At 37.5% G+C, this 288,358-nt stretch overlaps 5 protein-coding genes and 1 long non-coding RNA gene across 12 annotated transcripts; 4 read left to right on the top strand and 2 right to left on the bottom strand.

The window, feature by feature from the left end:
* The first annotated feature begins 3,805 nt into the window (after window positions 1–3,805).
* On the top strand, window positions 3,806–5,700 carry myf6 (myogenic factor 6). Its single transcript, XM_084112570.1, has 3 exons — window positions 3,806–4,342; window positions 4,509–4,602; window positions 5,087–5,700. Exons 1-3 carry the CDS (start codon window positions 3,833–3,835, stop codon window positions 5,200–5,202), a joined length of 720 nt encoding a protein of 239 aa, XP_083968696.1. The 5' UTR covers window positions 3,806–3,832; the 3' UTR covers window positions 5,203–5,700.
* A 4,618-nt stretch (window positions 5,701–10,318) lies between these two features.
* Window positions 10,319–13,325, top strand: myf5 (myogenic factor 5). The gene is made up of 3 exons (XM_084110767.1): window positions 10,319–10,978; window positions 12,411–12,486; window positions 12,574–13,325. The coding sequence occupies exons 1-3, from the start codon at window positions 10,460–10,462 to the stop codon at window positions 12,765–12,767; spliced, it is 789 nt and encodes a 262-aa protein (XP_083966893.1). The 5' UTR covers window positions 10,319–10,459; the 3' UTR covers window positions 12,768–13,325.
* A 7,450-nt stretch (window positions 13,326–20,775) lies between these two features.
* lin7a (lin-7 homolog A (C. elegans)) lies at window positions 20,776–63,117 on the bottom strand. 2 transcript variants are annotated; one of them, XM_084113080.1, is made up of 6 exons: window positions 62,979–63,117; window positions 44,879–44,997; window positions 35,102–35,173; window positions 27,661–27,870; window positions 25,669–25,884; window positions 20,776–22,774 (listed from the first exon to the last, which is right to left on the bottom strand). In XM_084113080.1, exons 1-5 carry the CDS (start codon window positions 63,016–63,018, stop codon window positions 25,669–25,671), a joined length of 657 nt encoding a protein of 218 aa, XP_083969206.1. In that variant the 5' UTR covers window positions 63,019–63,117; the 3' UTR covers window positions 20,776–22,774. The 2 variants fall into 2 exon arrangements, with proteins under 2 accessions (XP_083969206.1, XP_083969205.1); XM_084113079.1 differs by having other exon boundaries at window positions 22,605–22,774; window positions 25,673–25,884.
* An 8,340-nt stretch (window positions 63,118–71,457) lies between these two features.
* On the top strand, window positions 71,458–104,136 carry acss3 (acyl-CoA synthetase short chain family member 3). The gene is made up of 16 exons (XM_084112393.1): window positions 71,458–72,009; window positions 72,643–72,787; window positions 73,237–73,425; window positions 73,545–73,679; window positions 74,880–75,020; window positions 78,669–78,749; window positions 79,373–79,468; window positions 82,137–82,288; window positions 90,026–90,129; window positions 99,308–99,403; window positions 99,599–99,662; window positions 101,185–101,266; window positions 102,628–102,750; window positions 102,837–102,936; window positions 103,059–103,234; window positions 103,358–104,136. The coding sequence occupies exons 1-16, from the start codon at window positions 71,609–71,611 to the stop codon at window positions 103,439–103,441; spliced, it is 2,169 nt and encodes a 722-aa protein (XP_083968519.1). The 5' UTR covers window positions 71,458–71,608; the 3' UTR covers window positions 103,442–104,136.
* Window positions 104,072–265,027, bottom strand: ppfia2 (PTPRF interacting protein alpha 2). 6 transcript variants are annotated; one of them, XM_084112385.1, is made up of 32 exons: window positions 264,830–265,027; window positions 250,890–251,147; window positions 148,761–148,862; window positions 145,169–145,333; window positions 144,215–144,289; window positions 140,248–140,355; window positions 138,355–138,570; window positions 137,768–137,914; window positions 136,632–136,766; window positions 134,600–134,683; window positions 133,908–134,039; window positions 133,764–133,826; window positions 133,563–133,654; window positions 132,546–132,684; window positions 132,249–132,466; window positions 129,207–129,447; window positions 128,753–128,782; window positions 127,725–127,852; window positions 127,450–127,628; window positions 127,134–127,224; window positions 122,853–122,934; window positions 121,465–121,665; window positions 120,268–120,330; window positions 118,797–118,829; window positions 117,746–117,921; window positions 117,515–117,612; window positions 117,262–117,437; window positions 117,104–117,172; window positions 116,446–116,602; window positions 114,039–114,095; window positions 106,723–106,803; window positions 104,072–105,412 (listed from the first exon to the last, which is right to left on the bottom strand). In XM_084112385.1, exons 2-31 carry the CDS (start codon window positions 251,136–251,138, stop codon window positions 106,745–106,747), a joined length of 3,765 nt encoding a protein of 1,254 aa, XP_083968511.1. In that variant the 5' UTR covers window positions 251,139–251,147; window positions 264,830–265,027; the 3' UTR covers window positions 104,072–105,412; window positions 106,723–106,744. The 6 variants fall into 6 exon arrangements, with proteins under 6 accessions (XP_083968511.1, XP_083968512.1, XP_083968513.1 ...); XM_084112386.1 differs by lacking the exon at window positions 114,039–114,095 and having other exon boundaries at window positions 264,830–265,006; XM_084112387.1 differs by lacking the exon at window positions 120,268–120,330 and having other exon boundaries at window positions 264,830–265,006.
* Window positions 107,625–108,398, top strand: LOC311081757. Its single transcript, XR_014606001.1, has 3 exons — window positions 107,625–107,763; window positions 107,859–107,957; window positions 108,262–108,398. It is a non-coding gene; the product is annotated as an uncharacterized lncRNA (long non-coding RNA).
* Window positions 265,028–288,358: the final 23,331 nt, after the last annotated feature.

Raw genomic sequence — 288,358 nt, 5'->3', positions numbered from 1 at the left:
TTTCTCACCTCATGGGATCACAACACTAAGAGATAGTAAATCTTTTCCTGGATTTTTTTTGTGACCCGAAGTCTCTAGGTGGTCTGGTTGAGGAGTAGATAGAAGTGCAAGATTGGTGCGCACAGACGCACAGAACAGAAATCATGAGTTAACCAGCGCAATTTCCGGGGGAAAATTGCGCTAAAAAGAAAAGAAAAATGTCAGACGGGCTTAAAGGTTTTTGCATCTGAAGTCTTCATTTGTTCTGTGGAGTTTAGCAGTTTTATCTTAATATATGGTTTTGTTTATTTATTTATGTTCAGATGTTTTAAGACATATACAGTGTCTCAGACTATTTTAAACATGGAGGAAATAATAACACCACCTTTATAGAGAGAATGTGTAATAACTGAATATAGTACATGCCTCAGAATACGTAGTTCTAAGAAATGTGTGGAAAGCTGCCAATGTGGGATTATATGTTCCCATCCTGGAGTCGTGGCCATCCATGGGGAAGTTGTTGGCATTTATTTGAGTGCCCTTCATTTATGCTTTTGTTGTGAAGTGTGCATGCTGGCAATGATTCTCACAAAAAATGCCCAGGGTTTTGAGGTTTTTCTCCATCTGCACGTCATTCTGCCAAAGGCCTGTTCAACCTCAAGGCAGGACCCAAACTCATGTCACCCAAGGCAATGGCCCTTGGAAAACAAGGCCCTTGCATGGTAAATGCATTAAATGAATTAAGCCAGTAGAAGCTAAGAACCTAAAACCAAGGACAGGTCTTAACTGGATCTATTCACAGGAAACGAATTAAGCCTGAATATATCCCTGCATCCTAACTGGCAATAAACAAAAGGAATCAGCCTGTATCACATGGAGGAATTCTCAGAATGCAAGATATGTTTACTGCAACACATTTTATGTGACTAGACTTTTACAACAGTGTGTGTGTGTGCGTGTGTGTATGTGTGTATTTTTAAATAATATATATTTATATAAAACTAACAATAGCTTGAACATTAGGTTCTGACACTTAGCAGACTGTATTGATTAGGAGAGACCAAGCCAAGGACATGCCACCAAAAACTTTGACGTCTGGTCATCCTAAATTAAACAAACCCTTTGCAACAGCTCAAATAGCCTGGTCACATTTCTAGCTTTCCTCAGAATCACTTTCTCACCGTTTCATTTGTACCTATTTGTTCAACTGATTCAAGTAATACCTTTAAAAGTGGAAAAGCAATGTAACGCATTCATCACTCTTGGGCACATGGCTTCTAGGGCTAATCCCTTGAGATCAAGTGAACATGCGTGGGCTGCTCTTCCTATGAAAAGCCTTGTAAAAGAAAACTATGTTCCTTCCCTGAGTGGTGAATGACCAGCTGATGGACTTCTGGTCACTGGCAATGAAGCCATGCTGATTAGTTATGCCTGTAAAGCTTGATAGAAGACAGCAGTCGGGTTGTGAGAAATGGTACTATTATAATATAATTTTAATGCCGGTTTGTTTGCACATAAATATGTTGGGGAATAAAAGTTATGCTGTAGCGTTTACAAAAGCAGCAGCATTTGCATATCTTCATGCAGTACGCAGTAGAGAATGGACATCAGTGTCATTGCAGAAGATCATCACCTCTGTCACAAACTGTGAGATTTAAGACACAGTATTTGAGCCTATGGGCCATAACCTTTCACAACAAGGTAACGGGAGATGTGTCCACTATACGAGAGATGGCAACTACTGAATGATTTAACCCTTTGCAATGCACAAGAGCCAAACAGATTGACGTATAGCCATTATCAGCACTTACTTGGTAAACAACTATTTACCCATTATAGGCTATTTATCATGTTCCTTTGATGTGAATAAATTATGATTCATTCAGAAATCTATGGATGCATTATTTGAAATGGATAAATATCAAGTATAAAGCATATGGGGTGTTTTATTTTTTTTGCCTTATCCTCCCAACTGCTCTGTTTGAACATTTAGGAACTGTATACACTAAAATGATCTGCCTGAGAGCAATATGAGCTGTCAACAATTCGCAACCTTCAATAAAACATCACACACTGATCTTGTAGAAAAATCTCAGAGGACACATAACACTTCGGAAAGGCCTTTCATGTGTTTATGGATTTAAGATAAATGGTTCTTATAGCTATTTTTACTTCACATGCGTGAGCTTTTCAAAAGCCATTTTGACTGCGCACATTCCAGGCTATTTTTACGGGGCGTGAATACAAGACTCTCTTTCCAGTGTCCAGCAATTTCTATGTGCATGTTTCAGAAATTAAGGTAATTTTCATGAAAGCAGTCCACAATGCAATTTACAGTAAAAATCAATACCTGTGATTTATTTGTCTTGGTTGGTTACTTAGGCCTATAAATCAAATTGAATCCTGACAGTATAGTTTTATTGTCTCATATACTGTACAAGGGTGTACCAGTATGTCATGCATTCCCTGGGAATCAAACCCATAAGCTTGGCATTGCAAATATATGTATTCTTTACTATTTTTAATGCTTTCGAAAGAAGTATTTTATGCTCATCAAGACTGCATTTATTTGATCAAAAATACAGAAAAAAACAGTAATATTGTAAAATATTATTACAATTTAAAATAATGGTTTTCTATTTGAATATACTTTGAAATAGCCTATAGTTTATTTCTGTGATGCATCATTACTCCAGTCTTCAGTGTCACATGATCCTTCAGAAATCATTATTATATGCTGATTTGATACTCGGTTATTATCAATGCTAGAAACAGTTGTGCTGCATAATATTTTTTGTATAACCTGTGATACTTTTTTCAGGATACTTGGATGAATAAAAAGTTAAAAAAGAACAGCATTTATTTAAAATAGAAATCTTTTGTAACAATATACACTACCGTTCAAAAGTTTGGGGGCAGTCATTTTTAATTTTTTTGTGAAATTGATAAAAAGTGATAGTCAAGATTTATATTGTTAGAAAAAAAATATCTAAATGAATTCAATGAATGAATAAATGCTGTTCTTTTTAACTTTTTATTCAATGAATCCTGAAAAAAGTATCACAGGTTCCAAAAAATTATTATTCAGCACAACTGTTTCCAACATTGATAATAACTGAGTATCAAATCAGCATATTAGAATGATTTATGAAGGATCATGCGAAACTGAAGACTGGAGTAATGATGCTGAAAATTCAGCTTTGCATCACATGAATAAATTATATTGTAAAGTATATTCAAATAGAAAACCTATAATTTTAAATTGTAATAATATTTCACAACATTAATTTTTTTTTTGTGTGTGTGTTTTTAATCAAATAAAAGCAGGCTTAGTGAGCAAGATACTTCTTTCAAAAATATTAAAAAATAGTAATGTTTCCAAACTTTTGACCGGTATATATATATATATATATATATATATATATATATATATATATATATATATAATGGTTGCTTCTGGCTCTGTGATCCTTGTGGTTTTGTTCCTTTGTTCCTTGAGTTCTGTGTTATCTGTTTAATGTATTACTTTATTAAAAACCCTGCGTTTAGATCCTCACCTTCTCCAGTTTTCTCCAGCACATTACAATATATAGATTTTTATATATTGCAGACTGTCCCATATAACAAAGTTAGTTAGGCTATACATAATGTGTAACATGGACAATGTAATGTAATGTCCCCTTTATTTCTCACTCGGACTCCTGTGTTCCTGAGGGCCTATTGAAATGAGTCTGAAGCCCTGCAACAGCTAAGCACTGGATAGAATTTCACATTCTATATTTAAGTCCCCTGACTTGTGTCACAGGGCTATTTAAATGCCAACAGTCTTACTGTCAAAACAGCCTACAACAACATGATGGACCTGTTTGAGACCAACACTTATTTTTTCAACGATTTACGTTATCTGGAGGGGGACCATGGGACTTTGGATATGCCAGGAGTGTCCCCACTCTATGAGGGCAATGACAGCCCTTTGTCCCCGGGACAGGATCCGGTCCCGTCCGAGACAGGGTGCGAGAGCAGCGGAGAGGAACACGTCCTCGCGCCGCCGGGACTGCAGTCGCACTGCGATGGTCAGTGTCTCATGTGGGCTTGCAAGATCTGCAAAAGAAAATCTGCCCCCACTGACCGGCGGAAGGCCGCGACTCTGAGAGAGAGAAGGCGGCTCAAAAAGATCAACGAGGCGTTTGACGCGTTAAAGAAAAAGACGGTGCCCAATCCGAACCAGAGGCTGCCCAAAGTGGAGATTTTACGCAGCGCAATAAACTACATCGAGAAACTGCAGGACCTGTTGCATTCGCTGGATGAGCAAGAACAGAACTCTGACAATGACCCTTACACATACAACGTGAAAGAAAACCATGTAAGAACACATCCAAGCCAATACAACCGATCCATGTGCTCTGACAGCAGCTGGATCCACGTGGTGCCACATGTCTGCTTCCAACTAATTATTATTGATATTAATTACAAAAATTAAATTAAGAGTAGGCTATTATTAATGTTTACCATCATGATTGCCTGTTCAGGTGGCTCCCAATGAGTATCATTGGAAAAAGACCTGCCAGAGCTGGCAGGGGAATCCAGATCATTCCAACTCCCCGATGGCCGGTCACAGAGAAGGTTGGTAGCCTACCGAGAAATAAAGTTTAAGGTTTTAATTATGGTCTTAAATTGCTTGTTATTAATGTTCCATGCGCTGGTGATGTACGTTATGGTCTGCGAGTAGTATTTGCGCATGATTGTGCCCTAAAAACTACAGCAACAATAATCTCAACCTCGTGTTCTCTTAAAAAAAAAAATGCTTTAGAATAATTCAAAACTGAATGAGAAACTATTAAGAAATTCTTCTAATTTCCAGTGTCGATGTAGTGCGTTTTAACTTAGTAGGGAAGAAGGCTGTGCGTAATTGTGTTTTTGCATAATTGCTTTTCGTTACTGTCTGCGCGTAATTCTCTACATGTGCGAAATGTTTCATACGTAAATCCCTGTGTGTAATTGTTTTTCTGTAATGGTCTGTAGCTAATTCTCACTGCATAATTTCGTGTAATTTTCTACGCTTGTTTCTCGAAGCAAACATGATCCATGCCTATAACGTGTGTTCCAGGAGCCGCAGTGGAGTCTTCAGCATCCAGCAGCCTTCGTCGCCTCTCCTCGATTGTTGACAGCATTTCCACTGAAGAGACGAAAGCTCGATGTCCCGACCAGACCTCAGAAAAGTGAAGCTCAAGCATCCCACCTCACATTTCCGACTTGTATTTATTTCCATGAGCTATAGTGTAAATGTTTTAAATGTAATAGGCGACACTTTCATAAATAAGTCATTAACAAACATCCTTATATAATGCGCAACAGGTCATGTCAGGTCACAATCTGAAAAAAATGAATATTTCTGAAAATATGTAAAAGATTCATATAATTGAATGTAACCATGTGATCTGTTAAGCATTGTATAAAATAATGTTTTTATTACATTGCAAATATTATTAATGAAAATGTAATTATGAAGTGTTCCATTTATTTTTCATAATTGACCATTCAGTGTAGTTGCTGCAGGTAATTCCAGGTTAATTTAAGGGTCATTCATATCAGCAAAATGATTCCTGTCAAGGTCTTCCTAAAATGTACATATTTTGTAATATATTGCTGTTACTTAAATTATTTTATAAATGAACAAGAAAGAAAGAGCACTTGGTGACTACTGGATATAATTCCAACATTAAACATAAAAAAAATCAAAGTTGTTCTCTGTATTTTTATTTATATAAAAAATATATATATTTATTTAATTAACAATTGTTATCAGTTTTTAATCAATTTTCCAGATGTGCCTGCAACATTCCAATGAAATATTCCCTTGTGATTTCAAAATATACCTGCCTATTGTCTTATAAAGTTCAACTAGGCATTAAACAATGAAGACACACAACCTTGTTAAGCGTTAAATTAATTTAGCACCAATGTAAAATCTTCATACTTGTACAGTTGAATCTATTTTGAGTCGTAGCATTTACTTAAAGGTCCCAAGCTGAAGGTAACAGGCATGTATAGCTCGCAATGATGGCTGGCCACCAAATGTCCTCATTACAGCCAATGAATTAAAAGCCCTCCGTATTCCAGCAGCAGCCTTGACCAGTCAAGCCAGCAGCTCTCCCAGATTTACGAGCATTAACGGAGTGTTAAAGTATGACTGGCCCTGAAATAGCCCTGGCCTTGCCTGTTAGTTCCAGCTGGCAGGGCCGGACTCAGGATTGGCTGCAATGAAACCCACCGTCTATCTCATGATCAGAAGTAGAAAGTTGGTCAGGGGAAAATATCGCAAAGCTATAAGCAACATGACAGCTATCATAATGTTACAGTCTGTGAGGGTTTTCCCCTTGGATGAAGCATTGGGTTGCATTGCATTCATTGGTCAGGTTTAATTTGCAAGTGTGAAAATGTGTGTGTGTGTTTGGCAACTATCCATCGGTAGAGTTGATTTGCTGGTGTTCCCGAGATCCACTGCGGCATTTCCATCTTGCACAGCGTGCTGTCTGTCAGGACCGGCTCTCTGATCTTTCCATTTAACACACTACCACCTTTGACCTCATCACAGACACAAGTTAACTTATGTACTCAAACTCTCAAATGACTCGGAATGACCAGTGACCTGCACATCTGGGAATCAAGGTCGTAAAGAGTAAATTCATGTTTTATTCGATCCTCCAGAAAATGCAAACTTAAAATAATTTAGAAAGTAAATACTTAGCATTACCGTTTTGAAACAAGTTCCCTCGTGTATTTATTTGATCAGAAATACTGTAAAATTGTGAAATATTATTATAATTTAAAATAAATTATTTGCATTGTCATATATTGTAAAATGTAATTTATTTCTGTAATGCAAAGCTGAATTTTCAGCATCAGTACTCCAGTCTTCAGAGTCACATGATCCTTCAGAAATCATTCTAATATGCTGATTTCAATGTTATCCATGTTAAAAACAGTTGTGCTACTTAAAGTTTTTCTGGAAACCATGATGCACTTTTATAGGATAATTTGATGAAAAGTTACAATACAATGTTTTTTGTTGAATATGAAGCTAAATATATTTAAATATGAATAAATCAGCATGTTATTTGACATGCTTAATGCTAACATTAATAACACCTCAGTATAAACAATGCTTTGGCGACTGCACACTTCGGGTGATTGTCTGATAAGTTATATGGCATTAAGATTGGGACGCTTCAAAGAGATTTATTGCTCTCCGCTTAGTAAGCCAGACTGTAACCAGATAGCTCTGTCTACAGTGTTGTTTTAATAGGATCTCAGAGATGGTGCGATTTTATTTGGGTTCTTTCTTTATCATGATGCCCGACTCCTTCAGGAGAGAGAAAAATCAAATTTGAAAGATCTTGACAGATTCATTGCTTGATTTGCATATGAACATACTCTGAAATACATAACAACTACAAATGTGTCATTAGTTACCATCAAAGGGAGGAACAATGAATGTGATTATAGCATCATGCCATCTGGGAATTATCCCAGAGAAACATTTTATTGCACAGAGGGCTCGAGAGACTTTGTTTAAGCCTCAGCTTTCTCATGGATGATTCAAATAAAATTCCTGATCAGAAATAAAAATGACACAAACTATATAATATACCTTATTTGAACATTTGATTAATTTATAAATTAAAGCAACATTGTTGAGACCTGTCTATCTATCTATCTATCTATCTATCTATCTATCTATCTATCTATCTATCTATCTATCTATCTATCTATCTATCTATCTATTTATCTATATAAGCAAATATCTGTAAAGCAAAGTTTTTTGAGGTAGTGATGAGGTCTGGAGTAAAACAGACCTCACATTCAACTAAAGCTGAACTATAGAACTGAAGATGTTTTGGAAAAGATTTACTGACATTCCTTTGAATACCCAGTTATGGAGCCATTCTGATATCCCACATCACTGGAGCTTATACAGGACACTTCCTCTCGCTGCCAGACAAATGTTGTTGCCAATCACACCATCTGATCATGTGATCAAATATGATACTGTTATTGCTGACGGAAAAAGTGCAGCCAATGGCCGGTCTTGGCAGGCAAAAGGAGGCTGGAGAAAAATAACAACTTACAAGAGGCTGGAGGAAACATCGGAATTTCCCTTCAGTGTATGCAACTATAAAATCATAACATCATTGTCTAGATGTGAGGAAAAAAAGCGAAATGAAGTTCGAAATGAAGTGGGTAGTAAATAAATCAAATAAGTGTTCATTTGAATTGCACGTTTATTCTTAACACAAACACTTGTGAGAGAAAATAAACCTGAGAGCCCGCACAGGACAGAAACATTAACGCTCACCCTCTGCCCTACACTTAACACAGTTCCTGACCCTTGACAACAACCCTCAGAAAAGCCCCGAAGTTCCCCAGAGACATCGCAATATCCCCAAATCTCAGAGCAGGTTTGTGTGCTCACTCAGACCTTTGCGCGCTCGCCATATGCTTACGCAATCTGAGTTGGACTCAGTTATCGACTGCTGTCAGGTTTTCTCGTTGTCCATGTTGTTAACAGTCAATTGTCTTTGATCTGAACGACAGCTAAACAGGATTATCCCTTGCCAATGTCTTCTTCAGCTGTGCGCAATACAATCTACACCGGCTCTCCGTGTTTTCTTAGGTGCGCAGGGTTCCCAGACACTAGAGAGGCCAAACGTTTTAGCACGTTGTGAGAAATATCCGCATTGTATCTTTATTAGCTGTCAACACTGATGGCTCGAGTAATGACCTCTATACAGCAATAGACGGGGATTTTAAAACACTTGATCAGTGTTACGGTTATAAACTATGTGTTTTTATTGCGCAACTGCCTTTACGCACCATTTGTAAGCGTTATTATTGACGTAATTTGAAGTGAATTAAATAAAACATATAATCCAATAAGCTGCTATGCAAATAAATGTACCCAAATTGATTTTTTTTCTCAAACATGGCCTACAGTATATACTCAGATGCTAAATAATACAGTCTGTGCAGGCGTGTGATCATGGTAACTGAATGTGATCATGGCCTTGTTCAGCATTTGAAAGGATTCTGGTATACATTTTAATGATGGGTTTCTGATTGTGTGTGATGGTAGTGACATTGTGCAGTTTTTGGAGAAAAAGCTGGATAGTCAGCAGTCAATTATTTCAGGTCTTTGGGAAAAGCAAGCAAAAAAAAAAAAAGTTTTTAGTCAATTTTAAAACTGATTCCTTGATTTTAATGCTTTTTACAATTTCTTGTCATTTCTTTAGATTTTCTAAGTATTTTTTAGTAATGATTTATTGTAGAGGTAAAAAAAAAGTTTTTTTAATTTATTTAATCTACCAATTAAAAATAGAATGATAGTTTTTTAAATATCATCCTAGATGGGAGAGAAAACTTGCCTGAATTGAGGAATAACCCATATACATATATTAAAATATACATATAAATGTCACAATATCATTCTTTTTACAGATGCACAATTGACAATTTATTCACTTCTTTCTTCAACATTTTGATTTTAGGTCAGATTTTTATTTATTTTTTTATGTATAGTCTTCATTTATAGTCATTTGACAAATTAATTTTAGTACATTTATATAAAATGCCATTTAAAATAGTTTTAGTACAATGCTCCGAATGGCAAAAAGAAGCAGAAATCTTGCCACACAGTCGCTAATGAGCTACTTAGAAATTTAATGAGGGTTAACTAACATGGACACGCTGCCTCTGACACCTTCATCCACTGTCCGGATCTTGAGTTGTTTATCTGTGTGAGTGTGTGCCTCTGAAACGCTACACCAGCCCTTACAGCTGGGCCGCATCTGCAACGCTGCTCATTCTCAAGCGTAAAACTAGCTAGCAAACACTGGAGTCATTCTTGACCATTTCGTTTTGAGGTAATAGAAATGACATATATCTGTTTGGTTTAATTTTTAATGCATCGTTTCTTCACTGGCCCCATGCAGCATATGTATATCAAAAGTCTTTAAGAGTATTTACAATTGAGTGCATATATATATATATATATATATATATATATATATATATATATATATGCACTCAATTGTAAATACTCTTAAAGACTTTTAATAATCAATACAAGTCTTGGATACAATGCAGGAAAAAACGTGAGTAGCCACAGATAAAAATCTGCTCCTATACAATTAGAGTGCAAAAAAACTTTCAAAGTAAAGTAAGATCTAAAGTAGACTTCTAAAGCAAGAGTTTCTGCACATGAATGTTTATTGATGATAATTCCCTCTTGTAATGACCGTCACGCTGTTGAACTGAGTGAGAAACCACCCCTATACACAGATGTGGGAAACTCAGTAGGGGTGTTGGGTCTGGGTGGGGATCTGGGTGGTGAGGGAAGGGGGGTCGCTGAGCCCTGCCTTGGCCAATGGGGCACGGTCATTCGGGCTGACCAGTATGGGCCCCAGTATATAAGAAGGGCCGTATGGCACCAGAGAAACCACATCACTCAGAGGTCGCCCCCTTACAGATCTCCTACACCACACCAATCATGGACGTATTCTCCACATCCCAGATCTTCTATGACAGCACCTGTGCCTCCTCCCCTGAAGATTTGGACTTCGGCCCCGGAGGGGAACTGACCGGGTCTGAGGAGGACGAGCACGTCCGGGCCCCCGGTGCTCTGCACCAGCCGGGTCACTGTCTGCAGTGGGCCTGCAAAGCTTGTAAGCGCAAATCCAGTACGGTGGACCGCCGGAGAGCCGCCACTATGAGGGAACGCCGCAGGCTGAAGAAGGTGAACCACGCGTTTGAGGCGCTACGACGATGCACCTCGGCAAACCCCAGCCAGCGTCTTCCCAAGGTGGAGATCCTGAGGAACGCCATCCAGTACATCGAGAGCCTTCAGGACCTGCTTAGGGAACAGGTGGAAAACTACTACAGCCTGCCTATGGAGAGCAGCTCTGAGCCTGCCAGCCCCTCCTCGAGCTGTTCTGAAAGCATGGTAAATATTACTCTTTTCCTATAGGTCAGGGCCCAAAAGCTCAGAAAAAGCCTTTTCAATGTAGGTTTTCATCTTTTTGTCTGTATCCAGACAAGGTCATTGTACTCGTCTCTCCATGTTTTCATCTTCGTATTTTATCTCAATAGCACACAGGGGATTTTATCCCTCAAATGGAGTCAGGGTTGCCTCACTCTCAGCATGACAACAATAAATTGCTGCCAACATCTGGCTCTTTTTATACGCTGAGATATAACCTTACTGCTGTTTGTCAGGGAACTGAAAGGAATCTACAGTAGATGTGGTATGTTGCAACATATCGGGTTGATATTTGGTACAAAATGAACAGAGTTTATTAAATAGCTAATCTTAGTTGTGTCTGTTTTAATGCTCACTTGCTCAGCAATATACTGTTTATCATGCACATTTGCTAATGACGCCCAGATGAATTTTGCTAACGCTGGTAGGCTTTATGTTTATGTTATTATGATTTTTACATATACTTGGGCATATTCTTTGATTTGGTTCTCATAATGTAGAAAGTGCCATGTAGTTTTGCGAGTTTAGCTTGATGCTAATATTTTTGCTAATCATTTGTTGACAAAGACTACAGTAGCTTATATAAAAAGTAATTTACCACATTTACACATTTTTAGGTTACCTGACTAAATTTTTTTACAGGGTATCTAGTTAGCATTTATTTATTCGAGTAAAATACTTGCTGATATTAAAAAGTGAGGCATGGCCGATTAGAAAAGATTGCTAGTCATTGGTTGACAAGGCCAAGACTTCTAGACGTAATTGTTCTGAGCAAGTTAATGAGTTAGTAAAACTTCAAACTGTCTTTGAGATTTAGACGTGTTCTACACGAATGAACAGGACAAGAAGACCGCAGGAGTCAAACAGCAATGGTACAAACAATGTGAGATGTTGATTCACAAAACATTTATGTATCTCAGTACAGGGTTTAAGATACAGTATAGGTGGATATAGCAATGTCTTTCCCACTGGACTCTTTATAGCCTAATAAAGCCTCAGTAAATCCTGCCAACAGAGACTGGCAGGAAAGTGGCGGCCGTGCCGCATTCCTGACTGACTGCATGAGCTGCGCTGCTGCCAGGATTTTCTGCAGATTTACTCGGAGAAAGTGTCATCTTGCACAAACTGGTGTGGCTTCCACTGACTTAATCAATTCGCCACGCCTGAAGCCCAGCATAGCGTGGGAGTCGTCCCTTGCAAAGTAACCAGCCTGTGAAAGAAAGAGAAGTGATCTAGTGAAGCGCACGGACCACGCAGTGCTGCTCATTCGCTGCTCGTGGCTCCAGTGATGCTCGAGTTGTTGTTGAGGAAAAGAATCAACCCATGTCTCATGTACACTATGTTCACTGCTTTATATTTGTGAATGCTGATGGAACTTTTTGTGTTCTTCATTAAGGTTGACTGCAACAGTCCTGTATGGCCTCACATGAATCCAAACTGTGGGAATAACTACAACTTTAATGCACTGACTGGTAAGAAATCAAATAATTTTCATTTTTTTATTGTTTATGTGGAGTTCTTTGTGTCACTAATAATGTAATCTTTCTCGATCAATCCAGCTAGTGCGGTGGCCAGAACTCCAGGAGCGTCTAGTTTGCAGTGTCTGTCCAGCATCGTGGACAGGCTGTCCTCTGTGGACACGGGAATTGCAGTGGGAATGAAGAACATGGTCGCTCTTTCTCCGACTGGAAGTGATTCCCAGTGCAGTTCTCCAGACAGTCCCAGCAACAGACCAGTCTATCACGTCCTGTGAGAGGGAGCGAGACACACATTGCATGTTCATTTTGAATAATTTGTTAATGCTTTCAGAAACCAATAAGAATGTAGTAATTTCAAACCTCCATTCAGCACAATTACAAAGGTTTGCCCTCAAATTTATGGTTAAAATGCAAAACAAATCTGTGGATTCTTTCTGGGCCTTGTTATAATTTGGTTTATGTCATCAGGCTTTAACTTAACTGTCTTAAAAAAACAAAAACTATGCATAAAAATATATCACATTAAAGTACAAACAGTGGATATTTTACTGTGTTGGCTGACTATGTAGCTTAACTACATTGACATTGGTTTTATTTATCAATAATAATCGCTGTGGTACTTAATAAATGCTGGGTTTTTTTTATATTTTATTTTTTTATATATAGGCCTACTTGATGTTGTCCACAACCTACCATCTCTGTGTTGTAAATAAGATTGTACATAATTTTAAATGACTGTTATTGTATTCATGTAATGTTTTTTGTCATATTTAAGGAACATTGTCACATAAAATGACTTTTTCTCCAATAATAAATCTCAAAAAGTTGTATTTAATAATACCTTTTGTCACTATTTGATTTAAAATGAGGAATACAATTCTCGGGTGCTTTTTGCATCTCAGTAAATATTGACGGCAGTTTGGGCCCATACGACATTTGTCAGCTGCTAGAAAATCATGGCTGTTGGAGGAGGACAGTTGATAATGTGATGAGTTGGATGTTGACGAAAGAGAGAGAAAGAAAGGAAATGAGCTCTGTGTGCCTGTTTGCTTAATGTAACAAATGTTACACATCATTCACACCCTCTTAATACCATTGTCATGAACAAATGGCCACATGCTGACACTTCAAGGTGCTGCTTGTCTGTGTGTGTGTGTGTGTGTGTGTGTGTGTGTGTGTGTGTGTGTGTGTGTGTGTGTGTGTGTGTGTGTGTGTGCGTGTGTGTGTGTGTGAGATGGAGAGAGAGAGAGAGGGAGAAAGAGAGTCTTTGCACAAAAGAAAGAATTAGTTTAATTTCATTATTGCTCACAATATTAAGTGGGGTATACATCAGTGGGTCTAGTTGTTTCGCCTGATTAATCTACACAAGTATTATTTTGTGACCATATATTAATGTGCCCATCATATACAGTGTTATCAAGTAACAGTGGTAAAACCTACTCAAATTTGATGCAATTAAACAAAAACTACTCAGAGAGCGAAATTTACACGGGATAATCAATAACAGTAAATAACAGTATAATAAACAAGCTCTATAATGTGAATGTATGTATTTTATGTGTACTATTGCTTTTTATTTAAAAACATCCTCAAACACTATCCTCAGACTTCAGTTACATAAGACTTTATGCACTGTAAACAATTATTTTCATGATTTTCATGAACTTTTTATCTTTTGTCAAATCAACTTAATGAATGTGGTTAAGATAACATAATATTTTGAGTTTCTGTTTATTAAACCAATCATTGCATTAACTCAAATTTTTTATTTCAATGAACTCAAAATTTTAAGGCAACCAGGTAACTTACTTTTTAAAGTTAAACCAACAATATTTTTTACAGTGAAATGAACAGTAAAATATGAAATACATATTGTACACTTTGGGTGTAAAAATAAATTACTAAAACATGAAATACAACAGTAAATTAAATTCTACCCCTCATCCACATTTTTTAGGAAGAGTTCTGGCAAATATGACTGCAATGTGCATTTATATTAGCAATGTTTTTTGAGCATATCTGCTCCCTCCTAGTGTTCTTGTTAGTGAATCAAATTGAGAAACAACCTTCAAGTAAAACAAAAAAAACTTGCAACCCCCATTAAAGGAGCTACTTTCACATTTTAATAGGTGCCTATGCAGTCTCTGAGCCAATTTTGCTCTCGTAAAGAGTTTCAATAATGCATTAGAGGATCTTTCGCTGAGAATCTTTCAAAGAGCTTTAAGTACAGTAGATTCAATTTCAGTAAGCAATCCTGTCGCCCACCTGGCTATAACTCCAAATGCAATGCAGGAAATATCCATGGCTAAAGCTCTACTATAATCCGTTAAATGACTCATATATTGGATTTATTATTAACCCTTTAAAGGATTTAAACCTTCAATGGATTGAATAGCATAGTCTGCTCTGACTGCACATGTTAAAAGCTTTTCATTGTAGGCCATAAAAGGTGACTTTTTTCACTTTTCACAAAAAAAACTTTATTTCTTTTGTGTGTGTGTGTGTGTGTGTGTGTGTGTCATTTTCTGTAATGGTGTATATATTAATGTCTTGACAAATAAAGGAGAAAGAGATTACACTTATTCTCTAGGAAAAAGATAAAGTTCATTGACCTTACTGCATTGACAACAATGCACTTAAGACCTTTGGCCACAAGAGTGCAGTATTTTCTCACGTGCATACACAATGCTGTATACAGATGCTGTGACTCCTGGTACCTGGACCAAAGGCCTTCTATACTGTAAAAAGAGTTGCTGCCTTGAATATTTAAGTACAACCAACTTGAATGTTTAAGTCATTTCTACTTAAATTACATTAAACTGATTTAAAAAAATAAGTCGAATCTTGTATAACATAAAAAAAGTTTAAAATTGATTAAATTATTTTTGATGAATTAAAGCAATGTAAAAACATATGTTGTCATTACTTATTGATCATATATATATATATTTTTTTACAGGCTTTCAGCTTTCAAAATGTCATACTTCCATAAACAAAAAGCTGAATTAAATGTAGTTTGTACAGAAGAAACTTTTTTAAATTAAGATTTCATTTGAATTAGTGCTTAGCAGATGTGAACAGGTTATCTGAAGTAACTTCTATTAGTATATTACTTAGCATACCATGCTAACAATCTCATTTTCTATAGAGAAAGTAAAATGGGCAACACAGAAAAAAACATAGGCATAACTCATTTTCATTAACTGCTCATCCAATAATTAGTGTGCAGATCACAACTTGACAGGTTCAACCCTTCAAACTGTCAGTCTGTACGTTAGTGGTGGAGAATCTAACACTTTCTGCCTTCTTTATTATGAGCGAGTCATTGAATCACTCAAACAGACGATTCGTTAAAAAATGACTCTTGAGTAAATTAGGCTACAACAAACGCGATCGGTTGCTTGCTCGGAGACACGACGGTTGATTTAGATTCGCTTGGAAGTTTGGAACTGCTTTCGTTGGCGCAGCAAAAATAGAAAAAAACTACGGACAACATTGTGTCTAAAATGTAAATTGCTCTATATTAACTTTTTATTTATTGAACAGTTTTGAAACATGATATGTTGGACATGGAATAGCCTTTTTTGCTTCTTTAATGCAAATTTATTTCATCTGTCTCTCTTGGCATTTGGTAAACAAACAAAAAAATTGTCAATTTAGTTTTTCATAACTGGTTAATGTTCCAGATAGTTTGTAAAATAGATCGCTTGGCTGTGACGGACTCGTTTAAAAGGCACTTCTTGAAGACATTCAGTCCTCTCACTAAAACCTTCTCTTAGCTTGATTTTCCGCTAAAAATGCTATTTGAAATTCACCTAGAGCAGCTTCCAGCACTTTTTTTTTTTTTTTTTTCTTTTTTTTTTTTACCTACTACTCAATCAGCTACCTACTACTTTTTTTTAGGCTACTTCTCAATTTCTCAATATCTATCCATTGAAATATTTTAGAGCAAAGCACTACTTGAAAAAAAACAAGAAAAAAAATGATTTTATTAATTTCCTTGACTTAGGGGAGACCGGGGACAGTTGCAACACTTTTTGCATTTCTCTCAATTACTCGGAGACTATTTGGACTAGACCAACCAAATTTGTATATATTAAACTTGCATCTGTCTGCTAATTACCCATACCATTTAAAGATGATTATATATGACATATCGTTCACAGTATTTATTTGAATGGAAGAAGTCAGATGTTGCAACTGACCCCGACCCCGGGGATAGTTGCAACACAACCCAGGGACAGTTGCAACATGTTAAAAATACCTTAAAGGTCCCGTTGCATGCGATTCCATGTTTCAAAGTTTAGTTAGTGTGTAATGTTGTTGTTAGAGTATAAATAATATCTGTAAAATTATAAAGCTCAAAGTTCAATGCCAAGCGAGATATTTTATTTAACAGAAGTTGACTACAAAAAACGGCTCGATTGGACTACACACCCTCTACTTCCTTCATTAGTGACATCACCAGAACCGTGTTTAGACTAAGCTCCGCCCACAGGAACACAGGCGTATTGATGGCGAAATGTCAACAGACGGTTGATGTTTATCTATAATCGGATACCGCAAAAGTTTAATTCGAAGTTGTTAGTTTGCTCTGTCCATTTCACCACGGACTGTTTTTCTAACCTGGGATAATATCAAGCAGGCTTCTCTCAGCATTTCATACTGACGAAGGGGGCAATTTCAACTATATTCCAGCAAGCGGTAAGTAGTGATTTAATATGGAAGTAGCGATCAACTTAACATCGTTTCTCTTAGTAGGATGAAAATAATCTTACTTAAACTGTGATTAATATACAGAAAGCGATCAAAGAACAATCCCTTTCCAATCGTCCAAGCTGTCAATCACACAGCGCGAGTTTATCTGGACACTTGCCAAAACTCGTTATGAAATAAATGACGCTGTTACACTGCACAACGAAGCTCTTACTGTATTTATATGCCTCATGTTTGCATTGGTGAAATCATTAGTGAGTGCAGAAACTGCGTTGCAATGATAAGATCTTTTTTCACGCGATCAACAGGCTGTCATCTGCTCAACGCTCACTGCAATTTTTTATGTGATTGAAATAGATCTAAATACTTAAAAAACTTCTCACGATTCGTTAATCCCGATAGTTGTAATAGTAAAAACGTATAATAGCTGTAATAGTAAAAGTTTTCCAGATAGTTCCACATGTAATGCCAGATATTTCATATGCAAGCATGTCAGCCAATCACAGCAGTGGGCGTTTACACTGAAGTCTCACAGCAGACACGCCCCTTCAAACAGAGTGTTCAAACCAGGGAATGAAATCAGGCTAGGAAATATGCCTTTTATTTCTAAATTATAACAATTTTTGATCTAAAAAACATACTAACATTATAAGGGCACCCCTGGAAACATGATAAAATAATAAAAATAATCCATGGAATGGGACCTTTAAATTTCATTAATTAACTTAAGCTTTTTGTCTCAATGAGCAAAGAATTCTGAAAATATTAACTGTTTTAGGCCTACTATAATATTATAGTATTATTTATTTCAATAATATTATTGTAGCCTATTATTTATTTATTTAGTCATATTTATCAAATAACAGTTATTGAGTTTTGTTTGTTTATGTGTAGAACATAGGCCTACATATATTCAGTGTGCAGGTGTTACAGATGCTATTCAATCTCTGCATATTTCAGTGTCAGACAGGAAGAATTTAACAATTTACAATGCAACAAACTTTTATTAAACATGCAATTTATAACTTGTTGCAACCGTCCCCGACCCTGTCAGCCATGACAGAACATCATACGCCTGCTAGACACACTGACTTTGACACATGCTAACTATGTCACTTAGAAGTCAACAAAACAATAATTCAAACTAAGTAAGTTTTGATTAATTCATACAAAATTTCAGGACAGTATGACAAAAATATATCTCATGAAAAAATGTACTTTCATACCTCAAAAACAAGTTTTGTTCAATAAATGCAGCAGCATTTGTTGAATATGTCTACTGTCTTCTTGGTGGGGGGAGGGTCTAACTGTGCATGTGCAGTATGAGTGTCATTACTCTAGCTTGTTTCTGATTGGAGAAAAATGACATGTTGCAACCATCCCCTGTTGCAACTGTCCCCGGTCTCCCCTATATAGGACTGCAAATCAAATTTTTAAACTGTCCAGGTGATGCAATATAGACATGAAAGTGTTTTTTAAGTATCCATGTTTTATCTAGTTTAACACTGAGATAAAACACAAGTGTCCTGATCTGCTTAGATTGTTGCGCACAGGTTTAGATATAAAGCTCTGATTTAAAATTCACCAGACCTACAATTCCAAGTGCAAATCCACTTTGATCCAAGTAAATCTATGTGCTGCCTTGGGCGTACCTTTGTTAGTGATACAATATTTTAAAAGATCCAAGTTTCAGGGTTTTCCAATGGATATAATCTGTTGTTGTCAGGATTTGCTCAGACCTGTGTATTTTCTGACAGAAAATATTACATAGCCTAGATATATTACATTTGTTTAGCTACACTTTTAGAACAGATTTTAAAGAAATTAAAAAACACATTTAACAACTGGATCACATCAGTGATTCATACATCTTGGGTGCCCATACACTTCTCCCATGTAGTATCATGAGTTAAATGTTTTTTCAAGAAACAGGTCCATTGGAAATGTAACTGTCGTTATGCCATGTTGGACTGTTATAGGTGTAATTGTATATTAGGGCTTTTTCATGACATTGTCATATCAAAATAACATTGTTATATCAGATTTTAACATCATGATAGAGCATGGGTATTAAAAAAAAAACTTCAGAACTTCAAATAATTGTCGAAATTCCAGAGCCTTTAAAGGTTGGGTAGGCAATTTCGGAGAAGCTAGCAATAGCAAGCTAGCTTTGTAAGCATAAGATCCCACCCTCCCTTCAGAGCATCTCCAAAGCCACACCTCCTTCAAAACACATGAACGCGCACAGCAGAGCAGAGTCTGCAAAGCGCCACGAGACAGTGTTAAATTACCTCGTGTCTCAAAGCACATAACATTACAATAATAATGAATGTAAACAACTTACAGAGCTCGGACTTACAGAGCTCGGTTTCATTTCGGCGTTGATAGTGTTGCCAGAGAAAGGCATACATTTCATGCCAAAGTTCGTGAAAAGGACGTGAACAGTCACGGGTTACCATCTTGTAATTACGGTTATGGTGTAAACGCAGCATAAGCTCATTGTTTTGGTTCAGGAGGAACCATTAAAGGCAGCTACTGTTTGTTTGTGGCGCTCTGTGACTGTCTACAACTTTGCATAGCCTTACGGAACGCACTGATGAAGTGTGATGTCTGCGGGAGCCGGTGTGCGGAGGTATGGAAATACATACATTGACAGGCAGGTCAGACATCCTAACATTTTTTGGTCTGAGACTTCCACAGAAGATATATGTAATTATTTTCATATTGAGAACACTTTTATTATGAATTGCTTTTATGATGTGAAGAGAGTTTCAACCAGATTAAAACAAAACTGTTTATGAAAAAAAATGCCCACCCCACCTTTAAATTGTGGGAAATTCAGTAGTTAAATGCATAATCCATTCTATAGAGCAGGGATAGGCAACTCCAGTCCTGGAGGGCCACTGTCCTGCAGAGTTTAGCTTCAGCCCTGATAAAAACTCACCTGCCTGTATCTATCTAGTAATCCTGAAAACACTGATTGCCTTGTTCAGGTGTGTTTAATTGGGGTTGGAGCTAAACTCTGCAGGACAGTGGCCCTCCAGGACCGGAGTTGCCTATCCCTGCTATAGAGCGAATTTCTGCATTAGTCTTTCACTGTCAGGTTCATCTGTTGCAATGTGACATGGGCATTTCATCTGGTTGTGTCTTTGGATAAAAGTATTTTCCTGTCTCTTCTCACTTTTGCACCGGCTTATGTATAAAACTTTAACATTTTCTGAAGAAGACTTGACTCAAAGTCTTCTTTGCATGAAGAAAGTCATTGGGTCATTGAATCATTCTTTCAAATGATTCATTTAAATGCACAGATTAATTCAAGAACAACACACCACTAACACCACGCAACAGATTCTGCTGTGTTTTGCAACTGTTTTTGATGGCAGACTAAAAAGAGACTGACAGTTTGTGTCTAAAATGTAATTACGTGATATTAGCTTCTTGTCTATTGAACTGTGTTGATTGGTCATCAGGATGTTGCAATATACGGTTGCTTAAGTGGTTGTTAGCGTGTTTCTATACGTTCGCTAGGGTGTTCTGAATGGTTTATAGGTAGTTAAGAAACAAAGATTTGAAGCTTTGCACACACGCACATATATTTATTTATACAAATATAATATGTATAACAATTGCATATCACTTGGTATTTTTTTCACTGTATAATAAGATCAGCTTGTCCAGCCTGAAAAATGCAAGTCATTAATAAGAAAGTCTGTAAGTAAACATATAAAAGGGAAGAGAATCCGTTAAAATGAATTGATTGACAATCAAGGAACAAATCAACTTGGCGTGATTTTGTCTATTAGGATGACACGTTTACATGTTACCCATGTTACTGAGATTACTCAAAAAACCAACCAACAAAGGAACTAATTTAAGTATCTACCAAAGTCCTACGTCAGGAAAACCATCATACCAAATTACAATAACACAGATACAATTTTACCTTTGATTACTGGTGGTCATCAACTACTTGCTGATTTACAGTTTTGCTTCTATAAGACTTCAACTAACAGTACAACTACAGCGCTGCAATGGATAGACATTTTGCCAGCTTTTGACGGCTTGAGTTCAGGGAAAGAAGTTGTGAAATAAAAATGCAATAAAAAATGTTAGAAAATAAAACAAAATGAAGTAGATTAACTTTTTTAATTGATTGTCAAAACAGGACAATGTTAAAATATTTCTAGTGAATGAGATGGTCGGTTATGTGAAATATAACAATTACTGAACACCACAAAACAATCTTTCAAACCTCTAAGATAATAAACTTGAAAATAGAACTTTAACATAACAAAATACTGTTAAAATGTACCTCCATTTGTAGATATCATGTATCTGTGTTTGACATTCTGTTTGTCTTCAAAGTAAATAATTTCATAATATGAACTATGTCTGAATTTAAATAGAATATTTCTGAATTAGAATTTAATTTCAGGACTAGTGACATCGCAACCATAAAACCGCATCAAAACTGTACAGCTGTTATGCATGCAGGACCTGTTAAAGGTCAAGTGTGTAATTTCCGCCCCACTTGTGCCACAAAACAAAATTGCGAAAATATAAGGACTACTTTCAAACAGGTTTCCAGAACACTCCCTTTATATTATGCCATTGGTTTCCAAACATGAAGTCCAGCCCTAAAATCACGCTATTGGTTGGATGCACAAACAAATAGTGTATGCAATGCTCTGATATACCAATGCAGTGTTTACACTTTTTACTTATGGTTAAATTTGTATATTAACGTGGGATCAGAGAGAGTGTTCGCAAAAATTACACACTTTTCCTTTAAAAATGCCTGCCATTCAGTATGCCAAATTTCTCTAATAATCTCTGTCAATGGCACTGTGATACAGTGATCTCATAAGAAAATTCTGTGCAAATGGTGTTTATGGTTTAGTCTGACTTATGTCACATGGTGCATAAGATACAGTTTTATATTAACTTTACCCTTGTAAGATGAATCTTCTACGCTTAAAGTTCACTTTTTACCCATACTTTGACAGTAGAATGCGACAAAACAAGTGTTATTGCTAAATCTACATTCTTTACAAAATATTCCTTGCTACAATATGGTATAAAATACCTCAGTGTTATCCAATTACGGACTACTGACATAAAAAGCGCTTTCTTTTCACAGAGACACCAGCACCAAAAGAACCCTTCGTTACTGTACAACGCTGTGGCAACAAAAACATAATGAAAATAAAAACAAATTGTTGAACGCTTTATCACATTATCACAAAACTACAAGAGGGACTTTTTAAGAGGGTCACAACTTGCGATTGGTTCCAGACAACTGAAATATGAACAAGTAAGAGTAAAACAATGTACTCAGTGCTAGCCTTTCTCTATGACATCATGCCACATTTTTCCAAGCACCAATTTGGAACACAGATCATGGAGTTTTCAACCTTTTTGAGTTGTAGGTAGTTGACTGAAAGAGGATAGTCTTCACTGGAGAACAGTAAGGGTCCTCTTCCGAGATCTCTTGGACCTCCTTACATCACATCTGTGAGATTAAGTCTCACCCAGTGTCCTCTACTTTTTCTTCTTTTGGAACAGCCTGTGAAAAACCAAAAGGACAAAAGCTGAGAGACAAGTTTAAAGAGACTGTCAAAACCTTTCCTGATATTTCTGGCTATTTTCTTTATATAACAACACGTACACAGGGAAATGTAACAGGCCAGGCTTGAACCTTTAGTTCCATGTGTCCACTATGGCCCAACATGTCAAGGTCAAGTACCAGTGTTGTAGTTGAGACCCGCTAATTTGAGTCCAAGTCCAGACTGAGATGAAGAGGGTCGAGTCTCTGTCAAGGCCAAGACCAAGAACAAATTCTCCAGAGTTTATGACAAGATCGTGAAAACTTGGTTTTGGACTTGGATTCAAGACGTGAGACTGAGTATGGACTCAAGTACTACAACACTAGCAATTATGTTAATGTAGCTGAACATAAATTGGACTTTTCCAATTCTTTAGCTTTATACCAAAATCTAGAGTGCTATGCTGTCTAGACAGTGTGCTTCTGACATTTTTGGCCGTTCCAAACTTTATATTATTTATGAGATGCCTTGTTTTGGGGAAAAGGTGGCATCGCATGCTTCCTTTACAGACAAGTCATTTCCAGAATGCATTATAAAAAGCCTTGAAAAAATTTACATTTTCTGCTGATAAATTTCGATATTTATTTGTTGGCAGGTTACAGAAAGTTCACATACTGTTTGGCACATCTCATATTATTTTTCCCATTTGCTTTTTAGTTGTTTTCTTTTCAGATATCAGCCCTCTTTTTTAAACTAGGAAGCATCCTGTTTTGGATGGTTTCTAATGGATATGAGCTTATTTTAGACTAGGTTTTCAACCCATGTAACTCCACGGTCCCCCATTGTTAAAATCAATAAATGCTGACCCCTGAAACCCCAGATAAGCTAAGATATGTCCTCTTGTACTGCTGAAATAACAAAAACAAGTTTCTTTTAGATTTTCTAATAGACTTTTTTATTTACAGAAACTTAAGCCAAACGTATACTTCCCTTGTCTGCAATTCACTTTCTGAAGAGTAAAAAACTGAATTTGCAAATACAAGCCTTTTAGTAAATTGACAATTTTGGTCACGTAATGTTCCCAGATGTTTAATTCATATATATATATTTTTTTTTCTTTTTTTTTTTCTGATGATTTAGCATTTAATTGTTAAATTGATAAATTCAAGATATTTTGTGCCTGCCCCCTACCCCCAATCTACAATAGATCTTGAACTGATCTTATTTGTTTTTCAGATATGTGTGTGTGTGGTGTGGTTTAGTGTTGGCAGAGTGCTCTCTGGTCACTATGGCTTTGCTGTTCGGTCCACATGCCAGTCTTGATAGGGGATGATCTGGGGCTCAGCTCTCTCACCATGATCCTCTTGCCCAGACATAATGTCCCAAAAATACTCAGCAGCTCACAAGCACATATGATTCTACAGCCAAGGATTTAGCTACAAGCAAGAGATGCACAAGGAATTCCATTAGGCCTCTGGTGATAAGTGTACAGAGGCCAGTGCCTCTGTGAGAAGTGTATCCACACGGACATGCTTTTGAGTCGGCACTGCTTATAGCTTCATTTTAGGCTTGGATGGTTTCTAAGGCGAGGTTACAATGATGCCAACTATACTGCTGCTTAGAGCTAACTATGGCGTGAGGAGGCAATGAGGCGAGAGATGGGCCGAGTATCATTAATACAAGGAGATGTGCTTTGGTCTGTCTGGAAAAGACTCTGACTAATAGAATTCTCTCCTATTGTATTGCATTTGCAAAGGCGAAAGACGTCTCGAGATAATAAGAGTGCTGTTATTTCAGAACAGTGATATTGGAAGTGATAAAGGATGACATACTTTCTCTTTTTAATATAGAAGGGAGGCGCTGTTTCAGAAGTTAATATGTGATGTAAAGTTGCTTGTAAATTAGCCTATTTTGACAATGACATATCAATTAGCACCCTGTATATAGCCTGTATATATATATATATATATATATATATATATATATATATATATACCGATCGAAAGTTTGGAAACATTACTTTTTTTAAGTCTCTTATGCTCATCAAGCTTGTTGGCCAACCGTGCTGAAACGTGCTGGTAGAACACAGTTGCTTTTTATTCACAGTGGAAAATTCACATGGAATGGAATGGTTTGTAACGACAACGGTTTGGCCTGATGGTGGAAAGGCAGCTATTGTTGGCTCAAGAATAGTTCAATAAAAAAATTCTGTCATCATTTACCCCCGTCATGTTCCAAACCTGATGACTTTCTTCTGTGGAACACAAAAGAAGATGTTTTGAGGAATGCCGTGGTCCAAACCACACTGGGCCCCATTGACAGTATAATGTATGGGACTAAAAAGTACTACTGAGACTTTTTTTTAGTATATCTTCTTTTGTGTTCAACAGAAGAAAGAAAGTAATACACATTTGGAATGATATGAGGATGAGTAGCCTAAATTATGACAGAATTTTCATTTTTGGGTGAACTATCCCTTTAACTTAAAGCATTACTAAAACAAATGGTTCCATTAGTGAGATTTACAGACTTAAAAGGCCCCTTTAGGTGCAGTAATAAAAGAATATTGATTTCTCATCTAAATAGTTCTTAATTTTCCCTTGAAAGTCCCTTAAGTGTGATCCTTCAATGTCTGGACAACTGCCTGATAAAGCAAATCCTTTTTATTGAGCTCAATCTGTGATGTCATAGGCACTCCTCGCCAGCTTCTTCAATAGATTCATTATCTCACATTATGACATAACAGCTGAGTTTCAGACACAATAGCTGTCTGTTTTCAGATCAACGTTCCACTGGTGACAGGCAGCATGCAGTACCAGATCTCCCACAGGCCTCAAGGGTTGGTGGGGCAGCTACCTCTCTGTGTGCCACCCTGTTGAGGTCCTGTTACCCTTAAAGCAATGAAAAGCCTCACCTACGACATGTGGTTCTGCTGGGCGGCCAGGTTTTGCTGCTGCTGTTGCTGCATGAGCAGCTGCTGCTGCTGGCGTCTGCGGGCGGTACGGAGCTTCTCGAACCTCGCCTCCATCTCCTCCAGGACTTTTGGGGTGTAACGCACAACCAGTTTGACACTGTCCTTGGCTGCTTTCAGTAACTCAACAGCCTTCTCGTGGTGTTCACCCTCGACGCTCTGAAGAAAATAATTCAGTTGTCAGTTTTTCAGAGCAAACTGTTGTTAATTTAATCTAAATCAAAGGAATGAATTGCAAACGCTTCGTCTCTTTTTGCACGTCCAATGATTTGTTGATGGCTCCTGGAACTTTATTGCATCCAAACTCATAGTTTTTTGTCAGATCAAAACGCTCCACGGTGATGAACATTCAATTACATTTTGGCACAAAAGAGCCATTCATTTCCTATTAGCTCAGGAACCGTAACATGTTTGGTTTAATGAGAAATTGCTTCTCAAATGCTGTCCCAAATGCCTTCCTTTACAGTCTTTGACGCAAATGAAATCAAATGGATCCTGTCATCTTCGAGCGAGTAAGCAGTGGACATTAGTTTCTATAAACTCAAATTACTCACAATCTGCAATGTCGTCAGAGAAGAGCAAAGAAACTGGCTTCAAAAGGCTTCCCTGCAGCAGACAGCTTTTTTACTGAAAGATTCATTCGGATTTATTCAAAGATTCATTCTCATCTGGCTTCAGTGACAGTCTGACACATCTTAAAATGTACAGTGATTTATGAAAAGATTAAGTCTTTTGAAATCTGTCCCTTTTCAGTTTTACAAACAGTCCTGCTGTAAGCTTTCTTATTTGTCCACATTTAGCATTTTAAAATGTCAAGCTTAGCCTTAGTAGAATGAAAGATTACAAAATGTTAGTCTCTAATGGGTCTGAGATAAAAACAGCTGCAAAAAATTATTTATTTAGCATATTACGCCATGATGGGATCAGCCTTGACTGCTGGAAATTCACTGAGATCAATGTAAAAATCTTTCTGCTGTAATAATCTCACTTCAGCCCAAACTGATCTGTATCAATTAAAAAGCCAGTGGGCCCTCCAGCATGATGGCATCTTATTTGACAGCTCTACACAGCTAAAAAAAACAAAAAAACATAAAATGTAAATTATTTTTGCTGCACAAACAATTAAGTTGTTTTCACTAATTCATCTGTAAAAAAAAAAAAAGATGAAAAAAACTCTACATTTTGTGAAATGCTTCCTTTGTGCATTTAAGGATAATTGATCTAAACATTGACAGGTCATTCTTACTATGCAGTAACGTTTCATGTCACCTTCATGCATGTCTAAATATATTGGATAAAATATATAAAGTGAATTTTAAATAGTTTTACTACTTAAGTTTAAGGATACGTTCCCGTTTTTTGTCATTTTCCCATATTCTAACTTGAATTTTTTTTTATAGGGTTTCACTTTCCATCCTGTGTATTAATAATATCAATTCAACTAACAAAGTGATGACATCATCCTCAAAGAAGTGTAATTCTTTTCAATGTGAAAACAGCGCATGCTACAGTAAGTATTAGCAATGCACTGCACTGATAAATTCTGTGATGTTTCATGGTATTAGCTGATTTGTCTTAATTTTCCATCTTATTTTATACAAGAATAGAAATTATAATATAGTGATATAGGTATATTAATAAAAAGTGGTTAAAATATCTACCTTTAATGAACTTTGAGTTAATACCCTCATGTCTTTTGCTCTTTATTTCCATTTTGTTAGGTTCCATCCAATTATGCATACTGATAATTTTCTTGCCATTGTATGAATAACAAAAACATAATTAGTAAAGTTTCTCAGCTTTTAAAGTCTTGTATATCTTTTGTTTATTTATATAGAAATAGGTATGTCCTTAAATTACACACATGCATATTCATTTTATAGAGTTACAGAGTACAAAAGGTTATGCATAACAGGAACATCCCTGGCAACTCACCACTCCATTGACGGACAAGAGTTGGTCTCCTCTCTTAAGACCACCATGCCTCTCAGCCACGCCCCCAGGGATGATGCGTGAGATGTAGATCGGTGAGTTCTGCTCTTTTCCACCCATCACATTGAAGCCAAGCCCCTCGTCCGTCTTGGGCAGCTCCACCACCCTCGGGTGGGAATGACCCTCACTGGCTGCGAATGCCGCCACTGTTGCCTGGTGGGAACCAAAGAGTTCAAAGTGTCAGTGAATGTGAAATGTGACAAGATAAGATACAAGATAATATGGCCATTTTGAGATTGTCAGATTCGTCAAGATATTTATTAGATATTTAAAAATTAACAGTAGCTATGTTTCCATCAACCTATTTTTATGTGCATTTTGGGATATCGCATAAATAAAATGGATGTAAACGCCAACATGCACATAAATTCTAAAAATGCACATAAAAAATGTAGTCAGATAAATTATGCGCATAAACTAAGATGGAAACACATTTACAGAATAAATTCCTCGATGCACATCAAAAAAGTCATGTGACTTTGCATGATGAGACGGCATAACTGGACTAATCTTTTCAGAAGCTGTTTTGGTCATTCTGAAATGCCTGAGCAAAGTCTGTCGTCAAAGTGGTTTAGTATAATTCCCTTCCAGAACTGTCTTACACGACTGCATTCCCAAACAACAGGTATCCGCCTCAAAAATCAAAATAACATGACTGTGTTTATTGCGTTTCGCCTGCGCGCTCTTAGGCGCAAGTAATTTATTATATACTAAAATTATATATGTGGCTTCTTCTACTTTTCATAGTGATATTTAGTGCCAGTTTATCAGGAAGCTAAATTTTGTTCTCTTCGACACATTGGATGGAAACGGTGCTTCATTCGCAAATGTTTTATGCGATATTACAAATGGATGGATAGCTATTGATGCACATTTCAACATGGATTGTTTTGTGATCAGTTGTACATTATACTGTATCATATGTACACTGTAAAAAGTGAATAGTTGGATCAACTTAAAAAAATTACTTAAATTGGTAACACCTAAAGAAATTAAGTTTACTCAACTTAAATTATCACGTTTTTCATGATAAAACGTGATCATTTAAGTTGAGAGAAAACTTAATTTCTTTAGGTGTTACCAATTGAAGTAATTTTTTTAAGTTGATCCAACTATTCACTTTTTACAGTGTAGTCTAAACATTATATGGCCAAAATATGCCAACCTGCTCTTTAGAAATGAGCATCAGTATTGTTCCTTTAAAAAAAAACTAAAAAACAGTTGATGTTGCTAAGAATAAGGAATCTCCTTTGCATTCAAGACAGCAGTTCTAGTGTGTTATATGGCTCTTATACAAGATCTGTATAGCTGACTAGCATGAGACCCCTTTTAAAACACTTTAAGGTGGATTGATATTCAAGGACCAGTAACCTTTAAATCCAATATTCTCACCAAGCTTCCGATACTACACTCTTAAAAGCCAAATTAAACATCTTCACATTGGCTTTACAAAGACCTTTAGATTGACTCTCTTAGACTGTGGTCGAGTAGCCTTTGTGGAAGCTGATATATCAGCAAAGGGAAAGTGTCCGGATGTCTACACACTTCTGGTCATGTAGTGCATCTCTGAAAGTTTTTTCACAGCCTGTAAGAGCATCTCAACATGTTCTATTTGTGCTGTGAATTCAGCCTGCATTGTCATCTGAATTCCTGAGAATTCAGAGCTTGTTAGCCAGGCGCAACCACCAGGAGACTGAGAATGTCAAGGAAGACAAAAGTACTTCCCGCTGAGCCAAACTGTAGCTACAGGTGCAGCACTGTGGGGGCCTTGCTCATTATTAAGGCATTCATATACAGGGAACAGTGAGAAAAAACACCAAGGATTTTCAGAGACTTTTCAAGGTGCCAGATTCCCAAATGGCAAACCAAGACGTTTTCTGATCTCTGAAACTGAAAGAACAGCACCTTCCCTGTCTTGTGTGTTTCGTGTCAGGCTAAAGAAAATGCAGTTTGAAAGTGCTCTGCATGCAAGACACCCTTTTCTCAGTTCCTCAACCTTCACAGCTACTTCCTCTCTGAGGGAAAAAGACACGAGTCGATATATAACAAACATCTTTAAAGCCTAGACTCTTTCATTTGCTTTACCGAAATGTAAATCATCAGGTTGCCTTTTTTTTTTTTTTTTTTTTTGCCTTTTTTTTTACACACTCAAATTTGCCTGGTTTTATTTATTTATTTAAGTTTTGAAAAATCTTCATGCAACTCTATCAATAGTTCATAGTTACAACAGCTGTCAATACCCAAAAAGGACAAAGAAAAGAAAAAACACCCTAAAAGATTAAAATTTAATTTGTTATTCCCTGAAAATCTTTCTCTCAGTTTAAGCTCTTAAAATAAATAGCTCTTAAAAATTAGCATGCTGAGACGTCACCAGGATTGAAGTCAATAGCCCTATTTAGACGTGACTAGATTTCTAAATGATGAGTTCTTATCACACGACATCTGTGATTTCATGTAATCATGAATTTGGACGGAACTAACATCTCCGTGTTTATTACAGAGCTGGGAGTGTGTGTTTTCTAGATGTGAGCATTACAGTAAGTCATCTGTGCTTGCTTGCATCACAGATATGTGTTTTAATTAATTACTTATTGATACAACTTTGATTTATTATTAAAACCCTATTTAAATAAACTTCACATGAGTTTATAGAAGTGGCTGTTTATAATAAACCCACATATTGAGATGAAATGAAAGTATGCGAAAGATTGGTGTGCAAACGGTAGGTCAGTTAAGTCAAAAACTCATGAAGAGAAATTATACAATGGAGTATAATACAATATCGGCAATCACAGAAATTCACATCCGGACAGGATTAGATTTCTCAGAGGACTGTTGATTTTGACGAAAAACAGTAGGTAATTTGCCCTGGAATTTTGAGGTTGTGTGAGAAAAACATAGACAAAAGTAGATTCGGATGGGATTAAAATCACAAAGTGCACCTATGAAACACAAATTTCTCTAACATCCTCCATGAAACCTAGTACTGTCCGAATCGGGCTAGTGACATAAAAGCCGCTTTCCCGGGCCAAAACCATTATATTTGCTTAACCATTCCATTCTGTGCCGATCTGCTCCAGCTGGTAGAGTTTATGGTTTCATTTTCCACTGTGGGGCTGATAAAGGAGCTCTTTGGAATATAGAATGCGTCGGTAATTGCCTCGGGAATGCAAGAGTTTACTGACAATATTGGATCTAAAAAGCGACCGCGTTATGGAGGACGATCGGAAATGTATGTACATTTTATTATTAATGTGTGTTTATGTCACTCAAATAGTGCACATAGCCAAATAAATATTTTTTTAATTCTACAGCATTAACCTCTATTTATTTTCATTGTATGGAAAAGAGCAGTATGAACATTTTTCAGAATTTCTGTTTTTGTGTTCCACAGAAAAATAACAGCATACAGGTCTGGAATGGGGTCAGTAAAAAAAAAAATTACAGAATTGTAATGGGTGAGGTAACCCTTTAATGCCAACTGAAAGAATTATAGGACATCAGATAACCCAGTAGTATTCACAAATATTCTGGGCAATGGCCCACTCAAGCCCATTGTAAGCCTTACAAATTACATCTTAAATAATTACACACACTTGACAAAGAATCTCCATTGGTAATGAATATTGGCTTTTAACATTTACATCAGCAATGCATTCGGAATGCACTTGGCGTATGGATGAAAAAAAATGCATCCCGGAGTAGCCAACTGGAGCTCATTGACAATTGCTGCAGGGGATCCCAAAGGATAACTGGGGCTTTTAGAACTATTCTTCATCCTATTTATGTGCCATCGATTAAAATCTGCCCCAACGGCATGCAGACGCAAGCTGCTCACACATGCTAATTGCCCTTTTGCTAGTGATTCGAGTCCAATATGCTTTTCAAAACCTGTAGTAACTTTTCAAAGTGACCAAATGAGGTGCTTTGAGGCACTCTAAGACTTTTGTAATTTACATCCTGCATTAGAAATTTAATTGATATGCTAATTCTGCTCATCTTGCGAGACCTGCTCGCTGAGCATACTAATTACAGTAAGTGCTGCTGTTTTCTGTATTTGCCATGTATTTGTAAGTGCCATTGCTATAGTATAGCTCCATATTATTACAACACCACTCAAATGAGTCACACTATCGGTTAAAGTTATTGCTTTGTTTTCAGTATTTTGAAATCGAAAGCCTAAATGTCATTGACAATAACTACAACAGTGTCTACATGTTTGCAAGTGCCATTAAAAATGTATTATGACTCTAAATCATTAATTCAAGGACATTAATTCATAAAAATTATGAATGTGTTTGCTGTGCATGAATTGCCAAACAATCAATAGATTAGGCACAGGAAAGTCATTTTAGATCATAAAACCATAATACCAAAATATACTCTGAAACTTGTCCTTCAGGATATGGACCTAATTAAATATTAAGGTCATAAATTTGTTTTTTATTTCCCCTGAGGCTCACTTATAGTGTTAGTCAAGGTTGTTTTGCATCTTTAGTCACTCACTCTACAAATGTTATGCAGAGCCTCATGTACAGCCAGGAACAAATCACCGTTTTATTATTATTATTATTATGCTGCCCTTAAAAGCACCCGGAAAACTTGTACCTTGTACCTTTTATTACGACATGTCATGCTTTTAAGTCTTAAACATAATGGGCCCTATTTTAACGATCTGAAACGCAAGTGTCAAAGCGCAAAGCGCAAGTAACTTTGTGGGCGGGTCTTGGCGCTGTTGCTATTTTCCCAGCGGGATAAATGACTCTTGCGCCAGGCGCAAATCTAAAATGGGTTGGTCTGAGGTAGCTTCATTATTCATAGGTGTGGTTTGGGCGTATCGTGAAATAAACCAATCAGAGCGAGATCTCACATTCCCTTTAAGAGCAGGCGCGCTTTGTTCTAAAGCGGATTCCTATTATAACGGCGGATTTGCCAGGCGCGCGCCAGGAGCGGTTCACAGCCAAGGAGAGCAACGCTCTCGTCAGGGACGTTGGGGATGGAGAAACCCACCCAAATTAACTTCGGTTAAAAAGGCGTATGATAATTTGGGTAAATGTGTAAGCTAGATGTATGCTTTTATAATAAATTATCTATCTATCTATCTATCTATCTATCTATCTATCTATCTATCTATCTATCTATCTATCTATCGTAATAATATATGATTTGCAAAAATGAAAACTGCTGCTTCTGTGTAGATGAGAGAATCAAAGTGTATGCGCGTTGTGCACACGCTACATTGATTATGGCCAAGCATGCGCCCTTAAAATAGCATATGAATAACATGCGCAACGCGCCACTGACTTTAAACTATTTTTTCCTGGTTAGTGGCGCAATTGTTTTCTAAACCTGCAAAATAGCATGAAGGAACGTTTGCGCCGCAACACGCCTCCTTTTTTGCGCTGAACCGCCCAGGGAGCGCAAGTTCATTCCCTAGTTTAGCGACGTGCTTTTGTGGAGGGAAAAGCGCGCTTTGCGCGGGTGCAAAATAGGAATGATACATGCGTCGGTGTACAAAGTCAATTGCGCTGGGTGCAAGATAGGGCCCAATGTTGAAGTAGCCTAAACAGAACAAAATAATTATATTGCGAAAAATAAACACAAATACATACATCTGAATTCAAAATGATGAAAATTATTCATTTTTATTACATGTATGTATTTATAAGATATCAAAACCAAATGTTTGTGAAATTCAAGTGATTAACTTCACACTTGTTGTAGTTGTTTTGTACATCACACCTCTAAAATTATTGAATTACAGCATGTCAAATTAAAATAACTTTCCAAATCACATTATAATGCACTACAGACCTGCTTTCCACTCACTGATCTCTATACTATAGAGAGATTATCTATATTATAGACCAGTATTTCCTCAATGTTTCAAATTGACACGCCCCTTCCAATATCACAACTCGGCAACTCATCTAGAATTCTGTGTGTCCCAAATTTTAAATACGACTTTTTCGGCCATTCATGTGCTCGGAACTTGTAATTACGATATTTACAACCCCACTTGAAGGGCACATTACTCTTAGTTATATACCTGGAATATAACTGGAATAAAAGCATCTTATCCTGGCATTATAAATAGTATCTATCCTACTTCCTCCTTATTAATTAACCGTGACTTGGTGGCATCCTTAATGAGTAAATGTGGGCGGTCATGTTCAACAATGGTCTTTTTGGACAAGGGAGGAAGTTTTCATTTCTTCAACTGTCAGTTCCATAGTACATCAAAGTCTTTCATTTGAATCATGTAAAAGTAAAGATCAAGTAAAATTTGATTTCTCATAATATGACCCCTTAAAAATGCATTAATTAGTTTGTCTCTGTAGACGTTTTAACATTTCAGATATTGAAATGCAAAGATAACTAAGCCCTCAATAAGTCATCTGTTTTTACTCAGATTTGCATAATTACTAGACTATTACCCTGAACGCAAGCCTAATTGGGATCAAAAAACAACTACAACAACACCCACAAGAGCGGCCTATTGAACTATTCAAAATAGGTATCGCAGGGTACTGCTCAGCATCCAAGTCTACTGGCCTGTGTATCCATGCAGAGAGAGATGGTGGGCGGAACTCTCTGGACGGCAGGGTGGCCTTTAACTGGCAGGGCTCTAGCATTTGGCCGATTGGTGTATATCCCTGTATGCGAAGTAGGGATGTGCATAAGTACATATTTTCATAATCATCCAGCTGGTGAGTTGCCTGAATGACTAGTGGACTTTTCAGTTTTAAAGAGCCCTAATTTGGCTAATTTCAGGTTCAACCAATCAGGGTCAGGATTCTTTCATTCAAACATAGCAGGAATGGAACAGAACAGAAGTCTTAAGACCTATTTAAAGGCAAGTTTCTTGTCAATAGTCAATCTGAGACATCTGGCACTCCGCAGTGACTGAAAGATAGGGAAAAATTACACAGTGCTTAAAAAACTACCAATTGAGAATTGGATGTGACCCATCCCTAAAGAAACCCAGTATTGTGGTGTGGCTGAAATTCTCCTACTAAAAATTCAGCAAGGCACTTCTGATCATCCAGTACTCAGCAAATCCCCCCCTCCCCTCTTCTTTTTTATGTTTCCTCTCTTTTTCACAAGATTGCACTCTTTACACAGTATGAATTTGAATGAATGCTGTTTCAGTGACAGTGTCTGAAGAGCAACTGGCAAGTGTTTGCATGCAGGTCTGGCTAATTGCTGATTGTTTATCAAATCAAGACAGTTTGCGGAGAAACATTTGAAAATGTTCTTAGTTAATGGATTTCTTCTGGATGTCAGAAAAGGGCCGTTATTAGTTTAGCAGATGTAATTATGCTGTATGCGTAATACAGAAACACAGTGAAGGTGATGTGGAAATAAATAAACTCAGACGTACCTTAGCTGTGGCACGTGCTTGATACTCCGGACATCCATTCACTGTTATCGTTTCATGCATATACTGATAGACCTATTCAAATAAACAGGGAAAAAGAGACTTTTTAGTTTCAGTTCCTCTACAGTTATCAAAATTACATAAAACATGGTTAAATAGCAATAAGGCATTCTGCAACAATACAATGTTACTTCTTATCATATTACTTATTTGGATGCAGCCTACTGTCATGGCAAAGAAACAGTTTGAAAAGAATCTTGCTGAGCATTAGTTAAACTGTCGATCTGTTTATAGATCTCATTAGCAAATCTTTTGCGAAATTCTGTGGGCAAAGTATGTCCAATGTCAATAGTATAGTGGTGCATGAAGCAGAGGTAGGTAACTTCCAAACCAAGCAGCTTTAATAGGAAAAAGTGGTGAATTTGCATGTGAAACAAACTTAAATCCAATATGAAATCCGCATGGGTAAATTCTTCAAAGTGTCCTTAAAGCAAAATTCCCAATTCCTCAATTGTATCCTATTGAGATGACTGCATTTCGCTGTATAAAGGGAAACGTGACCGCATCACAAGAGTGTATACAAATATGTTTGACAGGACTGCATTCTTGCGATGCACTGGTTAAGCATTTTCTTGTGTTTATGTACTTGCGCTAATTTGTTTCTGAAATGTGAATAAAAAATTCAAGGAGCACCCGTGGCTGCACTGTGGTGTTCAAATTCTACGGCAGCAATGAGAACTCAGTCTACATGACCAAAAATAGTTAGTTTGACATTTTGTCATGAATAATTCTTAGATTTATGCTTCTTTCAGTTTCTGCAAACCTTTATCATGCTTTTATAGTTTGGTTTAAAGAGCAAAGAGAGCTTTAATCCAGTTCCATAGACTCTAATGTCTCATTTCTAAAGTGCACACATGCAACGGCTTTCATCACCGATTCTATATTTTCACAAACAGGTGCATGTACAGAGCCCTTATCTGCTTTCACACTACTCAGGGATGAGACTATTAGCTTGAGGTCCTTTGAGGATTTGAAGAACCTATGTTTATCTCATTAACCAGCGCTTCTGAAACGCAGCTGGTGCTACAGCTCTGTCTCCCTCTCTCTGTCTTTCCTAAATAACAAGATTCTCTTTAATCTGTCCTCCAGCACCTTGGGCAGAATCCTTAGCTGTTTTACTAACCTCCTATTGAGAGATTAGTGTGATAAAATAAATTTTCAGTAAAACGTATCTTTATATGCCTGTTACTCTGTGAGTATGAACCACTCACTCTAAACCTTCTCAACAGGCACAGGAACTATCGGATGGCCTTTAGAAACGCCTTGAAAAGAAATGAAAGAGGTTGCTAAGTGTCTACAATTACAAAATAGAGTATGTTACTAAGGAGAGATGACATCCTACATGTAAAATATGCTCAACTCCGAAAGCTGCGCAAGCACAGCATATTCTACAGCATATTGTACATCTTATATATTTGTCGCAGTTATTATTTTATGTGTCTCAGTAATTGTTATTGTTGCCCCCCCAACCCCAACCCCAACCAACTGTGGCATATTATATGATAATCTAATAACATTTTTTATCTTAATCATCTATAGTATATAACTATTAATATATCTATAATTTTTTTAGCTGCTTATGTTTAGTTCAATGACAATTAAGTGAAACTTCAATCAATTTACCTATATTGACTGAACTTCAACAGATCTGTGAGGGATCAATGCAACCAGATGGAACAAATCAATAGATTAAAGACCTAAGTAAATCTTTCAGGAGCTATACGTGCATGCATGTGTGTTCCCACGGGTGGAGGATTGTGTGTTTTTTAATTGCATCTTAAAAATGCATGAATATATTTAAAGGTCAAGCTATTTCAGTGTGCAATTCATATGCTGTATACAAAAACAGATAGTGGTAGATGTGCAAATCAGATTTATTTTGGTTTTGAACTAACTAATAAGCAATTAAAGCTATAAAACAAAGCCAACTTTGAAAAAAACATTTTATTTTTTTGATACTGTCTTTGATGCTGCAATCTTGCCGATTGTTGCTTGTCAACGTCTATTTGTGATCTGAGATTGCGAAAACACACCTTGGGGAACTATTTTATGTCATACTTTATTGGAAGACAATTTATTTGTGTTTGGTAATGTGATTTATAAGGGTAATAGGGCTCTATTTAACCACTGTTCTCAAATTCCACTCTGGTTATAATGCCCTGCTTTCATTAATATCAATAAAATAATATAATACAATTTTGATGATTTTCATTACCACATTATGGTAATGAGGATTTGTCGGAAAATGTACTTAATTGTCAATAAAATAATGTTACAATGAAAGAAACGTGATGGTCCTAAAAACAGGTGTACATTTCGTTACACAAAATATAATTTCTTATTTATTTATTTTGGTTTTGAGGTGAAATGTGAGCTGCGCATACTTGTAAGATTTAGTGTCATTCTTCCAGTTTTCCTATGTCTACCTAGAATCATGTCCTTGCTTCTCTGTCTTCCTGTCTCCCATGTCTCAAGGGATCACTCTGTTTCCTCTCAGCTCACTCTGTGTTCGATTGGCTTTTATCTGTTTTACCTCCAGTGAGATCGACACACACAGAGGTGTATCACTCTGCTTTTTCACTACTCTGCCCGATGGAAAGACCCACCCACAGGCCGCAGTGAAGTACTTTGTGTAACCATGGTGCCCTGTCTATAAAGAGAAATATGATTTCAGTTGTTCTCATTTGAAACCTTGTTCTCCCTCCTCTCTCTTAAATCATCTCACACTGCTCAGAGTCAGACAGGCAATTCAGTGAAGCCCGATTCACAGCAATGCTTCTCATTTGCAAACCATCCCACCAAGCGCAAAGAGGCTATTCCACATAAACACACACAATTAATAAAGAGAGAGACTGACATCTCTGACCCTGTAGCAGCGGCGTAGGCATTGATGGACTAAGCTCTCAGTTAATAATGGCCCTGTTGTCATATTCCTCTGAGAGTTGTATTTGAAATCATCCACGTTTGCTGTGGTGATGCTCTGACAGACTGGGCTGTGGGAAATGATTTTCACAACATAAAAGCATTCCATCATTTCTTAAAGAGATCATTGTAGGCATTGTAATCTGACATTCAAAAAGAATGCAGTAGATCAGATACCACTAGAAATCAGGACAAAATCTAAAATTAGACTTTTGTAAATGCTTTGCTGTAAATACATTTTTTGAGTGTAAAATATTTTACCAACAATCAGCAGCATACTGTAGATCCTGTCTGTATAAAGCTAAACTTGTACTCAATATGTTAAATTTCTTCTTCATTTTTTGAGGAGACGAAGAATAAGAGATTTTGAGTGGGTATGTTCTGGCCACTGTTGTCCTCGTTTTGGCAATCATTTCACATGGCTAAGTGAGCTTGATGACTCATCTGAATAGGCCAGAGTGAGACCTCTTGTCATGAAGCACCATAGTTTCTGATAGTCTTGATCTTAGAGTTCTCTCATTTTTCATCTCATTTTTTCCTTCTTTAGATGTTATTGGTTGAGGACATTTTCACAGCACATTTTGTCATATTGACATTGTCCCTGCAATGCAGAGCTTTGCTGTTGGCACTGTAAACTGAGTCGACGCTGTGTCCTTTCACACTCTCATTATGGGAATGTAAGAGACAGATTGCACCATATGATACCTTGCACAATTGCCGGGCCATGAAATGAGCTCATAGGGCATCCATGCACAGCTTGATGAAACTTGGCCTGATGGATCCTGGGAGTGTGAATTGATGTCCTACCAAAAGTATTATTACATTAATGGACCGTTATTTTTGATTGATGAGAAACTTTGCTACAAAATGATACTGTACTTAACAATTCATCTGTTGTGTCATCTGGTGTGTAGCAACCTATAAACTGAATCTCATATCCAATCTGAAGCATGTCTCTACAGATGTTCCAAGCCCGGGTTTGGCACATTTCCTCATGCATAGTTATAGCCATATTAATCTCAGCCACAGACTGTGTACCAGCAAACTGTTTATGGACCATCTGATCCATATTACCCACAAAAATGGTTTTCAAAAATGAGTTTTTTCTTCTTCATGATCCAGTGTTTTTCACAAGGTATCAGACCTCACATTTCTGAGGCAGAAAAGGGAACACCAACGTGGAGACCATAGTGGGTAGAGCCAGGGCAGAGACGGGAATAGCCAGAGGATGACCCCGAGTCAAGCCAGGATGAAGGCCCTCGGTGGAACCGATTAAGGAGCCAAGATAAAACCAGGAGCCCGACTGAGTGAGGTGGAGACATGCAAAGTGGAGACCCAGGAGGAGCAGAGATGGAGACCCACGGTGATGAAGGCCTGGAGGACCAAGGCAGACTGGGGCGGAGTCGGTGCAACTGAGGACAATGGTGGAACCAGAGGGAAGGAGGAGCCCAGCGGGATGAAGGGATGGAGAGCCGAGGCACAGCTGGAGACTCTGAAGTCCGAGGCACAGCCAGAGCGACGATTGACCAAGGTGGAGCCAGAGTAATGAGGGAGCCCGAGAGGTGGAGCCAGAGGGATGAGCCCGAGAGATGGAGCCAGATGGATGGGAGTCCAAGGTCAACACTATAAGAGTAGGGAATACCACACCACAGCTATAATGATCAAGACACAGAGGAATGATATTGTTGGAATAAGAATGATTTTTTTTTCTTGATAATGAAAAATAAAATTGGCAGCTAATCAGAATCCACATGACTTTAAAGAGCTTGAGCGTTTAAAGCAGCAGATGACATTAACTGCAATGTGTGCTTATAATAAACAGAACAATATTGTCCCTTAGTGTCGACGCTAATATAGTTATCATTATTGTTAACTTTATTGTTCTTTTTGTGAATGAGCCAGTGATAAAATAAAAATGCAAAATGCACTTCCATAGCCAGTAAGTGTTGACATATTTTCTCAATTCACTTGTGTGGTAGATTTTTAATAGATAAAATAGTAAACTGTAAATTAAACTAACCATGTCTCTAACATCTAACCTTACTTCTCTTTTCAGGCCATGATAACACTTTGAAACACAATGTACTAAAACGTTCTGTCCTGTGTTTTTGGATGTTGTATTTTTGCCATACCCCTTTGACTTTGGTAGTGTGAGTGTAAAAATAACACATTTGGGAATTGAAACTAGACAGATGACTAAATTTGAACCTTGTGATTAACAATGAAGTAATCATTAAAACAAAGTTTGCTTTACCTGGTAACAGAAGGGTTTGTCTATGAAAACCAATCAAATTGTGGGGAAATTATGTAATACAGTATGACATTTTTGCCATACCTCCTTATTCTATAAAAACTGTTGTATTCTTTTAGTTGGTGGGATTCTCAATGGAATTTGTCTGAGATCCTCCGGCCTTGCTTCTAGGGGGAGATTCTCTGAGAACTGCTTGGGAAGATCTCCTGGCCGTGATTAAAGCATTTGAAGGACATTTGCTGAGGTCTGTTTGTCAATTATTCCTGTGCAGGAAGTAAGCTAGAGTACAGGTATTAGTACCCAGCCGACGTCGATGTGTAGATGCGCTAGGGTATAGGATTAGACTCAGCCGCCGTCGATGTGTAGACGCGCTAGAGAATATAGGATTAGCACCCAGCCGACGTTGATGTGTAGACGCGCTAGGGTATAGGGTTGTACTCAGCCGACGTCGATGTGTAGACGTCTTAGGTCAGATGAGATAGGACTTAGTTAGGTTTAGGGAAAAATCTACGACACTTGACATTGACATTAGTGGCAAAAAGTTAATAATTGATGTCTAAATATTTGTTTTGTGAGTATTTTTCCCCAATGTTTTTTTCATATATCTGGTCACGATCCTCCCATACTGTTTCAAAATAAACAAGCACAAGATAATACGTGCTCTGCCCACTACTGACAGAAAGTGCAGCTGTGGTGTCATACTAAAAGGCAGCATATAATCATCCTTGTAATAATTAATTAAATAAACAATCAAATTAGCATAATAGGCTTCTTCTCTCGCTCATGCACACACACACACACACACACACCCCTAAATGGGAAAAGGCAATTCCACCGGGGTAACACTGTTCATATGCTCAGGCAAAAGTACAAAAATGTGTCTGTCTGTGAGATTGGTTTTTAGTTGTTTGCTAGTGCGGTTCCGGTGTTTGAGCATGAAAATGAGCATGAAAATGGACAACGGAGATCTTAAAGTGGTTAGGATGTTGCCCTGGTGCTGCACTTAAAACCGCAGTGGCCCAGGTCAACCTCATTCTCTGAATAATTGCATTTCTGCAAGTTCACGGGAGAAGCAGAGAAAAACAGGCTCCAGTCGTCACTATCTCTGCCTGACAGACACACTCCTGTCATCGCACCCTCAACGCACATCTGTCAATAACGTCAACCTCGGATGATGCTGAGATTCCATTCCATAATTGATGATCCTCAGTATATCTACAACAGCCTCAATTCATTTTCATTTAATATTAGTTTATTAGTTTAAATACTTCTATTTAGCTTTAACAATTTAACTTTTCAGATTTTATTTTAATTCAGATTTATTTCAATTCATACAATTTATTTGTAATAGTTTTAGTAGTAACACTTATAAGAGAAGATAAGTTCTCTTTTGTTAACATAAGTTAATGTATTAACATTAACAATGAGCGATATAATTGTTACAGTATTTATTAATCTTTCTTAACGTTAGCCTGTTACCCTCAATTTTTTTTTTTCAAAAGTTTGAGTCAGGTACTTTGTTTCTTTGTTGACTACTTAAATAGCCCTTTAAATAAAACACCACCAGCCCCCACCCCATATACTGTACATTCAGAATACCAATTGCATGCCCTTAAAGAAAAAACACATGAATTTCACGTTATCACATGTTTTCCACATGTGATTACATGTGACCTCATGTGATCACATGTGTTCTCATGTGAACAACATGTCACCACATGTGAACAACGTTTCACCACATGTGAACAACGTCACCACATGTGAACATCATGTCACCACATGTGAACAATGTTTCACCACATGTGAACATAATGGAGCATGTGGCACATGTGGAAAACATGTTACTATAGGTTATAATGTGGAGCTCATGTGAAATATATTTGCAAATAATTTTTAACATGTGAATCATGTTACCACGTCACAAATACTGCACATTTTCAGCTTCATTGTAATGGGAAGTTCAGATAATTTTACTGACTCGGATCTTTTGAATCTTGTTCATAATTAAAATGTTATATGTTAATGGACAAATCCCCAAACACAACTTACGCGATGTTGATGTTTCATTCATCCCCATAAGCAGAGCTATGCAGTGGCACTAATATTGAGTAAGATGAAAATTATTGTGAAGTTCATATAAAAAAGATATATATGTATATATATATATATATATATATATATATATATACACACATACATACATACATACATACACACACATATCTATCTATATCTATCTATCTATCTATCTATATATATATATATATATATATATATATAGCCTACTGTAAAAACGCTAATTAATAAAATGTTGGAAGAGCAAAAATATTTAAGTTAATATTCATGCTTGGGATTAGTTAAGAAGACATATTATATTAAGTCTGCAAAATATATATTTGAAAAAAAAAAAGGAAGGGATATTTTCAAGTCCAGTCAACTTTAGAATGGCTAATGTTGACTAATAAACACAAATCTAGCCAATATTTGCTAAAAGTATTAAAGGACAAGTTCGGTATTTTACACTTAAAGCCCTGTTTACAGATCGTTTCTGATGAAATAGAACGGTTAAGATTTGGACACATGCTGCTGTCCCGAGAATTTTAGGTTTCTTTCGCTTCTCCCCCCTACCTACAGAATGGCAGCCTGTGGGCACTGGAACAATCCTTCCAAAAAACGCATTAAACTTTCGTTTACAAAGATGTGAAACTCACCGAGTGGTCAGGGGTGTTCACTGATATGCTCACACAAAAATCGCTGCAAAAGATGCTTTCCAACAGGTTTTTTTTTGTTTGTGTTTGACAAAAACATAGCGCTGGGTTAATTCCCCAAATAGCAACGTTTCACATGTGAGCTCATGGGTTTCACATGGGAATTTTACATGTTTCACATGTGATCACATGTGTTTCACATGTAATCACATGTGTAAATGTTCCAAAAGCACACATTTCCCATGTGCAAAACACATGTTTCACATGTGATCCACATATTTCACATGTGCAAATCACATGTTTTTACATGTTAAATTTCACATGTGCAAAATCACATGTGCAAAACACATGTGATCCACATATTTCACAAATCATTTGCAAAATCACACGTGCATGTGGTCACATGTGACCGCATGAGTTTTTGCACATGTGAAGTTCATGTGTTTTTTCTGTAAGGGAGAGACCACATGACTATGGACAAATTAGCAAATCACCATAAAATCTCAATGATTGACATAAAATTTTTAAAAAATAAAAATAATAATATATATATATATATATATATATATATATATATATATGGTGTTTTAATGGCTTTATATTATTATATTATACAAATTCTGTTATCAAGGATATGTTTGGGGTCAATTTGACACTCCCATGGATGGTCTCAGGATGCCTCACTGTTGGCACGACACAGACTCATGACTCATGGTAGTGTCCGTTCACCTTCTCTGGACAATCGATTTTCCAGATGTCCCAAACAGTCAGAAGGATGCTTCATCAGAGAAAATAACTTTGCACCAGTCTTCTGCTGTCTAATTCTAGTACTTCCTGCAGAATTTCAGTCCATCTTTGAGGTTTTTCTTGGAGAGAAGTGGCTTCTTTGCTGCCCTTCTTGATACCAGGTTGTTGTCCAAAAGTCTTGGCCTTGCTATGTGTGCAGATGCACTCGAAATCAACGGCTGCCAGTATTGAGCAGCTCTTCACTGGTGGTGACACGATTCTGTAGCTGATTCCTCAGGAGGAGAAGGTCCTGGCACTTGCTGGACACTCTGGGATGTCCTAAAGCCTTCTTCACTGCAGCTAAACCCCTCTCCTTGAAGTTCTTGATGATCTGGTAAATGGTTCTCTCAGGTGCAAAATTCTTTGCAGCTATTTCCTTACATGTGAGGCCATTCTGATGCAAAGATGATGGCTACACATCTTTCTTTGGAGGTAACCATTGCTAACATAAGAACACAATGATTGGAAGCACTTCTTCCCTCCTTTTATAGCAATCATGTGCTGATGATATGATTAGTAAAAGGGCCAAAAACAGTGAAGTTTGGGGTTTTGTGATAAAGTGTATTGGACAGCTTTTTGCAAATATGTAAAATGCATCTGATCACTTTGCACAATAATCTAGAAAAATGTGAATCAACATCATAACTGAAGCAGCAAATTTAGCAAAACACAACATTTATGTCACTGCCAAAAACTTTTGGCCACAGCTTTATCGTTGTTCAAGTGGGAAGCAGGACCATAAAAACGTTCAATTTTTGGAAGGTAATGTGTCTGCTTGTGGTTGAGAGACGACAGGAGGGTCAACACTAGGATTATCATGCTCATCTGAGGAGGATGCCTCATAATCAGGGTCCTCAACTTTATCATCTGTCTCAGACACATTCTCCTCTGTCACTGTCAAAGAACTGTGAAATATACTGAATTTACACTGGAATATATCATTTTCATTTTTGGATGAACTGCCACTAGAATATAATTATGAAAATAACTGTGTCATCCATAGAATATGGTGCTAAACTCTGGAGGGGACAGCAATGCTTATGTAGGTCTCACCTCTCTAATGGCCGTGCAGAACTCGCTCTGTAGAACCTTCTTCAGGGACTGCAGCTTGTGACCTGGGACGTCACCTGACTCCTGTAATTTTTCCAGCAGCTCAATTGCCCTGGTGACATCTGAGATGGAAAGAGAGAAAGAAAACACAGATGTGTTTGAGTAACAGAGGGTCTGTGATTCAGAGAGAGAGAGAGAGAGAGGGTAAAGTTTGCAGTACAGGGCAGAGAGATGGTGGAGCTGCAGCGAATCAATTACTTGGATAATGGAAATAGACTTGCTGACGGCCAGAAGGGCCACTGAAAGCAATCAGTGCTCTCTTTACAATAAAGCAAAAGACGCATCACTCTGCTGTGCCCCTGCTATTCAGCAGACCTACAGGGGACACATTCGCTGGGGTCAGTCATGGCTTGTTTCAACAAATACATATGGGTCTTTGGCACAGCTTTCACTGTCTGGGTAATCAAGCTAATCAATAAGTTATACTCTCATTCATCACAATGGCAGTTGCTCGATTGGCTAACCCGAAAACGTAATTATTTTACCAATCTGCACAGTTTGACTCGTTCAAAAAAGGATATTTATAAAAGAAGTATGCATGAAGATTTTCAACTCTGAAAATACAGACCCATGAAAGAGATGCTTAGTGTTATAGTAGTTATATATATTATAAGTAGTTGCTTTAGATGACTTTTATAATATGAACAAAAACACTTCTTTAAATATCTTCTTCTGCATTCTGTATAGGAAATAATAGTGTGGCATGATGGTGAGTAAATGATGACAGAATTTAAATTTTTGGGTGAACCATCTCTTTAAAGCAACTCTATGTAAGTTTTTTTACCTTGAAATATCAGTTTTAAAATCATTCTAATGGTACACTGACATCTAATAAAGGCGAATGGCTTCTGTTTGTTTTACATGCAAATCCATAAAAAAAAGGTCTGTTCTGGGAGTATGTAAGTTTGGTGGGCGGTTACACAGTTTTGCAAAAGGATTGCTTTATGGCAGTACATTGCACAATATGTCACACCAACATAGCTTTAGTGAAGGAGTATTATACTGTAAGAACGAAGAGAATGTTGACATAATTATATTTTGTATTTGAACTTACTAATGCAGGACTACAAATTGTTTACACTGTCTTGAAGTTAGTTATAGTTTCTGTCAATCCTGTTATGCTTTTTGTTATGGTTGGAACATTGCTTACAAGGTTGACATGGTTCTTCTTGGCTTTTGAAATCATTTAGCTTGCGAACAACAAACGTACCAGCTATCTACTAATTACTTCAGCAGTTTATTTATGATAGTGAATTCCACTCACTTAACTGTAGGGGGCTCCAAAGTGACAAAAAAAGTTGCTTTAAGCCAAGTAGCTAACCCTCCTTTAATAGGCTTGCATAAAACGATGGCAACAGCAGTATTTTAAGACATTCAGTATACTATTTACTTAGAGGCAAGCTACATTTATTAGCAATTAGTAAAGGAACTTGGAGTCAGTGGAATAAGACGCTGTTTATATAAAACTTTCCTTTGCATTTCAAAATGCAAAACGCAGGGCAGTGGAATGAAAAAAAACGCAAGGTCATGAGACACGATTTTTTAAAGTTGAACTTTTAACTTGAGTGCCAAATTTTTAGAACATGATGCATTAGGCGCTGCAAAAAAATGGAAGCCGTGAACGCAACAGCCAAACGAGTATGGTTTTTGAGAACAACCCCCAATATGGTGTAGTTACTGTGTAGTTACAGCACTACACACTCTACCAGAACAGGCTAACTGCTGAAGCTCAACGCCTTTCCACTGCACACGACGTTTTGACACGACTGTCGCCCCCTAGTGGCAGTCATAATGAACTTATAATCTTGCGCGGCAACATGAGTAAACTGTTGCATTTGTCGGAAATGTTCCCCGTTAAGGTGCATCTATTGCACTAAACGGTAATACTCGAGCTAGGTAGTGTTTTGCCCACACTGACTTGCAATATTTCTTTTCGCATCTCCAGTAAAGGAATGTAAAAACAAGAGCCCTTTATCCTCCGAACTTTCACCCTGCTGGAACGAATAAACGAATGCAAACAATAAACATCTATGCAAATAGGACAAATAAACGCCAATAATTTGACTGAAAATACGGTGCCAGACAACATTGACTAGCTAGCTGGTCTGACAGTAGCTTTTAGACTACCTGCATAGAAACGCTTTCTCTTTGTATCTCTAAACTAAACATAATTACTACAGGCATCAAAGCATCACCTTAGTAAAAAATCCACAGCCTTTGACAATAAATTAGATATAATTACTGGTACATCAATTATAGATTGACTTTGAATGCTCCTGCTATTAAGTATAATCCGTTTTCGGGAGGACTATGATAAAATCGTATTTATGTGATGAATATCTGTCACTTACCCTGTTGAAGGTCTATGGTTTAAAAAAAAGTGTAGTTTTACAAATCACTGATCACGTTATGGGTGGTTGAGCCTCTGGTCACATTTAGTGCTCAGTACGACTCACAGTGATTTGTTTTTGTGTCAAGGCAAGCATGTGGCTAATTGTGCTCGTTCATCTTTGGACCGTGAAAAATTGCACCCATTTTATGTAATGTGTAACTGTTTGGGGTGAAAAATGTGTCACAAATTCATAAAGACGAGGGTTTTTCTGTCCCATATTAGCCTACATTAGATAATAACTTTGTCCAGACACAGACAGCAAAGCAAAGTAGGCCAGACCCCGACAGGAACTAATAAAACTGAACCCAGTGAGACTAGTAGAGCAGACACAAAAGCTATAATGGCCTGTGGGCTCATGGGACAACAACATATGCAGCAATCTGAGCAAAATCTCTTGCAGTCCGTTCTGTCAGTCACATTGAGAGGAGACTTACGACCTTTTGCTCTAATCTTCAAACCCCAAATGGGTGGTTTTGGTACATTTTTCATGAATATGTCACATTGCACTGAATTTGAAAGCTTTTCTGATAAAGCGATAGATTCAAATTAAAGCTCTTCTGTTATTAAAGCAGCTTAGATTCTATCAAAAACTGACAGCTAGATACATAACTGAGTAGTGTCCTGGCATGTCCCACTTGGCTCTGCCTCAGAAGCCAAGTAGCTAACCCTCCTTTAATAGGCTTGCATAAAACGGTGGCAACAGCAGTATTTTAAGACATTCAGTATACTATTTACTTAGAGGCAAGCTACATTTATTAGCAATTAGTAAAGGAACTGAGACACTCTGGTGACACCAGTGTTGCCAGATTGGAAATGTCCAAGTATCGTACCAGAAGCTCAAAATTATCGTATTTGGAAGAAAATGATCGTACACGAGTCAAACCTGTACAGAATACAGCATGAAAATGCTTGGGGGGGGTTCGGTTCTTACAATTGATTGGTTGGGTCCTTACATGCGCTTCGTGAGCCACACTAGCACACACACGCAAGGTCTCTCGCTCCCTCTCTCTACCGTTCTTTCCCTGGTAGACGTAGAATCTACAGCTAGATCAATGAGAAACCCTATGATTACAACGACCATCATTTTAAGTGTCACACAGGTCTGAAATTATCGTACATTATAGGATTTTTTCCATTATTGATCGTACATCGTACAGAGGTCAAAAATATCGGACAAATACGATAATTATCGTACATCTGGCAACACTGGGTGACACTCTGTTGCTACAACACCTCAGTAAAAATTGATGACTGATGCGCTTTGGTGAAAAATGCGGTCTGTTGCATGCTTATTGTTAGCTAAAACCAAAATGATTAAAATTGTTTTTGTCAATTGAAATTAAGCTGAAATAAAATGAAATATAAATATATGAAAACTTAAACTTAAAAAACTTAAATGAAGATTAGAAATGTTGTCTTGGCAACTAAATGAAATTAAATAAGTTTAAGTTGACATACTAAAATGAGTAACACTTTAGACTACTGTTCCGTCATTATTGAATAACTACACAGGAGCAAATGATTAACATTCTAGCAACTACTATTAACTAACAAGAATCTCTGATTAACAAATTAGTAAGTAATAGTGCTCAGTTGAATGTGGTAGTTCACTATTAGCTAATCAATAACTAGTATTTTTGTCATACCTTCCGGAGGACTGAACGTAAGAAGTACTATATGCAAACTCATAATTAATGTGAATAATGCATAATGTATAATGAATTATAAAGTGAAGTTCATGGTAATCCACATAAAAGCTATTTAAAACAACAATAAAACTAGTATATAATTAATATGAAAATAACATTATATTACTTTATTACATGGCTTGGTTGAATTCCAATGTAGAATGCGGTCTGTTATTTCTTGATAACAGACAGCTGCAAAGTATAACACACCGTTGCCATGAAAAACAGAGCGTTGCTATGGACGGATTCTAACCGTAGAAACAGAACAGACTATTTTCTTTAGCGGAAGCAATACAATCGTTTTTAAATCAATAAACTCCTTTTTAAATCAATATTTTGTATCAAATTATTTATTTATTTGGTGGGTAGCCATGTAATAAGCGGGATAATGTAGAGCGAGGCGGTTGTTATAGCGAATACAACCCCGACAGGCTGAACGGGACCCCGACGCGAAGCTTACATATTACTAACTATATTACAAGTTAGTTACCAAATTTTTTTAAAGACTAATTTCTTAAAAACGTTTTTTTTTTTTTTTTTTCATAAAAGCAGCAAAGCGTATGGAAACGAAATGCTTGAAAAATCTTCAAAAATGTGTTCCATGGACAAAATAAGGATGAGCAAATATGATTCATTTAATGGGCCACCCAAGCATAGTTGTGGTGTGGAAATTTTATGATTTGGAAATAATGAGGGGAAAAAACAACAGCCAGTGAATCTTCTGAAGGACAGTGGTGATGTTGTCACAAGAGTGGGAGTGAATCAGTTCTGGATGTTCTGGAGGTTATTTAGACTTTGAATGATGTTCCATAGAAAATGCTGTTGCAATAGTCAATTCCGGATGTAGTAAAGGCATGAATCAAAGCTTCGGCAGCAGAGAGTGATAGACAAAGACTTCAATTTTGTGAAAGCCAAAATATTCATAGCTCAGTCAATTTTTGTTTAAAAAATGTTTTATTTTAGGCCTGTATCCTGTACATTTCTAATAGATACACTAACTTTTGGGGTCAGAAGATTTTTCCTAAAGAAATTAATACTTTTATTAAGCAATGATGCATTCAGTTGATCAGAAGTGACAGTAAAGACTTTAACATTCGTATATGATTTCTATTTCAAATAAATGCTGCTCTTTTGAACTTTTTATTAATTAAAGAATACTGAAACAAGTAATAAAAACTCGTTGAGTGTTTTAGCGCAATTTTCTGACCTCATGGGATCACAACACTAAGAGATAGTAAATCTTTTCCTGGATTTTGTTTGTGCGTTCCCGAGATTAGACCTTCCTTAACATAATGCCGAAAACCCGAAGTCTCTAGGTGGTCTGGTTGAGGAGTAGATAGAAGTGCAAGATTGGTGCGCACAGACAGAACAGAAATCATGAGTTAACAATCGCAATTTTGTCCGGTGGAAAATTGCGCTAAAAATGCATCAAGTTTTCACAAAAAATATTAAGCATCTCAACTGTTTTCAACATTAATAATAGTAAGAAATCCTACTTGAGCATCAAATCATTACATTACAATTACAATCATTACAATGATTTGATCATGTGACACTGAAGAGTAACAGAGTAATGGCTGCTGAAAATACAGTTTTGCCATCACAGGAATAAATGACATTTTAAAATATATTACAATAGAAAACAATTATTTGAAATGAATATTAGTAATAATATTTCACAGTATTACTGTTTTTTGTATCTTCCAAAGGCCAAACTTTTGAGCAGTAATAGGGGCATTTTTGCCTTTCATAGAGTAGAAGAGACATGGAAATGACAAAGGAGAAAAGCAGAAAGACCCGGAGTTGGGAATCAACACAGATCACCCGTAACACTACCGTTCCATATTCAGAGTGCTGCCTATTGCCACTTTAAAATGGTCACAGACTTGTAGCACATTTCACACTGGGTGCAGGTTTCACTCACCAGTGAATGGATCAATTCTGTGCGATTCAGTGGCTAGCACCCACCATTTCAATTTTGAACGGCATTGTCCATTGATTTGTATAGTTAGTAGTGCTCATTTGTCACAATTTTGAAGTCTTCACTTCCTTCCACTCTCCCTCACCGTGCTTGTCTTAAGTCCATACACGTTTGCATTATCTATGCTATCTTAGAAAGTTTCTCAAATAACGCATGACCTTTGAAACAGACTCCCTGTTGGGAATGTGCCTAAGGGGCCGCTCTATAGGTTTTGGGACAGAGCCATAGGCTCAATGGTACACTTCATAATATTGACAATGTAATTAGAGCGTATGCTCAGAATAAAGGTCCAAATTATTATAATTGACCAACTTTGAAATCTCAGTCCTTGCCTCAGATCTGATGCTCAAAATACCAGCAGAGGCTCATTAGGATTATTTGTCTCTACCTACAACTCCAAAAACATACCTATATATACATTTCACTGCAATTTCCAGTTTAAAATTAACACTAGAGGCAGTATAATGCCAACAACGGTTGTTCCTTTTAACACAAATGATGATTTCAGGGGCAGATTATAGGTTAATAAAGACTTATTTCTTGCACAATACTATGTTATCACATTTTTTCAAAGTACATGATTTGTAAACTAATACATTTTTACATTTTCATCACATACATAGTTCCATATGTGTGGCTTTTCTGATGTAGTAAACTTGCTCGGTAGCTCAGCTGGTACAACACTATTATTGCGGAGCGTGTGGGTACGAGTCCCATGAAACACGAGTCACGATTTAAGACTTCAAAGACTTGTAGATGGAACATAGTTGCTTCAGCAAATGCGTTTTTACCACACGTTTGCTTTTGGTTAGGTAAACGGTAGGGTTTAGTGTAGGTGCTATGTTATCTTCAATCACATTAACCTTCTAGCGCCTCTTCACAGACACTTAATTTCCGAACTGCTTCAATACGTGAGAACAAATGTATAAAATGTTGCCAATAAAATGTTCATCTGGATAAAACTGAATGAGCTTTTAGCACCACTCACTGGACATTTCATTCTGTTTTCCCAACAACAGAGTGCATGGCATCAGATCAGTGAAGGTGACCTTTGGAGTCATGTCCTGTGGCAGCTTTCACAGATCCACATAGCCTATGTACAGCCGCTCCACAGCGTGTGACAGCCTTTTCTTCATTAATCCTGAGCTGAAGCTCCATCATTACCCGCGGATTTCTGCCGAGAGGACGGTCTGGAGTCGTGTATGGGGTAATGAGCCGAATTGAACATACTGGTGTCCTTTCAGCCAGCACAGGAAACTGTGTAAACACTCCTTTTCACATTTATGTCTCATTACTGGGAGGTCAGAGAATGACCATGAATGATTTTCTCTTTGTGACTCATACTTCTCTTGTGTGTCTTGATTCGGATGTTTCTGTCTCTGTTCGTGGTCTCTCTCGCTCATTAACAGTTTTTTAGAAAGTTACTGAATTTAGGCTACTGTTTTTAAGCTGCTTTAAAGATCAACTTTTAGATGTGTTGTGCCGTACACATTGCCTAAGACCTTCCTTCCTGTTTATAATGAGCAGAGCATAGTTATCTTACCATGGGTGTCACTTTGTATTCTGTTTGGGGGGGGGATAGGTTGTGTACAGATGGGCCGATTATGTCATGAATATTAATTAGGATATGCACAAACAATTTGAAGTTTCGATAAAAACATGCTTTTCATAACCAGGTAGTAACTGGATATTCTTTAGCTGAATTGCATTTGTACCTTGTATTTCAGTAGGGGCCATTCATGCTGACCAATTCAAATCCAGAATCAAATTCAGTCCTGAGAGTCGGATGATAAATACGTGGATAGAACAGAATAGCACATGTTTTCGCTTTGAATTTGGGGGTTTGGGATTCCAGATTGCAGATGTATGTCAGTGAATGTTTATCAGTATTTGTTTGGGAACATATTTGTTTACATATTGTTTTGTGATTTCACTAGAATGGATAGAGAGTTGTGGAAAAGTGATAAAGTGGAGCACGTCTAAGAACTGTATGTGGGAGAAAATTTGTCACTGTCACTTTGTGCGGCTGATGAAAACTGTAACAATTACTCAATATAACACAGAAACTAAATGAATCATGCTCAACAATTGGTGATGCTTTCTCTGTAAGATGTATTAGATGTATTAGAAAGTGGTGGGGATTCAATTAGCTTTGGCAGAAAGTAATAGGAACACCCATTATATTTGACGCCAATGTATCTTGCAATTGCGTATTTGAGACTTGCTTAAAATATCCCTACTTTATGTTTATCATTAGCTCTGTAAATCGCAAAAAGGGTAGGAGAGCAGCCCATGTTTTTTTAGCCAATCACAAACCACCTTTTACAGGTATTGGTTTGCTGGAACGATGGGGCGTGTGGTTGAAGGGATGGGATTATCTAGGAAGTTAGCACTGTAATCGGCTGTAATCACTTCCAGCACCTTTAACTATATTGAGCTGAAACTCTATACCCTTATGGAAGGATATGATGTCTAATGCCTTAATATTAACTGTCTAAAGATCAATCACCATATATCATTTAGTGGGCAAACTTAAATAAATGGACTGATTAATGCATTTGTGGAGATTGGTAATGACTATATCTTCGAGGGAACACGAAACAGCATTTCGAAGATAAATTCATCCATTAACAAAGTTATAAGATGAAAAAAGCCTCTAAAAGCATTTCAAGCTCCTGCATCATGCGCAGCTATTACAGATAGGATTAATTCTCCGTGGCGCCCTTGGGTTTTCTTCCAGCTTTCAGTGAACGGCCAACCTGGGCTTGGTTTTATTAGTACAAGTCTCATCTCAGTAAAGTCTTTTCACACACATCTGAGTGACACATGTCATCATTTAGCAGGAAAAGGGGAACATCGTGGGACACATTGTTATTCCACGGGCTAAATCCGTCGGATTCAGATTTGCATGGTGGCAGCTCAAGGCCCTGTGTGGATCTTGCCTGGGATTTACGTCACGTCTAATAGTGCAGGCTCACAAACAGGAGATTTAAAGGGCTTGGTGATGTTCATACTCCAGGTTTGTGATTGGTACATTAAACTACATTACTATGGAGACCGGTAAGTGCAGCGGAGGGGGCTGCAAATGCGTTGGCAATGGAATGGAAGAGTACACTATTATTTATCTGTTCTCATAATGTGTGGTCTTCCAACAAGAAATAAGTCAGAGTGATTGTGTAATTTTCGCACCTTTAAATGTAAAACCCACATGGGGTTGCCTGCCCACACGGATCTGTGAGTAAGCATTGGGGGCAAAGATAGCGCAGAGATAGAGAGTATTCAGCCTTCCAGTGTACCGAACTACACTACGTCTATGTGACCCGACTCTCCATTCAAAAACCACTGTAGCCTTCAGCATTGCTGCTAATGGTGTAAGGGCCACCATGATCCTATTTTTTTCCACAAACACTCTGTGGATTGAGACCACATAGTGAAAACACAGCTTAGACCAAGAGATAATTCACCAAAGACTTCTCTATTGTCTACAGGCTTTAGCTCGACTATTATCATACAGTTTTCAAAGCAATCATGCTTAGAATCTCTGTACCAATGAACTATGGTATCCTATCATGGCAAGTTTGAAGTTTGAAGAATATAATTTGACATTTTGTTGAATTTATCTGACAAAATACAAACTCAGCAACAGTGCCAACGAAGTATTAAATAATTTGTGAGAGATATTGAGCTTCTCAAAAAGATGTTGCTCGCTATGAACAGACATTTATGTCTGTTTTAAGGTTTCTATTACTAGTTCATGTTCAATTTGTTGAGTCACAAACTTCACTAGTTTCTCCTAGACAGCTATGAGATTGACAACAAATGGAGACTTTTTCAGATTATTTTCCAGAGAAAATACCCCCATTATTATCATATGTGTGATTAACAGAGTCTGTAAAGTTAGATAGACAGAGATTTCATCATTTTTCCTACAAACTAAATATACTCTTACCGGTTTACTGGTCTTACTTGGTCTCCCAACCTGGCAAGGCTGATCTATTAGCTGTATTTAAAGGGATGCACTTTTCAGCTGGTTGCCCAGTTAAACTAGTTAAACATCAGCCTTAACCGGGTTGTGAATTTATTTTTAAACAAGCTAAAATCAACTTAAACCAGCTAAAACCAGAAATCTATCTTAGGTTAAAGCTGGGATTTTTTTTCAGTGGGGCTGTATGCCAAAATTCAACTGAGAACTCTAAAAGTCTCATAAGGTTTAAAAGACCAATACAATTATCTGCTGGGTTACACATTCTTTATGAGGATGTGAATTTCAATTATGCTGACCAGATTTTGCATTGAAAATGATATTAAATATTCGCAGTGCAGTCTTCTAGAATTCATTTGCATGATTATTAATTAATTTATAGCTAGATGAACCCATTAACTTAAGAGAAACAAGTGAATATAAATTGATCTTGGTATATAGCAAAAATCAGACAAAAACATGCAGAGTAAAAGATAGAGCGGTCGTTTTTAATCAAAAATCTACCTTTTTAACAGAAACGGATGTTATAGTTATTTCAAAGGTAAAAGGAGCTTTTTGTACGAGTAAAAAATATACTGTAAAACAAAATAAAATACCTACAGTGGAAAAAGAAACCTCAACACTACAAATCAAATGTGGCGGGACGCTGTTTGTCTAAAGGAGTGACCAGATCTCTTCAGAGACTCAGTGTTGTCTTTCAAGTGAGACTAAAACTCATATCTCTCATCACTGTTGAGGTTTCCTCTTGTAGGCTGGATTTAATAACAAAGACATCAATCTCTGTGGCAAGATTGTGGCGAGCGTACACATTGCAATCCCACAATTCAATATCGAGGACTGAGTCCATAGCAAATTATTTTTCTGTTGAAGACATTCTGTGTACAGTATTTGAATGACAATTTCCTTGCTGACAATCTGCTCTGTCTATAAAGTGCAATATAGTTTGCATATATAACCTAACTGCAAAGAGTTGCAGGTCTGTTGTTCCATTCACCTTGAAGAGTTGGAAATTCCAACGTCTAATGGTGCGGTCCATTTGTCCTCGGAAGTGGGAAAGTCCTAGTCCCCACTCTCCAGTAGGATCTTTTAACTGGAATGCCCTCTCAAATCAGAGTTGTAATGGGGAAGCGCAACTGCCCCGACTTCGGAATTCAATATGGCTACTCAGCACATCAACCTTAGTGAAACAGTAATACAGTGTTCATTAGCACTTCTGTTTGTCTGTGTCTAAAACTCAGTGGTGCACACAGTACTATCCAACCTCTATTTGTGGACATGGTACCTCTGTCACCTTTAGAATCTAATTTCATCTGTGCAAAATACTGATTATGTATGTGTTTGTATTCCAAAAGACCAAACACAACAAATGTTTGCCTGGACAGGTCCATCTTAGTGTTCTGGCCTGTTTACTGGAATGCGGTCAACTCGGGTGTGACATCATTCCCAGCTACGACATCCCTCCTCTGAGGTAAATGGAACGCAGCAAGCTAATTTGCGGCCCTAGTCCGTCGTCCCTGGTTAGTTGTCACAGAGATTTAAACAGTTAATAATATAATGACTCAAAATTCCCTCTTTACAATACAAAACCTGTTTAGCAAGTTTGCAGAGGAACCTGTGTAAAACAGGGTAAATGAACATGTCTGTTGATCATTAGACACCTGCAAACGTTAGCATTGCATAGCATTGTTTAAGTGCAGTGTGCCAAGAGACATCCTTGTTGACAACTGAACACCTGCAAAGTTAATAGGAGCCAGTTTTTTTCTTCTTTACGTGTCATTTTTTTAACTTAAATTGAACGCAGTGTAACATGGAAAAAAAGACCTAGCTGCACCAAACAAGAAAATCTGAAGTTTGGAATAACATAGGTTTACTTATTATGTATAAAAGGATATTGGTTTGGTTTAATGTCAGCATAAAATGCTCATTTTACTTTTGTAATGAGATGTATTTCGTAGTGAAACAGGATATTCAAAAATAACTTGGGACTAGACTTGATTTTATACATCAGGAATTGATTGGAACATCCACACCACGTTCCAACTTGGTCTTATACCGTAGGTATACTCTACTCAAGTGAACATTTTCTCATCCTTTATTCACCTTCCAGCATCCCAGATGTATATGACTTTTTCTTCAGATGAACACAAACATAGATTAAAAATAAAATAAAAATCCATATATTTCTATATAATTCAAGTGGATTGTATCCCAAAACTTGATGTTTTAAAAACTACACTAAGTGATCATAATGGTAATCCATACGACCCCCAGGTGATGAATCAATGTCTTCTGAAATGAAAATATAGGTGTGTATAGAAAATATTCATATTTAAAACTTATTAAACAATAAACCATCGCTTCCGGCCATCGCTTGAATAACGCTTCAAAATGTGCTGACATGGCGCTTCACAATGCTCTCATGAACGTACATGTTTGACAGTCGCCTGGAAATTATGGTTTATAGTTTAAAAAAATTCTTACACCTACACACCTATTGTTTAGCTTCAGAAGACATTGATTCATCTACTTGGGTCGTATGGATTACCACTGTGATCGCTTTGTGTGGTTTCTCGAGCGTCAACTTTTGGGCACACATTTACTTACATTATATGGATTCACAGAGATAGACTGTTTTTGAGAGATGGTGAGTGAATGATAAGAGAATTTTATCATTAACAGGACACATTAACAGACGTTCATTCAAATGATGTGCATTGCATCGGTTTTCCACACCGAACATTCAATTATTGTGAACAGAACTTTAATAGTCAAAAGTAATCTTGTTTTGATGGTAGTAAGACCATAAACATCTATTCAGTAAGTCTTGATTTCATGTTGACTTTAAGCTATTTTTCTAATAATCCCCTTGTCATTCATTACATTACACTTTGTGGTTGCCTCTTATACTACACATTAATTTATAGCTAGAGTGGATAAAAAATCTACGTGCTTCAAGACTGACAACATGGCCAGCCAAGACACTTCCAGTCTATGTTTTTACAGAACTTTTTTTATGTGGAGTGCATTGTCTTCCTCATTTTATAAGCCTGAATTCATTTCCTGAGAGAGTGCTAGCCATCTGCTGCTTTCCAGATTCAGACGGCCATCCTTTACAGGTCAGGCAAGCCTGAAGAAAACACTGCTCTTCAGACAGCAGGCCTGCCAAAACAGCAGGAGTTAGTGCAGGCACAAAGCAGTAGCCACATCTGGTGTCCGACTCACATCCCAGGACCTCACTTTATCAAACCCGGTGAATTATCAGTAATTGGCCCAACTGTGACATTCCCGACTGCAAAGGGCACATAAATCACCTTGCAGTATAATAGCTGAGACAGAGACCCGCACAAATGACCTCACAGAGCGTCTATCCGCTGATGTCAGACTGATACCACTGTCTGTCTTTCTAGACCCTTTCTTTTTCATGCACACAATTACTGGTGACACAGACGGTTCTGTTCGGATAAAAATAGTCTTAGATATAATCCCTTGATCTTGATCTCAGTCTGGTCTGGGCTTTTATCTTCGAATGGATGGACTAAAGTGGACAGAAAATGTTCAGAATCAATTTTGCCTAAAGGAAAGATTATATTACTGCTGTTTTATCCCATATTTTGTATAACCATACTATGGTTGGAAATTGTATCGAAAGCTTTTGAACTAGTGAATACTTTGATGGCTCTCTTGATATTGTCAATATTTGCTGAAATACTTCCAAAATAAATCTGAGGAAATTCTAGCATGTGAAAGAGGAACACTTCATGTTTCATTTAGCAAAGTACTTGGAAGAATTTTGTCTTTCTGAGTAAAAAAAAAAAAAGAGTGCTTCAGACCAAAATCAATATGACAGATCAAGTATTGAAAATAAAGAAATCCATTTTGTGGAAGCATAAAGCATTAGTAGACTGAAGCAGGGATGGAAGATGACCTGAAAACAGCCCGGAACCTCTGTTAGCCTGATACAAACTATCACCTCCTGTAGTGTAGTTCAGAAATATTGCTTTTACATTGCAGAGGAAAAGCAATTAGTTTGAGAGGAATATATCATGCAATGCTAATCATAGAGAACCATGTTTGAGTCCCATATGATTATACTGACATTTTCAATAAACTAAGATTCGGAGGCATATTTAATTGCATTTATGTTTGTGATTTTACTGATTTGATTAACTTGCCTTGTACTGTACACCAATATTAGCATAACACAAGGGATTTGTGCAGAAAGTCTCCCTGTGCCCCATTGAGAAGGCAACGTTTTGGGAGTGACATCTGTATTTAAATGCAGGAGTGAACACTCCACCGTTTTTTCATATTAAACTATGTTATTCCCTTAACTAAGACGAGTTGATACATATTTCTCTCGTCTCAGTGCGTGCATTCAATCGCTCTGGCGCGCAGCGACACTCTGATAGCACTTAGCTTAGCCCAGTTCATTCATTAGGAACCAAACAGAGATGAAGTTAGAAGCAACCAAACACGTCCACCTCCACGACTCGGCGCAGTAAAAAGTCACGCCTGAAAAATCCTCTCTCCCTCTCACTTCTGTCATTAGAACCAACGTGACTTTTTACTGCGCCGAGTCGAAGTGCTCCCAAGTGCTATTCCACCATACATTATAGCTATCCTTTTTACCCGCTTAGAAAAGCGCCATGTTTTATTTTGTGTCACCATACTTGGTCGTGTAACTACTCGTGTAACTGTATTTAAATAGGGAAAACGTGGAGGTATTTGGTCGCTTCATCTCTGTTTGGTCCCTAATGAATGAACTGGGCTAAGCTAAGTGCTATCAAAGTGTCGCCGCGCACCAGAGCGATTGAGTGCACGCACTGAGACGAGAGAGGCATGTATCAACTCGTCTTAGTTAAGGGAATAACATAGTTTAATATGAAAAAACGGTGGAGTGTTCCTTTAAATGTTTTGGTGTCAGCAACACCAAGGTCATGGGTTTGATTCCCAGGGAATGCTCAAACTGATAACTTGAATGCAATGTTTATCGCTGTGGATAAAGCGTCTGCCAAATGCATACATTTAAATGTAAAATTGTAACCAAAGCAGAGTTTTGATTTTTTTTAAACCAGAAAACGGAGATGTAGAATCGTCTGGCACAGTTAAAAAGAACCATAATGTATGTTTCCACAGGATTGAAGGGCTAGTTGAAAAAAAAAAGAGTCTGAGTAGGCACTACATTTGGCGAAATGTAGTACTTACACTAAGAATGCAAACCAGATGTACTACACCTGCCATGTTGGCCTTGTCATGTGACCTACAGCATCAGTTGCATTGCTTCATTGCCATTCTCCTCTTCACTGCACACTCCAGAACCTCAGCGGAAATAATAGGTCATCTGCGTACTTTTTGCCTACTGTCTACCAAATTTTGACATACTACTCTTTTGGAGTACTGTTTTTCGCATACTATATGGAAATCAGATGCAGCAGTAGTCTAAAAATGTGCCAATACTTTTGTCAAAACATTTTCTCTCTCTTCTAATCTTTTATACATCTTCCTTGTAACTAAATTTGGTTTCGACAACTGGCCCACTGACCCACTGGGAAAAGTTGCAGAGCTCCTTAAGGCCCGTCCATCCCTTGAATGAAGTAAAGCCAGAGCAGCACTGCGGTCAGTGGTCATTCTCAAGTTTCACTACTCCAAAATCCTAATATTCCGTGATTTAAATCTCTCCTTCTGAATAACTCTAGTACAGTTCTGTTTTCAAAACACAAGCATTCCATCCATATCTAAGATCTTGGTTGGAGTTTCTTAATGGACTATGAGTCTATACTGTACAAATCTCTATTAAGTATTGATTTTTTTAGTTTACTAGATTAGTAGTTCCATACTGTACATTAGTGACCGTCTTGGATTACACAAAGACTCACACAGAGAGCTGTTCTTATCTTTGAACATCTGGTATTTAAATACAATAGCAGGAAAGTATAACAATCTTCAGTTAACCGTCCGCACCCAAAACGAAAGCAGACACAAGGTTATTTTCTCAGTGATCAAATTATAGCTACAATTTACTATCCCTGCTCTACACTTTCCCTGTATAACCTCAAGCATAGCAGTCTTATTGGTCAAGATGTTGAATAATGTGAGGCCTGTGCCTGTTTTGGATCTCTGCTGTCATAAAGCTGTCTGTTTAAATGTGCTATCATTAAGCATAACAACTACCCTGGGTTTCTGGCAATGCTCAAAATATGTCACCAAAATAAATCCGTTTCCACTTAAATTTAATTGTTTCTGGAGGTTCTGTTTAAATAATAAGAATGAAGAAGAGCTACTGAGCCCCCATTTGCAGTTTCTCTTGTACACTTTTTAGAAGCCTAATGTAAGTGGTCATTTTTGACACCTGCCCCGGCCCCTGTCACCATATACCATACTAAATCTACAAAAACAAAACCCTATTGTAACCCTTTATATGATTCTTGACCATCAAGAACACATTTTAATGCAATACAACAGTGTAATCCAATGGATTCCTGTTATTTACAGGTAGTTATAGTTAAGTACATGATCTGTTATGTTGGACAACATACAGAGAAAACAAATCAAACCATATTGATTAACGTGATAAACCTAATCGTTCCTGATTGGTTGAATGGGTTGCTGATGTCATGATTGCATTGCTTGTACAGTGTAAACAGTGTCTTTATTTCGAATAAGTCTAGTTTTTAGTCACGGGAAGACAGATTAATTTTCATGAACTGGTTCTTTGGAACAATTCATTTCGAATAATCAGTTTCAGCAAAAAATTATCCGGCAATTATTTTATGTCCTTGACACCTTGACATGAAAATGCTAAAATAAAGCCATATTATGTAGGCAGACTTGATTCAGCTCATAAGAAATAATTATTTATAATCTAAAATAATTTGCATTAACAATAAACAAATTCACACGTTCCTGGATTAAAAAGCTCATGCACATTTCAACAACACGTTCTGTACGACAATAAAACTGTCATATAATCAATTCATAAACAGTGGGCTACGTTTTATTTGTTACATTTTTGGCTATTACTTAATGTCCGCTCTATTAAACATATTTTATCGGTTCACGCCGTATGTGAGTCGGTTCAACTGATTCGTTTTAAAGACCCGACTCAACACAACAATTCGTTCACCAATCGGACATCGCTACTAGTTGCAATATACAGTTTCCACATATCCACAGCGCGTCGCGCGCACATGCCAGAGCCCAGAGGCATCTCATTTCTCTATAAATATCTCCATCGCTTTGCTTGAGTGATGATTGCAATGGTTTTAGTGCCATAGGCTACTGTTTGACCTGCTATATAATCGTATATAGCCTAGTAAATGAAACGCAATTCATTTGTTGGTGATTTAAGCGCACAACGGCCCATATTGTTGCACTCACCGTCTCTGACAGTTCAGATAGTGGACACTGACCGCTGATAATAAATTAAGCTGACTGCCATGATAATGTCAAAAAGGCAAGCTTCTGTTCACATGACTTGAGTCACGTTGTGACATATTTCTCTTTTTTTCCGATGTAATGTGAGACTGTAGGACGCATCGCGCGTAGGCTACAGTAGATTATTCGAGCGCTTCTTTGTAATCTAATCTAATTTTATTTTACTGAAGTATAGCCTATAAAACAGCTCCGGTTCAAATTCAGTTTTGCACACGGAGAAGTTGTAGAATCTTCTGTAAAGTGAAATAAGGACGAAATAAAGAAAATACGGATCGGTGCTTTGAGCATGTATAAAATTAGCGCCTTATGCTTTATTAAAAATAAACCGAATACATATCCCATTATTATAACGCACACTGATGGATCCTGAATCGCAGAGCATGTTCTGTTCATCATCATCATCATACTTGACGGACACAAACCGAACCGAGATGGCAACATCACCAAAACATCAAAAGCCCATGAGCCAAGTCCAACAACGCAAAAATCCGAGAAACCAATAGCGCCAAAGCTTAAAGTTCCCTCCAGCAGCGAGGACTGAATGGACGTGGTTTGTCAGTACTCACCTCGCTCCAGGGTGAGCGGTTGGACTGTCACTGTCGCCATGACTGTGCTGTGTTATTATCGCTCAGAAAGAGAGAGAGAGAGATGGAGCTGCGGCATCAGCGCACGCACTGTAGCGGCGGAGAGAGCGAGTGAGCGCGGATTGGAGCCCGTGCGGATGATGGGAGTGGTTGGGAGGGGAATGGGATTGTTTACCACTCGCATTGTGTAGCGGACGATTTTGAATGGGATACATCGGATGGAGCTGGAGTGTCTCTAGTAATTCGGATGTGTAATTAAACGTAGGCTACATTACTAACTTTCATCGAACATGGAATAAACGTTTACATTTCATATTCGAGCTTAGAATAAATCAGGTGTTTCAAATTTAAATTTCAACTTTTGTTGAATGTGGAATAAGAAAGGTTATTTCAAGTTTGTGGGAGAAATTGTGTTTAAAAAAAAAAGGATTTTTTTTTTTCGAATAACTGACACATCAGATGATTCAGACATTACAATTTGTAACTCCTTAACATTAAATAAATAAATGTTTAACATTTCTAATGCTTGTTGTACATGGATAAATAAGACATTAAAATTGTGATGCGTGTCAATCATTAGTTAAATTGGGGTGCTGAATTTGTACAGGAGTAGTGTTCAGAATCTCACTGATGAGGGTTTACATTAATCATGAATATATGCAATGCCTGCATCTCAGTGCACATGCAAGACTTCAGTTAAGCAGAGGCAAATCCCGTGCACAACCTTTGACCTTTGCAGTGAACTGACAGCAGCAGAGCGCTAGACAGTGTGGCACCTGCAGTGTGAATGCATGCCTGTATTTCATATCCAGTTGTTTAGTTTCTGTGAAATGCACAGTGAAAGTAATTATGAGCACTAGACAAGTCTTTGGGAGATTCTCTTCAGCTTTTTTGTGTGCACGTTTTCATAAATGTATTAGAATGAACTGCTCATATTTTAGGCCTCACCGTCAACAGCCAACTGGAGAGGTGTGCTATATTTTTAGACCATTCATTCATTCATGATTAGATAGCATACTTCTCTCATGTGTAAACTTGTAAACAAATTTTTTAGGTGAACTATTCCTTTAAGAAAAAATTTCTGATGCTTCAAACTTGCAGTTTGCAGGCTGGCTTCAGAAATAACAACACTGATGGATTGCTCTGTCAGTCCTCCAGCTGCAGACAGATGTGCTAACTAATGCGATGGATGGATGGAGGGCTTAAAGCCAGAGAGAAAGAGGCCACAGGGAGATTATGCTCTCATGGCCATATGGGACACCGCCTCTGGAAAACATTCTGCTGGGAAAAAAAAAAGTCTGATTAACAGAGTGCGCTGGGAAGCTTTTCCAATGAGAATGAATTGATTTTTGAATGGATGCGCAAACTGACAAGGAATGTTTGAGTGCAAATATGAGAAGTGGAGAGAAGAGACTATTTTTAGGCCATGTGAATGTGTAAGAGGTGGGAAGGTGAAGTGGCTCACATGTGTATAACAACTCTGATTCATATTTCTCTGAAATGTGTTATTTTGGGCCTGTATGTAGGTCAGGGTTTAGCAAAATGCAGGATTTAATAAAAATTACCTCCATTTAAGTTTGAGTTAATGTGAATCAAATTCACTACAATTCACAACAGCATGTTTATCAATGGCAGGATGAGGAATTTACTCACAGTTAAATAAACTAGTTGTGTGACAAAACATAATGTATATATAACCAAAAGGTTTATATAAATACTGTAAATTTCTTTGAATTTAATTCCATTTTAATTTGACTTGACTTACTGTTCTGCAAATACAAGGATTTAAAAGGCATTTTTAAAGTCTGAATGGCACGCAATTGTATGATGCAACAAGTGAGGAAACAGTATAATCTGTGGCCTTTAGCAAAGATGTTTCCTTTTTTATTTATGCCTGATTTTAGCTTTTTTTGAGCAGAAAAGTCCAATGAAGAGCTGCCTTATTATTCAGACTAGAAATACAATCGTTTGTTCAATGTATCTGCACTTTCCTCAAGAAAACAGCACTTATAGTCATTTGGCTGTCAGGAAGTTTTGGAACATGACACCACATCCCTGTAGGACGCCTTCCTAACAGAGACGTGTTCAGTGCAAGGACAGAATATCGTGAGATAAAAATGGCTTGAAGGGGGCAGACACAAGACGGCTGCTGTTTGATCACATATGCGTGCTTTGAGAGACAGCTCACTTTTGTTCTTTTCCCCCGTTTAGCACGACAGAGGCAGATGTTGTTGTCTGGTTCATGAAACGTCGAGATGAATGGAAGTGTGCGTGTTACTTTGACACGTCTCAGAAAACAAACCAAACGGCATGTCATTGTGATATTTGGATATGTCAAACATGGCCTGCTCGAATGCTCTTCTTAGTGGTGTTTGTGAAGGCAAGTGTCACATATAATATTTGGTGAAACTTACTAGAAATTTTTGAGTGAAAATTGTTTCAAAGTAAATCTGAACTTTGATTTTCTGTTTCAAAAATCTATGTTTTTTTTTTTTTCAGTGTGTAATGATGTCTGTTTTTCCACTATTAATTCTCAGCCAGCTTATAAGCATTTTACACCCATCTTGCTCTCTCTCGATGTCTGACTCAGACCAAAGCCCATGCAAGAGTGGCTGTCCATCAGCTTTAGCTGCACTAATTAAATTGCCACTCATCAAATCAGATGTTAAATAGAGGAAATGAAGCGATACAGGCTCTTACATAATGCACTGAGTGCCTTTACATTGGCTACGTTTACATGCAACCAAATAATCCGTTACACTGAAAAAAATTTGGAGTAGGATTTACTTGAAAAAAGCTAGGCAACTTTTTTCACTCAGAAAATGCTAGTAAATTTACAAAGATTTGCCAAGTAAAAACCTAAACATATTCATCAGTAGCTTTAATTAGAAATCTTTAAGTTAAATTTACTTGGAATATGGAATTAAGTAAACTTTACTTAACCTAGTTAAGTGAAAGTAACACAGAAAATTAGTCATTTTAACTTGGCTAGTAAAGGGTTGATTAATATCGATTTAGTTGAAATTTCCTTTGCATTACATTTCACGCAAACAATAATATTGAATTATACCAGTCATTTATAGTATGTGCTTTACTTAGATTATCTAAGTAATTTATACTACAGCATTTCAGATGTTAAGCATCATGTGAATGCAAAGACCTCAATACTTGGTAGACAATACACAATGACGGTAACATTTGATGGATCGTTTTTGTGTTTGAATGTGTCATTTTGAGCAGAAAATTTACTCGAAATGTCACAAAATGGCAAGTTACTAATCCTGACAACAAAAGCAATGATAAAACAGTGTAAATACAGCTGGAAACCAGTGAAAAATTAACCTCATTAATTATTCAAGGTCCAGTGCATGATGGGAACCCCAGTATCAGAAAAGCTGAGTAATTTTTACTTAATTTTATTGAGTTGATATTTACGCTTTCATTTCTACTCGCTTGAATTAAGTACTGATATGGAATTTACTTTGTTTTTTTAATTCTTGCCTGAACTAACTTTTTCATGTAAATTACATTTTTTTCAGTAGTATTTACTTCACCAAAAAATAATTTTTTACAGTGTAGTAATCGGATTGACGGCTCAATCGGACTGAAAAGCCTTCATGTAAACACCTTAATTGATCCGACGGAGCTTGATCCGAATGAAATTTCGATCGGATTGAATGGGGTGGTTTATTTCTTTTCTAATTTGATCGAGAGGACATGTAAACACTTGATCGGATTGATTTGAAAACCGAAACTGAAAGGACTGTGCATGTGCAATGACTTAGAAATAGAGTAATGACGTGCAGAACAAGCTGTTGAATAAAGTGTCATATAAATGAATGTCCCGTCATTCTAAAATTCTCCTTTCACTCAGCGTCTGTGAAGTGGAGCAGGACTCCTTGTTTCAGATTCTCATCCATGGACGACTGGGTTCGGGCCATTTTTACTGCGTGATAAATATAAGCAGCACGGCACAACGGTTCATATGCTCATTGTCTCCAAATTATGACCAGAAATGGATAAATATTAAGTCTGCTGTTTAAAACAAATAAAGAACCAATGTGGGAGAATGGTTATTATGCGCAAACTGCAGGAAACTCTGTATATTCATGCAGAGTTGAATGCATGAATGACATGCGAATGACATGCGGAATGCATATCAAAAAATGTATTCCGATTTGAAGCTTGTGTGACATATAAACACGCACATCAACCCAATCACAGCGTTCATGTAAACACTACATTCAGATTCATCAATCGGAATGAATTCAGTCTGATTGAAACAAAAGTTGTGCATGTAAAAATAGCCAAGATCATTGACACCCTTCCACATGCTCACATCAGGGCAGCAGACGAAATAAAAATGAAACATTTACAGTCAAACAATAGCTGTGCAAACCAGTGAGAGAGGGAGTTATGGTAATATGAATGGCTCTGTTTTAGAAAGTCCTCGTATACTGACAAATAAGCACTGGAAGCAAGTTGACGGGCATTAAGTTCTAAGGCTTGATTCTTGTCTAGAATCCTGCAACACATGGAGGAAACTAATTGAAGATGTACAGTTCGTGTGATGTGCTTGCTGAATGCAGATCAGAGATGAAGACGTGCTGTGAGACCACTGAAAATGCAAAAGCTAAAACAAATACATGCAAATGGAGATCAGCGTGTTGAGGCAAATGTCAGATGCCAGGCAGAATAGAGACTTTAATGGAGTAATTTGATGATTCAGCACAAGTTAAAAAGGGTTGTATTATAAGGAATCAATTTTTCCTTTATCTTTTGAGATTCAAGACACACTTGAACTTCAAGAATGGAAAACATCTCCAGTCCAATGAGGACATTTACTGAAATTAGAGCATTATTTTCTAAACTTATGACACATTGATGACTCCTTACTAGGTGTTCAGAAACTTGTTCCGGACATTTTTTTAGGAGGAGGAAGCCAGATAGATGCTGTTATTCCTAAACACCGTAGAAGAAATGAAAGCTTTAGCATAAGTTCTGCTGGGAAGACTCAATTACTACGTCACTTATTGCCTTCACTTCTATCCAATCATATTCTTATGCTCACTGTATAAAAGCACGGTACTTACACATGTTTGAGTTCGCAGATACTGAAGCGACGATTACCCCCATCCTCCCCACCACCACCAGGATGGTCCCGTCCATACCTCCCAGGGGGGTCGGCTGCGCCCCTGCCTTCATCTTTAGGCAGGAATTGCAGATCCGATACTCTCGGATTATGCACTACGGACGGGGCCTACGCCAAATGACTTTGTAGATTATCAGCTTGCTGAGCTGTCAATAAATGTATGGTTTATTGAAATAACTCTCCCGAGTCTTTCTGGTAGAACTAAAGATGAAACTAAAATATGATGAAGTTTATTAAACCTTGTGCTGTTTCTGGCTGTGTGTAGCACCTACAACTCTGCATATTCTTCTGAAGGATGCCAATCATGGGAAAGAGTGAGTGAAGTTTTCATTTAACAGTGTTCCTGATTATGTCAGTCTGATCTTAACAGTTTATGTGGCACATTTAGGATGTGTATAGTATGTTTGGTTTGATTAAAATGAACTCTGGTGCGGTTGCTCTGGGTTATTTCGAACCCTGGTGTGCACCAAACAAGTGGACAGAGGCCCACATTTTTAGGGGGTCTCGGCCCATTTCCAAATGAACTCTAGTGCGGTTCACTAAAATATGAACGGAACATGGACGAAAGACATCTAAACGAACCAAAAACAGGATGTGATGTCACAAAATGCAACCCTAAAAGGAAAGAATGCTCAAGGATACCTGGCTTATCTTTACAGTTACAGTTCGGTACCTGTTGTGTACACACACTGCCGACACACATTTATGTTAAAAAAATGTATTAAGTCCTCTATTCCCCTTTAAATGTAAAAGGGTTATGAAAAAACACATGAGTAACTTCAGTTTTGGCTCAAAAACTGTACTTGGATTACAAGTGGGCCTCAAGTGGGAACAAGTGGGGCAAAAATAATGATAGAAATGTATGATATGCCCCCTATATATACTTTTTCAGCAGACACCACATTGTAGTTATTTCTTTACCAGCTTTTTATGCTGCTGTTTTTGCAGGAACAGTTGGTTACATCATTGTTTTGCAACCAAAAAGGGAAAATGTCATCAATCTAGCAATGTGCATCATTCTGCAAGATATATTCATCTTATTCAGTTCTATTAAATCCTGAGCAATTCGCTTCGTAATCTGCATACAGACAATCTGCCACACAAGACCAGGACCACTTAGCATTAATCGCCTCAGCCACTCTAATAGAAAACATTGCACAAGCGATTTGTAAATCACATCATCCCTTAACTGCCAGCAAGATTGATGAATGACTCAATCACAGTGTCCAGGTTGCACAGTTAAAATGGGACTGCAATCAGCAGTCAGAGAGGTGTATGTACACGGACAGCAGGCATTAATGACTGAAATAGCTGGTCTTGCAAGAGCCCTGCATAAGACATTGCCTCCGAAAAACAGTTTAAAAGAATTCAAAAAGTTAAAAAAATTACAATTCTGTCATCATTTACCCGCCCTCATGTCATTCTGAACCTGCATACATTTTTTTTTCCTCTGTGAAATGCAAAATGAGATATTTTGCAGATTGTCCAATCTGCTCTTTTCCATTATGGAAGTAGACAGTGAGTGAAAATGTTCTATATAAGTGGAATCTATTATTTCAACCGAAATGTTTATATGATGTGGAATACTGTTCACTGTAAGAAAAAATCCATAGGAAAAAAAAAAACATATTTAAAACTCTACTGTGTAGGATTTTCTCCCATCTAGCGGTGAAATTGTATATGACTACCAACTGAATATTACTTTCTAGCCCCTCCCATTCCGAGGGTGTTTTAACTCCTACGGTGGCCGTATTATTTCAAATCTGCCAAATCGGCAGTCGTGAGTAGTCGTGATCACTTATCCAACCTGAAGACTACATTTAGCTATTACAAAGTAAATATTTTCCACATAATCTCCCCCTCGCATTCGTCACGGTGCCACTGAGTGTAAAAACGCGAAGGGCGAAGCTTTAATTTCCAGCTATGTCCCTCTTTGGCTAATGTATTTTCAAGATGGAGGCGCAACATGGCTGCCGCCATTCGAGCGACTCGCTCGTATGTATTCTAAATGGCAGATTCTTCGCTCACGAGAATACTTGATTAGTTGGTAGAAGTAATTACACATTAATGAGCACATATCATTTTGAAAGAACAAAGTGTTTTTTTGCTAAGAATCAACTTAAAAAATTACACAGTGTAGCTTTAAGCATTTTCCTGTGACAGAAGTATTTACAATCTGTTCCAAAAAGCAAACCACAAGTGTGTAAAGATGAGGTACAGGTGGAAGATTTAAGAGACCAATAGTGTAAAACAAAACAAACCCTTGACATTATTACAGTTTCATTCTGCTTTCTAAAGAGTGTGTTGTATTTTCCTAGGGTTTCCTCTGTTCACTGTTGCCTTCAGCTTGCTTAAAAGGGAAAAAAGCTGGCAAAGCTGTCATAAGTTTAAGGCAAAGCTGCTTTGGAACAATACTTATTCTGAAAAATTGAATTGAATTCTGTCCATTGAATTGTGTGTTTTTTGTTGTTGTTTTTTTAAAGCTAACAGTGCTCAGAGTAGAAAAAGACTACATTTATTACAAAGTAAATATTTTCCACATAATATTTTTAATAATCGTCTTTGAATACAGTGCTGTGCAAATATAAAAGCATTTAATTTTTTGGAAAAAACATGTCTTTTTAACCCTATAAAGCCTACTGTGTCATATATTATATGATTTTAAATTGATCATCAACATGATTAACACTTTGCCAAAAAACCTGTTGTACACAATCTTCCACATGCCTTCTGTTGTTCGATTGATTGTTTTTTACTTTTTTAGCAAGTAAATGTTTTAGTACCATTCTAAAAATGCCCAGGTTGTGGTACACGTAGTTGTTGTGAAATCTGATTGAATGAATGATTATTTTTTTTAAAGCAAACATAAGAATGTTAGTAATATTTTGAGAGACAAGATCACTTATCCAACCTGAAGCAACTTAGGTTTATTTGATTATCCATACATCATTTTTTAGAAACACTGTGTTAAAATACATCAGTCTTTTGAGGAACATTTATTTTTGCATCTCGTCTTCTACTAGATTGTTTGACTATTATTTCATGTTTCAGGCTTTGCAGGATTAATATCACCCTTAACATTTGTTCTCACACAGCTCACAGTCACAGTAGCCTATAAAAATGTCTGTACATGATAATATATAGCTGCCTTCACATTTTGAGGTTCTTGGCATTAGAAACAGTTCGAAAACAATTGTATAGGCTATTTTCCTAGACGCATTTATATGCATACTATAGCAGTGCTTAAACATTGTGTTTCATAAATCATGCAGGACACCTCAGAAAGCCCCAACATTACGTAACGGTCTCATTGCATGGATTGCAGTATCTTGGAGTGGCCTCTGCCTGTGATCTGTAGTATTGAATTATTGCGCGGCCATTTTTGAGTTGGGAAATTTGGAGGTCGCTCAGCAAACAGTGGAGCTGAAACGACGACATTCTGAAAAGATAACCCCAAAACATGCGTCTTTTCCAAACTACGCGTTTAAAACCCATCTGCTTTGGAAATGTAACTGCGTCTGGAGTGAAGGAAAGTAACAAAACAGTGAGTGCTGCTGGCTCTAGAGGTTTGTTGGGTCTGAAGTTTTCTTGCACAGGTGTGTCTGGACCATGTTACCTGCAAAAGGTAAAGACAAATATCGGACATGGATGTATACCGCTGGCTTATAAGCCAAACACAAATTATAACGCATACAGGAAACTTTTTATTCGTGCGTTTTCATCAAAATACACGTACGAGGACGCGTTTGGCCTGGCACGTGACAAACCTGATAAGTTCTGGAGTGAAGCGGCTCGTGGTATTACTTGGTTTGAACACTGGACCAAAACTCTGGATAATACGGACACAGTGTTTCCAAAATGGTAAGTAAGTTACAGTATTAGTATTAGGGGGCGTTGACATTATGTGTTTACGTTCAACAGTATGGAATTGAACACATATGGGTCTCAGGCGTGAGACCTGTTGTGAAAGGGAAAGTTCACCAAAAAATGATCTGAGTCTCTATGACAGACTCAGTCACCATTCGCTTTCACTGTATGGAAAAATAAATGCTATGAAAGTTAATGACTGAGCCGTTTAGTCAACATTCTTCAAAACAACCGTTCTACTGAAAGAAATATATCAAACATGGCTTTTGGGAGAAACAAAACATGAAGAAGAGTAAATTATGACAATTTGCATTTCTTTTTAACTTGACGCGCCCTCTTTTAAAAACGCAACGCTGATGGTGCGTGACGCACCGGAATGACGTATGTCTGACGCATGTGTGTATAGGCCAATCAAAAACAGCGCGAACCAGGGAATAGTGTTTTATCTTAGCCAGTAACAACCAAAGTGGTAAACTAATACATATTTAAGATATTTAAGGGTTGTGGATTGACATTGAATAAATGCGAATGTATGTAGTTCAGTAAAAGATATACTGTGTAATATATTGTATATATTCAATATATTTTGTTCAACTATTTATTTAAGAACAAATATTTCCATTACAGGTTTGTTGGAGGAATGCTGAATATGTGTTATAATGCTGTTGATCGGCATGTGGAGAATGGAAGAGGTGATCAAGCAGCTGTCATTTATGACAGTCCAGTTACCGGCACTAAACAGGTCATCACATACAGAGAAATGCAGGAGCAGGTAAAACACAGAAGGTGTGGTCACATTAGCGAAATTTCGCGGGCAAAAATGGTCTATTGTCTGTGTTCAATAGTGTAGTGATGTATGAAGCACAGCACACACAGAAGGCACTTTCAAAAAAAGCAGCTCTCTGCTGGTCAATGGAGTGAATTTGCGTGACCAACTTGAACCCGTGGATAAATCTGTGTGGGGAATCTTTAGCGAAATTCCCAATTGTGTGGGTCATTGAAATGACTTGATTTTGCCCACGAAAATTCACCGGACAAGATCAAATGTTGACCGCACATCAAGTCTTTGAAACCAAGAACCTTCCTACACTTCATAAAATGCTGGACCAATTTGCATTCAGTGTACATTTTCTGTTGTTTTGATTAACTGATATTTTAAGATTTCTGACTCCAGGTTGTATACGTATCCATAAAGTTCAGCTTCTACACGCCTGTTTGTAGGTGTCCAGGTTGGCGGGAGTTCTGGTGAGGCATGGCGTGAAGATGGGTGATGTGGTGGTGATCTATATGCCTATGGTTCCTCAGGCCATGTTCGCCATGCTGGCATGTGCCCGTATTGGTGCCACCCACAGCCTCATATTTGGAGGATTTGCCTCCAAAGAGCTCTCCGTCCGTATCGACCACGCTAAGGCAAGCCATTGGGTTTTCTTTTTATGAAAATGAATAATAAAAAGTTATTTTTGTAAATGCATATCTCTGCTGAGGTTGCGAAAACCACTTGCTCTCTTAAATCATCTTTTTCCCCGCAGCCCAAGTTGCTGGTGACTGCATCATATGGCATCGAGCCAGGCAGAAGAGTGGAGTACATTCCCCTGGTGGAGAAAGCTCTTGAGCTCAGCACTCACAAACCACACAAAGTCCTCATCTTCAACCGGCCCAGCATGGTGAGTTACCGGAAACCCCACGGCACCTGGATGCCAGTTTCATTGTCAAACTGGCACAGTTTTTACTGCTTTTTAACTGTTAAAAGAGAAGATAATGCCGTGAGAGAATACAAATTCAAATGTGGTCCCCTTTCTAAAAGAGTGAACCTCTAAATTCAACCTTCACGTCCTCCTTCTCAACCAACATAAATCGTTGTAGAAGTAAGTTAGTCTTTCTTCATTTGTTTAGCTGTACTTTATATTGTACCACTCAAAATGTATTAGGAAATCAAATGTTCAAAGCGTTAAGCACTTCAAAAAACTCTAGCTAAATTTAATTTAAACGTGTTTTCTCATGTTGCTACATCTACAATCAGTATGTTGATTTCACAATGCAGGAAATTGCTTAAGCTTCATCCTGTGTTGTCATGGAAACTGTTTGCAAATAGCTTTTCGATTTTCCAGCGGTTTGGGATACAAGGATGAATACCGCATGGTTGGTGAAGACGAACACGTCTCGGAAATCAAAAGTAAAAATAAATCATAAACTATTTGATTAGAATGAAAACACATCCATGCACTGCCACAACAAATACCAAAACACTGGGTTAACACACTTATACAAACAAAATCAACTGTTGCATTTTGATGTTTGCGAGCAATAGACACAATGTACAAAAAAACCAAACAAAAAAACCCTGTAATTAATCAAATTAACGTAAAACGAGTCTATAAGACTTAATTTATAAGCTTTTTTGTGTTTCTCACAACTGAATGCAATATGCCTGAAATACAAGTAGGGGAAAAAAGAGGAAGTCATACAGCTTTGAAACAGCATCACGGTGCATAAATCATGGCAGAATTTAATATTTTATGTGAAGTATTCCTTTAAGGCACCTAAACTTCACTTGGGACTTCCCATAAAATTGAAACAAAATAACTTTTATGTCTGCCTGGCAGTGTTGCTATTGTTAACTAAAACCAAAAGTAAAGCTTAAACTATTAAAACGTTTTTGTTAATTGAAATAAAGCTAGATTAAAATCTAAATATTAGATAAAAGATAAAATTACAAAAACAATGATCAAACAAAAATAAAAGCTAATTCAAAATATTAATAAAAATGATACAATTATTTAAATATTTGCCTGGACTGAGCATTTTGCTTCCTAATATCATTCTCTGATCATTCTTGCATGCTTTCACCCATTTCTTTCCCATAGGAAAAGGTGTCCACGCATCCTGACCTGAGTTTGGACTGGGAGGAGGAAATGGCCACTGCCCGCCCTCATGACTGTGTGTCCGTCCCCGCTCATCATCCTCTGTACGTCCTGTACACCTCCGGCACTACTGGCACTCCTAAGGTAAAATCTTGTTTATGACAGTACACAGCGATAAAGCATGCAGCTGAGGGAATGGATGAAATTGTTTATTGTGGAATAGATCCATGCTGTTTGGTGCTTTGTTTATTGCGTATTGTGTTAGCAGGAGACTATGAGCCATACGTCTTTATAAACTCTCTTGTGTATTCAAGATAAGAAGGAAGAAGCTTGTTTTAGTATAAAGGATTTAGCCTGTTGCTGTGATGCTGCCTGAAGCTCTGTAAGCTTTTCGCTAACAAAAAGAAGCTTACTAGAGCACAATATTCATCTTTATTAACGTCCATACCTACCCCAAACATTAAATCTATTCTTAAAACAATGAAAAATTAATGTTGTTAGCTTTTTGATCACCGCCACACTGTGGTGCCAAGCTAAGCACGTGAAAGATGATGTTTTATGTTATTATTGGAACATAAGTAAAGTACAAAGCCTATAGTGTACATAATACATAATAGATTAGCATCCAAATATGGAATAACATATGGAAGCAAATATGGAAACATCTGAATTTGTGCCAAATGAGAGAGGTAGGCTACATGCAGTAAACGTTTTCAAAATGTCTTGAAAACAGGACACTGTTACAAAAGTAAAAAAAACAAACATTGAACTCCTAATTTAAAGTCCGCGTGAACCGGAAGTTGCAAACGACTTTTCTCCAGTGTTGTGACGTATTTCCCAGTGAAAAGGAATATTTAACAGAGGGCAGGGTTTTACTCTAGCGCTCCTCCTCTCCATCCCTCACTCATAGCAGACTAACGGTTTGAGGGGAGTGGTTAAGCCGTCAAACCTACATCATCAGAGAAGGAACGCCATTCCAGACCGGAAGTAACTTTTCAAACTTTGATTAAAAATTACGACGGCAAACAATTTTTTTCTGTGTATTAACTTGCACAGATTAATTTTTCACCACAATACTAGTAATATGTGCTAACAAAGTAAATAGGGTCAATTTTGATTTCAGTTGGACTTTAAGGTATCGTGTTTTCCCATTATGTGAATAGTAGCTGATCAATTCACTGAAAGAAGCACTAAAAGCATCCCTCTCTCTCTCTCTGCAAAATATTGTAATTATTTTAATAAGCATGCACCAGTAACTTTGTCACAGCTGGCTTGACTGGGTATTTCCAAGCTGCAGGCTTTTATTTTTCAAATATGCCATGTCTAGTTAAAATGCCTTAAAATCATTGCGATATTCAGTGTTTTTTGATGACCAGCAAAATATCAGCTAAAAATGCTGTGTTATATTTTTGGTTCAGCCTGTTTGGTAAAATTTTTTGGGTTATTTTTTATTATTTTTACCCAAGTGCTGGGTAGTACTAGTTTTTGTGCAACTCAGCTGCTTGGTCAGTTGTACTGACAATACAAATGAAGAAACCCCCTACATACCCAGCGCTGGGTCAATGTAACCCAATGTTGGGTAGTCTGTGCCAAACTGGTTAAAACTGGATAAATTTGCCAACGGTCATTTGTGGTCTGTTCTGAGAGAAAACGTCCTGAAGGGAAACTTCCTGAATGAAATAAAGGTTTGTATTACATTGTTTTCCTAACATATATATTTTTTTTACTGTAGAAACAGTATTCTCACATTATACCTTTTTTGTTTACATGTCCGTCACAGCTAACGCCTGCTTGGAACGCTCTCCTTCTACAAACGCAGCACATGCCATCAAATGGAAATTTGACCTCCTGCCAAACGAATCCTGCAACCAGGGCTGAGACGCGTCAATGCTCTATGCAACAAAGTTGACATGCTCATGCGGTCTATACAGTCCCTCTCTGTTGACTACAATGCGAGCACTCTATTGGTCTAATATCTAGCTAGTGTCGCGTTTGATGGGTTGAAACTTAAATGTCTGGCAGACGAGATGACACAAGGTAAAGCTGTTTTTGATGTAGCTTTGCAAACACGATTATTAGCATAAGATTGTTATTTAATGAATTGGAACAGACTGATACTCTACTGATGCCAGTTTTCTTCCCACAGATTCTCCGAGGCTGATCCTGACACTTTCTAAAACATTTTCAATATGTTTTTGAATATTTTATGATTGTCAAAGACTGACTTGTTATTGAATAAAAATGATTTAATATTTTATACTGTCCCTGTCCTATATATTTAAGAGTGATTTTAGATTTATTATTTAAAAAGAATAACCTTCAATATGAGGTTGTTTGGCAGAGCACTATGCAACAACCTAGGAAATTGATTAATGTATAAAACCCAAAATAAAATAACCCAGCATGTGTTCTATGCAATATTTACCCAGAAATAATATCTATGTCCAATATTTACTCAGAACCGGGGTGCCAAATAACCCAGCAATGGTTGTTTTTAACCATTTTAAGCAGTGTATTCTTTAACTTGTAATTCCCACATGATCCCATCAAATGTCCCACCTTACTTATTCTATTGTTACACCCCAAGAAAATTTTTATTTTGTCTATTTAATATTGTAAAAAGAGGTGAAAAGCGTCTTGAAATTTGCGTCAGCATGCCTCAGGTGCTTGTCAATCCCTAACATCTCACTTTTATATGTACTTTGACTGAACAAGAAGCAAGACAAGAGAAGGGAGTACAAGGAGCACAGGAGGAAGTTACAAGGCCTGAAGGCAGAGCGAACAAATACAACTCTCCACTGACCCTGTCTTCAGCCAGTATGAAATATATGGCTCAAGGCAATGCTGCCCTGTACATAAAACACTTTCTAATGGCCCTCACACACACACACACCCCTCAGATTTATGGATCTAAGTCTGCTTGGCACACACAGGATCTAATTATCACCCTACAACTCAAAATGTGTCCCTCAGTATCAATCCGCAGCCTGATTTGATAATGATTTTCTGACAGTAAGGACAAAATGAATTGTAATACAGATAATGGCGATTAATTGTGTTTTGTTCATCTCACATGATTATGAAATAAAACATGATTACATGATACATGATTGTCTTGAAGGCTTTGTAAATAATAAATAGTTAGAATAATTATTTACATGAATAATAGAAAATGAATAATAATATAGCAGTTTTGGGCCAGTCCCCCCCCCCCCCCCCCACACACACACACACACAAACACACCACCACCACAAAATCAAATAAAATGAGGGCTAACTGTCTGAATATTAGTTTTGGTGATTATTCTCTGTGTACTATAATTATTATTACATTTACACTATCATTCAAGTGTTTAGGGTAAATAGTTTTTTTTTTAAAGAAATTGAAATTGTTATTCGGCAAGGATGTATTAAATTGATCAAAAATAACAGTAACTGTCAAAAACTTAACCCACTTCAGTTCACTTTATGTTATGGAATAATAATTTATAAATGATTTATAAATTACATTTTTCGCTTTCACACATAATTAAGCCATTACTTGAATGAAAAGTTAAAGTGAAACTCAAATATTTGCCATTACATGAAAATTATAATAAAGCGAAACTGTTGTGACATGCATTCGGTTAAAGCCAGATTTATTTGGCGTACTCACACAATGCACACAAAAATTTATATTTTATTATTGTTATAGTTATCTTGCCATTTTGTTCTTGTTCTTGGAATGAACGGGCCTTAACGGTGATGTTTGTTTCCTGTAAATAATGTCTTTCTTTTCTTTCTTCTCTTCAGGGTGTAGTCAGAGATTCAGGAGGATATGCCGTGATGTTAAACTGGACCATGTCTAACGTTTATGGACTGTCTCCTGGTGAGGTATGTCATGATCTGTGATTTTTGCAAGTGGTAATGTCATGAAAAACTACATTTTTATAAATTTTGTTAAGAAAAACATTGAAAACATTCTTCCTCCCCTATCTAAACCGAGTGCTCATTAAAAAGTTGCATAAAATGCATACAAGTAAAATGGGGAAAAATTGTGTAGCACCTGCCGCTCTGCGTAACCATTCTGAGGATTCCAATGGTAAGGGAAGGTCACATTTACCATTGTTTAGCAGATTTTTGTGGACATTATCCAGTCATTTCAATAGGAATCCACACCATCTGAAATTTAGCATTGGCACGAAAGATTTCCAGCGCAAATTCGTTGCATTGACCTACAGAAAGCTGGAAAGCTGATTGGTTTGAAAGTGACTTATGTGAGCTGTGCTTCATACATCGCTACTCTATTGACTATAGACAATGGACTTTTTTGCCTGTCCAGTTTCTGAATAGTCATAATTTCTCTATTGTGACAGCACCTTCTCGTCTGAAGTTTACAAGCTTTTTGATAGTTTTATTCTGACCTTGGTTGACCAAAATGATGATAAATGCATGACATGACCCCTTGAAAAAGCTTCTGTCTCACACCGTTTAACCTTCACGTCTCTCTCTGTCAGGTCTGGTGGGCCGCGTCTGACCTTGGCTGGGTGGTGGGCCACTCGTACATCTGCTACGGTCCGCTTCTACACGGCAACACAACCGTGCTCTACGAGGTACGGGGCATGTGTGTGCAAAAATGTGCGAATGTGAAATGAGTGTGAGTGCTTTCCAGCATTTGACCTGTGGACCGCTCCAGCTAACACTCAATTACCTGCTGTTGTGGTTTGCTGTATCCTGACACTCATGCTGAACTGATGTCCGTACTGTGGAATTTTACAGGCTCTAGCATTCATTTCTCGAGGGGACTCTCTAAAGCAAAATTCCTGAATCACTTGCTCAGTTTGACTTTGTTGAGCATTCGATTTGCTGTTGCTTTTCGTAAGCTTTTGTACTGGTAACAGAGCAGCTCTTATAGTATTAAACTAGTTCTCCTCATTGAGTCTTAGCTGAGATCGCAGCATGAATATTAAAATCATTTGCACTCTGTGGGAGACGATCAGACTGTGTTTTGTTTTCTGTCAAGGTGTATTCAGCACTGGCATCTCCTCTGCTGATTAGATGTTGTTTCGCTCCACATGAGAAAATGGGAGATGCTAGCAGAATTTATTAGTCTGCTGTAATGGAAGTTTGATTTCAACAGATCTCTCATACAATGTTAATGTCCAGGGCTGCGTTTCCCAAAAGCATTGTTAGCCTAAGTTGATCGTAGAGACCATTGGTGGCAATTGTTCTACGATCAACTTAGGCTTACGATGCTTTTGGGAAACGTAGCCCAGACCAAAACGCCCTCAGGCTGTTTTAATTAATGTCTTTTGTAATTATGCACATTTATGGTCGTATTGGGTTTATACTATCAACTAATGCAACATGCCAGACCTGATCTAATTTATTCAGTAGTGGTGATTGCTAAGAAAACGGGTTTCAAACTTTTTGATGCCAATAACCCCAAATATAATCACCCCAAGAGACCCTGTTTGTAAAATATTTGTAAGAAAAATAGTGTAATATTGTAGAGATTTATGTTGTCTTTGTACAGGACTAAAGCTGAAAGAAATTAAAGTAATATCTGGGAAATATACAGTAGTCAACATTTGAAGTTCAAAGTTGTTCAAAATCCATGTAGAACTTTGATGAAAGGTTTTGACCCACTTCAAATGTTGACTACTGTATATCGTTACCTCAAAATAATATGAATCGTTCAGATTTATTTGTGTGGTGCATATCACAATAAATATTGATTCTTTTTTTCTCTAATTTTTGAAATTTCTAAATTTAAAATCTCCAAATTGCACTAGCAAGAACGTATTGAAGTAATTGGTTCACCCAAAAATGTTTATATATATTTATTTTTCATTAATTCACCCTCATGTCATCCTAAATCTGTTCTTTTTCTTTTTTTTGGAACATAAAAGAAGCTGTTTAAAAAAAAATTGTTTTATCTCTTGTCCATAAAGTCAATGGGGTCAAATGTTGCTTGGACCCCAACATTCCAATTATCTTCTTTTGTTTACAAGGAAGAAAGAAAGGTTTGGAATGACATAATGGTGAGTAAACAATGACAGAATTTTCAAGATAGGATGACAGCATAGGTGGGATTTTACTTTCTAAGCAACCGGCCATCATACAGTTTTACCCTGGTTGACTTTAAAATGGGCAAGCAAAAAAACAACAGCAGCATTATTTAGACTATGGGCTGTTTTGCTAGTAAGTAACCATCCAGATCACACTAATAATTACCTATCAGTGCCTTATCAATAACGAAGAACCCCTGAAAACCACTCAGAACACTTAAGCAACCGCAAAGCAAAGACCTGGCAAAACCTGTCTGAGCAAACATCACTCACTTCAAAAATCAGAAATCTATTTAATATTGGATAATTTATATTACATAGCAAGTGATTCAGTAGGGTAAACAAAACAAACATTAAACGCCTGCCAATTACTGATTGATGCCGACATGCAACAGATGCAGATCCTTGTTTTGAACATTGTAAATCAAGGAAAAACCTTGTTCTTGTTCAGTTAAATAATTATCCATGGAAGCTGATGTTTCTTCCCCCTTTACTTTCTTTCTTTGGAATCAATCAGCCGTAGGTAGACCTATATTTTTGTTTCTATAACAACACCTAAATGTCACACTAATTATTAGTTATCTATGTTCAAAGCTTGTCTAAGAAAAATCTCATAACTCTGAAATTGATTGGCCATTTTTTTTCCACTAAAATGAACACAAACGCTGTTCTAGAAACAAGAGAGGTTTGTGTGCAATCCATTTGTTGTAATATGAAGTCATCGTTTAGCTCTGAGAGTATTCTCTCTGAGCAGCATGGCAGAAACATGAATATTTGAACAGCTCAGCGTTGTGCAGTGCTACTTGTGTGTGCAATCTCTCTGCAACAATATCATTCTGTTCCTTTGCCATACGTTTTGGCCATCTGCCACCCAGGCACCTTTTCAAACCACTCTCCATTTCAAACACATCCTTGATTTAATATTCACTCTCCAACCGCAGCAAATGCCCGTGCTGATCCAGTCTGACACTGGGAGACTGTTGGGAAAAATGTTGGGAAAATTGTTATACTTGCAACAAAGGGCTGCACAAAATATTAAACTTTAGCAACTTCAGTAGGATATAAAATTCGACTTTTTTTTCAAAAGACTATCTGGAAATCTTCAGTAGTTTTTTAATTGGAAATCTTTAGTAATTTTGTAGATTTTTTTAACATAATATTGAACCTCATTTATGCATTCTGAGGCTTTAAGCAGTTGCTGTTTCCGCAGGGTAAACCTGTGGGGACTCCGGACCCCGGGGCCTTTTTCCGTGTGATGTCTGAGCATGGAACAGCCTCCATGTTTACCGCTCCCACTGCTATCAGAGCCATTCGCCAACAAGACCCTCAGGCAGAACACGGGAAACAGTACCCGCTCAGCAGGTAAACTTAAATCTGTCCCTGTACCTGTTCACATAATGGCCCATGACATGTAACATGCAGTGAGGCATCTGCAAACAAGTTTGTTTTATTTTTGTATCAGTGGCGACTACACAGGGAACACGGCTTCCCCTAAAATTTAATGACATGTTTACGTGCAGTATATTCAAGTAATCTCTTTCTCTATGTATTTGTATTTCTAAAAAACGTTTTTGGACACTTATAATAATATAATAATAAATATCTGAATATCAATGCATTAGATACAAAGCATCAAACCAAGTGGCAAATAATGCTGCTTTCCTCAGAGGTAACAGTACTTTTCTGAGACACTTTTTAACTTTTAACTAATTATTTTAACACTGAACAAGTAGGACGTTTTTCATAAATGCAAGTCAGTTCCCCTCATAGTGGTCCAATCTAACGTAGAAATGAGTGCAGAAATCATCTTACGACAGGGTTCATGTGTGATTCATGAAACATTCGTATGCCGCCAATCCCATCGTACGAATGATCGTACGTTAATAAATGTGGCGTCTGAAAACATCAGTCATATAAAGTCATTTAAGTCATTTAAATATCACGTCCATATAAAGAGTTTATGACATGGAGAAACTTAACCTGGCCAAGAAGAGGAAGTAATGTCATGAAAGAGAAATTGATCTTATACCAAAAACACCTGTTAACCTCGTAATTGCAAACAATTAAATTATTATTTACTACAAGAAAATACTTTATTAATGTTATGGATAGACTAAATTACACTATCAATAAAATATTTTACCATTGGCAACACATTTTTTAATGTGGCTTCATATGTTTTCATTCCAGTCAAAATGCTTTTCTCAAAAAACAAAAACAATTCTTCACCAGATTTACAATGCTGGATGCAAAAACTTGCGTACGGGAGTTGAAACATGACGTGAGATTTGATCGTAGCCACCGCTCATGCCCATTTTGATAAATGTCCAGTTTTGTGTGGAAACGACGGTACACTCAGTTTTCTGCCGTTTGTTCGGTTTGTAAACAAGGGCCAGTGTTTGACCAGAAAGACTTTTTGTCTATATTTTGAATTTTTCTTTTGTTTGTTTTTTTTATTTTCTTTTTTTTTAGTGCTATAATGTTACAATAAACAATAATCAATAAATAAAAATAATTTGAAAAAATAAATTGTTATACAAAATACATTTTTAATTGTGGCTTACGTGTCCAAATACTTCTTGGGGCCACTTTACAGTGTAAACATCAGCCTTGGTACATTGAACTGTTTTTTGTACATTGCTGTTGTGGTGTTTGACCGTTTATTTTTCAAAAGAAATGGTGACCTATTGGACATCAGGCTTTCAGTGTCACACTGGCTATAATGAAGTGCACAAAGAAAGAGATAGAGAACAAAAATAGTCTTTAATAAAATAAACAAGGAACACTCAGGAGATCATAGGAGAACTAACACAACCACCTTAACTAAGGCACAGATTGAAACTCAGGGCTTAAATACATGGAGAGGGTAATCAAACTGAACAGAAACATGTGTGAGGGACTAATTAACAATCATAGAACTAAACTTAACAAACTAGGAACTCAGGAAAACAGAAACTGAGCAAACAGAGTGAAAACGAAAATTACTTATACTTTCTTTCCCATGCAAAAGCAAGGCTTCTATATTATCTGATTGAGTGAGATCTCAAATGGACAGGACTTAGCAACGAATGCCCAGTAATGTTAATGGTGATGTCAGTAAGTAACTGTGTTTGATATGGAAAGCAGAGTGCACAGCATCGGAAGTACAGTTGCAGTTATTCATAACACGTTTATTTTAGTTTTCATAATCTTATCTTCTGCCTTTAGTAATTTTTAAATAATGCAAATCCAGGGCTGTCATCTTTTTGAGTTTAGCTTGTAGTGAGAACTATGGTGGTTTGGGGGATTGTAAAAACAAAACAAAAAACCTTGCATCACGATAAGTGTGTTGTAATTGTCAAAACATTTGGTAACTCAACAGAATTTCATGACGTTTAGTGACGACATGTTACAATGTTTACATGGTACAATGACTGGTAGGATACTGTTTTTATTATTGCTTGACTTTCACGATTTAAAATCATAAGCTTGTGATTCGATTACGATCTTGATTCAATGTTGATTCATTTGAATAAATATTAGCTGCATATTAATTTTTCTCAAGGAAGAAAATCGCTAATGCTGTAAACATACAGGGAGCCCTGTCAGCTTATTATTAAAATGAACAGCTCAAACTAATATAATGTAGATTTATAATAATAACATTATAATATTTTAAATTATATTATTAAATAATATGTAATATAGTGCATATATTTAGCAAAATACTCCTTTCTATATTTAATTTTTTTCTTGCTAACTAAGGTAAATGTAACATGACATTGTTTACAAGTAATTTCCCTGCTTAGTCGCAGTTTGGGGAGCTACATCGTTGACACCTAAATTAAAATAATAGCTGTAAATACACCTTTTTCCATTTTATGGAAATGTCTGTTGCCACTGTTTTGTTTTGTCCCCCAAATCATTACTTTGTCTAACAAAATATAGCATATAGGCACTCGTAATGTGAATTTAATTATTGTTATCAGATTGTAATGCTTTCAAAATCTTTAAATTTCACTAAACAGCCCTAGCTTAATAGAAATGCCATTACAGTGTTGATTCTAGTGTGGATGTTCTGTCTACAAACACTATGTTGCTGTTTGCTGTGAAAGTGCAGTTACCATGGTGATAGTAATGGATGTGTTTCAATAAAGCAGTATAGAGTTGCTATACAATGGTTATGGCTTTGATTTAAAATAAAGCACCATTATGGAGCAGCAATTCCACTTCTTCTTTGCACTCAAATGATATTCTACCTGTCATAACTATTCAGTGACCATTTAAAGTCTCAGTCACATGGCCATTAATCATTTATATAAATGTCCAGTTAATAGATGGTTATGAAAGCTCGCACTCTGGAGAAAATGAACCAGAAAAGGAATTGCATTAATGTGTCGTTGGAGGTATACTGTAGCTTTACCCTTTTATCCCTGTGATCTACAATGTTCATCAAGTTTTATTGCGCAAAAAACTGAAGCTTTACCTACGTGACCATTTTCATCCTCTCGCTGACTTATCATCAAACTTTATTACAGACTCAATGTCCAAATTAAAAACAGGCAATAAATAAAAATGAACAAAACACACGCGCACGCACGCACGCACACACACACACACACACACACACACACACACACACACACACACACACACACACACATACACATACACATTATCTGGCTTTGAAAACACAATGCATTACAGTTTTACCAGCATAGTGAACTCAGCTAGATCAAAAAATACTTTAACATCATTAATGTCCAATAATAGCATAATAGGGATTGTCATTTAGTAGATGGTGCTCGTTTACATTTTTTGACACCTCATAAAAATGCTTAAAAATCTTATGCAAATCATAGTAGCAATAATGAAGTTGTATTTTTCACTATAAAAATAAACATGTAAGGTGAGTGCCAGCAAATCTGGGCTACCCCTCGAGAAAACAAAAGGCTCTCCTGAGAATTAACATTTGAACTCTCTCTTGTATATGTAACAGCAACATCTGAGATGCACCACAGAGTGGTGTGTACATGTCACACCTTACTTTTGCAATCTCCCCCTGCTCCCCGCTTCTCCTCCTCACCTAAAACTCACTGAAAACCTATGCAAGTGTGTACAGAAAGTAACTATACATGTTTTGTATCATTTAAAGTTTATCATTTAAAATGGTCTCACTCTCCCAGCGATAATGAAAAGCTAAAAGAAGTTATAAAATATGAGAAATGTGGTGTGCCCCTTAAAGGTGTTCCCTCCCCCAGATCCTCCATTCAAACTACCTCCTGTATGTAAATCAGTATATTCCCTTCCACAGATATCAAGAACCCATTCAATTTCAAATTCCGATCTCACAGTTGTGAAGTGAACCCCTCAATAGGGGACCAAAATCGAATTATAATGACAGACACCACCATTTGGCATACTGAAATATCTGGGTTTATAAGGAAAATTGGCAAAAGGTTCGAGGAGGCTGTAGGTAGACTTCCCACACGATCGCCGTGTGTAGTTTTCGTTGCCAGGTAAATATTTCTATAATTCCTCGATTTCCGAATTGTTGTTGTTATATTTGATTTGACCGATGATTTTATTCTATGAATTGGATTTTGAATTATTGTTCTATTACCTGGTCAATAAATTGTAAACATTTGATTTTATTCTGAATGACTCTGAAATTGTTTTCCCAAGTAGATTAAATGGATTTGTATGTTCCCGCAAGTTTTGTGTCAGATTAGTGATAGTGACGACTAATATTTGGCACTAATTCAAGTGTACTTGGTTTGCAAAGACGAGACTGAATTTCCGTTTAGAAAACCAAAGTACTGCTTGACCAATCTAAATCTGGGTGTGTCTTATCTCTGTTTTAATTTAATGTTACTTTAGATAAGTGTATGTGGGAAACCACGGCATGGCCAATCCAAAGATATTATAAGAGAAGTAATGTTGGTCAGCTTATATCTGTAGTAGTGGCCATACCTCTACTAAAGTAAACGTTTAAATTAAATTCAAGTGTATGCAATTCCATGGGGGCTATACCAAAGTATCTTTGATTGTGTAAGTGTGAATGTGACCGATCTCAGGTATATAGCAGTTACCTCTGTTTGATGATCAAAACTGATGAGCTTGTGTACGTGAGACCCGTGTTAAACAAAAGACGTGAGGTCCTCTGAGCGACATAGTTTCCTAATCTGGAACGGGTAAAATATACTTAAAAGAGATAAAAAGAATAATCAAACATTCGCTCACTTTTAATGATGCTCAGATATCATTAAAACCTTTTTCATTTATGGAGTCAGATGAAATAACGAGGTAATACATAGGAGAAAATGTATTTCATTTCATCTTGTTGTGTTGCGTAAAAGGAAAGAAACCTTCCCCGTATTATTGGAGACCGCCACTGGACCTTTAGTCGGGCTTACAAACCAGGGCCATTATATACATTTAAACTAGTTTTATGTGGCTCTGTCAGTTATTATTATGCTATGTTTCTTTAAAATGACCCTTAATGAATATATAAGCCACTTTAATTTTTGAACTTAAATGATACAAGCAAGAAAAACAAACACATAGATGAAATGTAAGGAAGGGCAATTCAGCTCGACCAAAAAGAGCCACGCAATGCGTGACTTTACACAAAAGCACAGGCTCTCAGTCCAGGAGTGTGTCTCTCGTGTCGGCGCTGTAACCTGCGGCTCTCAGCGTGGGTTTAAATGCATGCCAGAGGGCACGACTCGACTCAATAGAATTTTCCAGCTCAGAGAATCTACAGTGAAGCTGTAAGATCAAGATCTGCCTTCTCGCCAAGATCATAAGGCCGATGTTAACCCACACCTGCCGGAGGTCGCTGTGATAGATTTGTTCAGATGGATTCCTGAATCTATTTCATCCATGGATTTGTAAACACGAATACTGTTGTAAACGGTACCTTTATTGCACAAGTTAAGTTGTAGTGTAATCTTTTCGCTTACTTGCACACTTTTACACAATATAGTTGTAAGCCCGACTCGATCGGCCCAATGGAGGCATCCGGTCAGCGGGTGAAGGTTTTTGCGCGTTACTATCTCTCCTCGTGGCAAAGTAATTTGATTAAATGAAATACATTTTTTCATATGCATTACCTCGTTATTTCATCTGATAAATGGAAAGGTTTTAATGATATCTGTGCATCATGAAATGTGAGCGAATGTTTGACTATTCTTTTTAACTTTACTGAAAATAATGTCAGAGTACGTTAGAATAAAATCAAATGTTTACAATTTATTATGTCAGGTTAATGTATCATGCCAATTTCATAATCAGTTCAAAGATAATAGATAAAAAACATCAAATGCTCTGGAATAAAGAGAGTTGCAAATCTTGACATTAGGAAATACATGATGCTGAGACTGAGAGACTCGGTCAGGATCACGGGCCAATTTGAGCTACAAATCGCACTGAGCCTCTTGTTGCATTTCATTATATAGACAGAAAATTCTTTTCACATGTAAACATGAGTTCACAGTGGGAATTTACATTACTCACCGTCCCAGACTTACTGGGAGTAGAAGTTGATTTACATGGAAACATTTGCTAACAATGACAATTTGCATTCAGAGTTTACACCTTTGAGAGCAGGATGCCATTTGCCTAGAAGTGCACACTCCTTTGTGTGCAATTTATCTCTAAACTCTTAAAAACCTTATTACCTTTTGTTTTACTTCTTTGGGAATAAGACCTTTGTACCAGTTGCACTGAGACATTTCAAATGATACCAAACATGTGCAATACTGTATGATAATTATTCACATTAGACCATATAGATTCTTGGATGAATTTTGGTGATCTCAGCATGAGTGAGAAGGGATGGGGGAAGAGGGAAAGAAATGTAGATTAGGATGATTCTGAGGTGAGACTTGCGTCTCGATAGTGCACAAGAGTGAGTTTAAATGTTAATTTCCTTTGTTCTCTCAGAGAGTTGCCCTCTCTTCCAGTTTTTCCAGCCTTACACTAGTGAATGATCCTGTCTTGATATGCATCAGTGCGTCATTTCCATGTTGTCGTGAGCTTTTTTCGTTACAGTAAGCTGCAATGGCACTCATTTATTGTTTCATGTTTTGGCCCCACCAACAGACTCCTGCTTCTTGTAATGCAGATCACACATACTGTATGTGACCTTGACTCCAGGTAATTTAATAGCTTCTGCATTGTTTGACCCTGGAGTGAAACAGTGAAAAGAACTTAGCTTTATTATGGTTACTTGATCATAAACACTGACTCAAAGAGAAGCAGTTCTGAAGGGGGGTCATATAGGCGAGAGTGGGGTAAGAAATGGTGATGTGTTGTCCTTTTATCAAGTGAACTGTACACTGTTTTTTATGCTAACAACTGTTTTTTTGCATGTCAAAGTACATTTTCTGTGGCAGGTGAAATGAATTTTGTGGCAAAGCTAATTTATTCAGGTATTAATATATAAAATATGATATATATATCAGTACTCGTTGGTGAAATTGCTAGTTTATAAAACCAGGTAAATTATTTGGCTAAAGAATAGCCATTAAGCATTTCACTCAAAACGGTAGCTGTATCAGAAGCTTTGGGGTAAGATGTGTCAAGAGTTTTGCCTCCTAATGCTGCAAATACTCAATTACAAACATCATTGAGTTTTCAAGTCATCAAGTTTTTTCCTAAATTATTTATGGAAATGTTAATAATGTGAAATAAAATAAGTCTTAAGAATGTGATTGTGCACTAGTATATATCTTCCATATTTTTAATAAACTCATCAATTTTCAAGAACCATGTGGGTTTTGGATGAAAAATTGACTGTCCTTCGTTCCTTAGTGAGCGTCCCTTCGGTATCAGGTGTAGTTTACTGTAGACTTGAGCAGATGAAAGGATTGTGTGATGTGACCACCCGCAGCATGGTTTAATCCAATCCTTGTTTGAGCGTTGATGACAGGAACAGTGAGTCCTCACCTTTACACCCGCTGTGCTTCATCCAATCACCGCTTGTCAGTTCTTCTTGTTTCTTTACTCCAAAAATGAGTTCAGTAAATATTTAATGCATTCTTGCTCTTCACACATTTGTTTTCTGCAAAAAAAGTTTACAGACTTTCTAAGAGCTGTTTTTTTTTCTTTCTGTAGGCTGAGGAACTTGTTTGTAGCCGGAGAGCGCTGTGACATAGAGACCCTTGAATGGGCCAAGAGGAGTTTTGGAGTCCCAGTGCTGGATCACTGGTGGCAAACTGGTGAGTCACTGCTACACTCTATTTCATTTCTGCTGTAATTTCCTATTGCATGTGTCATAATGCCATCTTGTCTTTTAAGGCATTGTTCACAGTCATTCAGATCCGTTTTCTCAGATTTAGTCTTTAGGACTGATTGTTCACTACATCAGTTGCCATAGTAATAACTTAAGCATCAGCACAACACCATGAAACGTTATTCGTAACCACTGTGAGCTGTCATTGTGGAAAGAGAGGACTGTACATTATGTCAATCATGACTTGTGTTGTAATTTCATCCAAATGTATTTTATTTGAATTCAAACCGGGATTTCATAGTTTTATTTTTGCTGTTCATAGTACAAACAGATTTCTTTCAAGTATGCCAAAAAAATGTCTGAACAAATCCTAAGATAAAGGATGATCCTCAGCTGTTGAAAATCAGCTGGTATTGATATCAGTTGTTGGCACAATGTGATTCCTCTCAGCAGACTATGAGTCAAAAAAATGTCTGAGTGGCACCGTATTCAAAAATAAGCATGTTTTGTATATTTGTGGAAATGACTACCTAAATGGAACATACTTTACTCTTTACTCTTATTCGATTTTCTTTGATTACAGTCTTACAAAGATAAGATTATAACAAATGAACAAGTCTGGCATAAGTAAAAAAAAATAAAAAAATAAAAACGAGAAAAAAAAAAAATCATAATGTGTAACAGCTTAGTTCAGGGGTGTCGAAACTCAGTTCTGGAGGGGAACTGTCCAGGGGCCCTCAAGGAGCAGGATTGGACACCCCTGCCTTAGTTGAAAAGAAATAACTGAAAACAGTACAAAACAGATTCATACAACTCTAAGTTTCTGTATGCTTCACTAAAATAAGTGGCAGATGGCTAAAGGTGCAACTTTCTGAAGTTTGTTTATTTATGTTGCAAGTTCCTGACCTTAAAATCACCCTTATTTCTCTGGCAAGCCTGAAATGGATTGTCTGAAAAACAGTACACTTCGTTTGATATTCATAACCCCTATTGCCAGCATGATGCATAAGCCATCACATACATAATGAATTGGGTTACCTCCTCGTTCTATACTGGCCACAAAACATATTCAGCTCATAAATATCTCAGAGAAATAAACAGGTGCCGAGCTTGACCGAGTATTTGTACAAAATGAACCGAATCGCCTCTCCCCTTGCTCTCACATCTATATTTCTAGTCGGTACTTGTAAACTCTTTGTTTGTCATTCGACAGCACAAATTTAAAACCAGTGTCAGATCTTGATGCATGAACGGGAACAACGATGAATTCGTACGTCTGTGTTTGTGTGTGAGCGCAGGTTCAAAGAGGCTAAAGTACTTAATGTGATAAACGATTCTGTCTTACTGTTTGTGTGTGTCCTGTCCTCCATTTATAATTTCACCCTCTCTCCATCCAATTCATGATTAAAAGCACGTTTATGCATCGCCACGAGACGAGTCGTATTATTACACATCTTAAAATAACAGGCACGTCTCCACTTCGGCGTGCAAACACACAAACGCCGCGGTGTGTTTGAATCGTTCAGCGGCACAGAGCGAGATTTGATTAGAAGAGCTGATGAGGTGTAGTGTAACATCAGTTTGGTTGCGCTGGTGTGATAGCTTTTCTGAAATAAAGTGGAAGTGATTTGAACCTTCATTATCTATGTCATTACTAGCTCAAAGTTCCCCAGGCTCATGCGTGGATTGCAATATCAGAAGTCAAGCTGCTGTGACAGTCTCTCTCTCTCTCTCTCTCTCTCTCTCTCTATTCCCTTACATTAACCCTATCCCTAAACCTACCCATCACAGAAAACTTTCTGCAATTTCACATTTTCAAAAAAACATCACTTTTTTGATTTATAAGCCGTTTTCCTCATGGGGACCAAAAAATGTCCCCACACGAACAAGGATTTCAGATATTGCCATCCTTTTGGGGACATTTTGTCCCCATAATGTAGGGTTTACCAGGCCACACACACACACACACACACACACACACACACACACACACACACACACACGCACGCACACAGACACACACACACACACACACACACACACACACACACACACACACACACTTGCATGCTTTATCTTAAGGATGAATACAGAAGTTATTATAACATGTATTCTGAATGCTGATTGGTCAATATTAGTGCTGCTGCAATCAACTATTTTTGATAATTGTGCACCCATAAAGGCCAATTGCTATTCTGGCCAATATGAGAAGGTGATAATTATATTTAAAATGGACATTATTAAAATGGTTTACTGTGTTGTCTAAATAGATTAAAAGTTAAACACAAAAAATTAGGGATGCTCTGATACCACTTTTTCCAGAACGAGGCTGGTACCGATACTTTCATTTTTGGTACTTGCCGATAACGATACCTGTATTTTCATTGCATTTGTAAATTTCAAATATATTAGGTAGAGAAACTTAAAAAAAAAATATGAATCATATTCATTAGTTTAATTTTTTAGCAAATATGTAATTCCTTCAGTTATTTTCATGCTTAATTATGCATTAAAATGTATTGTATGAGTTTCTTTCCCTGTTCATTCTATTGCTATATCATATTTTATCTTTCATTTAAAGGGGTGGTTGATTATGATTTCACTTTTCTAACTTTAGTTAGTGTGTAATGTTGCTGTTTGAGCATAAACAACATCTGCAAAGTTACAATGCTCAAAGTTCAAAGCAAAGGAAGATATTTTCTTTTAAAGAAATTGTTTTTTAAGGACTACAACAAACGGCTGGTAGGGACTACACGACATTCCTCCCGGGTTAGTGACATCACAAACCCTAAAATGTACATAAACCCCGCCCCCGGGAACGCGATTTACAGATTATCATGACAGAATATGCTAATCAATGACTAGACGATAACTACACATAAGCTACATAAATTCATCAACTAACCATTCAGAAATGTTCTGTTGTATTCTACATGTTGTCACTTCTTCTCTCTCGTCTCTCCATCATTGTCTGACTCCGGTTTGAACATAAGAGTAGGGCTGTCGTGATAACCGCAATATTGTAGTACCGTGCTACTGACAAGCCAACCGCAGAGGAATGCAAGTAACCACAGCAACCGCGATATTCACGTGTTTTCTTTTTTCATAAGGCTATAGCCTTCTTGTTTTGAACTTCGTGCATGTGTATTGAATGTTAAATAAGTTAATAATGATAACAAGACTGTTTTTATCATGGTGATTTTGACAGAGGGTTCGTGGATTTGCACTTAAGCCTAAACAGACAGTGAATGAGAGAGATCGACTGAGCGAGTGCGATTACCTGCGTCTGTCTTTAAGATCAAGTCATATATATTCGTGAAAAGGTTGCCGTGTCCAAGGAAAGCGAAATATTGGTTGTCATCCTTTTAACGTTTAAGGGTATTTGCCATAAATGGCGTCAGCGTCAGCGCTGGTCAGCATTCCACAGCGCAAGGATGCCGCGGGGAAAAAAAATCAGCGAGTCACGCATTGAATCACTGCCATTGGTCTCTATTAAGTGAATCCCGTGCATCAGCTTCAGCGTTACCCATGCGACACATTGCTGGTCAGCTGAGCCTTGAAAAGTGGAGCTCAAAGTTAAAAAATAATAAACACCTTTGATTCATTACTATCTTTTAATGAATCAGTGTTTTTGAACGTCTTCGTTGAATGAACGGTTTAATGACTCACTCAAAGTCAGTCCATTGTCGTAACAATGTAACTGCGTGTTGAGTGACAGCCTTTCAATGCGCAGAGACGCTTTTTAGTTTCGGTTACATTGGTTACTGAAAATGAGGTCGTTTTTGTGCATGCTGACCACATCGTAACACTTATTTATATAGCAACAAATACATATAAATAAATCAAAATAAATAAGTAAATGGCGATAATACCACGTATTGCGCTATTGAGCCACTCAAAATTACTGCAAGGGAAAATCCTTCACCGTGACAACCCTACATAAGAGGCTAAAAGTTTTTGACATTTTCATTGCATGTCTGTGTGAGGTAAAAGGACACAAGCTGTTGAAGCTCTGCCCTTTGTGCCGGGAGCAGCAGCTCATTTGCATTTAAAGGGACAGACACAAAACCGGTGCATTTTTGCGAATGCACAGATCCAAAAAAACGCACGGTTACACATGCATTTTATTTCTTTCTAACTGTTTACATGCACTTAAGGCATTACCAACTATGTTTAGGATACCGGCCAAGACTGGCGTTTTTGCACAATTTTGTGTGAATTTGTCAGTTCAAGCGCAAGAAGACGTGAAAGAGAATTAAATTCAGTGTTCAAGTGCATGAGATGTTTGCACACAGTAAACTTCTTGTCCTTTAATAATGTTGGGAACTACTTTTTATACATAAATCACGTAACAGTTTAAGTTTTTACTTGCATGTATGATTTAGTTTTAATCCAAATGGCCCATGAGTGAGTGATCAGCAATCAAGAGCTCTCTCAAGTGTCTCTCTCTCTGTCTTTACCATTAGTTAACATTAGTAATATGTGCCTTGTTTTACCTTCTTTTCTATTGTGATATCTGACCAAACTACAAACTTTCCAGTTATGTCTGTGGAATGCGCTCGACAAGCTCGGGCGTCTGTGCCGCTGCGCGCTCAATCCACTCTGCGTGTTTCGCACACCAGATATATAGGCGTAAATATTTCATTTGTTCAACATTCTATTAATTCGATACCTTTACTTCATAGACATCCTTCTCTGATATATCCATTCTGCTCTCTGTTTGCTCCATTGTCGGTGTTTCTTTGTCACAAGCACTACTGCACATGCTGCTTGGTATCGGTTATTGGTATCAGAGCATTGAGTATGAATACACGAGCGCAGTATCGGTCCGATACCTATACTGGTATTGGTATCGGTGCATCTCTACTAAAAATCCGTCATTTTAAATGCAACAAGAGAATTTAGGCATCACAGCATTATTGTGTCCAGTATGAAAAATGGATAATTGTTTTGGAATTGGGTAAAGATTTAATTTAACATTATTAAAGTATAAGTGTTTTTAAAGATTAATACTGGTAAAAAAAAAAGGGGATACTATTCAAATTGAATTGAAAATATGAATACATACTATAATAGTATATAAATATGCTTTTTAGTGGCTATATTGAAAATATAGCACAGCCTCTTGGAGCGTGTTGCTTAAGTCAGACAGTGTGTGGTTGCAATCTCAAACACACTCGCACACACGCATGTAAAAATGTGTTGTTTAATTATTATTCTCAGCGGCAACACTCATCTAGCACACACAGAAAATGAAAGAAAGACTGCCGCTTTTGAGACCTGATAATAATCTGTGTGCTATTTTAAGACGCAATTCCTGCTGTGAAGAGGTGGGGGGCTTTGGTGATGAGGGCTGCTGATGTCACCGCTGTTGCCGGGCAACTGGTATGTTTCCAGTTGGGAGTATGTGTCAATGACTGCTGGCTTTGCAAACGACCTTAACGTGGCCGTGAGCGTTGGCGCCTGTCTTTTGAGCTGGACGTCGCGTGTGCGTGGACCCTGGCACAGTCTGTCGGTTTTTGACTCTGGTGAAGTTTAGCAGTCCACTAAATTAACTTTACTTGGCGGCAGGTGGCTGGCAATAACCGGTGATGGCAGGACATGAACTTTAGAATTAACAAATTAGCAATTTTTGTGTCAAAAGACTCTCATTTAATTAGCGTTTTGACCAAAACTCGGTTAGCACACCTGCTCACTCCTTTTCTTTGATTAGATTTTAAAATGTTCAAGTTTTTTGCACCCAAAACATATGTTGTAGTTTTCCATCCTATTTCTGAACCTTACAATTAAACATGTTGTATTTTATACCGTACCTTTAAAAGGAATCTGCATGACTGACTTGACTAACAATGGAGCACAAGAGAAAAAAAATTATAAGAAATGTATGTTGGTAACACAAAGCTATGGAATGATTTAGGGTGTAGTGCACGAGTCTCACAATTATGAGACTTTTATAGGGATGAACCAATATGAAATTCGGACGCCTAGTGCACCAGAGGGACAGACACTTTTGCATTAATAAATGTAAATAATGTAAATGTAATGTAAATAAAAAAATATATACTCAAATATCTACAATAACCAACATGGTAGCAATATATTGTGTAATCATAATGAAATTTTTTAAATTTTAATTAATAAAATAATGTTGAAATTAAATTTGATATACTTGTGTTTATTATGTGGTAGCCTAATTGCTTAAGAGTCTGTGTTTTTTTGTTAACTAAAATGTAAGCTGTTAAAAATTATTTTTTTATTGATTGAAATAAAGGTAAAATAAAAGAAATTATAAATATTAGACAAAAAACGTAACTTAAATATAAAGTTTACGCTGAATTACCGAAATAACTAACGAGTGCGCCAGAAGGGCTGCCGATTTTGCATAGTCCGCGCTTGTGTATGGTTTCAAAGCCACCACTTTCAGAGATTTTTACAGATACAGATAACTAATAATTAATCATATTCATATTTTGAAGAAGACAGTCAGTATATTGTCTGATATAGACCCCTTTTGCGCCGACGTCACAATTACGTCACAGCGTTAGCTGGAGGCAAAACAAAGGGAAAACTGGAGACAGCCAATACAAACCAGCACTGATTCAGCTACATAATAAGGAGCTTGAAATATTATTATTATAATTAAATGTCATCTTGTTGTGTTGTTGGTTGCAAGAATCAACGGAGTACAGGCTCCAATTTGAAATTTTATCGCATAATGTTTTCGAAACTATTGTGATTATTTGTGAATCATCTATGATTGTATAGCATACATTGTTGTGTTTGATTGTGACGACTTTTTGAAGAACCTGGTAAGAAAGAATAATCAAATACATAGTTAAAAAATGAATTTGCTGTATCTGGAATTTTTATTTCTAGAAAATATTCACATCATTAAAATTGCACTGTAATGTCACTCTTTACATGGTCGTCTTCGGATCGTACCACACAACACAAGTCTTGTATGGCCATTCAGCACATAGTTATAGGCATCTAAAGATTTATATGCCCTCAGTTTGTCTTTATGCTTGGTTTCTCTATCAGGTAGGTGTAGATGTCAGGCCACTCAACACTCAGTCGCGGTCCTGGACAGTGAGTGACCTTACACATTAAGATAAAATCAGATTTTCTCCAGTCATTGTTAAAAAACAAGCTAACAAAACTTGCAAACTAGCATTAGTGAAGCGTCCAGGGGAATCGTTATGCCTCCACCTAAGCTCCGCCCACAAAAACCGTCACCATGTTTACCAACTGAAAAGGGGTCTATAGAGTGGTGCAAGGATGACGTCAGAACCCGGAAGACTAATTTGCCACTGGTTCCCTCGAGATTTTTTCTATGGGTTTTATAATGGGGTTTTTCAATTTATAAGTAAAATAAAGCCTGTTGTAAACATAACTTGACGATACTTTGATGTTTTGTTCTTCAATGTAAACTGCACAGACTCACTTGAGGGAACCAGCGGCGAATTAAGGTGCATTCACACTACAAGCGACACGAGAGTGGGCGATTTCCTGCGACACGAGCGACATTACTATTCATTTTACAGTGTTTTTCATCTGCTTTTTTGTGTAAAAAGTAGTAAAGTAGACATATTAATTGTTAAGATGATTTTGCATCTGTTTTGACACTCAAAAGCTCCAGTGCCCATGCATTATAATCGCAGGGAAAAGAGGGACGGGCACATTCTTCAAACTTTTCTTCAAGAAAATTGGAACGAAATTGTTGTGTTAATCCTATAACTGAAATGACCTACATCCTAATTTCAGAAATAGCAGACTTTTCTGCTCTCCATGTGTGTTTCTACACACTGTGCGTCACCTGTGAAAAGTGTTTGAGCTTTCTGCATTACTCACATATGTCAGCGGTGCCAGACAGACTCGTGTTGCCACACGCTGCGATGCCAACAGTTTCTGCCTCACTCTCTACCTCCCTATTTTTACCAGTTTCTCTCACTCTTCATCACTCTCTCTCTTTCTCATGCTGTTCACAGCTCTCCTGTAGCATCTGGCTCCGAGACAGATGACGAACAAGTCTGTGTTCCATTCTGTGTCGTCCACTGATTGTGAAATATTTTTAACTTTTGTGATGTTTATTTATAAGCCAGACACGTAATTTATGCAGGTACGCAAACGCAGATATGTACGCTGGGTCAGTGCAATGTGAACGTGCTGTCCTGTTTTACAGTACATACTTACATTACTGTGGCAGAAACACACCTGATGGAGTTTCCTTGAAGTGTCTGTGCTTCTGGATGTGTCATTTGAGGTAACTGCTGAAGTGACGTACATCCGAGGAAACTGATTACGGAAAGAAAGTAGGGTGCGGACTTGTTTTAATCCAACAGTTGTTGATTGGATGGAGGCGGATATGAATGCGATCTTGTAGTTGATGGACCCTTTTCATGGCATTTCCACAGTAATTTAATCCTGTAACTCATTTTTGAACCAGCACGGGTGACGGGTCACATATACTGTTTTATGAATATTTTGAATTAGCTTTATGTCATATTTCTATTTAGCTTTATTTTTATTTCAGTTTGAATCATTTTAGAACTTTTTTTTATTAAAGTTTTTTATCTGTAACTTTTATTTGATATTTTATTTCATTTCAGATGTATTTCAATGACTGAAACAATGACTGAACAATAACTCAGCTGAATTTTTCACATTAAGATGCATTTATAAATGTGATTATTGTTATTATTGCTATTAAAAGATGAATAAATAGAATTTCATGACGACTTAAATGGCAGCTAGCTCAGCGAGGGTCTTTTCAAACTCAGACATTCCACAACCTGACAAACGCAGATTAAACATGTTACAAGTGCTGGCCAATACAGATCACTTGAAATAGTCAAGGTTTCATACACAACGAACAGTCTGAATGTAGTTTTGCATCACTCTCGTCTACCCTCTCTCTGACCTTTAGAATTAAACGCGTCACTGTACCTTTAAGATTTCTATAGATAGGTTAATGCCCTTTCTTCTGATTAGTTAACATCTTTGCATGGGAAATGAGCAACAAGACTCCCTTCAAAGTTGCTGAACGATGAAAAGTCATTGATGTGCAAATATCAGAAGACATATGTTAATGAGCTTATGTTTGTGACACGAGTGCCTCCTTCTGAATGACCTGCTTATGCAGCTTTCATCTGTCTCTGTTGTAGAAAGCGGCTCCTCCATCACTGCGTCCTGTGTGGGTCTGGGCTGCTCACTCGCTCCCCCTGCCGGTACGGCCGGTAAAGCCGTGCCTGGATACGACGGTGAGATCTCTCTACATTGTTCTTTGGCACTCTTCACGTGACACGTGCGAGGCTGATCATTTGTTTATTACAAACTCTTTGTTGTTGATCGATGAGCGATTATGTCTCAGAGCTCCTTTTGATTGACGTTTGAGTTTGTAATAGCTAGATAATTCAATAAATGACCAAAGCACTTTCTTTATCTTTGTCTCATAGTGACAGTGATTGATGATGATATGCAACAGGTGAAACCAAGGACTTTGGGAAATATTGTGGTAAAGTGAGTTATTTTAATCCTTTCATTGTTTTGTTTTCATCGATCGAGACAGTAGGAAGGGGACAGAAGGGAATGGCAGTAGGATCTCAGTGTGTTCGGAGCATATGCACTTACCGTGAGGCCACAGGGCCGGGCATTGCATCACAATACAAACGTCATGGAGCATCAAGATGCGTTACTCCTCAAAAGCGTGAACGTGAAATTAACATGGACCTTTTTTCTAATAGCCATTCTAAAGTTTATATTGAACTAATTTCAAATGTTTAAACGTCAAAAGTGTCATGAAGAAACTTGAGAATTGTGATCTCTGTCCTCACTAAACAATGCTGATTTCAGAGCTTCTTCATTAATTAAACTGTATGAAATACACAATAATAATAGTAATAATAATAAGACTAAAAGATCAATACGAGTATATTTACAATGATATGACCGAATGGACACTACTCTGTTCTCCCTCTACTGAACTGTCCCCCTGTTGTAGACAGCCAATCATATTTTGACAGGTCCAATGGCCATCCAGGCCTCTGCCGTGTCCTTAAGATGACAGCACAACCCCTTTGTTTGATCTTCAAAAATAACTCTCCTTTTCTGTGCTTTCCACTTCAATGTCCACTCATCTTCCCTACACAATAAAAGATTTACTGACACAAAGCCAAAGCTGAAGAGAATCTTTTCATCACAGATCTGACTTTAAAATCTCAGTCTTTGTACGAGGGACATTAAGGCCGAGCCTGAGCGGAATGACTGATGGGGGTCTCGTCTCACACCGTCTGCTTAGAAAAGAGAACCCACGTCCAAGCCTGGCGACGCGTCTGTCCTCGCCCGCCACAGAGGGAACTAATCTTGTATTTGTCTGTGATGTTGTCATTTTTGTTCTCCGGTAGATTTGATGTTAATCAAGAGCGTGTTTGTTTGAAAGCCTGACGGATAGAAGCTCGGATTAAAAGGAAATTGTGTCTTATAAAACAAGACGATACGTAAACACTTTCAGGAGTTGCACATACCTCTTTTCTTTTTCTTTTCTTTTTTTTTTAAGTATTTTGATTTACATCAAGGGTTATATTTAAAAAAAAAGAGGAATTAGTAAAAAATAGAATGTATGGTGAAATGTTCTATAAAATGTAAATCATTATAACAAATTATGAATTTATTTTGCGAAACACACACACACGTACTTTGGTAACCAAACAGTGTGGTTATTGAATAACACCAAAACATTTCTCAAAATATCATATTTTATGCTCTGCAGAAGAATGCAAGTCATACAGGTTTGGAACAACATGAGGGTGAGCAAATCATGACAGAATCTTAAAAAAATCTGTGTTTGCTGTTAATTCTCTGAATTTTTAATTCCTTCTCCCCCCCCCACAATTTTTTTGTTTCTCTGAATATTGTCATTCATTTATACTTGAAAGCATTTTCTGACCCTGAAAGGTTGAAAACATCCTATTCCTTGAAGCAAAGTCACGTCTTGACATTTTTTTTGTTCTTGTGAAAACATGTCTTTTTCTTCTCTCGTCAGGCTTCCTCTGTCTCCCGGGGCGGCTCTCAGTCTCTGGCAGAATCAGACGCTGTTTAAGAAGCTGTACTTCACCAAGTTCCCTGTAAGCATTCAGCTGTATACACGCATATATTCACCATCTGCTCTACTGTGACACGCATGCAAGTGTCTTCCTTCCAGTCCCAAGGATCTTCCTTCATTTTTTTGTGCAGTAGTTTGAAAGGAGCATTTTGTAGCACCAGCATAGGCAGACTTTGGACTTGCAGTTATGTGTGGTCCAGTTATTGTGGGCAAAATTCAGACAGACTCATTCAGACAGGCAACATGCAAAGTGACCAGTCACAGTTTATGTTTTTATATGCGGATTAGGGGAAGGTTTATCTGGCGTACACCATAACCTAATAATGAAGAAATTAAGAAAATAATCAAATAAGTGTGGTTTGTGCCTTTGTGATTTGAATTTGTATGTGTAAAATATGAAATAGAGAATTTTGTCATAGACAGAATATCTAATGAATGTCAATTGATACTTTGTGCCTCAATCAGGATCTGAGAAGGTTGGAGTCCAGCGATTCGTTTTATGAGTGCTCGTAATATGAAAGCTGCGTACCCAACTTTAGGAAGTCGCCTAGCTATCCGATTAATGATTCCGACAAGCGTCTTCCAGGTACGTGTCAGCAGGTCGGTGAACACGCAGTTTGATCAGGATGTCTATATCCATTTCTTTTGAAAATAATCAGGCAGGACAGTCATAATCTCATCACAGGACGGCGCTCAGCATGCGCTTTTGATCATTACATCTCAGCTGCGGTTGGCTGCATTCAGTCCACACGCTGATCGTAACGAAAGGTGTAAAAGATGTTTTGATCGTTTGATGTATTTTGAATGAAGTACTGCTATGTTCTATGTAATTAGATACAATGAACTGGAACTGAAACTTTGAGGCTTTAAAAAGGCACAAAATGTGATCCATATGACATGCACACTACATTGTGAGTATTAGGAAGTCCTAGAGTAAGAGAAATGAACTGACAATGTTTGGTAGAAGTAATGTTTTTAAGGTGGTATATTAGGCATTTTATTTATAAGTTTACTTTTACATTACATGTAACTAGAAGTGTATGTTTTTGTTGGTACTGAATATAAGAACCTGACAGAAGTACACTGCAGCCTGAGAATAAGCAAGCATGTAGCGTACATTCATTGCATTATAATTACAAAACTTACTGAAATAGAATTTCAAGGCTTTATGAGTAGGCTTTATATTCCACTGTTGTGGTATACTTGTAGAAATAAGCAAATTGGATCGAGCTGACATGTTGTGATGTGTGCTTTTATGGGGTGCAGCGCCATCCAGCAGCTCAAAGAAATATTACTTATACCAGTCATGAATGTTAGTATTAAAAAATATCTTCAAGTAGTAGTTTTTGTATTGAAAAGGATTTTTATTGTACTCCCTCCTAGGGTTACTATGACACCATGGACGCAGGGTTTGTGGACGAGGAGGGCTTCTTGTACATCATGTCTCGGTCCGACGACGTCATCAACGTGGCGGGTCACAGGCTGTCCACCGGCGCCCTCGAAGAGGTCTCACTCACAACACAAATAACAACAACCACAAGCATCTTTGTTGTTGGCATACTAACAAACCATATATTGTGTGTGTCCTTCAGTCTGTCCTGCTGCACCCTGCCGTGGTGGACTGTGCTGTGGTGGGGCTGGAGGACCCCCTGAAGGGACATGTGCCTCTGGCTTTGTGTGTGCTCGGGAATGGTGAGAAATGAAGAATAAATATATATATATATATATATATATATATATATATATATATATAAAAGAATATAAAAGAATACACTTTATTGGATGTATATTTGTGTGTGTGTGTTTGTTTGTAGGGTGTCAGAAGAGTGAAGAAGTGCTGGTGAACGAGATGGTGAAATTGGTGAGGGACACCATCGGGCCGGTTGCGGCTCTCAGGAAGGTTGTCTTTGTCAAAGCTCTTCCCAAAACCCGCTCAGGAAAAATTCCACGATCGTCTCTCGCTAACCTGGTGAACGGCAAGCCTTTTAAGGTATTTTCTTGACATGATAACTGTTATTAAGTTGGTGGACAGCTGCAAATGCTCTTGTTCAGTGAAAATATTACGGGACTGCAGAGCTTTCTAATTTGGATGTTTGTAATGTGAAATTTATAGATCAGTCCCACCATAGAGGATCCTGAGGTCTTTAAGGACATTGAAAAGATGCTGAGAGAAACTGTAAAAGAACCTGGTAAATAATTTACCATCAGATATGGACGGACACACACACAGACACACACACACACACACACACCGTCCTCTCTAAAATGTGAAATTTATTTGCAATAGAGGAATGTGGTTCCCAATAGAATGTACTCCTTGCTATGCCATCATTTTTTTTTTACAATAATGTGATACTAAATTGTAACCAAAAAAAAAAAAAGTCATTAATGAGTTGTATTTGTATTAAGTTGTATTTGTTTAAGGTTTTGTATTAGTTGGACCAAATTAACACCAATCAAATAGTTTAGATAAGTTTGAATAGGTGAATGTTACAAAAATACGTCCGGTTTATATTTATTTCACCCCAATATCAGGAGAAAAGAGAAACAATAAGAAGTTAGATTTATTTTATGTAAAGAAATGTTTTTCTATTGTAATGTACAAAAAAATAATAATTTAGTTGTCCTAAAAGTTGGCTCCATTTTCATGAAGTGTAATATTGTTATCCTCCTTTTGATTGGTAAAATATAAGCTGGACAGTTTTTGTGAGATTCACCCTGCAACACACACACACTGCACTATAAAAAAATGAATGGATCAAAATCAAGGTGTACCAGTGTAGTATCAGTTTGAAGAACTGCATTGTAAAAAGATTTCCGACAACGATTGTTATAAAGAAAACCTATTTGAGTGTACTTTTATTGACAATTAAAAGTTCTTTGATCACCACATAGTTTTGACCAAGATACAATCAGTAATAAATAAAAAAATGGACACAAAATAAAACGATTCTCTGCGCGTGCAAAACAGGGATGTACAAACTGTCGAAGTGTCAGAAATAACTCAAAGACAGGAAGTGGAGGGCTGTACAAGAGGTGTTCCCTGCATTTTGAACACAAACAAGAGTTGGAAACATTTTTTACACCAAAGTAAGTCACAGCAAGTAAGTGTACGATCACTACGAGCTAAGCCTGTCTTTTTGGAGATTTCCCCTAACGAGAGGCCGCGGGACACTATCGAGACGAGGCTGGCCGATCAAAGGTCAGCAGGCGAGCGGTCGCGACGGGAAATTTGATCACGAACTATACGTGTTTTACATTGTTTCTAACCAAACCAAAAAATAACACGTGCGAGCGTACGCTTTAAAGTCAACACGAGAGTTAAATATATCCAATTAACGACGTTCTTGCGGAAAATGTCAAAACGTAGGCTCCCGAAAGTACCGTAGCCATTTGCGGGGGTGAGCGTCGAGGGTGTTTCAAGAGGGCCGAATCACTTTTAGGTTTTGTACGTCTTAGTCGCTTTCCACGATCCGGTTCAGGCATTAATGATGGATGAAATGAAGACCCGGGCAATGTTATTTGAGTTTATGATTATTATTTAGTTTGACATGTAAATATTTGTAGTTTCCGAACAAAATCCAGTTAGATGTGTGTTTTTGAAGGGTTTGGGTCAGACCCGTGCTCCACCGGGGTAAGAGCAAAAAACGAACGTCACGTAGACTCGGACGGGTACGTATTGTTTTTGGGCGAGGGGCTTTCAATCGGCAATGAAAAGGAACGGAATGAAAAGCGTCTCTCGGGTGTTGGGGGAAAAGGCGTAACAACAGCAGCAGCGTTCAAAACCTTGACGTTAAAAGACACAATGTGCACAAAGTCTGAATGTGTGGTTTATCTTTTTATATATAGACATGTGTATGTATATATATACTTCTTTATATTTGTTTATGTATTTCCATATATAAAAGAGCTTTATTTATAGTGATTTACAGTTGAACTTACACATCCCCTGTAGAAGAAATACACAGTACTCAAGCCGAAGGAGGCGCGTGGCGTAGAAGACAGAAAGGGCGAGAGCGCGTCGGCATCCGCGGCGGAGGAGCGGGACGGGGGAGGTCGGCGGGCCTTCACCATCCCCTCCTCGCCCTGTCCTCCGCAGGCTTCCGTTGTTCTCTTGGCAGTGTGACTCGCCAGAATCGTTTGTTCGGGCCAACTTGAAGGTACGACTCTGGAAGAAACATCAAAGTAACGTTTCACATGAACACAAGCGGTCGTTTCGATTTAGGAACACAAACAGTTTTGGAACGACACGAGGGCGAGTAAACGATGAGAGAAAGGAGCTCGACGACAGTCAGCTCCGTGGACTAGCTGCGGTTACGTGCGCCCGTGGATTTTGAACTGTGATAAGTAATGCGCTTACCCACAGAACAAGACAGTACTTATTACGTAACATTTCCCATTATGAGTTATGATACAGCTTAGCGTGTCAGGGTGGGACATTTTTTTCTCTCCGGAGTTTGTGGAATGTAAGTGTGGGAGGAGGAGACAGTGGAGAAGTAATAGCTGGTCACAGTCTCTCTGAAGTAAAGTTTGTGGGCAGGACTAATGTGGGAATGTGTCTTTGAGCGGTAGTTGTTGTGGCCGCTTGGTGTTTTCATTGTTCTTGTGGGATACGTCAACTGCATTCACGTTCAGGCGCTGATGTGAAGTCCTGTGGTCATTCAAACACTCGCCAGGTGTGTTTGTGGGTTGAGTGGAGTGGAGTGGAGTAGTGGCGGGGTGGGTGGGGAGAAGTAGATATAGTCCTTTAGCACTCTTGCACAAAGTTTGTTTATGATTTAAACAATTGTCTTACTGAAGAAAAGCTTGAATTTCAGTCCTGTCATGTTGGATGTTTTTTGTAGCCATGTATTTAGAGCAAGCAACCTTGAAAACATGTTTGTTCCGCTTATTGGGAGCGGTGCACTGATGAAGTGGTTTTCAAAGTGTTTCCAAAGAGTTGATTGGAATCCTTAAGGAGGTCTGACTGCTCTTTCAGAATGCTCTGAAGTGTCCTGTTTACATCAGAAACTGTTGCTAGAGGAAAGCAGCGTGTAGTTGTATCCCTGCTGCTACTATTTGTGATTATGGAGTGATGCACTATCAGAGCTGTATCTGGGGTGGGGGAAGCTGGTGCAGCAATAAAAATGTCCCTTTTTTGTAGTAATATTCCAGTCCTGTGAGTTTGTAATGTTAGTGTTGGTGTCAAGCTTTGTCGGCTGAAGTTGTAGTTACATGTAATAAGAGTGTAACGTCACGGCTGTTTGCCTGCCGACACGGTCGGTGCGATCATAAAGGCCAGTGTGTTTGAATTGCGTGAACAGTGTCACGCAGATGCTGGTGCACTCTTGTCACTTCAGTGGATGGATTGTTGATGTGAACGCAATTCATGAAGTGTTACTTACTGGGTATATAGATTTAATGAGTGATTTATTTTGCAGATGGTAGAGGAGAGGGACAACACATGTTGGTTGTTTTGAGAGTATGGGAGTCACTCACAGCTTGAAGTTGTCATGTTCTCTCAGCAAGAGTAGGTCCTCACAGTGGAGCTGTCCAGACGCTGTACTGCTGATGGTCCAACTGCACAGAAACAAAGATACTGAGAGTGAGTGAGTGTGTGTGTTTGGAGTAAAAAAATGTGTGTGATTGTTTGTTTGTTTGTTTCCACCCCTGGCTGAGCATCCATTCATAAAGTTTGCAAAACCACTCCGGGTTTTGATTGTTTTCATTAATAATGTGTTTTTCAGGTGTGGAAGTCAGACTTTGAAAATGAGAGTACCTCAATGATCCTGAGGCCCCTTGGAGGTGTGTTCCAGCTTTTAGGTTCAGGTTTCAACTACTGCTGAATGAGTGGTTGTATATTTAACAGGATGATGTGGTATAATCAATATCATCACCCTTGTGAGAGTTTGTATAATGTACACCAAAACCCCCCCCCCCCAAAAAATAAATAAATAAGTAGGAACACATAAGGTTGTTTAGAGCACATTGGATAAAGGGAGCCAAGTGGCTTGATTATAATAGGTAGATATTTATTGTATTATGAAAGAAATCAGTACAGCACAATGACACGGTTAGTATAGTGTGTTTGGTGTGAGTGGTCAACATCCAAACACAGAGTACAGAGGTGTTAAAGGGGGACATGAATAAAACAGTGCTCATCTGTGCTTTTGAGAGAAAGCACACAAAAATGAGTGTATGAACAGTGGGTCAAGAATGCTATTTGACCTGGAACACACAGTAGCTGTTGCGATTGGTCGTAGGTAACGAGGAGGTGGAGCAGCAGCGTGTTGTTTCCACGGTTATTAATTTGTAACGCGTAAATGGTGTGTAGAGCGTCAGGTGACTTTGCAGAAGGCGCGCGGTTGGTTGATTGAAGAGCAGATTGTGATGCGGCTGATGGGGCGTGAGGTACATAAGCAGTCAGTGGAGCTGTAGCGGCAGCCGTCGTGTTCCTCCCTCGTCGTGTGAAGACCGGCTCGTGTAAAGACCTGCGACTCCACCTGCGCGACACAACCGAGGGGACACGGGGGAAGGAAGGTACTTCACTCATTCTTTGCCTTCTTTTCTACTGCCTTAGTACAATGACTACACCTGCAACTCCTCAGCCAGGTCTTTGCTTGCTTTCTCTGCAGGATCCAATTTCACACCCAAAAAGAGACATTCATTACTTGCTGCTTCTCTGTTTCGCAAGGCTTGGAGCTACACTCAGGTTTTGGAGCTAAACCATTCAGGTTTGTCATCCTCCAGGAACAGGATTTCTAATCCATATACACAATACACTGTTCTCTTCATCATTCCAGCACACATTCCTAACTAAACACAACATCATCTCCAGCTGCTTAACACTGCCAGTTAACACACCAATCACCACTAATTCACAGGACTCCCCCTCCCTTCCCCCTGATTCAAGTCACAGAAACTCCCCTAACAATGTCTATATACCACATAGAACATATCTTGTCCATCTATTGTTTGCTATCATTTTAAACGTCTTTTAAAACTGTGATTGGTAAAATGGTCTCAATTTCTTTGCAGTCACTGGTATAATGACAAAAACTGAACACTTTGAAGAATTCTCTTCAAGATATGAGAATCCTCTCCTCTCACCAAAATCAGGTGCTTGTGTAGTAAAATCTTTACAACCCTTTTGTCCTGGTCTGGATATTTAAGGGAAGGTGCAGAACAGCCATTTATGCACTCACAAAACTCACACACACACACACACACACACACCACTGTGTGTCTCTGTCAGGTATGCATTTCTTACTCTTAGAGTCATCTTTGAGCAATTGTACAAATGTATTTATTACTTCTCTGTTGCCTTCTAATTGTTTAATTATGTAATTGGCATGATACATTTTTACCTGACAAATACATTTTCCAATCATTATGACCAGTAGCTTATGAGGAGGCTGATGCTACTGCAGATCTGTGTCCAGGATAGCCCAAACTAAAGGGGAGCAGTAGGCATGTCATCTGAAAACCTTTTCATTTCTGTCTATCGCTGACTTCAGTTGTTGTACAGCAAGTTGTAGAGAAATGGCTAAATAAACTACACTTTTTTTGGTACAAGTGAGCACTGGGCAACTGACTAAAGAGGTATTAGCTAACTCTACACCCTCTGACCAAGATCAGACTGGCAAATTTGTGTTCGTGAGATCCACGTAACACAGGGCTTTTGACTCTGGAAAGTATGGGATACCCAGAATAATCAAATATCTACATTCATCAATAACCAATGTTTAGGATTACTTTCTAACTACAAACATAATCTCAATGGCATAATCATTTCAAATTGGAGTCAGATTAAGTGCAGAGTTGGGATATACACAGCTCCTGGATTGCGCATATGCTGTCCAAAGCTTGCATGTCAACCGACTAAGTGCCACTGTCATGATTTTCTTTTAGAAACACTCGGAACATAATGCACCAATGAAAAATCACCCCAAAACAGGAAGCCAAGCGCGACTCACAGCCGCAAATATGTCGCAAACCGTGAGGTAGCCGTAGTGTACCTCTGGTAGAACAAGTCCTAAACCCGTGACACAAAAACTCCTCATTAAGTGCCTTTGTTCTGTCCACATAGTGAGGAGAGCCGATGCACTGACGAGGCACAAACTATGAAGCCACTCCTCTTCCACTAAAACAAAAGTGGCTGTGAACCCAAAGTCAGTAAATTCGCCACTTCACGAGCAGGGGCTCCCTCACCTTCACCGCAAATGCTGGAGCACCTTTGACAGCTAGTCTCGTGTAATCCACAGCAAACAGCATACCCGAGTTATGAACAGACAAAGCAGGATGTCTGCTAAATATGCCCAGTAATAAAACTACCCTTAACAAAACTATAACACGTTCCACAATCCAAAGTGTTCAGAGACCGCAGGCCTTCCATAAACCTGCTTGCAAGTAGGTGTTGACCTATGGTATTTCTGTCAGTCGCCACATGACACGCACACAAATTGCGATGACATGTACCTTTGTGCCACCAAAGGCTTTGCTCTCATTCCTGCACAAAACATTACAAATCTGCAACAGAACAAAGAGAACAATGCATCTGTGGGCACCATACCTCAAACACTTCCGTGTCCCGTCGTGCGTACAACACACTGACGCAGCTGTTGCATTACAAACAGTCCCCGTCGCCCTCAAAGGCAAACCTTTAACCTTCACTGTAAAATCTCATTACCAAGGCCCAGAGAACTACTCTCCGCATGTGCTCGTGACAGGTGGTCCCTGTGGAACAGGAGAGGCCAGGGCTATTGACGCAGGAGCTGCATTATATTGTATTATCTTCTCTTACTCTGATTTAGCATCTCTGAGAAACGTACAAGGCAGTGCATTTGATGCAGGTGCACCTCAACTTCTGCAGAGGATCTCGCCACCTGAGGGTGGAGGACAGGCCGAAGATAAAGTCGCTCAATTGGGGTGGAGGTGATTTGCCGGTGACGATTCAAAGGGAGTCCGCAGCTCTGTGTTGTGGCAACCTACAAAAACCTTTAACGGACACTCTGAGAAGAAAGCTTGTTCCAGAAATGTCACATCTCTGCAACACGTGCAGGGAAGCCAGGAATCTGGCTTTGTTCGTCTCGACACCCTGGCATTCTTGTTGCGGCGGCTAGTCGCTTGGGAGTTCGGCGGCTGATCTCCTGTACGTTCTTTAGAAGGTCCAAGTCCATGGACGTGTGGGAGGATTGCATCTTCTTCATCATCCTCCGCATCCACCTCCAAGACACAAGCGATCGTCATACTTCCTTCAAAAAGATCCATGGACACGATTCGCGTTTGGCGCTCTGATGCTCTTAATGGGAACGCAGAGCAGTGTGGACACTCCATATAGAGTGGCACGGGTATGACTTCTAATTCGTAGCTGGTTCCTGAGTAATGAGTAAAGTAAACCCTGTGATAAACATAAATTCACTATACATTGAAGTTTTATTCTACGACATCAATTACACGCACCAATAGCGACAATTTTGGAGGAGTTATGTTCCTTTTCCAACTACGTATGGCAGCTTGGGGTGTGAGTCTGTGTAATTTACATTGTACAACAAAACATTTTTGTTAAGTTATGTTTACCACAGGCTTCATTTTACGCGTAAATTAAAAAAAAAAAACATTATAACATCACATTGGAAAATAGGAGCCAGTGGCGAATTACACTTCCGGGTTCTGACGTCATACGTGCACCCTCTCTAGGAGAGAGGGATTTCTCTTTCGCCCTTCTTTACTGGATGGGTGAAACGCAAACGTCAGTAAATTGACCAGGACCGCCGCAAAGGATTGGACCTTTGGAAACCGCTTGGCATCTAGGAATAAAAGGAAAAAAGAGCTACTCCACATATTGTGCTGAAAAGAACCCACCTTGGCACGCTTCCGCTGGATATTAGAGTGAACGTTGAAGACGGCTTCCCAAAAGGATCTTCACGAGAATGGCAATGACGTGTGTACCAAATTCAACAACTACCCAATATTTACACTCATTTTTTTAATATCTTCGTGAAAAGTAGCAACTTCAGAGCTACTACAAATATTTGGAAAAATGAACACCGTTTCTTTTTAAATCTTATCCTTCGTATTTTTCCTGTCGTTGGTTTATGGAGTTTACTTTGTTTCTTTTATATTCAATCAAACGTACTGTGTTTGAGAGTAAAACGGATTATTCTGTAATAAAAAAAAAAGTAAAAGATTGCAAAAAAAAGTCTTAAGGCTCAAAAATAAAGTTGATAAAATTATTTGCAGTGCATGTACATCTATGAAAACTTTTATTTTTTCTTTGTGCATTTCAAACACTTTTTCATCACAAATGCACACATTTTGATCTCTTTTCTGGGTCTATTTTGCAGGTCTAAATCTTTTGCTTGTGAGTTGAAAAGTTTTGCTTGCGAATGAAGCCGTCTCTCAGTGGGTGGTCTTTATCAACCAGGATGAAAGGCCCTTTTCTATTGGTCACCCTGGATCGAAATGACACGTTGACCACGCCCACTACGTTTTCCCGCTGCTGCCGCGCAGTGTGTCTGAGAGAGAAAAGCGAGCGAACTTGTAACATGTCGAGCAACAAGTCATTTACTGAGTTAGATAACTGATTTAATATCATAAACTCAGTGACAAGTGAACTGAATTATTCTCTTCTTATGCTCTATTTAAATACTTGATGTTGTCTCTGAATAGATTTTATTAGCCAACACAACAGCAAAGCTAGCAGCCAGAGCCACCAATAGTATACAAAAATTGGTTTTAAGCCAGTTATTTTGATCTTTTGCTGTAGTGTGTCCGTAGGAAATATCAGTTTACATTTCCAAACATTCCAAAATTAGTTGATGTAACAAATATATAACATTCAGATCATTTATCACAAAATATAATCGCTGTTATTTCTTTACTTAAAGGTACACTATTTACCTTTTGGTGCTCTAGAGACATGCAGTTTTGATAACAGACAGAGGAGAGCATAAGAAGAGAATAATTTAGTTCACTTGTCGCTGATTTTGTATTAAATCAGTTATCTAACTCACTAAACGACCTGTTGCTCGACATGTTACAAGTTCGCTCGCTCTTCTCTCAGACACACTGCGCGGCAGCAGCGGGAAAATGTAGTGGGTGTGGTCAACGTGTCATTTCGATCCAGGGTGACCAATAGAAAAGGGCCTTTCATCATTCGCAAGCAACACTTTTCAACTCGCAAGCAAAGTGTTCGAAATGCACAAAGAATAATAATAGTCCAGTCATTTTAAGCCAAAATGGGGGTCAACCTTGAACAAACTGCAACAGAAGCAAACTCAACTGATTTTGTATCCTCAATATGTCCTGAGTAAGGGAAAAAAAAGCCCAGAAGAATCCCATTAGGGGAAAGTTTCGAAAAAGACCCAAATATAGCCTATTCATTCTTTTTCTTACGTGAATAGGGTAAAAATTTTAACCTTTAGATATCACCATGAAAATTACTGAGTTGCTGCTCCAAAACACTGTTAACATGGACAAACGGTGCATAATCTAATTACGTATGTGCTAATTTGCATAAATATCACAACAGATCTAAACATTGGGTCTAGCCAGGTGAAAATGTCTTGTTGAATCTTGTTGACACATAACAGTAAAATACTTAATGTTAAGGTCTTAATGGAACCCATTTAGGCTACCCATGAGCATTAATACATAGAGGCAGGAACAAGTACTTTAGAAACCAGCCTTTATTAATTATTATTGCAGAGATGGGGTTTGGGGCTGGGTCCGTGGGACTGTTTCTAGGGGACGAGTCTGAGGGAAGAACAGGAGACAATGGTAAGGAGAATGCAGAAGACAAAAGGTAGGTAAAATAAAAAGTGAATCCCCAGAAACAGTCCCACAGACCCAGCCACAAACCCCATCTCTGCAATAATAATTAATAAAGGCTGTTTTCTAAAGTACTTGTTCCTGCCTCTATGTATTAATGCTCATGGGTAGCCTAAATGAGTAAGGAAAAACAGTAACAGTTTTTGCAACCATTAAGACCTTAACATTAAGTATTTTACTGTTATGTGTCAAGAAGATTCAACAAGACATTTTCACCTGGCTAGACCCAATGTTTAGATCTGTTGTGGTATTTATGCATATTAGCACATACGTAATTAGATTATGCACCGTTTGTCCATGTTAACAAACAATTTTAAAAAACTTGTAATACATTTTTTGTTTGTCTTGATGTAAGTAATCAACTCAGTAATTTTCATGGTGATATCTAAAGGTTAACATTTTTACCCTATTCACGTGAGAAAAAGAATGAATAGGCGTATGAATAGGCTATATTTGGGTCTTTTTTGAAACTTTCCCCTAATGGGATTCTTTTGGGCTTTTTTTTTTCCTTACTCAGGACATATTCAGTTGAGTTTGCTTCTGTTGCAATTTGTTTAACCTTTTTTCATAAAATGACTGGACTATAAAGGGTTTCAAAGATTTACACGCACTGCAAATAATTTGATCAACTTCTTTATTTTTGAGCCTTAAGAAGACTTTTTTGCAATCTTTAAAAAAAAATTAATTACAAAATAATTAGTTTTACTCTCAAACAGAGTATGTTTGATTGAATACAAAAAGACAAAGGAAAACGGTTTGGCCAACATAATGCATTTATTGCTATTACGGGATCCGCCACATCTCTCCGTTCCGAGGCTGCCGTGATGCTGCTCCAAAACACTGTTGACATACACTTCACAGGTATATTTGACGGTTAAGAAAGGACAGGAGACATTGAGACCACGTAAGGGGGTACGAGTACACTACACTGTAGGGACGAGGGTCGGGAAAGCCACACATTTGGAGGCGCTGTCATATCTGACCTTGAAACCAGTCCAAATACATGTCGTCAGGACTGTCGTCCATCGCCTCGTACAAGACTACCCGGCAGCCGTCCGTAAAAAAACAACAGAAACACAGTCAACCTTTGTGTGTGTGTGTGTGTTACTTTTGTCTGTCCATCTTGAGGTGAAGTTTGTTTGTGTGCAACTGGCTATGTTTGGAATAGTGTCCCACCATACTACTAATAATTGGACTCTCTTTCCTATCATTTTGACCAAAATATGTATTCATGGAATAGTTCACCCAAGTCGGAATGTGGAAAACGCCAAAGGCATCAGTTTCACTTTTTCTGACACAAACCAATTGCACACATAAATATCATGTGACACTGAAGACTGAAGAAATGGCTGCTGAAAATTCACTTTTGAAATAATACAGTTCATATTTTACTTATTTCTTTAATGTTTTTACAGAGTACTACAAATGGAGGCCAGTATGTACCTTACATCCATACTGACAGCTCTGTTAAACTGATTGATCGATCGATTGATCTAATTACTAATTATAACAATTCAACGTTACAGTAGAACTGAAAGCTACGACTAAACTGCAAATGATCAAATATCAGGTTTATAAAATTATCATCACATTTTATTCATTATTTATGAACAATTATCATACATTACAAAATAACAACTTTCAATTTAGTGTACTTAAAACGATATTCACAATATTCAAGTCCATTATAATATCACATTTACATGTGCCATTTTATATAGTTTAGTGATGTTTCTGTCAATAACGCAGATAACTTAAACCCTAAAATGACTAATTAAACCATTTGTTATCAGTACACTTACACCTGTATGTCCCAATCATTTAACTTAACGCATTGAACAACAAATATTAATTGCACAAATTACCACATTGTTGTTCCCAGCCCTTATACTAACTATAAATAGTTTCATTTTGTAGCACAGGCCACACATTTGTAGCACAAGTATAAAAGTCTGTCCCATGTCTAAAAACAAGTAGTGCACTTCATCACTTAAACAGGCATGTGACTGATAAAACACATTAATGTTCCAGACAGGGCACACAAAATACAAACCTTAACAAGAACTATTTTCAGACAATTACAAAACATTTGCAAACCACATCCATCCGTTTGGCTGAGCACTTCAAAATACCACTTCGTTTTCCTATCAGTCATAGAAAGATCTAAAATTTCATTAAAAAATATAAAATTATTATTATTATAATGATGATGATGATGATAAAAATCTGTGATGGTAATTTCTTATTTTCATGTTTACTTCAGATTTCTTAGGAGTGTTATTTTTACCCAAAATAGGGTGGTGTTAGCAATATTGTGTACACACATATAATGTAATATCTGTTTCATTCATACTGGTAGTCGGAGGGCGCCCTCGTGCTGAAATCCACAAGTGAGATGCATACAATTCATAATGCTTATAACATTCCAGGAAATCCCTTATATGGACAAAGGCTATCGCTGTAGCAAAATAAAACGCAGAGAGAGAGAGAGAGATGCTTTGACTGACAAAACATGAAGACAATAAACATAAAATTGCAGTAATATATGGTTTATCTGTGTTCTTCTAGACATCTCACCTATTTTATAAGAATAAAGTACATTTATAATGCAATGCTAATCGACTTTATCGCTGTATAGAATACAATAAAATTCTATAATTTCTGCCTAATTCTGCGATAATTAGCCACATTACAAACACTCGACTGATGTTCTGAATTGATTTTTGGAGGGAAATGGCATTAAATGTTCTATTTTGTTGCACAAAAGCAGGTTTGTAAATGCCTCTCATTACAAGTTTGAAAATGTGCCATGTGTTGATTTTTCAAATGCGTGTTATAAGCGACTCAAACTTACAGCGCTTGCAGAAATGGAGCAGCATTTACTGCAAACCGATCGATCCGCTCTGATCATTGCTGCACTTCACCGTGAAACACACTGCAAATATACTCAGTGCGATTATGAATTGGCAAATCTTTTATGAAATAAGACAAAGCACCATTTCGGTTTCATTTCATTAAATTGTGCAGTCCTACATTAACCTCACACACAAACAAGCACACAGCAAACGCTCACTTCATACTAACACGCCATTAACACACACGTGCAATTAATCGGATGTGTGCTAATGTGCTACATTTCATCGCACAGACCGTTTTTTTCCCTATCAACTGCGCGCACACACACACACACACACACACACAATTGTAATTCAGTTCAATTTAACAAAGTCAATCAAGTTAGCAGTAAGCACAATGCTAGTATTCCATCTCAAACGTAGGCTCCGTTTCAAACCACTTTTAACCACGTGCATTTTTGCCCCCTAGCCGACTTTTGTGCTCTGTTATCTGCTACGAGTAGTAGTACTGTGTGAGTTCACCAGTATGTCTCACCCTCTGGTGGCAGTCTGCGTGAGTGTGCGGAGGTGGCAGTGAGGCGGAAGCCTGCGGGCAGGGTCTCCGCTGAGCCGGGCATCATGCTGATCCCGTGGACGTCCCGCGGAGGAAACTGCCTCCTCCACGACGGCCCTCTGAAGTCTTTCTCGTCGCACTACGGATGGTCCAAAGACAAATTTAGACCAAAGTGCTATTTTGCACTGCTTATTGCAGCAAATAATTACATAAACAATATGCTTTTAGCTATGCTGTGCAATTGATGTAAGCTTACATTGGCTCATTGCACAATTCACTGTCAAGGTCAGTGGAAAAAAACAAAAACAAAATGTTGATTAAATTCTAATAAATGTATTTAGAATTCATGAACCCTCATCAGCTTTTCAGTAATTTTTTTTTGTTTAGTACAGTTTTTACTCAAAATTTGTATTTTTTATGCAGACCAACATGCTAAAACAATTGTCATTTACACCTTCTTGTGTTTCGTTTGGAACTTGACTGTGAAAAGCGCTCGTTCTAAATTGCTCATTTTTGAGGTTCGGTTTCTTTTATGACACTACCTATGTAGGCAGTACACAGAAATGCAGCTCAATAAGGATTTGGAAGAGACTGCTGTCGATTGTTCGGTTCTAATAAAATAAAGAAACTAGTGCTTGACCTCATCTAATCGCCTCTCTGTTCCCAGTGCCAGCAGATTGTTGTACTCTCTTTCCAGAATTTGTCTAGCCTGTGGGGAAAAAAGAGTGAATTAAATATTTTCCCCTCCAAATAAACATGTAATAGCTGTAAAGTGTGTGTGTGTGGATGGATGGAGACCTGAGTGTTTTGGTTGGGGATCTGCAGCAGCAGGGCCAGGCTGCTGTAGTCGAAATTGTCGTCGAGTGCGACGAGCGCCCCGTGCACGCCGCTCTCTAACAGGATGTTGGCGTAGTCGCGGAGACCGATGCTCTGGATCCAGCGAATCACCCGTTCGTTACTCCACACCAGCACGTCTATGCAAACACAAAATCTTTGTTCATCGGAATATCACAAACGCCTTTGCTGGCGGCCCCAGGGGACTATTACCTACCTCTTATCTCATGCTGGCTGCTCTCTCTGCGTCTCTCCAGCTCCTTCCTGTCGTAGTTCAGCTTCTTCAGACACATAATGCCGTACTGCAGACTGGTTCTGTTACAAACAATACATTGATATTACAACCAAAGCCAGTTTAAATGTGGTCGAGTCTGCTCGGATTTAATCGCTCGATCGGATGGAAATGTTTAAGCCCATAGTTTGACACCAATGTTCTTGGACTGTTGACCTGTGAAAGCTGTCCACCATTTTTAAATGCACTCTGAGGTCCTTCTTGGTGAGGTGGTCCAGCATGCGCGCGTCCACCAAACACTCCATGAAGTAGCTGCGGTACTGAGGTAGACCGAGACAGGGGAGCCACTCGTTCCCGATCCACTCGTGATTCATGTCCCCGTATGCCAGCGTCTAAATCACACACACAACCATGTGATTCTGACTAAAAGAGCTACTTTGTGTCATCTAGACATTTTATAAAGCCTTAGTTGCATATTCACTGGGCTGTAACTTTCTTATTTCAATAACTTTATATTAATTAAACACATTGCATTTATCAAAAGTCACACTAAAGACATGTATAATGTTACAAACATTTCAATTTCAAATAAAGGCTGTTATTGAACTTTCTATTCATCAAGGAATTCTGACAAAACCAAAATTAAGCAGCAAAAATGATTTAAACATTGACAATAATTATGAATATTATAAATAATTGAACAGCAATAATAACTAAGCACCAAATCAGAATATTACAGGGCCAGCTATAATTTATAAAGGATCATTTGACAATTAAGACCAGAGTAATGATGCAGAAAATTCAGCTTTAGTATCACACAAATAAATTACATTTTAAAATATATTAAAATACAAAATTTTAATTGGAATAATATTTCACAATCTGACTGTTCGAACAAATGCAGCCTTGGTAAGCATAACAGACTTAATGAATCTTAATTATTCAAAACTTCATAAAAAATGTATTTTTAGAGTCGCTACTATTAAACTAAAGGATTATACGCTGTAATTCCTGCTTTATGCAAACAGTATTTGGCGGATAGTTGCGTCAAATCCAGGTATCCTCATGCTGATATAAAGCAAAAATGACCATGTTAACTGACTTTTACATATTGTAACCGCACGCAGACGAGGTTAGTACAATGTTCTATCGCTCTGCTCTCATGTTAACATTAAATGCATGTAAAATAACATTTGCTTATGAATTTGAATTACAGTAGTGCTAGAAATGAATTAGTGTATATCTGTGTGGACTGTCACGCTCTCACCTGTGACCAGCTCCCCTCCTCTGACTGGGACTTCTGTGGAGACACAAGGAAGCGATTGTATCAGCTCTACGTCTGCAAACTGTTGCTTAACTGTATGTACGTCAGTTTGCTTTTCAAAGCACATACATACTTAGTTTTTATAATAAATGATCACCCAATCGTACATGCTAATGCACCGGATGCTTCTAACAGGTTTAAACATTATTAAACATGTAACACAACAGCACACACACAGTAGATGAAACTATAACAATGTAAGAAACTTGTCCATCTCTCTCTCTCTCTGCATGACATTTTTTGGACATTTTTTTTTTAAATTCAATAAAATCAAGAATATGTGATGTGTTAAATGTTTTTATTTAACCTTTATTTAAATGACAAAAGCATAAAGAAGAATTATCACTGACCAACTTGTGAAAAAAAAGCTTTTATCTGGCACAGATAAAAGTGAAAAGCTTAAAGAATATCCAAGTTAAACTCTTGAAACGGTCCACAAAGTAGGTGAATTGGTAATAGGTGAGGGGGTTGTGATTGAGTGTAAAAGGAGCATATCAGTCTTTGCAAGCAAAGATGGGTCATGGCTCATCACTTCATGAGAGAATTATCAAACAATTCAAAAATTTCAAAAAGCATTTCATTCTTTTACCTTCTTCTCTCTTACCTTCTTAAGTTGGTCAGTGAAAACTTTGTACCCTAGTCAGTTAAATAAAGGTTAGAGACAATTAACAAATCACATATTCTTGACCAACTTCTCTGGATTTGGGGTTGTACATCAGATTCACAACATGCATTGGTCTGATTCCGTTCCAGACTCGTGTTCTCGGTGATGGTTATATGCTGATGAGGGTGAACCGTGATGATTGTATGAGGCTCAATGGAGAATAACGAGGCTAGTTTTATTCTCCTTTGACTGATTACATTTCATTTGAACGTGAGATCGTCACGTCCGTTCAGCCTCGTTGAGAGCTGTTCTATATGAAATTAGGGCCTCTGTCGTTGCTGGTTCACCCATCTAAAGATCGTTAGCGCTGGATGTGATTGATGGCGGCACATATGAGCTGATTATATTCAGACGTGAACTGAGGAAATCTTCCTCTGCCCAGTTAAAGACCAGAGCTTGGAGTCGACATGAATCCCCATTCGCAAATCATTTTACTTCCTTAATTTGATGTATTTCAACGTTTAAAGTGGGTCAAAGTCCCCTTCGAGAGCATCTTGACATATCCGTAAAGATTGTTTTTCTGTTATTGTTGTTTTTTTGCCATTATTACGACTTGAATTGAGCACAATAAGACTAGGAACTTGTACTAGAAAAGTAGATGGTGCTCATTTCGATTTCATGTCGACTTTCATGCTCTATCCTGATTCTGTGAAACAAAAACATTTGCAAAAAATGTAAGTAAGGGTAAGCAAAAAGCATATGGGTGGGCTTTTTTTCTGTTAGACAGTTGAAAAGGATGAGGTGACTGACCGTTTTCGAGGGGGCGGCAAGGGTCTCCATTTCCTCGTGGGTTACCCACACGTTACCCGACGGCTATGTGGGCGGCCCCGGAGATGAATCCGACAGGAAGGGCAAGCAGTGTTAAAGAAGAAGAGCAGCAGCACTGTAAGCCAATAGTGTTACAGCATCACAGTCAGATCATTAGCGAGACACAGAGTCCAGAGATATGTGCCAGAGATACACATACTGAACGCAAACGCACGTCAGGGGAGACCAAACATCGCTCTCTCTGACGGGACAGGAGCCGCTACTGAGGATGAAAACTGCGTTTCACATGCAAAATTAGTTGATGCCTTAAGTCTTGTGCACCCTGCGCAATTCCTTTTCTTTTTGCTTGTGAGCTTGTTATTGTCAAATACGACGCGTTTACGACGTCAGGTGCGTTCAAGTCACTTTCGTCGGAGCAAGATGGCGGTGTACCTTCTCTAAATTTACAACACAAAAATACAGCAAGGTTTTTAAACTCTACTTCTAGAAAATGAAGAACAAAGAATGTGCATCAGGTTTGTTTTGCTTTTTAATGTTTTTTTTTTTTTAATTCATTTAAGAAGCCACTGTAAACTATTATATTTTGTGCCTGAGAATGTCACTGCTAAATGCCTATAAATATTGTGGTATTCTGCCCGTAAAGATCGGGGCTGAAAGAGAATCCTGAGCTTCCCACCCGTATTTATGACTTTGCAGTGGCGTACTTTTCGACATGTCTTGAACGCACAATTTGTGTCAGATGGCCAGTTGTGGACAAAATCGCACAGTGTGCACCAGACTTTGTGTAATTAGTAGTTTTTCAGGAGATGCTTTAAGAAAGTGTGCATGCAAATACCTTTGAGAAAGAAAAACTTAAATAAGCTGCAGTTTGACTGCTGGGATGTGTGTATGTGTGTGTCAGTCTGTGAATGTGTCATCACACAATACAGTCACAGATCAGCTGTCACAGATGATGCAAAACACTATTACCATGACAACAGAAAAAAAATTAAGCTGCAAATGGGTTAAAAATAACTGTCAGTAAGGATGCTGTTATGGCAATGGACCGACGTGGCCCAATATTTGCCAAACAAGGTAAGGTACTTTGATGATGAAACTTTGAGAGGGAGTTTGTTTTTGTACTTTTTAATAATGTATGTTATGGATAAGAAAGCAAATGAACAAAGTGTGTGTACTCACGGTTCTAGACGTAGGGGGAGCCGATGGGCTGGTGAGCGAGACCATCTCCTGGATGGCCAAACGCAGTTTGAGGCGGTGCAGTGGGTTGCTGATGCCGATCTCTCTCTGGATCTCGGTGTCCGACAGGGCAGACATGATGGCCCCGCTTTTTACATTTGCACGACACGCTGCGACGTACCATGCTGGCATCCCCAGCCACAGCTTTGAACACACACGCACATTGTTGCATGATTAAACATGTACAAAGACTGCATTATAATGACTCTAAAACAGGGGTAGCCAATCTTCCTGCAGACTTCAGCTCCAACACACTTACCTGTTATACCATGAACACCTTGATTAGTTGGTTCAGGTGTGATTGATTAGGGTTGGAGCTAAACTCTGCAGGATGGTAACCCTCGAGGAGCAGGGTTGGAGACCCCTGCTCTAAAACATCTATATTGCAAGCTTCACCACTAGATGGCGCCATTGCCCCGTGTGTAAGTCTTTTCTGACCATAAACAAACATAAATAGGTTTTAGCATCATGGCCAACTTACAGTATGCAACTCATTCGTTAATGAATATTTATATGTAACATTGTTGGGAAACTCCAACAAAAAAACTAAAGCTTAATACTGCAATTGCATCATTCTAGGAAAGACTGATCTCAGTATGTAAAATGCAACTGTTCTACTACTCAGATTCTTATTTAGCTGTCATTAAAGAGCCTTGCAGTTATCTTAACCATGCAATAAACTTCCTATCTGTGCCATTATATGGAAAATATACATAAATAATTTCAAGGATACCATCCCAGGCCTCCCTTTTTGGAGCAATAATCACATTTATTTCTATATTAGTTTCTTTGTTTTTGGCTGCTTAGCTGGACATATAAAACATTAACCAGATAACAAATTGTATCTTTAAGGCTGGAATACACTACAGGACTTTTAAAACACTAGCCCCGGTTTAAGGGTTAAGTTAGTACCAGACTAAAACGCATGTTTGAGCTGTTTTAACTAAAAGCAACTTGTACTGGCATATCTTAAAATATATCACTGCCATTGTTTTGTCTCAAGATGCACAACAGTGATGTTTTTTTCTAAGGCACACTTATAAAAGCTACTTAAATGTCCTAATTGAACTAAGGCCTAGGCCCTGTCTGTGAAACCGGGCCTAGGCATAATACACTTGCTTACTTAAAAGTTTTCTGAACATCCCACACTTAACAACTGTCAGGTCCTTCCGAACAGGACAAACTAATGCAGAATCATGCGCCTCATTGCTAGGAGACGCATGACAAATGAAAACATTTTGATTCTACTATGGCAGACATTTACTTAAGACGCACATCACATAATTAATATTCATGTTTATGTGCCCAAACCGAAAATTAATATTGCCCACCTCCAACCATGCGACAACTGTAGGACCGTCCCACTGAGCAAAAGGTAACCCTTTTCTTCTGGCTTCTTCCAACAATTCGTGCCTAGAGAGAGAGCAGGTGGCAGAGACAAAGCGAGACAGAGAGGAAGAAAGATAAGGGGAAAGACAGAACTAGCTTAGAGATAATCAACTGAACAGAGAGAGAGAGAGGGAGGGAAAGGGGCATGTAGAGAGAGAAAGTGAGATGCTTTATCTGTCTCTGCCAGGTTTCCTGTGCTTTAATGGCCACTATCTGTTTATCAGAGCAACATGGAACACCAAATGCATACGTTTCTTTTTAAAAGTTTCTTTCGTACCCACTACTACTAGTCCGTAATTAGCATGTAGCATGACGAATGCTACCTTTTCATGCAATCTCTGTAAATAAGCAGTACCTAAGCCAATATAATGCTTGGTTTGAGTTCACATCGCTCCATGATTTAATTTTAGGTCCGTCTCGTCTCTTAAAAATGGTCTGGGTTTCTGTTTATGAATCAAAGACCAGGTTGCGGTGGGATAAAACGAACAAAGAAACTAAGGTTGAAGTCGATCACGCTGAGAAGCCAACTAACTGAAAGTTCCATTTTCTCAGATAAACATATCGTGACATTTCCTTGCTGTGTCCTGATCCTCGCCTATAAAACCGAGAGCTTAAGGAAACTGGAATGCTGTGACTTATCGAGGGAAAACAGAAACACCTTTTCTTTTGAACCCTATTCCGTCTTTTTCTTGATAAATATTTGCGCTTTAAGACAAGGCTGCTATCATAAACTCTCATCAGACTTTCACACAGACGCTTTTTTTACAGCGTTCTTCAGTGGGAAATATGTTTAGCTTTTTCCAAGGTTTTACAGGGGCTGAAGGACTTGTAACAGAGTGTGTCCTCAGCAATGTTCCAATATATCTCTCCTGCTAATGTCTGAACGTCAGAATGTACTCGTCTCCAAGGATCCGTAACTTAGAGATATTCCAAGGCAAGGCTTTATGTTTGGTGGAACTGTGTTGGAATTCTGAGGGCATTTGGCTACAGAACAAGTACAGGTGAATATTTTACGATTCACGTATGTTGTGGTGGACTTTAAGGCAGAGACAGTTGGATGTTCCTCCCTCAGAGCAGCTTCATAATCCAACCGTATCTTTGGGGTCTACAGTAAGGCCACTTGAATGAACTGTTGGGTACAGTACTAACACATGCTGTAGGTGAGTGATATGGTTCTGTCTGCAAAAAATGTATCTCAAAACCGTTTACGTGACCACTGATATATTTTTTCCACCGAAATGGCGCCGCAATGGTGTCTGATCCGGTTCTGTGTTTGTGTGTGTTGGGGGGCTTGTTTATAAGTCTTAGTCCTTGTTTTGGGAACATATTTTAGCATTCCAAGTGATTCTGTTCCTTTATGCAGATTGTTTGTACAACTAAAGCTGGTTTTTAATCAAACTATTGAATAAAAATAACGGTGGATCATGGGAAAGCCACGATAAACCCATTTAAAATGTTTGGAAAATGCCACTATGAGACAAACCCTGGTACATAATGGCACTGTTATTAACAAGTTTTGATCCCTTTTGAAATGGCACCTTGTGAAAATGCAACTTTGTAACTATTTATTTTCGGAACAAAGGGGATAAAAACATTCTAAGCAAACACACTTATTCCATGATGTTCTATTGTAGTATCAGCTATTTCAGATAAACCTGACCCTAAAAGACACATTAAAAATATGGTTGATCATGTTACAGGACACGTTGGTCCTCAGTTTTAAGTAAACGGCTCTTGGTCTGAATAAGCTGCTAATAAAGTGGACCAGACTTTACAATGAGAGTTAAAGTTGGAAGTAGTGACAGATCTTTTCTTCCGTACTGTGACTGACATCCAGGTGAAACTAATTATTGGAAGAAAAAAAATGTAGGACAGGGACTTCTTTCAATCCACCAGTTGTTAATTAGATGGAGGCAGATCTTAATGTGAGCTTGCAGTCAATTTTGGGCAGGGTTTAAGCGGACTAAATGAGTGGAGAATCCGGCATACGTCACCGGAGAGAAGTCAGTCGTTTCACTGGAAGTCCGAGTTCCATCACATCACATTTTGATTAAGATTAGTTTGTTGTTGCATGGATGAATTGTTCACAACATGCATTTAGAAAACAGACTGGGTGAAATATGCATGAATAAGGTTTCCTAGTACAAATTGGCAGGTTTAAAGGGCCTAATTTTCCTGAACCACCTTTTCTTTGATGTAAACACAAAGCACAGAACCAGATCGGAAACCGGCACCGTGTCAGTGGCGAACTATCCAGTGGCCGTGAGCTTTCGTGTTTGTGTGCTGTTAAGGCAATAAGGCCTTCGTGGTGATGGTGGTGGTTATGATGTATCTCTCCTCATCTTTACGTGTTGGACTGCATATGTTCAGGTCCAATGTAATGCGTATGAGTGACTTCCTCTGAACATACTGTCGCTGGGGAGGGAGAGAAACAGTTATGAGAGAAAACAAAATGAAAAGAAAAAGAGAGCAGGGAAGTAGTCAATGAGTTGACAGTCCATAACCAGAGACGAGACCTGGTTATTGAATACGGCACACAATGCACACATACACGAGAGGAGAAAGGCCTCGGCATGGCAGATCGAGAACAGGTTGTTATAAAGGCACACATTCTCTCTCCAGGCAGAGATGCATCCTCTATAGAACTGCAGAGGGGGAGAATCACATTTACAGTCAAATGAAAAAGAAAGGCAGAGGCAGGGGTCTCTAGATGGACAGAAAGGAAATGCGTCGGACCCCCCTGAAGATAGACACACACTTTAGGAGCATGACGACAGACACGGACAGAGCGTCGACAGTGGAAAATGCAGCAAGTCTCGGCAACACAAACTAAACTTACCCGCTGATACAGAGTCAGATGAGGAGAAAGAGAGAGAGAGAGAGAAAAGAAAAATAGAGAAAGCGATGGGAGACAAAATTAAATGCTTGTTATTGAGCATACTGTATGTAGTTTAGAAAAACACCTCAGCTCAGACACGTGCATTACTGTTGGGAATTGTTGTATTTTTGCACTTTGATATTGACTTGTCGGTCACAATTGAACAGATCTTGTCTTTAAAATTTTTTTTTTATATCATACAGCATGCAAAAAGTGTGCAATGGAAACGGTGAAGAGTCGTCCTCGCATGGCGCCACGATGGATGAGACCGACATGAGTCAAGTTACATAAAACGGTCACACTCAACCATTAGCGTTAAGGCAAAGAAACGTGATATTCGGCAAGCATCACATCATGACATGCTGTAAACACATCTAAGTATGAGACAAACTCACAAGCTTGCTATGAAAGGCACATTTTCATGTTAACATACATTCTACAATTTACAATCATACAAATACAACACAATTACATTATTTTAGTAGTACAACGTGTGGCATATAGATAATAAGGCAGTATTATTATTGTAAACTTAAACGAATGAAAACTATACTGACCATAAAAATTCGTTCTTTTTATTAAATGAGCTAACGTAAGGCCCGAAACATACTCTACCCAAATACGTAAATGTGCGAACGGCAGTTGGTTACGCAAGCTCAGCATTCAGGATTTTTTGGCAAAAAAGTTTTAGTGCATCAAAATGGTGATGGAAATTAATTTTATGTCGATGCTTCAAATGTCGCAAAAAAATAGTTTAGAAACATTTATTTATCGGAAAATTATTCATTATGAAACAAAATGCAACACAATTTTCAGTGTTACTACAAGCATCGTCATAGCCTAGCATCTTACTGAATGTTGATTGTTCTTTCTGGTCATCTACTGTCATGGCGGATCAACGGTTCGAAGATATTTTAGCTTTGCAACTTAGCTACGTTAGTTATAGTGTTCAATATGCTTATAGTTAGCTACCTAAATAACAGTTACTTTATCGCATAAATCTATCATGAGCACTGAGGCTTGCTATCGCCAAAGTGACACAAAAACGCACACCAAGTCTGCACAACAGGACCGAACGCTTACAATGCGCTTGCTTACTGGCGTAAAGTATGTTTCTGGCCTAAGGCACTACAAAGCATCCAGATGGGCCATATGCTCAAATATTGGTGTTCACAGGGAGGTGTGTGAAGAAAAACATGACAGTTTGTAAGGAAGGTTGTCATGGTGCGTCAGTAACATTTACTTAGTTTTACAAGATTTGGGCCAAGGAATTAATTATCTTCATAAAAGTTTGTGTTTGGCATCTAATTTGAATTTGTCAGAAAGCGATTTATAAAATACTTACTTCTTTTTAAGCCTGCGATCTTTCTCTGCCTGTGTTCCCAGCTTTCCAACGGCAATATCCTGACCCATAAGCTCAGGATCGGATACATTTCCTATTGATGGAAAAAAGCCATTAACCCATCATCTGATAATGTTAGTGTGATCATTATATTTATATTCAACTCTAGATCAGTATTTTATCAGATTAAATCAGTATTGAAAAGCACTGTGATATATCAACATCATGTCATAGAGATTAACATGAATTTAAACCAGACCCCACCCCCCCACACATAGTTTATATGTCTCTATCTATGGTGCTGTGTCTATGTCCGTACCTTGTCCTGGTCCCATAATCTCTTTCCCCAGCTGCCCCAGCCTGGCCTTTTCTTTCTTCCCAAACAGTCGTCCGATGGAGGACTTGATGCCTTTCTTTTTCGGCTGTTTGTGAAGGGAGTCCTGGCTGCTGGCTACACTACTCAGAGCACTGGCTTCCGTCTCTAATGTAGCCGTCAGCCTGGAGACAGTCAATCACATCAACAGTGTTAAAGTTGAGTTATGTTTGTACACAGCACGTGTCTAGCTGCTGTCAGGCATCTTTTTGCTTTCTCACCGTGCGTCATTGTGCGAAGAAGCGGGTAGCGTGTGGGTCATGCGGACATGGCGAGGTGTGGGAGGCGGCGAGGTCTCGCATTTGATGGTTGCCTTGTCCTCTCGGCCGTCCTCGTCCACTGCTGCGATCTGTGAGGGAAAGAAAACTCTGGTGTCTTGCGCCCTATTCCAAATTGAATTAAGAAAGTCTTTTTTAATTCACCCAAAATGTAGTTCACCCAAAAATGAAATATTTGTCATTTACTCACTCTCATGCCGTTCCAAAACTGACTTTTTTTTTCTGTGGAATATAAATTAAGATATTTTGAGACATGAAATTCAATTCAATTCAATGAAAGTCAATGGACTCCAATGTTGTTTGTTCTTCAAAATATCACCATCCGCAGAAGAAAGTAAATCATACAGGATTGGAACGACATGAAGATTGGTTTTTGGGTTGAAAACAGGATGTGTTTTAAATGTATTTTTCATTCTAAATTAACCATAAAGATATTTTCATACAACATACAGCATAGGGTATTCCAGAAACCTTAGATATGAATAATTAATGTTAATAATAATATTAATAATAAGCAATAATGAAAATAGTTTTAATTATAAATAACTATAAATAATTGATTACTTATATTTATATATATTTATTAATACTTATTTACTGCTATAATTCTCAGTATTATTGTTTTATTAACCAGCACAAATATCTAAACATCCTTAAAATAATATAAATGTGCTTAAAGAGCAAAATGGTGAAGAATAATAAGACATGTTTTCAGAGATTTTAATTTAAATTAAGTTAATTTGCCAGTGCCATGAATAAACCTCATTATATTGTGTTATACTTACTCATTCCAGATCAACACCCTTTTTAACTATAACAGGTACAGTACAATTCAGTTCCAAATCATGAATTTGAAATGGAACTAATTTTTACATTAAATTTTTGCCCAACCCTGGTGTCCTCTGTGGTGCCTATGAAAATAATCACAGCAAATACATGAGCTCTTTTGTGAGGGGACTTTTAAGTAGTACCTTTCTCCTGTGCTTCCGCAAGTCACTAGGCTGCAGAACAGAAAAGATAAAACGTTAACATCTTTCTGCCTGTTAATGGAGTCGATAGTCATACAGCATTCAAAGCAACTCAACGTGTTGATAAAGAAACTGCAGAGAAAATACTAGAAAAGCTGTAATACAGAATTTGATTGAGAGATTTCATACCGTTTCATTTGTGGATTAACCAGCACTACAACTTGCATGAAAAAATGTCCCAAAGATGTTCAAGTAATGTGGCTTAAATTAAACAAATATTATTAAAGAGGTCATATACATTTTTTAAATTAAATAAATAAATAAAAATTTCATTTCCAATGACCATTTTCTTCCATCTACGGTCAGCACAGCTGATATCTAAAATATCAAAGAAAATGTACTGTAAATGTACATGATATGACCCCTGTAGGAAAGAGATACGCGTGAGCTCGTATACCAGTGTCATGACCCCCATGCGCTCCATGTCGCGGGCTGGGCTGCGCGGTGTGAGTTTGGGGGTGGAGTGTCCGCTGGGAGGTGAGGAGGAGGCGAGGGAGGATGCGGTGGCCGAGGCAGTCATGCAGGCTCCGGGATGATGAAGCCGCGCCAGGTTCAGACCCTCCAGGCTCACGCTGGCCACGCGGTTCTCAATTTCCTCTGCCCTCAGTTCTGTCGACTCCTTCTCTTCTTGGATCAGCCTGGAGAAACAAGAGAAAAAGAGTTTAGCCCACAGTGAGTTAGGAAGATAATCTACTAGCATTTTGATTTACAACATTACTGGAAGTGCTACAGTAAGCTTGACTACGAACTACGACTACGAACACTGTAGTTAAAACTTCTAATTATCCCTTAGTACAATGGATAGTGCCAAATGAAAAACTTTGAACACAGAAAAATGACAAAATAAATGCAATAACAAGCTCAGAGAGACAGAAAAATAATAACAGGCTTGTGCTTTACTGGCCGAATACTGATGCGGTTAGTTTCAGTCAGTGAAGGCTCGAGGACACGAACCGACAACACTCAAGGATGCAAACTGCAGTTTGCTGATCTAATGTTCGACAGCTCTTGTAGTGGATGTTTTTCATGGGCTCAGATTATTGAATATCTTGTAAAGCAACCATCGACTGGGCTGCAAACAATTAAACATTGACCATTTGTCAAGCATTTAACATGTTTACAGTTGGTTGTAAGGCATTCAACGGTTTTGTGTTTTGTGCTTTATCAAAAGCGGACCACTAATGGGAGGAGAGAAGTAAACAGCGCGCAGGGAGACCATCTTTCTTCCTGTGGTAATCAAAACAACCAGCACATATTATAAGCATAGTTTAATAGTACAGTGAGCTGTATTTCAACACTGGTCATCAAATAAAGTTGGAAACACATACTGTACTGTACATTATATATGAGGTTGTGTATTTTTTATAAACCAGTTTTACATTAAGGGGGCTCTCAAACAAAATAAATGTGGGAAATAACAGGACAGAACCAACTAAAAAATTCAACCTTGTCTGCAGTGAGTGGCTCTTAGCGAATTTAAAATGACTTTTGAAACATAAAATACAACTAAAGTTCCATAAAAAAAGGCTCAAGAAATACTTGCCGTCTGTTCATCAAATATTAATCACACATTTCCACTGAATTGGACAAAATTCAAATTAGATCTCAATGAAAATTGGAGTCATACATTTGCTTTTGACAACCTTAGGTGCAAGTGCCCTTCCAGTCTTAGGGTCTCCAATATGTGAGGGAGATCGACAGACAGGACACAGCGATGACATATCAAGCCAGACAGGTGATAGTGGTGTGATATTGAGGAGATGAGGAGAAGTGAACTGCAGGAACTGCAGAAACAGCCGTTACATTTCAGTCAACCTATCTTGTTCAATAACAACTGGACAGCCTACAGGGGAAATCCTGAGCTTTGGCTGATATTTAAATCAGCATATACACTGCCTGAAGGCAAAACTCTGCATGCAATACCTTTTATTGTTTTTAATTCAATCTAGGACTTGCGTGTAGCAGAATCCTGATTCTGAGTCTATAGAAATGTACAAGTTTTAATAAATTTGACAGTTAAAACAAAACATAAAAAAACAGCCAAAGGATTAGCTAGGGAGTAGAAGGTTATATGTAGTTTATGGAGGAAAACTTGCATGATAAATCTACACTTTTAAGACACAAAGTTGACAAGTTCAATCCCCCATGTATGTATGTTCTCATAAAAGCTACTGGGATAATAGTCAAGGAACTTGTCACTGTAAATGTACAAGGAATCAATGTACAAGTCACTTTGATGAAAGTCATCTAATAAATGGCAAATAAACACTTAAAATCGTGTAGATTTTTACAGGAGAATTAGTGAGTGAAAAGACTGAAAGAATGATCTGTAAGCGCCAGTAAAAATAGCCGTACATGCGATTTTAAGTCTGGAATAAACTACACAACTTTTAAAATCTGAACCTAATTTAAAACTCTAGGCATCATACACTTGCTGACTTTGTAATTGACTAAAGAAAAAAACTGCATCATACACAAAACGACTAGACTAGACAATGACTTTCAAATTGTTCGGAACACAACAAACTCATGCAGTAACATATACCTCACTGCTAGGGGACACATAACAAATAAAATCTGCTTAAAATATAAAATATTTGATATCCTCTGAGTGGAAGAAATCAATATGTGAAACCAAACACATCGGAGGCTGTGCCCATCACAATTTTCTGGGAAAATCTGTCAACTGACTGCACAAAATCTACAGACTTGCTCTGACTTTCAGCAACTAGCGTCAACTCCACCAGACTGTAAAATAGAGGAAAGATCTGGAAAAAAGTTTTGTAGTCTATTCCAGCCTTAACCAGATTAAAAAGACCACTGAGGTCTGATTTATGACATTATGACCGTGGATTTTTTAAATAACATTTAAATTATGTTTTCAGAGAAAATTAGTAAAAGTTGATTTTAATCTAAATGCAAAAATGCATCACAAGAACAACAAACATGGTTTTTCATTAAATAATAAAAATAATTCCCCCATAACAGAGAGTCAGATTTCAGGCCCCACAACTACATTTGTCAGTGTAACAAATTACTTGCTTTTGTTATCCAACCTGGGCTATATTTCTCTGCTAGTACTACTAGACCTAAAATCAGCATTTGAGATATCATTAACATTCTTTTGGACCGGCTTTAATTTTTTGGGGGGAATTTTAAACAAACAGCTGTCAAACCTAACAATGCTAAAGAAGGTGTGCAGCAAGGGTCAGTCTTGAGCCCCTCTGCAGTTCTCCTTGCACATTTTCCCTTGGTGACCTTTGAGGTGATATGTTTAAGAAATATAATGTTCTTACATTGCTATAGAGATGTATTACATAACAGACATTAAAGCCATTTGAAAGTAATACCTCTTCTCAATCTCTGGGCAGACAATTAAGAATTAGACTTTTTAACCCAAGTCTTCAAAGGGTGCAGTGGTCACAATGAATAGACTGACCGGATCTCTTTATTGATGGCATCCAGTTGTTCTTGCAGCATCATTGCCAGAGTTTGAGCATCTGAATGTCCTCCAGGAGACAGTATATCCATCGAGCTGAAAAGGGTCTCTCGGTCATCGTCGTCAATATCCGACATCTCCGTGTCGCTCTCAAACGGGTGGCCGCCCAGAACGCCAAGTTGCTGAGAGCGCCATTCGTGCTCTCCCAGAGACTTAGCCTGCAGAGAGATGAAAGAGAAGCAGAAAGAAGTGATGTTCAGTACAAAGCTCAAGAAACAAGGGGTGAAGAGCTCCTACCTTCTGTTCGTCAGTACGTAACCCCAGGCGCCCTCTCCTTGGTCTGCGGATCACCTTGGTGGAGCGATAATGGTCCGACTGCGTCTCGGCAAGAGAACCCAGTGAGAAACGCAGATCTCCGGAAGCATCCAGATGGGACCTGGAATCAAGACCACAATCCATCATTAAGACATCTAGAATTTAGACACATTAAATAAACTTTTCAATGCTAAAATGTAATTTGCAATGAAAGAACAATATAAAATCATGCAGGGGAATCAAAATTGCCATAGGTAATTTAATATCATTGCATAGAGAGGGTAACATTACCTCTGTTCCAAAACCTAGTGAGCTGCTTTGCTGACATAAGCACTAGTTCTTAACCAAAACTTAATAAGTGACTGATCAGGAACAGCACAGGCAGCAACTCTAACTGCCACATAAATCCTCATGGGAAGTATACGAGAGACTTTCCTCTTGATTCCAATAAAATTTGAAGATGATGCTAAGCTAACAGCCTAATACTCCAATAGAACGCAATGGTGCTGAAAAATTAATTTTTCAGTGGCCTTGGATCTGGAACTATTTTTCACATTTATTTTCCCACAGTTTTTTTTTTTAAAGTCTCTGTTAAAGTGTTATAAGCCATGAACCAGACCAACCAGCTATGAGGTGAATCATAACATTACAAACTTTGAACTATTTCAAAATTAGACAAAGATTTTTACTTCCAGAACCCGAGCCTAAAAAACATACATTTTGGATGAAATAATACATTTTTAATTATATTTAAAAAAAATTTAATCTATTTATAGTCAGCATTTCTTACCTTTTTTATTTTTATTTACCTCATAGCAATGCACCCTTACATACATGCGATGCTGCTGCTAATTTTGCAGCCAAATGTTGTGGAACAGCCTTCATGTCGAGCGCACACCTATGATGCCTTAAAATTCTGTTGAGCTTGTTGGGTTTTGGAACAGAGCTACTGTTTATTGTAAAAGGATAGTTCTTCGTTTTTCATGATTTCTGTCTCACCGTGACAGTGTGGGCTCTGTAAGGGATCCGGCCCTCAACCGGTACTGATCCAGCTCAGATCTCAGTTTCTCTATCTCATCCGAGAGATGAGACTACAACCGCAAAGCACATTAAAGTTTAATTTTACTCAGAATAGGTAGCAAAACATTGCATTAAAATTCGTTCAGCCAAGCTAGTTTTCGGAAAATAAAAACTAATGACCTTTTCTTGAATGGAGTCTTCTAACTGCTTCCTGTAGTTATCAGAGTCTTGTATTAGCACATTCTGAAAGAGAAGCAATGGAAACGGTATGAGTGATTGACGTGGTCGGAAGTCATTGGTACTGACGGTTGGATCGTCTCCCACCTTCTCCTCAAGAGCGGACATCCTCTCTTTCAGGTGGAGCTGTAATCGTTCGTTGGACTCGGTCAAGAGTCTGTCCACAGTGTCTGACAGACGCTTGTTGTGTTCCTCGTTCATCTTCTCTCTCTGTCGAGCCTGAGGAAACACAATACACCATTTTATCTATAAATGTTCTTTTTAACATTATATTCACACAAATCAAATATTTTATAATTTTACATTTCTCTTTTTATACTGTTTATATGTGTGGAAAGATTTAGTGTTAAATCAGTTAAGACAATGTTTCTGGTTCGGAACGAAATACTACCATACGCTCTCTGAGTGTTTTAATTTTGCAAATGTTGCCCAGGTATGTAGAAAGTAAAAAAAGTATATTTTGTATTTTTGGCAATTCAATTAAATAATCTGTTAGAATTAGACAATAATCATAGTTGATTTTGCTGCCAGTTTCTTCATCATACTGGAAATGGAAGGTCAAGGTAGAGTGCATTGCATTGTGGGATACTGTTTTCCAACGAAGAATGCTGTTTTATACTACATATTTGGGTGGCAACGTGGGTGGCAATTTGGATATTCCATATAAACAGAAAATGTACATTCTGCACAATGTAAGCATACTGTAAAAATAGAACATAGTATACAAGTATGCAATTCCTAAAAAAATATATAATTTAATGATATAAAGTGATGTTGACCCTGAGCAGTTCCTGGTTCTTCTCCTCCAGCTGACCCTCTAAATGTCTCATACGCTCCTCGATACTGCCATGTCTCTCCTCCGCCTGAACAACAAACACACACAATGTATTTTGTCAGATGAGAAAATGTAAATCCACATATTAGCCCAAACCAGCAGAGAAAGGACCCATGAACCATGTGATGTTGGCTCGAATCAAAATGAGAGTGTGTGTTTGGTTTATAAGGTACCGTCACACCAAACACCACAGATATGGTTGAGCAGACAGGTAAAGAGAAGCAGTGTTTATTTCCTTAAGCTTCTGTTCTCTCGTGGGTGAACAGAAAGAACCAAGTACGTCAGCAACTCATTAAAGCGAAGAAAATCCCAGCTGAGCATCACATGCAGCTGAAATACACCAGCAGTGAACAGATCCACAACCAGACAGAGCAAAGTGAAGTGAATGAAAGAGAGAGAGAGAGAGAGAGAGAGAGAGAGAGAGAGAGAGAGAGAGAGAGAGAGAGAGAGAGAGAGAGAGAGAGAGAGAGAGAGAGAGAGAGAGAGAGAGAGAGAGAGAGAGCGGCTTTCAGCCCCACCTTCCTAAGACTGCAGTTCATGTCCTGGAGTTTAGCTACCATATCAGACTACCAAACCACACAATACAGAGAAATAACACACAATATTAATAAATGAGAACCATATGAATAATTTCTAAATATTCATAATATTCAGTAAATGTTACCAAAGCAGTTTGTTATCAGATGGTTTAAATACTGAACAGGTGTTTAATTTCTGTCTTGTACCTGCTTACTTTTTCTTTAAAGTCACCATGAAATCCAAATTCTTTTTTTTAAAATGTAATATTGCAGCATTTCTTATATATCATTTATTTGTTCATATCAAATATATATATATATATATATATATATATATATATATATATTTATTTAAAATGTATATATATATGTATATATATATATATATATATATATGTATATATATATATATATATATATATATATATATATATTAATTCAAGTGCCCTCATAAACTTTAATCAAAATAACTTCCTCTCCCTCTTGCAGCAACATCTCTTCTCTTCTCTGATGAAGTGTTTACTGCATGGATTGAGGGCGGGACAACCTGTCACTCACATGACATCACAGCAAACCACAACCATCCAACATCTAATCATTCTCAATGGACAAAATCAAGTCCCGCACCTAAATTTTATTTTATTTTATAAAGAAAGAATTAACATAATAATAATGTTATTTTTTATAAAGTTAATATGTAACTAATATAACAATTTATAAAGAAAGAATTAAAAAATATCACTGCTACTTTTTCCATCAAGATAATTGTATAATAATGCTAATTTTTATAAAGTTAATTATATAAACAATATACCAACTTTATAAAGAACATTGTTTTGATTATGTACAGTAATCACGGTGGAAAGGAAATAATTCACATAAAATGAATGAAAGGATTTAAGCATTCTGTGTTTGGTGAAAATTTGTGATTGTTGAACATGTGGTAACACATGCCAGGCAAACCAACAACAAAAAAAAGATATATTTAACCATATGGCCCTTCAAAACTTTCTGATCAGTACACACAACTGTACCACACAAGTTTGAAATAGATTTCTACTGCTACTGATGATTTAAGTTGTTATGCTGATCAATGCACATAATAAATGTACACAAAAAGCAATATAATGCTTTGCACCAACCAGACCAAGAACTTTTAGAGCCTCTTAAAGTGCAGTGGTCAGAAAGAGAAATCACCTCAAAAATGGCCCTTGAACCCCTAGCCTGAATATTTGAGCCCAATATGGGCCACATTTTGATGTCTGGGTAGCTCTCTAAGTCTGAAGTAGTATTGTTTGTCTGATTCATTTGTGTCTATAGTTGTGTCAATAAATAAGTTAAAAAACAATTCACAAATTCATTTAAGAGTCATCATTCATAAGTGTTCCCAGATGTTCCTGCACTTTACGTATTCAATTCATTAAATGCACAGCTAGTGTGTATGTGTGTGTGTGGTACCTTGGTGAGAGCCGCTATCCTCTGTGCTAGCTCAGCCTCGACTTCAGGCAGTGTCTCAGCTTTCCTCATGGTCTGCTGGAGCTTCTGTTCTGCCAACTCCAGCCGCTCCTGTAACTGCCTGTTCTTCTCTTCCATCTGTGGGAACAAACACACACACACACACACACACACACACACTGTCTGATCAGAAAGAGTTTATCGTAAAATAGCAGACATCCTTGGACGTTCCAGCTTCCACAGCAACAAGTGGATCAGCGTGGCCCTTTTCAGTGTGCCCAAACAAACAAAATTACATAACTGCCTATTTTTTGCTTGTTCTTAGAACAATTAAACTCTAGTGAGTGATAAACGCACACTGAAGCTTGGCAGCACCTGTCTCAATTCACTTATCTTATACGGAACAGTGTTGTTATTGTTAACTACAAATAAACTATTTAACTATTTTTATTGAAATAAAGCTGAAATAAAATATAAATACTATACAAAAAAAACTTCATAAAATTTAGAAATGTTGTCATGGTGACTAACTGAAATAATGTTTTTAAATAAATTAAAATAAATTAAACCTAAATATAAAAAAATATATAAAAATGACAAAAGCACATAACCAAATTACTAAAACTTAAACTGAAAATATAAAAAAATGTAAAAACTAATTCAAAACAATAAATACTAGAATAGTATATAAATAATGGCAAAATAACACTAATATGGAAAAGGGTATTCTCTAAAATTCAGTCATACAAATTTGGTACAAAATAAGTAAATAATGACAGAATAAAATGTTGTGTCTGAATTATTAATTTTGATAGTTAATTGATGGTTTGTCAAGTTTGCCATGCCCTTTCATATCTGTAATATGTTCAAAACATTTATCTTTTTAGGCACTCAAGAAATGTTGGTAAATGATAATTTGGCAGGACAAGAAATGGTGTCATCTTGACCATGACATCAGCGGAACGGAATGTTCAGTTACGAATGGAATGACTGTTTGTCCATTATCAAGTTCAAAACATCTGTGCCTTCACACATGCATGAATACGGAAGGCAAGTAATTGCAAAATATCAAAGCAATTTGAAATAATACAAAAGGGAAATGGAGAAGGAAATTGGAAAACGAGTGGTCAAAACCTGACCTGTCTGAGGAACGCCTCCTTATTGGCTAGTTCGTTTTCCAGCTTGTCTGTGATGTCATGTAGCGACGTGGACTCTCTCTGGGCACTGAGATAGCGCTTCTCAAGAGTCACGATCCGTTCCTCCATGTCTTCTTTCTGACACATAGCCTGTATAAACACACAAATATATTGGCAGACTGTTGGTTAGTGGACACACACCTAAGGAGCCCGCAGGTGTGATAGTCTGCTGTCAATCAAAAATCCTGCCCTATAATTACATACAGGCTTGAGGACAAATATCAAGACAGGCAAATGCTCACATTCGGACATGGAGACACACACACACATTGCCTTGGGCTGCCACAACCTCTCTCTCCATCAATAGCTGAATCTCCAATTCAACTGACATTTCCCAGACTCTGTCCGGCTGTCACTAATTATCAATGTGACATCAAGATGGAGTCAGTGTCCAAAATCGAAGACACCTGGTCAGTCAGGGCTGTTACGAACAGAATATTCTAAGGTGGCACCTTTTAAGAAAAGAATTCGGTGTACTGTCGGATGAGGTTTCGCACACAGCCTAATTCACATACACCCATATACTGCACCTCTTTAATATCTCTCTGGAACTTGTTGTTCACATCTTCGCTCTTGATGAGGTCTTTGCGGGCCGTCTCCAGCTCCTGCTCCACCTCGGACACGCGGGAGGACAGCGAGGACATGCGCTCCTTCATCTGAGCCAGCTCGTAGTTCTGCTTCTCCAGCAGCTCCTGCAGCTCCACCACCTGACTGGCCTCGTCCTCCATCGACCCGTTAGACAACCGCTGCCGCCCAAACACACACAATACACTTTCCTTTAGTGTTGGAGATCAATTAAACCAATTAAATGAAGGATTTTTAAATAGAAATAACTAATTCAGAATAACTTCACATTATTATCAGGGTTAGCATCTTTAAATAAAACTAAAACTACAACCATATAAAACTCATTGAAAAATAATAAACATTTAAACATGAACATGAAATTAAATTATGTGATGTTATTTCCATCAAGACGTGCATACATTTTTGGTCAAGATCTTGTATTGACAATGCAAGAGTCCAGCACTCTATAAAGCCTCCTCCAGCACATCCCAAAGACTTTCAATGAATTTAAGGTCTGGACTCATGTGTGAACATGATTCTTCATGCTCCCTCCCAACCATTCTTTAGCAATTTGAGCCTGATGAATCTTGTCATTGTCATCCTGGAATATGGCCGTGATGTGTCTTCCTACATAGTTGTTTAAGAAATGAAAAGCTACACACTCCATCAAATAGGGTTAGAAGAACTGCTGCCAAACATATAACATGATAGAAACACAATAATCACTCAATCCAAGTTCCATGATTCCATGTTTTCAACTAGTTTGTGTGGCTCTTTATATGGATTTTTGAATTCCCAGCATCCTCATTTCCGTCTAATTGCATTCTGAGTGTGTGAAACAGAGGCTCAGCAGATATTTCCTCTGCCATGCCTAAAATAAAGATTCTTGTCACATATTCACACTAAGACTTGACACGTCTTATGCCGCACTAAAATTAGACTTTATATCCTGTTTAATTTATGGCTGCAGACTGTAAGACAGAAGGGTGATAAAATCATTTGCAGAGCACACTGAATTTACTCCGTCAAAGCTGTGAAGCCACGAGAGATTGACACGACTTCACCAGAACAGCTTCTGTGATCGCAAATAGATGAGAATGACAAGACAAAGAATAGCAGTGGTTTATTCTGGAGCGGCTGTAGGGTAATGACTCACTGCCACTTTTTTCACTCTTTTTCTTTCTCTTCTTTTTTTTTGTCTGTATCTATTTCTGAGGGTCAGATTTGTTTGTTTAACGTACAGGCAAAACCACTGACCTCTAGTTGGCCGGCTGGACCCATGCATCAGTGCCAGAGGCCCTGGATATTGTCAGTACTGCTACTAAATCTATTGAGCATCATGGGAGATTAATTTGGCCAATTGAGATACACTGTCAAAGTGCCAACCTTTATCTTCCACGAGGCCACAAATTCCTGCCATCACTGTCACCATGCCAACACAATGTAATGCTGCACAACACGGCGCCCATCGGTGACAGTGAGAGCAGGACGACACTTCTCTCATCCTTTCATCCTGTTATCTTTTCATCAGGAGGCAAGATTCTGCTACGATCGGTTTAACAGGACATTAAATGTCATCTAGAAATACAGTTTGACAGGTTGACTGTGTGTGTGTGTGTTGACTGCATAGTGAAGGCTTATTGATTTTATTGTACACCCCTGTGTTCAAAAACTGATTTTCAGTAGTTTCTTTCTGCTCTACTGGACTTAAAAAGAATCGTACATCAAAATAAATCACCTCAAGGCACCAATTATGTACAGTCTCGTTCAAAAGTTTGGGGTTGGTAAGATATAAACATTTATAGAACATAATCTGACTGTTGAGAAAACGGAGCCCGTCAGGAGTAAGTGCCCACCTTGCCATGGACTTTCTGGGCATCAGTTCCCTCCAACAAGTCCTCTGCCCCATCTCCTGATGCAACCTTCCTCTGAATGTGGGCATTCTGCTCCCTTAAGGCCACAATCTGCAAAAGCACAATATAAAAGAGAAATAATGAAAGATAATAGGATAAGATAACAAGCAATATTGATATCAAAATACGCTGTATTGTGTTGTTTATCAGGACACTTTATGTCAAATAATATACCAAACAGTAACAACAAAACAGGACAATCTTATCTGACACAGACATCACTGGTACAACAAATCCTAAAATTGGAGATTCATATGCGACATTAATACTAGAACAACTTTTCTGCTTTGTGCTTCCGGATGCATATTTGTTGTATTCCAAGAGTTTCAAAGACATCGTAGCCGATGCTACACATATAATGTCACATTCTAAATGATTACTATCATTATTTGGTAAACCAAGTCTTAAGCTTTATTTGTATAGCCTGGAAACAACAAACCAGATATCCATACTCTTTCAACAAGCAGACAAAACCGTATCTTTCCTGGAGTGTATGTTTTCCAGGGTAATTTCTGTATGATGTAAATATATATTGTTGATTCTCACTAAACTGCAAGCATACAGCATCATAAATCAGACTTACAGCAGACAGCTAAGTAGTGCTTGTGTCATATGGCACATCAACAGCAAGCACGGTAAATGTTTCGTCAGTTTTTTTAATTGCAAATGTACAGTTTCAAAGGCACTGAGAGCTTCCACACCTCCTTCTGACAGGAATTGTGGAGAGGCAGGAATTTAAGAAACGAGCATCTCGAACTGATCATTTAACAACCAACCTTAACAATTTTGGAGGACCAACTGTATTGGATCCGCAAACCATAAATTATGTTACTAATTTTGCTTACGGAGAAGGATTTTCCAGGGAAGTCTTAAAGGCACAGCAATAGCACAAAACAGCCTGTTTAATTATTAGACAGGGAGAAGGTGGAAAATTATGATGAAAAACTAAATTATGACTTTTTCTTGAACAAATAAAGTTTTATTTTATTATATTATTACCCCTTTAAGGGCATGTAATGTCAAGTGTTTCTTTAGAGATTTCATATGACACTTCTGTCACAGGACTAGAATTCTTAAATGAGAGTGTTAACATTCTGAAGTGATCCCACAGGATTTTATCATTCAGTTATAGGAAACTTCAAATAAATAACAAGGAACTTTTTTGTTGGTGTATACAACACTGAATGCTGCTATATCTTACATTATTATGTAAATGCTAAAATTCAGTATATCTAGACCAGCACAAAACTGCCACAGCCCAATAATGTAAAACTGCAGTGCATACAAATATAGAAGAAGAAGTTGCTGACCATGTCAGCTGGCATATGCTCCCTAATAAAATAACCTAGTATTCTTCCCGGAGCATCTTTTAAGCAGGTTATCTGACTTATGAGCACTGTCACACCAACACACACATTGTTCTCTCTCCAGGCTAAAGGGCATTGGGAGATTATTCCACTCCCATGTTGAGACGCTCTGTCCACTGTGAACACAGAGAAAGCGGGATAGATGGATGGATGGAAATAAGGGAGACATCCGCTTTCTTTTGTTTGGTTTATCGCCGCTCGCCACGCATTCCTTTAATGAGGCGGCAATTAAGGGGCTTCTCGCTTTTGAAGGCACAGAAAGGGAACTGTCTGCCATTTTTCAAGGTCTGAAGATCAAACAATCCCGCACCTTCTGACTCCACAAAGAGCCGGAATATTGAGTCAACTTGCAAATGAAGGTAAATGAGAAGTGGAGGCCCAATGAAAGTGAGCATGGACGCTTTGATGTCGTTCATTTGGTCTCATCAAAGAGGAGCACGTAAAAGAGCGGCTGTGCCTGAAACGCTGGTTTGTTTCAAACAGAAAACAACTACTTCACAGAAACCGGATTCATCTTTGTGACGCACCTGAATGGGTTAAGTGCTCCATCTAACACTGAGATATTAACATGAACTTGAAATTCAGATGGTTCAGTTGTACTTGTGCAGAAATGAAGCACTCTTCATAAATCTGAGATTGCATTGAGAGCATAGCTGAGATTTATGAAGGGAGAAAAAGCTGAACTAATCAAATTTCAAAATTCTCTTCAGAATAATAACATATAACAGCAATGTATCTAATCAAATCAAATGTATTTTACAAGACTAGCAGTAATATTATCCAAAGTACTATATCGTCACTGTCGGGTGGAAACCTCGTATCTCTAAAAAAGCTACTTTTCAGGAAATTTAAAAAAGCACTATATTTTTTAAACAATTAAACACAGCGTTGTCAAAGTTGATATTGTGGCATTATATATGGTCAGACACTTGCACGTGTCATTAGATTATTAACATTGCACCAAAATCAAGCTCAAAGGAGTGAGAATGGGCGCAAGGTTTCTGCCTGACAGCGACGATATATTTAGAGTGAATTCAGGTTGATTGGGACACTTTTTGCCATTGAGATGACTGTAAAAAAGTATCCCAATCAACCTGAATTCAGGTGAAGTGAATATCGCTGATCATCTCCTCCTAACAAGGCCACATATTAATGTCTGGGTAGATCAGATGGTGAGCAAATAATCAGTAATAATCAACATGCTGGATGCTGGAGAAATGGGCAGGAATAAAGACCTGTGTTACGGCAAGGCGACTGGCTCAGGGTATTTCTGAAGGCTTAGGGTTGCTCCGGATATTGTATTGGACAATGCGGGGCTTTAAAGTAAAAAAGGTTGAGACCCACTGTCATAGAGTATTGTGGATCTACACTGCATACATAGTAGGTTGTCTGGGTATTCATTAAGTATTTTCACTGTTTCAGTATTTTCAGATCTTCTACAGTTCACACACTGCTAACACAGACAGAAGACATCTTAAAATAACCTTAAGTACATACACTTTGCTTTAATAAGTGACGTCTGTGCTTCTCCAAAAGCACCAGCCACTGCTGGAATCTGAACATGCCCAAACTGCCTCTGCAATTCACTAAGTTGTGTAAATGTCCTTTTATAACATCAATGAACAGTTATTCAAAAGCATGAGGTTTTTGAATGACTAATACAAATACTAAATAAATATTTTCTGCGAAGTAAACTTGGGCAGCTTAGAGGCTGGATGAATTTTAAAAGCAGCCTCAATTGAAATCCTTGTGTTTTTTCATTTCCCAGAAACAGAATTCATAGCAAATCTTCCTGTCACATGGTTGATGTTGGCGAGAAGAACTGCACTGTGTCTATGTAAGTGAGAATGTTCTCACCAGTCTGTTTGCTGTTGGTCTTGATTTGTGCAGTTGTTAGATTTTTACACATGATTTATTTGAGATGTGGTGAATTTTGAAATGCATAGTTTACATTTTGTACATTCTTTAGAAATGTTTAGAATAATTGTAAAGTTGTTAAAAAGATAACAAAAACCTGTAAGGTATATGTATTAATTTCAATCATTGAAATATTTATTTATTTATTGAATATTTATTTATTGTAAAGAAATATAAATGAAGGAAATGGGGAAGTCACCCCACCAGCCTCTCCCATGACCCCAAGAGAACACACAAGTGTTAATTCAGAAACTAATACAATTATAACACACAGCAGAGTGCTCAATTTCAGTACACATATTCTCAATATAAAATATCTCTTAAAGAAAAATAAATAAATTTGGCTCTCGTTGAGAAGTTTGAAGCTCATTCAGCTAGAACTGCACCATCTGGTCTGACAGTACTAGAATAAACACTAAAATACACAATGTTCTGTTTGCTCTGTTGCATTTCACACTAATAATAATAATAATAATAATCAGATCAGGCAAAAACAACATGGCATAGCAACAAATTAAACATATTTGGCATGTTTATGGAGTATAGTCTTATAGTTTATCTTATAGTAAACTACTTTCTGGTGCAGATTGCTGTATAATTACGTAATCAGAGCATTTGTGCCTCACCTCCTGATTGGCTACGGCCAACTCCTCCTCCAAGGCAGAGACCCGCTCTAGTGACACCCGCAATCTCTCTCGTACCTGAACGAAAGAAGAAAAAAACACTGTTCATCAAGGTTGAGCTCTACTCACAACTTAAGTGAGAATGTTTCTCATATTACTGATTTAGAATCGAATTTGAGGTAGCAAAATTACAGAATTTAAGAAAGTAGAATTATACACACAACATCTTTATTTTCATAAAGATATTGTTGTGGTTCTGTATGACAGATGTCAAACATTTTTTATCTCTTTGTCTTACATTAGATTATAAGTCAAAATTCTACAGAGAACAGAATGGGCCAAAAAAAAAAAAAGAAGAGCTGAATAAAAACACTAATCAGTCTCTCTGGTGACCTGTTTCATCACTGGAATCATTTCAGTGGGTTCAGTCTTTCATCACTGGACGACCAGTCGTCACTAAAACTACGGTCCCATAAATCATGTGCAATTTCCTGCCGTCTGTTACCAAACACCTTATAAATGACACTGTCTGGAGAAGGCCACAGAATGGATTACAGCTGGATGAACTGCCACACAAGGGCTTAATCCATAAATAAAACACCACTGGATAAAGGAAAAGAGAGGTGAGACAGTGGGCTGTACTGTTGAATAAATGTACTTCAACATCACTGTCAAAAAATCAGGAGAGAAACTTTACTTTGGTTACTAAAATAGATCAGTCATAGATAAGTCAGCATATGTATTATATGGGTTAACATCAACAGGTTTGTGGTACTATATATTTGGAATGCCACATATACACGTGTATTAGATTTCTATCAAATTGTCATAGGCAGTACATTAACATTTGCAATGCACAGTGGTAAAGCATAGACATAGCATTAGCATTGTGCTGGCTTTAAGAATTAAACAAAAAAAACAACATGAACCTCAGCAGGTGTTGATCTCAGGGTTTACCTTCTCATCCAGTGCTTTGTGGTGCTCAAAGAGGGACTTGAGAGCTTTGAGGACCTCCACCTCACTGGAGACGCCAGAAGGAGACTGGGCTTGTCGTTTCACCACTGTCATGCGTAGGGAACGTTCATGCCTCGAAACCAAACACTCCAAATGCTCCAACAGCAGCTGTGGCACATATAAGGAGTTCATCTCATGAAGTATCCTCAATTACTATCACAAACATAATACATTAAACCAAATGTAAAACTGAAACTAAATATAAAACTAATTTAATACTAAGTTTGTGGCTGAAATTACCACAATTAAGTCTATAAGAAAGCCCTAAATGCTAATCTAAAAGGGAAACAAAATCTAAATCGTAAACTTCAGCCAAATATAAAACTTACAGAAACTATATAAAGCATACTAATTCTGAAAGTAAATCTAAATCTTAAACTAAAATTAAAATTTAATTTTAATTAATTTAATTTTAATTTTAATTAAAATTAAAAACCTAATTTAAAAATTAATTTGAGTATAAATAAAAATACAGATAAATATAAAATCAAAACTAATTTTAAAAACTAAATGCAACATGAGGTAAAAAAAAAAAAAAAATTGTCATATCACTAAACCCTCAAGGACATTCTTCATATGGAAAATTAATGATATGTGCTTAACACACCATTTAGTCTTTTCTCATTTTACAAGGGAACCCTTTTAGACAGCTAACAACATTACACACAAGAAAACCCATTACATAAACAATAAAGCAGACACAACAAATTGAAACCCCTTGGACCCGGCACAAAGAAGATTATGTTAATGTGGTTACTCTCTGGTCTGGTACATAGCATAAAAAATCTATTTGGTCCCAAAGTCCCAGGGACACAGAGAGAGAGCGAGCGAGAACTGTCTGGCTTTAGATGAGTGGAGTGGACATACAGAGCTATGGATGTGAAACAGAGAATGCAAAGTAAACTAGTTAAACTAATGCTAAAACTAAATCTAAATAAAATCTAAAAAGTGAATTTAAAATACTTTAATAGTTAAAGTGCCCCTATTATGTTCTTTTAAATATTCCCTTTCATGCAATGTGTAAAGTAGCGGTCTGTGAATGTAAACGATCTGCAAAGTCGTAAAGTCGAAAGTGCACGATAAATAAAGTTATTGTTTCTCAAAAGAAGGAATCAACTCTGAACTGCTTAAGAGTCGTCAGGAATTCGAATCCCACTTTGTTACGGAGAACTCCAAAACAAAATTAGGAACCTTTAAAATAACATAATACGGGCACTTTAAAGCTTTAACTAAAATTAAAAGCTAAAACTAAAATGATTTCTAAAACTTACATTTTAGCTAAATCTCAAACTAAAAACTTAATCTATAAAGTTAACAGTCCTAAAAAGTTAAAGCTAAAACTAAAATAATATCTCGAGCTAAAGCTTAAGGAAACACTTCATCTAAATACATCTAAAGTTAAAGCGAAGACAAAAATATAAAATTATAGCTAAAAGTAAACTGTTTTAGCTTCATTTTTAGCATGCTGGTGAAATCAATCTAGTTGATTTCCACAAGTTTCCAAATTTCCAAGCACTGAGTTCGACTTCTGCCAAGCACCATAGGTAGTTGGAAATTCAGGCTTCTCTAGTTGAATGTAACACAGCATTAGGGCTGCAGTAGCACATGTACCTGCCTGAGGGCTGTACTGGCAGTACTGTAGCAGTGCTGCTCTAGAGACCTATCGAGGAGCTGACCTTTCTATTTCTGCTCAGTTCCTTGCTCTCTCATTCATAACCCTCAGTCTGTGCCAGCCTCTGTCTTTCCCAGCGCCAGCTCAGCACTAAAACAACCCTATAGCCGGATAATGCAGGTTAGGTTACTCTCTCTACCTCTGTGTGAGTCTGGTGCCTTCAGTAGACAGACATTAGCTAATACATGAATCTCAGCAATGATCTTAAATCAATATATGTACAGTAACATTATGTGTCATTTTACTTAAAGGGGTGCCATGTTTAAAAATGAATCCTGTATATTTCATCTACATGCTTAATTTTAATACTGAAATCAGTATAATTCCTCTGTTAATGCTGTACTTTCCCTTACTTGACTGCATGACCAGTTAGACATAATTTGACATTGTATGACTATAAGTGCACCTTAAACTTTTCCCACTTTATAACCAAAGTTTAACTAGTAAAGAAAAGTACTTTTAAAAATGTTGTACACTCATATGAAATACACACACAGTCATGTAAGTGTCCAAAAAAGTTATAATCTACATAAGCGTGTTGACCCCTCAGGGTGGCCACCGTGTTGAGATAACTTGACCTCACTTGGTAACTCCCTATTATTAGTATCAATACTCAGAAATAAACACTAAAAAGTCTGGAATATTAGATATATTGATCTAGGCTATATTGGAAAAATAAATAAAAGCGAGTTTACAGTGAAAGTATATACAGTACAGAATATTGCGTATGCCTAGTGGCCAAAATGTGATTTCTACAATGTCTTACAAAGTATGAACTTTCTGCATTATCAGCAACTAATGCTCTTTTAGTAAATGCTACAAGTATGTAAATTGGGACCCAATCTGAAAATTATTAAGATATGATAATTTTCCATAATGACTGATGCATTGCAGAGTCGACAACAGTCTCTCTAGGTGAGCTTTGGGTTAAATACTTCACTCAGTCACATTAGCTGCTCCCTGTGTAAGATTAGAAGCTCTGTTTAAAATGAGTCTGTTTCTAATCTCACTCGACCTCTCCTCTTTTCCATTCCACTACGTCCCCTTATCTCCCTCGATCAGTGCTTCCCTCTGGTTTTTAATACCTCCAATATCCTCAATTCCATAATTGACTCTTCAAACGTTTGGCTGTGGATAAGTAACGCAAGTAATTAATTGAATTGCAGCGTGGAGTCAGGTGTGCCGGGCTGCATTAGCACGGTGACTCAGGCAGGCACTGAGGGGTGCAGGAAAAGAATGGAAGTGAGAATGAGTACTTTCTTGTGAAATGGATAGTCAGAGTGCTGGTTCCTGTCAGATGTTTTAGCAGCTTCTCTGCATTCCATGCAAATGATTGCTGACAATTTTATTGAAAAATACCAGCCTGCCTGCTATCTTGACTTTCAGGGAATTATGATCTAACCGCTACAAGGATAAAGTTATAGCTCAACTGTCATCTCATGACATTAAACCCCAGGAAAATTGGTGCAGACATATCAAAGTGTGAATGTTGTGACTACACGCTGTGATTCTATGGTAAGCATCTCAACAAAATCTGGTTTCAGTTCAGTAAATGCAGTTTGTCTCTAACAAAACATCATGAATTACATGTGCAAGTCATTGGGTGTCAATCTTACACAGGGAGCAGCTAATGTGACAGTGAGTGAAGCATTTAACCCAAAGCTCATCTATAGAGACTGTTGTCGACTCTGCAATGCATCAGTCATTATGGAGCAAAAAACATTATGAATTAGATGCGCAAGTCATTGGGTGGGCATCAGTTCTATTATTGCCTTTTTTGTAAACAAGTACAACTTTTCGAGGCGGATGATGGTTGAGGAGCACAATTCTTTGAAGTGCCTGGAAGACACTGTGTGAACTCACTCTGGTGTTGTTCCTCTCGGCCTTCAGCTCTGAAATCTCCTCCTCCTTCTCCAGCAGCTGTTCTCTGCAGGCATTCAGCTCTTTTGTCAGGGCGGCAAACTCCTGCAAGACACCAAACAGACATTTGAACATCACATACACTGAGTGAGGGGACACGGGTTTGCTTAAGGACAACACTTCTGCATCTGCTGAGATTCTAAAGTGTGCAACTTGTGGACACTTTGCTATCCCATGAGGCAGGCTCCTAAAGGGTCACTGTCCTGTAGAGTTTACCTCCAGTCCTAATCAAACACACCCGAACCATCTAATAATGGTCTTCAGGATTACTAGAAACTTTTTATGCAAGTAATTTTGGGCCGGTTGGAGCTATAAACCCTGCAGGACATTGTCCCTCCCGAAGCAGGATCTGACTGCCATAAGGTAACAGGAGTTGAGGAGTAATATAAAATAAAATGGTGGAAAACTGTGAGCTGGCTGGCTTGTTAAATGTAAGTGGTATAGGTACCAAGGATGTGGTTGCTCATGGCTAAACTTTAGACTAAGGGTAGCCAGCCCTGCTCTTGAAGGGCTACCATCGAACAGTTTAGCTCAAACCCTAATCAAACACATTTGAACCAGCAATTGGAGCAATGCAATGTAGAACAATGCCAACATAGTGGATGTATTCATACTACACACCTTCATACCTGTAGAACACATTTCATCAGCAGTCGGGAAGTATGTTCTACAGTATCAAATTCTGTAAACACTACAGAAGAGTGGAAATTTGGACACAGACACTAACTTTTGTGGCCATGAAATTTGCAGCAACTGCCATGACTGGAGGGAAATGACAACTACATGAAACTTTTCACTTCTGGGAAAGCAAAATCCCAAGTGAAAGGTAGAGATTCAATGTACTCATGGTAATAATCTAAATTCAGTGTCACTAAGAGGATTTCAGAAATGGCAGGAATGGGGCCAGGAATTGACCAGGGCCTGTATATGGAACAAGACGCAAATAGTGATGAAATTGTTTTGCAAGCAAACCTGATGAACAATACAGACTGAAGTCACCCTGCAACCCTATAACCTCAACATTGGAAACAGTTTAACAATACGCACAATGAATCATCCTAGTGACAGGCAGAAGTAAAAAAAAAAAAGGACAATGAATCAATTCAGAGCCAAATCCAAGCCAAAACTGTACCTGTTTGAATATACTATGACTTTAATGATTCGTTTTCACAGAGCTGTACATTACAGTACAGTAGAGTACAATATGCAATTATTAGTTTCGATTGTCAGAAGCTGTGAATTATACCAAAATACCGAACCGTACCACACCACTTTTTTGTGACCCTTCTGTTGGGGTACCTAGCACAGTAGTCCGGTATCTAAAGGGTGGAGCTAGACTCACCGCAGAATGTTGATTGGTTGACAGAGAATCGTCACTTGAGCGTGCTACAAGTGGAATCACAACAAAAGAGGCATCATTTTTTAATATACAGTTGAAACAATACAGTTGCAACACAAGGTCGGCATGCAGCAATGTACCATGGTCGACACATCAGGTGCATATCCTGGGTATCATTGTTGTTTACTGAGTCACTTTCTTTTTCGCACGAGAATGACGTCGATCCCTTCTTTCTAGCAAACACCACGCCTATAAAGTAAGTGCACTGTTGGCGGTGGAAACGCAGACAATATCAGGGTTTACCATCCCAAATCAAACTGTACCGCTCGGTGGAAACAAGCCATACATGACAACAAATTTTACTGTAAAAGTTCCCTTCATCATCCATCTCTCAACTATGACTGAGTGGGCTAAAAATGTGCCACATTTCTAATCTAATGGGCATCACTATTTTCATGATGGATAGGGGTACAGCCAGAATAAAATTACATTTTTGGACTATTATCTCTATGATGAGTCTGTCTGGCGTTTGACTGATGGCAAGGATTAGAGGTCTTATTTAAATAGGTAAGAGTTGAAATCTCTATAGCGGACACTTCGATTGATAAACATGAACTTGGTAGACAATGACAACCCTGCCGCCCAACCACCAGACAGGAGTGATTGGGATCGTGCAAAGGTAGCTGACTGTCTAGGAAAATAACCCACTGTGGTATTGATCTAAGCCTGTCCTCTGTTGCGAGGCTCCTCTGATTATAGAGAGATAATCAAACATGACTCAATCCAGCTGGCCATCAAAGACCACAGTAGAAGTCTTGTGTTAGTTTGTGAGGCGTTGCATTGAGTGTGAACTCATTGTATGAGGCTCTCTTCCATTATGTATCTTAATGCAACCACCATCTCTTGCTGTGATGTATTGATTGCAGATATTATGTGGTGTTATAAAAGAAAAAAATGTGTGTGAGCAAAGAAGTATCCAGGCTTGATGTTGAAGTTTTGCCTAAAGTAAATCCCGTTTAAAATCTTCAAAGAACAAATAAGCTGGGATCTCACAGATTGCATCTTGGGAAGCTTTAAGATTCATTGCTGTGAACATACACCAGTGAACCCATGCAGAGAAACACAGACTAACAACAAACCAGCTCTACATGTGCTAGAATTCCAATCAGTTAAGATCAAAACTTCCCTCTAGCAGCTCTGCCTCTGAAACAAACCTCCCTGAAGTGTTTTCTGAAGTCAAAGGTCACTGATCCAAGATCAAACCAAATTCACAGAGCAGGGATCCAATGCTGCCCTTAGGTGGTAAATGTGGGGTGGGTAAAGCATTGGATCAACATCTGACAAACTCATTAGCGTGCGAAGGTCCCACCAGTGTGTAAAAGGTGAGCACATATTTTCTCATCTCAAGTTTATAAAGTGTATCTCATTAAAGTTGTGTTGTGTAAAGACTGAGATCAAGACTAAATATGGGATTTTCACACTTAAAATAATTTAGGATTATTTTTAATCCTTGGACAACAAAGTCCAGGATTATCATTTTTCACACTGTTTACATTTTAAAACCAATTACAGATGGCACCGCAATTCAGCACAAACGTGTTCTGGTGCAGGGCTTCATAAATTATAAGCAAAGTTGTGTTAAATTAAGTTATATGCGGTGCTTAATCAGAGTCAATTAACTCAAGATCAAAAAATTTTGAAAAGCATAAAGGAGATCCACTTTTTCAATTTCCAGCAGAGTAAACTGAGTGCAGAGCTACAGGAAAGAAAAGAAAAATCACAAATAAGATCTCAACTGTTTCCCCTAGACATGAGATTAAATGGAGCAATCAGACTTTTTTTCATTAGTCTCCTGTTTCTAAAAGTTTTTTCCCCTGAGTAAATTATCTCAGTAAACTCACATCTAGTTTCAGGGAGCTCCTGGCAATCTCAAACTGCTCTCTGAAGTCTGAGATTTCAACGTGAAGATTTCAAAATATCTCAAATTCTTTTAATACAAAATTATCCAAGCTCGTTATTTATGCACAGTCTCATTAGCGTCTATTATTATTTCTCCAAACAATTTTAAACATACGAGACAAAGTTGATAGTTAAACGAAAAATACATAATTCAGAACTCATGTACTAAAATGATATCTGATGAAATGGTACCAAACACACATGATAATTTTCTGCCTAAAATGCTATGCACAACAGCTATGCTAATTCTTCTCCTTTGCTTCACTGTTTCTACCTAGGAATGCCAATCCCTGAATACAGATTGCGCCAGCTAGGGCTGTAGTCAAGACCACCTTTGTCGAGTCCAAGACCAGGACTAGTCGAGTCCAAGTCAAGACCGAGTCCAAAGAGGTTCGAGTCCGAGTCAAGATCGAGTCCAAAAAGGTTCGAGTCCGAGTCAAGACCGAGTCCAGGACAGGAAAAAAAAAAAAAGCAGTCTGCTAAAAAAAAAATATAGGCTAGCCTATAGAAATTAAATCATGTAATAATAATAATTTTAATTTTATTTAAAATAATTGACTAATTCAAAGAACAACAAAAAAATAATAATTATATAGGCCTAAAGGAGCACACACATTCGTTTCGACTGTCTGATCAGCCTTACATTCTGTTCCTGTCAATCATACACGCGATGTCAACCAATTAAACTGCATGAGGGAGGGCCGAGCCAACTCACAGACACACACACACACACACACACACACACACAAGAGATGCGGATAAACAGCGGATCGGGCGGATGACGTGACGAAAAATAATATTTTAGCCTACCACTCGTGGAATAGGCAAAGAAAGAAAGGTAAGAAAAAAAGTCGGAAAACTTTGCCCATTAATTAGATGTGCAAGGCAAGCAGGCTAGTTTTCGGGGTGTTATGGACAATTAAAAATGTGAATATTCACTTTGCACTAGCGGTGGACTTTCAGCGAGCTTATTTAAACATTTATTTTTTATAGAGCCGTTTATGAGTCAAAAGAGCCGGCTCTTTTCATTGAGCTGAGTGAAACGAACCGGCTCACGAAAAAGAGCCGAAATGCCCATAGTTATTAGGTGGCCAGTGTTTCACTTTCCCTCCAATAATATTTTGTTTTAATATCGCGGCGACGTATGTGTGATTACTGGGAACATAATAAAGACACCTGGACTCGGTCGAGACCAAAAGCCATATTTGGCAAGACCAGTGGCCGAGACCGAGACAAGTCCGAGTCCGAATACCAGCGAGTCCGAGACAAGTCCGAGACCATAGAAAAGCGGTCTTGAGTCCGGACTCGAGTACTACAGCCCTAGCGCCAGCTCTAGTTTGGATCCAGATTACAGGTTACAAATGACATTACTTTAGTACAATACTCTCTGGCTGATAACAGAATACTTCCTAAATTATAACATTGAAACAACCATTTTCAGTAAAGCTGCTTTAAAACAATATGTATAGCGAAAAGTGCTACACAAATAAGCTTGAATTGAATTAAAAAGCAACCTCTGAGAATTAGATACAGAGCATTTCCTCTAGGAAGCAACAATAATCACAGCCAATAAGGACATACTTTAATACACAGCTATATAATTTGATTTTGGACAAATGAGATTTCGCTGTGGATGACAAGCTAAAAACAGAAACCAAGTAATTGTCTTACTGTGTGATCATGGAGCAGATTAAGTTTTGCATTGTGCCTTGGTTTATCATGACAGTTTACTTGTTTGGCTGAAGACAATAATATGTCATAACTACTACTCATAGAGAGTAATGAAAAGAAGCCTGGAAGGATTCAACCAGTCTGAGAACTTTGATTCCAGAATATCTCATGAAAAGCAACTTCCTTCCTCAACATAGTTATCCCATACATAGACGGCGCCAGGGCCCAGAGGGCCGCTGCTGGCAGATGCCCATAATGGGCATGTTGACGACACGGCTGTCTAGCAGAATTCACTCGGTTCAGTTTGGCACACACGTCACTGTGGATGAGTTAGGAAAGCGCTAATTAAAAAGTGTTGATTAGAGAGGTGGTGGTGCAGAGGTGTTAGTCTAAGGGGAGAGACAGGCATAATTACAACATGTTCTACACTGCTTTAAACAACGATGAGAGGAAAAAAATGGATAAACATGTTAAAATGTTCAAGGCTGGGTGTGAATGTTAATTTTAACCCAGTTTTAAAGAGGTACGTTTTACATTTGTCAATGTACTGTAAGCAGAGCTATAAAGGTTAACTTATTACCTCCTGGGGTTTTACCATGGCAAAGTGGTGCATACTAACAGTCTTTTACTTAGGCTTTGCTTTACAGGTGAGTTGGAAACACACACACAAAAAAATAAAATAATGTCACCATTTATTAACCCTCATGTCGTTTGAAACCCATTACTTTTTATTCCCAATCCTGTATAACTTTCTTTTTTCTATAGAACACAAAACGAGACATTTTGGACAATGTTTTCACCACAAAAGCATGTGATGACTGGAGGCTGTCAAGCTCTGAAAATCTTCCACTCCGTCATAGCTCTCAAATGTCATTTGCATTTATTCCAATTTGTTGTATGCAGAAGCGTCAATGAGATATGAGATCTATGGCAGAAGCGAATTAAATTTTAGATTGTTCCTATACCACAAAACCATCATATATCTTTAGAATTTATATGTCACATGGACTACATTTATGATAGTTTTATTTGATTTTGGATCTTGACCGTCCCTTGTTCACTGAAAGTATTGTTGTAAGGAAAGGAGCGTGAACATTCTTCAATATTTCTTTTTGTATTTCCCAGAAGAAAGAAAATCATATGGGATTAGAACAACAGGATGGTGAACTATTCATTTAACTCCATTTCATGTAATCTAAAAAGGCACCAAAACCATGTAGGTCAGCAATCTCACACTGACAGCACCCTCAGTGTAAAGTCTGAATAACAAAGACCACCCCATTTGAAAGACAGATGCAAGAACTGCATTGTGGAAACAGACCAAACCTGGTCTTCCCCAAGGAAATAGCACTTCAGTTTGAGACGTTTGGGTTTGACAAGGCCTACAAAGAAATTTCTCGAAGAATGCCAACCAGTCGGTGTGAAAGCCCTGGCACATCTCATTCATTCTATTTGGATTGACTCAAAAACACTCTTTTTCAGCAGGATAAGACACACTCCTGGGAGCGATGGGTCGTTTAAAGCATGGAATGGATAAAAAGACTGTGTAGGACATGAACCTTACAAACTCAGAGAGAGTTTTTAAGACTTTAAATCAAACAGCCTCTGTAATGATAACCTTCAAATGCACCTGCGGCTCTTGAGAAGCGTTCATGTATATTGGCAGGATAGAGCATTCCCATTGTGCAGAACAATAACTAAAGAAATACAATAAAAACTGCAGAGAAGTGAGGAGCCATGCTTCATCATAAACAAGTCAAAAACTATAGAGACAGACAGAAATTTGAACAGCTACATGGATGATATATAACCACAGACCCATTAAACTCTAGATTGAGGATGTGTCCTGCATTTTATGAATCTTTAATGGAGGCTGTAAAGCTTTATTTACAGAATGTCCCATGGGGTCCATGCAATCTCACAGATGTATCGTGTGTCGAACAGTGTTCCTGCCTTTGTCTGCATTGCACGCAAGGCTTTCAAAACAAGTTCTTTAGACAGTAACAGCAGAATTCTCAAATTTATGATACAGTTGTTTAATGACCAGTTTATACATGCATGCACAGTTGTCACTATTCGATACCAATATCAGTAACATTTCACACTTCTCGATAGTAATTCCGATATGTCTCATCTGCTTCCACTCCTAACACTCCAATGTATCAGTATTAAAACCTTACACTCTGCAATGGCATAATTCTTCTTCGAATTGCATACACGTTTGGAGCCGGCCAGGTCAGTAAAGCATCTAGCCAGAGTTAACCAATGACATTACATATGGCAAAAGACCTATATAACCGTCAGCACTCAGCATGACTTATTCCCTTCCTTTAAATATTTAGGAAGGTCACATACGAACAGCATCTCTTCAAGCAGCAAAACAAGAAGCATTTTTTTTTCCAGAAGGTTGTTTACAGAAACAGGTCAAAGTCAGCCTCTATATGAGGGTACAGACATGGAAATTTGTTTAATGTTTCACAATAATGGCTCGAACTGTTAATTAATAATAACAGTGGCAGAACCTATATTCTTTTTTAACGGGATGATCTGCATTCAACAGTTTACAATTTAATTAAACATAATGCTATGAGAGGGCAAGTCAACTTTGAATTAACACTCTAATCGTTCATTTTTAATTGCCTGAAAAATCTAATGCAAAGCGCTTGATTCCCCTCAATCCAAGGCAATTTGTAACATAGGCTCCCCTGCAGACCTGGTCCCCTGACAGCGTGCGCACGTCCTGTATTAACCATCTCTCCCTCAGCAGGAGGACGACAGTTTGAAGTTAAACCTGTATAAATCCATCAGCAGCCCACTCCAGCGCTGTCCCCTGACTCGTGTGTCCGTATGAACCAAGGGTCTGTGCGATGGGGCGACCACTGGGCTTGATTTACTCAGACCTTTGGTTGCAGAACTCAACAGAGGGATCAACACTCTGATGTAGAGCCGCCCATAAATCTGCAGAGGGGGTAATTATCGCCTAGGGATTTAGTGCTTCTCACCGGGCGTTGGCTGCTAATTTTGTCCTCCTCATGACAGTCATTAACAAGCACAGGACCAGTGTGACAGTGCAAAGATGCTATTCTGGTTGATCCACAGTTAAAACAAAATCAAGAAGTACCACCACGTTAAAGGAACTATATTAACATCTGCTGATGCAATAGTTTGCAAGCCCCATTATTAATATTACAAACCCTTAACCGTAATATTAAACTTCAGCAGATGACGAATCCTCTATCGTTTGTGACGGACATGAATGGTATCTCAAATTATGCGGCTTGTTGAGGAGAGGTGCGATCGGACTAACAATTGTCAACTGTTGGATGATAAAACTGGTGAAAAATATTCCACAGACTAGCAATGAATTTTAGAAACCACCCAGAAGACCCTAAAAACCACAATGCAAACACTGTGGAAACCACTCACAACATTCTAGTCTTGTGTCAGTGGGTTTTTCCATAAGAAAAGTCAACTTGTGATGCATGTAGTGATAAACATCAGGATAAAAAAAATAATAATAAAGCGGCAGGTTGCATGGAACTTAAAATAAGCTAGATGATTCCAGTTTTGTGCCGTCTTTAAGGAAACAAAACCCAGCATGCTCTAGCAGCAACCCACAGTGACAACACAGCTTGCTAACTTCGCTTTAATAGCAGGAGACAAAAGGGTAACAAGGACAGAGCAATAATAGTGAGAGGAGAGGAGAGGAGAGGAGAGGAGAGGAGAGGAGAGGAGAGGAGAGGAGAGGAGAGGAGAGGAGAGGAGAGGAGAGGAGAGGAGAGGAGAGGAGAGGATTAGGCCCACGTTAGTCCTTTCCAATGCAAAACAAGGTCAGATATTTGCAATGACCTTTATATTCCCCTGTGAAACATGTGGCAGGTTCTGCAAGTTTTTTAATGGGAAAATCAGCAAATCACTGACTTATTCATAAACATATGCTGCATTTATTTTTCAAGAATCCATTCTTTGAATTGCAGGGCACTAAAGCTGAGGGACGAATGAGAACACAGGCCCACCCTCGTGTAATGAGTGTCACACATTCTCAATTTAAAACCAATCTAGTGGAGCAGTCAGGCAGCAGAACACACACGAACACACACTCACACATTCTGCAAATGTCAGCCCATGCATCACCCATTAACCAGCTGTGAATAACAGCAATGAACAAGATGAATGGAGTCTGAAGTTGCTGACTTTTAAGGAGAACCCATCTGATCAAGCTTCTTCTACAAAACCTTTATACAAATGTCCTCTTTACCTTTAAAATATTTCAACTTTTTTACTCACTTTTTCAATACTTTGTTTTGTGTAAAATTCCTTTTTTAATATATTTCTAGAATGACAATGTGTTTGTGTAAAATTCCTTTTTTAATATATTTCTAGAATGACAATGTGTTATTGTAATGCACAGTAAAGCAGCAGCATGTTAACGTCAAGCTCTAATGATCAATTGCGATTCACATCCCCAGTGTGTTTCATGTAAGGAGCACTATTTGAGTAGCACATAAAGTTGCTGACTATGTAGAGAGTTCCAAATCAGTGACTTATGAGGTTCCATATAGAACGCTCTCTTAGAAGGCAGCTGCTTATGTATATGCTATTAAAGTCAGCCTGCCTTTGAAAGTGGACAAAACCGGAAACCAATAACTGTCAGATTAGATAACCACAGTGAACGTCTCTGTATAAGGCAGATAAAACAAAAGTGCGAACGTACCCATAAATCACCTCTACAAGCAGGCGTAAGAAGCCGTCGTGATTGGTTTAAGAATCTTCACTTGTGAGAACTCAGTTCACGTGCGGTGAGAAATCCTTCCGTAGATCATTCAAAAATGCTTTGTTAATCAGAGACTGAGGCCTGATAGGCGACGTAATTTAGGTGATAAAGAAAGCGAGCAGATATACGTGCGTAAATCTTCTCTGCTTGCTCTATTGCACAATGTTGAGCAGATATAAAGCAGAACAGAATCTTAATTCTTAGCCACACAACTAGGACAGATGGTATTTGCATTCATGACTTTCATGTGATGTTCCCACAGAATAAAGGGACAGTCTTGTCCAGAACTACCCTATGCTGAAGCCTATTAAAAAACTATCAAAATGTTGGGGCTTTTGGTCAATGTCTGATAGTTTTGAGGCCATTTCTATGCTAGGTTCATGATAAAATGTCTAGTTGTCTCGTTTTGCATACTAACATATACATTTGTCAAGTAAAAATGTACTTTTCCTTATAAACCACCTTCCTCGTAGCAACAGCAAGTAGCAAATCATGATTTGATAATGTATCAAAGTATTGGATGCATTTGGAATTGTATTTCCTATGAATTGGTTCAGAAGAACATGGCTGAAATTAAATCATTGTGAAAGTATTTCCACATAGCTTTCATCCATGGCATAAGATGTCTATAGTTAGCTAACTTCATGTTGTTTTTTTGTTAACTAAACTATGTTTTGACATTTTTTACAGTACTAAAATGACTAAAACTGAAAAAATAAAGCTAAATAGAAATGTGAAATAATAAAATTGACAAAAGCACATAAAATGACTAAAACTACTTTAACAACTAAACTGCGCTGAAAACTAACTAAACCACTAAATTGGGATTGAAGCTTGGGATTGAACCTACAACTGTGGTAACCAATCCATATACATTAACCATTAAGCAACATCATCCCACATCCCACATATTCATAACTCTGTATGTACACCCCCAGCAATCCATCCAGAAAGACAACGCACTAAACATTACTTTTGTCTTTCTCTTTTTTTGGAGAGGCAATTCTCTCTTTTGGATGAGAGGAGCAGCGGTTGCAACGATGGCCATTTGCACTCGGGTGACCTTTACCCTCACTTTATTCTGTCTCTCAGTCAGTCTCTGCGGAGGCCCGTCTATGAAATCAGTCCATTTCATTGGGTTCTTCATGCTGGGCCACACTGATACCTTTTCTTATTACACTCTACTTTAGAACAAAGGACTCAATTGAAAAATGAGACGACAGAGAAAGTGTTTTGAAAAAAAGAAAGAACGTCTCGTACCAGGTGCAGATGGGTCTCCCCCTGAGCTAAGTTGAAAAATGCTGCCCAATTGATTTTACACAGTTGCACTCCAGGAAGCCAAAGATGGTGTTACCTTTCAAAGAAACAACTTGAAATGTAAAATTGTTGTGGACAAATAACTGAACCGTTGGAAAAAGGTAAAGTGCATCTACTGCAAACAGTGGATCATTTATTAATTGCCTGCAATTACAGCACCCATCATCCAGCTTAGGCACTAGTAACTGATTTCAGGGCGGTAGTAAGTAAAACAGACCAGCTGAGTAACACCCCAAGTTATTTAAATTGTGCTTTGACACAAGAAGAAATGCATTGCATTACCATCTGCTCAGATCACTCTACAAAATTAAGCATGGAATTCAGAGACTGTCCCAACATTGCATGTTTAACTACATGTTTAATGTATCACGGCCTCAGGAAATGTTCCGAATTGACAAGTTTTATACAAGACAACCGTGAAAGAATACTGGTCCGAGTCAAAAGAGCCTCAAAAAAGTCTCAACAACAGTCTGGTCGCGAGATATAACTGGAGAAAAAATATGACTTGAAGCAACACTCATGGCTTATCAATCAACAGCTTATCTATGGGTCATCAATCAACCAAACTTTTATACTTAAGGATAGGGTTTTATTCAAATCAAGTCCAAAAACATGTATCACTAAAAGACCAGATGACCAAGATAAAACGTTTGACTTTTGTGTCTCCAATCTTCACAAACTTCACACACCAGCGTTTATTAAACCGTCAAGGCTTCTGATGATATTTACAATGTTGTTTAATCCGTGGATTTGACCTCCACTCTGATCCACATTTCTTGTTGTAGTTAACGGCCTCTCGTCGCGCTCTGAGCTTATCTCCTTTGCCCAGCTTGCTCTCCCATAGTCTGCGATTGGCACTCGGTCGGCCCGTGTCATGAGAGTCTAACATAAATTGAAGGCGTTCTAAAGCAATAAAGTGTGGCAGCCGTTGTGACACACTGGGAAGTTCCCTGTGGATAACGGCCGGCCGTCACACGAGGCGAGACGGTCCGTAAATAAAAGTTGCCTGTGTCCTGCCAGACTGCGCCAAGCCAATAAAGTTTGAAAGGTCAGGACGCACTCATTCTTGCCACCTAGAGTTATTGCCACTATTAGGCAAAGTGGTGCAATGCTAAATCAGATTTGTTCACCGATTGACAGATACACACTGGCAGTGGCACACTTACAAACAGCCAGACAGACACACAGACACACACATAAAGGTAAGAGGCAGGAGTGCCGGGGCCCGAAGCAAGTGTTCACTTTGCATTAGCGTGACATCTGGTGCTGTGAATCTCTGGCATTTTCTTAAAGGTCTTCCAGCACAGGGGAGGATCTGTTAAGGTTTTTGTGCCTAATAAAACATCTTGGGCGGATTCCATTTGAAAGTGAGCATCACTATGTTCTAACGGGGCAGAAAACTCGACGTGGGCATCTGAAGGGCATTACTGGATATACTGGACAGCCATACATCACTCTTACTTTATTTTAAACAGGATATTCATTTTATAAGCACACAAAGGGATAGTTCACCCAAAAATTAACATTGTGTCATCATTTACTCTGTTGTTACAAACCAATAAGAGTTTATTTTATCTTGAAATTTTTGTGAAGAAACCTGAGAGATTTATGCCCCTCCATTCAAAGTTCACACCCCCAAAACTTTAATGTTTCATAAAGACATCATAAAAGAAATCCACATAAATAGAGTGGTTTTATCCTCTGAATTAATCTTCTGAAGAGACATGAATGCTTTACAAGATAAACATAATTAATTTAGGCTTTCATTCACATATAAACATTGATAAACACGTGCATACAGCAAATCAAACACAGAAGCTTAACCAAACAGTACTTGCTTGACTTGAGAGAACAAACCTCATTGGTTCTTACATGTCAAGCAAGCACGTTTGAGCTTTTTTGAGGAATGGACTCGAACAAAAATGAACAAAAATCTTATGACATAGTCACTCTTTGAGGGTGAGTAAATGAAATGAATTTTCATTTTTGGGTGAACTATCCCTTCAAATTGTGCGCATTATTTAACTGTTTATAATTATATTGCACATTATGTTGTAATTCTTTACGCCCATCTGTGGTGAAAGCTAAATCTGTGGCTCAGCATATGCTCAATGGAGAAGAAACTGATGATGTACGATCTCATATGGCAAATGCCAAACCACTTTCTCACAAACTCACGCTCATGACGTGCTTCAAGCCCCACAGGAGCTCTGCAGGATTCAACATCACAGCGGCACGGATGGCTCCATTTGGGAGTCCATTAAACCACTAATTCACCAGTTATTTTTAAGTTTTTGATTCTACTGGGCTATAATTTTCAAAAGACATGAGTTGCTTTGCGGGAGTGTTTTTCTGACAGCAGATATCAGCGAAGGTTCAGAATTGGGAGGGTTTATTCCCTTCTGCATCACCAGGAATGTCTCAAGAGGTTTGGGAGGTATTGTTTTCCTACTGGGAATCCAGTTAGAACCTCTCTTCTCCTCCAGATTTAGATTTCTCCTGCAGTTTTCTGCACATCACAACTCACTTTCTCACCCCACTGCTCCTTTGAAACTTCACATTTTCACACTGTTCTAACTTTATTTTTTTTTCTACTTCTGTCTAGAGCATAGTTCCACTTTTCCCTCCACAAAAAAACCCCATAAGTATAGTCCATGTGATTTGAGTACTATAAACAAAGTCTTCTGAAGTCATACGATAGGGAAAAATCAATAGGAAAAATCTTTAACTTGGCTGAAGCATTCAGATTCTGCAGGAACATATTTTTTTGTTCCATGCAAAAATAACAGCATGAGTTCATTTTGGGGTGAACTATATATCGAAATATGATGCACACAAAAAACCGCAGCACCACTGTAGCATGGCTTCTCTCTCTCTCCCTCCCTATTTTTGTTTATTAGTTAGGGCACTGTGAGCGGGCCTTTCCGCACATCCAAACCTCTGTCACGGTTGGCTAGCTATAAGGAGAGTTCACTAAAACATGGATTTATTGTGTCTGCTGTACTACAGGAGAATGCTGGGAAAGGCAATGCAGAGACAAATGGGCATGAGTTTTATATTTTTCCGTTCTCTATTTCTACATGTATTACAAAAATGGTCTTGTGTAATGCATACAGTCTAGAATGAAGCAGCCGTATTCACCTCCAGTTATGTTAGTTTTAGGAAGAAAGGGCCTATTCATAAAAAGAACAAATATTCTCTAATAATATTTGGCACAAATCAACATTTTTAATTGAAACTATGGATACAAATTATGTAAGTGACAATATCAGCTTGAGCCAAAATAGCCATTTTTACTATTATTTTATTGGTCTGATTCGGACAATACAGTGAACTCTGTTTTTCTATTCCTTTTTCTATAACTAAAATAATGCATTTACACTGGGCTCAGACTTAAGTTTCCAAGGTTTGGGGTCAGCAAATTTCTTTTTTTAAAGAAATTAATACTTTTATTCTGCAAGGATGCATTAAATTGATAAAAAGTGACAGTAAAGGCATTTATAATGTTACAATGCTGTTCTTTTGAACTTTCTATTCATCAAATAATCCTGAAATGGATCATGTTTTCCACAAAATATTAAGCAGCACAAATGTTTTCAACACTGATGATAGTAAAAAATGTTTCTTGAGCGTCAAATCAGCATATTATACTGATTTCTGAAGGATCATGTGACACTTAAGACTGGAGTAATGATGCTGAAAATACAGCTTTGCATCACAGGAATAAATAATTAAAAAATATATATTAAAACAGCTATTTCAAAGTGTAATATTATTTTACATAATTACTGTTTTTACAGTATTTCTTATTAACTTAAAACTTGTAAAAATTATAACTTGAACTGCCATGGTGGTCATTTTGACCGTTTTGAATTTTATATCTGCAATAACTTTGTTGAAAAAATAAATAAAATCCTGCTGGTACCTGACTTTTCCTAAAAGTGTCTGTATTTTCATTTAAAATGTTTTTCATATAAATTACACATAAGGCAAAAAAACAAATGAACATATTTACCTATTTCGGCCATAGACGGTCAGATTGACCGCACTGAATTTCGCGGTATTATTATACATATACCAATATACACAACATTAAAATGTGGTAAAAAATACACAAAACATATTCCACAACAAATCATTTAAATGTAATGATATTCAGAACAGAACAAGAATGAAAAAATAACTATAAACAAGCCAAAATGAAATAGGCTACTTTCAAGCGAAAGTGAAAGTAAGTGGCGTTGGGCTCACGTAACTCTCTAATTAGAATCAAAATGTTTCAAAATTTGCGATGTATCTGGATGGTAAACTATTCTTTATTATAGGCTTTGTACTTCACTCACGTTCCAATATCGACAGAAAAAATCATCCTCTTCACATGCGCAAAATGGTACGAATTGTACTACTGACTATAAACAGAGCAGTGGAATTTTTATATGTTAGGTTGACTATTTTATTATTATATTTTATTATGGCTATAATGAACAGGCTGCGATGTCAAGATTGCAATGCTGGAATATGGTGTGTGTGTGTGTGTGTGTGTGTGTGTGTGTGTGTGTGTGTGTGTGTGTAAGGCGCGGGCGCGATCGAACAGTGTAAAAATGAAAACATAAGCTGCTCCGTCATTTTGTTCAGGACATCTACGGATATTATTATTTATAGATGTATAATTAAACTTGTTTAAATGTACAGTTTGGTGTTGTTTTGTTTTTAAAAGATATCCTAATACAATAAATGCATTCATCTCTCAATTGGGTATTTATCATTAAAGATATAGAGTTTGGAACCTAGCGGTCAAAATGACCGCTTGCGGCAGTTCTAGTAGTTATGGAAATCTGGCACTTATAGTGTTAAACAAATGCTGTGTGAGTGAGCAAAAGATGAAAACTAAAAAAATCTTGCCAACCCCAAACGTCTGAACGATAGTGTAAGTAGCTTGTAGTGCAACTAACTATACGTTTTCAGAAGGGTAGCTTGACTCTGGTTTAGTTAGTTTCAAAGCAGCTTCCCAATCCTGCTTCATATGCATGCACGTATACATTCTATCTCCAGTCTAAAGCTGCCAGAGTAGTGCTGTGGTTTGAGCTCTGAGATTTCTCTGTGTTTGAGATGATTAACCTCCTTGCAGACGCTCTGCAGGCCAGAAAAACATAATCACATTCGTCTGCGGAGTCAGAGACGAGGCGCTCAGACTACACGCCACATCTCAGGTATACAAACACTCACAAACAAAAGTACCCACACATCGGCGCCAGGAAGTCTTCATCTATTAAACAAGCTGAAGAAAAACAACAGACACATTAAGGGTCGTTGCTAAAATTCACGGCACTAAAGACAAAAATCTGGGTCCTATAATATGTGTATTTTTCTGTCCCATCAATCTCAGGTTTCTAGAGTCAGTCCCGTAGGCCAGCGTTATCTTTTCAGCAACTCCTGCCTTCGAGGAATCCAGCATGAATGTTTAATCGAGGGAATCGCACAATTCAGATTGATGATTCTGTCAGACAAAAGGGCAGAAGGGCTGTAAAACATCCCAAAACTACACATGAAACATTCACCCTCTAGACTTGGTTTTCTCTCTCAGGATGCGTTCGATCCCTTTGCCTTAAATGCTCGGCAGCAATAAAAACGTTGAACTTTTAGTGGTCCCGAGTGCATAGGGAGCAAAATCCTGCAATGTTTTTTTAATGAAGACAGAGGTTCATGTGAAGGTGAAGCGTCAGGTTAAAATGATGTGACAAGTCACACAATGAAAAATGTTAGAAGGTCAACAGAAAGTCGATGGCACATCCAACTAAAAGTGCTTCTCTGACTATGAACTTCTACATACAGTATACTGTATCTGCTTGGAAGTGTGTGATCGCATCAATAAATAATCTACCTTTTCCCATTTGTGCTATATTAGGAAGCCCTACACATCTACGGGAATCAGTGAATTCATAATGCTTCTGAGAAAGTTTGATATTACACTGCTGTAATTATAACTAGAGTAAAAGGTTACTGCAAGTTACCTTACCATACAGTGAAAAGTTGTAAATGTCTAACTTCACATTATATGCTATTTTACAAAAAAAAATTGACAGTTATCAAGGTTTTTGAAAGTAAAAACTATAAATAACCATACAATTTACAGTGAAAAACTGAAGTCCCTGCATGGCACATCCACATATGATATATTGTATTTATTTATTTTGTGATTGATAATGTACATTAGGGTGTTTTGTGTTACATTTTGTGTTTATTGTATTATTTAAGTGTCATGTGTGTTACCCTGATGGTGTTTTATCTTTGTGTGTTTAACCCTGTGCACCGACCATGTTTTATAGACAGTCACTTACAATGAACTCTGCTTTCTTTTGTGCCACCCGTATTTTTATGGTGGTTATCAGTACATTTTAAGATAAGAAGCAGGTTTTAGTATTTGGTATATTAACACTGTATCACTTCATGAAATATACGGTTATAAATGGTAAAATATACACGCACCATTACAGCTGCCATTTTTTTTTTTTTTTTTTTTTTTTTTACTGTAAATGTATTTATAGTTTTTACAATGTAATATTTTGAAAATTGATCAGAGCCCCTATTTTATTTCTCTCGATCAACAGTTATTACTGAGATTAATTTCTGTCCAGAGGCTAATTAAAAACTTCTCCTTGATTTTACGAATTGTTATTACTTCATAATATACTATGCTAAGGTTTTTAGCTCATAATGAATCTATTTAGCTCATTTGTAACAAAACATACAAAGGAATATATTTCTTAGCGTTTGCCGCATTAAAAAGTCTAGGGTGAATTCAGTTATTTGAGCATATACAGTACTTCACTTCATATGCGCCATCTTTGCCAAGTAAGACGAGACAGAGGTGGTCAAGGGGATTTAAATGGCTGTCACATTTGAAGAAATGTTGTCACAATCATTTGAAGTCACAAGAACACTTGGCTTTTGTAATAAAAGTGTTGATTGATGTTATAGCAAGGAGCTTCTATTAACAAATGCCAGACACGGTCAAAGTGTGAGTAATACACCAGAAACTCAAACTCACTCTAAGCAATTGTTGGGCGGCAGATGGTGATACTCTCTGTCAAACAACGCCATCTTTAGTTTTTAATGAAGCAAGAATGAATATTAATCAAAACTCACTTTCTTGCAAGAGCTTGGTCTTACTGTTCATAATTTATCATATTATTCTAAAGAAAAAAAGCATAAAGCATTAAAACACAACAAACATCCAATTTCAGATGTAACAAATAGTTATTTTTGTAATATATTTAATAAAAAATGCAATTTATTCCTGTGATGCAAAGCTGAATTTTCAGCATCATTACTCCAGTCTTCAGTGTCACATGATCCTTCAGAAATCATTCTAATATGCTGATTTGCTGCTCAGGGAATTTTTTATTATTATTATCAATGTTGAAAACAGTTGTGCTGCTTAACATTTTTGTGGAAATTTTGATAAACAGAAAGTTCAATGAACAGCATTTATCTGAAATAGAAATCTTTTGTAACATAATAAATGTCTTTACTGTCATTTTTGATCAATTTAATATATCCTTGCAGAAAAAAAAAAATCTTACTAACTCCAAATGGTAGAGTGTAGACAACATCAGAAGGGGTGTTTGAGACAAAATTTTAATCAGCTGGATAATAATATTGCATATGGATTTTAAATTGTAATCTATCTATCTATCTATCTATCTATCTATCTATCTATCTATCTATCTATCTATATTTTTTTTTTTCTTTTTTTTTTTTCTGATTTCTGCATCTATACACAATGAACTGATGAAAACCAAAGAGGGAAAATTATTGAAACTATACTGAAATTATAAGGACTACAATCCTGTCTGCAAAAACTAAATCGTTAATATATTTACCCTCATTTACAAATATGTTCTGTTTATCTTGTAAGATTTATTCATCCTAAGTCATTTATCTACACCACGGAAACTGCATTACCTTGGAAACCCATTTTCAAATATTCCATATGTTTTGCTGCAATAGTAAAAAAATGTCACTGTCGTGATCAACAGTTCTACATTGTTGATACTGTGAACATTACAGAAGAAGTACACTGATCACTTTTTACAGTACATAAAAAATGCTCTACTGTTCTCAAAATGTAACCTGGCACAGTTAATGTCACTGACTTTCAAAACTCTTCACTCCCCGTCAAATTAAATTAAACTTTCTGCTTATTCTTCAAGTGACGCTCTAGGCACTATGTGAAAAACAAAAAAACAAACAGATTTGGTTAATTTTCTGCTAGTCTTTAGTAAGTGGAGAAGGTAAACAACATGCAAAACAGCTGCAAGAAACAGTGACACAACAGCAAACAATCTCTGCCCTACAGTCACATACACTCATTATATGCCGTTAAGATAATTATTTAGATCCCAGCATCAAATTTTGTGGTTACCATGGAAACTGCTTTTTTTTTTTTTTATAGCCACCCATATGTTGTGCCTCTTTTTTGTTGAAGCATCTTCAAAGTAGGTGCAGATGCGTGTTGAGGTCTGGAGAATAGAAGGTGCATTAATTACCAGAGATGAAAGCACTAATGAAAGAGAGTCAAACGAAGCTGACTGATACAGACAGACTGTGACTCTCATCCTTTAAATAGAGAACATGCACTGCACAATAAACACCACCAAAGTCAAAGGGAACATTAACAATGCTAAAGTGATTTTACGGGGCCTGGTATACCTCATAATGGATAAAATGTATTGTGGCTCAAGAGAAATAAGCTCAAAAATAAGAAATCCACCTAAAACATTACTATACATCTTTCTGATAAGTGCACTATGGTTTCTTGCTAAGGAATCATACTTATAATAAATCATAAGGTACAGTACTTCAAAACAACCTATTAGTAAGTTATTCTACTTAAATATGGTAGAAAAGCAACAATGCATCACGTCACCTTTAAATCTGCAATAATTTGTCTTACTAAATTCATAAAAGAGACAAAATAATACAACCTAAAATAAAACTGAAAGATTAAGGCACTGGTACCTCATACTGGCTAAAATGTAATGTGGCACAAGAGTCAGAGGCACTCCTAAGAAATAAACAAGCTGTGCAAACTGATATTGTTAAATGAAATAAATAAATAAACAAGCTTATAAGAAATATACCTAAAACATTACTACATATCTTTCTAATAACCGAAAGCCATCAGAGGCAGACGGCTGGTGATAACTCCACTCCATTGAGGGGTCAGAGGGACACTGGAAGCCATCAGAGGCAGAAGGTATTGGAATAACTCCTCAGTCTACTAGGTCACTAGGAAGCCGGGAAGTTGCTAGCAGTGTGTCTCACGAACCGAAGCTCTCTAAGCTCTCTTTTCGAATTTAGTGATTCAGGTAGTCAGAAGAGTATTTTAGCCATTAGTTAAATACGATTGTAATTTTTATTTCTTATGCATGCTATTTTTATTTCTTATGCATGTGTTGTAATTATTTTGATTACTTTAATTCCTTTTCTATGTAAAGCATTTTTAATTACCATTGTGTATGAAATGTCCTATATAAGTAAACTTGCCTTGCCTAATAAGTGCACTATGATTTCTTATAGGAAATCGTACTTATAAAAATCCTACTTAAGTGCACAATATGTAACTTTTTTGCTTTAAAAATAGCAAAAATCACTATATCTATGTTATATTTTTTTTTAGTTGTGTACTTACATTATCCCGACTGTTTCCAACAACTTTCAAACCAGGAGAAATTTTAATTTAATTCGAAGACACGGCACGTTTCTTTATTTCCGTTTTGTCGCAGTCAATGGCGTCATATCCGCGTCGTCCCTGGTTTCTGCTTGTACTGCCATGGTAACCAGAGCTATGAACTAGAGCCCTCTGATAGTAACCAAGACAACAGACATGGACCACTGTAGTTAGCAATGTCTATCTGCACGCTGTTGTTGTTTCGTTCAAACATTATGGACCATGGCAAGCAGACTTTGGATAAAAAAGGAGAACTAAAACGAGAATCGATATCAGCGCGGTGTTTTCGAGATGCCGAGAGCTCCCATAGACAGTATATAAACGAGAGCTCCACGTCCGAGACTTCGACCGCTCCTACATGTACTTTATTAAACAGGTGAGCACATTTACATAAAACTAATCAATGTTATATAGTTCAACAATGATAAAATGTTAGAATATGATCTATGTTATTCTAATGTTGATCTAGCTTACTGCTAGTCTCATACAGATAAACTAACACATACTTTTCAACACATTCAAATGCAGTTTAGTGTGCTAGTGTAATGTTAGACCAAGTGAAACAGCGCTGCGTTACCTCACAAGTTTAATTTGTCTAATAAACTGACCTGTAAGTAGTAATTCTGCGTGTAGTTCGGTAGAATGAAATGTCCATATTCCTTTTATATCCGCGGGACTCGCGTCGCGTGTGGAGCTGATAGCTGTCTCTTAGCAATCCCGAACTGCTTCATATCACAGTCATGATAAAAGCATCGATGTATTCAGTCATCCATAAACATTATTAGATCGATCGGCTTGACGTTGACGACAAGATCCATAATTCTTAGCAAATGTTGCATCATCAAACTACGCCTTTGTTATTGTAAATAGGTTAGCGACCCCTAGTGGACAAAAAATTCCATACTGTACGTTTAAGGCAGGTTAGGTAGTTTTTTTCTAAAAAACTTTTTCCCAAATTTGTTTAAACTGTCTTTATATACCAATACATAATTAAAATGTAAGTACTCTGAAAAAGAGAGTATAAAAATCGAGTGTCTGTAGTCCTCTCAGGGCTGCAATAAACACAGCTACTTATAGAGACAGAGCGTATTTAGGCCAAGCCCACACTGGGGTGGAAAACAATCCAACCATCTCCATTGACTTTGCATTGCGAGAGGCTGCCTCCTTGTCATTTCTGACTTATAACAAAAAACAAAACAATGTCGAAAAGCTGCTATGTGACAAGGTGTACAGCAAACAAGCTAAAAAAAACAGAAATAAGTTTTTATAATCTGTCGACCCCAAAAAAACAAGCATTTAAAGGAACACTCCACCCATTTGCATTAAGCTTTGCAATGTTAGAAACCCAGTCATACTATTGAATGGTCGTGCAACATTTTCTCATTTTCCCCTGAGACCAGAGAAATCTGTATTTACCTCTTTACACTTCCTCCTACAATGACGCAAAAATCGTCATTTTGCGTCATTGTCGGAGGAAGTGTAAGAGGGGGGGATTTCTGTTAAGACTACAAGCACTAGTTCCCACCCTTTCAAACCCGCCCATAGGGGGTTGGACCTAATGCGCTAACAGACCTATCACAGATCAGTGCCAGTGCGTTTGATTTAACCGGCAGAAACCTGCATGTCCGACTCCGGCCGTCGAGATCGTCCAAAATGTCCGGGATTCGACTTTGCTTTCTACGGTTGCCATTCATTGTTTACATGCACACCTTTTGTTTCAATCTAACTGAATTCATTCCGATTGGTGAATCTGAATGTAGTGTTTACATGAACGCTAAACAAGTGATCGGTTGATGTGCGTTTTACCATTGCTAAGAAAATACCCGCTCCTCCGTGAGAGATAGCCCACGAGACCGGTGCGTCTCACAGGCGCCGCACATCAGTAATCACGCCACCGCTTTTGCGTTCTACAGTCGCCATTCATCATGTTTACTGTGGCGAGCAGGACGAGGCTAGGGCCGCGGGAGAAAGACGCGAGGCCGGTGGCGTGATCGGTTGATGTGCGTTTTACCATTGCTAAGAAAATACCCGCTCCTCCGTGAGAGATACGAGACCAGTGCGTCTCACAGGTGTCGGTCATCAGTAATCACGCCACCGGCCTCGCGTCGTTCTCCCGCGGCCATAGTCTCGTCCTGCTCGCCACAGTAAACACAATGAATGGCGACTGTAGAACGCAAAAGCCGAATCCCGGACATTTTGGACGATCTCGAAATCCAGGGCAAACTCATCACGGAGACTCGCTAGTAGCTTAGCTTTATTGTTTACAACTGCTCTCTAACCGGTAGGCGTGGCTTGGGAGTGGCCTGGTAGAGCAGCGAAGCAAGTGCATTCTGGGAGTTGTTGTCTTTCATCCACATGAGCCAAAAATACATTTTCTGGCTTTTCTCAGTCTAGAAAGCTCCAAATTCAAAAATAATTTCACATTTCTTCTACATAAATGACCCAATTTAAATACACATTCATCTTTCCAGAGGTGGAGTATCCCTTTAAGGACACAAAAGTGGATACAGGCAATTGAAACAGAGCGCAAGGTGTCATATTACTCTGAGAACTACGTCCACTGGAGCAGGGAACGTAATCGGCGACAGTATAGCTTAGCCTACAAAAATATAATATATAAAACTGACATTTGGATATTTGACTTACCAGTGACAAAATGTTTACTGCATTTTTTAGTGCATACTGAGTGTCAGGATCCCAATTTACCCATTCGTTCCAGCCTATACCCACTTTTGTGTCCTTAAATGCTCGTTTTTTGGGGTCGACAGATTATAAAAACTTATTTCTGGGTTTTTTACCTTGTTTGCTGTACACCTCGTCACATAGCAGCTTTTAGGCATTTTTCTGTCTTTTGTTATAGGTCATAAATGACAAGGAGGCAGCCTCTCGCAATGCAAAGTCAACGGAGACGGTTGGATTGTTTTCCCCCCCGGTGGGCGTGGTCTTCAGATTATGATGCGTTGCGCTCTGTCTCTATTCCATTCACTCCCACCCCCTCCCTTCTGGGCTGGGGTATAGTTAAAACAACTGTGAAAAATCTATACGGAAAATTCCTTCATATTAACATGGCAACTTTTCTGAGAGTGATGAAAAGTGTAAAGACCAAGAATTCGGTTATAAAAATAGCTCTGTTTGGTAAGGTAAAAATTATACATTTAACCGTTAAAAATAATTCAAAATTATTTTTTATTTGAATTAAAAATAAAGGGAAATGCTGATCAATCAAGTTTTTTTGGTTTAGTGCAGAAGTCATAAAGCAAGAAAATCCCCACTGGCTCTACACAAAGTTCCCGCCATGAACATTGATCTCAGAGCAAGACCCTGACTATAACACATTCAGAATGCTGCCACATTTATCTTCCACCCTCCTCGCAGTATGAGAGAGACTGAATAGAGAAAGAAAAAAAACCAGAAAGGCTAAATCAATGGCAAATACATGGGGACCTTCCCGTGGGCTGCACCCCTCTCACGACAACTCAGACACACTGAAAACAGATGCTAATTATAGAGGATCATTAAGCCACTGTGGGAGGGCATGGTGACATGCTATTAATTATGGCCAAATCTCATCAACTGGGGGATAGTAAAACCCATGAAAATGTTAAGCTATACTAAAAAGGTCACTGAACTTAACCTTGAATATTTCCACAGTATTGTATTATATTTACAAAGAGAGACAATTTAGGATTCTTGACTATAGTGGGATTTAGTCAACATCTGTTTCTTCCGCAATAACTTCCATAACAATTTCACTTTAATTTACCTATTTTTTAAATTCAATTTGTTGGCTTTTTGACACTTTTTATGAATAGAGACACACCAGAAAATGACTGAGGCTAGATTCAAGCCTGCATCTCCTACATGAGCACCATGGCTCAAAGTGTCCCTGGATTACATGCACCAGCCACTTTGTAATAGCTCTGATCATTTTTTAAATGTATTGCCTTCATTTGCTTTTAAGTGAAGGCATATAGAGAAAGAGAAAGAGAAGGATAAAAAGGGGAAATGGGATCCACAAATCACCCATCCAGATTCCACTGCACTAGCACCAATGCATTACCATCTGCGTCTTTTTTAAAGGAACTACTGGATTCATCCGAAACTTTTATAACAGTCTATCAGGGCACAACATTTTTAAACTGAGGTAAAAATTATTTGGTCAAGTATATTGTCTTGCACACCAAATCCATCCTATGCAAGCTGCTGAGTGTTTAATGGTAACCCAAACAGACAGTTGCATGTTGAATCTCTGTTGGGAAAGTGAGTAAAATAGGAAGAACACACACAGGAATGAATTAGTGTCACTCAAAAGAGCTTCTTTCCTCTCTTCTCTTTCCAGAAAAGATAAAGGTTACACCCTGCCAGTGGGACTCTACACAGGTGGAGTTGATTCATGTCAAAGCCTATTGAGAAATCATGCTGTCATTGAATTTAAAGTAGACCTGAAAATAACTAAAGTCTGTCAAACTGTTTTCTCTTTTAGGAGAAAACTGTTTTAATAATTTAGCAGACATGTTTATCCAAAGCGACGGAAGCAACCAACAGAAGCAACCAAACCAACAAAATGGCAACAATATGTAAGTGCTGTGACTAGTCCCAGTTAGTCTAGCACAGTACACATAGCATGTTTTTTTGTCTTTTAATAAATAACAAATAAATAGATATACAAAATAGAATAGTAAGTGTTAGTATAAAAGGGTCAAATGTTGATGAAAAAGATGCGTCTTTAGCCATTTCTTGAAAAGAAACTATCCGTCAACACATGCCACATTTTCAAAAGTGCTGTGTTGATGCACTCATGTAATAATATATCACAAATCTTTTTCTATCAATATTGAATTAAAACAGGGTGTAAACTATGATTTTTAGAGAAATGCCAGACCTGGTAGTTCATAATGTTTAAAAAGTAATATGGCCCAAGAGTGAGCCCAGAGGCACTCCAACATATAAACAAGCTAAAACATAAATCCTACCAAACCTTCAACTATGCTAATTCTGTTTACCACAATTATTGTATATTTATTTTCAAAATATTTTCTCATGATACTGCATTAAAATGTCAGGTCCTTACATTACTATTTGTATTTTTAAATTACAGTTTATGTTCACTCATATTATTTCCAGCTTATCTACAGAAGACGCAGCACAACGAACAATCTATAATACTAACCACATAATGCAATGCATGATGATTGTTCAATATAAATTGTTTGTTCAGTTTGGAAAAACATTGTTGGTCGAACGTATTCGTCGGTCATGATTCTACATAATTCTCATTTCTTAGTATCTGGGACTCAAAAAGCCCCATATGCTGGATAAAATGTAATAGCTATTTTTACAGTGTACAACATTTTCCCAAATACCCTCATGAATCCATTGAGAACACATTGTTCCCTTCTTAATTTACGAATAGGTTAGACCAGCATACTGCAGGTCATCCATATATTCGCTCAAAAGTCAGAGCCCCACACTGTTCATCCTCAAAGATTCGGGAAGACTTCCATTTAGCAGAATTGACAGGAGGCAACCAGTGGGACTAAATGAATGTGGTTGCAATGGTGGAACTGAGAACACATGTCAAGGTAGTTTGGCAGTTGTGTGAATGGAGATGGGAGTGCAGAATTCCTTGAGGGAATCTGGTGAAAAGCTTGGTAAGCGTATGAATCCGTATTCCATCCTGCCCTTTTAAAAACAGACCAGTCATGTATGGTACTGCAAGTCCACTGCAAACCAAGAGATGAAGCAGTATCAACATAAAAAAAAAAAAATACTCTAGATAAACAAATCTCACCAGAATATAATTGGTTCAAAATGTAATAAGGGCCCCACATAAAACCGCATACTGCAGGGGCAGTGACAGTGAAAAATACATGGCACTTCACTTTAGTATGGAGCAAATTAGTATTGAGATAAATATTCTATGACAAAAGGGAATGTTTTCAAAAGTGACTAATATATTCCCGCTGAAGATGAATGACTTTGAAGAATCTGATTCATAATAAAACCATAATAAGACATGAGAGAGTTCTGCACGAATTCAGAGGTTTATGAGAAACCACAGAGCAGTGGGCTCAAGTGCTCAATCAAGAGCTCAACCAGTCAACCTTCAACACACGGCGAATTATGGAAATATTATTCATTTATTCCGATCTAATTGAGTCTCGTTTTTGAATTACCACTCCTCCTCACTCAATGTGTTAAAAGCAATAGAGTGAAATGGAGAGAGGAGTTGTACGCTGATTGGCTTGGTCCCCTTGGGTAATTGTTGCACTAAGGTCTTCTGTACACTCCGTAACTCTGAAACGTGACTTCCCTTGCAACTGATGTGACTGAATGACCAAGAAGATTTCAAGCAATTCAAAATCTAATTGGATATGTTCATTATATGCAATTTTAACTAGAAAGTAGCATTCTAATGAAAGACTTGTAGTGGCATATTAAGATACTGTACTTCAGAATGCCTATGCGTTTTATTTATTTATATAATTCTAGAAAAAAATCTATATTTTAACCAAACACTGTAGCAAAACAGATAAAATAGAGTATATTTATATATAATAAAAATGAATGTTTTCTCATCATTTTAATTAATAAACAGCCATTTTTGATTCAATAACTTGTTGTGATAATTATGCAAATTACTCAATCAAGAGTTTTGAATTATTGTAACAATCTTACCAATTCTAATACCATATACCATAATTCCTAATACCATACGCCCTCCCCCACCCTCAATTTTTTTTTTTTTTATTAATTTACTCAACATTCATGTCTATTGAAATTAGAGCCCGACCGATATGGATTTTTGGGCGCCGATGCCGATACCGATAAAAAAAAGCCAGATACCGATATATCGGCCGATATTATTTGTGTGTATATTATAATACAGTAGCAATATTATTTATGTGTATTATAGTACAGTAAGTTTGGACACACTTTCCAATTGGTGTGTACAAACTTTTGATGGGTACTGTATATAGAATACACAGTATAAACAGAATAAATATATAAACGTTTTGCAATGATCACTCAAAATGTGGTGATCAAACACTTGTGTGACAAAGATATGCAATGGAGGCAGGGTGAATGATAGAATGAGAATTTGAGCTGTAACCAAACTAGTTTGCATTGCATTTTATATTATATTATATTCTAAATACTCTATTTTTAATCTTAATTTAGTGGAGGAAGAACTCAGATCTTTTTAGTAAAGTAAAATTAATAATATCATAATGAAAACGTTTATAATTACATATGTACAGTAGTTTTATACTATTTTAAATAAGTAGTAAGCAAAATGTACTAAACGTGAAACTAGGCTACAGGGCTGGACCCAAATATTCGTTCGGTGGGTTGGTATTCGATTTGAAAATTTGACATTCGAATATTTGTTTTGGTTTTTTTTCACATCTGGGATCCCCCGAAAGGTTCTCATTCGCGCTTGAATAAGGCCGGCGACACACTGACTGCGTGGCATGGCCGTTTTTATTTCGGCTCCCATGTTAACAGCATGGAGTTTGCACACTGCCTGCGTGAGACACGCGTCTCTCAGGCGCTGCTCGAGCCATGCGGAAAACGCGTGCATGCCAGAAATAGAACCGACGCGCAAGTGTTCCAGCAACGGAAGTCTTCTCTGGCAAGAGCGCAGAACAGCGGAGTTTGTATGGACCGAAGTGCATGCCTGAGCTTGTGTTTTGGATTAAGCTGTGTTGCTTTGACATTGTGGAAAATAGAATAATAGAAACAAAATGTATTAGACTTTTTACCCGTTATTATCAATCTAAATTAATCTCGTTTTTTAATTTAACTTAATTTCGTTTTTCTTTATTTAAATTTCGTTTAATTTCTTTATTTAAATTTCGTTTAATTTCTTTATTTAAATTTCGTTTTTCTTTATTTAAATTTCGTTTAATTTCTTTATTTACATTTCGTTTTTCTTTATTTAAATTTCGTTTTTCTTTATTTAAATTTCGTTTAATTTCTTTATTTAAATTTCGTTTAATTTCTTTATTTAAATTTCGTTTTTCTTTATTTAAATCTACCCTTTACTGTGTCAGTAATTTTGTTAGTCAGAAAAATATTAGACTACCTTAAAAGTATTGCTTAATTTAACAGACCTGTGTGTGCGTTTTATATCACTAATGCAGTGTCCATTCTCGGACGCGTTCTCTGCCCGCGTGAGGTGCGCCGCTTCCCGCTTGCGCTGTTCTGTAGTTTACTAAAAGTGTATTAATTCTGAACGTGTTGCGTCTCCATCTGGCTACTTTTAATGCAAAATGGCCCTATATAAAGTGTTATAATTACATAAATTATTGGAATATTGCTTTATGTTGTAACATAGCAGAATGAGCTTTAACACTGTGTCTACACCGGACGCGGCTGTTATTTTTTTGCCACTTTTGCTAGTTCTTTGTAACAGCTTTTAGGTGCTTTATTGGCAGGCCATCCTTACATAAATCACCGCACGCTGCATTTTTTTAAATATGAATTTATCGGCCGTTATAAATGCCGATACCGATAGTTAGGAAAATGCCTAATATCGGCCGATAATATCGGCCTGCCGATATATCGGTCGGGCTCTAATTGAAATGTCTAAAGAGTTGTTGTTGTTTTTCCATAGAATGTAAGTCAATGGAAGTAAATGATGACCAAATTAGAATTTTTTCACAATATTGTAATCATATGCAGTCACACTTTTTTTTTCTTTCTTTAGCTTTTTTTATTAGAAAAAATACAATTGAGCTTTAAAATGTTATAAATTGTTCTTTTAAGATGGGATTACTTCTCTAGTTGTACATTATCATTCAAAAGTTTGATCAGAATTGAACCACATTTCATAACATTTAATAATCTATATATTATATGTATTAGCTTAATTTGCACACACACACACACACACACACACACACACACACACACACACACACACACACACACACACAGAGAGAACAAGTATTTGATACACTGCCGATTTTGCAGGTTTTCCTACTTACAAAGCATGTAGAGGTCTGTAATTTTTATCATAGGTACTCTTCAACTGTGAGTGACGGAATCTAAAACAAAAATCCAGAAAATCACATTGTATGATTTTTAAATAATTAATTTGCATTTTATTGCATGACGTAAGTATTTGATCACCTACCAACCAGTAAGAATTCCGGCTCTCACAGACCTGTTAGTTTTTCTTTAAGAAGCCCTCCTGTTCTCCACTCATTACCTGTATTAACTGCACTTGTTTGAACTCGGTACCTGTATAAAAGACACCTGTCCACACAGTCAATCAAACAGACTCCAACCTCTCCACAATGTCCAAGACCAGAGAGCTGTGTAAGGACATCAGGGATAAAACTGTAGACCTGCACAAGGCTGGGATGGGCTACAGGACAATAGGCAAGCAGCTTGGTGAGAAGGCAACAACTGTTGGCGCAATTATTAGAAAATGGAAGAAGTTCAAGATAACGGTCAATCTCCCTCAGTCTGGGGCACCATGCAAGATCTCACCTCGTGGGGCATCAATGATCATGAGGAAGGTGAGGGATCAGCCCAGAACTACACAGCAGGACCTGGTCAATGACCTGAAGAGAGCTGGGACCACAGTCTCAAAGAAAACCATTAGTAACACACTACGCCGTCATGGATTAAAATCCTGCAGCGCAAGCAAGGTTCCCCCTGCTCAAGCCAGCGCATGTCCAGGCCCGTCTGAAGTTTGCCAATGACCATCTGGATGATCCAGAGGAGTTATGGGAGAAGGTCATGTGGTCTGATGAGACAAAAATAGAGCTTTTTGGTCTAAACTCCACTGGAAGAAGAAGGATGAGTACAACCCCAAGAACACCATCCCAACCGTGAAGCATGGAGGTGGAAACATCATTCTTTGGGGATGCTTTTCTGCAAAGGGGACAGGACAACTGCACCGTATTGAGGGGAGGATGGATGGGGCCATGTATCGCGAGATCTCGGCCAACAACCTCCTTCCCTCAGTAAGAGCATTGAAGATGGGTCGAGGCTGGGTCTTCCAGCATGACAACGACCCGAAACACACAGCCAGGGCAACTAAGGAGTGGCTTCGTAAGAAGCATCTCAAGGTCCTGGAGTGGCCTAGCCAGTCTCCAGACCTGAACCCAATAGAGAATCTTTGGAGGGAGCTGAAAGTCCCTATTGCCCAGCGACAGCCCCGAAACCTGAAGGATCTGGAGAAGGTCTGTATGGAGGAGTGGGCCAAAATCCCTCCTGCAGTGTGTGCAAACCTGGTCAAGAACTACAGGAAACGTATGATGTCTGTAATTGCAAACAAAGGTTTCTGTACCACATATTAAGTTCTGCTTTTCTGATGTATCAAATACTTATGTCATGCAATAAAATGCAAATTAATTACGTCAAAATCATACAATGTGATTTTCTGGATTTTTGTTTTAGATTCCGTCACTCACAGTTGAAGAGTACCTGTGATAAAAATTACAGACTTCTACATGCTTTGTAAGTGGGAAAACCTGCAAAATCATTGGTGGTTGCATATTTCTGATGAATTTTGGCTGTTGTTATAATACGTGTAAAAGCTTCCAAATATATGTTTTGTTAAGTAGGAAAGTATGTTATTAATACTTGACATAATTCCTGTAGATAGAGATGCATGTAAAATGCTCATTACATTTTTTGCAGTTGTGGATTTTTTTCCCCAGATACAGTTAATAATATAAGACAAGGTGTACACACATGACTGAATGACCTAAAGCAACGTCACAGAGGGCAAACATTAAGATAGACAGTGCCGTAAGGATAGTGAGGTATGGAATTGTGATGAGAAAACAAATGACACCAGAGCTTAAAAATTAATGCAAACTCACACAACATGTGCACATGCACACAAAAGCAGGATGGATGGGTTACAGTTAATGCAAAGTCACAGCACATTTGCCAATACCTTGGTGGACTCAAGTTAATCACAAGGGCATTCATTATAATTTTAAAATAATATAGTGCATTGCAAAACTTTTATTGCAGACAACAATGAATACAACCTATGACCATTATTATTATAACTTTAGGTTTAAACTTTGGAAGTGTAATATCATAATATATAAATAATACTATAGTATATAAATAAGGTACACATTAAAAATAGATTTTAAGGGCACTTTCCTACTGAAACTTTCAAATTTAAATTTAAATCATGTAAATTATGTCAAATGTAGAATGAGTCAAAGAAGGTCATAAATCTTTTAGAAAAAGAAGTGATGAAACATATGCAAGCTAATTGAACTGAGAAGATGCAAGATAGTATAATCTCATTAGGGATAACCAGCAGCACTACCAAATCAGGGATGTGGTGTGGGTTTCAATTTTAACCTGAGCCCACCAAGGTGTCATGCTTCCAACAACAACACAAAACCTTTCTTGAGGCCGTCATCTTGAAGCACCGGAGCAGAAATCAGAAATCTACCCCTTCTGAAGAGGAAAAGCATGCAAGAAAGAAAGAAAATGACAGTAAAAGATAAGGGAAAGCAGACATAGCATGCAAAAACAAAACATGGTGTCTAGGTTAATGAGAATAACCCAAAAAAGATGAAAAATTAAAGGATGACATTGTAAAAGTGAGTCAAGAGATGTCTAGTTTATGACCAGAGGAAGAAGCAGTCACTGACATGAGGACGCTTTATTTGTTTCAAACACAAGTCAAACCTATTGTTCGCACAATCATTGGTTCCATACCCTGTAAGTGCAAATATGGCTTTTCTTATCAAAGGTCTATTCATCTTCCAAGCAGCAAAATGTGACAGGATCTCAGTGCTGTGGTGACAAATGGTGGCAATCTGTACTCGCAGTAAGAAAAGACTGCTTGTAGCCATTAAAAGTAAATACAGAATCTGTACAACACACTCAAGACCTTCTGTGGCTGCAATGCTGGACCAAAGTAATTACATACAGTGGCCCAAAAAGTATTTGAACACTTTTGGAACACTTTATTTTCAGTTATTTTACAAAAACTCAGTTCCCCTTTAGATCAGACAGGTGTTCTGGCAAAATAACCACTGGAAAAGTTCATTATATTAACAAACAATTAAATATTTATATTGAAAAGTGTGTGTGCGAAATGTTTCTTTAAAATAAATAGCACTATATTTATACATTGCAGAGACCAAATACATTTTGAACAGTAAAAAGTTCAGTAAGGAATAATTTATTTTTAAAGAAATTATTACTTTTATTCAGCAAGGATAGTTTTAAACTGATCAAAATAAACAGTAGAGACATTTAAAATGTTGCAAAAGATTTATATTTCAAATAAATAATAATTTAGAACTTTCTATTTATCAAACAATCCGTGTGATTTTACGATTTTGTTCTTGAGCAACAAATCAGCATATTATACTGATTTCTGAAGGATCATGTGACACTGAAGGGTGGAGTAATGGTGCTTAAAATTCAGCTTTTCATCACAGAAATAAATTCCATTTTAAAATATATTATAATAAAAAACAGTTGTTTTGAATTGTAATAATATTTCACAATATTTACTGTATTTTGGTCAAATAAACGCAGTATTGCAACGATTCTTTCAATGGTAGTGTATATATATATCATTTTTTTATATACAGTATAAACATTTAATCAGTGTTTTAAAACAAAGTTTTAGTTACCACAAAAGTTAAATAACATGCTATTTACATAAAATATATAAACACATCTACACTAAACCTTCACATGAGGAAGTAACAGTAGCAGGAGTTTACTGCTTTAGAGCTTTCTGTTAGGATTTTTGAAAATGCCTTAAAACATGGTAAAGAGCGACCAGCACATTTCTCAAAATGTCTCTTTTTGTGTTTTTGTGTTGAAAGTCATGAAAAGAGGAAGCATAAGCATAAAGAGAATTAGCATTTTTGGCTGAACTATCTCTTTAAAAAAACAAATGTCAGAACTAACAGTCTCATTCCAGGCAGTGTTCAGAGTTAAAGAAGGCAGTCTGACCTGATGCCCGTGCGGCCTGTGAATGCAATGCAGAGAAAACGACGTTACTGCTCAGCATCTTTAATCACTGTCACGCTTTACAGGTTTAGCGGGCGGCAACAGCTTCAGGGTCACGCACCAATAATTTAATACCGGGCCGCAAAGCCGGGGGAGAACATGCATTTCAGAAATAGTGAATAAAAAAAGAGTGTCCTGTTATTTGTCAGGAAGAACCTCATCTCCACCAAACTCTAATATAGTCAAGGGGAATATTAGCGTGCCTAGATTTTCAGCGTGTCACCAGTTTGATCATGGTGAATGCGACTCCAGGGGAATCAAGCGAATGAAGGAGCTTTAAACACTGTTAGGTTGGGCTCTAATGATCCCGTACTCAACATCTTCAAGGAGTAACAGCCTAATTTTGTCTCGTGGCAATGAAGATTAATTTAATTGGGACACCAGGAAGCCAGACGGATTCTCAATACTGAAATAATAAGTGTTTTATCTTGGCATGTTGTCTGTTCAAAGGCATAGTTTGAAAAAATGAAACCCAAAAAATGAAAATTCTCTCATTATTTACTCACCCTCATGTAATTCAAATCCTATAAGACTTTCTTTCTCCTTCAAAACACAAAAGATATTTTTGGTTCACACATAATTCATTAAGGTTTGTTCTTGCGTGTCAAAAAATAAATAAATTGGGCCATACAATGAACGTCAATGGGGTACAGTGTTGTTTAGATCCCAACACTATTCACTGTAGTATCTTTTTGTGTGTTGTGCAGAAGAATGTAAGTCATAAAGGATTAAACAGCCTTGTTTTTAAAACAATTTGACAATTTTCCTTGCATTAAATGATTTAATCTTTGTGGCAACAATACAGTTTGGTCCAAATTACAATTCCTCCCTTTGAAAAAAAAAAAAAACATTAATATTGAGATAAAAAAATAGGTTTAACTATATTACCCAGTCCAATTGTCCCCAATTAAAATAACTGACTGTTGGAAAGAGGAACCAAACAGAGACACTGAAGGTTTGACACACAAAGTAGTGTCCACCGTCTAACTGTCCACATCCATGTGGTTATGATACAATTGCATTTTTTGAGAAGGCAGGGCTATACAGGATGTTCTGTATAATCTCCAGAGAAATTCTGCCACAGACATAATTCAACTGTATTCATTCCTCTGTACCTCAAACTGTTTTTCGCTTTGTGTCATGTAAAGCATTTTCATCTCCATCTTTTTGCATTTAATGTTTCCTGTGTGTCAGTTTCTGTAAGAAATTCACAAGTTTTCACATACACAGATTATAATATACACCCTCACACTGGCTATCTGAATATAACATTGCAACATGAAGACAAGAGACATATCCACAGTTAATAATGCTGAATATATTGAGAAATTAATCCATACATTCATACTCATAGTCAAACCATATCTTTTAAAAAGCTACTACTACTACTAAAATATATTTAAAAATTCTAGGTGTGTGTGTGTGTGTGTGTATGTGTGTGTAATCCTATGCAATTTTAGTCTCGTTTTAGTCACTGGACTCAAATATACTGTAGCATTTATTCCTAATGTGTTTGTTTTCAATGCTGCACGCAATAAACATCTTCATGAATAATTCAGCAGCTCAGAATAATATCTATATATGAGGGTCAAGCACTGGATCAGTCCGAGGGTGTAAGATTGCAACTTGTAACAGTAACGGTTTATCATAAAGCAGAGTATGGAATTCCTCCTCAAAATCCCACTGAGAAAATTACAGGGATGGCACTGACTGGATACATTAGAAAGCTGAAGATAGCACTTGGTTATTGTCATCCAATCCCAGTATGGTTCCTGTAGATCAACTGGAAGAGAATGCCATGAGCAATGCTACAAACATAAGTGGGTTCCCTTCAAATAAAAAAATGTTTCCCTTCAAATAAATTTGGTAATGTTCAAAGCTGGGTTCATTCAAGTGTCATAAGAATAAACGGACAGAAAGTAGAGCAAAAATTCATTATAAACCCATTGAACTCTTAATTTTAAATCATTCACAGTTGGATTTTCACCATCCAGTGGTTCATGATTCACCATATTCTGAAGTATTCAAAGTATATTGCTTGTTGAATCATTGACAAACAAAAGGCTAAATGCTTTGATGACTGAAGGGGTGGTTTGATGGTCCCGTCATTCTCTGAGAACAGAGACGGGTGGGTTTGCTAACTAACCCATAAATATTCTGTGTGTTGTTTTTTGGTGGTAGCTCAGGGGTGCAAGACTATCCTCACTAAAAAAACTGACAAAAATCAGCTAGTCCCAAAGCTCTAAGAACACATATGGAGTGACAAGGCTGGCGATGATATATCTTATTCATTGGGTTTCTACTGCGCTACATACGCTAGTCTTTGAAGCAAGCGTTCAATGATGTGCCAAGCATAGACTTGTGCACTGAAAGCTTCTGGGTATCTAAAAAGACATCAAGAATGGGAAGCATTAATATATGGTCATAAATTTTGCAATGCGACATAGGACGGAGGCAAATAAAAGGGTTGCCTTGATTGCAACAGTTGTCAGTCGGGTAGCGGCTCTGCTTTACCGTGAACTGCCAGCTCTTCTGAATATGCAAATAATTAACAGTGTTATGGACAAATCCCTCTTGTAATAATTGGTGGCTTCAAGATTTGATGGATTGTTTATCTGTGAATGCTTATTTTTCAGGGACAGGGAAAATTGTAGATGCCAGTGGTGTGACATTAGCTGGTATTGTTAAAGATTATTTGAAAGCAGGTGAAATTTCTATTCAACAATAGGTCAGATCAAGGGGGTATTGAATTGTGATCAGCACCAAACTAGTTACGATTTTAGAAGTCAAAATGTGTACATACAATGCCTTCTTTTTTTAAGCATGTCAGGCTTGTATGCCTCATGACAGCTATGTTTTGCCAATGTTTTACATTTCAAACAAACCAAACAATTTTGGCTTGGTATCTCTGAATGATGTTGATGAACAATAAGCTTTTTTTGTAACATTTCAAGTAAGAGCAAAGCATGCTGGGTAAACAGTGTTGCAACAATATCTTTGTGTGAGGGAACAATTGAAAAGTAAGTTATTGACTGGGAGAGATTGGAGTCTGAGTCTTGCTTGCTTGGACTAAGACTTGTGAACATGTCTGTTTTAGGGCTGTCATGATATCAGAATTTCACTACGTGGCCAAGAGAATTAAACATATTATCTTGATATAGTTGAAAGAAAATAAAGCTATCAAATTTATTGTTATCTTTTATTTTGTTTATTTTTGTCTTTTTTGGCCAATGAATCACACTCAAAATATGGGTGTAGAGAGGCGGAGAGAGAGAATTGGTAACCACAACTGCATACATACATACTGCATACAAAAAAAACAAAAAAAACGTACTGCTGATCGTCACTTCCTGCAGACTTCCAAGTCTAACACTGTGTCTCTTTTACTTTTTTATCCAATAAACTCCCACACTGGCAAGCTAACTTCTTTTGGTGTGGGTAGAGCGTCTCGCTTTTGCTTGGCACTGTGCACGGTAGTAGTAGCCTACATACAAACTGTGTGGTTGTCGTCGTCTTCTTTTTCTCCATTTTATGATGGTTAGCAATCAGCATTTAAGGTGCAATACTGCCACAGCCATGTCAACCAGATGGTAACTAACACTGGATTATTTACAATGTTATTGTATGTTTAGTATTACACACCATAAATATTTCTTTCCTTCTTTAACCCTTTAACTGTAACACTTAAATGGTTGTAATTCAAGAATGCTTTGGAATATAGACATATGGTTGGTCTTGTTTTTAAGAAGACATTTGCCAGATTATTGTTGAAGTGAAATTATTGTTGTAAGTTATGAAAGTGAAACAGAAAAAAGTTATATATGTTTGAGTTTATGAAAATATAATTATTTATATTTTATATAAAATATATATATTACAAAATATATTTTACTATAAAACTGATAGAAAATTAAAGCCAAAAATCTAAACAAGTTGTGTTCCAAATTTTAGGTTGATATCTCAAAAAATGAGCTTTCATTAAGATTTTATTTGGGCGCAGTACCAAACTTTTTCACTAGATGGACAGCCAGCTTACTGACCATATAAGGGCGCCTCCATTTTCATATATGTTTTGAGTGATCTGAACCATGTATTTCCATAATTTCATACAATTTATGAAGTATACATCCTATTGCCGCATCACAAATCGAGAATCCATAATATTTTCCTTTATATTCAAAACATTTTCAGACCTTTTTTTCTCATAAACTTTAATTGGTGTTATGTTTTGAACTCTTGGCATGAAAACAAACTGAGGTTTCTACCAATCTTTCGTGATTTTTCATATTTATTTCTATTTCAAAATAAAGGCCTAAACACGCCTAATGAATATGAAATATATTCATATATTATTTTTAAAAACAGCCACCAAATATGAAAACTAGAGATTGTAAGATTTCAAATGATATATAGTTTGTCAATATTACTTTAGGTTTTTACTAAGATATTATTGTTCTAAATATATATGGGCAGTGACACTTAAGGGGTTAAAAAAAAAACTTTCACATTATACATTTTTCAGCATGGTAATGGTCAATACCGATATATAATCCAATACCTCTAGTCTGTTTACTGATGAACTTCCCCAAAGTCATACAGTAGCTTTCAAATCTCATTTGCACATGCACATCAAGACAAGTTGCACCAGGTTTAATATCAATAGTTCTTGTGTGTCTCATAACCAACTGCGATGTATCAAATATGCAATAATGCATATTTGTCAAATAAACATCTTTTGCATTACACAAAAGAAAGTTAGCCATAGGCTACATGTTTTGAACAACATGAAAGTGAGTAAATGATGACAGTATTGAATTCTGGGTGAACTGTCCATTTAAAATGATTAAGAGCTTCAAGTTTCTGTTGCTGAAGCTCTAGCATTAATGAGTAGAATAGCATGAATATTACTTAGTGAGCAACCAAGAACTTAGCAAGTCTGTGACTAATTTGCCCCCCGTGCTTCTCTGACAAACCCAAACATTCAGACAGCAGGTCTTCCGTTAATGTTCATTAGCGCAGTCACAACTGATCCCAGAAACCACACGGATAACTGCGCTACTTTTAATAAACATGAGCGCAACATACAGACATTTGATTGCTTTCAGGAACAATCACTGAAAGCCTCACAGCTGCGGTTTTTACTTAATGTAAGTGCGACTTGCTTTCCTCACGTCCCCTTGATCACGGCACAAAAGCCCCTTGCATTAAAAAGCTGCACCTGAGTCACTCTCTACTCTTCTATGAGTCATTTAAAAGTGACAAAAGACTCTTGAGTGCTTGGATGGAGGGGTCCTCTTTTTCCAAGCGCTAACAATGTGAGCATTTTCAGAGAGGTGAAAAACACTTGAGCTTCATGCACACTCTTCTCATAGGCCCGCTGAGGTCAGCTATCTATATTCAACCCAAGCCTGCTGGAAGGAGATAATAATCAGACCTGTGTTCAGCATCCGGGATCCTCTTGGGACGTTCTGTCCTTACCAACAATCCATCTTTCCTCTCAATCGAGTTCAGGTGCTATTTTTCCATCGCTATAGCTGGTGCAGGAAGTGTGGACACTAGTCCATTACTGAAGGTGGCGAGTGGCAGAGTGAGAGACACCGCGGTGGGACTGTGATAGAGCAGTTAAGGTTCTTCTATTATCCGATTTATGCCGTTGGGGTGTTCAATAGCAATTGCTCAGAAATGCACAGAAATCCACAGCAGAGGTAACTGACTACTTCCAGGTTTTCCCCCCGACACAAAACATTGAGAAATCTGACAGGTCTGGATTGTTGTATTTCGGAAGCTCTGAAAAATGTAATATAATCTAGTGTAGTTTTGCCTGCAATTTGCTGATGTTAGCCGTCCCCTGTGCCCTTTTATGCAGCTTTTTAGCGGATGCTAGTCCTCTCCACTCCTCATGTATTTTCATCAGTGACCTAGAGCTTATCTAATAATTTCAGCAACAAACCACAGATAACAGCCAGCTGAATCCATCAATACTGCAGGAAAATCGCCAACATGACCCTGTGCAGTTTGCATAGCCTTTCCTTCGACGCATCAATAGTCAGTTAAAGCGCAGCGCTTTTACTAACCTTGACGCAATGCCACGGCATACGATAAAAAAGGTATTTTTTTCTATGTTAAAGGTGGGGTATGTAATTCTCTTTTTTGGCCATTTTTTCAAAATCACTTGAAATCCTATTCCTAACCCCCTTACAGCCACTGAGTTAGAAGCACTGAAATGAAAATTAAGCAATTTAATCATCTGTGGAACGGGCAGGACTCGAAAAACTCCAGCCAATCATTTCCAAGACCACCTAGAATCATTGGACAGTAAGTGCGTCAATCAAACGGTCGTACCATCCCCCCCTCCCCCACCCCCCTCATGTTCTTTGAATGGGTGGAGTCAAAGGAAAGAAGGTAGGACCATTTGAGTTGTGTATTTTCAAAATCTGCCGGCCGTTTTTCAAATCACATACCCCACCTTTAATCAGAGTTTTTTTCCTAACAACACAAAGTATCTATGACAATGATAATCTCAGGAAATGTTTATGTGCTCCATTTAGTGTTATAAGCATCTAATGTGAGTTTGAATGACGGGGACTCTAATCGATCGAGCACCGATCGTTATCGGCCGATAATAGCTTTATATAGTTTGATCGGTGGTCTCTATAAAGGCCGATCAGAAGAGCCATTCAGATGACGCAAAACTCGCCTGACAATTTTTCTATGTGCAGCTAAAATTGCTTCACTACATTTACAGTTTGGCATGTTCTAACAGGTATCTGAAAAGGACAAAATATATGTGCAACGTTTTTGCGGAGACATTGCAACAAAAGCAACCCTACAGCAATGACAGAATTCAGCAATTTTAGTGCATTTCTTTCCTTCACAGCAGTGCGCTTTTGTTGCTCCCTCAAAGCCCAAACTTAAAATATAGTCTACTCTTGCCAAAGTGGCTTTCTGTGCACGCACTCAGAGACAGAGTGGAACACGGACAAGCAAAGTGAACTTTGGGTTCACACCTAAATGGTAAGAGAACATAAACAGTGGGAAATAAGTTGCATGTGTAACAGTATATTGGAACTGCATATTCTGTCTTAAAGTGACAGTCGTCTGTTTCGTTAATGTTAATCAAACAAAAAGACAAAGAAAAAAATCAGTCACTGCTCTTTAGTAGATTTAGTAGGATTTATCTATATTTAATTCTGTTTAATTAAAGTTCTGTTTTTTATTATTATTAATTAATTAATTAATTTATTTATTTATTTCACTGGAATACTGTATTTCTTAAGCTCTAATATGTTCCTAATCCCCTCTAAGAGAAGGAACGGAATATGTTGCACACATTGCTTGCCAATAAATAAAGAGTTGTCAATTCATGATACTTTCTCATCTCTTAATATTTTATATTTAAAATACATTGTTGTTGACAATAGTTTGCCCATTATTTATTTCAGTGATCGGTATTGTTGATTGGTACCGGCCAATACTGCTTACAGTGATCGATAATCAGTGATCAGCCACAAAAATCCTGATCGGAGCACCCTTAGTTTGAATATCATTGCCAGATCAAAGTCATGTGGTATAAACATGCAGGGGAAAAAATATTATAAAATATATTATACATATTATAGAGAGGACCCCTGAAGATCCTCATGACTGTGTATCAAGGTCAATAACAGAAACAATGCATGGTAATGTGCACCAGCCAAGCAACTTGCATTGAGATGAACGGGAATGCTAACGGATAGCTCCAGCTATTATAGATCTCCTTCTGAACACCAGCGTCCCACACTGGGAAACAGAATTCCAAACAACATATCCAAGTAGTGTTTTCAGAGAAGACAACTGAAATTCACACACAGCTGGGCAGACATGGTCAAATAAATGTCATCCAGGTCAGCCTGAGCTAATTCTGATTTTTAAATTGTCTGATTGAGGTCAGTCTGGCTGTAGCCATCCATATTGGGCAGGGGGCAATATAAGCGGGAGCTCAGCACGAGAGTGATGAAATGAGCTGGGAGCGCCATGGGCATTTAAAACGTCTTCAGCACAGAAGTTTATTGATTTCTGTGGAATCATTTGGCTGAATGTCAGGCCATCCTGAGGCAATGCCATTAACAGCGAGCTGCCACAGGGAAGCAACAGCCTTCAATTTGCATCCTAATCTCCCACACCCTGCGTGTTCAGATGAAATCTCTGGAAGTGTTTGGGTGGATGTAAAGTCTGTGTTGTTAGGGGGGGAAAAAAACGATTTAGGGGGAAAGGTCGGAATGGTGATTTTAAAGAAAATAACCTGTGGGAAATATAATTGAATTCAACAACTAGCACCCAAATATTACCCATCTGCACACGTTTAGCAGCCAAATCCATCCATTTAGAGCACACCGTCAGGGCTCAGCTGAATATGGAGCGGTCAAAGGTCGGCTCCCAGTTCAGCTCCATGGCTTCTTTACTTACAGGCTAAAAAGAAACACTGCGGTCCAACAACAAAGCTAATTATCACCCCCGGACAGCAAATATGCTTCTATTTTAAATTTTAACAGCTTCTTTTCTGCATCACACTGCTTTAATGAACAAATAAATGAGAAGTATGTCCTGTATCAGCACAGCTTTACAAGTCAGCTTGGACCTTGGACATCCCATAAATAAAGAAATGGCCAGACTTAATTGAACGTGGCAAGGCATTATTATTTACACATATGAAAGTCCACAGCACAGGAATGAATAACTGCTTTAGACAAGAACTGGAGTGGTATGATGGTGTTTTATGCAGCATAGTTACTCCCGCATTAATGGTGCGCATCTTTCATCTCAAAAAGCGATGGTGTATGAAATCGTCCATATGTAGCCTTCATTGCCTGAAGATTGCTGATGCAAGTTGCCCCCTGTGCAGCTTTTTAGCAGACATTGGCCTACTCACACCACTGACCTAAAGAGCTACACCCTCAGAACAACCCCACCCTATATATGACCCCTTTACGGGTTTTTAACAGGGCACAGAAGTGTATGAACTGCAAATGCACCATGTGTTCACACAGAGGCAGCATAAATGTTCACGAATTACACAGACTCAAGAATCATTGAGTCAAGTAAGCTGTCCTAACTTAGCAGTGTAAAGACGTTGTTGGAGTCTGTTGATTTGTTGATGCAAAGTTAAAATTTAAGAACATGGAATAAAAAAACGAATCTCATGAATTAATGATTTAACAACATAATTGATATAATCTCTATTTGAAGGTTCAAGTTACTTTCAAAAGAAGATTTGCTCTATTTTGATCGCTACCGTAGACATCAAAGTTTATATCCAAAGTATAAACTTTTATCCCAGATAATTTGATCATTTACGATAATTTGAATTACTGTAAGACAGAAATAATGATACTGTGTGGTTGTGAAGCTGTTTCATACTGTACATGACAACTGCTCTCTCTGGGTCAGCGGCAGCATCAACACAGATTTGAATATTCGCTGCGAAAGGTTTAATAGACAGCTGAATCGTTGTCATTTCAGAATAATACTGCGCTGGTTTTAGAATCGAGATTGCATTCTTTTAACGATTAATCGTGCATTTCTAGTGTTAACCTGCTGTAAACTTGTAGCTCATCAAATGTGCACTTTCTAAATGCCAGAAATCCGTAAAGATGAAAAAAAAAATAATAATAATAATACAGAAAATGGAAAAATAATCACCATGGCAAAATGAGAGGAATCATTCAAACAGCACATCATTCAACAAATAACAAAATAACATTAATGTCTACTAGTCAACACTTATCTAAGATGTCGAAGTGAAACGAAGATTGGGCCCCATCCATTGTTACTTTAGCATTATTTATAATATATACTATTGTGGTTGTTTCAATGTTTCTAATTTTCCAATTTTCATTTAGTTTATTTTTTCATCTAATATTTATATTTTCATTTATTTAAATTGCTTTATTTCAATTAACGATTTTTTTTTTTTTTTATGTTTTGAGTTATCAATTACAACCCTGGCCTCATCTCATGGTCCCTGGAGGTCCCGAAAAATTGTGGTACGCCATTGCGTCTTAGAAACACCACTGAAATCAGACAGCCAAACCTATCAACAATACAGAACAATCCCCAGTATGAAGATTCAGATTTGTATAATTTAATAATGAATGGTCAATTATATACAATAAATACCACTTGTTGGTTAAAACTAAATACAGCAATGCTAAAAAGACATACTGGTAGGAAAAACTTGGCTAAGAATGAAAATACCACAATGTACATGATTCAAAGAAATGTCTTGACTTGGCTAGAAAACCCACTGCTAAGATATGTGACATATTAAGAAGTGTTTAGCTTTTTGTTTAAGTAATTGCTTCCACCCTGTCCCACCCTGAGCGACAATTCCAAGAATTAAAGGCCAACAGAGAAGTTTATGAGAGCTCTTCGACTATTCAAAGATCTAAAATGTTCGTGTTCATCACGCTTGGTCTCGCAAGGATGTTACTCTGTATGGCAGTAAAGGTGTTAACACTAACCAACAGCTTGCATCAGAAAGAAAGCTCCAGTCACAATGACAAATGTGCTGACACCGCATTCCCGCCACTGCAGCTGCATCATGGGTAAAACAGGGAGGTAATAAACAGTGAAAACTAAGGACACTGAAAAGAGAGCAAAGATCATTCACACTCTTCCAGTCTCTCGCCCAAATGAGCTGATTTGACCCCTTAAAAATAAACGAGGCCACATATCATTTTATTACAGCATTTTAAATAATGAAGGCCATTTGTCAGCTTGTATATTGATTTTGTAAAGGACAAATCTGCATTGTGTCCTAACTACTAATGGTTCCCTTCAGAGTCCTACATATGAGCCCATTCTCTGTTGTGAGAGTGGGGTAGGTTGCATAACATCATACAATTTTAAAGCAAACTAATTTGTTGTATCTCTATTCTACACTGAAAGCCAAACAATGCACAAAGTGACAGAGCTGTGTGTAATTTGAGTCATTTATAATGTTGCACAATTTTGCTGCATACTGCCAGAAGAGTATTTGCATTGTGAATTCTCCTATATTAACTAAAAATGTTGTCTAGGTAGGCAGCTCACTGCAGTTTGGAACAGAGCCAACATGAGCAAGAAAGTAAAGGCAAAACTGGGGGAAAAAATGGGAAAAGAAAGAGCTTACATAAAATGAGGCATAAATCAGGGGACATTGGGATCAGAAAGTGAGACAGAGAGAAATATGTTTTTTGTTATTAGGGCTGTGTATTAACACAGATTTTACATATTGACTTGATTCCGATTCACAAACTTTTGATTCAATTCCAATTTGATTTGCTTGGATATATTATCAGGTATAGTACAGTATACAGGGAAACAATCTCTCAACTAATATTATAAACTGTAGTTAATCTTTTGCTTTTAACTCAAAAGCTACATAAGGCCATCCTTAAAAATATTCTTGTTTGCCGTAACCCGACCGACCCTGTCAATTTAGCACCGACCCAATTATTTATTTATTTTCCCTTTTAGTCCGACCGACTTGCCGGTTGTAAACTTGCGTTAAGACCGACCGATTTTTTTTTAACTCTTCAAACAACTAATACAAATGCAATAAAATAATAGTTATTAAGTATTGTGAATATAAATTGCCTAGACCTACATACAAACATAAGCTACGTTCTTTCTTTTAAATAAAAACCCGTGGCGCGTCATCTATGATTATGTTTACACCATTGGTTTACGCATCACATACGGCCTGTAGGCTAAGTTCGCTTCGTTTCATTCACTGTCAATGGTTCGCGCTTGGTAATGATGGCTGCGGCTTTACTCTAAAGATTATTTCATTTTTATGTTGTTGAATATGGTTTATTAAAAAATAAACGTGAGAGCGTGTTATAGGCTATATGTCATGTTATTGTCAGATATGACGACGCTACTGCAACACGCATCGCCGCAGATGAAGCTGAGCATCAACGTGCTATCGCAAATCAAAGTGAAAGTAAGTCGCAGACGCTTAACACACAATCATCTTCATTAAATGTAAAGAAACAAAATGATCTTACCAGGGCTGTTTCCGCTTTCTCTTATTGCGGGCTTTGATTCAGAAATTTTAGCTGATGATCAATAAAATAATGCATCTCATAACTGTTGCTTTCGGTGACGTGCACTCCTAAATCTGCATATAGCGGGAATTGAAGATCGGATTTATATCCGCAAAAAACACACACATTTAGCCTATGTAACCAGGTGTAAATGGAATCGTTTTGATAAATCAGATTGCAATCCGATCTGAGAAAACGCATGAAGTGGCCAGGTGTGAACAGCCCCTAGACATCGGTGAAAAATGTTCTCCCCCCCCCCCCGACTCCGATTTTTTTTTTTTATACAAAAAATATACTTTTTTATATTATTTTTTTTATATATATAAAAATATATACCTACCTACCGACCCTTTTTTTCTTTTTTTTTGCTGTTACTGCAAACCAAAATATTTTTAAGGATGGCCTAATGTAAAGCTGCACTGATGCCAATTATGAATATTCTTGCCCTCTTGTTTGCATTCATCAAGTAAGAATATATATTATAGGATAAATATATATTATATGCTGATCAGAGCATTGAGGACATGACCCTAAATTACCCAAATTATACAGGTCTTCCTTAAGACCAACTTCTTGTTTCGACAACCCACTGAGCATGATTATGAACAATATGTAGATCTGCGCATCCGACACACGCACACAGAGGGTCCCCGTGCTTTCGAAAGCTCACTCATCCTTTTAATCGGTGTGGAATCCATCAAAGTGGGTCAAACTCCCTCCCATCTGCCCCACTGAGATTTTAATGCACAAGGCCTGATTAAAACACATACATACAGAGGAAAATAGGCCACACTTTGCTGCTGGATTCAGGAATCTCCAGCATGGATTTTCATGAAGGACGTTTGCGAGCAATTACACTGGGTGCCGCGCCGGTGAATGAAAGTGGTACAATTCCCAAAAGGCTGTTTGCTTGATCACTGTAAACAAAATGCCTTTGTTCTGTTCTTGACTGGTAATGCTTCAATACAGCAATCAGCACAGCTGTGTGTTTGTGTGTACAATCACCCAGGATGTGACCTTGTAGACGGTAGGAGGAGGACACGGACCAATCGTTGGGAATCATAATGCTCAATCTGAATGCTGAATCTGTATCCATCTGGATTACACAGTTTTAAAATAAACAAACTAATAAAACTTACGTGATACATATTTATCAGTCATACATAAATGAAACAGGTAATTTCTTTATTTAAATAATCATATTTTTTCAAATGCATTACTTCAAATTGGTTATAATCAACATAAATCTATTTTTTGTGGGGAAAAAAAAATGTATTCAGTTGCACAGTATGCACATGGTTAAAATATGGCTAGCTTAAAATGAATGAGGTTGGATTTATCACTAAATATACAAGTCTTGTTATTAACAAATTCAGTTTATTAGTACTATTACAGAAATCTTACCATTTCCTACATGTTTTGTTTTTTTTATGATTGACAAATATGCCTCACATTAAATGTATTAGTTTATGATAAAAATATTATATGCAATTCAAATACATAAATCTTAAATTTAAGGAAAAAAAATATATTTTTGAGTGTACTATTGATGTCAAATTTTATTTCTGGTTTGATAAAAGACAGTCTTTGCAGATTTAAGTCTATTCATATTCATAAAGAGGAGCTATGACTACTGGCTTACCTAAAATGAACTTTGAACACTGTCACAATTATTGCATTTTCTATCAAATACCCCTGTAAAAAATGTAATTTCTGTTTCATTTGTAAACTGGCAAATACAAAGCCGCTAAGCACAAATGAGCTATTTTGGCTGGTGTCGTAGCACTATAGTCATAATAAAATTGTGCTTATTGTCTCAAAGAATACCACAGTCGCGTCAAAGTCACGAGTCGTGCCCCGCTGGGCTAATCCATACGCACATCTGCTGTGGGGAATCGCCGGCGTAATCCAACATGGGCGTAAATGAGAGAAAAAGAGAGAGGGGGCATCCTTAAGGCGGTGGTGTTGACTTGAGGCAGTGCTCCTGTGGATATGACTCTGGCACTGAAAGACTATGGCCCTGCTCCAACACCTAGTGGGCTGTCTAACTGAAATGGAACCTTAAAAGTGACTGATCTGAAGCGCTCTTTACAAGGACCAACTCCATTCATGGTCATTTACGAGCATCACACAAATAGTGTTCCTCCCTAGCACATGACAGACTCGACTGACGTCTATAGCTGATTCCAATACAGTTCGGTATTAGCATGTTGCTAAGCTAGATAGCATGATTAAAAAGAAGATGCACTGCACACAAAAATGAAATTGAATCCTTATGCATCGCTTTCTGCCAGGACTTTTACGGGCTTTTCCCAAATCACGGAAGTGACCTCAACGTCCGAGATAGCGGTAGCATAAGCCATCAAGTGTTATTTAAATAAACTCCTGATGTACTTACAAACTTTCCAATGCCTCGTTTTATGAGTTCAGAACCTATTTGGTACCATTCTGGGCATTATTAGTGGGGTAATTTACGAGATACAACCTTGGATCCATTAGCACCTGCACTAAGCCATCCGGCTGATATCTCTAAATAAGATCTAACTTTAATAATGTTCGACCAAGGGAAAAAAAAGCTTCTGGGGGGGGTGTTTGGCTCGAGGTCATGGTGCAAAGAACCCTAGGTTGAAATTACTCCGAATCATCCCTTTAATTTAAAACTTTAAGTGAAATAAAATAAAAGGTCACACTTTAGATTAGGGTCCAATTCTCACCATTAACTAACTATTAACTATGACTTGTGCCTCAATAAACTCCTAATGATAGTTGTTAAGTTTAGGTATTGGGTAGGATTAAAGGATATACTTACCAAATGTCTATGTCTGAATGGCATAAAAATGCATGTACAATAATAAATAAATAAAAACTGATCCAAAACTCTCTCCCACGGGCCCCGATTTCCTAGGCAGATATTGACTTATATATTAAGGACTATATTAGGGGGAAGCACAGGCGAAGCACTGCTACTTGGGCGTGATATCTCTGCGCCCAAGTAGCAGTGCTTCGCCTGTGCTTCCCCCTAATATAGTCCCAAGTCAATATCTGCCTATGAAATCGCCTAGTGTTAATCTGCATCGCTATTTGTACTTGTTGTGAATACGCAGGCCACAAGAAGTAATTAGGTGTTTTTTTTTTTTTTTTATATCACTTTTACTCAGGACATGCTAGCTGGCAACAAAGGATTCCATTCATTATGCTAAGCTAAGCTAGCACCGACCCTGTCAAACTAAAAAAATGCATGCACTGAGACAAAAATGCATTTGCCCACCTATCTAAATGTAGGAAAGAAGGTGAATAAGCCCTATTTCAAAAAACGGTGGAGTGTTCCTTTAAGGCAAGTGTGCACACCAAATGACTGGTGGTCAGCTACATTTCAAACAGGTTTCATTGCGATCTGGGATTTATTTACTGTAACCACACTTGTACGATCAGCCCATAGATGCACTAATGACAGCATCACATCTGAACTGCTACACATGTGCTTATCGACAATGACAAGCTGAGTGCGATTTGAATTCACACGGCTAACACAGCACTGTGCTGATGTACAGTTATACTCCAATCCTCTTCCCCCTCAACTCCCCCACGCTAATCGTTGCAGTGCACAAAACTGCTGGCTGAAACAACGAAAAGTTGAGCTTTTAATGAAGAGGCGCGGCCCTGTCATCCGTTTTTCCTGACACTTGGATGGAGCAGCATTGGAGCGTGTCTGCTCAAAGATAGAGAGGAGAGTGAAAGTGTTTAATTGCTTTGACCAAATGCTCAGGGGAAAGAGGAGGGGGAAAACTTAGATAGAGGGACCAAAAGACTTGCCTAGAATGGTGTTACTGTTTATTACTGAACATATATACGCGTGTGTGTGTGTGTGTGTGTGTGTGTGTATACATATACACATATATGTTTTGGATCAGTATTTAATTTGTTTTGAAAATAAATTAATACTTTAATCAAGCAAGGATGCATTAAAATGATTAATGTTACAATCGCTCAATGTTAAAAAAGTTTCTATTTCAATAAAAATTCTATCGTAAAATTAACACTTTAAGTGCAATTAAATATAAAATAAATACAAAGAAATAAAAAAGAAAATAAAACTAAGTTGCTTTTCCAGTCAGTCATCAGTAGATCAGATTTTAACCACGCTGACAACAATATACTGGACCCAATTAAAATTTGTATGAATAAGAAGAATGATAACTGTTTCTTTAGCAGCAAATCAGCATATTAGAATGATTTCTGAAGGATCATGTGACACTGAATACTAGGGTAATGATGCTGAAAATTCAGCTTTGCATCACAGGAATAAAATACATTTAAATATATTAAAATAGAAAACAAGTTTAATATAAAAATGTTTGAAATTGTAATACTATTTTATATTAAAATATTTGTACTATATTTTTGATCAAATAAATGGTGAGCAGTCTTGGTGAGCATAAAATACTTCTTTCAAAATCATTACCAAACCAAAACGTTTGGGTATAGGCTATCTGGTATAATCTGCAATAGGTGATGTTTTAAAGATCATACTGATTCTACAGTACACACCTTGAAAGTAGAAAGTAAATACTATATTTGGTATTATTAAAATATCTGTCTTTCTTACTGAGCTAACAAGTCAAATCACCCATGAATGTTACATTTATCCCATCCCTTCAGTCACCACAATCTCTTTGACCTTGAGTCTTTGACCTAAAGTTGCGCACTTTAGTTGTCTTTAGCGCACATCTTGCAACATCAGAGTTGCATTTTCAAAGCAGCTTGTCAAGCTAAATTTGAAAAAAATACGTCTTAAGACTAAATTTAAAAAAACTTTAATTAAAAAATATATTTTGCACAACACAGAATTATTGCACATCTAATTCCTTCCTGAACCAGAACCTTTAAACTGCTCTGGACTTCCTGATTTTCTGTTTGTTGCATCCGGCACAATCAAACCCGAGCCATTGAATCTCCATATTTACCTCTCTGTTATGATGCAACAAAAGCGTCTTGTCTTTGCCTTGACCTTTGGTTGAATAGAGCGTTTAATTTAATATATCATTGTACTGAATGGAACAGCAGTGGTGGGTGACTGAATCAGGCCTTTGCTTTGTGGCAGGATGTAATTTGTATTTACCGAAGTGCCACCTGTGGTCGAGAACAATCTACCTTGATGTCAAATACTGATCTGACATCAGTGAATGTAAGAGGTTACAGCTAGAGCACAAACATTTATGGCGCAAAATATCTCAGGTAAGCAGGATTAATGATGCCTTCAATTTCCACTTGGAAATTTCGAAGATAATTATTTGCCTGCTAAATGACCAATAAGGCTGATATTATAATTCAATACTATAATGTCTAAATAAATTAAAATCACAAAACATAAAAAGGTCATTTTAAATGCTACAAATAAATTTAGGCATCAATTATGAGATTTGCTAATGATAACATTCCTATTTATCTAAATGTAAAAATAGGAACAATTAGCATTTACAACTAAATACCCATATTAATCAATAAATATCCAGTGCAAAATTAGGTCATCAATTATCTGTCATCAACCTTCATTCCAAAACTGTATGACTTTCTTTCTAATGTGGATCCTCAAAAGAAGATTTTTTGAAGAAGCCAAACCGTTTTGGTGACCTTTGACTTCCTTTGTATGGGCAAATAACCCAAAAACATTGAGACATTACTAAAAAACTAATTGAACTGACACTTTCTCGAAGAAGTAGCAGCCGTTATCGTTATCGTTTAATTAATATAATATGGATATCATCCTCACTGCAGCCTTCTCAGGAAATACGTGATTGAAAGGGCTTTTCCACTCTAATTAGGTTGGATTGAACAAGGTTACATCACCACGAACCCTGGTAGCGAGATCCCTGCAGACAAAAGGACAGAGCACTGAATCATGGGTAGTCAAAGTCCATGTGCTGGAAATGAGGAGATAAATGTGCGTGGAAGGTGATGGCTTCAAACAAGCTGAGTAAGTCAGGACAATGCAAATGCATTAGAACTCTTTGAGAAGTCTCATCGAGACAATGGAAGTCGTACTTAAGATGGATGCAATTGCCATCAAAAGCATCATAGAGCCGTATGCGGATTGCCGTCCTTTTGTAACCAAGCAACAAAAAGCACTATTTCTCCTTTACATAGGCTACATAATGAAACAATTAACTGAATACTAAGTCTATTAAGTCTTATTCATGTCTGAATTTAAAAGGAAAAATCAGTCATTATTTACTCAACCTCAAATGTCAATTTAGGCTCATTCATTCCTCAAGCATTATTCACTTAAGGTTCTTATGAAACCTCTCACAACTACTTCACCGATACTAGGTACCTCTAGTCTGGATTTGGTTTAGTATTCTGGGGTGGACTGAGCCCTGAGTGAATGGCTAAGAAGGGTCAAGCCATTAGTGCGATTAAACCTACACCCTCTCTCTCTATCCATCACAATCTCTCTCCATCCATCTCTCTAATAATGTTCCGAAATGTCTCAGTCTCACCACATCATTTCTCATCACCTTCTCATTACTTAGCCTTCAGCAGGACAATTACAATACACTCCTTAAACGGACAGTCCTCCTGGGGCAACCTGGTGTTGAGTCCCTTTGTCTGATGACAACTACGCACTTGAACGAGGAAGGATCAGTTCGTGGGTCACCTGTACAGTACGACAATGCAAATTTTACAACCTAATTGCTAAAAGGCAACATATTCACATATTCTACACATTTGGCATTATAATTAAGTTTAGCATGACTATTTGCCACCCTCTCTCTGAACCATAATCCATGTCACAACCAGATATATATACAATGATGAGCCAAAACATTATGACCAAACAGGTAAAGTGAATATTGTAGATCATCTCCTAACAAGGCCACATATTAATGTCTGGGTAGATTAGATGGTGAGCAAACAATCCGGTCTCATAATCAACATGTAGAAGAAATGGGCAGGAATAAAGACCTGAACGACTTTGACAAGAGCCAAATTGACTGGGTCAGAGTATCTCTGATCACTGAAGCGGCAAGGCTTGTGGGTTGTTTCAGGTCAGCAATTGTGAGAATTACCAACAGTGGTCCGAGGAGGGACAAACCAGTGATAGGATGTTCACTGATGCACGAGGACAATGAAGGCTATCCTGTCTGGTCCGAGCCAACAGAAGGTCTACTGTGGCAGAAGTAAAAAAAATAAAAAGTAATGATGGTTGCGGTAGGAATGTGTCACAACACACAGTCCATCACACTCTGCTGCGTAACTGCCGACCAATCAAAGACTGCCTATGATGACCCCTGTCCACCGTCCCCAACATGGATTAAATTTACATTGCTTTATTGGCGTGACATACTTGGGTACATACAGTATTGCCAAAGCATTGCACAAAAAAACTAACAAACAAGAACATACATAAAATACATTAATATATATATTTATGTATACAGTACACATATTAATAGTACACTAATGCGGATGAGTTCACTCAGTACCTCTTAGTTCACTGATATCATCACTGCCTTGGTTATCATGGCCTCTCATTACAAAAATCAATATCTAAAGACACTGTCCTCATTCCAATGCATGAGATTTGGGTCACAGCTGAGCAGTGCATGCAGTTCAGCACATCAAGACAATATACCACTGGTGCATAACAATCAAAGAGACTGACAGTTCAGACCAGGGGAAGCTGTCACATGGGGAAGTTGACACATGGGGAAGTTGACATTATTATTGTTATTAAAATGTCATAATCCCACAGTGCACCAGGATGCACTGTGGGATGACAACAAGCTGAAGAACGGAGTGTGATGCTCCGGGCAATGTTCTGCTGGGTCGGCCATTCATTTGGCCTTAAATTTAGCACATGCCACCAACATTGTTGCAGACCAGGTACACCCCTTCATGACAATGGTGTTCCTTGGTGGAAGTGGCCTCTTTCAGCGGGATAATGCACCCTGCCACACTGCACACACTGTTCAGGAATGGTTGGAGGAACATGATGAAGATGTTCAAGGTGTTGCCCTGGCCTCCAAATACCCCAGATCTCAGTCCAATTGAACATCTGTGGAATGTGCTGGACAAACAAGTTGGCTTTATGGCGGCTCCAACTCGCAACTCACGGAACATGAAGGATCTGCTGCTAATGTTTTGGAGCCAGATTCCACTGGACACCTTAAGGGGCCGTATGGAGTCCATGCCTTGGTGGGTATATATATATATATATATATATATATATATATATATATATATATATATACACATATATATATATATATATATATATATATATATATATATATATATATATATATATATATATATATAAAATAAATTGTAAATACTATAATATAAAAAAATATATATTGTATATACACTATAACTAATATGGATAAAAGAGACTGTTAAACAAAAAAAAAATGGAAATTTAATTAATTAATTATATAAATATCATATTAATCATTTATTAAACATTATACTAATTATTATATTTTTAAAAAAAATTCAACTGCCATGCTGCTCACATTTGTAATTAGATAACAGTGATCACGCTTGATTAAATAAACCAAAGACCCCAAACAACCTCTCATTTTCCCATTATTCCCAAAGGATAAGCCAGGAAGCCACCCTTCACTGGATTTTATTGTTTGTGCCTGGATAAAAGCTGCACTGGCTATGAGGGGAGAGGCCAAGGTAATGAAATTATTCTACCACACTTTATGACATAGCACCAGATGCCGAGGGCTACACATTTTGAATATTTTCTTTTTTATGGTAAGAGCCATACTTTACCTAAAGAATACAATCTGTAATCCATTTATACTTTGAATTTAATGCAGGATCAGTGAGCTAAACCTCTATTAGTTTAAACTCAAATTTCACATATACAGTAGACAGGTGTGCGCTAATACATTACAATACACGAGTCTATCGCTGATGCTATATTTGTTCCTTGCTTCATGCAAACACCATTAACAAATCAAGTTTTGTGCTCAACTAACCCTACATACCTATACACACACACCAACCCACAGACATACACACAAGCTTTGGAGAATGCACACACAGCAGCCAACAGCACTGAAGATGCTTCACTACGCCAACACTAATATTGACTCTGCAGTGTTTAGTCTGGAGAGGAATGCAGAAGAAATACTAAGAAATATAGTCTGTACAACATAACAGAGTGCTAGAAACACTCCTTGAATTTGACATTTAATAATATGGGTGAAAAATACAGAGGAAGAAAACGCAAGCGACAAAGAGAAGTGGTCACGAAAAGCAGGAGAAAACAAAGCTAAATGCAAATAATTACATTCAACTAACCATATAATTGTGTGTAGTTAGGATAACAATCACTCCTCATGTCATGTGTTACTGATGCCAAAGGCTGTCCAATCAAACTCAAAATCATCTATCACTTGGTAGAAGGTAGTAAAAATAAACAGATAACAACATGGACAAAAGAATGTGTAAAAATAAAAAGCACCGAACTACATTAATACAGGTGCACTTGTAATGTGCTAAGGGTAGGAATCACAGGGTAGCTCACGATACGATACGATACGATACTATACGATACGATACACGGCTCACGATACCGATAATATCACGATACAGCAATTCTGTGATAATCAATATATAGACAATCCTATAATGATACAGCACGACATCTGTCTAACTATGAAAACAAAATGCCCATGAATAATGCCCATTAAGTGCAGGTTTTCTCTCTTTTCTGTCTTAAGTCCAAACTGTTTAAAAACAGCACAAAACGTTTTTCAGTCTGTAAATTAAATTGAAAATTTTATGTAAATTAAATATTTTCAATGAGATCAGGGTGATGGCGTTGCAAGTGGCTTTGCACGTTTGTGGTATTACCCGTGCACTTTACTTTTCCCCAGGCAGTTCTTGTACATCGCATACACTTTGTCGATTTTGTTTGTCCTATCAATGGTATGAAAGCCGAAGTGGGTCCAGACTTTGGACTTAAACGTGGCTGGGGCATCTATTATTTTACTCACACTGCTGTCCGCCATCCAGTTAAAAAACTATTTTTCTTAGGCTAGTTAACTGATGTTCACGTTTCCCTCATTCATGTGTTGAGCGCCACCTCAAGGAGCCATGAAGTAGCAATGCTGGGAGCAGGAATATCTATTTAGAGCGCCCTATTTTATTAATTAAAATATCGATATTTGGCCCCAGTGTATCAATTCTCATATCGCACGGAGAAGGACAAAGATATATTGCCCTATCGATATTTTGTCCCACCCCTATTTTGTGCCGACCATACCTGATGATCATGAGAGCATCAAAAATCAAGAGACAACAGCAACATCTGCTGTTAATAAATTCAGAATATTTGTCAATTCAACCCAGGCTCATTGGAAATACCAATACCTATATGTACATTTCCAGCTGAAATGAACACTACAGGCAGCTTTTCATTCCTTTTCACACGAATGAGGGCAGATTATCAATCAACAAAGAATTATGTTCCCATAGTATTGAGCACAATACTTTAATGAACTCAAAGCACTTTTACCATAGTGCATGACTTGTAAATTAATACAAGATGTAATAAACTTGCTCAGTAGCTCACCTGGTACAGCATTGCACTTGCGATGCAGAGCACTTGGTTACGAGTCCCGTGAAACACAAGTCACAACACTCCTCAAAAGAGCTCAAAGTCTCAAAGGAAGCCAAGGCGGCATTCTATGTAAGGGATGTACTTAGCTTCGCGTCGAGCGGTTCTTTGCCTCCACGTCATTCATTAAAATCAGTTAATGTACAGCAAGCCATGGATTATCCTGCTTCTACAATTGTGATTTGCCAACATTGACAACTTAAAGCTATTATTGATGTTTGCAGCGGAATATTTGACCAGAAAAGTATTGACGGTTATTTCCGTCAGTTACAGCTCATTAGATTTAGCATTCTGTCTGCTTTGAATCAGACACAGAGATAAAGTAGTGCGTAAGATAAATTTGTTTTTGAATGAAATGATATCATTTATTTGAATTAATTATCGAAAGAGAGAGAGAGAGAGAGAAATGAGAGACACATACCTGCCTCTGTTCAGCATCTCACTCTCTATTAACAACGAAGCTGTGAGTTTAATACTTCAAAATAGCAAGCTAACCCCTCATTGCTGAGAAATATAATGTAGCGATTCAGTAGCGAAGCTATTTTATTAGTAAAAGCCGCAGGCAGCGTTGATAACGAATTTCTGTGCCCCTGAATGTTTCACGATATCCGTATATATATACAGTATTAAGTCATCCTGCAGCCCCCTTGGAAGTTTGCCAAAGGCCCCTGTTTGAGAACCACTGGTTTAAAGTACATTTTTGTTTACAACTTTATGAACAATTGTGGTACTGTGTTTGGGCTTCCAAATTTAAACTCGGGGTCCTGAAGCAAAACCAATCAAGACCTACTGCGGTAAACAAGCGTGTTGCTTTCAAAGCGTCTCTGCGTTGCATACTTAGATTGTTCAGATTGTTCATGCTGTGGCTGTACCCGGGAAATAGACTATCAGGACAGAAAACGATAGATTGTGGCGTTTTAAATCAAGGGGGAAATCTCTCAGGCTGTTTTCCATGGGGAGCACCTATCTGCTAATGATGAGACAAGCTGATACTACACACACATACACAGAAACATGGCACAACACGCTCACTCAAAAGGAGCAAACCTAAAAACAACAGGAGGTAAACCATGCCACAGTATTTTTAGTGCAGAGGGTAACCAAAAATAAACCTCTATAATCCACAAACAAATATCAATACAGATGGTTAAACAAGCATCTGCAGCACCTGTTGAAAAGTGCTCAGATGAAATCATCATCTCTAAAGCCACAGTCTCTTGCTGATATCATCACTGCCTTGGTTATCATGGCCTCTCATTACAGAAATCAATATCTAAAGACACTGTCCTCATTCCAATGCATGAGATTTGGGTCACAGCTGAGCAGTGCATGCAATTCAGCACATCAAGACAATATACCACTGGTGCATAACAATCAAAGAGACTGACAGTTCAGACCGGGGAAGTTGTCATATGGGGAAGTTGACATTATTGTTAATATTACACAAATTAACAGCTTGTGAATTATAATATTAATGATAATAATAATAATAATATGCTACACAGCGATTTCTGGTCAAAACAATTGTTTGATGTTGCTACCTTTTCCATTTTGGCTGTTTTTATTAAATATTTTATCATATAAGTTCTGCTGAAACGTCTATATCACGCTGTTTAATGGCACGTTCTTATTGTTACAACATGTACTGCAATTGGGGCATGTTGTCACAAAAGGTCAACGGGTATATTTGTTTCTAGGCAAAAACGTTGGAAATGTTCATGGGATTTTTTGTAGCCAAGACATTAAACTATGCGATTATACAGAAAATTACTTTCAACAATAAATCCACCCTGAGAAATATTCACTGGAGAAAAAAAAAGTGTGACTAGCCCCGGTTCACATGCAGGCTACCCTTCATAAACACAAATATTATAGTTTTAGCTATTCAGGATTAAAATGACATGGCTTCTAGATTGTTTAGCACCTCAATGGACTATATAATACAATTAAAACCACGTTTAATCAAAATTATATCAATATAAGCCACTGTCCTAACATGATGTATTTATAAAGCGCTCGCGCCTCCAGAGGAATGCGCGCGCTCAATCCTACTGCTGGTTAACGCCTTTAAACCTTCAGTTAAGACTTAAACAATATCAATATGGTGACAGTTTAGTGGTGAACTCAATCCTAAATGCGATTAAAACTGTCAACCCAGCCTATTCTATGTACAACTCTACAACCAAACTCTGAGTGTGCATTTTTCCGCGAGCTCTTTGCGATTAAAAACAACGTAACACAACTGCATCATTGACGTGTCAAACAAAAGCGACCCTTAACTGCAAACAATAATCATAACAAGAAGCATAAAGAAACATATCGAACAGTTTGCATTAGTTTTGGGCCGTTAAACACTTTAAATACTCGCCTGGTAGGTGTAAAATCTCGTCCCGTTCGGCGGGTGCACCTTTGGGGAGTTAGTCCCCGTGTTCATGTCTGAGAAAATCATATTTCCCCCAATGCAACGCAGAGGTGATCAGCAGTATGTCTCCAGCTGCACAGTATGAATTAAATCCTTGTCGTCAAGTTCAACTGACCAGGGATCAGTGCCTCCCCAACTGACGCTGGACTCCTCACATCCACAAAGAATGACAGAAATTATAACTGCGCTCCTTTTAATGCACGCTGCATGAATAATAAGTCAGTAAAACGCTGACATAATCAATCAGGGATGTGAAATGTCAGTGATATACACAGCAGCAGCTCCATGATCACAGCACGGATGCTGTGTACCCGTGTGCTGGACCAGCCCATCTGTTCGATAAGCTGCTGCCTCCGAACATCATTATGCAGCATCACTACCGGTAAACCAATCAGATATTAGAATCAGAAGTTGGGCGTGTCTACATGGGGGACTCTCCCTGTTGATGCTCAGAGATAGTGAGTTGCATATTTATGAGCTGCGATTATATGTCTATGTTTTATGGTCCCATAAACAAATATGTAAAAGACCTCCAGGGAAACAGCTACTTATTTTAAAGTATTCCATGATAACACCAGGTGATAAGTAGGCTACTTTATGACTATTTTGTAGGGGGAAACCAGGGCTAGTTGTCACTTTTTACTCCAGGAAATATTCCTCAGGGTTATTTTTATATTAAATTAGACATATCATTTTATGTTTTTGTATAATTGTATAAAATATTGATAATTTCTATACTATAATTCAATTGAATAAAAAAATTAAATTAAACTGTAAACAAATTATTTTCATGTTTTGTTATCGCAAATTTATTATTTTGTCAAATCAACTTTCTATTTATTAATTCTAATTATATTTCTATTTTTCTCCATTGTATTAACTCACATTTTTAATTTCAATGAACTCAAAATTTTAAGGCAACCAGGTAACTAACAATAATATTTTACAGTAGGCATGCACTAAAGTCTAAGCAACAGAAAATTAAATTTCCACTGCTTTTGTCCTGAAAAAAAGAAGATACAGTTATTTAACATAAGCCTCATAATGGGCATATTGTCAAACGGTGTTAGTTGTCAAAGGAAACTTGCTGTTTATTTGAGATGAAAAGCTTGAAAGCCATTTCCCATTTCAAGAAAGCCATTTCAAAAAATAAATAAAAAAGTCAATTGTAAGTCATCACATAAAGTATAAAGCTGATAACAACAAAAGCTACATAGCCTTCCTAGTTTAGAATGGTGTCTGTATATGAAATATAATAGCAATAACCTATTACTAAATATAAAAAAGCAGAATACTTTCATGTCTTCTGCTTGGCAAAGATGTCAGCAGACTTTCAACAAAAAGACAAGCTATTACTTGTGTAAACTGACCAAAGTGGACACAGTTAATCTGTCGACTCCGATAAACATGACCAGTTATGGGCTAACTATAAATCACAGTGGACGTTTTTCCCAACAAGCACCAAACCTGTTGCTCTTCCTTCAAAGTGATCTTGTGTGGTTTGAATTGCAACGTCAAAGGGAATTTTGTCAGAAGTCTTTACTCTGACCTATAAGCAAAAACAAAATACTGAATGTGTGAAATAAGCACTAAAAGTATTAGTGCAGAACATATAGTCCTGCAATTATTTAAGATTGTTCCAAATAAAACTGGATTCATTGTACTCAGACTTTCATGGTCTCCAGTCCCAGAACTGCTTTTAAAAACAAGAGTGTTTAGGATCAATATAATTGGCCAATTCACCTCTTTAAAAAAATGCCAATGCAACCATTTCGAATGACTTTAGCATTGACCAGGATAAGCTACCTAAGTTAATAAAAGAGCTCTTTTAATTCAGTGTTTCTACTGACATGGGCACACTGGAGGGACTCATTCAATTTGGCTCCATCTTGGCTTTTCTGAAAATACATGTAGCCATTGTTGAGGAAGATAATCAAATCGGCAAAGCCTGGCTTAGCAGAAGTCCATTTACTGGACTTTATTCAACCATTTTCATACATGTATGTGCCATGACGGTCAGCACACTACTTGAACTGTACATGTCACATGACACCATAAATGCATTTATAGATTATAAACCAGTAACTAATCTGATGGGATAACCATGCGCTACCTGTAGTTGACAATACAATCACAATTTGTGGTTACTAAGGTTTCTAAATGGTTTTAGCCAGATGCGATCCAGTTGCTAGCCCACACGTAAGACTCTAGACATGCAGTATCTCCTTTAATGTATGGGATATTTCCTCATATATAAGTGAAACTGGAAGTAAACATTACTGAAATTCACATCCAAAAGGGCATCTGAGGCGTCTTGTCCTTGTCTACAGACTAGCAATCATCTATAAATGAGTTTTGGGTTCCAGTGTATGACTAAAATAAAGAATTATGGTGCCATTTTTATGATTTCTGTTGTGATTCTAGTATAAAGGTTTTAAACCCTTGTGAAATGTGCTTTAATCGAAACACTGACTCGTAACATTGTTTCCACTAATGGTCCTCAGCAATCGTCTTATGAGACAATATTACGAAGGCAGCAGAAAGATATGAACATGCTCCAATGGATTATTTTGAGCATCTCTCCAAAATCTTTCCTCCCCAAAGGGGAAGAGGAGGTGGGACAGATCTCTGCTTCCAAATGTCCTGCCAGGGTACAGAGGCATAGAGATGCACCAGATGGGGCTTCTGAGCAACCTGAGAGGACACACAGAGAGAGAGAGAGAGAGGAGAGAGAGAGAGAGAGAGAGAGAGAGAGAGAGAAAGAGAGAGAGAGAGACACAGAGAGAGAGAGAGAGAGAGAGAGAGAGAGAGAGAGAGAGAGACAGAGAGAGAGAGACAGAGAGAGAGAGAGAGACAGAGAGAGAGAGAGAGAGAGCGAGAGGGCTCTCCCCTGGGTGCCAGGCCAGGAGGCTTGGATTGTGGCCGCAAAACATGCCAAGCCTTGTCACTCTCCCTGCTATAAAAACAGCAGCAGCTTCTGCTAGCACAGATGTGTCTCCTTCACTACTGCCTGAAAAACAATTCCAGTTTAGCCAAAGAGGATTTTTTTTTCACCCAAATATTTCTAAACACGTGTAATATGTCTAAATATCTGTATTATGATTTCGAAAAAAGTGGACATGCATGTAAGATGTGTGTAATGAGACGTATTTGAAAGGACTTGGACTGAAAGCTTACTGGTTGAAAAACAACCAATGAAATCTCTCTGTTCTGTTCTAATGACGTCACTAATAAGATTACAAAGGAACTCTATCCAAGACTTCCCTGGTTCTTTCCAATGCAATCCTTCAGCCTCTCTCATAAAAAAAAAAAAGAGTTCTGACGAGTCATGTGAGTCAATCTGTAAATAACTGCTCAGAATTTAAGATTTATGATGGTGATTTGAGAAATAATGATGTTTCAGCTTAAAAGCTGAAGTGTGCAAATTTTTCAGTGTTAAATTATTTTCTCCTATCCAATGTCCAATGCAGAGACAACTGTAAGTTAAGAGAACAATTATTATTTTTGAAATTCTGTGTAAGGATGGTTCTTTCTGGTCATTACTATATATATATATAGTAAACACAGTATTGTACAAAAGCTATTTTATACTGCTAATCAAATAGATTTGTAGAATATTGAAATGTCATTCAGTGCTGAAATATTTGCTTCCAAAATCTTATCAACTATCATATTGTTTATAAGTGCAAGAACAACTGTAGAACTGTATGAATTAATATTCTCTCATAATTTTGCCCACCTATTAAAAGTCTAAGTAATCCACATTACAAGCTTCAAAAAGTACATGAAAACAACATAAGAGTTTTTGTTTATCAGATTTAATTTAGCCTTTTATTCACATATAAACATTAGTCAATGCACACATATAGTAAAGCTCAACCTTTCTTGCATGACACTCAAGGGCAAACCTCCAAACCTCATCGGTTATTGTGTGTCAAGAAAGCAAGTTTGAGCTTTAGTTTACCATATTTGATGTGCCATGTGTGTTGATCAATGCTTTTATATGAACAAAAGCATTATGGGTTTGAAAGTAAATGGTGACTATTTTCATTTTTGGGTGAACTACTTATTTAATAGAACTGTTTAAAAAATATATTATGTATTTCGACAATGTCATTGAAATTATTAATCCCTACTACACACGGTCATACAGTACTATACAGTATAGTACAGATAACCTTATCTGCATTCACTTATTCATTCATGTTTTTAACCACAAAAATAGAACAAAAAAGACCCCCTCCTTCAAATTAGCTTGATCATCTCCTACACACACTCCAATCTGAGCCTTAACAGGATGTGCAAAACATGAGCTCTAACAACAATCAAATGGGCAAAACAAATCAATTTCCAGTTTCTAGATGTTCACTCATCCATCTGATTCCATAAGGACTAGCAAGCATCCGAGCCTGAAAACACTACACCACAATTAGAGCCGTTCTTTAATAGCATGTCACTGTGTGTGTGCGTCTGGGGTACGGAGCAAAGCTGATGTCTAATTAAAAGGAAACATCTAACCTTTCTTTTACAAGAGCTTGTTGCAGACAGGTAAACTGTCCTTATTAGAGTCACTGCCTACAGAGACACAACATCCCATTCCACAGATATAATATTAACACATATTGATTCTAGCAGCTAGTATCTGAATATCTCCAACACATCCCCTTATTGCTAAATGCAATTTGCATGCATCAATCACAACAAATTATACAGTACAACGATGATTTATTCATGCGTGTTAATACAGGGTTATTCCTTCATACAGTATGTAAGATACTCAGGGAACATAAATCTCCAGAGAGTTTTATTATGTGCCTTGAAACACTAATCGCCGTCATCTAATGCTCACTTAAACTAAATCCATAAAAAGCTAATACTTTAATTAAATGTTAAATGTAATCTTTAGAAAGTCTTTTTCATACTGTCCATTATCATGTTATGATGCCTAAATTCACTACAATGTCTGATTTGATTTTTAGGTTTTAGTGTTTTATTTAGACATAATAGTATAGAATTTTAGTTATCCGCCATAATGTGAAAATAATAATAAAGCTTATTAGTATCAGACAGATATTGTGGCAACAATTATGTAGTTAATTAAAAAAGTTTTTACGTTCCGTTCCACCTGTGACTGACAGATGAGCCCACCATAAAAACTGAAAGCTGCTTGACTGAGACAAGGGATGCATTTTGATTTGTGCAAATAAAAAGATCTCATATCTAGCAGGTAATGTTGCCAGGGATCCAGAACATTCAAATGTAGGCAGGATATTACAAAGGGGAATAGCGATAGCTTTTTATTATGAGTGCTATGCAACAGTCTAAAGCAATACATCCCATTCCAAACCAAACAAACTACATACGCTCTGAAATGTATGTGGATTTATGTATGAATTTTGATATTGGGGGTTTAGTGAAATGTTGTTTATTTTAAGCTCTGATTATGCAAACATAATATTTTACAACATTAGACAGATCCATGATTCTGTATTTATAAATATAGTATGCAACATAAAAAATAGTACTGAATAAATAAATGCTGCATTGTGCTACATTCCCAGTTTTTTAATAAATATGTATTTTGAGTTTAAAACGTAGAACTCTTGAATGTCATATTGCTTTATTTGTGGTATAGAATAAAATAATCTGCAATTATAGTTACGTAACACTCTTGCGCACATACCTACAAAAATACTGAGATCATTCATACTCAAAACCCCCAAAATAATTTAGTGCATGCTATCTGGTCCCCCTAAAGTAAAGTAAAGTAAAAAATAAAAAATAAAAAAATAGGTTGTTGACCTCAGCCAGACTGATAACTGCCACCTAACCAGATCTAATATTATTTTTTGTGTTTGTCTCAGTGCATGTGTCTATAATGCATTTATTAAATATTGTTGAGTGATTCTGTTGAGTAAGCACAAAAGAGTTACGTTTATGGTTGCCATTACTCAATAGCAGAGATCCAATAGCAGAGATCCCTTTTGACCATTGAATTTTCCAGTCATATGGCATTATTGGATAAAGATTTTTAAATTCACTTTGTAGAGGTTGCTGGGGTGGATTTCCATTTGTAACAGTCTGTATTTAAAATAGAGGTCTTTATTCAAGCAAAGGGCCCTTGGAAAATAGAGAGATGGTGCATTATTTATAAAAGTTAATGCTGCATTTTAAGCTTGGTCTATATAGTAACCTGCCATTTTAGTATTATCCATTATACTATTTAGCATTTTTAGTTTTATATATGTTTTTAAATCATTATTGATTAATATGGATGACCACTTTGTGCCACACAGTAAATGGTTATTAGCTAGTATTTGGTAACATATGAGCTATATAAATTATGACTTAAGATCTTACTTTCATTACTTTCACAGGAAATTCCAATTTCAGAATTCTCTCGTTTTCCCAGGTTGCCTCGATAATGAGAGGATGTTTTGAATCTGCATGTTAATGAATGCTACTGCACATTAATGCATATACATCATACTAATCAGAGCTGAACAGCAGGGCTTCTCAGAAGAGTAACCTTCAAACATTTCTGTCCTCACACGCAGCATATTTGAACCAATTCCGATTTGTCTTCCACATTCATCATGGATGGATGGATGGATGGATGGACTTTTCAACAATTTGCTTTACCCAAGGAAGACAATCAGTTTTATTTTGAATCACTGCTGGTTTTAAGCATTGCTGAGTCTGAGCTGAATTTATCCAAGTACTTTCTGTCAGCAAAACAAATTCTCCCACATGAAAATATCTAAATTCCGGCTAAGTGTTCTCACACATACAGTACACATGCAAATGCCAAATCTTCCTTTGATGATGATCAGCCTCAATCCTCTTTTTCAGCTCATTGTGTTTGGGCAAAACCGGTTTTACATGGAGATTTCACAGCACGCATGGAGCAAAGTTCCAGAGTAACAAGAGGTTATACAAGAACCCAAAAATATGAGTCACCCTCAAGTCTGCCAAATATATCACCACACATAACACATTAGAATGCAGAGACAGAGTCTGCCACAATCTGGAGAGAGAGAGAGAGAGAGAGAGAGAGAGAGAGAGAGAGAGAGAGAGAGAGGGAGAGAATGCCTTATGTCTTCCATGCTATGTAAGAGTGACCTAGTTATTTTTTTCAAAAACGTAAAGTTGAGCAAATATTGACAGAATTTTCATTTATGGAAAACGTACAGTACAATTCAGATGTATACGTTTCTTGCATTATTTTATAGACACAAAGACTAAACATGCCCACATCTGAATAACTGAATAAGGTACTTCATACAAGCCTTGTGGGTAATCAGGACGGTCTATATTGATTGGACGTGTGCAGCTGTCAAGCACTATTTAATAATCGCTGATTGGTAGAGGACACAGTGCACAAGCAAGAGATTCTTATTAAATCCTTGGTGAAAACTCAAAAGGGCACAGCTGAAGTGACAAGGTTGTGAAAATTATATATATACAGTGAGGAAAATAAGTATTTGAACACCCTGCTATTTTGCAAGTTCTCCCACTTGGAAATCATGGAGGGGTCTGAAATTGTCATCGTAGGTGCATGTCCAGTGTGAGAGACATAATCTAAAAAAAAAAAATCCAGAAATCACAATATATGATTTTTTAAACTATTTATTTGTATGATACAGCTGCAAATAAGTATTTGAACACCTGTCTATCAGCTAGAATTCTGACCCTCAAAGACCTGTTAGTCTGCCTTTAAAATGTCCACCTCCACTCCATTTATTATCCTAAATTAGATGCACCTGTTTGAGGTCGTTAGCTGCATAAAGACACCTGTCCACCCCATACAATCAGTAAGAATCCAACTACTAACATGGCCAAGACCAAAGAGCTGTCCAAAGACACTAGAGACAAAATTGTACACCTCCACAAGGCTGGAAAGGGCTACGGGGAAATTGCCAAGCAGCTTGGTGAAAAAAGGTCCACTGTTGGAGCAATCATTAGAAAATGGAAGAAGCTAAACATAACTGTCAATCTCCCTCGGACTGGGGCTCCATGCAAGATCTCACCTCGTGGGGTCTCAATGATCCTAAGAAAGGTGAGAAATCAGCCCAGAACTACACGGGAGGAGCTGGTCAATGACCTGAAAAGAGCTGGGACCACCGTTTCCAAGGTTACTGTTGGTAATACACTAAGACGTCATGGTTTGAAATCATGCATGGCACGGAAGGTTCCCCTGCTTAAACCAGCACATGTCAAGGCCCGTCTTAAGTTTGCCAATGACCATTTGGATGATCCAGAGGAGTCATGGGAGAAAGTCATGTGGTCAGATGAGACCAAAATAGAACTTTTTGGTCATAATTCCACTAAACGTGTTTGGAGGAAGAAGAATGATGAGTACCATCCCAAGAACACCATCCCTACTGTGAAGCATGGGGGTGGTAGCATCATGCTTTGGGGGTGTTTTTCTGCACATGGGACAGGGCGACTGCACTGTATTAAGGAGAGGATGACCGGGGCCATGTATTGCGAGATTTTGGGGAACAACCTCCTTCCCTCAGTTAGAGCATTGAAGATGGGTCGAGGCTGGGTCTTCCAACATGACAATGACCCGAAGCACACAGCCAGGATAACCAAGGAGTGGCTCTGTAAGAAGCATATCAAGGTTCTGGCGTGGCCTAGCCAGTCTCCAGACCTAAACCCAATAGAGAATCTTTGGAGGGAGCTCAAACTCCGTGTTTCTCAGCGACAGCCCAGAAACCTGACTGATCTAGAGAAGATCTGTGTGGAGGAGTGGGCCAAAATCCCTCCTGCAGTGTGTGCAAACCTGGTGAAAAACTACAGGAAACGTTTGACCTCTGTAATTGCAAACAAAGGCTACTGTACCAAATATTAACATTGATTTTCTCAGGTGTTCAAATACTTATTTGCAGCTGTATCATACAAATAAATAGTTAAAAAATCATATATTGTGATTTCTGGATTTTTTTTTTAGATTATGTCTCTCACAGTGGACATGCACCTACGATGACAATTTCAGACCCCTCCATGATTTCTAAGTGGGAGAACTTGCAAAATAGCAGGGTGTTCAAATACTTATTTTCCTCACTGTATATATATATATATATATATATATATCTCACATGATACTTAAATCATTCTAATATGCTGGTTTGTTGCTACATTTCTTATTTTTATCAGTTTAGGAAATGAGTGCGCACCTTTTTATTTATTATTTATGTAATGACATTCATAAATTTTTTTGTGATTTCAATACTTTTTGGTGGTTGTTGTAAGTAATAAAAATGATTTCAAAGAGTTAGCTCTTATTCCGATACTTCATCCTATACTAAAGTGAGAAAATACAAGACCAGCTCAACTGAATAATGAGGGGCAAGAATTTCTCAGGACAATCCGTGCTGATGCAAGCAATCAACATGCCAATCAGAATAACGCTCTCCGTAATCAGAGTGAGTGCCTAAATCTTGCATTCAGCGGAATAAAATGCAATGCAAAATTGTGATTGCATATCAGGATATTGGCTAACCTCTGTCCCTTTAAACCATATACAAAAATGTACTTTTCTTTCATGGAACATAAAAGGAGAAGTTTAAGAGAATGTTCACATTGTTCTTTTCCATTCCGTAAAAGTGGATGGGGACCAGTGGCCATCAAGCTCCAAAAAGAACAAAAGAGCAAAATAAAATCACTGTAAAAGTAGCTTTGTGCAATATATTCTATATACACACACATACACATTATGTCCCTTTAAAGAAAATCTCAAGAATAGAATTTGATCTCATTAGACTGGAGAAAGCTTTTGAGTGATAATTGTTATTTCTTATGTCTTTCTAATGTTCTGAGCAAAGTTTGGTTATTATTTTGAGTTCTGAAAATAGTTACTGCAGTCACGATTTAGAACATGCTCCAGGGGAACTTGTGTTGTGTTGTATATTTGTTCTTATAATACAAATGTGTGGGTGGACCAGCATACAAAACATTCAAACACGCTCACAAGTTTTTTGCACACAGTCAGTGAGTGACTCTCCTAAAATCCCTGCCTATACTCTATCAAACTAATTTGAACAGCATGCCTACGCTCAATTAAAGCTACTTCACGCTTTTATTCACTTCTGCTTAAATTAGACCTTAAGAATACTAGAAAATGAATGGGCAAATTTAGCATTCATAGCTAAAGCCAAGTTGACAGAATCAAACATATGGTTATATTCAAACATAATGCAGAACTGAAAGGCTATTATTGATGCCAGGCTTGGTGTGTCTATGTTTTCTTAAAAGGACAGTTTACTCAAATTTTTTAATTCGGGTCATTACTTACTCACCATTATGTTTTTTCCTTATGTTCATTATGTACTTTATTTTTTCTGTGGAACTTAGAAGATATTTTGAAAAATATTTTCCAGCAATTTCTGGTAGCGCTGGGTTGAAATACTGATCACTCGATTTTAATCTAGCTACATTTTAACGAACTGTTATCAATTCATAATAAGATTCATAATCTTTTAGTCAATGCTGTTTTCCTTAGAGTTTACAGAAATATTTTAACATTGACATGTATCTGAAATATTTACAAAAGAATCGATAGCAAATTGAATCAAACCAATTCAAGATCAGAACTGAACCTAATCCAGAGCTTGTGAATCGGAATTTTATCAAATCTGTGTCAAAAGCCAGCCTTAATTTTTTTGTCTATACAATGCAAGTCAATGGGGTCCAATGGTATTTGGATGCCAATGTCCTTCAAAATATGCAAAGAAATTTGCATAGAGAGTGTAGCATTGAAAAAAATTCCAAGATATTTTAAATGAACAAAGATATTTTCTTTACTGTTTCCACCCCCTCTTTCTACCACAAGGACCATTTGGAGTTCCTAAAGGCACAGAGGTTTCTGATAGTGATCTAGGCCTGTAGGCCAAAATGTTTGTGCTTTGGGGGTCGATGAATTGTCACACCTTTAGTACGATGGGGGAAGTGTAATTATCTGATTGGTCTGTTTGAATGTCTCACATCTGGGTTTTAGTCACATGGTCAGGAAAGGATAAAAGAAGATTGAAACTGTTGCTCTGTCTCTTTTGATGCTCTGGCTCTCTTCTTCTCTGGGTCCCTTTCTTGGGGCTCTCTTTCTTTAACTCTTCCTTCCTCTTACTCTCTCTCTCTCAGGTAACATTTTTCATATATGCTGGGTACAATTAATAATATAAGTTATCATCATCTCATACATCTATTTTGTAACTATTTTAAGTGCAACCATATTTTAAGTGCAACCATCGCAGGGTGCAATAATTCACTTTTTTTCATAATTGGGAAAACATTGGTATTGGCATTTTCTTTTTAAGTATTTTACTTTTAATGTATGTGTATGTAGAGGTTTGCAATGTGTATATGTGTATATGGATATATGGATATTGTATGTTTCTGTATATGCACTTATACATATGTATATATGGGCATTTATCATTATTGGTTTTTTTTGTTTGTTTTTTTACTTGTTACTTATTTGCTGGCATGGGGTGGGGGGTTGTTCTGTAAAAATGTGAAAAGCTTTAAATAAAATATAAAAAATAAAAATAAAATAAAAAAAACAATCAGATTTTAGGGTTAGGCCTAAGACTGGGGTTTGGGCTTCCATAGTGTCAGCCTGACCTAAATGACACTTAAAAACAACCCAAACTGTGGTTGGTCTCTTCCTGTCCAAGTGGTTCTTGGTTTCAACAAGCTGTGAATGTGGTTATGCAGGACTAGGGCTTGAACAACGGCAACAATAGAATTAGGAGGGCGTTTCCACTGCCATTTCCCCAGCCGGAGCAGTTTAGCACTGCTGGATTATTTATGTGTGCCTGGAGACTCTAATGGCCTGAGAGGAGACGCTTCTGCTATAATACCTGGCCCTGATCTCCATGTTCCTCTTGAGTTAGTGATCCTCATCAGTGAGAGTGATGGCAGTTTAATGGAGGGAGGCGTGGGGGGAGGGATGCACAGACAATGATGTCATTTAGACAAGTATAAAATGGCCCATGAGCTGATGGGTCACATTAGATGTTCTAAAACATATGAGCTACCTATCTAGACAGCATTTAAAGGCACCAATCCACCACAATGTAAAAGTTACGAATTGCCAATAGATTGTGTTGACAATAATCATTACAATTAAACAGTTTTGATTGGCCGCAGTGTGTAGCCAGTCACAGGAAATAGCAGATTTAAGATTAGATGCACAATCCAATGAACAATAAATCAAACATCAATCAAATGAAAGAAAGAAAGCACAATTGATAAGTGGCAATACTAATATGGGCAAACATTCCTTCACCCAATTCATGAGAAAGGCTGCTAATAGAGTTTTTAAGAGTCCCTCCTACTTTTTAGACCATTCCTACCAGTGTTGTCATTGTTAACTAAAACTGAAATTAAAAAAATAAAAGCTGCTGTCTATTTTCATGCTTATTTGATTATGTATACTTGTCAGCATATCAAAATGCTAACGTCTAGCTTAATGGGAAGCAATTTAGACTAGAATTTAAAGACTAGAAAGTCTAGAATCTCCCATGAGTTTCAAATGAGGAACACCATTTATATTGTGCAAAGCTGCTACAGGTATGTATGACATTTGAAATCGTTGACTTCAGAAGGTCCATTTCAGTCAGGATGCTGCCTTAGAAGGTAGATAAACTACAGTAAGGGGGCTCATTAGGTTTTAGAACAGAGCTACTCTCATTTAGAGGCCTTATAACAGAAGAAAATTGGAAGCACACAGTAAGTGATAAATAACTGTTTTCAAAAAATTAACTCACCCAAAGGTACATATCTGCACTAGCACAAAGCCAAGTTGCTAGCAAATCATCTGAATTGCCTGCTTGCTTGCTTGTTTTGATTTCTTTTTATTATGTTTTAAAGTACAAGTTATTGTTAACTCATGGCTTTATAAAACAATGGAAAAGCTGAATTTAGAAGGGGTGGTGCAAAATTGTTCTAAATTAGTGTGATCAATCTTCAGCGGTGTAAAAACACATCTCTGTTCGCCTTGCCTCACGCTGGTCTGTGGGCGTCTCCATGGCAGCAGCTTTTGATTGCTTTTACTTTATTTGCAAGTTGAAAGTCATCACTCTTCGGTGGGTGCTGGGAGATCATCTCATAACTTTCACATTAATGCCCTCAAAATGATGATAAATGCATCTAAGCTCTCGTTTGAAGACCGCTTTTGGGAGAACAACAGTCTTCTGCACTGTTTTTGTGTCTGTTTTCTGCAAGATGGAATTTAAAACTCATAACTTGTTGCCAAAAGCGGGATAAATGTGTGCTTTGGAGCTGTGTAAGCAGGTGGTGTCCACACAGCGGGGGAAAATAGAAATCTGAAGGGCACTCAATTAGATGCAGCTGGGGTCGAACCCATGATTCAACGGCGCAAACAACGTGCTCATCATAATTAGTAGCCTACACAGCTCACAAGTTTCTAAGGCTATGTCCTAATTTGCATACTCATGCAGTACACTAAAAGTGCTTATTTCACTAATCTCTAAGTTTGTGCTTAATATTCTGGATTCAGTACTTGTTAAGCTCAATCAGCAAACAATGTTATTTATAACAACATTTAATTACCACTTGTAAAAGCAAAAATCTGGGTTACAGGGAGGAACTTACAATAAAAGCTGTGTAAACATTAAAATACTCACAGCCTCAAGATGTAAATTAGATTAAATCAAGACTTTTGATCCACTTTGATGTTGGCTTGAGAAAGCCAAGCCAGGAAGTTTGAGGTAGTTTAAAGGAACCGTATGTAAGATTGTGGCCAAAACTGGTACTGCAATCACTTTCAAATTACTGTAGAGCGGTGTATCCCCTCCCCCCCTGACTCGAGGTTGCCAGATAGGCTGCAGGATCCAGCAGGAACGTAGGCTGCTACAAGGAGCTTCCAATGGCAAGTGACGAGTCCTACACAGTAAGTTTTTTTTCTGTTAATTATGTTTATGCTTCATGAGAGATGTTTTGCGAAGTAATTATGTATCGCAAAAATTTACTAATGCCGATTAGCCAAATATAATCGTAAAGATGTACGCTCGTATGTGACAGTAGCCTACATTGTTAGCGCCTGTCTTCAAATTCTTCTCCGTTTTCAGCCGTCTCCATCTTTCAAAGGACTTTTATTTCGGACTTTGTCACGACGTATTTCGGATTCATAACGAGGTCTTTTAGGTTTCGTAACGTTAGACATTTTTTATCCGACGCGTTTGTAGCTGCAGCTGTGGTAACTAGAGCAGAGCTGGCAACCCGGATGCCGAAACACTACTGACTTTGTGATTGGTAGATAGGTGGAGGGTGGGGCTTCAGGCCAAAACACAACAAGACAACATCAACATCAGTTGAGGGCTGCAACTTCACTTTTTAATGACAATATCCTGGCCGTACTACTGTTGTCAGTGATATAAGTATTTGAAATGAACATGATTTCTTAATGTCTAGTGACATATCATGGCCATTTTATGATTAATTGAAATACATTTCTTACATACGGTTCCTTTAAAAAGCTTGAAGACTGATGTAGTTTTAAACTTGAAGTTTGTTTTACCATATTGCTATCATGTTTTAGCACTTTTGCTAGCAAAATTTTGAATGTCGTTAGCATGCTAACATTTTTAGACATTGGTAGCATTTTGCTAACACATTGCTGACATTTTAAATATATTTAAAATATTAACAATATTAACATATTGTTAACATGTTTTAGCTTCTTAGTATGTTTTATTGGTAGTATGTTTTGCTATGATTTAGCTAACATTATTTAACATGTTGCTGGCTGACAGCATAGCTAGCAGTTTCTAAGTGTTGCTAGCATGTTTTAGTACGTTGCTGAATATTGACTGTTGTCGATTGAGCTTAACTTGTACTACATTTACATTTATTCATTTAGCAGACGCTTTTATCCAAAGCGACTCACAAATGAGAACAATAGAAGCAGTTAAACTAACAAAAGGACCACAATATGCAAGTGCTATGACCCTTCTCAGTTTAATCTAACTTTTAATTTTTTTTCAATATATGTTTTTAATAAAGATAATAGATATAGAATAGACGATAAAGTGTTAGTATTAATGGATCAAGTGTTGCTGAAAAAGATGTGTCTTCAGCCGTTTCTTGAAAATTACGGACTCAGCCGCTCTGGTTGAGTTGGGCAGGTCGTTCCACCAGCAGGGAACAGACCAGGAAAAGGTCAGAGAAAGAGATTTTGTGCCTCTTTGAGATGGCACCTTTCTTGACAGTTGACAGCTGACAAACTTGACAGCTTCTGGACGGCACGTAAATCTGAAGTAATGAGTTTAGGTAGGAGGGAGTTCTGTAGGCAAAAGTTAGTGACTTGAATATGATGCGAGCGGCAACTGGCAACCAGTGCAATTTTGTGAGGATAAACCCACAATACATATATAAAAATATAATATTCCTTTAAATCAGTACCACAGGAAAGAAGTCATTACACAGGGCTTGATGGACACATTAAATAAAATATAGTCCACCTTGTTTGTTTAGAGACTCTTACTTTGTGTACTAACAAAACCCTTCATTCTACTAATATGGGCAAAAAGTAGCCAGTCAGCTGAAAAAGAACAGACAGCTTAGCACTGACGGTGACAACGCACCTGTCTGACGTTAACCCAACATCATTCAGGCACAATACAGAGGCGTGACCCCCTACACCCTTATTTGCACTAAGTGCACCAGAAGTGCTGTAAATCTTCTCTCAAGACACAGGAAATCATTTGGCATGCCACGGCTATAGCTTTTGAGTGTACATCAGTTGTACACTGGTTATTGCGGTGCATTATGGGATTGAATGAGTGCACTGGATAATGTCCGCTATGGTTTCGGACTACAAATGTCTTTCCCTTCAAACAGTGCACTATATGAGCATGGGAATAAATTTCATCTAACAGTTGGGGGGGTGGGGGGGACAATAAACATAAAATTTCTCAAGAGCAATTTTTGAAGAGGACACACATAGTACAGCCAAAATTGTACTTGTGAGGATATGTGTACACAGAGGAAAACCTTACAACTATTATTTCGTTATTATTTCGAATTTCTTATTACGTTTTTCTTTTCTCTGTCATTTTCTCTGGCCAGCAACACAAAGCGATAGTTGTTTAAATATGAGTTAGGTTTCAAGGTTCACCACGCGGTCATATTATAATTATTAGAATAAAATAGCCTTGACAGCCTAAGGTTACGTACTGGAGTTCCACAACTACTGAAGAAGTTTGTTCTCTCCAACTGGACTTGTGTGTGTAGATGAGTTAAAGGGGGAAAGCAAGCGGTGGCCCAAAGCACCGTGAGGCAAGGGCGGGGGGGACTCAAAATGTTTCTAAACTTAAAACGCCTTTTTTTTGTTGCCCCATTTGTGTTTGTATTGTTTTACTACTTACACAATTATTTTAAGTATATATCATTATATTATTTACAATACAAAGCATGGTTTTTAATTATATTTTTAGGGAGGACAACCCTCAGATGGAGTACGTCCCGACCCCCCTGCGAAGGGACATTTGTGGAGAGTGGTAAATAGAGTGTTCTTTAATAGCAATGAATGAAATGAAGGGAAAAAACGAACTGTTATGACAGTGTTGACGATAAGCATCTCTTTTAACCTGATAGAGAGAGCTGTTGAGTTCGGGGCAGCTCTCTGACAGTAATGACCTGTGATTTACTGCTTTGATTTAGCCCTGCTAACATGGAGTACATATTATGGGGCCTGGTAATACAGAGATATAAGAAAAAATAGAGTAGCACAATGGGTCCACCAGATGAGTCGATTAATTCTGGCTCTACAAAGACATGAGCTTCATTACAGAGTGTATTGCTAAAGGCTTACAGGAGATGTATATGGTGCTGAGGCAAAAGTGCAAATGAATGTTAAGCACATGCAAGGAATCTGTTGTTTACATAACTGATGTTGGAATGTAACAGGCTAGTGGTACTGAAAAAAAAAAAAAAACATAATTCATGGCGCCCTCTGCTGGCTAGTTATGGTAAAGGGATACAAAAGTCTAGCCCAATGACCTGTTAAAATTAAGGAATGATTAAGCCTGAATTGATTTTTAATAGGTTTTTTACCCGTATTTTGAATAACAAATTGCATTGTGTTGTGTTTTAGGGTTGGAAATTACCAGTACCTTTTTCCTTTTTTCTTACAGTGTAGTTCAAAAGTTCCGAACCTGTATGACTTAATTTTTTCAGCAAAATATAGAATGTATTTTATATGTTTTTGTCTATACAATGAATGAAAGTCAATGGGGTCCAAAACAACACTGCACCTTATTGTCTTTTCCTGTATGAACGTATAAATAAATAAACGGTCAAGACTGGACATGCTGCATTATACTATCATAATCAATGACTTACATAAAACAATAAATATAAAGCATGCTGTTGCAAAATTATATATCTGTTCTCTGTAACTGATTAACTAAAAATAAATATAATTATATATATATACAGTGCAATGCATAAGTTAATACACCCATGCTAAAGTTGACTAAAAAGAGGAATAAAAAATCATATTTTGGAAATTGAACTTATGCCTTAATTTAAAAAATTAGGAAAAATCCAACCTTTTAGGACACCAATTTTCTTTGTGAATGAATAATGTATCGTAAATAAATAAATGTTCCTCCTTAAAATACATGGTGCATAAGTGTGTACACCCCTATGTTAAATTCCCATAGAGGCAGGCAGATTTTTATTTTTAAGTATTTTTTTTTTAATTAATTTTTAGGATACTATGCATCCTGATAAAGTTCCCTTGGCCTTTGGATTTAAAATAGCCCCACATCATCACATAGCATTCACCATACCTAGAGATTGGCATGGGGTACTTTCCATAAGATCATCTCTCAATGCAAATCAAACTAGCTTTTAGGCTAACTGAAATAAAACCATGCCAATCTCTAGGTATGGTGAATGCTATGTGATGATGTGGGGCTATTTTAATTCCAAAGGCCAAGGGAACTTTATCAGGATGCATAGTATCCTAAAAATTAATAATAAAAAAAATACTTAAAAATAAAAATCTGCCTGCCTCTATGGGAATTTAACATAGGGGTGTACTCACTTATGCACCATGTATTTTAAGGAAGAACATTTATTTATTTACGATACATTATTCATTCACAAAGAAAATTGGTGTCCTAAAAGGTTGGATTTTTCCTAATTTTTTAAATTAAGGCATTAAGTTCAATTTCCAAAATATTATTTTTTATTCCTCTTTTTAGTCAACTTTAGCATGGGTGTATTAACTTATGCATTGCACTGTATATATATAATATATATATATATTAACTTGCATTCCTTTTTATGAACTCAAGAGGGCAGAGTAATACCAACAGTCAGAGTCCCTTTCCAGAATTCAGTTGTCCACTGTATAACCGAGTGTCAGTGATTTTTAATGTTTTTCATTTATAATGCTCTCGGTGCAAATTGATTTGTGGCTATTAATAACAGGCACACATTACAAGAATGTCCTTGTTATAATAGATGTTCTGTACCTCTTTTAGACAATGTATATGCACTCTTTGCCATCTAAATTAAATTGCGTGCTTAAATTGTTTTACGGAAATGGATTTTCTGTAGCTTGACAGAAAAGCCACATGAAAATTCCATGAGGTAAACTCATTTAGCGATTGTACTTTGAATGACCCATTGTAGGAGAGCTATAATGGGAGTGCACGGTTCAGAAGCTAATGAAACTGCTGATGTAAAAGGTATAGTACTTGTCTGTCTGTCTGTCTGTGTGTGTGTGTGTGTGTATGTGTGTGTGTGTGTGTGTGTGTGTGTATGTGTGTGTGTGTGTGTGTGTGTGTGTGTGTGTGTGTGTGTGTGTGTGTGTGTGGCAGATGGGCTAAAAATCATATCTAAGATTGTGTGTAGGCCAGTGCAAATCCACTACTGTACTTCCTTTTGTGGGAGTTTACGAGTTTGGTTATTCAGCTATTCAGTCGAGCAGACGTATCATTTCGAAACAACACTGGATATGTTTATTTCTATCAGCAATAAGTCCCACTGTGTGGTCTATGGAAATCTTTATCCCAAAAAGACAATCTGACAAAGAATACTGATACCGTGTCCACTGCACTGAGCACATTTTCCAAAACTTAACACATAAGCATACTAGAAAAAGACATTTCTACGATATCCAGTACCTGTGGACGTCACTGTGGTGTGCAAGTATTTTTCACAGCATTTGAGTCTCTCAGAGCACTTCATTATCGCATGTCCTGAGTCAAAGGCAAAGTTTTTAAAACTTTTTGATTGCAATAATGATCATCCCCTTCCTAAAATATATAAGTCGCAATAGGCCTATAATTTCAAACCCATTTGCACTGAATTAGAAATATAGTAAACAAAATATTTAAAGACTATACAATGTTTGCTAAATAAAATTACTGACTTTCATATCATCATTGTACTGAAGCCATTCATTCATATTATCTGGGAAATGTTTCCTTTTAGCTTAAAGGGATAGTTCACCCAGAAATGCTAATTCTGTCAATTTACTCACCCTAGAGTTGTTCCAAACCTGTATGAGTCTATTTCTTCTGCTGAACACAAAAGTCAAGAAGTTATTTTGAAGAATGTCGGTAACCAGACAGTTGATGGGAAAAATGAAGAAAAAAAATAAAATAAAATAAAATAAAATACGATGGAAGTCAGTGCGTCCCAACAACAACTTGACGTTGGTACAGACATTCTTCAAAATATCTTCTTTTGTGTTCAGCAGAAGAAAGAAAAACTCATACAGGTTTGAAACAACTTTAGGGTGAGTAAATTATGACAGAATTAGCATTTTTGGGTAAACTATCCCTTTAAAATGATTATATAATAACTGTACATGTGTGTGAATGTATGTGTGAGTGTGTGTGTGTGCGTGCGTGTGTGAGAGAGAGTAGGGACTCAAGATAAAGAGAGTAGGGACAAAGAGAATGGTCTCTTACCTTTTCCCAGGAGGTGAGGGATGATCAATAAAGGTGAGCCATCACCGAGAGAAAGAGACAAAAAATAAAGTTCAGAAAATCAGGGGGGAAAAATGCATAGCCTAATGTGAAATGCCATCAACTGAATAGCATTATGATAAGTGTCAGTGTTTACTACAAATGCTGTTTTTGTCCCCTCATTTAGAGTCAGTCATAACTGAAAGTCAGATGAAGTGAAGGATTCAATAACATGTGCGTCTTTATAAACCAATTGATTAAAAGACCCAGCACATAAGAGCCAATAATTAATATATCAGACCAAAATAGACCTGTTCTTTTTGAGCGCAGCCAGTTTTTAAAAAGGTTTTCTTTAACGTTTTCTTGCTTCAGTCAGAGTAAACTATACCAAAAAACAAAAATGTATTAAATATTTCTTGTCGTTTCAGCAGTTATGAGTTTTACTGAATTTTCTTTAAAACTTTACAAGGAAGATCCTGCAGCAGATTGTCCTAATCCACTCATCTCACAAACAAGCATGTCTGTGACTTCCCACAATGCCTCTGAAGTCTGCCCGTCCCATGACTTTATGATAAGACAAAATTTGCAGTGACCTTTCTTCCAGCCAGACCATCAAGTAACTGCACGTTGATCCACAAAACACTTCATTGTATTTCACTGTTATGATATGTTTGGGTATTTTAGCTATATGGTCATTGCTTTCATTTGGGCCATTGACTGATTGGGTCGAGAGATCAAAACTAAGAAAATGCAGAATCAGAAAGAATGAAGAAATTTGGACTGAACCTCCTCTTAGGCAAATTGACTGAGACTCAAAACCTGCAAACCTATGACAAACACTCCACAGCTTAAAACATTGAAACATGGCTTGTCTATGTCTACTTTTCCAGCAAGCTGTCAGAAGAATGTGGAACAAGATTGAGTGAAAGAGACAGGAAAGAGAACGGGAAGAGATGTTCTACATTTGGCCACAAGAGGGAGCTAAATATGACTGTCAGGTGGTCTGGCCTGTGTAGAATCTCAATTCAACTTAAAAACAAAAGCTCAGTTGTTGCCTTAAATATATTCCAAATTTGCCTTGTTTAATAATGTATAATTTGATGTTGAAATTATTTTGATGAGTTAAAGTAATGGAAAAGCATATGTTGCCATGACTTAATCATATAATTTCTTAGAGTTTATGCAGTGTACACACACACACACACTCCTGCTTACTATGTACATTTAAACTACACCAGTCAAACATTTGTCAGACCTTCCCTTCTCATTCTTTATTTTTACTATTTCTACATCATAGTAAAATAGTAAAGTCATCAAACTATGAAATAACACAAATGGAAGTGTATGAATTACATAGCGACCACCAAAAACATTAACAAAGCAAATATCTCATATTTGAGCTTCTTTGTCTAGATTCCAGCTCTTCACAGCCTGGACATTCTTTTAACCAACTTGAGGTGCCTCCTGGGATGCCTTTAAAACACTGTTGAGGGAGTTTCCAAGCATGCTGGACATTTGTTGGCTGCTATTCCTTAAATTAAGATATTTAATGCGTATCACATGTTCAAAAAATATGCTGAACAAAAGAGCACTGTGTTCATAAATAAAGAATGAAAGCTTGAAAGAATGCACCAACTAAAATGTGTAAAAGAACAATGCACCAACAGAAAAACAAACATAAGAACCAAAATGTGTGAAAAAGAACAAATGAATGCATAAACAAAAGTACAAGAGTAAGAACTGTGTTAGGAATGGTGTTAAAAGAACAGATAAAAGCTTGAACTATAAACACAAGAAACAGAAATGTGGCAAAAACAAAGCACAAATGAGCAAGAATTGTTAAAAGAACAAGCGGAAGCCTGAAAAAAATAAATAAATGTAAGAACCAAAAATGTGTGACAAGAAAAAGCACAAACAAAAGAACAAACATAAGAACAAAAAATGTTTGAAGGCACAAACAAAATAAAAAACGTAGACCAGAACTGTTAAAATAAACGAAAGCACATACAAAACAACAAGTAGAAACAAATCTGGGTTGAAAGTAGAAACAAAAGAACAAATGTAAGAACCAGAAATGTGTGACAAGAACAAAGCACAAACGTTAGAACAAACATAAGAACTAAAAATGTGTAAAATAACAAACAAAAGCACAAATGTAAGTACCAGAACTATGTTAAAATCACAAACGAAAGCTTGAACAAAAGAAAAAAAAAACATGAGAACCAGAAATGTGTGACAAGAACAAAGAACTAACAAAAGAAAGATTTAGACCAGAACTGTTAAAATAAAAAAAAGCACAAACAAATTAACAAGTATTAGAAACAAATCTGGGGTGAGAGTACAAACAAAACTGCAAACAAAAGATACATTTAAGAACCAGAAATCAAGGACAAAGCACAAACAAAAGAACGAACGTAAGAACTAAAAATGTTTGAAGGAACAAACAAAAGTATTAGAAACAAAACTGGGTTGAAAGTACAAACAAAAGAACAAATGTAAGAACCAGAAATCACACAGACACACAAAACAACATACGCTCGAAAGAACAAATTCATCACTTTCTCATTTCTCAGTCGCTTTGGATAAAAGCATCTGCTAAATGAAGAAGCGTAAATGTAGAGAGAAAGGAAGAAAGAAAGAGGGCAAGCACTACAGAAGATGACTACAGCATCTTCTACAGAAGCTGGGACAAGCTGAGGTTACGTAATTTGCAGGTCAGCCTTGTGCAGCGCCGTTCCACTGATTAGACGCTCCAGTGTGTGTGTGTGTGTGTGTGTTAGATTCAGGCTTCTGGGGCAGACTTGAGGTTCAGGACCTCCACTGAGAGCTTCCAAACATACATCCACACACTGTCCTCCTCTGATAAGAAATAAAGCTGTGTCCGCAGAGAGACCCACCAACTGAACTCCGCTAATCAGCTAATGCACACAGGAAGAACAGGTAAAAACGCAGAGCTACTTCAAGAATGTGCGTGTGTGTGTGTGTGTGTGCGTGCGTGCCGAGGGACTCTGACTCATTGAGCAGTGCATCATCTCAAACACGTACGATTCAATATGGTTTCTCAGAATTAGAGCTGTCATTCGGCTTGTTATCAGCGGTGATGTAAGGCAGTGCCGCGGGTTATTTGAGCAAAAAACAGAGCTGTTGCTGAAGATGATCTCGTCTTATGAGATTGTAAAATTGTACATTACAGTCTGCTTTCCAAAAAAATACGTCAGTGCTAGTAGAAGCACATGCCGTGGCCCGTATGCTAAATATCCGTGTTAAAATGTGAGCGTGTATGTGTGTTTCTTTAGCAGGTTTACTTAGGCGCTCCAGTGGCAGCATTGAAGGTCAAGGACACCCTCTCACTGTCTGATGTGTGCCCTCAATTACCCACAAGCCATCTGTGCACTCTCTCCCCCTTTTTCTCTCTCTCACCTTCAAAGTGAATGTGGTGAAGATCTAGTGTCATTTGACGGGGAGGCATTGGTTGATGGAGAAAAGGACAATTCCTATTTTAGGGGTGTACCGATAACAGTGTAGTCTGATTCCTGAACAAATCACTGAGTTGAGATTTTAGTGAATCAAAAAAAAGACAGCACCACCAGATTCCCAGTAGAATTACTTTGAGACAGTTATCTTTAGTAAATCAAAAACATACAATGCAAACAGTGTAGTCTGGTTGTCGTATGAATTACTCAAATGAGTTGGTTCTTTTTAGTGAATAAAACGCATGAATTAAACATACAGCTTACAACTAACTGTAAGGCTTAAATGATGAATCGTTCCGAGGAATCGAAATCAGAACTATTCAATTCTTCACGATTCCCATCCCTTATTTTCAGCAATGTCAGTTTTTACTCTTTATTTAGGTGAACATGAATCAAAATATCAGATCTAGTATATATTCAGTCTTCGCTTGACCTGGGGTGAGGCCAAGTCACCCGCACAGCTGATCCGATCAGCAGTCATATGAATATCACAGGCACACAACACAAGAACAACTAATGCCCTGCTGATACCAGTTACATTCATCCATTTTCCTCTCTTTCACATGCATAGTACTTCATCCTATCTTATACCCTCCGGGTGGGTGTTTTGCTTCTCTTTCTCTTTTGCTCTCTTCCTCTTGCTCTTATCTGAGGTGATGAGACGGTTCAAGTCACACAGAAGCTGCTGTCAGAAGCTTTTAAAACTTAAAGAGGCCATATTCTTCTGAAGCATATTTCCCCCCTGAGGTCCACTTATAATATTAGTCAAGGTTTCTTGCACCAGAAAAGTTGTAATTTAGTTTTTCAAGACCTTTCCACCCTATCGCTGACCCTTAAAGTGCGGTTACATTAACGAATTTTGACAAATTTTTAGGGCAAAAAAGGTCCATTGTCTATTGTCAATAGTGTAGTGATGTATGAAGCACAGCTCACACAGAAGTCATTTTCAAACACTATCAAGAGAACTCTCGGGAAATCTTTCACCCTCCTGCAAAATTCTTGATTGCATGGATTCCTATTGAAATGACTGGATTTTGCTAACGGAAATTTGCCAAACAGCAGTAAATGTGAATGCACCTTTAGATTTGATTTTTTTCCTACTGTTCCTTTAATATGTGTATATGTAAATTACCACTTTGATGATTGGCTAACCTCTATACATGTGAAATAAGTAATAACAATCCGCCAAGTTGAAAGACATTGAACAGGACCCTGAACACATGTTAATGTGGCCGGTCATACACTAATATGCTTATGGGTGAGCCAATATCATAATCAAGACAATTTTACAGTCGTTTCAGCTTGTACTGTCAGTATTTCTACCTACATGATACAGTTTTCAATCTCATAATCCATTGAAGCTACAATTCTTATAGCCTAATAAATATATACATACATTCTCCTCACATGCAAACTCATTAACTACACGCGTTCACTCCTGCGTAGATCTACCAAAGACATGATTATATTTACGTTTAGAAGTTAGCTTGCACTGGTTCTTGCTCTGAAATCATGTTTTACCAACGTGGCCTGAATATTATCCAACAATAATGAGCCCCATTTAAAGCGCATTAGCATCTGCTCTGCCAGAGCGCTACGCTTTGATCAAACGGAAACACCAGCGCTGTTTATTTCATAATGGAAAAGGAAACTCCCTTTTAAGTCGTTCCAGCACAAGTCACGTCAGAATAAGTAGGGAGCTCTGTGACGTCAAATGGTGCTTTGAAAGTTGCCCAAGAAATCAAAATTGGCTTGTGGCTTGTAGTCCCTTTGTGTTAGCTTTGAGGCTAAAGTGTATGCCTCCTGAGGCTTGTTGCATGAAGCTTGATGAACAAAGTTTCAGAGTAGGTTTAGAATTGACAAAACCATACAAATCCAACCTGGTTTAGATCAGGTTCAGCGGGCTAACAACCTTCTCTGTCAACTCAGGATTTGATCCAGAGTTTGTGATTAACTCTGGAGCGCGTGCACCTGAAAATGTCACGTGCTGCAAACAGCCAATCACATGAAACAGAGCATAATTCAGAATAAAACCTGCTATGGAGCAGGTTAGCCGTGAAGCATAAGTTAGCATGGCGATGAACTCCGCTAAAAACCAATTCACCATCTTTAGACTGAGTTTGCTCAAACTAATCTCAAACTTAACTGGGTAGCAACTGAATCCGGCTTCAAGCAACAGGCCTCTGAAAAACTTCAGCACAAACACACATTTACAGTCTCTCTTTCTCAGGGAAAACGGGCTAATTATTGATGACTCATCTTGCATACAGGGGCGTACACAAATTTTTGTCCAATCAAATTCTCTCTAGAACAAGAATGTGCCTCCCGCTAATACCACATAGCTATAACAGTAGCAAGTAGCAACTAGATTTTTAAATTTTTTTGAGGGAAATAAGAGTGATGCCAAAAATCGCTGCTCACCGCTAGCATGTTGTGGGTGGTTGTCAGATTGTTGCTATGCGGTTGCTCATTTTTAGTCCATTGTTACTGTATGTGGTTGTTAGGGTGTCTCTATGACGCTCTGGTCCCTCTTTTAACTTAAGATGTGGTCAAATTTATGGTTGATTTTCACAAGCAAAATCAAGTAATTCCAATAGATATCCAAGCAAACAGGAGTTTCGCTTGAGGGCGAAAGATTTCACAACAGTTTAGTTGCGTTGACCAGCAGAAAGCAGTTTAAAAGTGACTTCTGTGCGAGTTGTGCTTCACACATCGCTACACTATTGACAATATACAATGAACCTTTTTTTGCCAACATAATTCTGCAGAAATAATTTTACTAGTGACTGCACTTTAATTCTACTGTATGTTCCATCCAGACTTCTTGTTTCTATTAGAAAATAGTGTTTGTCGAACCATTTCATGGGCACTCTTGTGTCACACTGAGAGAGACTGAGTGGATCTGTTGATAGCTGTGGACATATTCTTGGTCTCTTGTGCTTGATGATTCTCTCTCTCTTCTGCATCCCTATATCTCTCATCCAAGGCCCACTCTTTCTTAGTCCTTCTCTCTCTCTCTCTCTCTCTCGTGACCTAGTTAGCAGGGGCTTGTCAGTCATACAGCTGTCTCATTCCTTTTTAAATGCTTTAGGCTCTCTGTTCTGACCATCACACACACACACACACACACACACACACACAGCATTGCCTGTCTTCAAGAACTAACTCTTCATATTCACATTTCCTACTGGATGACTTCATAATATATATTTTTATTCAGAGAAATTTGTGCATGCATTTGTCACTCCCAGTGACTAATGCGATGACATTATAATGTTCTAGACTACAAGTATTCATGTGATTTACATTTATTTATATGGCAGACGATTTGTCTTTTTTCCACACTTGACAATCTCCAATTGTTTTATTGCCCATAAAAATACCATTCACATTATTTCCTTGAAAACTAATTTTTGTCTGCATTATTTACCCACATTATTTTGCTGATTTTCCCTTGAATATTTGCAGAAAACAATGCAGTTCATAGTGTCACTCATAGCAGCATTGTAATGAGAAGTCACTAATGAAAATTTAATTGGGTTATTTTTGTTCCTCCGATCTTCTATTTGATGACAATGCATGGCCACATGAAGTTCTACTGATATGTAAAAATGAAAGAAAAAAATACTTCATTACATCTTGCACAATTGTCACTAAGCTTAGTAGATAATTTGATAGATTTGATTCGCTTATGTCACATAAAAAAGGGACCACTACTACATTGATATTTCAATCGAATCAAGTTGGCATTTAGATTATATACTCAGAAGTATGACATGGATGGCACAGGAAACAGCATTCACAGGTCCCGTACTAATCTGAAAGATCTTTGGATGCTACATCCATGCAGACAACACAGACTCCATCAAAGCACACACATATGCAAAACACACACATTTAAGGAACGGACATGCATAAAATGTCCAAATAAGAACCTACAGAGACAAACAGTAATTGACATCCAGAATTAGAAACTGCTGTGAGCTCATCGCTGTGGGTGTGACCCTTGAGATGTCCCTGTCGCCGTCATTACAGCCCACCCTTGCTAAATGACTGCAGAGCTGCCTCATGCACACACATCTTTTACTTCATTCACCTCTCCACCAAATGGCTTTTAATTAAATCTTAAGGCAAAATTAAGACCATTAATGATATGTCTCATAACGCCCACCACAGAAGACTTCAGAGAAATGTAAGAGACGATGATGCCTTGATTTTTCGTGCTGCTTTAGATTTTAGTTACACTCATTTCTTTGAATGTTACTTTTGCGTGATTATTTCATGTAAATATTCTACAACTGGCGTCTGTTATCATGGTCCATGGGTCTGCAGACAACCACAGCCCCCCTAATGTTCTGCTAAGGTGATTTTTAGGGTGTTGTTATGCAGTTTGCTAGGATGTTATGGATATTTTTTTTGTAAGTGTTCCCTAGATATGAAGAGCAAATCCCCCATAGGATGCAACAAGAACTAACAAATGGGTTGGATTCACACAAAAAATCTTAAGAAAGAAGTTAATTTCTTGACAAATTCTTAATAATTTGTCAATTCTTTTCTTAAGAATTGAATGACTCCATCTTGAGAAACTCATGTGACATGTTTGTGAGGAAACAACTCAAAGGTAAGAGAGATCCCTGACACGACAGGCCCAACCAAGAACAATCTGCGAGAATCCCTGTGTATTGTGTGGGAACGTTCTAGGACTTCATTTCCATTTTTAGTGAGAATATGCACGCTGCATATTTATTTAATCAAAAGGAATCCCCCTGCTGTATCCCCGCCCCACATGAACAAAGTGAGAGAGCGGAATAAAAGATTCCGCTGTCTCTCTTCCTGTGCCGTGCTTCCAGCATACATCTGTGAACACAGCTGCAGGCACATTCACAAAACCATTGGCTGTGCCCAAATTCCCCTACTTTCAGCATGTACTGAATATGACTTGGGTGCATTTTCAAAAACGTACGATTTAGCATGAGGAACAAGGAACGCAGACAGCCTGCATCTACTATGCACAATCAAACATGGTTAACCAACAGCCGTCCCTATATGCTGCTGACCTGTCAATGAGAAAATGAGAGCTTCGGCATGGGGAAGACTGTGATGTCCTATGAGATCTGTCTACAGCCATGGGCACATTCACACAGAAACAGAATCAGAGGCCTGACGGACAAATATCAGACATGTTTATTTATATCCTCCGCCTGTGTTAAGGCATCGACTTTGTATCTGCTTTCCTGGGGCTTGCTTTCTGTTATATCAGTCTCATTCACTGACAATTTTCTGTAAATACAAAGAAGAGTATTCCGATATTATTGGATAACAACGAGATAAATACAGTGATATGAGTGCAGGTGTGTGTCGAAAGTATAGGGAATATACTGAGGGATTGCATACCATATATATATATTTTAAGAGGCACTCCTCTTCCTCCACACATAATGGCAGACACACGCCAAGCTGACGTCAAAGAACTAGAGGCAACAAAAGCCGACTCTGTAACGTCTTGACTTCTTTGCTCACTTTCATCACTTTGCTTTAATTCTCATGTGCTGACTTGTTTGGAACACACTGCAAAAACTATCCCGACAGACGCTCACTGACGGCCGACTGTCTCAAGAGCAGATTAACAATACAACAGTCTCGGTTACAGTGATATTTCCAAGACACCCCCTAGGAACGCCACCTTTCCAAAGTCCAATCAATATTTACACTTCTCACTGAAGAATTTATTCATTTCTTCGAGATGGCAGAAGATGCAACAAACGACTCCCTTATCTGAAGTAATACATTTGAATAAATCAATAACTACTGTCTGACACAATGAAAATAAACCTAATCCCGCTTAAACCTTTTAACCTGTACGCCACCTGTGCACCAGCAGGGGAATTGCAATCAGTCTCGTAGAGGTGGTTTTTAAAGGTTACAGGTTGTAATGATAATGTTGGGGTCTGTAGCTAGAGGGGTGGTAGCAGCCGACTGGCGCGGTGGAGTACCTGTGCACTGATTACCCTGACGGCAGCTGTGGTGGGCTGTGGGCGCTTGGCGTTGGATGTACGAGTTTAACAGCTGTGCCCGCTGTGGGTGGGCAGAAATCCTGGCGATGAAGGGAGCCAGGCTGTAATTATCACAACACAGGGGCTCAGGGAGAAAGAAAGAGAGAGGGGGGAAAAACAAAGAGAAACAGACAAGCACAGTAGCCAAAGATATGAGTGCTAACTACTATACATCGTGAGCAGAGCCGAAGGGCCACCATTTTCAGCCCAAGGCACTTTTTGTTTGTTTATTTTTACTCATGTGCATCAATAGGAATATACAGAACAAATAACATACTAAAATATGTTTGCATACTTACGCAAACATTCTACAATCAAATTTATTAATAAGCATAGCTGAAAAATACTCCACATACACATTAAAAAGTCAAATAAATTGAAATGAATATCAGACAGCACAGCAGTATGGATTAGACTATGCTCGTCAATAAAATGTCATGTTACACCACTGTACAAAAACCTTGCTACTGTCTTGATGATTTGCAAAGAAGGGACTGATTGCCTCACAAAAATGTTGTCATTTACTGAGTTTTTAAAAAACATTAATTGATAATTATTTTTTCCCCCCGTTATTAAGTCTTGTGGCTCCCCTTACTGCATGTGTAATATATGGTATATAATAATATTTAGGCTATAACCACTGCGAAGAGCTGTGCACGCTCAAAAGCCGGGATTTCAGGTGCACGAGGACCGCCTGCACACAGTCTTCACCGCTACTAGAACCACCTGCGATTTGCCTATTCTGTTTGTCTCTCATTGAAAGTTAACTAGAGACTTCTATTCTCCCGATTCTCCCAATGGCCACACCGGGCCTGATCCTGAGTATTCATCGCAACTATCTGGAGTTAAGCCCCATGCCATGATCAGGGACAGACCATGTATGAATTATTCAGGAAAGATCCCTGACTAATCAATCGTCATGCTAGATTCGATCCCTCCAGTGCTGCTTTTCAAACCGATGGGCGGTTGGTTAATAGGTTAATAGGTATTTACTATCGATACTAAATCTTTATTTAGACAGTGAACATTACGAAATGAGACTTTTATATGTGTTGTGTGCTAAAATATTAAGCGCAAAGCCAAAATAAGCTGTATTCACACTGAAACCAATTCAAATTCGTTTTCTAAATCTGATCTTTAAGGCTTACTGTCCACACTGTTACTGTTGGGATATCTACATCAGTTGGTAAAGTAAGGATGTAATCGTCCACATAATACCAAAGTATTTTTTTCAACAACTAAGGCTTTGTTCAGACTGGATTGTTTTGCCTATCCAACTCAAATCACTTTAGTTTTTTGTAGTTGCAAAAGGAAAAAACACAAATATTTTTACAAGCCTGATAGAAACCATTGTCGTAGGTAGGATTTATTTTGGTTTATTTTGCTGAAGTATTAGTCTCTGGATGTTTTTATGTCATACATTAGGTGTTGAAGCAAGAAACACAACACATGCGCCTCTCAACATATATTAAATGTCTTCTCAATTCAGAATTCTCATTTACTCACTCAAATCAAAATGAGGGTGAGCAAATGACAAGGCGTGTTCTGATGCGCAAAACTGCAAAGCATTTTTTTTTAAATGTTTTAAATCACATCTAAATGTTTGTAAAAATCTAATTTAACGCAGGTTTTCGCCATTCCAACAAAAAAAAAAAAAAATCTCCTTAAATAGTTATGTAGCTACATAGAAAGAGAGATATTGAGTATGTGGCAATACGGACAGTAGAAGCTGTTAAAAGATTCACATTGGTGCATTTGCATGTTTGAAAGACAGTATCTGGCCTTCAAAACAGCAGCAGGGACAAAGAAGGAATTCAAAAAATCTCTTATGAATCTGTTCTTATAAAGCTGTTCACGTTTACAGACTAAATTCAATCTGTTTCCACTGGTTTTATGGCTTTCATAACACTCGTGATGTTATGTTTCGCAGTGCCAAATGGTCAGCAAGGGCAACTATACTGAAATGCAGATGGCTGTTCAACTGAGAACGTCTTCATTTGAATCTCCCATTGTTATTTAAGCATTCCAAGCAGAGTGTTTGTGACATCATCATCTATTTATGGCTCCGAAGTGAGGCAGTCTGAAGTTAAAAGGTATCCATTAACGGCCAGCTGCGCGCACAAAACATCAGCTCCCATTCTACGTCTGTGAATCAGTAATTCTATGCTATTCATAGACCGGACATGGCTGATTGGGTTAGCAGCACTTTGAGACTGATCAAATGTGTATTGCTATGGCTTCTAACGATTACATCATCAACAATTTAAACAAAAATAATCCATAATTAGCCTAAATAGAGGGCTTTCAAATTAATTAGTTACTTTGTACAATCTTGAAGCATTAGCCATTAGTCCATATTACACATAACATGTTATTACTGTGTTATAAATTGGTAATGTCCCATTAAAAAAGTTGGATATTGGAAAAAAAAAAAGTGGTGCATGCAGCAATATAAAACGTTCATTTGGTTTGTAATGGTGAAAGGTGTCGGTAGATGACATCAAGACTTCCTACTCTGCCAAAAAGGTCAGATTTCCTAACACTTCTAGTAGCTAAATGGATATTAAATGTAATCTTAACATAATATTCTACATCATTCACATCATTCAAATGGTCAAGATGTCTGGTTATACATCTTAAAGGCTTCATTAAGCCACCATAAGTTAAATATAAACCTATGAGTCACACGTGTTAAAGGTGTCACACAGACTGCTGAATCGGTCCAAAATAGAGCCAATCTGTTGATGTACTGTAGATAATTGTAGAATCTGACCTTACATGATGTACAAATTAACTTTAAAGTAAATGCTTTATTAGAACAGCATGACCTACCCAGTTTACAACCAATAAACTAAATCAGTTTACAAGACTGTAAATTGTGAGAAATTGTCTTTGATGTTTCCAAGAATCAATGGACTAATGGACATCGCGCACATACTAAAGCATTTGTACTTCATTACTATAGGCCACTTAAGGGATTTTTCATCTAAAAATGAAAACTCTATATTATTTACTCACCCTCACATCCTTACAAACTCAAATGAATGTGGTCACATCCATGTTCATTCTACAGAAAAGAGCCGCCAGGACATTCTTCAAGATAACTTGTATTCCCTCAAGAAAGTACGTTATTCAGGTTAGGAACAACATGAGGGTAAAAGATGAGGACAGGAGAACTCTAAGGAGGACAGTGAACAGAAAGAGCTGTGGAGCGCAGCGGACGACATCTGCAGGGCTTTCGTTCTCTCCAGGCTGTCAATCACAACTTGATGAATGCCCGTGGGATGTGGCCAGCCACTTCCCATCATGCCTTGCAGTCATTCATATGAGTGGCCAACTGATAACAGAATGAAGTAGGGAATGAAGATGCCGGTGTCTATTTTGGTCCTTGCCCAAGTTCTATTTTAATAAACGCTGTCAATGTGCGCACTTTGAAAGACAGAGAGCTCCTCACTGCATTAAATATAAAACATAAAAGCAGGCGTTTCAAGAATAGATGCCAAACAATAGGAACTTCATAATGTATTATTTGTATTTTTCTGAACTAGACTTGTAAAATAAGATACATATTTAATTTAAGCTATGTGTAGGAACACAACACTATAATGAACTGTCTTTATTCCTGTAACAATATACAGTATCCATGTGTTTGGATTGTATTAGTAGCATTTGATTGAACTGTGTTCTTCTCAGGCCAAATATATTTTTCATAATTGTCAAGTTGAGGCAAGCTACGATACATACACTACCGTTCAAAAGATTGGGGTCAGTAAGAAATGTATAGATTTTCTTTTTTACTCATTTTATTGTCTTCCAGTAGAATTGTAAGTCTAATGACATAGAAAAGCAATAGCACCCACCCACCACCATCCTTACGCGGCACATTTTGACGTCATGACAAAATTTACATAGAAATGTATGAGCTCAACACAAACAACATTTAAACAAATACCAAGCATGATGTTATGGTTTTCCTTCAACCTCTCTGGATTTTTCCTCTCTCTCACTCTCTTAGAATGAAGTGTTCATGTGGCCAAGGGGTCGAGTGAAGTAGGGCACAAACAATAACTGACGATCACATCGAATCATGTGCTGCGATGGAGGAAACCAGCTGACTGAATGAGCCCAGAGGAAGGAAAGAGAAAGAGTCAAACGCAAGGAGGGAAAGAGAATAAGAGAAATGGAGATAAGAATCTATTCATGTGTTTCTTGCCTTTCACTTAATCATCTGACTTTCCACAAGCCCATCAAACATCCCCGTAACCTAATGGTACATTCCATGTCAATCCAGGCGCAATGATTGGACAGTAAGAGATTGAACAATGATAAATGAAGAGGACGTGCATGATTTATGATGGGGGACTCAGTAAATTGACATGTTGTGTCTCTCTAATGACTCAGTTGCTGATGAATGCAATAGGACCATTACACCACACCAACACCATTTCACTACAGAACACCCACTTTTCACCATCTAATCAATTATCGATGGATAAAGCAGAATCCTGCTGTTTTCACTTCAGTTACACTCAGAAATGTGTCAGATTATGGAAGTGAAAATAGGTGGACAATGCCGTTTCACGTTAAAGACAGCTTGTGAAATGGAATTTTCTAATGCATGTTATAGATCTTATGGTGAACAATTCATCTGTGGATATTTTACCTTCCAATGAAAACGTCAGACGTATGCAGGAATTTTCCAATCAAATAGTCGGCTTAAAGTGTAACTCTCGCCAAAATGCAACCTAGGGTCTTTTTGTTAATCTATCCGAGACGAACTTTCGTTTAAAAGCATAATTAGAATGGAAACGCCACTTTTAAGTTTGACCTTATTTTCGTTTTCGGTCAAATTGCCTTTTGAATGGGAGTGCTTGGGGCACTTCTATGATAGCATCAAAAATCGCTATTTTTAAAACACTAAGAAGGCTTGACACAACATGAAACTTTGCTCAAAGTATCACCAGGGGCTCTACACATGAACTCGAGCACTGACAACATTGTTTGTGTACACAGTTTACTAAAAAGAAAGATTTTGAACAACTCACTGTAGCTGTGTCCGCCGGCATTTTGACAGTCAAAAATAGTCGATCTCCGAATGTGAATGAACTGACTCTGAATTTTAGTATTGCTTCTTATATGAGCATCCTTTTTCAAATACAAGGTCAATATTGATTTTCACTAACGTCAAAACAAGAAATTATCCGTGAATTTATATGGAACTAAGCTTTAGGAGCTTTCCATCTTTACTCTCCTCCCTGTTACGTTGCATTCGGAGATCGACTATTTTTGACTGTCAAAATCCCGATGGACACAGCTACAGTGAGTTGTTCAAAATCTTTCTTTTTAGTAAACTCTGTGTACACAAACAATGTTCTCAGTGCTCGAGTTCATGTGTAGAGCCCCTGGTGATACTTCGAGCAAAGTTTCATGTTGTGTCGAGCCTTCTTAGTGTTTTAAAAATAGCGATTTTTGATGCTATCATAAAAGTGCCCCAAGCACTCCCATTCAAAAGGCAATTTGACCGAATACGAAAATACGGTCAATCTTAAAAGTGCCGTTTCCATTCTAATTATTCTTTTAAACAAAAGTTTGCCTCGGAAAGATTAACAAAAAGACCCTAGGTTGCATTTTGGCGAGAGTTACCCTTTAAGAGCAAAAGTGTTCATCTGCCTCTACTTCGGAGTGCAACACCCACATCTTAAAATGCAATGGTTCTTTTAAAGGGGCTATATGTATAATTAAGAAACCCTTGTTATTAGCGACACCGGTGGCAGTTACGTGAACTGCAGCCAACAAGTTATTGCTCGTGCTTGCACTCATGCACACGTAACGTACAAGAGACTGAACATGATAATAAAGTCAATGGCCCAATATACTCACAGCAAAGTTCTTTTTCGATCTTTGCTTAGAAGTAAAAAAAAAATTGGAAATACCTTTGCAGCGATATACTGTTAACGAACATCCCGATGCTGCCCACGCTGCTTAGAGTGACGTTTAGAGGAATATGTAAATATGTACTCTGCGCGCTTTCCTCTAAACAACAAAATAAACAACAACAAAAATGACAGCAGTGAGAAATCAGTAGTTAAGAAAGCATCTGATCATAGCGATATGGATATGTTTGCACCAGCTCTACAAAATTACTATCAAAACACTGTTACGATAGTTTGATTAATAATGTATATTGAGACTATAGACTATATCTAACTATGCGAGACTACATTTTACATTTATTCATTTAGCAGACGCTTTTATCCAAGAGACTTACAAATGAGAACAATAGAAGCAGTTAAACTAATAATAGGACAACAATACGCAAGTGCTATGACCCTTCCCAGTTTAATCTAACACAGTACATGTACTTTTTTTTTTAATTTTTTTTTTTTTATAAAGATAATAGATATAGAATAGAATAGACTATAGTTTGGATTAATCCCATTTCTTTTCATGACACATTGACATTACAGTACAGAATAGCTCTTTCGGCATTAAAGGGTTAGTTCACCCAAAATTGAATTAAAAAAAAAAAATCTGTCATTAATTACTAACCCGTAAGACCTTCGTTCATCTTCGGAACACAAATGAAGATATTTTGAAAAAAATCCGAGAGCTTTCTGTCCTTCCATTGGGAGCAACACAAGGAAAGACATCATAGGAAAGACATCAATTTTATGAAGCGACGCAACTGCTTTATTTGTGCATAATTTACGTCTATATTTACAAAATAATAGTGTGTTCCGGTCTTTAAGTCAACACAACACGTGTGTGTCGTGGTGCTCCCCCTACTGGATTGCAAATAAAGTGGTAAATTATGTTTTTGTGCAAACAAAACGTTCCTTCATAAAATTGAGGTTAAAAAACTCACAAAAAGAGTCAAATGGGTTACTTTAATGATGTCTTTACTACCGTTCTGGACCTTGAATGTGTAAATTGCGTTGCTCCCAATGGAGTGACTGAGCTCTCAGATTTCATAAAAAATATCTTCATTTGTGTTCCCGAAGATGAACAATGGTCTTACGGGTGTGGAACGTCATGAGGGTGACATGATTAATAAAAATGTTTGGGTGAACTATTCCTTTTAACATTGTACAAACATTTGTTTCATGTGTCATTGAACGGAAGAGAGGCTTTTGGAAGCATGTGTAAGCGTCACATCCTTCTCATTTTCTCTGCAAAAATGTAAAATCTGTCAACAGGCTTTCACAGACAACCAAGGAAGTCGGGAAGATCTCATTTTTAAGTTTTGTTACAAGCTGTTCAAACATTGGTAATAAAAAAGCAATTAATACATGAAAATTCTTACACATAACCCCTTTAAGAACTGCTCCATTAAAGATTTTTTGGGAAACCCAAAATATTTCGTCAATGGAATTACTGTAAGAACCTTTAAGTCCTTGCCCTACATTTTCTTTTTTGCCAATTCATTCATTCAGAACAATTTCATTCAACCAATCTCAACAAATTTTCATCAAACACATCACATCAAACACACACACATCACCTGACATTTCGGCACAAGGAAAATATCAAAACATGGCAACAAAATGATGCATTCAGGCCAATACGGTCACTGGCAAAGAGTGAAATCCTTCAAGGAAAACCGGCTCCCACTGAGAGTTACAGAGGGATGGTGCAGCATTATGAGAGTAGCTGGAGGGTAATCTAGTGAAGTTGAACAAATGAACGAACAATTGAACAAATTGTTATTGTTTTGTTTGTTTTGCTGGATACTGAAGGGTACCAATGGGTGTTCTGAGTGCGGACTCATGGTCCTGTCTTTCTCTCCTTCTCTTAAACTTGCTGACCCTGACTCAAAGGTGGCATTGATGTGTGCACACCACTTTGGCCTGATGAGTAAGCAGAACTCAACCACACAAAGGACATGAGTCTGCCAGACAAACTGAAAGAGCAACACAGGACATAAAAACAGCTGTTCAACCCAGGCAGCAAAAACACCCTACAGGGATCGTAATTTAGTTATTTCAAGACTTCCTCTGACCCTTAGAATTAAATGGGCTGTGCCTAAAAGACTACAATGTAATGGTTCATCTGGTGTTTAGGAATAGCATCCATCTTCCTTATTACTTGACTTAACTAGTATTATAATCATCATCAATAATCATAATCATCATCATCATCATTATTATATTAAATATGGGCAGTTGTATGTTAATTACAGACAAATAATCAATATATTTGACTCATTTTCACATTTCTAAATCTGTTTTTGTTTTTTGCATAAATTATTATTATTATAAATATAATATAATAATAAGATAATCAATATATTTTACCAATTTTGATATTTGTCAACTTGTCTTTTTTTTTGTTCTTATCAAGAATTATTCATATAAATTATTATTAACAATATTAGATCATAAAATAATAATAAAGAGAAAAAAAATAAGACATACAAAAAAGTGGGGTTCTGATTTTTGACAGACTGGATAGTTAAGCATTAAAGAAAGTTATAGTCTGTTTACAATACATATAACAATGAACTCCTATTAAAAAAATAAAAAAATAAAAAGAGTTGGATTGAGGAAAATTTGATTTCTAATGATATGAGCCCTGATTCCACTTTGATTCCCAGTTCTTATGTTTAAATACACACTGTGCATGATATAATCATGGTCTGAACCCCAGGGCATCTTGGGGGAATGCGGTTGCCATTAAGATCTGAATGTTTTAAATGTTAAGGAGTATGTGTGAGAGAAAGAAAGGTACCAGCTTTATATCAGATAGCCAATAGTGGCTAAAACCAGGCCACATCCTCTCCGCATCACTCCACCTTCCGTCTACTTCCTCCCCCTTTCCTGTCTCTCCTCCTCTTCTTCTACAGCAGAGTTCACCCTGCAGCGATAATTCAGCCTATTTCATCTCTCTGCTCATCAGAGCCCAGATTTAATGCACAGTCTAAACCATGAGCCCAAACCTCAGACGTCTTCAAACGCTAAAGGAGGTCAAAGTGTTGTTTTAGAAACGTTCCACATGTCTGAACGCCGAGGATCAGATTCAGACAACCTGTTTACATTACCATCTACAAAACAATGTTGGGTGGAGGAAGCAAAGTCAGTTTTATTTTAGTTCAGATGTAAATGACACATTTGCTACATATTTCCAAACTATTGTTTAAAGAGTTTTGGGATTTAAGGCAGTTGAAACATATACATTAGCCAAGTCGCAAAATCATAAGATTGAAAAAATTAATTATACATTGCTTCAATAATAAATGACAACAAATATAATTTGTGCAGCTTTTTATACCACATTGTTGCTTGGCTATTATAATATCTTTATTATTTATCTAACGCCCAATTGGTTGAGTAGTTTGAAATTAGTCTGTTCATTTTTTTTTCCAATGTTACACATTCAGGCTAATTTGCAGACTCTCTGTGAACATGATAGGCGGGCAAAACGTGAGCCAATCATAATGCAGCGGGGAACTGCCTCCTCTCTATGACTTTTCAACCCTATAACATTGCCTCTCCTTAAAAGAAGCATAAAACAAATTAACCAAAAAATCTGCTTTGTGCAAAGCTATAAATAACCTGATATTTAGCTCATTAAATAAGCAAAAGCCTACATCCATCATGCAATTAGTGTAGACTGTGTAAAGTGGCCATTACAAACACCACCAAACAATCACTGTGAATAAAATCTATTTCAATGCCGTTTAAAAAACATTAGCAGACACTGTTCACGGTTTCTCAATTACAACAGCTCATAATAACATAAGCTTTCCTGCTGGTACACATCTTCAGATTTATTCCGCCAATGAGCCTCATAAAGCATTAGCGTGGAGTTGATGCGGCAAGAGCTAATAAAGCGCTGCTACACTAATTACTGGAGTCATTTGCACATGTGTAAGATTCGGATCGAGAGAAGTAACATCTCATTTTTTCACATGATCAGTAAACAGTGCGTCTGAGTACCATCTTGACACACAGGCAATCAATACGTTGTTATCAACCCGGTCTACGCCGCCACTCTTTTTGTACAATGATCACGTAGCGCTGGATAGTAAAATAGCAAAAAATGAGTCACATGCTAATATCTGTAATTCAAGTTATTATTATTTTATGAACTATACATGTCTCTTTTGTGTTCTTGTACTGTATCATCATTTACTCACCCTCACATTGTTCCAAACCCGCATGACTTTATTTCTTCTGTGGAACACAGAAGATGTTTTGAAGAATGTCCACGCTGCCATTTTCCAAATATTGAAAGCATAGTAAACGAACGCAACACACCGATTTCTTGTGTTAATTCAATTTAAAAATTAAATTGTCTTAATTTGTATCTATTCCTCACATAAAACTAGAACATAAGGTTTCAGAACAGCTCATGATCACTGAATGCCTTCATTGTTGGTAAAGAGCAGTGTGAACATTCTTCACAACATCTCCTTTCGTGTTTAACAGAAGAAAAATAAAGTCATAAAGGTTTGGAACAGAAATAACAACAAACTTTTCATTGTAGGGCGACCCTTAAACATTTATCAAAATTGCCTAAATTCCATGGAAACTTTATATAAAGAGACAGAAGTTTTTGTACACTGCCATTCAAAAGTTTGTGGTCAGTAAGATTTTTTTTTTTTTTTTTTTTAAGAAATTATTAATCTTTAGCAAGGATGCATTAAATTGATCAGAAAAAAATAACAGTAAAGACATTTAATGTTATAAAATATTTATTTTCATATAAATGCTGTTCGTCTAAGAATATTGGAAACAATCACAGTTTCCACAAAAATATCACCACACCAGTTTTCAACATTGATAATGATAAGATTTCTTGAGCAGCAAATCATCATATTAGAATGATTTCTGAAGGATCATGTGACACTGAAGACTGGAGTAATGATGCTGAAAATTCAGCTTTGACTTCACAGGAATAAATTACATTTGAATAATGTCAAAATAGAAAGTTATTTTAAATTGTAATAATATTTTACAATATTACTAGTTTTTACTGTATTTTTAATCAAATAAATGCAGCCTTGGAGAGCATAAGAGACTTCTAGCAAAACTTTTCTGATCCCAAACTTTTAAAAGGGCAGTGTACATGCCATTCAAATCCACAACTTTCTTTTTCCATACTCTACAACATAGACCCAATCACCCTCAGTACAGTAAGCAAAGCTAAAACCCTCCACTGAGGGAAAGTGAGAACTACCACACAACAAAACCTATTTTTTCTCCTCCACCAGGACCACAGAGACTTCTGGAAGGAGAGTGGTAAGGACTTGTGACTAGAATTACTGACACACTTTTCCTTTGAGCGTTGAGCTAATCTGGGTTTAGGCGTGATTACGTAAGCCATCGCTTTTTCCCATGTCTCTGGGCAATAGTAGCGCAGCTGAAAACCGCGCTTGGTGATTTTTAGTCCTCTTTGTTCGGAAGGACAGACTTGGACACAGATTTTAGTATTACCAGTTTCAGCTGCTGCAATCACACATGGCCAGCTGTGAACATGCCCATGTTTTTACAGTCTCTGGGGGAAAAAATGACTGAAACGTTCAGCACTGGAACAAGCTAACTGTATCTTATGAGTGTGAAATCAACATCTATAATTTCTTTCCACGACACCGCTGGTACTCAGATATCCTTATCGGAATATGATGTCAAGCTTAAAGGTGCACTGTGTTATTTTTAGCGGCATCTAGTGGTGAGTTTGGGAATTGCATCCAACAGAAGTTACGGTGGCCGACAAGATCAGACAGCAGAGAGTAGCCAGTTAAGCACTGAGGTTTCTTTACAAAGATAAATTAAGAAATTAGGTTTACTTAATTATTCAGTAAAACGATGTTATTGCGAATATTATTGTTACTTGTTCATCATTGTGTCAGTGTTTTATTCGCTGACTTTAGCTAGCTTCTTTGCACGAAGAACAACATAGAGACGAAACGCGTTTGTCCGTTCAGGGTTACTGTAGAAACATGTCGGCGCATTTCAATGCAAGGGGACCAGCGGTGTATGTAGATAGAAATGGCTCATTCTAGGAAAAAAAAACAAAAACATAACGGTTCATTGAGTAAGGTCTTTATACACCACTGAAAACATAGTTATATTATATTGCATTTCTGCCAACAGATCATCCTAAATATTACACAATGCACCTTTAAGACATTTAACTCTTTCCCGGCCATTGATGGAAATTTCCGTCATTTGTGAGACAACGCTTCTGAATCTGATCCAGACATAGTCTTTGACAAAAACGTGATTTTTTTTCCCCCAGCTTTTTGCTCAAAATGTTGCTTTTTTTATGAAACTTACCCATATTCAAGTATTGATAAAAAAAGGAATGCATGAAGCTAGAATAAAAGAGTTTTTGTTTGTTTGTTTAAAAGCGAGTTCTGTTCTTTCTTTTGATATATTGCATATTCAGATATTCATACAACAACATATTCTGGGGGCCATGAAAATTTTGTGAAAATTGTTGACTGGCAACTTAAAAAAAAAAAAAAAAAAACGCTGATGGGGATAGAGTTAAGAGTGTTGTTTTTGTTTATTCGTGCGTTCTTGGTAGGAACATAGATCCAAACATAGATCTCTATATACCGTGTATATATATATATATTTTGTGTATCATGATACTAAGCGGGGCAGACGGTCTCTGGGCCCTCCCCAGCTCTACAGCGCCCCACAAATTTCCATTGTAAATCTGTGGTGAAAAATGGAACTGCAGTGAGTAGAGGTGGAACGGATCGCAGTTGAACAGCAGCACTGGCTGCCAGATATGTGTGGATGTGCCACAGCCTGAGAGACAGCAGGTGAATGTGTGTGTAATGTGTGTGTCTGACCTCAGTGTGTTTCCCTACTGTCCACCACAGTGACCCTCAGTAATGTGTAAGAGAGAGAGAGACGTGCATTTCAGACAGCGCTCGAACACCGAATTGATTCCTCTTTCGCGTTTCCTTGCCATTGAATGGACACATTTATCTATAAATATATATTTAAAAAATTCTTTGCTGATCTGAAAAATGATCCGATTTGTGGCTCAAAAACCGAAAATGATCCGAACCGTGAATTTTGTGATCCGTTCCTCCACCACTAGCAGTGAGCTCTCATAGAGAGCCATTGGTGCAGATTTCAGGCTGCCCGACTTATTTCCACGTTACCTCACGTAAACCTCGCTCAAGACCAAGACGATATCAGTCCGCTTTAGCTATGTGTATATTAGTCTGCATCAGGTCAGAAACAAGTTGGCATGTGTGGAGTAGCATATCAAATTAATGAAAGTATAAATCCTTTAGTTTAAATGTGCTCATGCGAGTAGCCATTATATACAGTAGTTCTGTTGTGTTTGTTTTATGTTTGCCACATTCTAAAACAACATTCGGAGGCAATAAATACTACATTATGGCAATTCTAAGATGGCATTCTATGTGTTTGCCATGTGTACTAAAGTCTGTCAGTCATCATTAGAGCGCCACCCTCAGGCTGAATAACACAAGGTATGTCTGAGTCTGATGTGTTCAGCGATTATAATATAAAGCTTTATCATAAACTAGCGCCAAGACCCAGAATCTGCCCTACCTACATTTACGGCCAGGATTCGCTACTGTGTGGACCAGACTCTCTGCCGACAGTCGAAAGTGGTTACGTGAGATCAACAGCATTGCGTAGATGTAGTTGTCATACCTGTGGCAGTGCGGAGCTGAGCTGTCTCTGCAGTGAGTCCCGGTCATAGATGACGTCCTGCAGGTGCTCCTGGGCGAGGGCCAGGCTCTCTTGTGTCTCTCTCAGGGTGTCCAACAGACGGTCTCTCTCGTCCAGCATGTTCACCATCAACTGCTCGAAGTGGGAGTCAGGGTCGGAGGCACTGCTCTGGGAGCCACGCTGGCTCAGCGCAGTGTCCTCGCTGATCGTGGGCATCACTTCGCACATCATCTTTACCTGCTGAAAGAGGATGGATGCTTAGAATACGCATGGAGATATCCGTAAAGCTGCTTTGAATCAATGTGTATTGTGAAAAGTGCTAAATTTGTGGCAATAGCCAATAATACATTGTAATTGTATGGGTCAAAATTATTGTTTTTTCTTTTATGCCAAAAATCATTAGGGTATTAAGTAAAGATTATGTTTCCTACCGTAAATATATATAAAACATTTATTTTTGTGAGCGAATGCAACACAATCGCGAACATAAATTGACAACTTTAAAGGCGATTTTCTCAATGTTTCCATTTTTTTGCACCCTCAGATTCCAGATCTCTGACAAATATTATCCTATCCTAACAAACCATACATCAATGGAAAGCTTATTTATTCAGCTTTCAGATGGATGTATAAATCTCAATTTATAAAAATTGACCCATTTGACTGGTTTTGTGGTCCAGGGTCACAATTGTCCATTTTGAGACCAGCTTTAATAATAATGAAGGTAAATTATATTTAATATTATCAATAAAATATCAACAATATCCTCACAATGTTTTAATATTATTAAAATAATAATAATAATAATTATTATTATTATTATTGCACATTTTAGAGTATTGAATTTATTGTACTGTGGTACTGCAACAATATTTTTTGATCTTGTCCAGCACTTTAGGAAAAACTAACAGAAATCTAACAATTATTAAAAAAATAATAATAATAAAAATATGAACAAAAACAAATGAAAATACACACTACTGTTCAAAAGGTTGGGGTCAGTAAAAAGAAAAGTAACTAATACTTTTATTCAGCACAGGTGCATCATACTGATCAAAATGCATTTATTACATTCGAAAATATTTCAATTTCATTTCAATATCTACTCATTAAAAAAAAATCCTGGTTGGTGGTTTCCACAAAAATATCAAGTAGCACAACTGTTTTTAACACTGATAATAATAAGAAATGTTTCTTGAGCACCAAATCAGCATATTATACTGATTTCTGAAGACTGGAATTACACATACACACACTTTACATGTAAAAAATCAAACATCCATAAATAAAAAATTCTGTCGAGCCCTTTGTGTCTATCTGTAAAAGTGTATAACTGCTCGGAGCATCTGCGAGTAGACAGCATGTAGACTGTATGTACATAGTGGTGATGTGTGTCTGCTCCTGTTAGACTCAAAGCTGTCAGGATTGTGACGGCTGGTAGCTGTAGGGGAGACAAGCATTAAAAACATGCGGGGCCACAGAGCTCCACGCCTGGACTATGATGATACAACACAGGCAGAGCGGGTGGAGGAATCTCCTGGCAAGGACGAGATGTGTTTGTGTGTGTTTACAACAGAGTGAGTGGAGAAAGAACAGATGAACAGAGAAAGAAAAAGTCTTGGCAAGTGTATCGGTGCGTTTTCGATTCACCCGAGACACAAACATATGCCAACTCGCTTCACTGACCCGGGCATCTCGGGCACTGTTAATATACAAAATGAATCTGTCGAAATATTGCTGTAGAGTATATGTGGAAGTTAAAGCGGAGATGTGCAGCACCATGCAAAAGGAAGTCATTTTCTTAAGGAAGTAACATAGGGAAATAATAAATAAAGCAAAATAATATTTAAAAAAAATATATATATACACACACTACCGTTCAAAAGTTTGGGGTCAGTAAGATTTTTTAATGTTTTTAAAAGAAGTATCTTCTGCTCACCAAGGCTGCATTTATTTGATGAAAAAAAAAAAAAAAAAAAAAAAACAGTAATATTGTGAAATATTATGACAATTTAAAATGACTGTTTTCTATTTTAATATATTTTAAACTGTAATTTATTCCTGTGATCAAAGCTGAATTTTCAGCATCATTACTCCAGTCTTCAGTGTCACATGATCCTTCAGAAATCATTCTAATATGATGATTTGATGCTCAAGAAACATTCATTATTATTATCAATGTTGAAAACAGTTGTGTACAAATTTGTTTCAAAATTCTTTGATGAATAGAAAGTTCAAAAGAACAGCATTTATTTAAAATAGAATATTTTCTAACATTATAAATGCCGTTACTGTAACTTTTGATCAGTTTAACTCATCCTTGATGAATAAAAGTATTGATTTATTTTATTTCTTTCCCCCAAAAATAAAATTCAAATTCTTACTGACCCCAAACTTTTGAACGGTAGTGTTTAATGTTACAAAAGCTTTAGATTTCAGATAAATGAAAAATTTCAGATAAATTCTTGCATTTCTACAATTAAAAAGGTGGTCAGACTCTACAGTGGGCTCACACATTGTGCTCTACTTTAAATCATGAAATATGTATTGGAATAACATGACATAATTTGTCTTTGTTTTACCATACCTGATTAATAATTGTAAACTGTGGATAGTGTTCAGATAAATAAATCAGTATAAACATCAGTATAAATCACAATCCCGTGCTATGGCTGCAGAGGAAGTTATTTTAAGCTATTTAAAGCTTCCGCTTTTCAAACGTGGAAGTGTGATAAAGGCCTATAATTTGCTTCGCCAAATAGAACTGCAAAATTAATTACAGTTTAGTTTTCAACAGTCATTAATTTACAATCCAAACACAATTTTCCATGTCTATACACATATAATCATACAAAAAGTTAATACAAGTAGTCCATTTCATTGCATTATTATCAGAAGACTAGGACCTACATTCCAACTTCTCATGTTTGCAGATAGTAGACCTACATATCCATCCTAAGCTGACTCTCACTGGCAATGGGCCCTGCAGACACTATGCGAACAGGCTGTTAGCCAGAGTCCCACCATCTCCCAGCTAGCCACTAACTGCTAACTTTAGACCCACAAACGCTCTGGGCTGTGGCCAGCTCTCCTGTCTTTAACCAAGCATGCAATGGAGAGCCCTGAAGCTGCCTGGAAAAGTGGGAGTTTTTTCCCCCCTGCTGCTGTAGATAAAGAGACAATTCAAAAGACAAATTATTGTGCAAAGGTCTGTCACGAGTTAGACCACGACGAAAGTTTCTCATAAACCACCGCTGGGTTTTAAAATGCTTGGCAAATGTCACTTAGATAACAGATGATTGTAGCAAGCTTAAGAACTGACATAAAAAAATAAAATGTACCGTATGCATTGACACAATAAGAACAACTCAAGATTGAAACAAATAGCATTGTTCCAACAAGCAACTTATTTAAGTATAATTAAATGATTCAGTTTCACAATCACCCTTTTGAACAAAGAACACAAGCTGTGTATAATATTAGCGAAATATTTATAAGTGAAATAAATATGTTATAATAAATATTATATTAAATATTAGAAAATGTATATACCGATAATAGAATAGAATAATATATTTTAATGTTATGTATATACTTTTACCGTATTTAATAATATTTTGAATTCAGTTTTCATTTTAGTTTTAATAAATTTAGTACTTCAACTTACTTAAACTTGGCGTTTCTAATTGTGAGTTGAAGCGTTAGCGTTAGAATTTCCAAGGGTCAGCATTCTCCCCTAAAAGTGATCAGGCAGAGCAAACCTTAAGTCGTAGAGACTTGAAACTTTAAGGGGGTTGTAGTACCCACCTCATCCACAACGTCACCAAGGCTCACCCCAATCGGTCTGATGGTGGCGCTACAGCGATCAAAATAACATCATAACTCATCATAGCTCCTAAACCGTTCGTCGCTGGCTCAAGTGTCTTATATCGTTGGAATCCTTGGCTCAAGGTGGACAGAACACATGGCAGCCTATTTTTGCAAACTAGTCCTAGGTTCTTCGTATGATCGGAACCAAACCATTGCAGAAAGATTCTCTGGAGTCTGATTGTCACTAATTATTGGGGGTAAAAAATTTGATTCACGTCCGTGGTGCCAAAACATGGACACTTTTACTAAAACAGCTAACCCTCTTGAACAGAATGAGATCATTTCACTAAACTCGGTACACCCATGTATGGGCTCAGACTGTGGTCGCATGAAAAAGGACGTGGCGACTGGCCACTTAGTGGCGCTATAAAATTAAGATAAAACAACACGGAAACGGATATAGCTATGGAAAAGTAATATACGCGTATCTCGAAAAACACGGCCGCCATTGGCCAATGAAGTTTGAGCACCTATCAGACAAGGTTAACAGAGGCCGATCGGAACGAAACTCGCTGTGCCTGTTTGACTCTAGAGGCCTGTGAGAAATTCGAAAAAAAATCAGCAACCGAGGGGCGTCTTCACTTTTTCACGTGCGTAAAAGATTGTATATCACGATTTTTCGCACATGCCCATGACATTCATAACATATGGCCTCAAGAACCCCCGCTGTCAATCGAATCGTTCATTAAACCTACATTCACAAACTAATCCTAGGTTTTTGGCTCTACCTCGATAACTGTTAAAAAGCTTTAAAACATATATTTCCTTAGTAATTGCCTGTTTTGGCTGTAAATGGTCTTTTCCATCATTGATCTATGTGGTTACAGGCTTGCTAAATCAAACATAATACCTTTTTACGCATGTGCTTAAAGGCCTTAAAGTGCTTGAACCCCGTTATTTGCTCCTTGCAGCTATATTTAAAAAAAAAAGTTTAATTTTTCATCTAATATTTATATTTTATTTTAGCTTTATTTTAATTAACAGAAATTATTTTAATAGTTTTAGTTTGTTAATAATAACAACACTGACTAGAATAGAATAGAAAAACAATAATAAAGTGTGTTTTTCTTAGATCTTTAAGTGTGCCGTAAATGTGAGATGAGAAACAGTCAAAAATAGCCTCCACTTCATTGTGATTGTCTTATTATCCTGTCAATTACATAATGTTCATCTATCATGTTCGTAACTGCTCAGAAAATGGTGCAGTTGATTAAATGGTGCAGAGTGGTTAAACTGGTGGAAATGGATAGACTAATTACAGAGTTAACAACTCATCTATTCGGAAATCAACACTTTTTGTCATGTACTGAACAAATTTGAAAAGAACCTGAAATTACTTCAAATAATCTGTAAATGAGGCCTCGTGAATCTGGAAGCATCTTCTCATTTCTGTCTCAGTCTACATTGGCGACTGTTCTCGAGGTAGTTATTGATCAAATATCAATATCCCAATACGAAACAATCACCACCACTCCTTACCCCTGGCCTTTAGAGCTTTCTGGTCAGGAAAACAATTTTCAATAAAAAAAAGAATTAGTGTACACCAGACGGTTATCGAATTGAGATGAAAGTGCAGTGGAATCACTATAAGCAAGGGAAAAATCAAAACCAAAGCAAAAGTCAAAGCTTTTTTCTGATGTTTCAAGAGTACCGCAAGAATATCCAGATACAACGGAGAGAAGTGAGTGAGGAGAGAGACAAAGGAACTGGAAAAGAAGCAACGTCTCAATGCCATATGCCAATCAATAAATGATTCATGTGGGACAGAGTCTGGGACTCCCTCTCAATCACTGCACAAACACACACACACATACCTGCACACTTATCTGGCTACAGTGGGGGGGAAAAGACCTAGATTTATTTTCACACAATACTGACACATTGAGTCACACTCAGAGAGTGACGTCAGAGACTGCTGTTCCAGTCCACTTTTAGACACGCACTTGCGAACTTCCCTAAGCACTTCCCCTCAGGGGAATCCCTGCCGCCATTTTGAAGTGTGTACCACTTCGTGAAGTGGACGAGGAAAGTTTATATGGACAGACCCTTGTTCCCTCGATTTTTACTGAGGGAGCGAGTCTACTTCATATGTACACTTCAGGCATGTCCTGCATGTCCCACAATGCAGTACGACTGTGACGTCACCACCCCAACAAACAACTCTATGATATATTAATTATATATTTTTTAATGTAAAACAACCCAAACACAGCTATATACATTTGGATGCTGCATTAAACAAATTCTAAAAGGGAAATTTGTTTTTAATAATAAATCAAGTCCATAGCTGATTCCAAGTGATCAAGGGCTTAGGACGTTCCAATTCAGCCCATTTCAGTTTCCGCCAGTAGTGGGCACTCGTGCAACGTAAGCAATGACGCACATCCGAGTGAACGAGATGGAGGGAACTTAGCGAGTGAAGGGCATGACAATTTTGGACTGGAACGCAGCCCTAGACTGGATGTGCCAGCTTACAAACCACCTCTTACGTCAGTGAGCACAACCATGAGCAAGTCAACAGTTTACTGAACAACTTGCATGGCTCTGTGTTGTGTTCACACAGAATCATATATGACACATCCATGATTTATCAACTATTTTGGATTGGATTTTTGCTTTGATTTTTATTTTTGATGTTTGATATAACAGATGAAATTAAATATGTCTCGTTCTTGTTTTTTAGTCAGCTGGCATTTTCTCAAGCTAACATCTCAGCATATTACAGCAGTTGTTGCTCCAATGAGACTTTGTATATAGAATAGAATAGAATAGAATAGAATAGAATAGAATAGAATAGAATAGAATAGAATAGAATAGAATGTTTTCTTCCTCAAGTGTGTCAAAAAATGTGATGGGAGAAAATGGCAAGATACAGGCAAAAGGTCATGAGGAGGAGCCTCTACGTCACTGTTATTGGCTAATTATCCTGTCAATTACATAATGCTCTTCTATCATGTTAATTCACAAGTGTTTTTTCATTTAGCTGACATTTTGAAAGTTAATCTCTCAGCATATTGCTAGCTGATTAGCTTGTTAGCTTAGCCTATATACCTGTTTATGCACCTGTTAAATTACACACTTTAAACACATTTATACATTTATTATTATTATTATTTTTTATTATACCTTTATTTAACCAGGAGGTCCCATTGAGATTCAGAATCTCTTTTACAAGAGAGACCTGGCCAAGGTAGCAGCCAAATCACAACAAATGCATACATAACAAACACCAAATTACATTTTCACGATAAAAGAAGTACAAAATGTTAAAAATAAAAATATAAAACACAATGAGACTCTTAAGAAAAACAAGAACATGTCTCCATCACAACACTCTTTATAGTAGTTTTAAATTCATTTATGGACATAAGGGTTTCTAACTTTAGCTCTTTTTGTAGATTATTCCACCCCCAAGGTGCTAAATAAGAAAAAGCAGTTTTTCCCAATTCGGTTGTAACTCGTGGCACCTTAAAAAGCAACCACTTTGAGGAGCGTAGCTGATAGGTACCAGAGCAAACAGAGAGGAGGTTACAGAGGTACAGTGGAAATTTGCCAAGTATAGCTTTATAAATAAAGATATACCAGTGCTGTTGTCTACGAATTTTAAGTGATGTCCAACCAACTAAATCATAAAGAATGCAGTGATGGGTAAGGGACTTTGTATTTGTTATGAATCGTAGTGATGCATGGTAAACTGAATCAACATGACGCAGGATGGAAAATGCAGCATGCATGTACAATATATCTCCATAATCAATTACAGGCAGAAAAGTAGCTTCCACAAGTTTCTTCTTAGCACTAAAAGTAAAGCAAGATTTGTTTCTGTAATAGAAGCCGAGCTTGACTTTAAGTTTCTTAACTAAAGCAGTAATATGTTCATTGAAGGAAAGCTTATCATCTATCCATATCCCCAAGTACTTGTATGAAGACACTCTCTCAATTGAGTTCCCATCTAATGACAAAAGGCCACAATTGTCGAGTAGCTGTGCTCGAGCTTTTGAGAAGACCATAAACTTTGTTTTCTGTGTATTTAAAACCAGTTTTAGACTCAATAATGTGTATTGCAATGCCTGAAATGCAGTCTGAAGTTCCTGCACTGCTACTGAAATGGTGGAAGCCTGGGTGTAAACCACTGTATCATCGCGTATAAATGTAATTTGGCTTGAACATCTCTATCCAAATCATTTATAAAAATTGAAAACAGAATGGGTCCTAAGATTGATCCTTGAGGGACACCTTTAGTTATCTCAAGAAAATCAGATTTATAACCTTCAGCATAAACACATTGAGTACGATCTACCAAATAATTCTGGAACCATGCAACAGCCTTCTCACTTAAACCAACTGAACGTAGTTTGGTCAATAACAATCCAATCCAATTTTTGTTTAATCAATAATTACAAACAACTACCGCTTGAAAACAGGCAGAGCCAGTTGTTTGACACAGACGGCACAAGCAACATCGACCACATGTGATACAACAAAATTGAGGAAATTGTAACTTTATGCAATTGCGTAGTGACTTAATAAGGTGACTAGACTACCAATGGGTGTGTAGGCACTGGAGCTCACATTATCTATTTCCTGTGAGATACTGAAATTGAGTTTATTTGACTGTTTTATATGTCTTCACATATAAAAGACACAAAGACTGTAAAGAAAACAACTACTTCTCAAAAAATCTTTTGGGGAAGATTGTTGAGTGTTTTGTGACTAATATTTACAAATGAAACCAAGAGTTTGCATTTATGCCCTTTTATAGCGAGCATGGGTAAAGGAAAAATCAATGAAAAAAATAAATATGTCCTGACAAATTTATCCTTATTCTCCATCACTCTACTAGTCTATCAGTGATTTTCATTTAAAATATTTTGACATTTACAGTGCCCCTATTATGCTATTTTAAAGTTTCCTAATGTTGTTTTGGAGTCTCCTACAACAGGTTTACATGCATCAAAGGTCAAAAACCTGTTTAATTTCCTCATAATATACATTTGCACATCACCACATTTTCAATGATTCTCAAACGACTCGTCAGATGAATCAATCTCTCGAAATCCCGCCTTTCCGCGAGCTACTCTGCTCTGATTGGCCAGACAGCTCAGTCTGTTGTGATTGGTTTACCACGTACAGCACGCGTCGAAAACAAAAACGCCCATTGCCATAACAACGTCAGCTGTCCTGAGGCTTCCTACACTTTAAACTAAACACAGTAACGAACAATGACGTCATTTTTACCATATCAATGCGAGCGCGAGTCCGATGATGAAACACTGGAAGAACTAGTTATTCAACCCGAACCTCCATCGCAAGGACGACTCGAGCAGGACTCAGTGTTTCTCAGTGATACGCTACTCAGTTTGGTACATTATGAGATGTTGCAACTGTAATTCCAGCATTAACAAGTGCATGTCCATCAACAAACTGATTATTTTACTTGTACTAATTTATTTACCAAGTATTTTTGTAATATATTGCGGTGAACACGTGGAAACTGTATCAATAACAGTGCATGTATGCAATGTATATATTAGCCGAGCTCTAGCGTGAATGACTGATGTAACATGAACGTTGGTAAAACAAATCTTGCTCCATGCTTAATCTTTCCTCAAAGTAGTGAGAATGACAGACAATCTGCATTTATAGACAGGTATAGGTAATAGTGGCCCACAACTGATCAGCAGAAGTATTTCAGTAAGACAGAAATAAGCTGAGATAGTCAGTTAGCAGGAGACCTACACAATATAAAACTCAAAACTAAGTATTTTGAACACCATCTTTCAAGAGCAAGCGGTTTGCGAATCCTGCATTGAACTCCGAGATTTGAGAAGCAGTCGTCAGTGAAATAAAGGGAACACAGCAAAAGTTTAGGATTATACTTCTGTTGTATCATGGTAAAGATGAATTTTCACCACTGATTCGTCACATGCTCGTCCTTTGGCAGTGAAAAAAAAAACTGGCTTTACCTTCACATTGTAGAGCACAGTGTCTTCTCGACATGATGCTATCCAGCATCCACAGGAATCAGCTGCAGGTTTCAGCTGCAAGGTTCAAGTTTTCCCTGGTGTCTGCGCGCACAATAAGTGGGTGGGCAATATGCTAATGTTTCGTCTTGACGTCACAACGAAACAGCTTATGACTCGTTTGAAAAACAATTCGACTCTTACTTTTGAAAGACAATTAACTTTATATACGGTGCACTTTCAGATTTAAAACTTTGCAGGATGTTTTCATTCACTTAGAGTTACACACTACATGAAAGGTCATTTTCAAAAATCCATAATAGGGGCACTTTAATAGCATTTTGAGAAGCAGAAATTGTTGCAAGTTCTCTGTAGCATCAAACTGTCTCACTTTTTTCTCCATTGTCCATTTTGCAGAAAATGTCAGTCGCTGAAATTTATTTGTACATTCCTACATGCTAGTAAATAAATATTAATGAAAAATTATGAATGAAGCTTGAATGAATGAAACTGAACCAAAAAAAACGAATCAAAAGCAAACGCATGTCCCCTTTAGACATGTATCCTGTTGACTATAAGTAACGTTAAACCCGCATGTCAACTAACTTACATTAGGGTATTAGTTCAGTATTAGTAGATTGTTAGGGGTACGGTTAGGGTTAGTAGAATAAGGGGTTAGTAGAATAAGTTGATATACTTGCAAAGTGACTTATAGTCAGTAGAATGTCTGTTTTGAGACCACAAGTTTTAGCAGACATTAAGCAGTCTAATACTCTAATGAGAGTTAGTTGACATGTAACCATTACTTATAGTCAACAGAATGTCTAAAGGGAACCATCAAAATAAAGTGTTACCGGAAACAGCAGGAAGAAAGGAAAGGAAAAAAGAAAGAATGACGCAGCAGGATTGGAAGAGGGGAAGAGAAAAGCCATTACAGCATCTTAAGAGAAGAAGACTCCCATCTATATTTCATAACACAAAACAGCCCCTAACATCAGACATCAGCAGTGAGGCTGGCACGACTTCAAAACTTGATCCAGAGTTCAACTTCTGCCTACAAGATACATATTGGTATTCAATGAACATAAATGGAATGCAATGACCCTTTTGGGCATTGATTGCTTTATGATATTTTACTTCTGATCCAACAAGGACAGTGGCAATGTTTGTATATTGCTCAAGGCCAAAGGATCAATGTTGGGACCTCAGACAGGAATTACACAACATTTTGGTTAAATAAAGGTGTTTAAATCCATTCTGCAGATTTTTGCCATAATATATTTTGCTGATCAAGCCCTTCATGATTAGTTAATGAGCAAACAGAGTCAAATAATCCAATAATGGACTGTACCAAGTTGCAAGTAGGGGATTTGTAAACAGTGGTGGTCCAAGCATGTGGGCTGGACTGAATAAATGAACAAAGGAATGTGGATTATTGACTGCTAACACATCACTGCTCACATTTTAACAAAAGGTCAAGGGCACGGAATATTTAGAGGATAGTTGGCATATCCTGCACTGAAATGTAATGCAGATGGGCACAAACCCAAGACTTCTCAATGGCCCATTGGGTGTGAGAGTGCTCTACACTGTATTTTAAACCCACATTTCAATCAGAGTATTGAGTGGAGAGCAAGGCAATGCCCAGAGTAAAAGCCCCAATGATGACAACAAGAGCGATCATATTCCACACACACTGTCTTGAATGAATGGATGGCTGTGGGGGGAGGGAGAGAGAAAGAGAGGTACAGCGTGCGAGGAAAGGGAGGGCTGAGGTGAGTGAGTTCAATGAAATCTGTGGATTTTTGTGGTGATACAAGAATATACCGCATATAACCAACCACACAAATGATGATATAATGTTGCGTTTGATATACATTGCGGTCCAACAGTCTGAGTGAAGAGTAGTGCTACTATTTAGATTTTCTTAATTTAATGCAAATGCTTTTATTATATTATCAGCATATAGTTGAATTGAAATTTTAATGCAAACTTAATTTAATGAGAAAACATACATGAATTTTAAAATGTCTTGGTGTGTATTTGGTATGTGCTTGTAGCTTTACAGCATGAACTGCACAAGTTTATTCACATGGTCAAATTTACTTTAATTTGACTTTTGTAATTTTAAACATTTCTTATTTATTTTATGTCATTACTTTTATTTATTAAATATAATTTAAATATATGAAGTAGTGCAGGGCAACAATTAATCGCAATTAATCGCATCCAAAGTAAAAGTTTGTGTTTACATAATATATGTGTGTGTACTGTGTATAATTATTTTGTGTATATATATATATATATATATATATATATATATATATATATATATATATATATATATAAATACACACATACATGTATATATTTAAGAAAAATGTGTATAATTATTTTGTATATATACACACGCATGTATATATTTAATAAAAATGTGTATAATTATTTTGTATATATACACACACATGCATGTATATATTTAAGAAAAATTAGTTATCTATATATAAAAAAATTATATTTATATATAATATAAATTGTGTATAAATATATATTAAATTCTTAAATCTTATACATATACATTTCTTAAATATATACATGCATATGTGTGTATTTATATATACATAATAATTATACACAGTACACACACATATATTATGTAAACACAAACTTTTATTTTGGATGCGATTAATCTTGCCCAAAATAGATTAAAAAATATATATATTTCCAGGTTTTCAACGGCGTTTCAGACTAGTTATCTTAAACGTTTCTCATTTATTATGCCATTATATTAAATATTTTAATTTTAATATTATATTTACATGGTTTTGTTTATTTCGAGATTAGAATTAGATTTTAAATCCCTGATTTTGAATGCTAGTCTCAGACTGGACGCCACTGTATTTTTTACTGATATAACCTTTAATCAACCCGCACACATTCAGTGGTGTGAAAAATATCTTTTCCACCACACACCCCCTTGCCAAGGTCATACAAACCAGCTGTACATTTGATAAAATACAGCGAAAAATGGCTGAGGCAGACTTTACACACCAGCACAACCAACAGGGTCAGTGGGACACGGAGGCCGTCTATTCTCAGCCTGTCTGTCTACAGTACAGACCATTAGAGGCCATGATTCTCCATCCATACTACCCAGTTGCTTCCACGTTAAATGTTTAGTGTCCGCAAAGTGGCAATTTTGAAAGCAGACTAGACTTCTGAAAGAAGTACTGTGTGATTGGTTCTATATCCATCATTTTTTTGGACTTGAACTTTAAGGAATATTCTGTGGTTAATACAAGATATTTTATAAAAAATGCACTGAACAGTCACACACTTCCTTTAATAGACATGATGTGATGCCATGACAATTTTAGCACAATCTGGCAAGGTGACAGTAAATAAATTGTGTAATATCACAATTAAATGTGTTGATTAACCCTTCCAATTTCAATAAAAGCTTCATGCTGTAATAATTCAAACATTGTTTGATTGTACAGCCAAGCATTTGTACATTAGAGCATCACGTTCACATTCACTCAGTCCAGCAGCACATGTGAATAAGGTCCATTACAGCCGGACCACAGGCGAGCGGGAGATGCAAGAACAATTCCCATGACATTCCCAGTACACCTTCCAAGCCTGCATGTTATAGTGATCTCATCTCTTTCAAAACAGCCTTTTCCGCTGCTGTGACTCTAATTGGAGAGAATCCTCAACCATTGTCTCAAGCGCATTACATCATGCCTGTCTTTGCCTCTCTCTCTCTCCCTCCCTCCTCTCTCTCTTTTCTTTTCTCTCTGTCAGTGTCTTCCATTGATCTATACAGCTTTTCCCTGTATGAGATATGAAAGATTATCATCAGTTCAACAGAACATACTTGCATTCATTCATTAATTCATTCATGCATTCATTCATTCATTGATCTCTGTTACTACAGCAAAACCTCTCACATCTGTTGGAAGTTTCCTGTCACTAAACGGGCATTTCCAAATCACCTTGAGAATGGTGCACAAAGAATATTGCATGTACACATAAGTCAGACACAATTACTGTTGTGTTGTACTGTGCATGCTGTTTTATACTCACTGTTCACTATGCAATATCAATGACAGCTGCAATCTAAGCGCGAGCGCACAGCTGCTCCAATCATCCGATTCACTACAAGGAAGCTTCACTGGCCAAAATCAGCACTGGTCCGGAGAAACCCGCATGAATATCCACCGCTGGCATCCTCAGAAACCTGATACTGTCCCGTATATCGATGACATTTTGATTTCCAGATATGACCATTAGTAATAAAATGGCACGTTAAGGATTCAGCGGCGAGAGCAGCGGTGGTTGGTAGAGACCATTGTTCAAGAAAAGAGGGGGAGTTCGCTTCTGTCTTAAAGTTGCAGCTTTCCAACGAATAGTAGGATCTCCGTTCGTTTCCATATTTACGTAAGCACAGTGTTTTGTGTATTTTATTTAACATTTAGGAACACTTAAAACATTTAGAAAACATCGTCTTAATTATGTTACCCGAATCCACCATGACATAACTCCATAAAAATAACTGATAAACATAAAACACCTATGCAAACACTGCAAAAGTGAATGTTTCAGTGCGTGTTTGCACCAACTAGGCTACTGTTGGACAAAAAGCGAAAACCACAGAACCAAATGTTGTAAAGATTCTCGATGGCAGAGGCGAAATGATAGACAAACGAAGTCGTTCAGTGACTCTTACTGCAGATTACATCGTTAAGTCAGTAGGTGGCGATAAGCGATCACTGTTTATTATGAGTCATTTTTTAATCGTTCGAACTTCGACGATTCATCAAACTAACGACATGCAACTCGGTATGCAGATCCTTGTTCATGCCATTGCGACGGATAGCTGAAGCTCAAAATTTACATGGATACACATATTTCTGTTGTTTTTTATAAATGTTATAAAATCCTCAAGTCCTTCTCTAATGGCTGACAAATATATGACTTGATACTTTTAGTCAGAATTCATTGATGAATAAAAAGTTAAAAAGAACAACATTTATTCAAAATAGAAATCTTTTAACAATATAAATGTTCCTTTTTTATCAATTTAACACATCCTTGCTGAAAAAAGAATGAATTTTATTTTTTTATTAATAAATTACTGACCCCAAACTTTTGAACGGTAGTGTATATTGTTACAAAAGGTTTCTATTTTAAATAGACCAAAAAAAAAACACTTTGGAAGATTTAGTTTGTTTGACTAAAATCCACATCTGAGACCAAGAACTGGCATTTACGCCTTTGCAGTGAGTATGGGGAACATAAAACCAATATACAAAATATGGAACAAATGTACTGACTGTACCTTCTCGCTTTACTAGTCCCTGTGATTTTAAAAATATATATTTTGACATTTAGTTGTATATTGTAGAAAATAAATATTTTTGTATGCTTAAAAAACTGCAAATGTTATAAGTTCTCCATATAGCATCAAACTGCCTTAATAATTTTAGTCCACTTTGCATAAAATGTCATTTGAAGAAATTTATAAGCACACAGTCTCTTGATAAAATGTGGCTCCAGGGAGCACTACACCACAGATCATAAAGCACCACAGAGTAATGAACAATTAAGCAAAATATGTTAAGTTAGGAATGACTATAGAAGGAAACAGACCTGGTGCAGCTAGAATGTCCCTCCTTTTTTGGACAGATGTTCTTTATGGACAGATGTTAGAGACTATAGAGATGCAGTGTGTGCAGTGTCACTCCCGCAGGGAAGACCTTAGGCTGGCGGGCTTGTCGCTGTCCATGGTGCTGCTCCAGTGAGGAGCCAAGCACTGCTGTCCACGGTCATAACAGTGAGCTGAGCCTAAATAAGAGCCGACAACCAAACATAAACCTGGGCATTTCAGTCATGTTTAAAATAAAAACATGTTTATCCTTTCCTAGTTTAATATGCCAAAACATCTATAATCCAATCACAAGTAGATTCCTCAAAGAGTGTAAACACTGCGTTTACATGGACTCTAATAATCCGATTGTAATCGGACTAGTAGCAAAGTGGTATTTGTGCAGTGAAAATTGGCTGATGTAACCTAAGTGAGTAGGATCTTGGATAATGATAACCAATAGCTTTTTAATAGCTATTAATATCCCATTGCGCAAACATGTTACATTAAGGGAAGTAAAATGGGTTGTGAAAGCCATTTCATGTTGACTTCAAATGTTCCCTATAGGAACCAAGTGATCATGGTTGTGATGAGCTGAACTCTTGTGGCAAGGGACGAACTCGTTAGAGAGAGAGAGAGAGAGAGAGGGAGAGGGAGAGAGAGAGAGAGAGAGAGAGAGAGAGAGCTGTCACTGAGGTGCGCTGCATCAACAACACTATTGTACTTCTCTCTTGAGTCACTGGAAATAAATAGATCACATGATATCTTTACACATACTGTAGTAATTCCCTCTTGTAAGGATAATATCATCTCATGTAGTAACTTGATGTAAATGGCTTCACATTTTTTATTTTATATCTGTACATATATTTTGTACAAATAAACAAAAATAAACTACCTTTGAAAAAATGTTCAGTGATTTGAGTGACTAAAATCCACAGCTGAGGCAGAGAGGGGGAAAAACAAAGTTAGAAGGACGGACAGATATATAGATAAGATTTTGTAAGTTTGACAGTAAAGACATTTATAATGTCACAAAAGATTTCAAAGAATCAGTTTCCACAAAAATATTAAGCAGCACAAATGTTTTTAACATTAAAAATAATCAAATATGTCGTTAATAATAATGTTTCTTGAGCAGCAAATCAGCATATTAGAATGATTTCTGAAGGATCATGTGACACTGAAGACTGGAGTAATGATGCTGAAAATTCAGCTTTGTCATCAGGAATAAAATTTCACAATATTACTGTTCTTACTGTATTTCTGATCAAATAAATGCAGCCTTGGCGAGTGTACATTCACCGGCAACCTTTTTTTAGGTGCACCTTGCTAGAATGGTGATGGACCTCATTTTGCCTTCAGAACTGCCTTAATTCTTGGTGGCAAAGATTCAACAAGGTGCTGGAAACATTCCACAGAGGTTTTGGTCCATATTGACATGATAGCATCACATTGCTGCAGATTTGTCGGCTGCACATCCATGACATGAATCTCCTGTTCCACATCCCAAAAGTGCTTTGATTGAGATCTGGTGACTGTGGAGGCCATTTGAGTATAGTGAACTCATTGTCATGTTCAAGAAAGATGATTTGAGCCTTGTGAGCTTCCTGCTGGAAGTAGCCATCAGAAGATGGTACACTGTGGTCATAAAGGGATGGACATGGTCAGCAACAATACTCAGGTAGGCTGTGGCATTGAAAAGATGTTCAGTTGGGACGAAGGGGCTCAAAGTGTGCCAAGAAAATATCCCTCAATCCATTACACCACCATCAGCAGCCTGAACCATTGGATCCATGCTTTCATGTTGTTTATGGCAAATTCTGATGCTATCATCTGAATGGCGCAGCAGAAATCGAGACGCATCAGACCAGGCAACGTTTTTCCAATCTCCTATTGTCCAATTTTGGTGTCCCGTGTGAATTCCAGCCTCAGTTTCTTGTTCTTAGCTGACAGGACTGACACCCACACGGTGTGTCTTCTGCTGCTGTAGCTCATCTGCTTCAAGGTTTGACACGTTGTGCATTCAGAGATGCTCTTCTGCAGACCTCGGTTGGAACGAGTGCTTATTTGAGGTACTGTTGCCTTTCTATCAGCTCAAACCAGTCTGGCCATTCTCCTCTGGCATCAACCAGGCATTTTCACCCACAGAACTGCTGCTCACTGGATATTTTATATTTATATTTTTAAACTCTGAAGATGGTTGTGAGTGAAAATCCCAGTAGATCAGCAGTTTCTGAAATACTCAGACCAGCCCATCTGGCACCAACAACCATGCCACGTTCAAAGTTCAAAGTTTCCTTTCTTCCCTATTCCGGTTGCATAAACTGCTCAGACTAGTCTTACAAGTTAGTCATAGACTGGTCATAACTTTAAGTCAGTTACATAAAAAGGTAGATTGGTCTAATTTGAATCCGAAAAGTAAGTCTGATTAGGCGTAATAAGCTTCTAGTTGGTCAAACTAGTTCTTACTGTAACAGTCACAGTTAGCGACTGTGTTAACAAGTTAGCGACTATGTTTATGCAACTGACCCCAGCTGATACTCAGTGTGAACTTCAGAAGATCCTCTTGACCATGACTGCATCGGAAACTGCATACTTCCCTACTATATAGTAAGTGAAAAACAGTAGTACAAAAGAAGTATGTCCGAATTCACAGTACTCATAAAAGCGTAGACAAAAAGTACCCGGATGATCTACTTCTTCTGGCGAGATTCTGAAGTGTGCATATGATGGACACTTTAATATCCCATGAGGCCACAGGAGAGGATTTGTGTATGGCAGTGAAGCGACGCAACGGATGCTGTAGGTCATGAGATAATGACAGCAAGGCGAATGTAGTACGTCCGGATTACATTCATACTACACACACTCATACTATAGAACATACTTTTTTAGCGGTCATTTACTTATTCAAAATAAGTACCTACTCAAGAGAGAATGCAATTTCGGACACAGCACATGACAATGCATTGAGTTGCCATATGACTGGCTGATTAGATATTTGTGTTAATGAACAGTTAAACAGGTGTACCTAATAAAGTAGCCGATGTGTGTATATACATGTCCTTTTGTGATGAAAGAAGTTCATACTGGTTCAAGATGACCTGGATGGTAAAAGGCAGAAGTGTCAGAAATGTATCTCTTCAAAACATCCTCCAGCCCTGCCAAAGATATTCAGCCTTTAGAAATGCTGATGCTAAAACAGAAAATCTGAATATTAATAAACATGGAACAGTCGCACATTAGGTCGAGTTTCGCTTGCTTTGAGAGTCTGAATACCGCATCTAGGGTTTTTAAAGATCAAAGTGAATGTGTTTTATCAAGCTTGACATTTACTCCAGCTTTACAAGCTCTTTTTAAGGTTTCACATTTGTAGCGGTATCGTGCTGTATCGTCTAATTCCTGCTCAGCTTGAGCAAATTCCTTGCTGATTTCACACCAGTGACTCAGGTTACCGAAACACAAATCGACATATGACTAGTGTGTGAGAGGAGAGAATAGATAAGCTCTTGTGATTTCTGTGAGGTCTGTAAAGGACATCTCCGTGTTTTGAATGCGTGTGTTTGATGCAGTGAAGAGGTGCGGATGAACTAGGCCGGTGTTTGAGAGCTGTTGGAGAGGGATTACGAGACCCTACTTCCTGATAAACCATTGTATCTGTGTCATCCCAGCGGAGGCCAAGTTATTACATGACTACCATGTAAACTCCTCATAAAGCTGTGTAGTAACGTTGTTTACTGCCCTTCATCACAGTGATGGATATCATAAGGAACAGGGCAATAAAACTAGCACTTCAGAATTACAACAATAATAATTAGTGAAATAAAAACTAGAGCGTGTCTTATTATTTTCATTTGTGTTAAAGTTTGATGGGTGCTCTATAAGGCTGCTCGAATGAGCTGTTAATAAATTCAGGTGATTTGTTATCTAACACTTTAAACCTGTGTGGAAAGGATTAATTCCACTGTTGCTAATCCAATTTTCTGGATTATACAACATTAATGTAAATCAACACTCACACTTTGCATAATAATCACATATGAAACATCATGATATCCTTCAGGGGGCAAATTGGTAATTTAAGATGCTTGTTGAGATTTTTAATATTTTGATGAAAATGGTGGCCAGCAGCTGAACAAACCCCTAAATATTAAACTTAAGTGTGTAACTTGTTTATGCAACAGACATTCAAAATATCTTAAACCACGCAACCTGTTGAGCAGAGGTGTGCTATTGCCGTACAAGTAAAAAGATTTACTGACATTGACACAATTATATATATCATAGGACATAGGAAAGATATATTCGAATCATATGTACGAAGTGCTTTGTATTTTTTTTTCTTCTTTTTTTTTCTAATAGATCTGGAAAAATTTAATATTATTGAACCAAAATTGTAAGTACGCTAAAAATTTGTTTAGGCTGTGAAAGACACAGAATTAGCTGAGTAAATGGTTCACTCATAACGCACAAAAAGTGACTCACTGGTTTAATGATGTTGCCTACAGAAAGAGCCATTAAACAAATAAGCAAATTAATCTTTTTGGTGAACAGATTCAGAATGAAAAGATTTAAAAGAGACTGGGATGAATCAAAATCCCCACCACTAGTGCTGGAAGCCGTACATATCGAATTTAATCGTCTGCTGCTGCATACAGAACTCAGAAATAAGCATTGTCCCTAAATCATAGAACAAACTTCACATCATCACAACATACAATATTAAAAAAATGACTGAAAACACACCTCTTCTGAGAAGATTTGACTAACTAACTAGTGTTTACACTTAACACTAATATTGTATTTGAAAGCCAATCTATAAAAGTTTATAAAAGGATAAAAGTTTCTGCTAAATTAATAAATGTAAATGCTAAAAACCACCTCAAGAACAAATCAGCACTGGATGTGATTGTTGCCAGGGTGTTTAAATGTACAAATAAACAATTGTACAGCTTTCATTCTCATATGCACTGATTAAAGAGTATCAATGCAGAAAATACCCTTTCCCATCTTGACTCACACAAGACTCTAATCACAATAGAACAGCATTAGATCTAACAAATCTCTTTGACTATAAGCATTTAGAAACAACAAGCATCCAGCGATATAAAAAAGTTATATTGTGCATTTGTTACCTTAAAGTTCTGTCTAATTTATTCCAAAAAAAGGGGGTCTTGCTCTTGAAATATGTGCTGGAAACTACTGGACGCTTATCTCTCCTTCTAATTAGCAGCTCCTACCAACATGAACATTTACATATCAAACAGAAAGGCTGCTCATGTATTTCCACCTGTGTTTTTTCTTCATTTTTGTAGGGCTTAGTTGCCAAAGCACTGGTGGGCTTCCCTAACTCCAGTAAAGAGACAGAAAATGAGAGCAAACTCAAACCATACGGGGAATTCAAACAGATTGGCCCCTTGCAGCTGGGAGCTAATTGGACTGTGGTGTGTGACAAAAGACACTGGCTTCAGACCGGATGGGGATCCCAGTTGTCCAAGGCTGTTAACTAGCCCTGTTCTCTCTGTTTGTAACCACACACTTACCTTTTGTTGAAGAAAATGATTGAGCTTTCTAAAAAACAACAAACAAACAAAAAAATAGAAATGTGCTCAGTGTGCCACCCCTGTAGTTAAAGAGAATAAAACATATGTCATAATTTACTCACCCTGAGTTTTTCTAATCAAAACCTATACGAATTTCTTTATTCTGTTGAATACAAAAGAAGATATTTTGAAGAATGTTGGTAACCAAACTTCATACTATGGAAGTCAGTGGAGACCAGCAACTGTTTGGTAACCAACATGCTTCAAAATATCTTCTTTTGTATTCAACAAAAGAAAGAAACTCATACAAGTTCAGAATGACACAAGGGTATATGGTAAAAATACAAGTAAATAATGACAGCATTTTCATTGGTCCATCATGGGAAATGTATTCCCTATCGAAACGTACCAAGTACCAAGATACAGGACTCAATGAACAAAATGGTCACTAAAGCACAAAGAGCTTTTAAGCGACGATGCATCAGGCCTTCCAAACGTCTAAATTCAAAGACTGCTAGTCACTAGCCTTGAAACAAACCCGCCTCTATCTCATTTCTTTGACAATACTAGTGACATGAATAAAACATTCCACATCTTGAGTGTCCAGATATGATGTATATCTTCAATCTGTGCAAGGTGTTTTTTTTGCAGCAGAACCTGTGGGGATTTTGCTTGAAAGAAGAAACTGGCGAGCTCAGAGACATTTTAATGCTATAGATCAGGGGGGGAAATGCCGTTTTGGTGATATCAATCTGCAGACAGATAAGGTGTTTGGATGTAGAGAGATGTATGCCGTAAATATGTTGTTTTTTTTTATTACCAAAGAGATGGCTAAACCCTGCAAGACCTGAGAAATGATGTCTCTTGTGAAGACACACCTCAGAACACTCAGATACACTACAGACAGGGTTAACTTTAATCAGAGATAAAATGCTGCATATCTTTTCATGCTGAAGGCAATCCTAGATTAGTTCATCATTGTGTTTATCCATCTTGGCGTGATGAGAATGTAAATGAGAAGATGCCCTGCTTATTGCTAAGAGTCCACTTGCAAGTACGGCTATCGTACTCTTATTAGCACAGCTTGCTAAGGCATATTTTTTAAAATCCCTAACCTTAAGCATTAAACATGGCTCATAGTTAGTCCCAAACATTTGTGCTATGGAGATGGGGGATATCTCAAATCAAATCATGCAAGTTGTTGAGTAGAGTTATGCTATTTTTCTAAGCAATTATGGATGATAAAACAGATGGAAAAAAAATGGTACTCGCATTGAAGACAATAGCATATAAAGGCACCAGAATATTGGATGGATGGATGGATGGATGGATGGATGGATGGATGGATGGATGGATGGATGGATGGATGGATGGATGGATGGATGGATGGATGGATGGATGGATGGATGGATGGATGGATGGATGGATGGATGGATGGATGGATGGATGGATGGATGGATGGTAAAAACAGCTTAGAAACTACATAGCTACACACTGGCAACCATTATAAAAGGGTTGGCCCCTAATAGTCAACACACGTTGATGAGACTAGGCTTGATCGACCAAATTTTAATTGGTCGTTGGTCACAGGAAAAAAAATCCACAGTAAGTGGTGAAGTCTCGTCGTCCATGATGGACAGATCATTAACACAGCTGGTCCATGTGGTAATTAGGTTGGCCAGGAAATCCAAAGTGTGAGATCATTACGAGAGGGTAAAGGACTGCAAAAAGGTGACGTGCAAACTCTGCAGGCAAATCATTCATCGACCTCAAACTTGGCCTTTAAAACATGTAAGTAGTAGCCGAACGTTAGCCACTTTACATGGCCACTCGCTCTAACATTAACCTATAAATGTTCACTATTATTAGGTGCTTATACAAGTGTGAAATGAGTACCACACTTACTTTTAATTAATTTAAAAATGTGTTTAAAAATGTAGTAGCCATATTATTTTGGAATATAAAAACATTCTGAGTAAGGATTGAATAGTGTTCCAAAAAACATGTATGTCCTTGAGGCATTCACATCTCCCTTGAAATGAAGAGAAAGGACATGTGAGTGGAATTAAGGGGTGATTCTTGACCTGCTTTATGCAGAATAAACTCCTGTTACATGCTGATTGGCCATGTAGGGTCTCAGTTGCCAAGCAACCATCCAGCGGTGGCTGAAGCTCGCTGACAGGCAGCTGCTAATGGCCGTTCCCGCCCTGCGTGGTGGGTTTAGGGCAATGCGCAACACAACATAGCCGGACTTCTGATGCCCAACACGTAACACACATGCATGAGGGGACCTGAAGCCTGTGGAACAAACCCTACATTCACTCCATGTCTCAGGGGTGTATCAGCGCTGAGATATTTATTCACAGAAAGCTACAACTGCATCCATACACAGCTTACGTCAAGCCGACAGGAGTAATGAAGCTTGAAAACATGAAATGATTTTGACAAGTTTTAGCGCCAATTATATCAAAATTAAGTCTGAAAGGAAAATATATTTATTCAATTCCTGGAACATTTACAAGAAAAGTTTTTTTGTTTTTTTGACGTGCCGTGGTAATAGGATCCTTATTTAGGCACCATCATGGTAATTTGGACATGTAGTATGGTATCCCAATTCTTCTTTGGAAAAGTATCATGGTTGGTAATATTAATTATTTTTATGTAATATACTAACCCTAACCCTAATATCATGTCTGTTAAGGTTAAATGGTTTTATCATCTGATTTTTTTTTAAATCTATTTAAAAGGATCATGCGACACTGAAGACTGGATGATGCTGAAAATTCAGCTTTTTGTTATTTTAAATCGTAATATCTTTACAATATTAGTTTTTACTGTATTTTTTTTTTTTATCACATCAATGCAGCCTTGCAGACTCTTTTCAAAAATCTTTCTGACCCCAAACCTTTGAACTTGAACGGCACTAATTTATCAACTTTCACAATTAGAAAGCATGAAATAGGTTAGGTCTGCAATCACAGAGTGATTGTTTGTCATGGTTATTTTGTGAGATACATTTTTTGCACTCAATCCCATTCAACAGAAGCAATCACAGAAACATCACACTTGAAAAACTCATATCCTAAGAGCAACAGGATCTAGATCGATTCACCATGGATGATAACAGCAATCTGGTAACGGGTGCTGTTACGCCACTGTTGGTGCTAAAACTAAAGCTTCAGCTAACTTAGTCCAAAATCTTTCTAAATACGCTTGTTTGGAGACTAGTGTAGGAGACTGCTGTGATGTAATTACATGAGGTGCTCTGAGAAGAAACTACTTTGCTCTCCACCTCTCATTTCATTGATAAATCCGAGATGTCGTTTGAGTGGGGGAGAGAGCGCGAGAAAGATATGTGCTTATCCATAATAACTAATAAATGCATAATTACATAATAAAACGTAATTTTGTGTCAAAAACTTGGAAATAATCGGTCGTTTTTATCCTATTGTGTAATACATTTATTTGCTCGGTCAGTGTCGTTGGTTTTGTTTCTGTAGGCTGTAAAAACCTTTGAAATAACTGAAATCATTTGACGAAGTGACATGGAACTGTAATGCGGTCAAGACCTGCCTGGAACTACTTTAGCCATGCATTTACCTGATAATAATAGCACACCTGTGTGCGTGCGTGCGTGTGTGTTTGTGCGCTGAACTCAAGTTTTGGTGGCCCTTTTTGCCCCAAGACTTGGTTTATTTTTGACACACTGCCTCTGAGACATTGAGCTATGGTGCTTAAATTGGTGATGCATGTTCGATTCTGGTTTGCATCATTTCAAAACCCTCCACCTTCTAGCCATCATTTTCTGTCTATCTTCAACAGCTATCAATAAAAGTAGCAACAAGGGCAAAACAAGCATCTCAAGTGTGTAGACACACTAAAACTATGTCTTCGCACTAAATATAGTGCTCACACACACACTACATCTGCCAAAGACACACACAGATTAGCTCAGAAAACCTCCGTCTAGTCGGCTCTAGTCAGGTATCCTTAGAGACTCACAGTTTGGCAGTAGAGAAGGAAGTCTGGCCAAAAGAGCATCACATCAGACTGGAGTGAAGTACCTGACTGAGCAGAACAGCAGAATTAATCTCTGTTCAAGGAGAAAAAGGAGAGAGAGATAGAGCAGTTTCAATTTAATGGAAATCGTGAGCTTCCTCTAAAGGTCTCTTAATGCTTCCTACATGTGACAGTTGATTTATCACTCCTTATGAGAGTTTGATGGTGGCAGTGTCATAAGGGCTGAGGCCTCAATATCAATGAGTCATGCTTTCAAAATCTCTGCCACTTTGCTCTGAACAGGAATTGATTTTGTGGATATATGTTCTTAGATTGATCAGTCTTCAATATTTTCATATGATAAACGGTTCTTAAAGGGACAGTTCATCCAAAATTGAACATTCATTTACTCACCCTCATGTTGTTCCTGATTTTCTTTCTTCTGTGCTTTCAAAAATCAACATAAAAACGTCTCATAAACATAGCCTGTTTGATTTGTACGCTGCCCTTGAAGTTTTCAGAAATTGTTTTAATCTGTTACATGACAATCAAATTCTTCCCCTTCTCCCGTAGCTCTCAAATCATATTTGTGCATGTGTTCAATTTAAAAATGGTTCATCAAGACACATTGTGTCAGCTTTTGCGTCTATGAGACACAAAAAGCAATGAGGTTTGACATGGCCTATTTTTATTGCAGCATATTTATGTAATGCATATCCAGGCATAGATATAATGTGGCATATTTGAACTAAACACAAGCGCCCATTATTAAAAGCTACAGTGGACGGGAAGAATTTCAGATTTTCGGTTACATAAAGCTTTCATATGGCTTCAGAAGACTTGGAACATAGTGCACAAGTTGTATGGACTACCTGGTTAATGATATTTTATTGCACTTTTTTGACATTTTTGCGATTCATAAACCAGTGTTGTAGTTGAGACCAGGCTGAGATCTAAGTAGGTTGAGTCCGAGTCAAAGCGGGATGAGTCGAAGAGTAGATTATATACAAGAGATATAATGCTTTTTTGACTTAATTATCACCTTAAGACAGGCAAAGGGGAACCTATTCACAGAGAATTATCATTTGTGAATTAACATCACTGACTAATCTACATAAAAGTGGGTGTGCCTTAGCAGATGTTTGTTTCCCATTTTATAGACAAAATAATAATGAGAAAGAGAAAAGAGAAAAGAAAAGGCCAAGTCTACAGAAACACATTAACTTCCCATCTAATTGTGAATTGCCCCCTATATACCCAACTGTTCAGGCCCAATTCAACCTTAACATCAAAGGTTATCTGGCACTGGCTTGGAAATCCTGGGAGAATTCCAATGGCAGAAGGGGATTAATAATTCAGAAATCATTCGGGTGAGGAAACAGAAAGGTCCTGGGAGATTTGACACAAAGTTCATACACAACAGAGAAGGAGGGTAGAATGAATGGATGAACATGAGTCTCCAGATGGAGGGAATACCAAGTGTTGGCTAAAAATGAGGTGTGTTGGGCTCTTGTACGGGGTAAGAAGAGTAAGAAGGAGGTAATCTCATCGCAAGATATGGTATGAATGTCCAAAGGGACTGATGAGAGTGCACCGCTTGGAGCGGAGATAGATGAGGTCATTCCAAAGAGCGCATGATGGCTTTTCCTGCTATAATTTTAGACAGAAGCAGGAATGAGATCTTTAAGAAGGTTTCAAAGTGGTTAAAACAAATAAAAATGTCTTGGTGTGAAGAACCATAAAGACAAATTGCCATAAATGATCTTCCAAGTTGGTCAAAATGATGCTTTGATGTAATAAACCATGGCTAGATGAACGGATCCACAGATAGTAGACCCACAGGTAAACTAACAGAATAACGGATGCTCCAACAAGGAACATCAAGGCACCATCACACATCAAGAGAAGCGGCAGTATACCTGTACACCTCTTAAAAGTCAAAACATTTGCTTACAACAACGCAAGCTAATTTGAACTGTGCTTCGAGAAAACACTGTGTCTTGAGTAACCCGGTCTCAAAATCGGGCCTCCATCGACAAACAGTTAAGTTATACTAAGTACACACAAACAACATTAAAGGTGACTTATTATGCCCCTTTTCACAAGATGTAATAATAAATCTATGGTGTCCCCAGAATGTGTCTGTGAAATTTCAGCTAAAAATACCTCCCAGATAATTTATTATAGCTTGTCAAAGTTGCCCCATTTTGGGTGTGAGCAAAAACGCTCTGTTTTTGTGTGTGCCCCTTTAAATGCAAATGAGCTGCTGCTCCCCGCCTCTGTTCAGAAGACGGCCGATCCTTTACACGAGCTTCAGATACAATAACAAAACACGCAAATAATCTCAGAAATAACCAGTAGTGGAGTGCAGCCTTACAGAGAGACTCAGAAAGAGGTTGCAACTTTTAGATGCACCTGGATGTTTCTGAATGGTTAGTGGATACATTTATGTAGTTGTTGTGGAGTTACATTGATTCATCTGTTTCTGGGGGATTTCCGTTTTCCGATTTCCATAAAATGAACCCACTGCTCTCTTGTCTCATCTGAGGCTGTTACTCTAAATAGTGTTCTGTGCTCATCTGTGACAGAACAGTTTGCATGCTTTGCTCAAATGGCGGTGCCATGGGTGGAAACATGCAGATTAAGGGGTGGTAATATTATAATAAGATCCCCTTCCTACGTCAAAAGGGGAGCGAAATCTGATCGACTTATTTTTTGACATGCTTGCAGAGAAAGGCTCACCAAAACAAAAGTTACTGGGTTGTCACTTTTCACGTTTTCTGGGTTGGTAGATGCACAGGGGACCCAATTATAAACACGGAAAAAGTCAGATTTTCATATGTCACCTTTAATTTATAATACGTATACTGTATAATTGCTTACTATATAGTGTGTAAAAAAAACTAATTGGACAAGGTAATTTATTTAAAGCACCGGCTTTGGAATGAACAATGTCCACAGACAAGGTAGAGTATGTTGCATGATTTTATGAAAGTATGATGTATTGCGACATCAGAAACGAAGAAAAACAAAATAATGACTATTGTAACGCTTGCCGTAAAGCAAGTCAAATTTGTAGTTTCTTATGTCTCATAAGAGTTTTAATACAGAGTTTTAATACATTTTACTTGAATTCATTTTAAATCTGAAAGTATTATGCAATCATTTAAGACTTTTCACCTTATACAGAACCTTTTTGGCACAAATGGTTCTTTAAAGTTGAGTCTAGAACCCCATTAAACCTTTTTTCTATGTTCAGACCGATGACAAATTTTGCATACCGTCAATGAGATTCTTTTACAGAGAAGGGTTCAAATCTCTACGAGAAAACTAGTAAACCAATAAGATTTGCGCTTTTGGTCAATTGCCTAGAGCCGCTGCAGTTAAAACCAAGACCTGGTGCCGCTCATGAACAGAATACTTTGTCTCTGTTCTCTAGTATTTGCTGTTGTTTGAAAAAAAAAAAAAAAAAAAAAGTAAATACAAAAATCTGTTTGAAAACATCTGTTTGACTTACTTTCTTCTCTGTGACAAGCAGACAAATCGGTCTGAACAGACAAATTGCATCCAAATTTCGTAGAGAATTGTTGTGCCGAACATACACATTGGTGTGAACAGGCCACACCATTTTAACAAAGTTAAAATTTTCTAATTTAAAGCTTTATTTTATGCTAAGCTACCAGGCTAATGGTGTATGCATGCTATGCTAATACACTAACTAAAACACACATTAAAATTCATTATAACAGTTCAAACTACATGCATCATAACGTTATTTTGTAGGAATTATAATCAGGCACTAAATACAGTACCCATTACAAGTTCTTAGAGCCAATTGCTTGAGGTCCTAACGGAGACTCGATTTCGAGGTAGGATTTCTCACGACACCGGATTAGGCTTTTTAGATTGAAGACGTTTAGAATTTAGTAATTTAATTTGAGTAATTTTAGAGAATTTAGTCCCTGAGGGACAGCAAGAGAGCAAACAGATGCTGCGACTCAGTGAATGTGTGCAATCAGCTAGAAGTAGGACGTGTCACGTAGAGGTTCAACTGTTTGCAAATACATGACTGGTCTGACAACAATTGTGATTGTTACCGAAAGTGTATTTATTCTATATAAATTTTACATTGACCTCAAAAGTGTGAATGACAACTGAACCACGACAGAGCTCCACTGTTGCACTCAATCATAAATGGTTCAGTGATAGTATCAGAAGTTAATACCATTGTGCTTTTAAACACCATAGTGCCTAATTATTTTCATACTCACTAATATTATACCAGATATTTCCATTGTAATGCAAGGTACTTCAAAGAATATACTGGAAATCACTGTATGGTATTATCATCATATTTTTATAACATGGATAGAACATGGATAGAAGATATTTACCCGGTCCAATTACAATCGTGGAACCATGGTACAGTAATGGTATTACATAGTGCTATGGTACTTGAAATATACTACGGTATTAAAATTCATATACTTAAATGGTACCAAGGTACTTCCAAAAATACCATGTATACTACCATGGTAGTATGGTTCATTTAGTTAACTCTTAGTAGGTGAATTATGTGAAGTTACAAAACAGGCAGGCTAATTATGCCATGTCTATGACGAGACACAATAATACCATGGTATTAATAAATAAAAAAAATACCAAGACACTTTAAAGAATACTATTACCATGATACATCTCATCAAAATATGGTAATATGGTAATACCTTTTTTTTTTTTTTAAATGGTGCTATGTACATATAGGTACTTCCCTATAGGCCAATTATTTGAATAATCTTAGATGAATTACACTTAAAAAAAACTACAATGGTACTACCAAGGTTCAAATAATATCATGGAATTAACAAAAACCTTGATAAATACACTTACAAAAAAGTACCAAGAAACTTCTAAGAATACCATGATATTAGCATGGCACATGTCCTCAAATACCATGATAATAAATTGTTTTTAAAATGTATACTGTGGTATTTCCATGGCAGATGGCACCATATCAAAATACATGGCACTGTGTTTCCTTTTGGTATTATTTGTAGGTTCATTATTTTAAGTATCTTGAATTACAACTACAAAAAAGTACCATATAGCTACCAATGTACTTTAAATAATACCATGCTCTTACCAAATAACATTGAAAATTACACTTACAAAAACGTACCAAAACACTTCAAAGAATACCATGGTATTACCCTGGCACATGTTCTCGAAATAAAGTAACATAATATGATGCTTTCACGATTTATATTATAGCATTACCATTGCACCATCAAAAAAACATGGTACTGTGGTACCTTTTGGTACTTTTTTGTAGATTAATTATTTGAAATATCTTAGATATAGAAATAAAAAGTACCATGGTATTACCAAGGTAATTCATATAATACAATGATTTTACCAAAAACAGTGATAATTAACACTTACAAAAAAGTACCAAGACACTTAGCATGGTATTTATATATCTAAAAAAAAAAAAACATAGTTTATTCTAGGCACTTAATGGGAAGAATACCATAGTATAACCACAGTAGGATAGCAGTATTTCAAAGAATGGTACATGTACAAAATCGTTCTCTCTCATAGCTGGAAGGGGATTGCAGCCTAGATTTCTACTGAGGTCTTCCCCACTCTCATCAATGATGACTCACCAAAGTCTTGTTTTCCCCTCCATTCCGCTCACAGATACAGCTCTACGTATGGTGCTGGTCTCGACATACTGCAACCATGACAACACATCTTTTCAAATAAAGCCTCCAAGGACACAAGTGCTAAAAAAAAGGAATAAAACAAAGTTATCGCTGTAATAAAGATCTGTGTATCCTGTGGCTTAATGTACCGTTACGATTACTTATTTGCTTAGCCAACGCAAAGAGTAACGCTCACACCCTTGTGATTTTAAGCGCTTAGCCACTGAGCTGATGGATTAGGTTTCGTGACGGAGAAAACGTTTTTTTGTGGGTTTTTACGTAGCTACGTTACACATGGCTCCCATCCTTTGCTGTAACTCATCTTATGCCCTCTATTAGAACAGATTCGACCAGGCAGAGAAAAACAACACCACTCATCATACGAGCCCACCGGCGAGACCATTCAGATGAAAAATACAATTAGAGAAAGAGGGGACAGCGTTCACATCCATTCAGGACAGTCTCAAGCTAACGTTCACACATTAAAGCAGAGCTGGAGGGCTAAATGCGGTTTAGGATACACCGCAGAGTGATGTAGGCCCAAACTTCTTTGTGAATGTCTGGTGAGAGAGGTTACAGAGATAGTCTTCATAAAAACCTAACCTTAAAAAAGAAAAAGAAAGTGTAGGCTAATGCCACCTGGATGATGCGACGGCAGCCATAGTACAACGGCGCCAGTACCAGCTATAGGTGGAGAGGAGAGAGAGTGATGGAGCCAATTCAATGGATGGGGATTATTAGAAGGCCATGATTGATAAGGGCCAATGGAGGGAATTTGGCCAGGAACCAGGGTTACACCCCTACTCTTTACGAGAAGTGCCATGGGATTTGTAATGACCATTGAAGGGTCAAATTGCTGAAGCCACTCCCTCCGCCGTGAGGTCCTGAGGATAAGACTTATGTTCCATCTTCTCTAAGTCTAACCCTCATGGAATCTGTTCATTCGTCCTTAGGCTCAGGACACCCAGGCAGTCAGCAAACCCACTTACTCCTCTGCAACCAGTACTGGTGGCCACATATGACCCAGGAACTGCAACAATATGTACAAGGTTGTCCCACCTGCTCCATCTACAAGTCACCAAACCACCTACCGGAAGTTAAACATCACCCTCTACCCATACCACGCTGACCCTGGTCACACCTAGGAGTTGATTTTAATACTGACCTCCCTGAGTCTGATTCTTTCACCTGTGTTCTAGTAGCAGTAGACCGGTTCTCCAAAGCCTGCTGCCTGATCCCGATGAAAGGCCTCCCTACCACATGGAAACCGCAGAAGCCCTGTTTTACCATGGCTTCAGAAACTTTGGCCTACCTTAATATATCGTGTCTGACCATAAATTACATATTTTAAGTTGTTTCTGCTGTTATAATGAGACAAAATCAAATGGCACTGTGTCGATTTGTGTCGTGGAAGTCTCACTACAGTCCAGTGATGAAATATGTGTCCTGGAAATGGGACGTCTCCTTGTGGAAAGGTCAAGTAGGCTCAGATGTAGATGACACTTTTTCTCCTTCTCGCTCATCTTTCCGCTGGTCCTTGAAAATGCGTAATATTGAACTTTGTGCATACGCCATTGTCACCGCATGTTATTAAACTCTCACGCACAAAGAAAACTAATTTCTGCACAAGCTTTAACTTTATTGATTTTGTACTTTTATAACACAAGAGATGCTTTTCAGTTTTTAGTTGATTGTGACCAAGTACTCTTTTGCAAGACTGCATTCTGTTAACTGCTTAGTGCTTAATACACTAAAGGAGGCTGTACTGTACCAACTACCTCAGGGGGGACTAAATGCCGCTAGGTGGAACAAACTGTATTTTGCACTACTGTCTGTTCAAAATAAATGAAAAGAAACCTAGCATTAGGGATTTGTTGTTTTTTCCTGTTGTACCGAACTCGTATCGAACCCAAAAACCGAAGTACGTACCGAACCGTGACTTCTGTGTACCGTTACACCCCTAATATGCAGTGATTTTACCACAGTTACAGAGGTTTTAGAACTACTATAATTTATAACGACACCAATTTTAACTGACTGTAGCACACAACATCTTGTTTCTTATCATGTTAATGCTTTTATAATGCCAAACATTTTTGGATTTGACTAATTTCTTACTTGTGACTGTAAAAACATGTCCCACAAATCCGACTGCCTGTGTTTAATTGTAAAATAATAGTAACGTAGACATGAAGCAAACAACCAATAACTGATCCAAAAATAATACAACAACAACAGCAAGATTTTGTCTCCTGTTGTAGTTAATTCAGTTGCATAAATACTATCAGGGGGCCTTTCGCTGTGGTGTACATGAGTCTCAAGCATCTGGCCATTATAAAATCATTAAAGCTAATGAGACCAACATCTTAAGCAGATTTTACACTGAAGCCCCTCACTGGTCCACGACCACAAGTCGTCTTTGAGAATAGGTGCAGTGGCTAATTTCTGCCCGTGTGCTTCTAACACATTCTCTCTGTACAAAGCACACTGCCAATTTCCACTCGGCCTCCAGCTCATGAATCATTCATCAATACTACAGGAAAGAAAAGAATTGATGCTGGTGTCGGGGGGGAAGCCCTGTCTCTCTGTCTGGCCCACACAGGCAGACGCTACGTTCTCAAATGACGCTAAAGTCAGCTCTTCACTAACATAAAATACACAGTTATAAGTACATGGGAGATATTAACCTTTATGTCACCCAGCACGGCAATTGGAAACTGAAGAGGACCTTTTTTTAATTGGACCCCATGCTGTGGATATACGTGTTACAGAGCGTGCTTACTGTCTCATGCTGGAGAAGACTGTGATTCCTACTGAGCTTTGAATATTGTCAGATGTCTCATACGGGTCCTTCAGCTTAAGAGTCTAAATCAAAGGCTCAGCACTTCTGACTGTAAAAAGACATTCCCAAACCTGAGAAAAACCTCGTTCTCATGTAGACTTCAAAAGTCAATGTACATGTTGCTACTTGGTCATAAGACATTGTGATCTGGTCTTTATCAAAACAAAAACGTAAAAGAAAAAGCAGTAATTCTTTGCTGTTGATGTTAGCTAAACCACTGAACAAAATAAAAACACACTATACACTAAGAATACATGTGGATATATAATGAAGTCATATTTCAACTGAAAGTTATATAATTCTAACTTTTATAATTATATAATAGTATTATATATTAGTAATGTTTCATAATATAAAATAATTCACCTTCTATCAGATTTCATGATAATATACAATTTAAAATACAGATGTAGCATGTACTGTAAATTTAATTTTAAAAAGATCATTGTCCAAAGATTTTAGTTAATAAACAGCATTTACTTTTGTGGCAACACATCCGCTATATGTAGGCTTGATTTGATTTGATTTGATTTATAAAAAAATATTTTTTTTGCCTAGGCAAAAATATTCAATATCTTTTCTGTATAATATAATTGTCTATATAGAAACTGACTATCAAAAATAAACCCACTCAAGAAACATTCACAAGAGCAAAAAGTAAAACAACTAGCCTCGCTCTTACTCTCCTTAGTCTCATTTAAAAGTATGAAAAAGACTAGCTTCTACTCTCACAGAAGGCAAACATCAGGCAAATGCACCTAACATCCATTTTCAGCTTTTTTTATTTTTTACATAAACCCTCTTGATAAGTATGCGCTCGCTGACAAAAGCTGTCACTCACACGCCATGAGATCGATGGGGAACGCGGGGCCTTTGTTGACGTCTGTCACAGCCATAAATTCGCATACACACTGAGATCTCAGTCACAAGGACGGCGTCACATACCCTTGTGACTGAGCTTTCAGTGTGTGTGCGTAACCACGCTCAAATCACACAGGACCACCAGAGCTTACCGCACAATGCCTCACAATCTACACCAAACCTGAACTACAACGGAAAATGTGACAGCACTGAATGCACTGAATTTATAACAGCATTATGGCTATAAAAATATAGGTAATTGCCTCTTTTCCTCAGTTTTTGCAGTTTAATTTGAATTATTCAGCTTTGCAGCTTGCTTGACGGCTAACATGAGGTATTTATCTGCCATGAAATATAATCCATTTTATGACAGAAAATCAAAGAGATTAGTTTATGAGAGCTTCGGATGAAATTTTAATGTTTAGAGATTATCAAAATATTTACCTGCATCTATAAATTGCTTCTTTCAAATCATCTCAGCAAGGTTAAAATGCTGCCTGAACCTGATATTAAAGGGGTGGTATAACAGAGAGTTGACCACAGAGAGTCAGGACCTCAGTTTAATGTCTCATCCGAAGGACGGTGCTTTTTGACAGTATAGTGTCCCCGTCACTACAGTTGGGCATTAGGACCGACACAGACCACAGGGTGAGCGCCCCCTACTGGCCCCACTAACACCTTTTCCAACAGCAACCTAGTTTTTCCCAGGAGGTCTCCTATCCAGGTACTGACCAGGTTCAGCCCTGCTTAGCTTCAGTGGGCAACCAGTCTTGGCAAAAATGTGGTAGCACATTTTCAACAGTTCAACTCAACAAATAAGACTACAATTCACAACAATGGAAAAAAGACTTGGAGAAATAAAAAAATAAAAAAACAAGAATCCGACAATATGTCAGTGTGAATATTGCCTGCACAGTTGCCTTTCAGTTCTTCATTGGTCACTATAGAGCACCCCAATAACAAAATCAATATCAATTTCACAAAGTGTCAGAAGACCCCACAAGCCTAGGTATATTATAAAGATCCTGTCACCACTGGCCTTTTCAATGCTACCAAAACCTCAAGAAGTAACTTCCTTTTAAAGCTTCTGACAACCCGTAGGCAGGTGAAACATGAAGCTTGTTTAAAATCACTCCATATATAGTCGCTGAAACGCTTTCTGTTATGGCACACAGCTCTGAACCATAAATAAGGCCAATGGAAAACACCACTTATATGTTACATAGGCTATGAAGTTGAATATGGATAATAGCATGTGAATCTCCATGGAATGCTGTCAGAATCTGTCCCTGATCCGATCGAGTCTGACTCTGAAGATTTATTTTAAATAGGCAAGATTCATTCATTTACAGTGCTGTGTTTAAACTCCCACACACACATACACACTGCCACCATGCTGACTGCAGACTGTCTTCACTCTCTATCAAGCAGATCATTTCACACACATCCACCTCTACACACACATTAAGTTCAGATTCTGTGAAGTAAGTGTTACACCTGAGATGGAAAAACATATTACAGAGAAGAACACTAAATATCAAATCACAAGGGACTAAATCTTCTAGTTGAAAACAGATTTCATGTGAAAAATAAAATCATATATTTCTTTGAATTAATATTGATCTCACACAGCTTTTAAACTATCGCTGGATTCAAATAATTCAAGAAATTAACCAAATAAACCAATGTTATTTTAGTATAATTTGTAATGTTTTGAATTTAATCAATTATCAGTTTTCATCTTAATTTTGGTTCAAGTTTCAGGGCCCCAAGTTTTTCAATTTCCACGAACAAACGAACAGTATTTATATCGTTTTTACCTTTTGTACACAGCGACGTCCAAGTGATCTGAGGGCGCGGGCGCTTCCTAGTGTGTGACGTGTACGCAGACTGGTGCATAGATATACACTAGATGTCGCCTTGGCGACGGCAGTTCATTGAACGAATGCCGTAGCCAAGGCGACATCTAGTGTATATATCTATGCACCAGTCTGCGTACGTCAGATCAGATCACTTGGACGTGGCTGTGTACAAAAGGTAAAAAGGATATAAATACTGTTCGTTTTCTCACACAAACCGCTCGTTTCGTGTCTTAGGCCATCAATGTGTACTTACGATGGGGAATTGTTTCATTTGGACGATGGGGAATTGTTTTAATTTGGACTCTGTGCATGCTCTTTGAGGTGGTGACCATAGACCTGCATTATATGACTGACAGACAAGAACGGTTTGACCTAAAAATATCAAAATTGAAACTACTGCGGAAAAAAAGACACCTACATCTTGGATGCCCTTGAGGTAAGCTAAAACATACCAAAATTTAATTTCAAAGTGAACTATCCCTTTAACTGTTTCAGGTTTATTTCAGTTTTCACTGTTTCTTTTTCAGTTTTAGTAATTTTAGTATTTAAATTTATTTCAGTTAGGTGCCGAGTCAACATTTCTAAAATTCATTTACATTTGTTAGGTTTAAACTCTCATCTTGAGTTCAGTGCAAGCAACACTAATGAATCTCAAATATGAGGCAGTACAACATTGAGTATTAGACAGAAATGGGTGCCCTAGGTGTTATAAAGCAATATTTAACACAGACTGTCTGCTACAGCAGAAGAGATGCAATCTAATCCGCCTTTTCAAATTACAGTTAAAGGCGTGAGTTGTGGGTGGTGATCAGAGATGAATGTGGCATTGGTTGTGCCGTGTTAGCTGGTGTGGTCTTTCATATCCTGAAATAGCCTATATTTGAAACAGACAAAAAAAATACAGAGAGAACAGGAGATGGTAATCTGACGGATTGGAGGTATATGCTGTCGATTCCCATAGAGGGTGTGCATCGTGAAATTGCAGTGAATCTGTGGATGGGAGAATGAGGCTCAGAATAGCTTTCTGCAGAGGTTATATAGCATCTACTCTTTCTGCACTGCACCACCTGTTGTTTTCAGCAAGCTGATGACAGGCGAAAACAGTCACCGACATCCACCCACTAGCTCAACACCTGCAGACCTCACCACCTAA

Source organism: Abramis brama, assembly GCF_963993115.1.
Source record: "Abramis brama genome assembly, chromosome: 4".
Taxonomy (NCBI): Eukaryota; Metazoa; Chordata; class Actinopteri; order Cypriniformes; family Leuciscidae; genus Abramis; species Abramis brama.
The sequence above is the reverse complement of the archived record's forward strand: the minus strand, read 5'-3'. Positions and strand labels throughout refer to the sequence as shown.

Bases quoted from the DNA above. Each gene is read 5' to 3' on its own strand.
- myf6 (XM_084112570.1), top strand. From the start codon at position 3,833: ATGATGGACCTGTTTGAGACCAACACTTATTTTTTCAACGATTTACGT. The intron at 4,343-4,508 runs GTAAGAACACAT...TTGCCTGTTCAG, and splicing joins ACAACGTGAAAGAAAACCAT to GTGGCTCCCAATGAGTATCA. The intron at 4,603-5,086 runs GTTGGTAGCCTA...CGTGTGTTCCAG, and splicing joins GATGGCCGGTCACAGAGAAG to GAGCCGCAGTGGAGTCTTCA.
- myf5 (XM_084110767.1), top strand. From the start codon at position 10,460: ATGGCACCAGAGAAACCACATCACTCAGAGGTCGCCCCCTTACAGATC. The intron at 10,979-12,410 runs GTAAATATTACT...TTCTTCATTAAG, and splicing joins CGAGCTGTTCTGAAAGCATG to GTTGACTGCAACAGTCCTGT. The intron at 12,487-12,573 runs GTAAGAAATCAA...CGATCAATCCAG, and splicing joins CAACTTTAATGCACTGACTG to CTAGTGCGGTGGCCAGAACT.
- lin7a (XM_084113079.1), bottom strand. From the start codon at position 63,018: ATGGCGACAGTGACAGTCCAACCGCTCACCCTGGAGCGAG. The intron at 25,885-27,660 runs GTGAGTTGCCAG...TATTTTCTTCAG, and splicing joins TCTTGTCCGTCAATGGAGTG to AGCGTCGAGGGTGAACACCA. The intron at 22,775-25,672 runs GTAGGTGAGGCT...GGTTTTTCACAG, and splicing joins GCCCAGCAGAACCACATGTC to GCTGTTCCAAAAGAAGAAAA.
- acss3 (XM_084112393.1), top strand. From the start codon at position 71,609: ATGCGTCTTTTCCAAACTACGCGTTTAAAACCCATCTGCTTTGGAAAT. The intron at 102,751-102,836 runs GTCTCACTCACA...TGTGTCCTTCAG, and splicing joins CCACCGGCGCCCTCGAAGAG to TCTGTCCTGCTGCACCCTGC. The intron at 103,235-103,357 runs GTATTTTCTTGA...TGAAATTTATAG, and splicing joins TGAACGGCAAGCCTTTTAAG to ATCAGTCCCACCATAGAGGA.
- ppfia2 (XM_084112385.1), bottom strand. From the start codon at position 251,138: ATGATGTGCGAAGTGATGCCCACGATCAGCGAGGACACTGCGCTGAGC. The intron at 144,290-145,168 runs GTAAACCCTGAG...TCTTTCGTTCAG, and splicing joins ACAAAGCACTGGATGAGAAG to GTACGAGAGAGATTGCGGGT. The intron at 106,804-114,038 runs GTCAGATATGAC...GTTTCTGTGCAG, and splicing joins GTATTTGGACTGGTTTCAAG to TTGGACCATCAGCAGTACAG.